General features: G+C 43.9%; 10 protein-coding genes across 23 annotated transcripts in view; 3 read left to right on the top strand and 7 right to left on the bottom strand.

Moving 5' to 3' along the window:
* Positions 1-10,937, bottom strand: part of LOC129832971 (signal transducer and activator of transcription 5B-like) — a 113,969-nt gene extending 103,032 nt beyond the window's left edge. Inside the window, exon 1 of the mRNA XM_055897141.1 lies at positions 10,688-10,937. Coding sequence (XP_055753116.1) covers positions 10,688-10,723 — 36 coding nt within the window. The 5' untranslated portion in view covers positions 10,724-10,937. The remainder of the gene's footprint in view (positions 1-10,687) is intronic.
* A 4,764-nt stretch (positions 10,938-15,701) lies between these two features.
* Positions 15,702-41,229, bottom strand: LOC129832972 (signal transducer and activator of transcription 3-like). 7 transcript variants are annotated; one of them, XM_055897144.1, is made up of 23 exons: positions 40,990-41,229; positions 29,838-29,987; positions 26,069-26,405; positions 25,887-25,968; positions 25,555-25,688; positions 24,529-24,680; positions 24,130-24,288; positions 23,820-23,912; positions 23,621-23,680; positions 23,475-23,504; positions 23,258-23,351; positions 23,123-23,170; positions 22,870-22,953; positions 21,693-21,791; positions 21,372-21,507; positions 21,134-21,186; positions 20,934-21,028; positions 20,486-20,625; positions 20,104-20,322; positions 19,880-19,922; positions 19,004-19,066; positions 17,660-17,757; positions 15,702-17,556 (listed from the first exon to the last, which is right to left on the bottom strand). In XM_055897144.1, exons 2-23 carry the CDS (start codon positions 29,963-29,965, stop codon positions 17,480-17,482), a joined length of 2,424 nt encoding a protein of 807 aa, XP_055753119.1. In that variant the 5' UTR covers positions 29,966-29,987; positions 40,990-41,229; the 3' UTR covers positions 15,702-17,479. The 7 variants fall into 7 exon arrangements, with proteins under 7 accessions (XP_055753119.1, XP_055753120.1, XP_055753121.1 ...); XM_055897145.1 differs by having other exon boundaries at positions 15,702-17,532; XM_055897146.1 differs by having other exon boundaries at positions 25,555-25,655.
* Positions 41,230-42,144: 915 nt separating this feature from the next.
* LOC129832970 (caveolae-associated protein 1-like) lies at positions 42,145-72,884 on the bottom strand. 2 transcript variants are annotated; one of them, XM_055897138.1, is made up of 3 exons: positions 72,656-72,884; positions 72,004-72,572; positions 42,145-46,380 (listed from the first exon to the last, which is right to left on the bottom strand). In XM_055897138.1, the coding sequence occupies exons 2-3, from the start codon at positions 72,511-72,513 to the stop codon at positions 45,529-45,531; spliced, it is 1,362 nt and encodes a 453-aa protein (XP_055753113.1). In that variant the 5' UTR covers positions 72,514-72,572; positions 72,656-72,884; the 3' UTR covers positions 42,145-45,528. The 2 variants fall into 2 exon arrangements, with proteins under 2 accessions (XP_055753113.1, XP_055753114.1); XM_055897139.1 differs by having other exon boundaries at positions 72,004-72,515.
* Positions 72,885-77,855: 4,971 nt separating this feature from the next.
* LOC129832969 (V-type proton ATPase 116 kDa subunit a 1-like) lies at positions 77,856-97,870 on the top strand. Of its 5 annotated transcripts, none has more exons than XM_055897134.1 (22): positions 77,856-77,981; positions 79,467-79,641; positions 81,097-81,175; positions 81,293-81,390; positions 81,489-81,629; positions 82,324-82,406; positions 83,478-83,604; positions 83,842-83,924; positions 84,043-84,136; positions 86,604-86,816; positions 87,894-88,044; positions 88,391-88,530; positions 89,081-89,250; positions 89,372-89,462; positions 89,618-89,736; positions 89,972-90,188; positions 90,315-90,422; positions 90,543-90,653; positions 92,455-92,472; positions 93,022-93,139; positions 93,263-93,434; positions 96,678-97,870. In XM_055897134.1, the coding sequence occupies exons 2-22, from the start codon at positions 79,525-79,527 to the stop codon at positions 96,769-96,771; spliced, it is 2,544 nt and encodes an 847-aa protein (XP_055753109.1). In that variant the 5' UTR covers positions 77,856-77,981; positions 79,467-79,524; the 3' UTR covers positions 96,772-97,870. The 5 variants fall into 5 exon arrangements, with proteins under 5 accessions (XP_055753109.1, XP_055753108.1, XP_055753111.1 ...); XM_055897133.1 differs by having other exon boundaries at positions 79,463-79,641; XM_055897135.1 differs by having other exon boundaries at positions 77,857-77,981; positions 79,463-79,641; positions 81,489-81,617.
* Positions 97,871-104,703: 6,833 nt separating this feature from the next.
* On the bottom strand, positions 104,704-120,394 carry LOC129832968 (serine/threonine-protein kinase 17A-like). The gene is made up of 7 exons (XM_055897132.1): positions 119,996-120,394; positions 114,198-114,410; positions 109,371-109,515; positions 107,886-108,012; positions 107,713-107,761; positions 107,352-107,531; positions 104,704-106,658 (listed from the first exon to the last, which is right to left on the bottom strand). Exons 1-7 carry the CDS (start codon positions 120,091-120,093, stop codon positions 106,373-106,375), a joined length of 1,098 nt encoding a protein of 365 aa, XP_055753107.1. The 5' UTR covers positions 120,094-120,394; the 3' UTR covers positions 104,704-106,372.
* A 56,780-nt stretch (positions 120,395-177,174) lies between these two features.
* LOC129832967 (estradiol 17-beta-dehydrogenase 1-like) lies at positions 177,175-180,076 on the top strand. 2 transcript variants are annotated; one of them, XM_055897129.1, is made up of 6 exons: positions 177,175-177,394; positions 177,770-177,931; positions 178,115-178,294; positions 178,423-178,516; positions 178,623-178,806; positions 178,994-180,076. In XM_055897129.1, exons 1-6 carry the CDS (start codon positions 177,298-177,300, stop codon positions 179,159-179,161), a joined length of 885 nt encoding a protein of 294 aa, XP_055753104.1. In that variant the 5' UTR covers positions 177,175-177,297; the 3' UTR covers positions 179,162-180,076. The 2 variants fall into 2 exon arrangements, with proteins under 2 accessions (XP_055753104.1, XP_055753106.1); XM_055897131.1 differs by having other exon boundaries at positions 178,623-178,813.
* Positions 180,077-196,107: 16,031 nt separating this feature from the next.
* On the top strand, positions 196,108-202,272 carry LOC129832966 (coenzyme Q-binding protein COQ10 homolog, mitochondrial-like). Its single transcript, XM_055897128.1, has 5 exons — positions 196,108-196,299; positions 197,640-197,792; positions 198,061-198,253; positions 200,382-200,483; positions 201,707-202,272. Exons 1-5 carry the CDS (start codon positions 196,196-196,198, stop codon positions 201,869-201,871), a joined length of 717 nt encoding a protein of 238 aa, XP_055753103.1. The 5' UTR covers positions 196,108-196,195; the 3' UTR covers positions 201,872-202,272.
* A 3,872-nt stretch (positions 202,273-206,144) lies between these two features.
* LOC129832964 (myosin light chain kinase, smooth muscle-like) lies at positions 206,145-224,782 on the bottom strand. The gene is made up of 17 exons (XM_055897125.1): positions 224,399-224,782; positions 220,957-221,112; positions 220,343-220,495; positions 219,907-220,086; positions 217,893-217,937; positions 213,361-213,485; positions 213,104-213,257; positions 212,697-213,014; positions 211,885-211,984; positions 209,545-209,748; positions 209,125-209,342; positions 208,694-208,817; positions 208,379-208,531; positions 208,135-208,264; positions 207,941-208,028; positions 207,442-207,582; positions 206,145-207,145 (listed from the first exon to the last, which is right to left on the bottom strand). Exons 1-17 carry the CDS (start codon positions 224,571-224,573, stop codon positions 206,940-206,942), a joined length of 2,670 nt encoding a protein of 889 aa, XP_055753100.1. The 5' UTR covers positions 224,574-224,782; the 3' UTR covers positions 206,145-206,939.
* Positions 224,783-229,533: 4,751 nt separating this feature from the next.
* Positions 229,534-235,309, bottom strand: LOC129832965 (spermatogenesis-associated protein 21-like). 2 transcript variants are annotated; one of them, XM_055897126.1, is made up of 11 exons: positions 234,767-235,309; positions 234,368-234,537; positions 232,538-233,580; positions 232,376-232,434; positions 232,061-232,204; positions 231,717-231,791; positions 231,425-231,542; positions 231,013-231,161; positions 230,672-230,856; positions 230,284-230,409; positions 229,534-230,199 (listed from the first exon to the last, which is right to left on the bottom strand). In XM_055897126.1, exons 2-11 carry the CDS (start codon positions 234,392-234,394, stop codon positions 229,918-229,920), a joined length of 2,208 nt encoding a protein of 735 aa, XP_055753101.1. In that variant the 5' UTR covers positions 234,395-234,537; positions 234,767-235,309; the 3' UTR covers positions 229,534-229,917. The 2 variants fall into 2 exon arrangements, with proteins under 2 accessions (XP_055753101.1, XP_055753102.1); XM_055897127.1 differs by having other exon boundaries at positions 231,425-231,536.
* A 15,621-nt stretch (positions 235,310-250,930) lies between these two features.
* LOC129832960 (frizzled-2-like) lies at positions 250,931-252,976 on the bottom strand. The gene has a single exon (XM_055897121.1). The coding sequence runs from the start codon at positions 252,784-252,786 to the stop codon at positions 251,137-251,139; it is 1,650 nt and encodes a 549-aa protein (XP_055753096.1). The 5' UTR covers positions 252,787-252,976; the 3' UTR covers positions 250,931-251,136.
* Positions 252,977-256,445: the final 3,469 nt, after the last annotated feature.

The following is a 256,445-nucleotide window of genomic DNA, read 5'->3' as shown; positions in this document are numbered from 1 at the left end:
CTATGGCTTGCTCTGAGCGGCATGTAAGTGATATTGATATTTGCTAACATATGAACAAATTCTGCCATCCAGCATAACGTGACCTGCAGCAAATTGGACCTCCTGTAGAGTTTATCAAACATTACAGTTCAAACGCCTTCTTTCATATCCCCCGGTGCCAACCCAGCATGAGGTGAGCATGCCTTATGAAGATTGGGTAGCTTTTAATTAATTACTTTGAAAATTATATGTTGGGCTGGACGAAATGATATCAGAGTCATATGATATCACAATAATTGAAACGATTACAATATTCTGTAAATAGGGCCTCCTGAGTTGCGCAGCGGTCTAGGGTTCTGCATCACAGTGCTTGAGGCGTCACTACAGACCCGGGTTCGATCCCAGGCTGTGTCGCAGCCGGCCGCGACCGGGAGACCCATGAGGTGGCGCACAATTGGCCCAGCGTCGTCCAGATTAGGGGAGGGTTTGGCTGGCTGGGTTGTCCTTGTCTCATCGTGCTCTAGTGACTCCTTGTGGTGGGCCGGGCACATGCACGCTGACTTCGGTTGCCAGCTGTACAGTGTTTCCTCCGACACATTGGTGCGACTGTCTTCCGGGTTAAGCGAGCAGTGTGTCAAGGAGCAGAGCGGCTTGGCAGGGTCGTGTTTCGGAGGAGACATGGCTCTCGACCTTCACCTCTCCCGAGTCCATACGGGAGTTGCAGCGATGGGACAAGACTGTAAATACAATTGGATATCACGAAAAAGGGATAGAAAGAACCCCAAAAATAAATAAAGAATATACTGTGAATGCTATGGGAATGCAAATGAGCATTGGTTCAGCTTCAATGTGAAAATGCCTGCTCCTGTTTAGAGTCTATTGAATGTAACTCTGGTGAAGTGGTTGAGCATTTTACTCATGTGTGTTGTTTACTTTACAGAAAGGAACTGAGAATAGGTTGAAATTGTGGTTTCCAACGATTTGCATACAATTTGCATATTGCAACAAGGATAGACAACACCAGTTATCCCCCAACCCCAATACAATGCCAATGGACATTTAAGAAGGAATTAACCAGAAATAAAAGTTAATTAAGTAAGGTACATCCAAAGACCATTACATTTAACAAATACATAACCCAGTCAGAAACTCGGAATCACAGCAAAAACAAAAATATCCACAGGCGACATTTGAGGAAAAACGTGATGCTCATAGCCACATGCCCCTCCCTAATTTGCATGCTACCTTCCCATGGCTGGCTGAGAGCGACGGCTGAGAGGGACCTTCTTCGAGAGCGCTGGTAATTTCTTGTGCGTCATGAAGATAATATCCGGAGGCCTTATCACGCGTCTCAGTATCTGGTGCGCAACATAGAAGAAGGGAGAAATCTTTCAAATACATATATTTTTACGGTCTATCAGAGAAATACTGTGAATGAGAGAGCAAAAGTGAAAGAGGGAGAGAGAGAGAGATAGAGAGAGATACGTTGCACTGGCACATGAAGACCAGCAGGAGTGATCCAACTCTATGGGTATTGATGACTATGTGGACCATCTTAATCATTTTAAAAGGAAGGATTTTAGTTGGATGATAAATCACTTGTTAACAATGTAGCCCATTTAGTGTTACTAGATACAAACTTCAGAGTAATGTAATGTAGCTGTCAACCGTGACCCAGGCTACATGATGTATTTGACAGACCGATCAGTCTTGCCTAGGCAAGAGGCTGAGAGCTCTGGAGGTCATGTGACTATAGGATTAGTTTGAGCCCAACTGAAAGGGGCGGGGTTAGTGGGGGTAGAGGTTAGCGTGAGCCTTGCTTTCACCACCACATGCTTTCTCATAGACCCAGGCTCCTCCCCTACTACAGTATCTCTTTCCCTTTAACTGTCTTTCTCTCTTCCTCCCTTCCTCCTCTCTCTGCTTGAAAACATTTTCAACCCGTTTCACGCTCACCATGGTGAGGTTTAATCTCTGCTTGGACTGGACAACACACTGTTACTCAGCTAAAGGCAGAGAGAGAGAAGAGAATGTAAAAAGAAACCAATCAACACCGTGGCCATATGAAAAAGGCCATGCCACACACTGAGGTACTCATTGGCTGTGTTTGAGATCATTAACACCGTGATGTATCATGGGTAAATCGTGACTGACTGATCTACAACTAAGATTGAGTCGTTTTTTTAGATGCACAGGGATTTGAAAATCAGTCGGTCTCGACTCGCCTTTAAAGTCGGCTTCAATGTTGAACACGCCCACTTCCTTGTAGCCTACATGACACTGCCCTCTGATTGGGCAACACTTCCTCATGCTCAAATAGGAACCCCCTCTTAGTCCTCATCTAAGATTTGATGATCCTACCCCAATAACAGCCTTTATGATTTTCAATGGTCAAACATGGACAATTTGAACCTCCTATCAACACCTCCTCCACCTTTTCCCTTTTCTTCCTCCCTCCCTCCTCCAGCGGCGTGTATTCATAGACGCCAAGAGATGCCACACCCCCCCTCCATCTTCGGTCTCTCTGTGTTTCAGCATTTTCCCTGAATATGTGTAGGCCATCTATCTGATGCTGTCTGGTTTAAAAGAGTATGACATTGTTTCCTCCCGTAGAATTGAAAGCAAGGGAAGCCAGCGAGCATTTGGCTTCCCTTGATAAAGAATAAAATAATCATAGCCAATCGGCATTGAGATAAACTGAGTGAGATCAACTGTGAATGGTCCTGGCGCGCCAAAAAAAAGTGTCAAGGGAGGGAAGCCAGTTTGGATTTAGCTTCACACCAATCACATCACATCCGAAGCAACATGTAATTTACAGTAAAACAAATCTTGTTGTCATTGTTCTCCGGTGGCTAGCTAGCTAAAATCGGCCCTTTTCTAAATTAGCCAAGGATGGAGAAAGGGATTTGGACTTGTGGTTTGACTTAATTCTCCGTACTGGACAATGATTATAACAGCGATTCTGATCTAACCATACATTGTGCCCCTGGACTGAGAGGATGAAAGTTCAATATGTAGCTAGATGTAGTACGCTAATGTTAACTAGCTGGCCTGGTGCATCGTTGGCCATGAAAGGAAGTTAGACTAGCAAGCAAGCATTTTAGCCAGGTAGCATACGACAACAAAAACTAAAAGTGTGTACTGTATAATAGAGTCATGAAAGAGACTAAATTATTTTTGGTATCTTAGTTATCACTGTCTGTATTAAGACTAAACAGAGGTGATTTGATGATGTTGAAATATTGAACTGGTGCTGGAATATTGGAGGCACCTCCTGTTTTCTTTGTGACTTGAAGTAACTCTCCATGCTTCTAAATCCATAGTTGTTTAGTAGTTCAAAAATGTCGGAAACAATAACTTGCCTGACCTTGATGTAGGTCATGTAACTGTTTGTTACACGCAATATGCTTTGTGGACACCAGACAGATGTTGCTCTCCGGTTTTGTGATGAAACAAAGGTGTGGTTGAATTTATTCTGCCACTGTCTTTTTATTGTCTCGACTTTATGCCTATATATCACAGTGGCAAGGCATATGAAGTAAGAGGTTATAGAGCAAACAACGCAATTATCACAACACATAGGTTGTAAAATGGCTTTTTAACCTGGGTTGGATAGCTTCCTTTCCTCAACTGTATGAGATCATCTGGGACTGTGTGACTCCTGACTCAAAGCATTCTGACAGGACAAGGGATTAATGACTGATAACCAAGCCAGGAACTTTTCCCAAATACAGTATACACCATTAAGATTATGATTAAGATTATTAATAACAATAATCTTCATAATAATTACAGATTGTATTTGTATAGTGCTTTTCATTACAGCAATGACAGGTGCTGTTAGATTACAATATAATTTTTCTGACTGTTTGGAAGTGTAAACACTAAATAAATTAGAAGTAATAGCAGTCTGTTCTAACAAAAAGAACATGTAAAGCCTTCATTACAGCATAGCAAAGATCAAAAAGCAGAATCTGGGAATTTGCTTCATCTGACATTTTGCCGTTGCATGAGGCTTGGTGGTCACGGAATTAGTAGGCTATTAAACAAACAAACACTCAAACAGGCTAACAGAAGCTAAATCTGTCATATTTCTGTAGATATACTGTGCCTTCAGAAAGTATTCAGACTCCTTGACTTTTTCCACATTACGTTACAGCCTTATTCAAAAATGTATTTAAAAAAAAATGTATCTGAAAAATCTAATACCCCATAGTGAAAAAGAAAAATAAGTGTTTTAGAAATGTTTGCTAATTTATTGGAACCCCTGTATTTGGGGAATTTCTCCCATTCTTCCCTGCCGACCTCTAAAGTTCTGTCAGGTTGGATGGGGAGCGTTGCTGAACAGCTATTTTCAGGTCTCTCCGGAGATGTTCGATCGGGTTCAAGTACGGGCTCTGGCTGGGCCACTCAAGGACATTCAGAGACTTGTCCCGAAGCCACTCCTGTGTTGTCTTGGCTGTGTGCTTAGGTTCGTTGTCCTGTTGGAAGGTGAACCTTTGCCCCAGTCTGAGGTCCTGAGAGCTCTGGAGCAGGTTTTCATCAAGGATCTCTCTGTACTTTGCTCTGTTCATTATTGCCTCGATCCTGACTAGTCTCCCAGTCCTTGCCCCTGAAAATGGTGCCAGGTTTCCTCCAGACGTGACGCTTGGCATTCAGGCCAAAGAGTTTAATCTTGGTTTCATCAGACCAGAGAAACTTGTTTCTAATGGTCTGAGAGTCCTTTAGGTGCCTTTTGGCAAACTCCTAGCGGGCTGTCATGTGCCTTTTACGGAGGAGTGGCTTCCGTCTAGCCACTCTACCATAAAGGCCTGATTGGTGGAGTGCTGCAGAGATGGTTGTCCTTCTGGAAGGTTCTCCCATCTCCACAGGGGAACTCTAGAGCTCTGTCAGATTGATCATCGGGTTCTTGGTCATCTCTCTGACCAAGGCCCTTCTCCCCCGATTGCTCAGTTTGGCCGGGCAGGAATAGTCTAGGAATAGTCCTGGTGGTTCCAAACTTCTTCCATTTAAGAATGATGGAGGCCACTGTGTTCTTGGGGACCATCAATGCTGCAGAACTTTTTTGGTACCCTTCCCCAGATCTGTGCCTCGACACAATCCTGTCTCGGAGCTCTACAGACAATTCCTTCGACCTCATGGCTTGGTTTTTGCTCTGACATGCACTGTCAACTGTGGGACCTTATATAGACAGGTGCGTGCCTTTCCAAATCATGTCCAATCATTTGAATTTACTACTGGTGGACTCCAATGAAGTTGCGGAAACAGCTCAGGGATGATCGATGGAAACAGGATGCACCTGAGCTCAATTTCGAGTCTCATAGCAAAGGGTCTGAATACTTATGTAAATAAGGTATTTCTGTTTTTGAATTTTCCTAAAAACCTGTTTTCGCTTTGCCATTATGGGATATTGTGTGTAGATTGCTTATAGGGAAAAATATATTGAATCCGTTTTAGAACAAGGCTGTAACATAACAGAATGCTGAAAAAGTCAAGGGGTCTGAATACTTTCCGAAGGCACTGTTTATGGATGCTTTATAAAGCCAGGCACATTTAAGTTAGGCTATTGATTATAGGCCAAACGAAGTTGGGATTTCCTCGCTACTCAATTTTCTTTGACAATTAGGCTAAGGCAAGGGCCGTTTCCTCGTCTCTGCTGCTGCCTCCGCCGCATTGTTCTCAATCCCAATATGCTGTTCAACTTTGCTATTATGCACTTAGCAACCGTACCCAACATTTGTTATAAAATAATATTAGATATATTAGTGTTGCACCATTATTTTTTACATAATACAAGCATATACAATATCAGTATCACATGTCTTAGAGTGATGGACTATGCCAACCCTGTGGCCTCCGCAGTGGATTAGTCCACTGAGACAGGTGCCAATCAGACAGGTGTCTTGTGCACCATGATTTATTTTTACGACTGCCTGACTCAAGAAATCTCAGCCGACCAACAGCCTATTGACCAAACAATCGACTAAATGGGGCCAACGCTAAAATATGTACAATATGTACAGAGCTCTCTACCTATGCGACCTCACAGCGCCATGGAAACCACAGAATTATAATGTGTTACATCCATGAATTCATCACAGGCATGCATGGAATACTTCAACTACCCATCCCTTTTCACCAGCATCACAACAACCCCCCCATGCACCAAAACCTCTCATCTTCCTCTTTCCTCCAGCCCTTCCAGTAAAGACTCATCAGGTCAGTATCTCTGCCATGGCTTGCCTGGTAGCAGGGAAAGAGATAATGTGGGGGAACCCTGGCTAAGCACACGGACATGCTGTGACCACATGGCCTGCCCTGTCTGTTGAGAGACGGGATCCTTAAGCATAGGGTTTCCCCTGTTCCCCTGCTGTTCCTGGAGTTGTCTCTCTGTGTCTGTTTCTGCTCCCTCCCTGCCTAGGACAGGTTGTGCTGTCCAACCCATGTGTGCCTGGCATGCCAACTGTCCGCGCCAGCCAGACCCAAAACGACCTCTGAAACGTTGTCTTGGCAGTGGAGACGGCCAGTTACATAGTCCAGTTGAATTAACCGTGTGGGCTCCCCAGGCAGCACTTCCCATAATGTCAAGTGGGTCAGGGTTAAGTAGTGCAAACAATCCTTGATGGTTTACCATAACGTTTTTTTATCATTGATGTCTGACCTAGTGCTTATTTATTTTAGAGAGGAAAAACACATCCTAAATTGTGCAGATGAAGCTGGGCAGACAATCCATTAAGGAAAATCTACAGGACCTAGTACCACAAATACTTTGCAGGCATCAGGGCAGAAAGCCCAATACAGTGATACAGCAGAACTTATAAGCAGCCAAAGAGCAAATGGAACAGAGCCAGAAACCTTTCAAAAATCCAATCTAAGTAATAAAACATATATAGAGCCAAAGTCAACAGTATTTTTTTCAAAAGTCCTCATCTGCTAAAGGGCATGCAGCCCCAGGGAGAAGTAGTAGATAGCAGTGAACATGGTATGACAGGAGCACTCGGGTCAGGAACATCATTACAGCACGCATCCTTCTTTCAATCTCTACTTCAAACCAAACAGGCAAGTTGACCCGATGTTGAGTACCCAACTAGTCAGAGAGCCCTGGATGGTGGAAAGGTGGTGGAGGAATAAGGACTGGTTGTGGGTGGTGGAGGAATAAGGAGTGGTTGTGGGTGGTGGAGGAATAAGGAGTGGTTGTGGGTGGTGGAGGAATAAGGAGTGGTTGTGGGTGGTGGGGGAATACTGGGTGTTTGTGGGTGGTGGAGGAATAAGGAGTGGTTGTGGAGGAATAAGGAGTGTTTGTGGGTGGAGGAGGAATAAGGAGTGGTTTTGGGTGGTGGAGGAATAAGGAGTGGTTGTGGGTGGTGGGGGAATAAGGAGTGTTTGTGGGTGGTGGGGGAATAAGGAGTGGTTTTGGGTGGTGGAGGAATAAGGAGTGTTTGTGGGTGGTGGGGGAATAAGGAGTGTTTGTGGGTGGTGGAGGAATAAGGAGTGTTTGTGGGTGGTGGAGGAATAAGGAGTGTTTGTGGGTGGTGGGGGAATAAGGAGTGGTTTTGGGTGGTGGAGGAATAAGGAGTGGTTGTGGGTGGTGGAGGAATAAGGAGTGTTTGTGGGTGGTGGGGGAATAAGGAGTGTTTGTGGGTGGTGGGGGAATAAGGAGTGGTTTTGGGTGGTGGAGGAATAAGGAGTGGTTGTTGGTAATGGAGGAATAAGGAGTGGTTGTGGGTGTTGAAGGGAGGAATAAGGAGTGGTTGTGGGTGGTGAATTGTCAGGGGAAGGTACATTATGATGTGGAGGAGATATGGGTCAGAGAATTCAGCTAGATTAGGGGTATTCAACTGGGGATCCTTCTTTTAATGAATATTACAAATGAACATCACTAGCAACAACAGAATAAACAAATGTTTATGTCAACTTGATTTCTGAACTCCTAATATTTAGCTAATCACAGTAATTGGAGCTAATTACACTCACTGGAGTATCTGACATAGACTGAAAAAAGCAGGTAAGGCTGCTGGTAAGCATTCTTGACTTGGACATTAGTTTTTGCCAACACATGGCTAACCTTTGTTTAACCAGCTAAACAGCTTCTACTAGCAAAAATGTGTTTGGAGATACCTTTCCAGCTAATAGGCTATGTTAGAGTTCACACTTCCTCTTCCAATTATAACTAGCCTGACTACCCATCCACATCACTTCGGCCAAACACCACACCCACTACCATTTCTTCTCCACCACGAATGTATGGAGCGATCGATAGAACAGCAGAGTTAAATTCAGAATGAGTCGTCAGGCAAAACTATAACCGCAGGGGGTCAGAAAAATAAAAACATCTACCAAATCAATTAACTTTCAAGGGGTGGTGGGCTGGGTCAAGGAAGTCTGGGAGTGCACCTGACTGTTACCCCTGGTTAGCAAATCAAAGCATCCTGACCTGTGCTGCTGTCAGTTGGTGTGTGTATCATGTCATTATAACATGAAAGAGGTAGGATACACAGGGACAAGGAAGGGAGCAATCAAACTGCAGCGCAGGAAGTAATGACTTTCTTTATCTGAGATTCTTTAAACAAACATCAACGTCCATACTCGGTGTGGTTGTAACGCACACACACGCGGACACACACACACGCGGACACACACACACACACACACGCACACACACACACACACACACAAATCTTATCACCACTCAAAGCTCGCAGTGACATTGACATTTTAGTCATCAACACATCAACATTTTAGGGGGTATTTCCTTTATACATAGACCTGTCTGTGCTTGTAAGGTTGAGCTATATGACAGTCTTGTCATACAGTATAACGTCAATGTATGTGGTGACATTTCAGTTAAACACCAACAACTACGTTTCCAATTGCATACCTTTGCATGTGAGTCACACAGTGTACTATTCTGGAACATGTCCATCTCTTCAGTGACAACAACCAGAACCACACAGCACTGCTTTCAGTGGCATTTGAATGCAAACACTTCAGTGGCTTCTGTGACATTAATTAGGGAAAGGTAAAGGGGATACCTGGTCAGTTGCACAACTGAATGTATTCAACCGAAATGTGCCTTCCGTATTTAACCGACATCCACGGCATCGATACTGTGATGGTGCTTCTTCTAACCCCAATAGCAACAAATGTGATGGAAAACAAGTGAACGAGCTCCCTTTATAACACAGTGTGAATCAATTAATCTCAGGTTAGTTGAAGCCAATTGCGCACAAAATATGTTGAGCTCATTTCTCACGAGAGGAATAAGAAAGCAAACAGAATGATAGTTTTGGTACTAAAGGACCAACAATACTAATTAAATGTGATGAGATTCACCCGCTCAGAGTGATTACTCATACAGCAGGTGTTTGTTATTTGTTTTCATGTTTGTTTTCATTGTTATGACGACTGACCACATTTTACACAGCATCCTGTGTGGCCATTTTGTTATAAAACAAGTAAAACACTACCTGACACATATCAATGAGGGATTGGGAGATTAATAGGACAACTAGATGATGTGGCTTGTTTTATTCCAGATTGAATTATGAATCATTGACATAAAGCGTCTTAAATTAAATCCATTGTTTGTGTTCCAAACACCCATGTTTACTAAGTTGTGGTAAGGAGGCTTGGAGAACAACTGGCATAAAACACTCAAATAAACAGGAGCAGAGAGAACGTCACATCTTGACTGCATCACCTGACCAATAGCCAGGCTGCCTTGCTCTCGACGTGCATGAAGATAAACATTGGGATACTTTGCCAGCATATCAACACCAAATAAAACGTCTGTAGCCAATATGGCCTACAGTAGCAATTGTGTTATTGTGTACAGTTGTGTATTATCACATGGTTGTTAACAGTTTGTCAAATTATTCCTTAATTGAAAAACGGTACGCGCCCAGTTTCACCAGCAAACTTGGACAAAATAAAAAACCTCTCCGAGAAATATTCTGCCAAATAATCTCCACAAACACTTTAGAGTGGATTATTACTCAGTTTTTTGTTGCACTGATCATGTATTTATCTAGTTCTTATCTAAATTCGAAAGTTACCTAACTAACACAGATGTGCAATACAAGTTGAACTTTCACCTGTTAGGCTACAACACAACTTCTTGAGAGGAGTTCCGCACGCACATTCATTATACCATGATATGCGCCGTGCGCTGGCTAACGGTTTGATAGAATAAACTCACATTCCAATTTGCGTTTGACTTAGGCTACACGCTTTTCAATGATTCCGTATAACATTTGTTATAGCCTACATGCAAATGATGTTAATAATATAGCCTTTAAGATGTTATGTTAAAAACATTGTGCAATGTTGAAGCAAAATAAATGATCTAGCGTATTCGAGTTCTCGCTTGACTCCCAGGAGGGGGTTGGACCCAGCCTGTTGATTCAATATATATATATATATATATATATATATAGGAGAAAGGGTCAAAAAACACCAATAACAAAGTAAATATTATATTAACAATATACTCAATCAACTGGAAAAATATATATGTGTAGCTTCACATGTGGTATTGTCGGTGACATTATAACCACGCTTGGCTAGCGTAAAAGACGACAGATCCGCACAACTCTAACCATAGTTTGTTTACAAAGCGCTGTCAGAACATTCTTTCGCAATAGAAACCGTCTGCACGAAATATGCTTCTCCAAAATCTTCTCGAAGCTGACATAGTTAACAAACCTACCTTGACGGGACGATCAAATGAGTTGTCTTTTTGCATAAAAGTAAGGGAAAGCTCCGCAACGTACGTACGACCCAGAAAAGGAACCTCTCCCGTCTCTTTCTAACTGTTCGCTACGCAGTTTTTTTCATTCTCTCTCTCTCTCGTGTCTTTCGCTTGCTCTCCCCTCTATGATCGGTCAAGTGCTATCCGGGATCCTTGGGACGTCCATATCCTAAACCCTAACCTTAACCTATACTAACTACCCTTACTCAAACATCTAACATAACCCTAACCTTTGCCCTTACCTTAACCATTTTAAATGGTTAAGGGGGGGGGGGGGGGGGGGGGGGGGCGACTTCCCAAGGATCCCGGATAGCAGAAACGGTCTATGTTCTCTCCCTCTCTAACCGCCCACTTCCGGGGTTTTCTGTTTGACAGGCGAATATTGTCATATGAAAACATGAACATGTGCAATATATTGTCCCTACTTCAGTAAGTTCATTTACCAGCATAATATAGCCTAACCTAACAAATGTAAGGCAATTAAATGATCAAATTATCCAATTCTGTATTGATGATGAAATAACAACAATAATAATAATAAATAGATGGAGACATAGTTTATTCTTATTTTCCTACATATTATCATGTTATATTCTATTGTTATTTTCATCATTCGAAGTAGTCTTGTAGTAACTGAAGTAGCCTTTGTAAGAGCAATGTGATCTATTTCTAAATAGCACTACAGTACATATGTGTAGTCAGTACATAGACTATTGACGAACCACATAACAGGTGTTCACAAGAATAGGCCAACATGTGCACATGTTTCCTTCAATGTGTCTCAATGGGAAGAAAGTGGAGAAAACCAATGGGAATTTGAAGAGATGGAGAAGCCCAGCTCTAGGAAGCAGCAAGGCCAAGTGAGAAACTTTTCTCAGATTTGTAGGCCTTTGTACCCTCTTTGTTCTGCTATGCACTCATATAGCCACTGACAGACAGACCATCAACACATAGCTAAGGGTCTGTCAGGTCAGATGGAAAATAGCATCTATTTTAGACGTACTTTGTTTGTGAACAAAATAGGCAGTGGCTTTTGTCTCATTTGACTAAAAGCAGAGCACTTTCTAGTCAAATGCAAGGTGGAGTGAATGAAAGATTAAATGAAAGTGATTCATCTTTTGCTAGGTCCTTGCAGGCAGTAGATTTAAGCACAGCATCCTTCTCCCTGCACATGAATATGTTTAAGCTGCAGACAGCACCAGAGCCCGATAGGTGTTAGCAGAGAGAGGGTGTGTGTGTCACTTCCCAGAGGGAGTCTTTTTCTCTGCCCTTTCCAACTGTAAATAAGTTGAATGGTCAAATCTGTGCTACACGCTATTCACACAGATTTACAGATCCACACACACCAACTGCAAAAAAAATCCTGTATGGTAGATTACAAAAACCTTTTCGATTGACTAAAACATCCCGTTGTTATTAGTCCTCAACGTGATCATGTATTGATATGACCATCATGGATACTCAAACTTTAAAATGCTGTGCATTGTAATATTGACATACTCTCTAGCTGGAGGCGCATAGTGACATCTGGTGGTAGAGGAATAGACAGGGTTAAAGTGGATATGTTTTAGATCTCATTTAGCATACCAGATTTGTCATAACAGAGTAATAGTTGGCCCTAAAACTTCATCCAGCAATCTCTCATTGAGCATACAATGAGTGCTGGCAGTGACATCATCAGGCAGAACAACTAAAGATGGAAAAAAACAGATTTAAAGAAAATGTTTGAGCGTACACATGCACGTGTGCTTTTCTAATAGAGAGAGTGAGAAAGAGAAAGAGGTGAAACTGAGTTATTTGGGAGAGGGCCAGCAGCAGCCGTCTACCAGCTTTACAGGCAGACTGAACAAAACAACCAAAGAATGGTCCCCTCCGAGGGAGATGCATAGTAAGACTGACATGGAGTAGAAGAGACAGAGACGTGTGTGTGTCATACCTTAGATCCGTGTATGCCTCAGGCCCTGGTAACCTTTACACACAAAAGCAGGTTTTGGTAGTTATGTGCGTGTATGTTTGTACATAGCTAAGTATATGGCTGGAGACAAAAAACAATCAGGAAATATGAATCTCATTGAATAACCTCCATTACAGATAGAACGGCCTACATGCACCCAATCCCAGCAGTGTTGGTCCTTAGAGACTGAACAGTAAATTAAATGTTAACTTGTGTGATTGATACTGCATAAACATATAAGCGATTCATATGCTAATGACTAATTTATGAACCCGAATTTGGTCCACAGTCCATTTTCCTCCTCTGTAAGTGTCATTTGGTACGCTGCTAGGCATTTTAAATATGAGAGGTTTTCAGACTTAATGACCGTCACTTGGCCAAACGCAGCAGCTGGAAGTGGAAGTGTTATGGGAAAGCCAACATTTCTCAAGACAAATAAGCCATGGCAAAAGTATGAACACATTTTAAATTATTTCTAACTTCCGTTTCACATACAAAAAACGTTAAGGAAACAACAGAAAACACACTCCACTAGGCCCTCTGCACACACACACACAACCCCAGCCATACATCAGGCCACTTCACAGCACACCGTTAAAATGGAATCGATTCTCCAAACGGATTGGTTGCTGGCCAGGCAGGCTGGAGGGGTGACATTTTGCTTTCAGAAACTGCTGAGTCAGCAGCTGCTGATGTTAATTAAAAGGCAACGCTCCCAGTCTCCCTCTCTACGCGTAGCAGGATAGGGGGAAGGCTAGTTCCTATCAGAGACAGATAAAAGAGAGACATAGACAGACAGCAATAAAGTATGTGAGGAGACTAGAATGATACGAAAAATACTATATTTCACATCTGTCATTTCAGACCAGTTTACATCAAGGAGTGACTTAACGGGACAACTATAGACAACGTAACGTTAAATAAGTGAAACAACGGTGGAAACCCCAGACCTGTGTGCATACAGTATGCTACTATGCAGTGAATGTGAGATACCGTAGCAGATGGGTTTCCTCAGGGTAGGGAAGCAGCACGCACATGTTCAACGTGCCGTCATATTATGGGATTTCCAGTTTCACCACATACATAAAGGCAATGGAAGACCACTCAGTATCGTTTTGAAAGATTGAGTCAAAACTCAGAGGAATTGACAAATAACATTCCAAAGCATTTACATTTTATGCAGAATTTCTATCCCATAGACAAAGTCAGTCAGTTGTGTTTTTTGTCTGAGACTTTGCTAGTCTCACAGCTATAGATTAAAGCCCAGGGTTAAGGCAGAGCGGCAGACATCTCTGATTAATTGCCTATTGATCCAACATACTATCACTCATACAAGTGTTTTCTGATCAACTCACGCGTTAGCCGAACTGAACCGAACGAGCGCACTCGCATGCTCCCTTCAAATACATTCGCGTGAGAAACGAGAAAAAGCGGCAATAGTAGTGTTTGTCCATTTTGAGACGCTGTAGCCACTTCCTCAAAATAGTCCGAATTAATCTAAGGTAATTCCAGAAATGTGTCATTAATTTTAACGTTTTAAATGTCGAGTTCTTAGTAGCGCAATTTTACATCTTACCAAGATGTTTGGTGCAGTTATCTTAAATAAAAAAATGTGCAAACGAGTCGTCTCTCGTTGAAATACAAATACTTTATTGAAGAATAACTACTGTTGACCAATTACCGACGAAGGGGCGCAGATTCCGGCTCCGAACTTCGGTTTGCCTCCCCCCAAAATGTTGTGCCCAAACAGCCGAAAAATCTCTCACCGAAGTCCAAAACTGACAAAAACATCCCAAAATGTCATCGTCATAATATGCACGAACTCTACCGACCGTGAATCGTGCGGGCGCGTTAAGCAATATGTGTTTTAATAGTTAGGTAAATACTCAGAGAATATGCAGTCAGGAAACGAATGATGTGTAGATAAATAATTGTCCTTGTGCATATTCATGTTCCGTCAAAATATTGTTTTGAATGTTCGTTTTGGATTGATGTCCAACTGAGCATTCCACTCAATGCCTCGTCAATGAGCACCGATGAAGATTGTCAAGTGCATTACAGTTGCTTTGAAATACAACGAAATTCAAAATAACTAGTAGGAAAAAACCTTTTGTCATCATTGTGATGTCCCCAGACTGACTAGATGCAGTATAACGTTAGCTAGCTAAAGTTGAAGGGAGACACCGGATTTTAGCTAGCTAACATTACCATTGTTGTTAGCCATTTTTGACTAACTGCTAGCAAATGATAACACTGCCTAAAGTAAAATTGACATGATAATGCTGGCAGTTGTTTCTTACTAAATATGACTACTTCAGCAATGTCATCTTATTTCCAGACACTATAGCGTAGTTCAGACTAAACAGTAGTTAAGATCAGTCCTTCTGGACGGAGGCTATCGCCACTCTAGGGCATCACCAAAGATTTTTATTTATTTTTTACAACTAAACCAAGATAGACCAGCATGTCGTTTCCAATTGGAACAAATGAGCCAGCGGGCAAAACAGGTAAGGTGGGCAGAGCTAAGCACGAGCTAGTGAGATCCTATTGGCGCGTTTTAGCATTATTTGCATATTTCCGTTAGGGAACGCCTACTTTGAAGTGCGCGTGTGCAGAACTCAATTCGCCTTTGCGTTCTTCCTAAATAATGCGACTTTTTAAAACTTTTGCAAATGGTAAAAAGTCTACAAACCTTAGTCCACTCAAAACATATTCTAGTTTTAGTAACATTAAACTGTATTGAGATCAAATATTTAATCGATGAGAAAATTTGCAAAATTTCGCCCAAAATCCATCTCCTCCACAGCCAGTGGGCTTCACCTCACTACCATATTCGACAGAGTGACGGAGGTGCAACCTATGAATAGGTTGTTTGCAAACGCAAACATGTACAGATACATAAATGTATGTACAGATACATTTAAGCTATGCAACTGGCTCACCGGTAAAAACAAAAAAAAAAGACCTCAAACATGGAAAATCGCATAACAAGATAGGCAAACATGAGTCCATGAGAGATACATTTTTTTTCTTTTTATGATTTTTAAACAAATATAAGATTAGTTGCAGCATAATTTACAGATAGCTTTTTTTCAAATAACATCTACAGAGTGAACTCAATTACCGATTCAACTGAGCACTTAACTCAGGAAGTGATGTACAAGTGTTGGGTTGTTTATGATGAGGCATCACATGATACCCATATACAGTCAAACAGAATAGTGAAATATCATTCGAAACTGATACTAACAATATGCAAACTCCAACAAAAAAACAGGTCAACACATACAAGTGTTAAAATAAATCATTAATACGGTATGAGATAGGCACTACCTTAACCATTTAGGCACAGACTAGCGCAGTACTGTTGCAATGATAATCTGATTTTTGATGGTTTAATGAAAACAAGTGGTATTCTCATTATGACAAACTATGAAGGACAAGGGGGTGTGTATGAATTCAAAACACCAAAGAATAATGTACATTTCTATCTACAATAGCAGGTTGGCATTTATTGTCATCAATCTTGCCCTGGAGGCAGCTCTGCAGTGGTCACTAGCTGGCACAGCCACAGTCATAAAATTGTATTTTAAACCCATACCTAACCCACACTGCTAACCATAATGCCTAACCCTAACCTTAAATTAAAGGAAAAAAAGTAAATGTTTACATCGCCAATTTTAAATTTGCAGCTGGTCCAGCTAACGGAAATTGCTCAGGGCAAGATTCATGACAAACATCAACGTGCTCTACAATCCAGGGAAGGAATCAGTATTTTCCCTTCAACTGAGACATGCTGCCTGCCAGCTGAGAGCGGGGTTGAGCCCAGGCTGAGAGGAGAGAAGGTAAGAGAAATATCCTGTCATTATCAATGCCATTTCAGACACCTAAAACAAAAACCAGCACCATTCACATAAATTACCTATATGAATGAATGTTCAATTAACAAATTCACCAGCGACCTTGGTTCTCATCTTGTTTTTTACAAACACATATTACTGACTCATTGTGTCAGTGAGATTCTAGATACAGTTTTTTTGTAATAAGGAATAAGATACAACCGTAAAGAATGGACCAGGATATTTCTCAATCAAATAAAGATACAGGTGTCCCCTTCAATAGAGAATGACATGGGACACAAACAGACAGACGGACTACCAAAAAGTTTATCATAGAATAGGTAATTGAGAACTATGACGCTAACAAATAATAACTTATTATCTTTGAAAAGCTAGACTGCAATCTTCCTCTTTAGGCATTCTTATAAAAACAAAAGCGCTGGTTCATAAATGAAGGTTGAGATCAAAACCATTTTAAAAGAAAGTCAAGGAAACAAAAATATACTTTTGTATTAAAAAAAATCTACAATTTAAATAAGGTACTTTGTGAAACACCCACAGGGACTGAGACGTGGCTTTTCAAAAACATTGACACCAACGCCACGATCACACCGATAGCGTCATTGCATCTTGGTACACCAAAAGTACATCCATTTCCAATGGAACGCTGCATTTGCCTTCATCTAAAATATGCATCAAACTATGCGTCGATGGCTTGACAGAAATGGTAGCAGAAGGTGAATGTTGAACATTTGTTGCACAAATATCCAGATGATGCTGCGTACCATTTAGCACAATGACACTGTAGGTGTGTTTGAGGCGTAAAGGTAAAAGGTAAAGAATGTAATGTATCTTGTTCCCTTTCACAATATGGGACAGAGGTAACTGTGGATTATATATTTTTTTAAGAAAACGGGGAGTTAAAATATTTAAAATTGGTCTGGTTCATTCGTCTCTTCACATGGGTGACGCCACGTCAGAACTCAACTCCATGTCCAGAGTGAGGGAGTCTGGGAAGACAGAAAGCAAGAGGGCTGCCATTAAAACAAGTTAAACCTTGCTTCACATGCAAGCACAGTACGAGTATGTGCATGTGTGTGTGCGCGCGTGTGTGTATTAGTGTCTGTCAGGACTTACCCAGCGGGCCAGGGTTGGCCTCAGCCTCGTTGTGCATCAGAGAGTCCAGGGTGCGAGGGGACATGGGAAACAGATCACTGGTGTTACCAGAGTTGGTGCTGCAACAAGACAATACAGGATAAGAGGGAGAAAACCAAGACTATATGTTAACACACATACAGACGTCATAGTGATTAGATCTCTATGTCCTTTTTACCACAAGCTAACTGTCAAGTCTACTGCCAGTGCGCAAGTTATTTTCATCATTATCACTGCTGTTATGTCACCATAGACGAGGACAATACTCCACATTGTTACATGTACACACAGTATTACAAGTTTAAATACATGATTCAAGCAGTTCAGTGTTGACTGGGTCGGATTAGTGACAGGTTAGGACAGTTCAGCCACTATGTGTCAATGTGCTTCCTTTTGACCAACGAATGACTGAAGTTAGATGACAGTAGCAAAAAGAAAGGGGGAAAGGAGAGCAGTTAGTTAGTGGGAATGTTAATGACAAGTATTCTAGACAATCTAGTTTGTTAGAGCAGGCCAGTGGGCAGAAACACACCGAAACCCCCTACACCCCTGACCGACATTCTATTCTAAAAAGTACATGACGTCTCACAACAACCTACTACTATAGTCATATGTGGAGAACAGTGTAGGAGGGGAGGACGGCTCATAATAATGGCTGGAACCGAGCGAATGGAGTGCCATCAAACCATGCGTTTGATGTATTTAATACCATTCCACTGATTCCGCTCCAGCCATTACCACGAGCCTGTCCTCCCCAATTAAGGGGACACCGACTTCCCGCGGTGGAGAACTAAAGGAAGGACCAACGTTAGGGCTTTAGGAGTTCATCTCCACTGAAGGCACTTCTAATGAGCCCTTCAGTTTACAGCCTATCAATCCACAGCCTCTTCTCCCCTCCTGCTGTTCTAGCCCGTTCATAATGGACTGAAGTAGGGACCGTTTTGATACCATATCAACCTGTAAACTACACATGGCCAGTGTGGACTGATTTTAATGGAGTGGTCATGACACCAGTACGTAGACTTACAGGGAGTTTGAAAGGTGAATGATCTACTGAGGATGTGATTGGGAAAGGGAAGCCATCTTCAAGTAGGATGAACCCAACTCAAAATGCCTGAATAGAATATGACTGGAAGCTGCTCTGGTGTTAGAACCAAGGAGAGTGGCAGTGAGTTGGAAACAAAACGGTCGGGGGGGGGCCTAAATGAGGAGGCTGAGAGACTTATTACTCCATTCCTTGTCTGAGTCTCACCCACCCTCTCACACACACATACGTAGAGAAACACACACACACACAGCCCTACATGCCCCCCCCCCACTGCCTACCCAGGGAATATCCCGTTCCCAAGCAGCTCGCTGTCCGGAAAGTCCATGAACACGGAAGGGCACCTACGGAGACAGGTCAGGATCTCACTGAGCAATCCTCTCCAACACCCCCCCTCCACCCAAACAGACACCTCTACCTATGTAGTACACATACTCATCTAATCCTATAGAGATAGGTCAGGTTCTCACTGAGCAAACCTCTCCAACACTGCTACACCCACCGAAAACAGTACCTCCACCCCTGGGTTAGCCAGTATACACACCCTTCTGATCCCTCTGCTAAACTCATACACAACCTCTCCGTCCCGGAATAGAGAGCACTGCATGGGCTACAGAACACCTCACACACACTCTGTCTGTTCCCCTAGAAATGCAAGGAACACTTTCTCTTTGGTTCTACTAGTGGTGTTAAAGTAATGGTGTTAAAGTAATATGTATGCTTGTCTGGGGATCGTTACTTGCTTCCTCCACTCTGCTTTGTCTAGAGAGATGTGTACACTTTGCTCCTGCCTGCCTACAGTCCTGTGCTTCCTGTTCTACTGTCCCCAGGCCAGACCAACGACTGTATAAATAAGGGAAAGACACTGACTAATAGTGAATCCGTCAGTCAGTTTGTTGGTGATGACTGTATAGGCACAATCTGAGAACCACTCTTCCAGGGTAAAACTCCCACCCGCCCCCCCCTTACACGAAGCCAACAAGGGGATGTTGTGGAGGACACTCAAACATTTCGTAGAAAAAAAAAAGAAAAAATCTACATTTTGCAACATGACTGTCCCAGTTTCCATTACACAACCTAGTGTGAAATCACTTAGGAGCATTAACTCCTGTGAGGGAATTGAGCACCAACAGCTCTTAAGGAAAGTGGATACTTACGGGGTTACACAGATGAACTTTGTCTTTAAGTATGGTTGAATGGCTGTGGGAGAAAACCAGAACACGTTTTAACTTACACACAGATCAAAATATTCCCCATGTCACAAAGCACCAACCTCCAAAACGGTAAAGAAGTATTCATTATGGAGGTACTTCCAGATCCTCTTCCATTAACTCATCCCACAGTTTTCATGACAATATGTTCAACTTCCTGATTGACTTACTACTACACGGGTCTCCGAGTTCAGCCTCTGGAGCAGCTTCCGGTCGGCAGTACTTCCCGAAGGCGTCCTCCTTGGGGATCTCTGGGAAGAGGTAGACCAGCGGAGACACCAGGATGTTGGTGGCGTCCATGATCTTGTATCCCATAATGATCTCCGCAAAGGACATGCTGTTGAGCTGCTGCTTGGTGTAAGGCTCCACCGACTGGATCTGAGTCTTCCCTACAGACACACAGAGAGAATGAGAGAGATATGAAACCATGTCACAAGAGCAATAATGAGATTAAACTAAATAATGTGCGACATAGACAAAGACCAAATGACATGCACAATAGAAAAGCGACAAAGACAGAGCGCCAGCCAGCCCAAAACACTGTCCTCTCACCACTGATGTCCTTCTCCACCCAGGTGAAGGTGATGCCTCCCTCCTTACTGCTCTCACTGAAGCGCAGCAGGAAGGTGCCAGGAGGCTTAGGGCTCAGGATGGCCCTCTCCCTCTCCTTACTGATGAAACCCAGAATATACCTGCACAGACCGAAAGAGAGCACAGAGAAAAATATGCCGTTTTTTTTAATGGTCACTTACACTGGATAGGATAGAGAAAGACAAAGGGAGACAATTTAACTCCGTTACACTTGACACTTGTGCATTAAGCCTAAAACCTGTACTCCTCCTCAATCCAGTTTCCCGCTATCTAGTGTTCAACGGCTCAGTATTACAGTTCTCAGCAGTGCTCATATGAACTCAATGGCATGACCTCCACTCCCTCCAACTTGGATTTTGCCCAGCTGTTCCAGTAACAAGTCGGTAAACAAACAGAAGCGACCTCTCACCCTTCATTCCACAAAGCCAGGATGTACTTCTTGACCAGGTCGATGATGTTGTCCAGCCATACCCAGAAAGAGAAGCCTTTACCCGCCATGTTCTCCTGAAGGACAAAGGAGGAACTAATCAATTCAAACTGTGAAGCTGTTTACGACAGATAGATAGCTATAACAACGTATCAAGAGAGACCGATTGGGCAAGGACATACTTTGCAGAACTTGGCCCAGGTGATCTGGCATCCAGAGTAGTTCACACACGGCCCTAGACGAACAACACAAACACATTTAGTAGGCATTGACGCCATACAGACCATCCATAGAAATATATTTACTGGAGTGGACACTCATTCCGACTCTCATTCAATGTTCTGTGATAGACATCATTCTATTGCTTTGGAGCCATCCAATCCAGATGAAGGTAAAGTTGCAGACAGAAAGGTTCCTCGCCTAGTAGTTTCTCAGCCAGGGTGGTGAGCTGCTCGATGGTCAGGCCTCTCTTAGTGGTGGAGGAGAACTGCCAGCTCAGCACCTCCGCTACCTGATCCCACGTCCCCACCGGAGGCTTGGTGAAGAAGTTCACATTCTATAGGACATGACAACAGGAAGAGGAGGTTAAGGTGGATTTCGCACCCATTTGAACCCTCTCCAAGACAGACGCCAATGCAAAGAAGGTATGACACAGTAAAGATGACATCAGTAAGACTGTATTTTGGGGGCCAGAAGATACAGGACAGCGGGTCTGACGCGAGGTGGCAATAGCCATCTTACCTTGGGGTGGTTGGTCAGCATGTTGTACCACAGGATGGAGGCCCAGGCGTTGGGCATCTGGCAGATGTTAGAGATGACCACCACTGGTAGAGAATGGGTCTAATGGACCATAGAGAAAACGCACAAAGAATGGTTAACCTGGACGTAGGCTCGATTAAGATATACGTATGGAGCAGAAGCACATTTTGCCAGGCTTTCAAAACTAAACTAGGTTGTTTGGTCATTCTATTCAAGTCTGACATGAAATGCCATTTAATACATTCCTTTAATTCTATTATTTTTTCGGATTGCTGTGACAAAGTAGTCGGCCGTACGGGAGGAAAAGCTGTCCGTGTCCTGAGTGAGATGGCAGAGACGTGGAGTGCTTAGTCCCTCACTCAGAATTAAGTCTTCAATCACACAGCAGCACCCCTCGCCTCGCTAAATGGTGTCGTTTATAGAAGACGGAGTGTTGTGATCAATTATTTCACAACGTGGGTGTGCCAAACCCTCTCACTCAAACGCACGCACGCTAATTTCCCTCCATTTCTCAATGCTAATGTGTTAATTATCCTGGCTAATGCATTTTCACACTGCTGTGTTCAGGGTGGGGCATCGCCGCAGTGTTGAGCTCAACACAAAGCACTAAGCCCTGCAGGACATAACCATTAGATGAATGATTCCCGTGTCCCAGCAGGGGGCTTGGACTAGCTACGGTGATATCAGAGGGAGGAACCGTGGTGGTGGTAAGGGAGGTGTTAGAGCGGGTCAGAGACGGATTATCCCTGGACACGCTCCACCGGCCTGGGGTGGATGGGACGGAGGATGGGGCGAGGAGAAGCAACAGTAGGGAAAGCATGGAGAACAAGTGTGATTACTGAATCCGCTCATTGGTATTCTGTGCACGGGGAGAGCAGAGCCAGGCCCCTGGAAGCCTAGGGCACCATCAAGCTAATGAGAATGACTATTTTGTCTATTGGCTCGCGTGTGTGGCAGAGCTAACTCGTGGCCTTAAACATCTAATCTCCATGTAATTACTGTTGACGTAGGATTAAGGTGGAGTTAGGGGACTACGTGCTGAGTGTTTGGTGTCGCCATAATGAGACTTGACAAAGACCACCTGGGAGTCAGGAAGCAGAACAGCAACTCCCCCAGGCCGCCTGTGTGCACACGGGTAGAGAGCGGAGCTAGGTCTCACCTCCAGGTCGATCTTCAAGCCCTGGTGGTAGACCTCGGTCTCAAAGGTGATGAGGTGGAGCTCCTCCGTAACGATCAGGGAGGCCTGGGGAGGACCAGAACAGTCAGGGTTATAGGTCGATTGATGCTACTGCTACTATCAATACTCATGACAATAGTAATATAAACTCCCAAAATGATACGTCTAAGTGAACAGTATAGCTACATCAGTCACCATAAGAAAAGGAGCATTCAAGATTGAGTGTGGGACTCACATCACTGTTGGTCCTGCCACCATTGCCACACCTCTGTTCCCTCAGGGTCTGAAAGAGAAGGGCAGTTATCAGTCAAGCCACATACTGTACAGTACCACACTAGACTCACCACTATACTAACAGACAGTCACTCACCAGGTGTTTGAACTCTGCTGACAGACTGCCGTTGTTGGACTCCTCCATGTTCATCACCTTGGTGTTGGTACCTAGGATGTTGAACTTTCGGGACCTGGGAGAAGCAGGGTAGAGCAGGTGGGGTAGGTTATTCACAGGCTCCATGGCAAAAGGGACATTCTAAGATTGATAGCTTAGGAGACAGAGGGTTTCAACGTAACATAAAAAAGTCACTTACCCTCGAATGGCAGCCACGTCCCCAGATTCCCTGAGAAACAAACAACAGAGGTCAATTCACCTTCCCTGGGACTGAGTCGATCGTTGTGTTCTATGCAAGTCAGACATGATCGTGGGAGTGATGGACGCAAGGCATGCAAAACTCACTTGTCAATAATAACTTTGATCTTCAGCTGGTAATTCAATTCTGGAAACTTCACCAGTAATCTGAAAAGAGAGAAAAGATTTGGAAAATACCATTTGGTGAGAGCACATAAAGCAAACGCCAAAGACATCAAATGAGGCAGTTTTGTATTCAACATCGTCATCAACTGGTGGCATTGGGTTGTCCCGCAGCTCCTCTTACCTGACTTTGTTGGTGAACTGCACACCTGTCTTGATGACCAGTGGTCTGTCTGGATGCATGGGCATACAAGGCTGCCTCTCCACCACGAACGCACTGCAACACAATGACCAGATAAGAGGCGGTGCATTAGGGCACAACGGTGGAAGTCTGTGATAGACAAAACTCTGAAGCCTCATCTAATGCCCATCATAATAAAATGTCAAAATATCTCCATATTTGCCAAAGGCTATGCCATGTATCCAAAACATCTGAATATTATGCAAATTCAATCCTATAATAAATATCCAAACGATCTGGAGAAGCTCCCCACCTCTTCATGAGGGTCCTGAACAAGTCCACTATCTTCTCCTCCAGAGCGGGCCGGTGCTGGATGATGGGGTCTCCCTTATAGGACACCTTCTGCTGGAGCTCCTCCAGCTTCTTGATCTGCTGGCGGATCTGCAGCTGAGACTCAGCCAGGGAAGTAATCCTAGAGGTCACAAAGGTTCATCTAGGTCAGTCATTATGGCAGTGCTACCCTGTTTGTTAAACAAATTTGGAACTACAATTTCATCTTATGGTGTCTTGTATGGACTACAAATAACAACTTCTCCTTCTTGGCCTCTGACGTTTACTCTACATGAGTGTTGGGGGAGATGGTGTACGGTCATGGGGAGGGCACATAAAAGGATTTCAACGTGGAAAGTAAAGGCTACTAATGGTAACTGACCATGTCTCCAAGCGGTCCAGGCAAATGTTGGGTGGTCCTCCGATGCAGGCAATCTGCTGCCTCCTCTTCCAGTCAGCCAGCTCGTCATCTGTCAGGTTCTTCTGGACAAAGTCCATGGCTGACAGCAGCCCTGCCATTTCAGTAACAATTTGCTACAACAGAGGCACAACAGCACATCCTTCAGACACTGATATAACCAGTGTTAAAGTGCTATTCAGGGGGCTCTGGAATTACTTTTAAGATATATTTTATTCATCCACACGAGATGGACATCAGCCGCAGTGCAGCACCCAATGAGCAGTTTTTCCTTGCACCTGAGATATTGATTGCCAGCAACCCTGCAGTTGCCAGCTCACTCCACGCCAGCACTAGGATTCGAACCAGCAACCTTCTGGTTGCTGGCCCGGTTCTCGAACATCGAGGGTATGATTATACCTCGCGCATGATTCTTAGGATGATTATCATGTTAGACAACATGATTAGTGAATTTGTTTTACAATTTTGACCTCAGGGAAATGTTTAACTAAATACTCTCCGGCCCCACATTCTCCAAAATTTGACAGCTACTACCACCCTCCTCATCTCGCTCATAAATATCTAGTGCCTGACAGCAGCATGAATACTAATTTAACTCAATTGAAAATGAATGATCGAGCACACAATATCAACACACATACAGATCTCTGCATGTGTAGTGAAAGGTACCGCTGCTGAGTCCAAACGTTTATGTCGGGGCTGCAACGGATAGGGAAGCAGGCCTGCTTGGGGCAGACAGTTTGAGCTTGCTGCTGAGAATTAGAGAATGACTAACCCAATTCTACAGCTTACCATTCAACAAACATGTATATAGGCAGGTTTATGTAATTTATTGCGCACACCTATGAGGTTCGAGCGGAATGTCAACTAGCTTAACCTACTTATCGCAGATATTCTGACTATCCTGATTCAGGGTATTAGGATCCTCCAAGAAGGGGTGTACGATGTAGGGTCAGATGGACACTAAGGAGGGGTGTATAAGGGCCCTACCCTCCTGAGCTGGTCCAGAGCACTCAGCATCTGTTCCAGCTGAGACATCTTCTGCCTGGTGGCTGCCGCCTGGCTGTTCCCATTCATGTCCTGGGACAACTCTGAGCAAATAGGAGAGGAGTTGGGTGGGTTATCTGTAGATTTAAGAGTCAGTGATATTTGGTAGTATTTGATGGTGGGTCAGAGTTTCAAAACAAGAACAAGCAAAATAAATAGTAGTAGTAGAGTATAAAATTAGAGCCTCTAACAGATTCATATCCTATCCATAAATTCCGATAGAATTCTATAAAAAGAAATCTAGAATTGTATGTAATATTAAAAGTGAAACTTACCACCCTGACTTTTAAGGGTCTTGTAGTTGAAGTCGAAATCATCCTGGAGATTCTCAAGCATCTTCATCTTTTGTTCCATATCCTATAGCAAAGTAAAAAGCAAAGCATGCAAATCAAATGAGGTATTAAATAACATGCCTGTGTAAAACCACATATTCTTTGGACTAAACATGCAGTCTCACCTGCACCCTCTTCCGGATGTCCTGCAGGTTGTGCTCCAGGATCTGTTGTTTCTCCGTCACCACAGTGCCAGACGGGTGAGACGCCGTTCCGTCCTGGGCGGCGGTGGTGGCGGTCTGCAGCAGCCTCTGCTCTTCCCAGAGGCAGCGGGCTACAATGCGGGCGATCTCCATAGGTTTCTCCAGGTACTTGGACTGCAGGTGCTGCTTAATGCGCCGCAGGTTGTGCTGGTAGAGCACGTTGTTCTCCTGCAGGAAGCGGCTGTACTGCTGGTCAATCTCCCCCAGCAGGTTGTGGAACACCAGCGTGGCGTGGGACTCCTTGTTCGCTGCGTACGCCCTGCAGAGCGCATATAGAGAGAGTGGTTTAGCGAAAGCTTATGCCTTTTTTCTTTTATTATCTTTATTTAATTAACCAGGTAGGTTATTGAGAACAACCTATAGTATAACCTAGCCTCTAATACATGTTCATATCTCTAGTTATTACTCAAACACATTGTAAAAGAATTAATCCACAGATGCTTTCCGAACGCAGTGTTTTCAGACCACGACTTTTCCCACATTATTACGTTACAGCCGTATTCTAAAATGGATTCAATTGTTTTTTCCCCCCTCAATCTACACACAATAGCCTATAATGACAAAGCAAAAACAGGTTTTTAAAAAGGTTTGCAAATATTTTTTTAAACTGAAATATCACATTTACATAAGTATTAAGACCCTTTACTCAGTACTTTGTTGAAGCACCTTTGGCTGTGATTACAGCCTTGGGTCTTCTTGGGTATGATGCTACAACCTTAGCACACCTGTATGTGGGGAGCTTCTCAAATTCTTCTCTGCAGATCCTCTCAAGCTCTGTCAGGTTGAATGGGGAGCATCACTGCACAGCTATTTTAGGTCTCTCCAGAGATGTTTGTTAGGGGTCAAGTCCGGGCTCTTGCTGGGCCACTCAAGGACATTCAGAGACATGTTCCGAATCCACTCCTGCGTTGTCTTGGCTGTGTGCTTAGGGTCGTTGTCCTGTTGGAAGGTGAACCTTCGCCCCAGTCTGAGGTCCTGAGTAGGTTATCAAGAATCTCTCTGTACTTTGCTCCGCTCATGTTTCCTTCGATCTGGAGTAGTCTCCCAGTCCCTGAAAAACATCCCCACAGCATGATGCTGCCACCACCATGCTTCACTGTCGGGATGGCGCCTGTTTTTTCCCCCAGACGTGACGCTTGGCATTCAGTCCAAAGAGTTTAATCTTGGTTTCATCAGACCAGAGAATCTTGTTTCTCATGGTCTGGACAGTCCTTTAGATTCCTTTTGGCAAACTCCAAGCAGGCTGTCATATGCCTTTTACGGAGGAATGGCTTCCATCTGGCCACTGTACCACAAAGAACTGATTGGTGGAGTGCTGCAGAGATGGTTGTCCTTTTGGAAGGTTCTCCCATCTCCACAGATAAACTCTAGAGCTCTGTCAGAGTGAACGTCAGGTTCTTGGTCACCTCCCTGACAAGGGCCCTCCTTCGCCGATTGTTCAGTTTGGCCAGGTGGCCAGCTCCTGGAAGAGTTGGTGGTTGCAAACTTTGTTGATTTAAGAATGGAGGACACCGTATTCTTGGGGACCTTCAATGCCGCAGACATTTTTTAGTACCCTTCCCCAGATCTGTGCCTCAACACAATCCTTTCTCGGAGTTCTACGGACAATTCCTTTAACCTCATGGCTTGGTTTTTGATTTTCAATTTTGAGTCTCATAGCAAAGGGTCTGAATACTAATGTTAAGGTATTTCAGTTTTATTTTATTTTTATAATAAGCGACCATTTCTAAAAATCGACTTTGTCATTATGGGGTATTGTGTGTAGATTGATGAGGAAATGTTTTCATGTCATCCATTTTAGAATAAGGCTGTAATGTAACAAAATGTGGAAAAAGGGAAAGGGGCCGGACTACTTTCCGAATGCACTGATATCCATGATATATCTATACATCTCTATATCTATGAAAATATGACCCACTGAATCTAATTTGCTTTGGTGTGAAACTAAGAACCATTTGGCAAGAAAGATTGAAAGATATTTGCATAAGGAGCAGACTTTTACAGTAACAAGGAAGTTTGGGAACTGAAATAGCCTTGGGTAAATCCACTTGAAGTCGCTTTTTGACAGCATCACTTTTGCTTAAAACAAAACTTTCCATACATGTCTGCCAATGGAAGAAGCGGTCAGAAAGTGACTTTTTGGACCTGAATGCCAAAACAATGCCAAAACATGCTCAAAGTTGAACCATTTGGCATGCCCCAGCACACCATGAGACATCCATGTCTTCATCACTGGAAAATATCAACGGCTGAGTTTGATATAAATTTAAAAAAAAGTGTTGTCAAACAATTGTTTATTATTTTATTTGTTTTATTAATAAAAACATATATATATTTTTTTAAATCTTTAACATCAATTACCTAAAAACATGTGAACACTGATTTTTTTTCATATTCACATACGTTGTAGCTTAGACCCTACTTTAGATCCTCTGAGGTTTGAGTGTTGTGCCGCCATCGGTTGAGACACAACATGCTCTTGAATACAGGGTGAGTGTCATTTCAATCCTAGAAATAGAACTAATAGAATGGCCTGATCAACTCCATGCAAAGGAGATGTGTCGCGCTGCATGAGGTAAATGGTGGTCACATCAAATACTGACTGGTTTTCTGATCCACGCCCCTACCTTTTTTTAAAGGTATCTGGGACCAACAGATATAACACTATTCCCAGTCATGTGAAATCAATAAATTAGGGCCAAATTAATTTATTTCAATTGACTGATTTCCTTATATGAACTGTAACTCAGTCAAATCTTTGAAATTGTTGCATGTTGCGTTTATATTTTTGTTCAGTGTAATTACTACCACAAAGATTACTGCCGGTCCACCCACCAACGAATGTCAAAATGGTAATGTCTATTCTATTATGTATATTTCAATTGGTTTCTTATGGATGATTGACAGTATCATTTAAACATATTCCCATTAAGTCAAGATTCTCTGATGGGTGGACCTCTGATGGGTGGTACCATTTGAAAGTTTCCCATTTGAGCACATTTATCAGCCAAAACATGACACCCACCCTGTATTCAAGAGCATGTGTCTTAACCAATGGCGGCACAACGTAAAAACCTTAGGTTATGTAAAATATGTTCTTAGCCAAAACATATGCGAACATGAAAAACGTGTCTCATGGTATGGTGGTGTATGCAAAATAGGTAAACTTTGAGAACCTTAAAACCCCTTGAAGGTTTTGGCATTCAGGTCCAAAAAGTCACTTTCTGACCACTTCTACAATGGGCAAAATGTGTATGGAAGGTTTTGTTCGAATCGAAAGGGGTGCTATCAAAAAGAAATTGAATTCATATGGAAGTACCCTTTTTTCCTGGCAGAACTGACAACTTGCCATCATGTGATGCCAATGAGGTCAATCATTTCCTGTGTGTTGTTCCCTGACGTGTTCCCTGCTAACAGTCTAGCTGGAAAGTTGTTGATGCTACTTCAAAATAAATCAAAACGATTGTAGAATGCCACACTAATGACTAAAGTCAACATTTTTGAAAACAATGAGTGTGAGCGGATGACATATTTCCTTCCCCACTGTTAACAAACAGAACGAGCAAGCGCCACAAACGAGCCACGTCATCCTGCCGAGTGTTCCCAGCAGCAGTGGTGTTAGTGAACCGTAGGTACTAGGTACCCATTCTGTAGTGATGTTGTGAACAACAGGAACTAGGAAAATACACACCAGTCCTGGCTTTCGATCCAGGGGGCGAGGAACTGCCGGAGCTCCATGGGGAAGCTGTCGCTGTACAGGTGGTACAGCTGCTCCAGATACCTGGTCTCCAGCTGCTGCAACTGGTTCCACTGGGCCATGCTGCCGGCTGCCTCCACAACCCTGTATAGGACACAAACAAGGAAACAGTTTGAGAGAGAAATGGAACGCAAGGAAGACACAACGAAGCTAGATACTAATGAGGGGAACAGCTTTGGTCTCGAGACAATGATCGGCTCTTGACAGCGAGCCAACGCAGGACGAAACCTTGAGGCCATCGTACAGTATGTCTCTACAATGAAACATTTCCAATACCTTGATCATTTGATTTGTTTTAACTCGGATTGTCTTGAATTTGATGAGAGCGTGTATAGACACGTCATATTCACCCTGACAGGAAAACCTCAGAAACCAAAAGACAAAGGTATCTGATGGTACCTCAGCCAGCTTCCTATAAACACAGAAACATCCTGTTCAACTCAACACACAGCCTTCACCGAGAAACATAGACCAAAATAAACCCTGGCGTTGGGCGAGGTGAGCCAGATAGAAACCCTTTGGTCTCCCTCCAGCCCAGGTCTGATGCTAGCAGATGTATTCAGCATTACAAGAGAACTATTCAGACTTCAAAAGGAACCACATCATTGATATTCATTCCCAGTTGAATAGAATGTCACTGTTGTCATCGTCAACAAACCATTGAATTATGTCGGCCATGTAATGCAGATGACACCGTCTGCATGCTAGCACACAAAGGTCTCTGCTCCACATTCCTTCCATAACACTGTAATTATATTTTCAAAGTGAAAGTGATTTTCCACTAACAGCGGTCATGATTTCAGTGAGTTATTTGAGCAGCCATGCTAACCCATGCCTGGTATTCTTCCTAAAGGACAGTGTACTTCCTGAAAGCCTTGACAAAATCCTAATTACAACCAGGGGAAAAGGTAGAGAACTACAGAGCATCCCCCAGCCCTGAGAGATCACACAGTCATCAGCAAACATCTGCCACCCTTCTCATTTTACTGGACACAGGAAGGAACAACGTTCTCCTCGTAGCTCAAATGCACAATAACTTGCAAGGTGGTGGTTAAGCTACAACTGTCCTGATAACAATTCCCTATACAGTAGCAAGACCATTTTGTACGGTAGGCTAGATGTAAGGAAATTGAGAAGAGAAACAGAGGAGCAAACTGTATAGTTAGGGTAACATTTTAAAATCATGGGATTTGATATTTCTTCCATGCTTTGCGTCCTCATATCTGATATGCTCCATTGACAGATTCAGAGAACAGAACTTATCCAATCACAAAGACTCAATTCCTTGGATAACAGGCGAACAAACATGCTCCAACCGCATTTTGCTTTGCAGAGAAACCTAGGGTTGCGTCCTAAATGGCAAGATTGTCTTGTGCCTTGGTCAAAAGTAGTACACTATAGAGAATAGGTTTCCATTTGGGATGAATCCTCATTTATAAACATGTCACTTCCTCTTGTCCTACGCAGGTGAAACAATGAGCTGAAATTGCCTGTGACCTTTACTGCTTTTATTGGCAATTGGTAGATTTGATTGCAATTCTGGTTTACTTCCCCTCTACTTTCCTTACCCTGTCCACTTCCTGTCAGACTGGAATAAGGCCAACAAATAACATTTTATACACTGCTCAAAAAAATAAAGGGAACACTTAAATAACACAATGTAACTCCAAGTCAATCACACTTCTGTGAAATCAAACTGTCCACTTAGGAAGCAACACTGATTGACAATAAATTTCACATGCTGTTGTGCAAATGGAATAGACAAAAGGTGGAAATTATAGGCAATTAGCAAGACACCCCCCAAAACAGGAGTGATTCTGCAGGTGGTGACCACAGACCACTTCTCAGTTCCTATGCACATTTGTGGCCTGCTGGAGGTCATTTCGCAGGGCTCTGGCAGTGCACCTCCTTGCACAAAGGCGGAGGTAGCGGTCCTGCTGCTGGGTTGTTGCCCTCCTACGGCCTCCTCCACGTCTCCTGATGTACTGGCCTGTCTCCTGGTAGGGCCTCCATGCTCTGGACACTACGCTGACAGACACAGCAAACCTTTTTGCCACAGCTCGCATTGATGTGCCATCCTGGATGAACTGCACTACCTGAGCCACTTGTGTGAGTTGTAGACTCCGTCTCATGCTACCACTAGAGTGAGAGCACCGCCAGCATTCAAAAGTGACCAAAACATCAGCCAGGAAGCATAGGAACTGAGAAGTGGTCTGTGGTCACCACCTGCAGAATCACTCCTGTTTTGGGGGGTGTCTTGCTAATTGCCTATAATTTCCACCTTTTGTCTATTCCATTTGCACAACAGCATGTGAAATTTATTGTCAATCAGTGTTGCTTCCTAAGTGGACAGTTTGATTTCACAGAAGTGTGATTGACTTGGAGTTACATTGTGTTGTTTAAGTGTTCCCTTTATTTTTTTGAGCAGTGTAATTCCAGTCGATTCCACAAATATGATGAAGTCAGTCAAATCATTTGTCTAATGCAAGCAGAGGTTTAGAGCCACAAGATCACACAAAAAAAGCTTGTGATGATGTACACTGGAGAGCACCAGTGATAAATTGCAAATGTTTGCCATTGTTTGTTATGTTGCTAGCGTATTTTACCCCCTTCTTCTCCCCAAATTTGATCTTGTCTCATCGTTGCAACTCCCCAACGAGGCGAAGGTCGAGTCATGCGTCCTCCGAAACATGACCTGCCAAACCGCACTCCTTAACACCCGCCCACTTAACCCGGAAGCCAGCTGCACCAATATGTCGGAGGAAACACCGTCCAATTGACAACCAAAGTCAGCCTGCAGCCAATGCTTGCTAGCAGATATCCATAGACTTCCAGTCCTTGCGCTAACGCTAGTTATCAATTGCACTACAGGTAGTTAGCAACTTCCTTCAAACTGTACGCAGAGACCTAATAATGGTATCCACGAGTTCATCTGACTCTGGAGAAGTAGATACATTGACAAAGTATCCCTTGAAGTCATACAAAAGTATTACTGTGCGTGAAGTTAAATGCATTCTGTCATTACCATTTATTTATTTTTTTTACACACAGAAGTGCTTTAACTCAGCAACATTTGAGAGTTTTCAAGCCCTGCCACAAAATTTAAATTGGGATTAGGTCTGAACTTTGACTAGGCCATTCAAAAACTTCAAATTTGTTGCTTTTTAACCATTTTTCATGTAGACTTGATTGTGTGTTTTGGATCATTGTCTTGCTGCATGACGCAGCTGCGCTTCAGCTTACAGACGGATGGACATTGTCCCGTAGAATTCATGGTTCCTTCTATTAAGTCAAGTCACCCAAGTGCTGAGGCTGCAAAGCATCGCCAAACCACATGAGGTTGAGGTTCTCACTCTGGAATGTGGTGTTTGGTTGAGACTCATCCAAAAAGTTGACTAAAGTTTTCCAAAAAGCATCTGGTTGATCATCAAGACTCTTGGAAGAATGTTCTATGGACAGATGAGTCAAAAGTATAACCGTCTGTGAGCTGAAGCGCAGCTGGGTCATGCAGCAAGACAATGATCCAAATCACACAATCAAGTCTACATGAAGATTAGAGGTTGACCGATTAATTGGAATTAGGGCTGATTTCAACAATAATTTCATTACAATCGGTTATCGGCATTGCTGATTACATTGCACTCCACGAGGAGCCTGCGTGGCAGGCTGACTACCTGTTACGCGAGTGCAGCAAGAAGCCAAGGTAAATTGCTAGTTAGCATTAAACTTATCTTAACATAATCGTTAGTTAACTACACATGGTTGATGATATTACTAGTTTATCTAGCGTTGCATATAATCAATGCAGTGTCTGTTAATTTCTCACCGAATCACAGCCTACTTCGCCAAACGGGTGATGATTTAACAAGCACATTCGTGAAAAAAAGCACTGTTGTTGCACCAATGTGTACCTAACCATAAACATCAATGCATTTTTTTTTTTAAATCAATACACAAGTATATATTTTTAAACCTGCATATTTAGTTAATATTGCCTGCTAACATTCATTTCCTTTAACTAGGGAAATTGTGTCACTTCCCTTGCGTAATTAATTTTCCAGAATTATACATAATTATGACATAACATTGAAGGTTGTACAATGTAACAGCAATATTTAGACTTAGGGATGCCACCCGTTAGATAAAATACGGAACGTTTCTGTATTTCACTGAAAGAATAAACATTTTGTTTACGAAATGATAGTTTCCGGATTTGACCATATTAATGACCAAAGGCTTGTATTATTATGTGTGTTATTATGTTATAATTAAGTCTATGATATGATATTTGATAGAGCAGTTTGACTGAGCGGTGGTAGGCAGCAGCAGGCTTGTAAGTATTCATTCAAACAGCACTTTCGTGCGTTTGCCAGCAGCTCTTCGCTGTGCTTCAAGCATTGAGCTGTTTATGACTTCAAGCCTATCAACTCCCGAGATTAGGCTGGTGTAACCGATGTGAAATGGCTAGCTAGTTAGCGGGGTGCGCGCTAATAGCGTTTCAATCGGTGACGTCACTCGCTCTGAGACCTAGAAGTAGTTGTTCCCCTTGCTCTGCAAGGGCCGCGGCTTTTGTGGAGCGATGGATAACGATGCTTCGAGGGTGGCTGTTGTCGATGTGTTCCAGGTAGGGGCGAGGATAGGGACGGAAGCTATACTGTTGCACTTTAGTATTGCCAGTGTAAGAACATCCAATAGTCAAAGGTATATGAAATACAAATGGTATAGAGAGAAATAGTCCTATAATAACAACAACCTAACACTTTTTACCTGGGAATATTGAAGACTCATGTTAAAAAGGAACCACCAGCTTTCATATGTTCTCATGTTCTGAAGGAACTTAAACGTTAGCTTTTTTTACATCGCACATATTGCACTTTTACTTTCTTCTCCAACACTTTGTTTTTGCATTATTTAATCCAAATTGAACATGTTTCATTATTTATTTGAGGCTAAATTGATTTTATTGAACCATTGTATTAAGTTAAAATAAAAGTGTTCATTCAGTATTGTTGTAATTGTCATTATTACAAATAAATAAATTCAATTCTAACCCCCCCCCCCCCCCCCTCCCCCCATAAAACTTACGATTAAAATCGTCCGATTAATCGGTATAGGCTTTTTGGGTCCTCCAGTAAATCGGTATCGGCGTTGGGGGGAAAAAATCATAAATTTGGTTCGACCTCTAATGAAGATGGCTAAAAAGCAACAAATTTGAAATGGCCTAATCAACACCTTATCCCAATTGAGATGTGGCATGCATATAAACCCACAAACGTCACTGAGTTACAGCAGTTCTGCATGGAAGAGCGGGCCAGAATTCCTCCACAGCGACGTGAGAGACTGATCAACAACTACAGGAAGCATTTGGTTGGAGTCATTGCAGTTAAAGAGGTGGCACAACCAGTTACTGAGTGCAAGGTGGTAATTACATTTTCACACAGGACAACTTTTTTTAATGAAATAAATTAAATATGTAATTGTTGTAATATTTGTTCACTCAGGTTCCCTTTATTTAATATTAGGTTTTGGTTGAAGATCTGATAATTCAGTATCAAAAATATGCAAAAGTAGAGACAATTAGAAAGGGGGGCAAATACTTTTTCACAGCACTGCGCCTGATTAAAACGTGAGCCACTTTCATGGTACTGGTTATCCCGAGATGAACTTAGTTGACCAAAGTTCTTGCTAACTCCTCAAACCAGGTACGTAGTATAGGGCTCTGCACTCACCACCGCGGGTTCAGACTAGTGCGACAGGGTCGGTCACGTCTGCATATATACCTAGCAGGTTTGCATGCTCAGTAATTAGTATGTTCTATGTTGAGGGGCGTTGTCCTAATATCGCTATCTGTTGACTGTGTGTGATAAATATGTCCTGATATGTTAAGATGTATTATGTATTGGCCATTGATGTTTAAACTATTGAGATGTATTGATTATGGAGTGACATATTCCTATTGGTTGAATACCTGCTCCAGTGTTTGTTCAGGAGCTCATTTCGAGAGAGCTCAGGCTAGAGTGACATGTCGTCCCAGGGCTCTACTAAACTCTGCTGGGAGGGTCCACTACATTACAAGGTTATTTGAGAAATGGAAAGCTAGGAAAGTTAGAGGGCACCCCTACTCATTTCACATGTTAGACATGTCACCTTTCCTCATTCCTCTTTCACTACACTGACGGAAACAGGTGCATCACCCTGCCTGGGGTGTATTCATTACGCTGATTCTGTTGCAAACACTTTTGGTTTGGTTTGCTTTGTTTGCTTCCGTTTGGTTCTTTAACGGTAAACGGTTTCCATTGCAAGGCGTAATGAATACACCCCTGGAGTGAGATTGTGCTACATACAAAAACTAGACTCAAACCACAACACAGAGCAGCTGAGCTGACTCATCATGTGTCAAAACTCAAACGGTCACCTTCCCATTCAATTACTTGTTGTTTTCTTTCAACTTCCTCAAGTCATACAAAGTGCATGGGCTTAAATGGATCCCACGTTAGTTAATCAACAGCTAAGCTTTTAACTACGGGAAGGATTTCAGAACGATACTCAGTCACACTCAGAGAATGAAAAGGAACCTATGACAACACCACTCGATTCAGATCATATTCAACGTGGGCATTACCAGTGCCTATAAAGATTACTGGCTTCACTATAGTTCTCCATACACAACTGAAAAAAGAGCAGAGCTTTTGTCTGAGCAGCACTTGTCCCATCATTCCCATTACAGAGTGGCGTGGAATGCACAGGCAGACGACAGAGCCACAGAAACACCGAGCTCCACCAGGGTTAACAACACAGCTGTGTGAACAGTGGCACGACACCAGACAGGCCTGGGGATCTCTACAGCCTTGGCCTACAGAAGCAAGTCAACATGAACTGACTTTCACTGAGCCTGTGTTGAGAGAACTGTAGGTCTCAAGAACAGGAAACATTCCGTACTGCAGCAAGGCAGCACTCATTTAAAATCACCAGTATCTCTCTGCAGCCACTATGGGTAGGCTACACCATTAAAACATTTGTTGCATGTCTAAACACTGTCTAAAAGAGTGTGGTGTACTGTACATTGTACAGTACGGGAGGTGGGATCAGCCTTTCAAGGAACCTAGTCTGCATTGTTCAGCTAAAGAGAACAATTTTACTAGAAAGCGTCAGTCATGAGGGCCATGAAAGCAGCCACATGGGCATGGGCCTAGTACTTTCTATGTAACAGAAATAATGTTACTGTACCTTACTTTCTAAAAACTAGCATTGTCATTGTACCATTGTTGTGCGGTGAACTGTTAAACACCATTTCTCTCTAACTCGGGCAGAGAGAAGGTATGACAGATTTCTACACATCACTACAGTATCAAAGTCTTACTCAATGCAGTAAGCAGTTGCTTTTCTTTTAAGTCACCAGGGCCCAGCTGAAATATTGTCTCTGTGTCTTTTTAAACAGCGAACAAATTTGAAAATGGGGAAATTTGACAACACAGGATCATTTTGTTCTGGATTAAATGTTTAGATAAACTGGGCCCAGGTTTTTTTTTTAAATAAACCCAGCAGTTTAAAACAATGATATTTAGACATAATATTCAGGAAACACCAAGAGAAAAACACCTTTGAGTTATCATAAAAGCACCCTCATAAAAACACCACAAAAGCTAAACGAGAACATTGAACAATGGAAACATTATTTGAGGAAGAGATTCCAGGAAAATGCATTACTTTATTCCGGTAAGTGTTTCCTGATGCAGTGTCATTAGAGCATGGGACAAGACAAGGAACAATATCAGTGACAACCTTACAGTTTTACATTCACTTGCCAATGCTATGTAAACAACTTAATGATGACAAATAGGACGATTGTATGCATGTAGGGACTTTTTCCCCACTAAGCCGTACTACATCCTATTTGGCACATGGTTTTTCTTACATGTGCTTCTGCCCAGTCCCCCATTCTGTGAGCAATGATGTCATGAGAACAGTGTGAGTGTGTGTGTGTAAAAACACTCGGGAAGCCAAGCCAGGAAAAAAGCCATATCACAACCTGTGTTGTGATAATTGAGTTGTTTGCTCTATAACCTGTTAATTCATATGCCTTGCGACCGTGATATGTAAACTACAAGTCAAAAGTTAACACCTACTCATTCCAGGGTTTTTCATTATTTTGACTATTTTCTACATTGTATAATTATAGTGACGACATCAGAACTATGAAATAACACATACGGAATCATGTGGTAACCAAATAAAAGTGTGAAACAAATCAACATTACTTTTATATTTTTCACAGTAGCCACCCTTTGCCTTGATGACAGCTTTGCACAATCTTGGCATTCTCTCAACCAGCTTCATGAGGAATGCTTTTCCAACAGTCTTGAAGAAGTCCCCACATATGCTGAGCACTTGTTGGCTGCTTTTCCTTCACTCTGCGGTCCAACTCATCCCAAACCATCTCAGTACCAGAGGCGTCCCTACAGGCCCTGGTTTGATCGTGGGCTGTATCACAACCGGCCGTGATCGGGAGTCGCATAGGCCGGCGCACAATTGGCTCAGCCATGTCCGGGTTAAGGGAGGGTTTGGCCGGGGTCAGCCGTCATTGCAAATAAGAATTTGATCTTAACTGATTTGCCAAGTTAAATAAAAGGTCAAATACATCTCAATTGGGTTGAAGTCAGGTGATTGTGGAGGTCAGGTAATTGATGCAGCCCGCCATCACTCTCCTTCTTGGTCAAATATCCCTTACACAGCCTGGAGGTGTGTTGGGTCATTGTCCTGTTAAAAAAAACAAAATGATAGTGGGACTAAGTGCAAAACAGACGGGATGGCGTATCGCTGCAGAATGCTGTGGTAGCCATGATGGTTAAGTGTGCCTTGAATTCTAAATAAATCACTGACAGTGTCACCAGCAAAGCACCCCCACACCACCTCCTCCATGCTTCACAGTGGGAACCACACATGCAGAGATCCTCCGTTCACCGACTCTGCGTCTCACAAAGTCACAGCGGTTGGAACCAAAAGTCTCAAATTTTGACTCATCAGACCAAAGGACAGATTTCCACCGGTCTAATGTCCATAGCTCGTGTTTCTTGGCCCAAGCAAGTCTCTTCTTATTATTGGTGTCCTTTAGTAGTGGTTTCTATGCAGCAATTAGACCATGAAGGCCTGATTCACACAGTCTCCTCTGAACAGTTGATGTTGAGATGTGCCTGTTACTTGAACTCTGTGATGTGCAATCTGAGGTGCAGTTAATTGCCAATTTCTGAGGCTGGCAACTCTAATGAACTTATCCTCTGCAGCAGAGGTAACTCTGTGTATTCCTTTCCTGTGGCGGTCCTCATGAGAGCCAGTTTCATCATAGCGCTTGATGGTTTTTGCGATTGTACTTGAAGAAACTTTCCGGATTGACTGACCTTCATGTCTTAAAGTAATGTTGGACTGTCACTTCTCTTTGCTTATTTGAGATGTTCTTGCCATAATATGGACTGGGTCTTTAACCAAATAGGGTTATCTTGTCACTACACAACTGATTGCCTCAAACGCATTAAGGAAAGAAATTCCACAAATTAACTTTTAACAAGGCACACCTGTTCATTTAAATGCATTCCAGGTGACTACCTCATGAAGCTGGTTGAGAGAATGGCAAGAATGTGCAACACTGTCATCAAGGCAAAGGGTGACTACTTTGAAGAATCTCAAATATAAAATATATTTTGATTTGTTTAACACTTTTTTTGGTTACTACATGATTCCATATGTGTTATTTCATAGTTTTGATGTCTTCACTATTATTCTACAATGTAGAAAATGGTAAAAAATAAAGGAAAACCCTGGAATGAGTAGGTGTGTCCAAACTTTTGACTGGTACTGTAGGCCTAAAGGCCCGAGACAATAAGAAGACACAGTGGCAGAATAAATTCAACCACACCTTTGTTTTATCACAAAACCGGTTAGCTACCTCTGTCCAGTGAAATCCACAAAGCATATTGCATGTACAGTAACATGACCTACAGTATGGTCAAGCAAGTTAATGTTTCCGACATTTTCAGACCACTAAACAACTATTGATTTAAAACCAGAGTTACCGCAAATCACAAAGAAAACAGTAGCTGCCTCCACAATTCCAGCAACATTTCAACATCATCAGTGACAACTAAAAGATACCAAAAACAATTTAGTCCAATTAAAGTAAGCCGTCTATGGTTCTAATTTCTGGTGTGTGTGTGTGTGTGTGTACACCTTCGTGCAAGTAGAAAAACATGTTGACTCACCCTCCTTCTAACGAAAGGGGGTGCGCCAGAACCATTCACAGTTGAACTCAACGCTGATTGGCTAATTGCTTATACTTTTCTTGTCAAGCGAGGCCAGACGCTGTTTTGATCGCTCTACGCATTCTTCCTGTTAGATTCAATTCGCAAGAGGCTGAACGTAGGAAAATTATGAAACAGAGACGAAATCAGTTGTTATGTTTGTTTTTTTATCGGTCATTTTTGGCCTTCCCTTGGCACCCATTAATACACGTCACTGGCTGTATGTGTTTGTAATCCCTCAAACTGTAGACTGGTTGTTGCAAACCTGGAGGCATGCATGGTTGACGTGACGACTTTCCCAAGCACCGTTTGATGGATCAAATGGCCGTGACATGCCCACATGAATGGTCATCACATCCTGCACCACTGGATGTGGCTTTGACCGAAGTCAGCATCCCATCATGGTTGCACTCGCAACTTCAGAAAATGTGCAATATCATCCTTGAAGAAATGGCCAGCACATCATCACAATAATTAGGCATAAACGGTCGGCGTATGCTATCCTTTGAAAGCAAACGTATAACCAACAACAGCTGCAACGACTGGTAGGCCTAATCTATTTGCGAAACAGTGTGATTAAACTTTTGGCGATTTATGTAATAGCATGGAGGACGTAGCTCCAGTTACTTTGTGTCGAGTGAGATTCTCAATCTGATAATACATTGATGCTGCTCCCCCACTACACACAACTATAATGTGTTGTGTAACACTTTTTTAAACTTTACTCTCAAGGCCCAACCACAATATGATGTATACATGATACAAAGCAAAGGGGTCTGCGACCGCCTACTTACCCTACTGTCCACGGGAAAGTGTCAGAAAAATGATCCCGTCAAATCTTAGCCAGCCACCACCCTTAAACCACCAGAACGAAATGTCTTATTGTACAGGACAATCGAGAAGTTTTAACCAAACTGTATTTCTAACAATCACAACTACAGTAACTTTAGCCTACTTCAATGTCGCAGTACTGTACACACAGACCCTTAGTTTTCCAATTCCAACATGAGTGCAGACAAACGACACGAAAGCGTTGATTGACATAACTAGGATGCAACAGAAGACGAGAACACAATTTCGTCCAATCTTTGTGTAGGATATTGCAAGAAGGCGGGATTAAAGCTAAAGGGAGGTTGTGGGTGTAGTGTCCATTGCGCGCGACATGGAGGCTGTTCCATGTAAATCACACTCCCTCCGTGCGTAGGGAAAATTGCATTTACAAGCATGACCTTGCAGCGGGAGAAGAAATTACCAAAAGAAGAGCTGAACTGGAAGTCATCTGAATTACTGGCAGTCTCTACGTCATCAGAAGTGTAATAAGAAGAAATGTGAACGGCGTTGATATTTATGTTTTACCCAAATCAATATGTATTCGCCATCGACAAATATTCTAACCAAGGCGTGAAAACAGTTTTATTCTAGTATTTGAAATATGACATATTCATTATTACATTGATAAAAATTGGGGGATATGGTCTGTGGTCTTCTTCATCATCATCATCTATGTAGGCTATAGCACAAACAGTTCAGCAATAATTAAATATTTGATCAACGTGTTTACTTGGTTTCATGGGACCTAAGAATTACAGGGTTCTATGCTCCTGAACTTTCACATTTTTCTTGTGAGGCATTGCCCATCAATTTGAGCGTGGTCAACTCTCAGGTAGCTAACCTTATAGGCCTGGGTCATTATAGTGCATTGTGAGACCAATAGCATAATTTGAGTGTCCCTTTTCAGCAGGGAAATAACAAGAGTAGAAACATTACTGAGGTTATGAGAATCATAGCAAGTCAGGTCACATGGTGTGAAAACCAATTCAAAGAAAATGAATGGCCTGTTTATCCCGGGTGACTAATCTGAGTGTAGTAATGGTCTATAATACAGCTGTACTGTCTGCACTTCACATAGCATTGGGTTGAACTTTGACACAGTCATCACAGTGGTAAAGTCTGGTGTAAATCATATAGCTTTTATTGATATATGTGGTTAGACAAAAATAGTCATTTAAGTCAACAGAAAAAGCAAGCTTCATTATTAGATCTGTCATAAGAATAGGGAGGAGCTATTATCATCTCAGTTCAGTTGAAAATGTCAGTGCTACATTCTCTATACTTGTAATCATAATATGTACAGTATCCTGCAGGGTTGAGGTCAGTTGCATTTCAATTCCAGACAATTCAGGAAGTACACTGAAATTCCAATTATCTGAAATGCTTTTCAGTTAGGAACATTTGGAATTGGAATTTGGTTTACTTTCTGAATTTAAATGGAATTGGCTCCAACCCTGGTAACCTGCAGTAGTTTGTCTGATCATTTTACAAAGAGCTGCATATTGACTGACAATGCTGTGAGACTACACTACATGGCAAATAAATTAAACAGTTGAAAGATGAGCAGTCACTGTTTGTATCTCCACTCTCTCCCGAAGAAGGCAGGAAATGCTATTAATCTCCTCGGTTAGTTGGGGGAGATGAGGAGTGTTTAGAGATGGTGGTAAACTTAGCTCGTGTTTGACAAAAACTTGGTCAATCTTTAACGTATCTGTGTGTTCAGTATTGGCCTTGGCATTTATGTCATGAGAATCCATTTCAGCCTTGTAAAAAAATGAAGTAAACACAAAATATGAACTGCACAAAGACCTACAGATTTTTTTTTGGACTGCATCATCTCTCCTTCTCTCTGCACTGACCTCTCGCTCCACATGATCACACTGCCCCCCCCCCCCCTCTCTCTCACACACACATCCTCTCTCTGTGTTCCGTCTCACTCTCCTCAGAGAAAGCACTCTCCTTAATCAGGATCCTGCCTCATTGATTATCCTAATGGTGTTCCACAGAGACCTCCCTCCCTACCCCGGCCCCTTCATCAAGGTCGGTCAGACACAGAGAGCTATGGAGACACGTAGAAAAGCCTTCTGTAGCACTGTCTTTGAGCTAGGCCCTGTGTGCTTTCAGTCCTTCTGTACTTAGTCTCACTACTTTGTTTTCCAGAGGCATGTCTTGTAGGTAGAGAAAGAACACGAGACAACAGCTTTTAGCTTGTATTGCATTTACTGGTCTCACTTCACGTCAAACTCAAATAATCTATTCTAATCACCATCGTCTTCCTATATCAGACCCTTGCCAGACCACACAGGCACAAACAAGCTGACAAGTAATTCAAATAGACAGAGACTGAGGTCCAGGAACGGACATGTCCTTTTTTCTTTCACCTTTGTAACACTGCCATGTCATTCACAATCCCTTGTAATTTGCTGCCGGCACAAACAAAATTGGATAGCACTTACATTTCTATATGCCACTATAGACTTTCATTTAACTGTCACCTGGCACATTGACATGTGCTGGAGGGGTTCCTACAAGATTCTCTCCTTTTTCTCCCCACAATTACAGCACCCAATGCAGTGAAGTGCTGGATATATCCCGTCATTAGCTGTGGCCATGGTGATAGATTCAATAAGCAAGGCTCTGTCAATCTCAGACAGACTCCTCTTCCAGGAGAGAAGCCTCTGGAATAACAGTAATGTGGCAGGTTAACACAGTTATGTGTGTGCTTATTATAGCATATATGTACAGTACATGTATGATTCTTGTAGCACTGTGAGCATACATGCATACAGTTGTACAATGTGTGTCAGTACAATTACATTTTTTAATGAACATTATCATGTAAGCACAGTGAGAGAAAAAAGAGTGAAAAAAGTGAACTTCTACAGAACGATGGCACTAGGAACCTTTGATTAAAAGACGGCTCAAAATGTCATTCTCCTGTCATCAGTGACCAGCCTTAGTAACAACCAGGTAGTTTGGTCGTTACACTGGTAACTGAAAACTGAGAGAAATATAACTATTTTCCAGATATCACAATATAGTACAACTTAGAAACTTAATGAAACATTCTTTTTAAAAAAGGAAGGTAAAACTATGCAACTAAATTCAGATCTCTTTCCAGTCGTCACTAATCCTTCATCCTTCTCGTTCTCCGTTTCAAAACAAAAAAATAGGATCGGTTGCAATCCTGTTTTTACGTGAAAAACTTTAGAAATAATTAAAGAGAAGGATTACTTCACACGTCTGGCATCCATCAACCCCATGACATCATTTAAAGGTACACTAGTTTTTCCCTGATTGACTCAAGATTGCGGCTGAAACATTACACACGCACCAAAAAAAATCCATTTATGCCAATCACTGAGTCTCTTCCTCTTCTTTTTTAATATTGCGTTTGCTGTGACCCTCCCCCTCAGTCCTCCAAAATGAAAACAATCAACCATTAGGGCCACACTGTTGATCAGAAATAAAAGCTTCATAGTGCTCCTCTAAGAAAAGTGAAAACTATCTTAATCATGATCTTATCTATCTCCTCCTTTCAGAACCACAACGTGTTGACAGAGCCTGTATGCCCACACTTACAGTAGAAAGCTGGCTGCTCAAAATGGCTGTGAGCATTTGTTTAACCGATCTGTAAACTCTTCAGTCAAGGAAAAGACGGTCCCCTGTGTCTCTCCCCATGCACGTTGAAACCATCTTTTGGTGTTTCCAGTGTGTGCTCTTGCTCTTCATTTGTCAAACCGTAATTTCTCTGACCTGCACATCACATGACCACTGATCATCAAATCAGAAAATCTCAAGATACCACCACAACTGGGCACACACTGGCTGAATCAACTTTGTTTCCACATCATTTCAATGAAATGACGTTGAACCAACGTGGAACAGATGTTGAATTGACGTCTGTGCCCAGTGGGGGATATTTCCATATACATTGTTATGTACTTTTTATCCTACGTTTGCAATTATTGTACATCAACTCACAATAGCAACTACTATTTATTCCCTTAGCATTGTGGTCATTCTATTTCAAAAACAACAACAACAACAACAACAAAATTATATCAACAAGCAATATCCCAGACTAGACCAACCAGAGTCATTCACAAACTAAAAGACAAGAAAATATGTAAGGAAGAAACAAAAATGCGGGGTTAAACTTTTTTTTGTTTGTTGTCTAGAACAGCACATACTACATTGAAAGTAATTCCTGATGCATATTTTTTTTTTCTCAAACAAGATGTATGTAGGCACGTTTGACTGTAAGTTGCTTTGGATAAAAGCATCTGCTAAATGGCATATTATGTCCTTATCATTTTTATTATAAGTTGAGTAGATTGTGAACATTGTCCCGACAGTCCTTATCATGCATGCTGTGTCACTGTCATCCAAATGTAGTATGTTTCTGTCCTCTTCTTTACTCCCCCCCTCTCTCTTCTCCTCTGTCTCCTCATCCCTCTATTGTATCATTCTTCCAATCCTGCTGGGCCCTGTAGACAGAGTTATTTGCTGGTTGTCTTCATGCTTGTCTTCACCACAGGGACCTTACTCTCCAGCCTGATCAGATGCTCTGCCACCTGGTCCTCAGCCACCTCCAGGAAAGCTGCCATCTCTGGGGTGTCTACTCTCACCAGCTCCTCCTCCTCTTCATCCAACTCCAGGACAGCAGCCATCTCTGGGGTGTCTACTACTCTCACCAGTTCCTCCACCTCCACGTCTCCCTCTCCCGCCTGCAGGGCCTCATTCTCGGCCACCTCCACCATCTCTGTGCCCTCTGTGTGCACCACTTCCACGTCTCCATCCCGGAACTTCTTCACGTGGAAGGTGAAGGGCGGCACGCGGTACACGGTCGTCTTGGAGCGGGCGTAGACGGTGTGGTCGGGGGTCAGAGACTTCTTCAACATCTCCTTGGAGCCCTTTAACTTCTCCTTCCGCTCCATGTTAGGGGTCATCTTGTTGCCCAGCTTGCCCATCTTCTTTTCCAGGCTATGCTTGGTCTTCTCCAGCTTGTCGTGAGTCTTCTGCCGGGTCTTCTCCAGGTTATCCCTGGTCTTCTGCTTGGTCTTTTCCAGGTTGTCCTTGGTCTTCTGCGCTCTCTTCTCCCTCTGCTCTTTGGAGAAGGCCTTCTTGATGTGTTCCACGCGCGCCTTGCTGGAGCGTTTTATCTTCTCCGCCCGGGACTCTTCGATGATCTCCTCGATCTCCACCTCTTCGTCTGAGTTGAGGCCAGTGAGCGCCGCCTCGCCCCCCTCCTCAGGGATCTGCTCCAGCCCCCCTTCCACAGAGCAGCCCTCAGCTACATTCTCTGCCACCTTGGATGACTTTAGAGAGGCTTTAGCGGCCTTATTCTCATCCTGTGAAGACACAAAGGAGAGAGTGGATGAGGTTAGACAACAGGAAGAGTCAACATACAAGATAAGTATGAACGTTTATGTTTAAGGCTCCAGTTAGGGTCATAAAAACAGCAGCAGATCTTGTTTTGCAGCCAGCTGAAAGACTAGGACAGTATTACATTTTTTATTTTTTATTCTGTTTTATCATTTATATTTTATTCGTTTTCAAGCATAAGCTTGCAAAGACAGTATTAAATCTACCTCATTACATATCAGTACTCTGAGTGAGATAAGATGTTCCTATTCTAATGTGTTCATTCATAGGGAACAATGTGTTCACAGAATGGGAATGGGCCAATATATACACACATTTTCAAATTGACTGCATGATTATAGAGCTTATATTGTAGTGTCACGTAAAAGCCTGAGGCTGAGAAAATGAATGAATATCAATTCATATGAATGTGGGCTCTGAGATGGAAATTAAATTTGACATTTATGTGTATGATAAATTATTCATCTTCATGGCTTGCCTCAGATACGTAACTTTACATTTATCAGTCGCATAAAAAAATATATGAAACATGCCTGCTACTGTTGGCCAACCCCATCTAGTGGTCATACAATACAAACTGACCAACACTCCAAAATCAGTACAGACAATGAAATACTGTCCAGCCAATAGCACAGACTTTCCATATGTACCCTAGAATGAATGACTATGATACTTTAAATAGAATCTGCCTGAAACCTCTGTTTGTATGTGAACCAGCAGACTGTGACTGGTGTAACATTTAAGAGTGAGATACTTTAGTCAGATTGAAAGTCACACTTTGTAAGCAGCGGGTTGTGGGAAAATATGTTTAATGGTAGAGTCAAATGCCTAGTTATGTGTCTCCCTACCGGTTGTGTGATAACCACATCAAAGGGTTAGGTAATGAAATATGCTTACTGAGATGAGCTGTAAAGAGGTAGGACAACCAGTGACATTGACATATGAAAGGTTGTAGGTATCCATCCTTACACTCACTAAGACTGAAAAGCCTATTAGAGAGACACAGAGAGAGAGAGAGAGAGAGAGAGTATGTGTATGCATGAGGTACACCAGGAGAACATTTACCACAGTTATCGCAATGATTCAGCGAGGTAGGAGTGTGCAGTAAAGTACTTTACCAATAGCAGGAAATGCTTTTGGCTCTAGTTGGCTCAGTATGCTAGTTTCATTATTAGACACCATACAAACCTGTATGACATCCTCTTTAAGTCTTTCACAAGCTGTTTGTGATTACACTTATTCTGTGTAATGAACATTTACCAAGTAGTTTGGCTGAGAAGACCCTGACACTAGTTTCTAGTATAACCAAAATAACTGCAAATGTTCTCAATATTTCCAATGGACTGGTTCAGACAGTCTTGCACTCCATCTAGGGGACAAGAAAGTTCTAGCAGCCTGTAAGGGGACGCTACATCAGATATGGCATTGTCTGTTCATAAAACCAGTACTGCACACTGAGATTCACAAACTCACTCAACGTCCCAGTGATGATGTTTTCACAACGTTAGAGAAATGTTGTATTATTGGATATCCACTGTGGGAGACCAGGAGTATGCAGAGGATGTTATCCCTCAAATCAAATTCAATTTTGTTGGTCACATACACATGGTTAGCAGATGTTAATGCGAGTGTAGCGAAATGCTTGCGCTTCTAGTTCCGACCATGCAGTAATATCTAACAAGTAATTAAACAATTTCACAACTACCTTATACACACACGTGTAAAGGAATGAATAAGAATATGTACATATAAATATATGGATGAGCGATGGCCGGACGGCATAGGCAAGATGCAGTAGATGGTATAGAGTACAGTATACATATGAGATGAGTAATATTGGGTATGTAAACATTATACAAAGTGGCATTGTTAGAAATGACTAGTGATACATTTATGACATCCAATTTTTAATTATTAAAGTGGCTAGAGATTTGAGTCAGTATGTTGGCAGCAGCCACTCAATGTTAGTGATGGCTGTTTAACAGTCTGATGACCTTGAGATAGAAGCTGTTTTTCAGTCTCTCGTCCTAGCTTTGATGCACCTGTACTGACCTCGCCTTCTGGATGATAGCGGGGTGAACAGGCAGTAGCTCGGGTGGTTGTCCTTGATGATCTTTTTGGCCTTCCTGTGACATCGGGTGGTGTAGGTGTCCTGGAGGGCAGGTAGTTTCCCCCCGGGGATGCGTTGTGCAGACCTTACTACCATCTGGAGAGCCTTACGGTTGGGGGCGGAGCAATTGCCGTACCAGGCGGTGATACAGCCCGACAGGATGCTCTCAATTGTGCATCTGTAAAAGTTTGTTTGTGTTTTTGGTGACAAGCCAAATTTCTTCAGCCTCTTGAGGTTGAAGAGACACTGTTGCGCCTTCTTCACCACGCTGTCTGTGTGGGTGGACCATTTCAGTTTGTCCACCTTCTCCACTACTGTCCCGTCGATGTGGATATGGGGGTGCTCCCTCTGCTGTTTCCTGAAGTCCACGATCATCTCCTTTGTTCTGTTGACGTTGAGTGTGAGTTTTTTTTCCTGACACCACACTCTGAGGGCCCTCACTTCCTCCCTGTATACCGTCTCGTCGTTGTTGGGAATCAAGCCTACCACTGGAGTGTCGTCTGCAAACATGACGATCGAGTTGGAGGTGTGCATGGCCACGCAGTCCTGGGTGAACAAGGAGTACAGGAGAGGGCTGAGAACGCACCCTTGTGGTGCCTCAGTGTTGAGGATCAGTGGGGTGGAGATGTTGTTTCCTACCCTCACCACCTGGGGGCATCCCGTCAAAGTCCAGGACCCAGTTGCACCGGGCAGGGTTCAGACCCAGGGCCTCAAGCTTAATGATGAGCTTGGAGGCTATTATGGTGTTGAATGCTGAGCTGTAGTCAATGAACAGCATTCTTACATAGGTATTCCTCTTGTCCAGGTGAGACAGGTCAGTGTGCAGTGTGATGGCGATTGCATCGTCTGTGGACCTATTGGGACGGTAAGCAAATTGGAGTGGGTCTAGGGTGTCAGGTAGGGTGGAGGTGATATGATCCTTGACTAGTCTCTCAAAGCACTTCATGATGACGGAAGTGAGTGCTACGGGGCGATAGTCATTTAGCTAAGTTACCTTAGCTTTCTTGGGAACAGGAACAATGGTGGCCCTCTTGAAGCATGTGGAAACAGCAGACTGGGTTAGGGATTGATTGAATATGTCCGTAAACACACCAGGCAGCTGGTCGGCGCATGCTCTGAGGACGCGGCTAGGGATGCTGTCTGGGCCGGCAGCCTTGCGAGGGTTAACACGTTTAAATGTTTTACTCACTTTGGCTGCGGCGAAGGAGAGCCGGCAGGTTTTGGTAGCGGGACGTGTCGGTGGCACTGTAATGTCCTCAAACTGACCTCCTAATGCCCTATGCTAATCCTAGCATGGCCCTCTGACCCTGCATGCCATAGAGATAGCTATGTTTTTGTTGTCACTGCCCCGCCCTGTCCCATCATAGCACTGCGCACCTCACACATAACACATAACATTTACTCTATGCACACTCATAAGACTATATATACACTCACACACACACTACACTACACTACAGACCCACACACACACACACACACACACACACACACACACACACACCCTTTAACACTGAACATATGCTGTTGCTACTCTGTTCTTTAATTTAGTCTTATTATTATCTATCCCGATGCTTAGGCACTTTACCCTGCCTGCATGTACATACAGTTGAAGTCGGAAGTTTACAAATACTTAGGTTGGAGTCATTAAAACTTGTTTATTGTTTTAACGAACTATAGTTTTGGCAAGTCGGTTAGGACATCTACTTTGTGCATGACGCAAGTAATTTTTCCAACAATTGTTTACAGACAGATTAGTTCACTTGTAATTCACTGTATCACAATTCCAGTGTGTCAGAAGTTTACATACACTAAGTTGACTGTGCCTTTAAACAGGCCAACCTTCAAACTTAGTGCCTCTTTGCTTGAACTCATGGGAAATTCAAAAGAAATTAGCCAAGACCTCAGAAAACAAATTGTAGACCTCCACAAGTCTGGTTCATCATTGGGAGCGATTTCCAAACGTCTGAAGGTACCACGTTCATCTGTACAAACAATAGTACGCAAGTATAAACACCATGGGAGCACGCAGCCGTCATACCGCTCAGGAAGGAGATGCTTTCTGTCTCCTAGAGATGAACGTACTTTGGTGCGAAATGTGCAAATCCCTCCCAGAACAACAGCAAAGGACCTTGTGAAGATGCTGGAGGAAACAGGTACAAAAGTAACTATATCTACAGTAAAACGAGTCCTATATAAACATAACCTGAAAGGCTGCTCAGCAAGCAAGGAAGCCACTGCTCCAAATCAGCCATAAAAAAGCCAGACTACGGTTTGCAACTGCACATGGGGACAAAGATCGTACCTCCACAAGTCTGGTTCATCATTGGGAGCGGTTTCCAAACGTCTGAAGGTACCACGTTCAAACTAAACATGGCGGTGTTCACCTTAGCAATCTCACCAGGATAAAGACCTCCTCCATTCATGCCATTATTGAAAGAGATCGTGATACCTCACATCTCAAAATAGGGCTACTTAATGTTAGATCCCTCACTTCAAAGGCAGTTATAGTCAATGAACTAATCACTGATCATAATCTTGATGTGATTGGCCTGACTGAAACATGGCTTAAGCCTGATGAATTTACTGTGTTAAATGAGGCCTCACCTCCTGGTTACACTAGTGGCCATATCCCCCGTGCATCCCGCAAAGGCGGAGCTGTTGCTAACATTTACGATAGCAAATTTCAATTTACAAAAAAATAAATGACGTTTTTGTCTTTTGAGCTTCTAGTCATGAAATCTATGTAGCCTACTCAATCACTTTTTATAGCTACTGTTTACAGGCCTCCTGGGCCATATACAGCGTTCCTCTCTGAGTTCCCTGAATTCCTATCGGACCTTGTAGTCATAGCAGATAATATTCTAATTTTTGGTGATTTTAATATTCACTTGGAAAAGTCCACAGACCCACTCCAAAAGGCTTTCGGAGCCATCATCGACTCAGTGGGTTTTGTCCAACATGTCTCTGGACCTACTCACTGCCACAGTCATACTCTGGACCTAGTTTTGTCACATGGAATAAATGTTGTAGATCTTAATGTTTTTCCTCATAATCCTGGACTATCGGACCACCATTTTATTACGTTTGCAATCGCAACAAATAATCTGCTCAGACCCAAACCAAGGAGCATCAAAAGTCGTGCTATAAATTCTCAGACAACACAAAGATTCCTTGATACCCTTCCAGACTCCCTCTGCCTACCCAAGGACGTCAGACGACAAAAATCAGTTAACCACCTAACTGAGGAACTCAATTTAACCTTGCGCAATACCCTAGATGCAGTAGCACCCCTAAAAACTAAAAACATTTGTCATTAGAAACTAGCTCCCTGGTATACAGAAAATACCCGAGCTCTGAAGCAAGCTTCCAGAAAATTGGAACGGAAATGGCGCCACACCAAAACTGGAAGTCTTCCGACTAGCTTGGAAAGACAGTACCGTGCAGTATCGAAGAGCCCTCACTGCTGCTCGATCATCCTATTTTTCCAACTTAATTGAGGAAAATAAGAACAATCCACATTTTTTTTTTGATACTGTCGCAAAGCTAACTAAAAAGCAGCATTCCCCAAGTGAGGATGGCTTTCACTTCAGCAGTAATAAATTATGTGCATCATAGCACTGAGACTGCACATGTGAAGGTGGTAAATGACCTTTTAATGGCGTCAGACCGAGGCTCTGCATCTGTCCTCGTGCTCCTAGACCTTAGTGCTGCCTTTGATACCATCGATCACCACATTCTTTTGGAGAGATTGGAAACCCAAATTGGTCTACACGGACAAGTTCTGGCTTGGTTTCGATCTTATCTGTCGGAAAGATATCAGTTTGTCTCTGTGAATGGTTTGTCCTCTGACAAGTCACTGACGTGATCTTCCTGTCTGGGTTGGCGCCCCCCCTTGTGTTGTGCCATGGCGGAGATCTTTGTGGGCTATACTCGGCCTTGTCTCAGGATGGTAAGTTGGTGGTTGAAGATATCCCTCTAGTGGTTTTGGACCTGTGCTTTGGCAAAGTGGGTGGGGTTATATCCTCCTGTTTGGCCCTGTTCGGGGGTATCATAGGATGGGGCCACAGTGTCTCCTGACCCCTCTTGTCTCAGCCTCCAGTATTTATGCTGCAGTAGTTTATGTGTTGGGGGGCTAGGGTCAGGTGCTTTGCTGCAGAAGGGACTGGTGCACTTCACAAAATCGATGGCATCATGAGGGTGGAAAATTATGTGGATATATTGAAGTAACATTTCAAGACATCAGTCAGGAAGTTAAATCTCTGTCGCAAATGGACAATGACCCCAAGCATGCTTTTCAAAGTTGTGGCAAAATGGCTTAAGGACAACAAAGTCAAGTTATTGGAGTGGCCATCACAAAGCCCTGACCTCAATCCTATAGAAAATGTGTGGACAGAACTGAAAAAGCGTGTGCGAGCAAGGAGGCCTTACAAACCTGACTCAGTTACACCAGCTCTGTCAGGAGGAATGGGCCAAAATTCTTGTGGAAGGCTACCTGAAATGTTTGACCCAAGTTAAATAATTTAATAGCAATGCTACCAAATACTAATTGAGTGTATGTAAACTTCTGACCCACTGGAAATGTGATGAAAGAAATAAAAGCTGAAATAAATCATTCTCTCTACTATTATTCTGACATTTCATATTCTTAAAATAAAGTGGTGATCCTAACTGACCTAAAACAGGGATTTTTTACCAGGATTAAGTCTCAGGAATTGTGAAAAACTGAGTTTAAATGTATTTGTCTAAGGTGTATGTAAACTTCCGACTTCAACTGTATCCACCTCAATTACCTTGTTGATCTGGTACTGGTACTCCCTCTATATAGCTCCATTCTTGTGTATTTTATTTTATTCCTTGTGTTACTGTTCCTCGTGTTACCATGTGACATAACATTTTATTTAAATTTGACTTTCACGCATTATGAAAAATTATATAGTATCACTTATCTCGTCAGGTGTCTCTTGCTTCTCTTTCGCTCTCTCTCCGTCTCTCTCTCTCTCTAAACTCTTTCACCTTGTCTCTCTCAACAATCTCTCTCTCTCTCTCTCTAAACTCTTTCCCCCTGTCTCTCTCAACAATCTCTCTGTCTCTGTACACACTGTCCAGATGTAATGTTGGGAAACTGGCCCAGTCCTGAGTGTCTGCGCTGAGTCACTTTTACCTCTCCTCTGCCGTGTGTGTGGGTGTGTGGGATCTCACATTGAGAGCATTGTAGGGAATGGGAATAGGTCGGCTTGTAATCAGGGAGTGAAACAATCACAACTAAGTCATGACAATGAGGGTTGGTGAGCTCATCTCTGATGTGGTTTTATGAGGTGTGTGTGAGGTATGTTTGGTTTGTTTTTTATCTAGAAAAATTGTTTTACCCCTTTTTCATGGTATCCAATTGGTAGTTACAGTCTTGTATGGACTCGGGAGAGGCCGAGGTCGAGAGCCGTGCGTCTTCCGAAACACGACCCAGCCAAGCCGCACTGCTTCTTGACACAATGCCCACTTAACCCGGAAGCCAGCCGCACCAATTTGTTGGAGGAAACACCGTACACCTGGCGACCGTGTCAGCATGCACTGCGCCCGGCCCGCCACAGGAGTCGCTAGTGCGACCAAACCCTCCCCTAACCCAGACAACGCTGGGCCAATTGTGCACCGCCCCATGGGTCTCCCAAAGCAACATTCCCCTGACACTTTCTATTTGTTTCATCAAAGTTCAAACAAGCGGCCCGGGTTCACAGCTCATGCAAAGCCAAGGCTTTTTATGATGGCTTTCATTACTCTTGTACTGGGGGAGATGTGAGTGTTTTTTGCAATGATGAGATACATTTGAAAAGTAGTTGACTAGAGCAGCGCTGTTTAACAGGATAATGTGATGTTCAAGCCTGCAACATATGTCCTGGGACAAATCATTTGTGATTTTGAATTCCGTACTTTGGTTTATTCTGACGTACTGAACATCATACCTCATCACTGCCAGGCAGATAGTATGTTCATACGTTTCATATACTGAATTTTTGCATCAGCATTAACCAATACCACACCCTCTCCACACCCTCACAATGGTGCAAGTGGAACCTATCATAAAATGACCATCGCTTCCTTATCTGGTGCTGTGTCCTACTCGGCCTGCAGTGTGTGTGTTTATTTCGGGCTCGCCTTTCCCTCTCTCCGGATTCCATCCACCATTCCCTGGCTACTAGCCACTGTAACATTCTGCCCCCTCCCCTCCTTGCCTCTCCTCCCAGTCCTCAACAGGGCAACAGATAAACATAGGATCAGGTCACCACGGCAACAACCATTGTGGAACATCGCCCCTGGTGGGGTGTGAAGCTAAGCCTGATAAATGACTATGGAGGATGATGAACCCCCCCCCATGCGACACCATCGGAGGAACTACTATACTACCACGCTACTGTTCTATTGGACAGATTAGATTCAGAACATAACTGTCGTCATCATACTATTATCAACAGTCTTGCTACAGCTAAACAGTACATTACATGACCCATAAGCAGCATGTTGGCCTGGCCTACCACTGATTCCATTGGGGTGATGTAATAAGTTGATGGGTGCCTCGCCCACCTCGGTACAAAGCCACATAAAAACGTAGAGAACAAATTGAGAGGGCAGAGTTCTCTGATGCCATTAAAAAGCTCTTTCCCTCAACCAGCCCCTGGTTCTTCCAGAGTCAGACCCTGTTGACTCGCAGAACCTTCACTCAGAGCATCACTGCAGAATAACAAATCAGGAGCTGTGAAGTCTGGAACAGGAAGAGCCTGCAGCCAATGGAAAAACTGTTCAGCCGGGCATTCTGGGAAAGGCTGAAGTCATACAAACGTAGGATGTTACATCATTGAGGGCATCGCCATCTCCTGTGTCGGGGTGGTGCCCTGACGCAGCCTGATTAAAATCATGTAGGAAAGGAAATGCACGTCTTCGTGGCCATCAGTAGCTCTCCCTGTATGTGATTAATGAGAGAGAGAGAGGGAACGGACCGAGGGAAAGAGTGAGGACGGAGATGGAAACTCCATGAGTGTCCCTGTGTTACCCTCCTCTCTCCTCCCACTCTAGCCATGGAAAAGTCTGGTCTACATGTGAGTGTGTACGCTACTATGCTTGAAGGAGTGCCTGTGGAGAATGTGGTTGGTTGAGTGTGTGTGAGTCTTCACAGAAAGAAAGAGGGAGCTCTGTTTGTTAGTGTCTCTTTCTTTGCATCGTAAGGTAGAGTGGCCTGGGGGGGGCTGAATTACAGCTCATGGAAAAGCTGGCAGATGGTGGAGATTTAGCACTGGTTACAGTGTGTGTGTGTGTGTGTGTGTGTGTGTGTGTGTGTGTGTGTGTGTGTGTGTGTGTGTGTGTGTGTGTGTGTGTGTGTGGCACACGCATGTTTGTGTGTATGTGGAACAAGAGTGTCTGTAAATCTCTATATGCATTACTGTGTGTGTTTGTGTACAGTGTGTGTTGGCTATGCCAGTGTATCCTATGCAGGGTGCTGAGTTCAGGCAAGTCGACATCTGTCTATTGCTCATGAGTCGTCTCTCTGAGGGAAACACTCCCTAGGAGGTATTCTGAAAATACACAAACCAGCCTGAGGCCCAGAGAACACAGTAAACAAGTCATACATTCTACTGACTGAGAATTAAATAACAGAGAGAGTGTGTGTATGTGTGAGAGAGAGAGAGCAAGAGAGGAGAGAGAGAGTGAATGAGAGAGAGAGAGTGTGTGGATGTATGAGAGTGAGAGAGAGAGAGGTATGAGAAGAAAAGTAGAAGGTACAGTGGTAAACACTTAACATTTAAAGTCTTGCAGTCCCATCGATGCTACATGAGGCCTATCCTGTTTTGGCATCTGAATGCAGCGTTTTACTATTAAAACCTTAAAAGGCTTTCTAGTTTTCTAGTTTATTTTTCTCTGAAGGTGAGTGTTCTGCCTCTGACTCATAGGCCCTGGGGATCATTCTTAACCACACACTAGTTGCCATGGACGACGACAGAGCAAACAGTTGTCCAAACCACAGCTAAAAACTACAGCAGCTATGGCTATAAGGGCACTATGGTGTCTCTTTCTTCTCCTAGCCAGCCCAGGGCCCCTTTTCTGCAACACAAAGCCCCACTCTCAGACTCTCTCTCCTTAGATATCAGTCACAGTCCTATGACATCAGCATTTTATAACGTCAATTAAATAAACCTAATATTAATGTCTGTCTGTCTCTCATGACCTATCAAAAATGTCATGTGGATTTGATAATTGTTGTAGATAAGGAATGCCACAGACCAAATTGTATTGTAAATTACCGTCCATGCCCTTTTGGATGGACCTGAAGGTTTTCACAACAAACGTTTGGGACATGTTCGATTAGGACATGTTTGGATGACATTAGGATTGATGCCAACCCTTTACTCTGGTACCCTCCCACATGCATCAGGTATTTCACAAGAACAGGAGAACAAGAGAGGAAGCCTAGTGAGGTAAGAAGAGCTACTTGGGTTTTACTAGACAATGGACGTCTACCTACAGATGTAGGATCTGATTATGAGCCAGTTCGCCACACCAGGAAAATAATCCTGCCGCAACAGTAAATGTGAATTATTACGTGGATTATAATGAATTTACATTTTTTGTAGGGGTTGATACATTTTTCATTGGGGAAAATCAAGTCTGACATTTTAAAATTAAAATTACAAGCCTTTTTAAACCTTGAATATACTACAAGATTGCATTTCATGCTGCGCAGGAAAATTCTCAGTAACAAAAGAGCGATCAAATGAAGATCCTACATCTGTATAAATGACCTCTACTCCCATCTTAATCAGATGCCCGTGACCTCCCTCCATCGTTCCTCATGGGGCACAGATGAGAGGCATGCCTTGTGAGTCACCCTGGCAGCTGTCTGATCCTGTCTAGCCCCAGTCTGCAGTATGCAGCTGTGCCTTCAGCTTTCACAATGACCCATCTGGGCCCCTTCTGGGACCGGAGCAGAGGGTGGAGGGGCCTGGCAGTTATAAACATGGTGCTAGCAGCTGATGTACTATAGGCTACTGTACATTTCCATTGCTTAAGCCTCTTTCTATGGGCATAGTTTTTAGTGGCTCAACACATTTAACACACGACTATAATGAGAATCTTTATTTACAAGAAGCTATTACAGAAGGGGGTTGGGAAATAGTCTACGCATCCCAGCTCACTCTTTTCGTTCAATTAGACACAGCCAAGGCACAGAGATCGGGTTCTCGTTCCATCTACCTCGAGCATCCTGGGGAATCCTCATGACCACCATCCCGACGCAGCGGAGGAGTATAAAGGGAATTCTGTGTAATGACCCACGGCATCTCTGATCTCACCATCCCACTATGGCAAGCAATGTAACATAGCCCAACTGTGATGGCTTCACATGAAATGAAGCAGTGGAAATACACTCTACACCTTTGCCACCAGGACCTCTCCCTTCCCAAACCGAATTCCAGACAGCAAGGTCGAAAAAGTTCCCTGTATTCTATTTGGACACAATTGTGGTGTAATGGTACATTCTGTTTGACACCGGAAGGGAGTTCCTTGGGGTTTCCTTCAGAGCTATGTGTGACCTCACCACACAGGAGTCTGGCGGGGATATATCCCTTTCCAGGGCTCAGCCAATCCCCTCACCCTCTCTCTATGACTACGACCACTGGAATCCCTACAACTACAACCACTGTCAACATGGCATCACCAGCCATCATGGAACCTTTGCTTTCCCACACGTTTTTCTGTATGACTGGCACGTCTAACTCTCGACCGTAGCGATTCTGTAATGTCTGCACTGAGATCTGCTCCCAACGTCTAACATTAACACCAGGTTGACAGTTTAGATATAAAGGCTGTATCAGATCGCATCGGGCTGATGACGATGATTAATGATTAGTGGAGCCATCATTCCTGCCTAATAACATGAGACACACGTCAAGCCATTAATCCCATGTCACGTCAGTCTGCCTTTTGTTCTAACTGTCTCCCCTGCGTAACTGATTCTGCGTTCTCGCTCTTGGTCTGCTCGTCAGGTGTGCAGCGGCCTCTGTTTGGGTTTACACGATCAGACTATCCCTGGAGTTTACTGGGACCAACACAATCCAATGGGTTCTCCTTCCCCTTATCCACCTCTGGTGGAGGTTTAGGCCACCTGAGACGACTGATTCATGTCCTATTATGAGATATGCCAGAGTTGTCCGAATCTCTACCGCTGAAGTTCATATCTCATAGTTGACATCAACATACCTGGGTGGGAGGCACTAGTTCTAATACCCGCACTTAAATGTCTTCCCTCTCAGGGAGAGAGGTGTTAAGTAGTTCCAGGCAGTGGTGTGTCTCAATAAGGGTGAAATATAGGTAGAGTAATAACAACTAAAGCCAGTGTCAAACCCTCCATCCACCCACGAAAGCTCCTTGATAAGAAACCATTTTCAAAGCTTGATCAGTCTAATGCCCTCTGTGTGCAGTATGCTAGGTTAATAATCAGAGATATGAGTGGCCATAACCCACACAGTGCCCTGCCTAGATCTCAGTGACAGAATATAACTCACAGGCCAGTGCCAGGAACACACAGTCCGAGCAGCAGGCATCAGTATTGGGGACATGTCACCAGCTAACACAGCTGCACCTGGAACTGCAGGACACACTGTCTGAATACAAATATGTTATGCACTGTGTTTACATGTTGACATCAGAATAGCCACACGCAATCGCAAAGACACAGGTGTGCACACACAAAGATACAGAAACACAGAGGCACATCCACACACACACACACATCCACATCCACTGACACCATCGTTCTGTGCTGCTGCCGGTGGCTAAATCCAGTCTCACTCTATGAAACAGGACCCGCCGCCATTCCATTCCACATCGTTGCAAGAGTATTTATAATCAAATCACCAGAGCAGATTTTCTTTTACACGGTTTCTGAAAAATTTGGCCGAGTTATTACTATCTTGGCAGTGGTCTGCTGAAGTAACGGCTAGAGCGTAGGCTACAACGTACAGTAAGTAACATGTTGCTCCAGCTCCCACAATTCTGTGGACTGGAATTGGAACAAAATATCTGTTGACCAACCCAGGAACGTTGAGTGGCGGATGGACAGGTGCCCTGACCTTTAGCTTGCCTGGCAAATCATGTCTTCTGTTGTGGGAGCGAGGTCTGTAAGCCAAGAGGGCAGTGGGTGGTTAAGCCCAGTGCAGACGTCTGGGTCATACGAGTAGTTCATGTTTGTATATCTTAGTAAGTGCAGCTCACAGTGACTTCACTTGGTCCCCTTAATTCGGTCCTCAAGTGCAAGAGTAGACTTTGACCCATACACACGCACAAAAGAACACACACATGCACTCATTGACAGGATGTGAGCTGAATTAGCAGGGAACACCAGTCTTGTGGGTCTGCGAGTCAGACGGCACAACAACAAGTGATGCTGTTTCCCAACAGGACCCCACCTCTCGCCCCCAACGGCATCAAAATGAGCCCGGCGTGAACCATGCACATTGTTAACAATGCTGCCGGTGCTCCAGCTGTAAAGTCTACTGCTAATATATAAATAGGCATGGACAAAGAGACACACACTACAGTGGTTTCAGGTTAACTTAATATACTGAGTGTCCAGGTGGGCAGTGTCTGAGGGCCACTGGCCTTCAGCCTCAGGAATAGCAGGGGTCCTCTTTCTGCTGCACATATCCCACCGGCAGTGATATAAAAGCCTGTACGCAAGAGTAACACTGTCTATCAGCCAATGTCTTATCAAGCCTTCACACAGCCATGACACCCTGATGCTAGCTATGAGACAGATCTGTCAACCTTCATGAACCCATTGATCTTTGGAAAGAAATGATTAGAATGAGAATGGCTTTTCATTACCCTTTAGCATTTGTTGGGGGTGACTGGGACTGGGTGTGATAGGGTGGACCAGGGGTCTTCAACAGGCGGCCCATGTGTTTGGGATTCATTCTGTCAATTTGCAGTGTACAAATGATTATAATCCTGTTCCGTCCCGCAGACCATCCACTCAGAATCTAGTTGGGGACTCTTACGGTAGAGGGAGGTGTAAAGAAAGACAGAAGAGAGGTGGATAGAACCACCGCCGCTGGGGGGCATATATAGTCGGGTTTTAGCGGCACGCGGATCTACCACCAGAACCAGACCACGGCAAAGCCCTCCTTGAACTGACACAACTGTGTAAGCAACATGTCTGAAACTCCACCAAGCTATTAGGTGGAGCTAAATGATTAAACCTATCCAGTCACATCTTTGTATATCTGTTTCTATATCCGTGTCTTGTGTTAGGGGCCAGGGGTTGATTTGAAATCGGGCATACTTTGCATTCTTTAGGACATAAACTCGATGAATATTGGGACAAGAGAATATAAAAAACCTGAAAAGAACTATTCTGTGATCTTGAAACATAAAGTTACAGGACAAAGCACAAAGAACTGTAACAAGGGAAGGCGTACACGCCTTTGTCAAGAGTGGAACCATATTGTTAAAATAATACACAATCCTTTTACACACGTTAGATCAAAGGCAGAGAGAATCCTTTCAAGCCAGGGAATGATACTGTGATGTGAAACCTATGCAAGCGCACCTTTCACAGCGCTTTTTGATCTTTCCCAAGTATAAAAAGGAAAGAAAAATTGAATTAATGACAGCTCAGGGCTCATGGCTGAGCTCCTCCTAAAGCCAGAACAGATATGAGAGAAGAGGGAGATAATCAGTAGAGGACCACAGACTGCTGCACAGTGCCAATAGATACAGTCCCTGTAGCTAGCTGGCTCCAGGCTGTTCCAGTCTGATCCTGGGCCATGATAAAGATGGTGATGATGGGAGGGAGAGCCAGCAGAAAGAACCTGTGGTTTGGAGTGGACTCAGGATGTTCAAGGAAACTCACACATCGGAGGAAAGAAGAGGAACATTTTATTCGACGCTAGCCTACAAGAATGTAGGATCTCCTTGTCAAAGCGAGGGCTTCCCCTTTTTCCTGCCATGTTATGGCTGTGGTCTTCCTTCTGACCTGTCCATACAGCTTTTAGGATCCCTGAATACTCAGGCAGACATCTTAGAACAAAAATAACAATAAAGTGAGTGGAATTAAGGTGAAAGGGCATGAAGGGATACACTTCAAATAAACTGTACATGAACGGCTTACCAAAACTCATATAATACAACTTCTACATTTGCACTCAACATAGAACATAACACCATGCCAGTGTGTCATTCAGAAATGTGAAACAGTGAGGGAGAGCGGCAGTGAACTGACTTTTCACACACACAAACCCTCATGCACCCTAGTATTGAATCTCTCGGCCAGTGTTCTACAGAAGAGCTGACACGCAACAGTGAAATGTAGAGCCTGCCAGACATCTCTCCACAGGCTGCAGGTACCGGAGGGTGGGGAGGGGGAGGGGGAGGGGAAGGAGGGAGGGAGGGGAGTGTAGGAGTATGGATGACAGGCGAGGTTGACCCAGAGGGGGGCGAGAGACAGAGAGTGAGTGAGGGAAAGTGGGAGAATCCAAGGGGATGAATCAGCGTACTAATTTGGTGCTGCTGTCTATCTCTTCGTTCCTCTCTCTCTCTCCACACTACTGTACGCCATCATCACACCCCTCCCCGGTTCCCCCCACAGTGATCACAGTGAGTCTAGGAGGACAGGTTAGTCCCTGACTAGACCATAGAGGGGTCACAAGCTTGAGGTAATTGGTTCTGAAGTGCTGCCAGGTTTGCCTGGGGTTGAGGACTGAGACTGGGGGAGACAAGCTGTAACTGAGAAGTCGGATGTCCCCTGTGATAGAGTCAGAGACAGGACTGTCACTGTCCCCTGACTCCATGCCAGAGCAGTACATGGATGCTGAAGAGACTCGTCCATCATAGACACACATATCCTCACAAAGTATGGTGATCTTGAGTCTTCAATAAGAGATGAATGAGTGGACTGACAGCTCGTGCCACACCCTCTTTGCAATGATCAGATGGGCGGGAGGTCTTGGTCCACAGACACCTCGGAAGCATCCCTGGAATGGGGAGGAGTGGAGGAGGAGGAGAGAGGATGATAGAAGATGGGTCAAGGGACATTTGTAGTTGCGAGAGGGCCGATGAGATGTAGCTTTGCCCTAGGCCTGCCACAACACTGTCAGCTGCCGCTGGGACTCTGGGACCCTCAGAGACTCTTCCTCCCTCGCACTCTCCTCTTCACACTCTCTTCCTCACACTCTCTCACAAGGACAGAGTGTTTGAGTGGCATGTGTTTCTCTCCAGGGGAAAACCTAAATAGGTTATAGCATAGGTTATGCACTACATGGGAGAGGCCATTTATGTGATTTATCATGATTTCCTCTTCTAGAACAAATGTGAGACATGTCTTTGGGTGCCAGTGTCCAATAGTATGGCCACACCCTGCTGTTGCAAGAGGATCGTGTGTTCTCCCGTCGATCCAGGTTTAATTATAAAGCATCACTGTCAGAGTGTTTCCCTGATGCTAGCAATATGAACGGATATTCTCAGAGAGCACTCACACGAGAGAAGAACAGCTGTGGTTGACGCCAGCACAAGCTGACACACGCAAACGCGGAACACGCACGAACAGAACATGGAACATGCACAAGCGGAACATGGAACACGGAACATGCACAAATGGAAAACACACTCGCAGTAGATCACGAGTGCATCCACCTATGCAAACATACTCAGATAATCCTCTGACTTACAGTAACTAACTCGTACTGTAACCCCCCACTTGACTTGACACTATCGGCAGTTGAAAACGTAAGGTTATTTGCGTAACCCCAGTTCTCTGATGATGTACATGAGATGTATCACATGTGGGGTTCGCTAGGACCGCCTACTCTCTCGAAAGTACCTATCAAAATGCGTCTGTTGGGGACAGACAGGTAGAGTGGAAAATGTGGTGAGAGACCATAAAAGGAGCCATTCTCCCACCATCTGGTTATTCTCAAGCATAATTGTCTTCCTCACACTCTTGCGAGCAGGGGAAACGCAATGATATAGTCACACAACTGCTCCACGACAAAAACGCACCAACTGTAAAAACATAAGTAGCTGGCAGGCCTGTTTCTTCTTCTCTCTCACTGGCTATGCCTCGCTCTCCAAGTGAGGATAGATAACTGCTATGTTATGCTTAGCTAGCTGCATACCACCCTGCATCCAACTACTGGCTCGCTGCTGAAACTAAGCATGGTTGGTCCTGGTCAGTCCCTTGATGGGAGATCAGATGCTGCTGGAAGTGGTGTTGGAGGGCCAGTAGGACGCACCCTTTCCTCTGGTCTAATATTCCTCAGCGCAGTGATTGGTGACATTGCCCTGTGTAGGGTGCTGTATTTTGGATGGGACATTAAACGGGTGTCCTGACTCTCTGTGGTCACTAAAGCTCCCATGCCACTTATTGTAAGAGTAGGGGTGTTAACCCTGGTGTCCCGGCTAAATTCCCATCTGGCCCTCATCCCATCATGGTCATCTAATCATCCCCAGCTTACAATTGGCTCATTCATCTCCCCTGTAACTATTCCCCATGTCATTGCTGTAAATGAGAATGTGTTTCCAGTCAATTTACCCGGTTAAATAAAAACATTTTTAAAAAGCCCTTCATGACGATAGCTGCCAGGACTAGTCATAAGCAGGATTGGAACTGCCGACTGGAAAATCACTGGTCATCAGGGGGCTCGGAGATGAGGAGGGAAAGGATTGGTGTCGCTCGGCCATCCAGGGGGTCCACTTTTTCTTTGCCTGTTAAGCTGGATATTCTCAGCCAAAGTGTAATTTCTCCCACCACCACTAGGCTCATGGTGTAACCACATCCTTGGATGACACTACAGGAAGCATGGATGCTATGGTCTGTAATAATACAGATCTCCTCCCAAGCATCTGGGTCTAGGGTCTCCAAGTTCAAGTTCAGCTTCTTCCTCACCTCCAACAGTAACTCAGCCGGCTATTACTCAACAGTAAAGAGGTCACGTTGAGAGCTCTAAATGCTTGGGCCAAGACCATGTTCGTTTTCTGGAAAACGGAGGCAGTAAGGCGCTGGTATCGTTAATAACACAGCACATGGGGCTGGTGTGGTGAGCCAGTGACAGCTGCACCATGGGAGAGTTGCCAAAACTATATTGTGTATGTCCAGGCTTGGGGTACCCTTATCAAAAATCCTGCTAGTGAAGGTTTTTTCCCACAATCCTGTGAGCACTGGGCATGTTCCTACCCAAGCAATTGATGCATAGAGGATGGGAATCTTTCCTGCTTGAACTCACACACACACACACACACACACACACACTAACGAGCTGAGAGCGTTTGCCACAGAGACAGTGGAAAGAGGTGAAACCTGACTCAGAGCCAGTGTTGATTCACCATGCTGTCACTCTCTGGCCGAGCTCCTCCGATATCATTTAACGCGACACCATGCAGTCGCTGGCAATAAATAGAGCTGGGACTGAACCGTGTAGGACTACGGCAACATGAAAATCACAGTTCATATGACTGACTACTGGTGGAGTCACAGTTCAGACAGTTACAGTGGTGTGGAGTGGAGTCACAGTTGACAGTTCAGACAGTAACAGTCAGTCGCCATTCTGAAAGTCAGAAAGTACATTCAGTAACATAGGGGTCAAAGTTCATAGAGTAATATGAGAGTCAAGGTTAACACAGTCACAGTTCAACAGTAAGTATTAGTTAGTTGTTTTGAATGGCAAAGCACAGGTGATGGAGAGGATGAGGAATTAAATGTGACAGGAATTTTCAGCTCCATCTATGGCTTTGTTGGAACTTGCTTAAGCATGAATTTGGGGAAATAACAAGGCATCAGTAAACAGAGAAACCAAAAAGTGTTGTAATACTTTTCACTTCACATTAGGTTGCTCGCACGTACACAGACTGTAAAAGAAGTCAGAATGCCTCAGACAGAATCCAGGACAGGGCGATAGGAGCAGTGTGTCAAACAGCAGGGGGGCCCTCCTTTACTGAGGTAATTTATTAAGACCGGTCGTCTCTGATTGGGTTCCTGCTAAATGCCAATAGTGTAACCTAGTGCCACAGTGGACATTCCAGGAAGGGGATCTGAAAATAAGACCGCAAGCCAATGCAGACACTCTAGAATAAACTGATCAAGATGGCCTCCAACAGCCAGCTACCAGATATTGACGCACCTTTAACTCTCTTCTAGTTAATTATGTTCAGAAAAAGCAGACAGTGTGAAAATATGTCAATGTTTTATAAGGCATTATATTGACCTCAATAGGCATTTCTAAAGATTAAAAGACGAAATATATCATTTAGGCATTTGGCAAAAATAGATGTTCCAAATAGGTCCTTCCTCTGCTTTCTTCTCCTCTGGTTGATATACTGTACTGTAATCATGCCAGCTAATAAGAGCAGATCTGAGTTCAAATACAATTAAAAATATCTCAATTACTTTCACATACATTCAAAGTAAGCATTCAGATAAATTTTTTTTAAAGACAAGTAGTTTAATATTTTAATGCATTTGGAAATATACTTGGAAAGTATTTGAAATACTGAAAAACAATTACTGAAAAACACTCCCATGCATTTAACACAGATATTTGAAAATAGTATTTGAAATAACTTTTTGACAACACTGTGAAATACAATTTGGCAGACTATTTGGTTTTTACAAATAACCATTAAAATACTCAAATAAAAGTACTTGCTTTGGGCTGTGTATCAGAAAATACTCACATACACAGAAAAAGTATTTGAAATACCAGATACTCAAAGGCACATGTATTTGTACGCAGGTCTGAATAGGAGACAAGACATCACAGAACTTGCCCCCAGCCAGGTTGCAAACTACCCAAAGTCTCACCCTGTCATGAGGCTGCCAGCTGCAAGCCATTAGACAGACATTGCAGCACGCAAGTCTAAAAAAACACCAGCCCATTGAGTAGCAGGCTGCCACAGAGAGAGGGGCTGTTCAGACTCCCTTCCCTTTCCCTCACTCATCATAACGGAATCCCTCTGCTTGACTAGGACTTTATGTATGTACACTGGGGTGGTGTGAATGGGAGGTATACAGCCTGGTACTATGTAATTAGGCTACTCTGTATTGAGACACAGGGGAAAGGTACCCCCACTTGTTGCTATGGAGAAGGCAATACAAAGACACAGCCATACAGTTGAAGTAGAACGTTTACATACACCTTAGACAAATACATTTAAACTCAGTTTTTCACAATTCCTGACATTTAATCAGAGTAAAAATTCCCGGTCTTAGGTCAGTTAGGATCACCACTTTATTTTAAGAATGTGAAATGTCAGAATAATAGTAGAGAGAATTATTTATTTCAGCATTTATTTATTTCATCACATTTCCAGTGGGTCAGAAGTTTACATACACTCAATTAGCATTTGGTAGCATTACCTTTAAATTGTTTAACTGGGTCAAACGTTTCGGGTAGCCTTCCACAACCTTCCCACAATAAGTTGGGTGAATTTTGGCCCATTCCTTCTGACAGAGCTGGTGTAACTGAGTCAGGTTTGCAGGCCTCCTTGCTTGCACACACTTTTTCAGTTCTGCCCACAACTTTTCGATAGGATTGAGGTCAGGGCTTTGTGATGGCCACTCCAATACCTTGACTTTGTTGTCCTTAAGCCATTTTGCCACAACTTTAGAAGTATGCATTGTCCATTTGCGACCAAGCTTTAACTTCCTGGCTGATGTCTTGATATGTTGCTTCAATATATTCACATAATTTTCCATCCTCATGATGCCATCTATTTTGGGAAGTGCACCAGTCCCTCCTGCAGCAAAGCACCCCCAAGAACCCCCCCCCCCCCCCCAGCAAAGCACCCCATGGTGTTCTTCGGCTTACAAGCCTCCTGCTTTTTCCTCCAAACGTAACGATGGTCATTATGGCCAAACAGTTATATTTTTGTTTCATCAGACCAGAGGACATTTCTCCAAAAAGTACAATCTTTGTCCCCATGTGCAGTTGCAAACTGGCTTTTTTTTGGCGGTTTTGGAGCACCGCCTTCTTCCTTGCTGGGCGGCCTTTCAGGTAATGTCAATATAGGACTCGTTTTACTGTGGATATAGATACTTTTGTACCTGTTTCCTCCAGCATCTTCACAAGGTCCTTTGCTGTTGTTCTGGGATTGATTTGCACTTTTCACACCGAAGTACGTTCATCTCTAGGAGACAGAATGCGTCTCCTTCCTGAGCGGTATGACGGCTGCGTGGTCCCGTGGTGTTTATACTTGCATACTATTGTTTGTACAGATGAACGTGGTACCTTCAGGCGTTTGGAAACTTCTCCAAAGGATGAACCAGACCTGTGGAGGTCTACTATTATTTTCTGAGGTCTTGCCTGATTTCTTTTGAATTTCCCATGATGTCAAGCAAAGGGGCACTGAGTTTGAAGGTAAGCCTTGAAACATAACCACAGGTACACCTCCAATTGACTCAAATGATGTCAATTAGCCTATCAGAAGCTTCTAAAGCCATGACATAATTTTCTGGAATTTTCCAAGCTGTTTAAAGGCACAGTCAACTTAGTGTATGTAAACTTCTGACCCACTGGAATTGTGATACAGTGAATTACAAGTGAAATAATCTGTCTGTAAACAATTGTTGGAAAATGTACTTGTGTCATACACAAAGTAGATGTTCTAACCGACTTGCCAAAACTATAGTTTGTTAACAAGAAATTTGTGGAGTGGTTGATAAACAAGTTTTAATGATTCCAACCTAAGTGTATGTAAACTTCCGACTTCAACTGAAAGCAGCTTGGTTAGCCTTGCAAAGAGCATATAGTTGGAGGCTACAACTACTTATAGTAGAGTAGAGTTGACTCTTTCCACGGTTCTCTATTCACACAGCGTTATTGTGGGTTTTCCAGCCAGATAGGCCATGATGAATAGACAGCATGGCACCGCTTCAGGACTAAAATTAAGTCTTCATCTTACACTGTGTTGAGGCTTTCAACTATCTGTCACAATCAGTCGTCATAGGTAGGGCGTTGGCTTAATCACATGTGGACCCCCGGTACTACTGTGTTTATGGTCTTATGATTTCGTCCCACAGGTCTGGCTTTATATAGCATTAGCCGCATTGGTCAACCATGAGACACTATGGTCTGGGAAAGGTCAATGAACTCACTCCATGTATCATTCTTCATGCAAACTACCGCACCGGGCAGACGTCAATTCAACATGTATTCCACGTTGGTTCAACGTAATTTCATTGAAATGATGTGGAAACAATGTTGAGTCAACCAGTATGTGTCCAGTGGGGCTAAGATGAGTATCACTACTAACTAACACACTTAACATAGATAGCCAATCTGTGCAATATCATTTCCTGTTGGTAGACAGTGTTTGGAGTTTTTCAGAAAGGGCTGAATCCTAAGTTGGGATACATGCACGTAACTCCAATGTTGAAATCTTTGACATTTTGTTTTACAAGAAAGTATACGTTACACACACATCTCAAATGATAAATTACACCATCGCATCAGCATTCGGCTCTCAAGAAAGAGCTTCCTCTCCTGTAGTCTGAATCAGTGTTTCTCCACTCCAGTCCTCGAGTACCCCCTTACACATTTGTATTGTTGCCCCGGACAAGCACACCTGATTCAACTTGTCAACTAATCATCAAGCCCTCTAAGGAGTTGAATCAGGTGTTTTTGTCCGGGCCTACAGCAAAAATGTGTACAGTTGGGGGTCCTCGAGGTCCTGAGCTGAGAAACACTGGTCTAAATAACTCACTGGTCTAAATACCTCACTGGTCTAAATACCTCACTGGTCTAAGTAACTCACTGGTCTAAATACCTCACTGGTCTAAATAACTCACTGGTCTAAATGACTCACTGGTCTAAATGACTCACTGGTCTAAATAACTCACTGGTCTAAATAACTCACCGGTCTAAATAACTCACTGGTCTAAATACCTCACTGGTCTAAATACCTCACTGGTCTAAATAACTCACAGGTCTAAATAACTCACTGGTCTAAATAACTCACTGGTGTTAATACCTCACTCGTCTAAATACCTCACTCGTCTAAATACCTCACTGGTCTAAATACCTCACTGGTCTAAGTACCTCACTGGTCTAAATACTTCACTGGTCTAAATAACTCACTGGTCTAAATAACTCACTGGTCTAAATAACTAACTGGTCTAAATACCTCACTGGTCTAAGTAACTCACTGGTCTAAATAACTCACTGGTTTAAATACCTCACTGGTCTAAATAACTCACTGGTCTAAATAACTAACTGGTCTAAATACCTCACTGGTCTAAGTAACTCACTGGTCTAAATAACTCACTGGTTTAAATACCTCACTGGTCTAAATACCTCACTGGTCTAAATACCTCACTGGTCTAAATACCTCACTGGTCTAAATAACTCACTGGTTTAAATACTTCACTGGTCTAAGTAACTCACAGGTCGAAATAACTCACTGGTCTAAATACCTCACTGGTCTAAATACCTCACTGGTCTAAATACCTCACTGGTCTAAATAACTCACTGGTCTAAGTAACTCACTGGTCTAAATAACTCACTGGTCTAAATACCTCACTGGTCTAAATACCTCACTGGTCTAAATACCTCACTGGTCTAAATACTTCACTGGTCTAAGTACCTCACTGGTCTAAATACTTCACTGGTCTAAATAACTCACTGGTCTAAATAACTCACTGGTCTAAATAACTCACTGGTCTAAATAACTCACTGGTCTAAATAACTCACTGGTCTAAATACCTCACTCGTCTAAATACCTCACTCGTCTAAATACCTCACTGGTCTAAATACCTCACTGGTCTAAATAACTCACTGGTCTAAATAACTCACTGGTCTAAATAACTCACTGGTGTTAATACCTCACTCGTCTAAATACCTCACTCGTCTAAATACCTCACTCGTCTAAATACCTCACTGGTCTAAATACTTCACTGGTCTAAATAACTCACTGGTCTAAATAACTCACTGGTCTAAATAACTCACTGGTCTAAATAACTAACTGGTGTTAATACCTCACTCATCTAAATACCTCACTCATCTAAATAACTCATTGGTCTAAATAACTCACCGGTCTAAATACCTCACTCATCTAAATACCTCACTCATCTAAATACCTCACTCATCTAAATAACTCATTGGTCTAAATACCTTACTGGTCTAAATAACTCATCGGTCTAAATACCTCATTGGTCTAAATAACTCATTGGTCTAAATATCTCACCGGTCTAAATACCTCACTCATCTAAATAACTCATTGGTCTAAATAACTCACCGGTCTAAATACCTCACTCATCTAAATATCTCACTCATCTAAATACCTCAGTCATCTAAATAACTCACTGGTCTAAATAACTCACCGGTCTAAATACCTCATTGGTCTAAATAACTCATTGGTCTAAATACCTCATTGGTCTAAATAACTCATTGGTCTAAATAACTCACCGGTCTAAATACCTCATTGGTCTAAGTAACTCATTGGTCTAAATACCTCATTGGTCTAAATAACTCATTGGTCTAAATAACTCATTGGTCTAAATAACTCATTGGTCTAAATAACTCACCGGTCATGGAAAGCCTGAGGCCTAATAGCTTTGGCCAAGTATACCAGCTAGAGCAGTACCAGTTTAGTACCAATCATCAAGCCCTCTAATGAGTTGAATCAGGTGTTTTTGTCCGGGCCTACAGCAAAAATGTGTACGGTTGGGGGTCCTCGAGGTCCAATATCATTGAAGATGTAACCCACAAATGTTGGCTTAGGTTTTTTTTGCCAAACTAACAATGTGTCACTATATTTAAATGTATTTTATTTTATTTCAACTAACTTGTTTTAATTCAATTAAGTTTGAGGAGCCAACTCACTCTGGTGAGAGAACATTAAAACAGTTGCTGTAACGTTATAATAAAGTTCAGAGTGTATTTCGCACCAGCTCATGATTTTCCCATGCTTCATGGAGAATTCACCCAACCCTGTGGTGGAATCTAGTGGTCTTGTACAAGGTTTCTCCACCTCACATCTGAAGCAGCCTACCGCAACCCACTGCTACAATCTACCATACACAAGTGGCTGTGTATCCATCTTTTGATCCACTCAAACACTGATACACTGCTAACACGTTCTAATAACTTTCATGGATAAGCATTACTAAACTACATATATGCTACCTTCATTTTATCACTCTTTTTCCGCAGAGAGTGTTCCTGCGCAGCAGAAAATGAAAATTGTATTGTATTCAAGGTTTAAAAAGGCTTCTAAAGTTTGTAATTTCCACTTAAAAAATGTCAGACTTGATTTATCCTAACTAAAACCTACAAAAATGTCCATTAATTGTAATCCACTTATTATTTCACATTTCCTGTTCCAGCAGGATTATTTTCCTGCTGGAGCAAACTGGTCGAATAAAGATAGCACACTTGTATTCAGCCTGGCCTCAGAGCCTGTTGGTAAACATGTCTGAACACACACCCCTCCGTTTCCTCACTCTCACCTGGTAGATGAGAACCTTGAAGTGCCGTCTCTTGAGCAGCTCGTTCTCGTTGCTCTCCAGCTTCTTGATCTGGCCAGCCTGCTTCTCCAGGTTGGTGCGGACCGTCTTCACGTTGACGCTGACCTTGCGCACCTTGCCCAGCATCTTGTTGACGGTGTTGGCCGTGTCAGTGTGGCTCTTGGACAGCTTGGACAGCTCTCCCTGGATGCAATAAACAGACTTCTCCATGTCCTGCTGCCTGGCCTCCAGCCCGTTCTGGGTCAGTTGGATCTGGTCCACCACCCCGATGATCTTGTCTAGCAGGGTCAGCACCATGACCCCGTTTACCTGCGCCTCACTCTTGGTGCCCGAGCCCGTGGCCAGCACCAGGTCCACTTCTTCTGAAATGTCGTCTTCATCGCTGTCGGTGGCGGGCCGGACCGCTGCGGCTACCAGGGACACCTCCTCGTCGTCGTCAGACACCTCGGTCAGAGCCACTCGCTCCTGCTGCAAGCCTGCTGGATCCGCCATGGCTGTCAAGTCCAAACACACACCACTCAGCTCTCACGCTCACTGAGGATAAAAATACACTACCGGGAGAACAAACTTTAAGGGGCCACCCTGACCAAAAGTCAAATCCAAATACTTTTCCTTTCTATGAAGGGACACTTACTCTTCCACTTCTTTGGAGCTTTTCCTCTTCCCACTTTCTAGTCTACTTGTCTTCTTGCTGTCTTTCTTTTCCTCCTTTTTCTCTTATTCTCAGTCCTCTCAGTCTCTCTCTCTCTCTCTGTGTCTTTGCATCTACCCTGGGATGCTGGCCAACCAACGGGAGTGGAGCCTCTCACTGCTGAGGCATGTGTGTCCTGACTCAAATGACGGGACTCCCTGTGATACCAACCAGTCAAACTTTTCCTTTCCTACAGCCGGCCCCCAGTCCACCCCACCCGGCCCCCTGCTCCTGGGGCTCCACCCCATCCCCTGCCCAGCCTGAGGGTATAACAACCCCAAGCCTCTGTCTCCACCCCCAGTGGTTGGGCAGAGCCTGGCAGACCCCGCCCCCATGGTAGGGACTTCCATAGGGGAGGCAGGGAAGGAGCCAAACATGCACACAATGGCACCAACTGGCACAGATTAAGTGCAACGTTTAAAGCTCCAGTCACTTGCGTAATTCATTTAATCAAATCTGTAATTTCAAATATCAAACCACATGGTTTAGTCAGAATAGAGTTTTGGCTAGACATGTTCTATAACTGGGAATAGAGCCCGAAAGTGGAGGTGTCATAATACCCATAAAACCTAGCGGTCAAACAGGGAAATGGTTCCAATTGTGCTTCCACCATAAACTTTTAGAATATATTGATAAATTCACCTTGTCCGAGAGAGATATATATGGCTATCAAAACGTCACGCCGTGGTAAGCCTACACAAAACACAGCCCTTATTTTAAAATGTAAAAAAAAAAAAAATCAACATTTCAAAATAAGGGCTGTGTTTTGTGTAGGCTTACCCTGGCGTGACGTTTTGATAGCCATATATATCTCTCTCGGACAAGGTGAATTTATCAATATATTCTATTTACTCTCAGATTTGAAAATGGTAATTAGTATCAAAGTGGACATCATGCAAGACTACAAATCCCTGCAAGCTCCTGCACGTCATCTCTAGCTGACATCTTTGCTAACAGGTATTGTGTCAATTTAAAACTTGCACAAGACAGTTCACAGAATTGTCAATATAAATACATTTTGCCAATTCATTCATTTTTAAACTTAGATAGTTAATCCAGAGATTCTTACCTTTGCCTTGATTCGGCAGTCTCGTTCAGATCATCATGGCATTTATAGTTCTTTATGATAGTCACATTAGCAGCTAATTAGCATTTAATTTTTTTTTGGGGGGGGGGGGTAAACACAGGCAAATATATTGATAAAAGTAACCTTGTCCTAGAAAGATTTACACGGTTATCAAAACGTCACGCCAAGGTAAGCCTACACGAGACACAGACCTTATTTCAAATGCTTCTAAAATCCCCCAAGGGAAAAATGAATGGTGGAAAAACGATTGGGACCATTTTCTTTTTTGACCGCTAGGTTTTTGGGTATTATGACTCATGCTGTGGTATTCTATAGTCAAAGTCCAACCTGTAAATGAGATAGAGAATAGGGAGAAAAACTCAGTGAGATAAAAACATGGATTTTTTATTTATTTAATCAACCAGTACACACCCACATCAACACCATCATCCCAGAAACCCTAGACCCACTCCAATTTGCATACCACCCCAACAGATTCACAGATGATGCAATCTCTATTGCACTCCACACTGCCCTTTCCCACCTCGATAAAAGGAACACCTATGTGAGAATGCTATTCATTGACTACAGCTCAGCGTTCAACACCATAGTGCCCTCAAAGCTCATCGCTAAGCTAAGGACCCTGGGACTAAACACCTCCCTCTGTAACTGGATCCTGGACATCCTCACGGGCCGCCCCCAGGTGGTAAGGGTAGGTAACAACACATCCGCCACACTGATCATCAACACGGGGGCCCCTCAGGGGTGCGTTCTCAGTCCCCTCCTATACTCCCTGTTCACTCATGAATGCACGGCCAGGCACGACTCCAACACCATCATTAAGTTTGCCGATGACACAACAGTGGTAGGCCTGATCACCGACAATGACGAGACAGCCTATAGGGAGGTGGTCAGAGACCTGGCCGTGTGGTGCCAGGACAACAGCCTCTCCCTCAACGTGATCAAGACAAAGGAGATGATTGTGGACTACAGGAAAATGAGGACCGAGCACGCCCCCACTCTCATCGATGGGGCTGCAGTGGAGCAGGTTGAGAGCTTCAGGTTCCTTGGTGTCCACATCACCAACAAACTAACATGGTCCAAGCACACCAAGACAGTCGTGAAGAGGGCATGACAAAACCTATTCTCCTTCTGGAGACTGAAAAGATTTGGCATGGGTCCTCAGATCCTCAAAAGGTTTTACAGCTGCACCTTCGAGAGTGTCCTGACTGGTTGCATCACTGCCTGGTATGGCAAATGCTCGGCCTCCGACAGCAAGGCACTGCAAAGGGTAGTGCGAACGGCCCAGTACACCACTGGTGCCAAGCTTCCTGGCATCCAGGACCTCTATACCAGGCGGTGTCAGAGGAAGGCCCTAAAAGTTGTCAAAGACTCCAGCCACCCTAGTCAGAGACTGTTCTCTGCAACAGAACGGCAAGCTGTACCAGAGCGCCAAGTCTAGGTCCAAGAGGCTTCGAAACAGCTTCTACCCCCGAGCCATATGACTCCTGAACACCTAATCAAATGGCTACCCAGACTATTTGCATTTCCCCCCCCCATTTCCCCCCGCTGCTATTCTCTGTTGTTATCATCTATGCATATTCACTTTAGTAACTCTACCTACATGTACATATAACTTCAACTAACCGGTGCCCTCGCACATTGACTCTGTACCGATACCCCCCTGTATATAGTCTCGCTATTGTTATTTTATTGCTGCTCTTTAATTATTTGTTACCTTTTCTTTCTTATTTTTATCTATATTTTTTAAAACTGCATTGTTGGTTAGGGGCTTGTAAGTAAGCATTTCACTGTAAGGTCTACACCTGTTGTATTCGGCGCATGTGACTAATACAATTTGATTTGATTTGATTCGATTTTATCTGCTATATTTGTCCAAGTGTTATTTATGTTTCTGCTGTAGGCGGTGGTAGACACATCAAACTGACCCCACCTGAATATCGTATCCTTATAGAAATCTATTTGTAAGCAATGTGGACTCTCTTTTTTGGGATTCTACATGTCTTGCATAAAGAGGATGAAAAGTATGGTGATTTACACTGCCATTTAGATCTCCAGCAGAGTGCATATTGTCTTCATGGGCCCTCCACGTTGTGTAGTTGTACAATGTCATTTTTCAGCAATCAATTCCAATGAAAGTAAGCTAACACATTCTTGCCAGGTCAATACTAGTCAGTCACTCAACTTTACATTCATGGCCATTCCTGTTTCCAAATATACATTTTCTTCATTACAGGGTCCGTAGTACATTTTTTGACCAGTCACAATTAGGCTGGCCAGCAATCTCACATGTACGGGCACATCGGAGGCCAACTTACTCACACAGGATAGGCCCATCTACACACTCTAGCAACAAGCTGTTGAAATAGAAAAGGAAATATGTGAGTATCTAGTCTTGTAAGTGCACTTATTCAATTGAGGGCCACATCACAATCCCAGACACTACTAGGTGTTGGTATAGTTGCCCCCAGAGCTATATATTGAGAATAAATACATGGCTCTGTTTGCCCCTAACCTCTGCTTTTTTTGTCACTGGCCTACACACAATACCGCATAACGTAGGATGATGTTTTTAGATTTTTTTTTACAAATAAATGAAAAATGAAAAACTGAAATGTCTTGATCAATAAGTATTCAACCCCTTGGTTATGGCAAGCCTAAATAAGTAAAAATGTGCTTAACAAGTGACATAAGTTGCATGGACTCTGTGTGCAATAATAGGGTTTACCTGATTTTTGAATGACTACCTCATCATCTCTGAAACCCACATTTCAAACATAGATTCAACCACAAAGGCCAGGGAAGTTTTCCAATGCTTTGCAAAGAAGGCACATATTGGTAGATGGCTAAAAAAAGCAGACATTGAATATCCCTTTGAGCATGGTGAAGTTATTAATTACACTTTGGATGGTGTATCAATACACCCAGTCACTACAACAATACAGGCATCTCTCCTAACTCAGGGATTTCACCATGAGGTCGATGGTGACTTTCAAACAGTTACAGTGTTGAATGGCTGTGATAGGAGAAAATTGAGGATGGATCAACAACATTGTACTCCACAATACTAACCTAATATTCCAAAACATGCATCCTGTTTGCAATAAGGCACTAAAGTAAAACTGGAAAACAAATTTCTAAAACAATACACTTTTTGTCCTGAATACAAAGTGTTATGTTTGGGGCAAATCCAATACAACACCTTACCGAGTACCATTCTCCAAATGTTCAAGCATAGTGAAGGACTGGGGAGTTTTTCAGGATAAAAAAGAAATGGAATGGAATTAAGCACAGGCAAAATCGTAGAGGAAAACCTGTTTCAGTCTGCTTTCTACCAGACACTGGGAGATGAATTCACCTTTCAGCAGGACAATAAGCTAAAACACAAATATACACAGGAGTTGCTTACCAAGAGTCAGTGAATGTTAGTGGTCGAGTTACAATTTTGACTTAAATCTACTTGAAAATCTATGGCAAGACCTGAAAATGGTTGTCAAGCAATCATCAACAACAAATTTGACAGAGCTTGACATTTTTTTAAAAAGAAAAATGCTGTAATTGCTGCCAAAGGTGCATTGACTCAGGGGTGTTCATACTTATGTAAATTAGATATTTCTGTATTCCATTTTCAATAAATTAGCAAAAATATCTAAAAACATTTGTCGTTATGGGTTGTGTGTGTAGATGGGGGAGAAAAATTGTCAGAAAATAAGTCAAGGGGTATGGATACTTTATGAAGTCATTATGTTTTATCCTTCCAATTTGGAGTTGACGAATCTGCACCCAGATCTGTGGCTTGGGCAATTGTAATTGGCAGGTAAGCATAGCGGTTTACAGAGTTGGGCCAGTAACCGAAGGTCGGTAGTTTGAATCCTCGAGCCAACTAGGTGAAAAATCTGTCATTGTGCCCTTGATCGAGGCATTTAACCCTAATTGCTCCTGTAAATCGCTTTGGATAAGAGCGTCTGCTAAATATATATATTTTTATGTGAATGCCAACAACTAGATGTTATCTTCATATGAGTTGAGGTGTGCATCATCATGATCGTGCATAGGTGACGTCAGTAGCCAAGCCTCTGATCGTGAAGGCTGATCAGCTGATATTTCGTTGAGGGCTGTGTGTGGAATAGCGTTGAAAACTGGGAGCCAGGAACGGAAGACCAGTAGCTAGCTACAACAATAGTAAGAAATTGATGGTTTGGTGACAGTATTAGCTGTTCAATACCAGCATTGTTTCCAAAATATGTTTTTTCCCCTGTAGTTAGTAAAGCAAACGTTACGGATGATTCGGTAACATCCAACCTACTGTAACTCGCTAAAGTTATCCGGTTACCGTAGTTAGGTTTAATTTGCTATGATTTAAGATTATCTAGATTTCTGTCAAATAACCTGAGTGTCAGTCGAGGAAAAACGTTAGCTAGTAATTTTATACTGTAATATAACATTGTTGTTTTTGCTGAGCAACGTTAGCCAGCATACGTTACCAGAAAGTTTGAGGTCCAACAAGTCCTTCTCCTGCGCCCTGGCTAAGTAGCTAGCTTGCTAGTAATGTTTGTTAGCTAGTTAGCTAAATTAGCCAGTTAGCCAGCGGTGCAATTAATTGTCAGTTCATATCGGCTTTGAATCGATATACGCTGACAATTAATTGTACCGCTGGCTACCGAAATTAAATTTAGAACGAACTGCTTTGTTCTTATAATGTAACTAGTTAACGAGTAACTAACGTTTGTGTGTTTTGACAGCTGATAAGACTCACTGCCTGACTCGAGCTGTCAAGGATGCAGACCAAAAATGGTCACGCAGATATTCGGAACAAGCAGTGACCCTACTAAAGAGATCCTATTGCATGGACTTTAACGATATAGTCTGCTAAATGTATCCCCACTTGTTCAACCGTTGTAGTTGGCGTTAATATTGAAGATTTAATCCTGCTTGATTGCTAAATCAGATCACATGATGCGGTTTAATCCATAGCTAGCTAGCTAAACCTATTATGGCACTCGAGGCATTTGCACTTGAAGAACATATGAATATGTGTGTTTAACTTACTTCTAAGGAATATAGTGTGAACCTGTTGTCTGTCCTGAGTCAGTTTGCACCCTAGACTGAGAAACTCAAAGGCTTGGCTAGAAATTCTGTACTTGATTGTACAAGATGATCCTATTGTGAGATGAAACTAAATGAGGATTTTACTGGCACGTATGATGGTACTTTTACAAGAATTATTGTTCTTGAAGTGTGTATCCCCAGTTTCATGACAAAATAATGACTAATGAGCCAAACTGAATAACTTCAACGATTATGGGGCTAGATGTCAAGATTCTTTCAGTCTCACGCCTGCTTCTGGCTTAAGTATAAACTCACACCACTACTACAGAATGTTCGTTACTGCTGTACAATTCAGGTCATCCTTACAACACACACATTAGAAGAGGGTGCAGGTCTATGCCAGTATTTTTTTTTCTGAAATTACACTTCAAATAAAGAAGTTAAGGCTATTGTAGTGTGAAAGAAAACAACACAAGGGATCTCCGTTGGCAATGTAGGCCTATGTATTCTCAGTTGTCTGTCTTTTTGACGACATTGGAGGCTCATCCCTTCTGGTGGAACTCAGCTTCTCCTGTTTACTGTGCAGGTGATGTTTTCAATCTCTTTGTCCCTAGCTAGATATCCAGGAGAATCCCATTGATCGCTGTGCTGAGCAGGTGCACCACACTACGCCATCATGGGGGAACTCTTCAGAAGTGAGGAGATGACCCTGGCCCAGCTCTACCTCCAATCAGAGTCTGCCTACTGCTGCGTCAGCGAATTGGGAGAGATCGGAATGGTGCAATTCCGTGATGTGAGTCGTCCAGGCTTCTCTTCCATTCCTCATTGTGCTGCTCTCTCTAGAGCTAGACTCTGTGCTTGTTGTCTCTCCTTTCCTATTTTGAGTGCTATTCTGTCAATCCGTCTTCAGGCTATATAGGTCTGGAGCAGTGTAATGTATGGCTGTTAACAAAGGACAAACTTCGGAAGAAGGAAGATGAATATGGTAGTCTGTTGTAGTAACATCAAATCAGTCAGATGGTTGTGAAAGCACATACCTTGGCGTCCGCAACATTTTCATCATGTGCACATAGCTGACCCTTTAGGCTGAGCATGGGAAAGCTCACACGTGACATCCCTCCAGGGATCATATGGCGTCGGGGAAAACTAAGGCAGTGTTTCCCATATTCGTTTCGTTGCCGCCCCACTTAATTATTATACAATTTTTGGGATGGCATAATGTTTTCATTTTAAACATAAATGACTGAAACCTGAAGAAGTATGTAGGAAATACAATGGACCAAAACATTTATTTTATAAGATCATATTTGAGAACTAACAATCACCAAAATAATAATGACAGTTGGTGAATTTCCAAGAAAGAAAAAAAAGCCATGGGGCCCCCATTTTATTTCTTTTATTTATGTTGATCACTCAGATAGCATAAGAACACTGCAAAATGTGTGGAATTGCAGGAACACTTTTTTAGCCAAGAGGGCCTCAAATGTTCTGTTGGAGATCGCGCTATTGACCACATACACACTCACCACCTAAGCCCCATTTTGTTCCAGAAAAAAACCCTGAAGTTACAATGTACACTGAGTGTACAAAACATTAGGAACACCTTCCTAATATTGCGTTGCGCCCCATTTTGCCCTCTGAACAGCCTCAATTCGTTGGGGCATGAACTCTACAAGGTGTCAAGTGTTCCACAGGGATCTGTTCCACAGATATTTCAGATGGTGTCAACATAATTTAACATTAATGCATTTTGCCGTAGAATGTCCTTTTTTGAAAAAGTCACCAGAAGTGAATTTCTCAGTCGTTCTCTGACTGGTGTGCATTTCCCCCAGACTGCCCCAGCATAAGGATATTCTCCCCATCCCCCACACCAACTTTGCCACGCGTTCTGAAAAAGATCCTAGGGGAAACACTGAAAGGGACTAGCTGTTGTACCCAGTATGCTGTTATTATACCCTTTTATTTGGTTGTATTACCTCTCCTGATTCATAAGACCATATGATAGCTAACTGGTGTCCGCACTGTTTTCAGAAGATATTAGCAATGCTGTTTTCGCTCTGAGGTTTCCTGGATAAGTTATTGCATTTTTATAGAAGTAGCCTAAGCTATAATTTCTTTGAATGCATCTTAGTGTTACGACACAATGTTTGTCCCTAGTTGTATGTGACAGATAATGGCAAATAGATTGAAGGCATTTTTATCCCTGCGATGGCAAAGGTTTTGAATAGTTTGCGTGTTTGCATTTCAGTTGAACCCAGACGTGAACGTGTTTCAGCGCAAGTTTGTCAACGAAGTGCGTCGATGTGAGGAGATGGACCGCAAGCTTCGTGAGTGAGCTCAAGTGTTTAACCCATTGCTTCACTCATTATACTCCCCCATATTTACAACAGCATCACTGCTATTAGTTATCCCTACTCAGACCCAGTCATCTCGCTCTCTCACAGGGTTTGTGGAGAAGGAGATCAAGAAAGCCAACATTCCAATGGTGGACACGGGAGAGAACCCAGAGGTCCCCCTCCCTAGGGACATGATTGACCTGGAGGTAACTTCTCTCTAAGAATCCACTCTGGTTACAAAGTGTCCAACTCACCATGTCCCCAGCTCACTAACTCCCCCTTCACCCTCTGTCTGTCTCTATAGGCCACTTTTGAGAAGCTGGAGAATGAGCTGAAGGAGATCAACACCAACCAGGAGGCCCTGAAGAAGAACTTCCTAGAGTTGACGGAGCTCAAGCACATCCTGCGCCGCACCCAGCAATTCTTCGACGAGGTCAACTCCACTGTACACAAACCGATTCACTACTTACTCACAGTGTTTCTCTGCCTGCCTTATTGACTTGGCCCTTTGAGGACATCATAATGGATCATAGGATTATGTTAACTTAGTATTGGTCAGATGTCTGCATCATATGTACAGTATATGGTAGCATAAGGCTTGTGTATTTATAACGGCTAGGTAATTACATCCCCAACCCCAGACCAGTTATTCAAGTGTAATGATGCAACTAGGTTACATAGCAGAGTAATACGCCATACACAGATAGTCATTCGCATATGACAGAGATGAGACTACCTACTGTCTGTACCTTTGACCTGCATCAAATCCACTCCACTGAGTTTGTAAGCAAAGCTACTTGAACTTAGAATGTTATCACCTATTTTACAAGCGCTTATGAGGTTGCACGGGGGTAAATCATTCAGCTGAATGTGTAGCCTTTTTTGCCAATCATTTACTGTTCATGTAAACCCCAGCTCGCTGTTTACTATGTTTTATGAAGAGCCTGGCCTGTGTTCAATATCAGAGCTCAAGCCACTGATCTGTCAAACCTTCCCAGGGTGTAAATAGTTCCCCGACAAAGCAAGCCAGTTGTTCCTGAAAACAGGGATGCATTTCTGAATGTGCTGTCATACGTCAAATTGGCTGAAAATCTCTTGGTCTACATGTAATGGTTGTCATTCTCTCCACCCCGCTGCAGATGGAGGACCCCAACCTGCTGGAGGAGTCGTCTACCCTGATGGATCCCACTGAAGCAGGGATCCGTGCTCCTCTCAGACTGGGGTGAGTGTGAGTCCTTGGTCCACTCTATTAAGGAAGGATTAGCCATATCCTCGAGACTTAAAGGTCAATGAAAAAACTGTCATTGCATTAAACCATCGGTTCTTCCTGGAGGTGGAGTCAGTGTAACACCTAAATGGTTTGGCCCACACTAGCTCAGGCTGTCAGATTAGTCGGGCCACTAAGGTCACTTGACGGAGTGTGTGTGGCGGTGCTCTGTCTCTCTGCGTACTCAGTCCCTAAGCTGACAGCCCACATGCTCTGTCAGTATCGGTGGACAATTGTTTCCTAATGACTTTTAATGGTTGGTAAGAGGCCAGTATTACTACTACTACAGGTGCTACCACTCTAGCCTGTTGCTTGGCAGTAAGATGTAGCTCTGTTTATCAGGGTTCTGTCTTCAGTAGTGGAGAGAGTGAGCACATAGGCAAATCACAGACTGATGATAAGCAGTTCACAGAGCATGCAAACACCAGCAACACAAAATTGATACATGGACACACACATTCTAGAAGAGGGGGGCTTCAAAGGTTTTAATCTATTTGCAGACGGAGACAAAGAAAAGGGATTTGATTTAAATGTCATAAAGAGTAAGCAAATCGGGGACAATTTCAACAGAAAATGGGGAGAAAAAATCACTCAGAAAACGGTAACTAAAATAGCTCAATACTGTGGATGTGGCAAAGCTTAGTGCTCATTTGGTAATGGATTGCTTGGTACGGATGCAGTGCCCTAGGGCTTCCCATCTGATGTCTGTTTGATGCTCCTCCATGGCTCCCATGCCCTCAGCTACCATTCCGATGTCCACCACGATCCAGAGAGGATGCTTTCATCAGCAGTGCTCCCATCACCAGTGTGAACTAACAAAATCAATGACCTCTGTCCTTATGTGCCCAGGTTTCATTCTGTAATACCATTACATTACGGACTGATCTTGGACCAGCTCCAACTTGAGCTGCCATTTAGGGACCTAACTCATTGCAAATATCAAACACCTTGTTTTGAGAGGAGGGATATACATTTGGTAGCTATTCTACTGTAAATGCTGATCCATGCCTTACCGTCTTCCTGTAGGTTTGTTGCCGGGGTGATCAGCAGGGAGCGCATTCCCACGTTTGAGAGGATGCTGTGGAGGGTTTGCCGTGGTAACGTGTTCCTGAGGCAGGCAGACATTGAAGACTCGCTGGAGGACCCTGCCACGGTCAGTAACTATTCACTGGTACTAGTATAATAATCTGGAGGACTTAGGGGAACAAACTGTGCAGGATTTTGTGTGACCTATTCAGTGGGATATTGTTGTACCATGACCGCTTGGTGGCATTGATGTCCTTATTCATGCTACCTCATCCACACACTTTATGATGGTGATACTTCTGCACTATCAGGCAAGGTTTTGTCTTCTCTTTACTTAACTCATGTTTATATGTTTCCCCTACAGGGTGACCAGGTCTATAAGTCTGTCTTCATCATATTCTTCCAAGGAGATCAGCTGAAGACTCGGGTTAAGAAGATATGTGAAGGGTACGGGGCTATGATTGGTTGAGAAATTCAAGAAACACTAACTAATCTAGACAGTTGGTTTTCTGTTCCGCTCCAGGCACTCTGGGTTGATCAACCCCTCTCTCCTTCACCACCTCAGGTTCCGAGCATCACTGTACCCCTGTCCAGAGACCCCCCAGGAGAGGAAGGAGATGGCTGCAGGGGTGGCCACTCGTATCGATGACCTGCAGATGGTACGACCTGCCTGGCCTATTGTAACACAGACAGGGAGTCCACCCACAGCCAGCCAGCCAGCCAAAACGAACAGATATTTACATGTCTTGTTACATAAATTAAATCTAACAGATCCTTACATTTTTCAAGTGAATTAGTCTTTCAATATTTCAACTGTTTTCATTGTGAACTTGATCTGGGCTCTATCATAGCTTCTGATCAGTGATCTGTTTTCCCTGTAACTGTATACTCCGCTGCCAGAGGCTGTGGTGGAGGGGAGTGGTAGGTGACCACATGAGGTATGTGGCTAATTCAAAGGCGGTTTTAGTCAATCGTTTGAGGAACGAAACCTTCTTTCTATTGTTCAACATGACATTAGTCCTCTTTTGATGTGCTTTTTGGAGGGACTCTGATTTAACTTTCTGCTAACGTTAGACTTTTGCGTCCTCAGGTTTCCTGCTCTGCGTCTTGCTGATGCAATGTCCGCGGAAGTTTCAGTTCCTCTTTCTGCCGTTTCCCCTGTACTGAGCCGTCAAGCCCTCAGCCAAATTATGATGAAGTGGAGGGAAAGACTGATACTAGATTAGTTCCCCTATCAGTGTTGCCGTAATATATATTTTATCTATCACACAAGACCACAGAGGAGATGTTTGTTGATCACATTAGGGAGGCCTTCAAATTGAGTTAACTTCTGTCTGTTTGCAGTGTTCATATCTCAAACGTTCTAGCTTCAGTTTCTGACTCACTCAACCTCTTTGGCGGTAGTGGGCGTCAGCATCAATAGGCTGGGTGGAGCTGGGTGTGAAAAAGCTACAGGGAGAGGTCAGAAACGGTTGTCACTCGTGCCGTGCCATGCCCATGAGGTGGCTGAACTGGATCTGCCTCTGCCAGTGGATATACTCTCCTGCCTACACACACACACTGGCCTGGCTTTGGAAGAGCACCTCTAAACCTGGCACAGTGACTCACTGCTCTAAAACGGGGCAAAAACAGGCACGGGACTGGGCGTGAAGGCCAATCCCAACACACACACACACACCACCTCTGTCTCCTTATGCCAACTGTGTCTGGTGACCCAGGAACAATGCCTGTCTCAGTGTTTTCAGTTTTTTTTCCTGGTTGAGCAACATGTGAGCTGTGGTCTTTAGAAGTCCAGGCCGCACAGACAGAACTTCAGTTTAGCCTTCCATGGAACAGCAGCAGCGTATGGTGCAACACCATCCCTATACGAAGAGAAACCCAATACTCCCTCTGGGAATACCCACTTCTGTTGTTGTGTTCTGCTCCAAAGCCCTACGTCGTCTCGTGGTGCAGATGGTTTGCACTTGGATGGACAGGAGGCTCCCTTTCCTTGTTTGGCTAGCTGATCATCAGGGTGGTTTACACTGAGTTCAGCCAATTAGCCACCCACTCCACCCACACTCTCACCCACACTCACATAGTGACCACATTTACTACTCGCATTCTCAGGAATGGGCTTAGCTTGAAGTTTAAAAAATAGTCACTCACATACCACTTCTCTCTGATAGACAGACACCCAGTGGTGTGTGTGTGTGTGTTGAGAATCTCTGTGGTTCAGGAACAGTTACAGCCCCCAGTGTGGACGGAGAGCTTAGGAGAGAGCGAGAGACTCTGAATTACGTTTGGCAGGCCCCCTGTCTGCCAGAAATGTTAACAACCTCTCATTGCCAGTAAGTGCCTGGGAATGCTTGCCTCGCTGTTTGAGGGGTCACTGTTATGCCCGTCGCTACGGGGGCGGGATAGTCGTCAAGAGAGAGAAGGGCGAGGGTGGAGGGGAAATGCCCGGCCCGCTAGTTTGGGAGTGAAACGTTTGTGGGCGTGAGAGGGTCTCGACAACGTGGGCGAGAGTGGGTGTAGGGTAGCGGCATGTTAGCAATCTGCTGATCATAAGACATTAACTTGATATGAGTCAATGCTGTATACCTGAGAACACCTCTGCTGGCTCTTCTGGGAAACCCAGCTATGCTGGGTCTGATATAACCCCTTACCAAACTTGATCACATCGTGCACACTGCCCAACAAAGCCTTCTATTAATGTGAACCACCTCCACAAATAAGAAGGGGAACATGATTCATTGTAACAGCACTTGCTGTTCTGGACATGGAGGGAAGGCACAGTATGCAGACCAATGGCGCTCCCCACACAATTCTAGCGTTGAGTGGAAACTACTAGAGGATTGTCCTGATGCCACACTCTCCGGCAGTGGCCTGCATCTGTTAGTTTTCCATTTGAGATCGGTTTAGTTATGCGCGTACCTTTTTTTTGTTTAGATGCTGAGTGCGAATGTGTTAATTGAGAACTGCCTGCAAACTTTGTCAGACACATGAACAGCCGGTAGACTGTCTAGGACAGAGCACCTGAGCTAGTTACACAGCTGGATATGTTCTGTACCCAGTCAACTACAGTAGCATCCTAGTCGCATCTTGTCTTCATATCTCAACCCCTGATCTCCCTCCCCGCTGCAGGTGCTGAACCAGACGGAGGACCACAGACAGCGGGTCCTGCAGGCTGCAGCCAAGACCGTCAGGGTGTGGTTCATCAAGGTGAGGAAGATGAAGGCCGTCTACCACACCCTGAACCTGTGCAACATCGATGTCACCCAGAAGTGTCTGATCGCCGAGGTGTGGTGCCCCGTGTCAGACATGGACTCAATCCAGTTCGCCCTGCGGAGAGGCACGGTGAGTCGAGTGGACACCCGTCTTAACTAGAGGCATGGGGGAGGTACAGGAAGTTTTAAGTTGCGTCCCAAATAGCACCCTATTGCCTTTTTGGAGTCCATAGGGCTCTGGTTGAAAATAGTGGGAATGGTTTCATTCCATATCTATTTAATGGGACATTTCTATCATACTGTTTAGGTCAAGTTCATTGATGGAAGACACCGTAGCATTAAGACATTTAAGGACCAGCGAGCTTCATAGTCACCAGTTAACCCAGCTTTGAGGTCATTATGCCTGGCCTCTGTTAGACTGTTAAGTCATAACAGATCCAGACTGAGAGACAGTGCTAACAGGGCGTGGAGAGGCACTGCGTGAGTGCTGGGTATGTGAGGATTTTACACATGAGGCTAGATTCCAGCGGTATCAGGACGTCATTCTGTTCTGTAATCTTGTCCTCTTCTGTAGTCCTGTTCTGTAGTCCTGTTCATGCCAGTAAGGGCTTAACCCTGTCACGCACAGCATTCAGTCTCCATGCTGCATTTATCCCACCAGGCTATTTTTACACAACATGTCTCGTTGAGAAACACGGGGACATACTGCCCTCAATACACACAACGATTCTGCTTCTATCTCAGCCATCGAACCATCCCATGGACAAGCTGTTGTCCTTCACACACAGCAGGCGTGGGAGATCAGATGTAGTGTGATAGATTAATCTCTAAACCAGCTGTGGAAATTAATCTGTCATATTCATCGGATTTATTGAAGACGTCGTTGCAGATCTTTGTGAGTGATGGAGGTATGGAAGGTCCCAGTGCCCAGTCTACAGACTAATGGGGAAAGCAGGAGGATTCCTCATTGAGTGCTGAGGAGATCCCAGGCCAGCTGACGGTCAGACTCTGGCTGGAACAACACAACATCCCTTTGTTAGACACATTCATGGGAGATTGAGCTAGCAGGGCAACTCCTGCTGTTCTCAATGCCTTGTAGGGCTAAATACCTCAACTCCCTGTAGAAGTTAACAGAGTGGTATTGTTGTGTCCTCCTGACCATTCTCTGAGCGCGTTTCTCTGGCCGTCTTTCTGTCTTGGTCTTCAGGAGAAGAGTGGTTCCACCGTTCCCTCCATCCTCAACAGGATGCAGACCAAGCAGACCCCGCCCACCTTCAACAAGACCAACAAGTTCACCTCGGGCTTCCAGAACATCGTAGACGCCTACGGTATCGGGAACTACCGCGAGATGAACCCAGGTAACCACATCTGACACCATCAACATCGTCGCTCTCTCCATCATTCAACTACCAATTGTTCAAATACTAGGCTTTGTTGTTTCATGTACCTCACTAGGCAGCAGACTTTTATGTTGTAGGGATCTCATAACTCACATAATGTCTATGTATCCAGCTGGCTAGATCACTGAGCCAAAGCAGGTGATAAATGTTCACCCCCGGTGCCAAGTCTATTTCCCCCATTATCACCCCATCACTGTCGATCATGCTGTATTGTGTATCACTGGTACGTGTGTCAGTGTGAGCTTGGGTTGGTTCACTCTCCCATTCCTCAATGTGTACGCTCATCAGTCCTCCCTGTCCCCAGCCCCATACACCATCATCACCTTCCCCTTCCTATTCGCTGTCATGTTTGGGGACCTGGGCCACGGGGTGCTCATGACCTGCGCTGCCCTCTACCTGGTCCTGAGAGAGAGCCGCCTGGTCGCCCAGAAGAACGACAACGAGGTAGGGACATCACTACCCCTGCCATCAGCCCATCAGCTCCACCCCTCGCCCCTTATCCAGCCTCCAGCTGCATTACTGGGGACTAAACAGGGCTTGGTTGCCTCTGCTTTAGACAGATTCTATGGCCCTAACACTGTAGTGGCATGATGATGGCCAGTTTAACATTCAAGTTGGTGCTTTTTGAGTGTGAATAAATAACCAAGTCCTCTATGGCTAAAACAAAATGTAACTGAGACCAGATTCTAACAGTGTAAAGTATCACTTCTGGTCTGTGTGGATGTTTGCCGTGGTGCGCGTTCAGCAGGACGCAATATTTTGGAACGTTCAGATAAGAATATTCTAGGTAGAACAAACATGCCTCTGACATGTAGAATAAGGAATCACTTCGGCTCTATTCGTGTTTTTTTTCTGTCTGCAACGTTCTACAGCGTTTGGCAACGGAACGTGGCCGTAGTTTGATTCTAACAGTGTAACGTGTCACTTCCTGTCTGCGACTGTAGATGTTCAACATGGTGTTAGATTCAAACAGTGTCACTTCCTGTCTGTGTAGATGTTCAGCATGGTGTTTGCTGGGCGCTACATCATCCTACTGATGGGCGTCTTCTCGATCTACACCGGCATCATCTACAACGACTGTTTCTCCAAGTCCCTCAACCTGTTTGGGTCTGGCTGGAGCGTCAGGCCCATGTTCGACCCCCGCGCTAACAACCTCACCTGGTCGTAAGTATCCCTCTCTGTCGGTCTCATACTGTCTGTGTATTGGATTAGTTTACCTCCTGCACCTTGTTGGCAGTGCCCTCTGTGAAGTGATGATTCATGCCATGTTTGATGTTCTCCTCAGGTTTCAGACACTTGATGAAAATAAGGTTTTACAGTTGGACCCCGCGGTAAGAGGAGTCTTCAATGGACCTTACCCCATTGGCATTGACCCAGTGAGTACTCAGTCTCTGTGAAAAAAAACAAGCTAAAATCCCCTTTCAATAAAGATGGAATGTGAGCTAAAAAGTGTTATTTTGATAAATGTAATGTTACATTTTCTATCATCTGGATTTCATTGTCTTATAACTGTGTTTGACCTGTTCTTCAGATCTGGAACATCGCCACCAACAAGCTGACCTTCCTCAACTCCTTCAAGATGAAGATGTCAGTGATCCTGGGGGTCATCCACATGCTGTTTGGAGTGTCTCTCAGTCTCTTCAACCATCTGTGAGTCACGCTTAAGCTACAGTCCTTGTATAAGGGGCGCGGTCTATGATTTTGAAAGGGTTTCTATTTACCCAGCCTTATCCCTCTGCTGTCTACCAAAGCAAGTGGTGGGGTGATTTTTTTTATTTATGTTTTTTTTATCCCAGACTAACTTTAAGCAACCATGACAGTTTGTTTCCTGTCTGTACCAGGACTGGTTTATCCGATGGTCAATGTGTCTTGTTCTTTTCTGAAGGTATTTCAAGAAACCCCTGAATATCTACCTGGGCTTCATCCCAGAGATTGTGTTCATGGCCAGTCTGTTTGGGTACCTGGTCATCCTGGTCTTCTATAAGTGGTTGGCCTACGACGCTCACACCTCCAGAAATGCTCCCAGTCTTCTCATCGCCTTCATCAACATGTTCCTGTTCAACTATAGCGACCCCACCAACCAACCCCTCTACAGAGGACAGGTGGTCATTCCTTTCATCTGTCAATCGGTCCTCTTTTTTAATTTTTTATTGTGCGAGCCATTTTATGGTGGGATAACGTGTGACGCCCCATACGCATCCAACATCTCTCGTCCTTCCCCTCCGCAGATGGTTATTCAGACGCTGCTGGTGTTGATAGCCCTGGCGTGTGTTCCCTGTATGTTGATAGTGAAAACCCTGGTTATGCGGCGACAGTACCTCTGGCAGAAGAACTTGGTACTGTACTAACATCTGCCCTCCCACACACATTTGTTCCGTTGAGTACCATTGGGATCTGGAGTGTAGAGTTCGTCACCCCAGCAATAACCCCTGTCGTCCTCTTGTCTGTTCCTCCAGGGCACCCAGAACTTTGGGGGGATCCGGGTGGGAAACGGCCCCACGGAGGACCAGGCTGAGATCCTCCAGCATGACCAGCTCTCCCAGCACTCGGAGAACGACGAGCATGAGGTGAGAAACCAGGATGCCCCCAGCCTCCACTCTGTTGGCCTAATATATACGAAGTATGTGACCAGAGTAGTCTGCTATAATGTTGGCCCAAGACTTAATAGCGGATCCCATTGGACACGGCTGTAGGCAATATGATCCAGACCAGATGGAATAACCTTGAATAATGAAGTCGTCAGCCAAATAGAAATCCAACCCATTTACTTTACGTTACCAGAGCTCTCATATTCCCTGCTTCACTAACGGCAGCATAGAATACGTATTCATTATAGAAGTGGGATCTGGCAGGAGCAAATGAAACTGACCACAAAGCTAATCCAGCAGCTCTTTTTACTCAATACCTACAAAAATGTAGTTTTACATTTTTAGAGTTGATTCAGTGTGACGGTAAACCGTCTGTGGGATTGTTCTGTGTTCTCTCCCTCACCTTTTCCGGAGTTTCTGATAAACATATGAAACGATACAACAGGCTCCTGTGAACCTCAAACCAGACAAGCTGTCAGTTTGTTTCTGTAGCTCTCAGGAATCGGTTATGGCTGTTTACAGACAGTTTGCTCTTTTATGGTTCCAGGACCGAAGATTTATAGAGCAGCTTTCAAAACGCCTCACATAGATTCCTCTCCTCTCATTGTTGACATTTTGAAGTGGAGAGGAATTTTATTTGATTGGAGGTTACTTTATTTAGCAATGTTAGTCTCTACAGTCCATGCCACTATAAACTCTATGCCCTTGGACGAGACGAGATCTCGACTTGATTCAGTGAACAGGGCATACTAATCTTTTAATTCTAGTATGTTGTATTCATTTCCAAGACGTTTTAGAGCCGTGTCACATCGCATGTTGATAATGGGAGCTCTGGCTCATTAACAAAAGGCTGGATGGATTGGAGTGGTTGCATGTATCACCATGCAATCCGCTTCAAGCCATTTTTGTTCATTGCATAGTGTGTTTCCAGTTCACTGACCAGACTTCGTTTTGTGTTATGTGTTTAGAGTTGTGCAGCTCCTCCCTCTGGCTAGCAGGTGTTCAGGCAGGCAGGGTGCTAAGTAACTAACACAGTAAATATAGCATTTCTGTTTTAACATGAAGCAACTCATTTTCACAGGCCACCTTTACAGAATTCTTGCCTATAAACTACTTGGGTCAAGTATCCAAAGTAGCCTAACCGTGTTAATCCTCAACGACAGAATTTAATTAATTAATTTGTGTTAAATTGGGAAATACCATCTTTGGTCTTAGATATGGTAAATAGCTATACTACCGTTAACTAGGCTACTACCGTTAACTAGGCTAAAGCTATAGTTAGCTTTTTCCTAACCAGCCTCTCTGAATAGCTGAGCAGGGTGTAACCCAAACAGCCCAGTCCCACCTGCTGTCACTGTCAGAAGTGGGTCACCAACCCCATTGCTCACTACATTCCCCATCACTATCTCCCCTAGCAACCACAGACACAAACTCTGCGACAATATGCCAAAGACCAAAGGCCTATAGATGTATCTGGAAATGTCACAGGAGAATGTTGTCACAATACTAAGCATGCTCAAATGCATGCTTTTGGAGGAATGGTTATGCATCCCCTAGATGCCAGTGCCATAATGTTTTTATGCAGCCCCTTAGGAAACTGTCAGTAGTTTTGATCCAGTGCCTGTGACGACTGCAACATCTAATCACCTTCTGTATATTATTATTATTATTACATCTCCGTTTCCTATGTTTTAATGTCATTGTTTTCTCTCATCACTGTGTTCTGTTGTCCTGTCACCTGTCACTAACAAACCTAACCTTGTTGTCAATTGCTTTCAAGGCCCCCGAGGAGGAAGTGGTAAGCCAGGCACTCATGCCCCTCCCCCACCCACCCCCTTACCCAAAGCGCATGTCTTGCTAGTCTGTCTCTGAGCCTCTGCGTGCGTGTGATAGTGTGTAACTCTGTCCTGCATGTGTGTGTTCTGTGCCCTGAGGCTGTTGACGTGTGGGGTCTGAGTTTTTGCGCTCTCTGGGTGTTCAAGGGATTCTTCTAACGTGCAGCAGCACACTGAGTAGTAGTACTTACTGTCTGCCCCGATCATGAGGTGGTACTACCATTACCAGCATGGCACAGCTCCTCATTTGTCTGCTTCATGGGTCGTAGGGAAGGAGCTTCTTGGGAGACCTCTGCTACAGAGGTCTGACTAGTGGGTCAGGCTGCTGTTTCTGGAGCTGTTTTTAATCTAGTGAATGTCTTCCTCAATGTGGTACAGTTTAGCCATGAACTTGACTGTCGTTAGAGATTGCCCCGGACCTCATTTGGACCAGTCTCCCGGTCTCTGTACTGCTGTGTCCTTGTCTCCTAGGGGTTCATACTGGATGTGTGTTCTCTCTCTTCCTCCTCCAGTTTAACTTTGGGGACGTGGCTGTGCACCAGGCCATCCACACCATAGAATACTGTCTGGGCTGCATCTCCAACACAGCTTCCTACCTACGCCTATGGGCCCTCAGCCTGGCCCACGCACGTGAGTACATAAACCTTTCTCATGTTCTCCTCTCTCGCTGCCTCTCTCTACCCTTTTTTGGTTTCTCTTTGAAAGGTTACAATAAAACAGTTGATTTCCTGCTCTTCCTCTGTGATCCGACAGAGCTGTCAGAGGTTCTGTGGACCATGGTGATGCACCTTGGCCTGTCCTCCAGGAGCTTTGGGGGGTTCGTTGCCCTGTCCATCATCTTCGGGGCCTTCGCCGTCCTCACTGTCTGCATCCTGCTCATCATGGAGGGCCTGTCTGCCTTCCTGCACGCACTGCGTCTGCACTGGTGAGAAACACACACTGTGGAGTCTCAAACTAAGGTCTCAAGAACCTTCCCTGCACTTAACAGCCACTGTAAGCTGTGGAGGGCCCCATCTTCTGCTAGTCTGGAGTCCTCATTGACTTGGGTCAAATCACGTTTTATTGGTCACATACACATGGTTAGCAGATTGTTATTGCGAGTGTAGCGAAATGCCTTTTGCTTCTAGATCCGACAGTACAGCAGTATCTAACAGGTAATATCTAACAACTCCACAACAAAACCTAATGCACACAATCTAGTAAAGGAATGGGATAAGAATATATAAATATATGGATGATCAGTGACGAGCGGCTAAGATGCGGTAGATGGAGTAGTATACAGTACATGCATATGAGATGTAATGCGAGATATGTGAACATTCTTAGTGGCATTATTAAAGTGACTAGTGTTCCAGTTATTAAAGTGGCCAATGATTTCAAGTCTGTACGTAGGCAGCAGACCTCAGTACCCTCTGGAGAGCCCTGCGGTTGTGGGCGGTGCAGTTGCCGTACCAGGCTGTGATGCAGCCCGACAGGATGCTCTCGATTGTGCACTTGTAATAGTTAGTGAGGGTTTTCGGTGACAAACCACTTTTTTTTTTTCAGCCTCCTGAGGTTGAAGAGGCACTGTTGTACCTTCACCACACTGTCTGCATAAGTGGACCATTTCAGTTTCTGTGATGAGTCCACCGAGGAACTTAAAACTTTCCACTTTTTCTGCTGTCCCATCGATGTGTTTCCTGAAGTCCACGATCATTTCTTTTGTTTTTCTGACATTGAGGTTATTTTCCTGACACCACACTCTGAGGGACCTCACCTCCTCCCTGTAGGATGTCTCATCGTTGTTGGTAATCAAACCTACCACTGTTGTCATCTGCGAACTTGTTCATCGTCCATCTTGAAACATGTGGGGACAGCAGCCTAGGATAGGGAGAGATTGATTATGTCCGTAAACACCAGCCAGCCAGCTGGTCTGCGTATTCTCTGAGGACACGGCTAGGGATGCCGCGGGGCCGGCAGCCTTGCGAGGGTTAACACGTTTAAATGTTTTACTCTCGTTGGCCACGGAGAAGGAGAGCCCACAGTCCTTGGTAGCGGGCCACGTTGGTGGCACAGTATTGTCCTCAAAGCGCGCAAAGAAGTTGTTTTGATTTGTTTGGAAGCAAGACGCCCGCGACCGGGCTGGTTTTGGTTTTGTAATCCGTGATTGTCTGTAGACTCTGTAAAGGAGCGTGTCTTCAATAGTTTCCTCCTCTGTCAGAGGGCATGGAGGTGTAGCTCAGCCCTGTAGCTCCCCCTGCTGGTGAAACTATGGTAACAGACGTTTTAGCTCTAGTTCCTCGGGGCCTCGTCTGAGCCCTCAACCGTGTGTCTCAATGGAAACAGGGCGTGTCTCTCCGTCCCACTGGTATTACGCAGAACGGTGCTACTGGGAGCTGTGGTTTTCCAGCTCTTTCCTGGCCAGGAACCTGGAATCTCTCTGCATCCCATAAAGCAGTGGAGGATTATGTGTGATATGCAGGCCATCATGGAGAAACTTCTGGTGTCTCGGAACAGCCCTGTTGGACTGGAAGTGACCATCCACTGGCACCCTCACACAGCACTGACACAGACCCTCATCACTGTATTTACCCAGCACATTGGAATCTAATGCTCCACTCTCACTGAAAGGCCCTTAGGGAAGGGCAAACAGGACATGAGGCCTTCTTTTTTTCTTATTTTGCTTAGTGGCCCCTATCTAACAGTTGTAAATGTGATTTTGAACTACCAAAGTAATGTCAGGCGTCTGTAAAATGTATAGCAGTAGTACATGTTGATCTAGCTGTGGCCAACATGCATACGTACTCGCTCCTATTCCAAAACCATTTGATCCAGCCAGAGATTCCTCCAGTAGCTGAGAGAGGAGTCATCCCTTAAACACTTCTTGGTCTATTTTAGTTTCTGCCATTTTTAGCTTCAATCAAATTCTGCCTCTGTACTCCAGCACTTTGGATTTGAAAGGATACAATGACTGTAGTTAAAGTGCAAACTGTCAACTTTAATTTGATGGTATCTTCATCCGTATCAGGTGAAACGTTTTAGAAATAACAGCACTTTTTGAACAGTCGCTCCCCCCCCCCCCCCCCAATTTAGGGGACCAAAAGTATTGTGACAAATTCACTTGTGTATTAAAGTAGTCAAAAGTTTGGTATTTGGACCCATATTCCTAGTACACAAAGACTACATCAAGCTTGTGACTCTACAAACTTGTTGGATGCATTTGCTGTTTGTTTTGGTTGTGTCGGATTATTTTGTGCCCAATAGAAATTAATGGTAAATATTGTTTTGTCATTTTTGGAATCACTTTTTATTGTAAATAAGAATAGAATATGTTTCTAAACACTACATTAATGTGGATGCTACCATAGTTATGGATAATCCTGACTGAATCGTGACTAATGATGATCGAGAAAGTTAGACGCACAAATATCATACCCCCAAGACATGCTAGCCTGTCACCATTACAATATCAGGGTGAGGTTAGCATTTTGTGGAGGGTATCACATTTGTGTGTATCATTTCAAATCCAAAATGCTAGAGTGCAGAGCCAAAACATCAAAACATTTGTCACTGTCCCAATACTATTGGAGCTCACTGTAAATCAGTTTTCAGTCTAGGGCGCAATTACGATCTCAGATTCATAGAAACACAAAGCCTATCACTTTTCCTTTTGTTGCCTTAAATGTTCTGAAGGAAAGTAGTGCTAGTTGACTACATCAAACATAATGCCACTAAGTTTGACCTTTTCTTTGTAAGCGTATTCTAGAGCCTCAGCCTACCCAGATGAACTTACCTCCAGACGTCGGGAGGAATGGCAAGCATGTCTGCTTCCTCCACTGAAAGGTTATCCAGCCGTTAGTTTGCAGGGAGATTTTATAAATGGGGAGATGGGAAGCGGGTTGTGTTTCGCTTCTGAGGACAAGGCCTAGGCCCTACCGTGGGTGGGTTACACAGGGAGGTTGTGGAGTGGAGAGCAGGGGTCATCTCATCTTGCCATCATCTCTGTCTGGCTTTGGCTTGATACAATCATTAAGGGCTACCTATATTGCACCTCAAAGACACTCCAGTTTAAAGGGACTCCTCAGGCTTACTTTCAAAAGATTTTTGTATATATGTCTGTGTAGCATTGATCTTTGCGTTGATTCTTATTGTAATATGCCTGATAACTGTTGCCTCTTGTTCTCTCTAGGGTGGAATTCCAGAATAAGTTCTACGTAGGCCAGGGCTTCAAGTTCCTCCCGTTCACCTTTGAAAGCATTCTGGAGGGAAGGTTTGAGGACTGAGCACTGTCCTGACCACTGCTCCTATAACCTCACTCTGTTCCTCTTGACAGCCAATGTGATGTTGGTGTAAGGTAGACTCCACCCACCCTGGGTGTTGCCATAGGAACCCATGTGATTTAACTCTGAGCTCGCTGGTCAGGATCTTGGGTAAAATAGCTCTTTCTGAAAATCTGAAGTTAATTAATCGTTATTTCACATCCTGGTGCCGTGATTGTTTGTTGGATAAATTATTTAATGTGTTTTTTGTTGTTGTGAAACCTGTCCAATGATGTGTTTGAACCTCACTGTGAGAATTGCACTTCTGATCATTGTAAACAAGGACTAGCTTTCCGGTAGTCTAAATTGAGTTAATCTACAGATTGTCATTGATACAGTAGATGTCCATGGAAAATGAGAGAAAATGGCACCAGGCTCGGATCCAGTAAAGGAGATTACTGGAGGGATTTAAGTGTTTGTTTGTTTTTTTAGTTGTCCCTTGTCCTTACCAACATCTCCCTCTCACATCGCTGCTCATATTAATACACAGAACACATAGAAAAAATGTTCACCCACACATTCTCTGAAGCACGTCAAATCAGACCGACCTCTACTGTAAAAAAGTCTAAAGGGAATGAATTCTACCATTATACTCATGATAGCAGTTTCTTCTCTATGTGATGCAGTGAATTGAATCTCTTATGTATCAGAGGTAGATCTTGACACACGTCCTATAATTTTCTGCTATTTTTGACCTGATGTGTTCTATACTGACGGCACCGTTTTTGACTACATGTTACCCAGTGAACTATGGGTAACATGTCTGTCACGTGTCATATTAGTGTGGAAAGTAGCTGGATTTTCTGTAATAATCCGTGACTGAGATTATTGGTCATTGTGTGTGTTGTTTTTGTTCCACACCTGTTTAATGAATTGTTCACACCGTGACTGTAGGCCCGTGTGAGGGGAGAGGGAAGGGCAAACCACACAACAGGAATATGTAAAGGAGATCAGTGTATTGTCATAAATATGAGACATCAACTAAATCTGTATAGGAGGGTAGTTGCATTGAAAATCTGTCTGTATGTGTTTGTCATTAAACGTGAAAGAGCTGGTTAAACAACTTATTACAATTATTCTGGCTGGGATTGGTGGAGGGTCATGTGTTTCAAGTGAGCAGTTAACAGATCAAGTAAATGTTGGGTTTTGAGTGTGGTAAGATGCCATTAAGTGGATAATAATTGAATGCTAGCACCACACTTTATTTTTTACATTTAATTCCAACACTTTTTGGGGGGGTATTATGGCAAACGGTTAATGCATTATGCATGCTTTCAAAATCCATTCACAAACATCAAGGTCTAAGCCTGTGCTAAAACCGAAACTTTGGCTATATGAATACGGGGTTGACAAAAGCCAAACCAAGGGCACTTTCTGGTGGTTACTGAGTGTAGTGCAGGTATGGTTTCAGTATCTAGTTTCTCAGGAGTCCCCATGAGGGAGCTATTGGACTGGAGTTATCACTTGTCAAGCAGCCAAAAGCTTATTCACTTGAATCATTCTAGTAATGTAAATGTTATTCAGTAGACAGTGCTCTGTTCTTCAAAACTAGCTGTCAACGGAAGGAAACTTTACTTGCACCGTAAGGGAGCTTTTCCTTGGCTGTCCTACCAGAATCCGATATGTGTAAAAAGGTCTTAATAACATCAGCTAAAACGTCTCGGTGACACATCAATTATTTGAATGACCTGCTCTACATGTGTACTTTGTGGCTGGAATGTGATATATTAAAGCTCCGTGCAAACCCAAATGAAATGAGTCCAGAAACGGCTGAACCCTTACTGTAACACTCATCCGCTCTCACATGATGGGTCTTTCTTATAGTAAAACCACTTTTCATTGCATAATGGATTGACCTGATTAAGACTTATTATGGCAGGTGATTGTGTTATGATATTATTACTCCAAACATCTTAAGTGCACACTAGATATTTCTCCTGCTGCACAGCTAGCTCAGTCACATTGACCCTCTTATCCGGTGGAAGACAACTTGAAAATAAAGCCCCCCCCATCCCATAATTAAACCTGACCTGGCCAATATTGTTTTTCTAGGGCCCTCAACACTAGGCCCCCATCTGCCGTATCGGCACAAAGTAATAGTTTATTTAGCATATTTTTTTCTTTTAGACAACTTTTATTGCCTGACGTGTCATGGATAAGCAGCAGTAAGCAGCTTGCGTAAGAGGCCTACAATCCCCACTGTGTTTACATCACTAGCCCCCCCCCCCCCCCCCCCCCCCGTTGGTCATGTTTCAAAGCAGAAAGTAAGGATGAGTTTATTATTCTCCTTTACCTAATTAAAATATACAGTGTTTAACTGACCACAAATAATCTCCTTTGGAATGTTCTTTTTCTAGTATGGTTACAAGAGATTTCTCCTGGGTCAAAATATGCTTTTACAGCTATTGTACTGGCTCTGATTCTCAAATCTTCACATCCACTGACCCAGGTACAGTAAGATATAGGGACTTACAGGCTCAAGATGTGATAATCAATTAGGTACAAATATGTGCACAGTCACCACCCCTGTGCACATATTTGTGCACAGGGGTGGTGATACCTATTTCAAAGCCCAATCCTTATCCATTGACAGTATTTTGTTGAATAACAGTATTTGCATAGTCTATTTTTATAAACTTGTGTGTACTGTACACTGCCTGTCTGTGTGGCCTGTATGTACAGTACACAGGTCTATAGGGATGTCCGTGTACTCTAACATGGAATTGGAACATTGTGTACCTTGCTAAACTCATTAGCCTGATTCTAACACCCCTTTAACATCCTCTTGACAGACTTACGGAAGCGTTTTTTTTTTCGTTTACCACAATCTGTGACTAATTCGATCGATCATATGCTTTTCTTTAGGTTGGCACATTTTTTTCCCTCCCAATGGCCATTGAACCTTGGATGTGACAACGCCAGTGCTCAGCCAACCACAAGGTTCTTAGAGGCGACAAATTGGCGGCGCACATATCCAATCATTTCTAGCCCCAGTTATTGTTTAGTTATTCCAATGTGCATCTGCTTCTACTGTCTGAGTTGCAGGCACATTGGAATGATGGAGAAATCCTCTTCTAGCTTTAATCCAAGGCACCGCTAGAAACCACAGGCATTACTCGGTAACGGGAGTAAAATGATCTGTGAATTACAGGATCATTAATGACCCCGACTGTGGAACATGGCCTAACCATAGCATGTTACCCATTTTGACCAGGATGACTGACCCATTCTCAGAAGATTATATCTTTCAAGTAAAATATCTGACTTAAAAACAGAAATCAACTTTGATTGAAGAAATCAAGTCTCTCCTGTTTGTTTGCCATTTAATAACAGAGGAGGAAAGACGAGACAATTTGTCCTGGGAGTTGTAGGACTTGTTACCTCTTGACATTCCTCGGAAGGCCCCCCTCTTTCCCCACAGCAGTAGCTACCTCTTAAGCTTAAATAATGTACCATCTGTCAGTTTATCCTGAGACAGGTTAAAGAAAAAAAACTAAATTGGCACAGCTGACGGATAGTGTAAGAAGGTGGAGTCGGAGAGGCAGATGAGATGATAAAGGAGAGCGTTAGACACTTGAGTGACAGGTACATTAGGTATGTTAAACGCTCAGGTGAGGCCGGGACGGAGAAACCCCCTATTTTGAGGGCTAGGGCTGTTCCTCACGATAGTGTTATTACTGCTAAGAGCGCTGATAACATTGTTACAGAAACACTTTTCCACGACCTGTCTGGCCTCGCCATTGTTTTCAGCGGGGTTTGTTGTGCACAGCGATATGACCGATTACATCAGGAAGTTTCTCACAATATGAGAATCTGACTCTAATGACGGCATTACACATGCATACACAAACACACCTCTGTGGGAGTGAGTTACGTAACACCAAGGAGGGAAGGAGGAGGAGTGGAGGAAGAAGCTACAGATACACAAATTAAACGATGACAGCCTTTCTTCTCGTTAACGTGTCCTGTGCTCCCCCGAGCAACCTTGAAAGTATTCTTAGAGGGTTCCAACAAGTTCTTCCATTGTATCCTGATAAATCAGCTGGTCCTAAACTGAAAGAACACAAATGTATTGGTTTCCCTGCCTCCTCAACACACCTGCCAGAACAGAACCAGTAATACCAGCTGCCATGGCCATCATATCATCACACAGCACATCGTTGTCACCATTCTCCTTCACACACACACATGACAGTTATGTCACCAAACCAGAACCAAAAACAGCCAATGCCAGCCACCAGATGAAACCATCATGGTAAATAGTCTTTGATCCTCAACTCACATGAGCACACCATGTGGCAGTTATGTCGCGTCACTGAAGAATCGCAAGTCTTAGCTTGCAATTTAATCCAGGAGGCCTGAGTTTTGTTCCCTTCCTCTTTGACAACTACAAGCGTGGCAGAGTAGAAGTCACAGGGTAGAGAGGTATTGAGAAAGCTAGTTGGAGCATGAGATAGGCCGGGAGAGGAGGGAAAGACCAACCGTATCAGCCTATCGCAGCTAGAGAGCGTGTTGTGTACTTGACTGTTCCCCAACCCCAGAACTCCAGAGCTGAAGTGAACATTGTGCATGTTGTGATTGGGATGGAAATGACTAAGAGCTCTGAATGATCCAGACCACCAGATTCAGCTCTGTTCCCCCTCACTCTGAAACACCGGACTACCTGACGCACTAGTAGAGTCACAATGAGCCCACAGAGTTCACTGTGGATGCCTGTGTGTATTTGCGTTAGTGTTCGTGTGTGTGTGCATGTACAGTACTCCAGTCCAAACAACTGTTTGGCAGTATTTTTATTGCTGTCAGTGAGCTTACCCACCACACAGAAAATGAACCCTATAAGGACTGGCTTAGCTGGGCCTCTTGTTTTGATTGGGCCTTTTCGAAGGTATTGAGTTGAAGTTGAGAAGTTCACCCTGAGTGGAGTATCACCAAGTTCAATAATATCCTTTCTGTCAATGCTGCCTGCCTCTTCCATGTTGTGGCAGGATACAGTTGCCACAGACGGAGAAAAAACAGACATCAGCCATCTGACCTGGCAACTTTTTGTTTAGAATGCTTTTGTGTTCTTAGGATTTTTCCAGGGAAAGAATAAATAGCTGTGCTTAACCAATGGCATTCAATGTCTTGTGTGAGAATGCCTCGCCATGAGAAACACATTACCCGTGGTTAGGATAGGCTTTGTGCTCTCTGAACAATTTTTTTTCTTCTCTCTTCAAAGCGTGACTAACTTGTGACGACAATTTTCTCTTAGTTGATATCTATAGAGGACACGAGCAGAACGTCACTGCACATTAGAGGAACAGTATTTGCACGTGCCATGGTTGGTCTTGTTATCAATAGGAAACACTACTGGCCATGAAACACAAAGACATGAACCTCTGGGTCTTTTCTCAGTTAGTTTTCTCTTAGTCTCCTGTGAACTGCACTTGAAGACATGAGATACTTGAGGTCAATGCTGGAATGTAACACAACAAGTAAACTAATTGGAGAGGGCCAGACAAACAGGCACATACCAGGTTAATTGGTATGTTAATGAACTGTCAATGTTGTAGGCTACACTTGTGCTACTAGAGGGCAACTAGAGTCAATTGCTGGAACGCTGTTGGGTCATTTGTCTGGGCCTGGGGAATGGAATGCCATGTGATGTGTTGAGGGGTTGATAGATTGACAGGCTTGCCTATTGAACAACATGGCACAGAAAGTTCACTGGAATCTAATTGCTGTACCATTAACAATGCCTTAATCATTTTTCACATGCAAAGCTTGTCAAACGGATACAAGTTCTGATATTTAAAAGGTGAGCAGGTCCTGAGAGAGAGGAGAGGAGAGGGGGTGGGGTGGAGAGAGGGAGTATCCTAAGGCAGCCGAGCCTCCAAGGCCCTGAGCAGGGATTATTTTGTGATCCCCCCCCCCCCCCCTCTTGACTACTCTGACATCAACATGATCACACCATAATGAAACTTTAATCAGGAACATAAGCATCAAACAATTTCCCCGTTATGTAAGGTGTGAGGGAGCAGCTTCTAGGAGATTGAAGAGAACAGGGCGAATGAAAGAGCACCAGAGAAACGTGATGGATAAAGACAAACAAAAAAGAGAGAAAAGTGAGAGAAAAAATAAGGAAGTAGGCAGGGCTATGAAAAGAAAAATTTGGGAGATTTTATTCCCATGGTGTCAGCTGCTAAATGTCCTTAAGTATTGAAATAGAGCATGGTAAGGCCGTGTGTTGGCTTGGTCTTTCATACAAACAGCCTTCACACTAATCTCATAAGGAAGATCTCTCATGACATCATATCGATACGATCTTATGGAAACAAATTCCAACATTCTATTTGCATAGTATTTGCCCTATGCTCAAACAATTCAAATTAACACCGGTCCAGATCCCTAATTCCAACCAGTTGTCAAACATGGTCAATCTTGGTTTTGTAACTGGGGATATTGAGTTCAGTCAATGGCGTCTATATGGGAAGACAAAAGATTCCTCCTCTTCCCCACGTTCTGCTTTTCTGATTCCCTGTTACATTTTCAACTCGGGGATCAAGGTTGTGACAACTTCTGCTCTATTAGGACGCTTGGTTACCAGGGAACAAAAAGCTCGCTGGCTGCTTTAAGCAGGAACGATTTAGCATCCAGATGTCTGACAATTTCAAACAGAACGGCCACATTTTGTTTTGTACATCAGCAACACAGTTCACACAGAGTACTACTAACATCATGGCTGGATATGTGAGGGCGAAGGTCAATGGGGATGAGTTAGTTGATGGAACAGATCATTGAATCAATTTGGTATGTCCTGCTTTGGTAGAAAGAGATGACCAGGACTGATAAACCAAAGGAAAACCTCTACGCCAAAGCCTTTGCTTCTCCTCCAGAGAGCAGGTTATCTTAGTGTCTATGGAAGCTTTGCTTTATTCTTTTCATTTGTATTGGTCCAGTGGTTTTGAGTTGTAGTTCTTCTGTGAAGGCTTTGGTCTTGACAGAACTACACCTGAATTATTAATTTTTTTAAACTCACAATGGCTGTCTTCCAGATATCAGGACAAAATGTTCCCGCAACTGTGTGAAACCCAGCAACATAGGCTATGACTATCATCTCTGTCATGGTTTGCATAATGTGTGCGTGCGAGGGTGTGAATGTGTGTATGGGGTTGGTGTGAAAATATAGCCATGGTGCAAAACAGAGCCACTCCTGCAGAGAAAACAAAGGCTATATTAACACGGGTGAATAAAGGGAGAGGGAAAGTTACTAACATTTCTTGCATTCCAAAGGTCTAAGGAGCAGGATATTCAAGGGAAACAGTCACTCCAGACAGGGCCCGTCTGTTCGTCAGTCCAGAGCTCAACACGGCCTGAGTGGAGCTAGCTGGACTGGGCCCAGTGCCGACCCTCAGCGGAAGAGCACATTAAAGCAAGAATCCAGAACATTGGCATGTAGGAACATTGTCTCCCTTGTTTACTTGCAGCAGGTTGAACAGTGTGCGCACACACACACACACACACACACACACACACACCAGTGAAGAAAGCATCACAGCATGTCCCTTTTCAAGTGACACTGGTATTTCCTGTGAAGTGTGGCTAGATATTTCTGGAAACGCAGCAGTTGTTCTTGCTACATTTAACTTGTTTCCCCCAAAATACCAAAAACAGGAAAGACGGACACTTGGGAAATGCTCTTAAGTGTAAACTAATGATACTGTAGTTTAAGGAATGGTTTTCAAGTGGAGAGACCATAATATTCAGCACGCAAGAGGAGAATAATGTTAAAATGGGTCACAAGTGTTCCCTGGTCCTTTGTACAAGGAACTACATTCTGACCAGACTAAAGCTTTGTGGTTGAGGGAACAAGACAAGCAGTGGTTGTTCCATGCCTAAACAGACCACACAATGAAGTTAATTCATCAAGATGAATAGTTTAATACAAAATGTACATTTATTGTTCTTCGATAAATTTTTGCGAGGCATGCCATCAAACATTTATTAATTTCAATGTAACGTCCACCTGGACACAAGTGCAAACCTGCCTGAAATTCATGAGCAGTAACCAGGAATGAAAGTCATAAGTACAGAGTCAAGATAAAAATAAAAAATAAACAAAAAAAAGAGGCATACAATAATTATTAAAATGTTCATACATTATGGATATTAAAAATATTTTGCAGATTATTCTTACACTATCAAACAATATACAGTTCAGTACTTTTTGAGAAGTCCTCAAGAGTAATTTATCTTCACTCTCAAACACCACATATCCAAAAGGAGCTTTCTTCAAAGCCTTTCAATTGGTTGCAAATCATTGAATCCTAGTCACTTCCTCTTCAAAAAGACAAAAGTTCAAAGCCTGAAGGGAAATATATTGTGACATATCCAACATGGCAAACTGATATTTCAAACATGAGTACATGGAAATTGTGCAACAATAGCAACAACAAAAAATCTTACAAGAATAAACAAAAACACAACAGGTGAACTATATGGCACTTGGTGGAAACGAGTGACGCAAATATATCAACGATAGATGGTGGGAAGTGGCCATGTACATTTGTGTCTTAATTAATCATTCAACTAAACTGTGCTTTTTGAGCCATTTCATCAAGACTTTGGTTATTACTTTCTGACCATTTGTGTAGTTCATTCTTAAAATAAAAAGTGCTTTAAATTGACATCAAGATTGTCCTTACACTAAACAAAGGATGTGATTTAATTAGATGTGGTGATTGAGATGGCTTTCTATGTTTGGAGGCCTGAAGTGGTCATATGAACACACAAAATCAGAGAAGACTATTTAACCCTCTGACTGGTTTCTGTGAGGGCACTCCCCTAACACAGTCAGTCAGTTCGTTTTCCTTTGCTGCGTAGGCAGCATCTCATCTAGGGACATCTGTCTAACCACATAGGCATCCTTCATAATCAACATCATGAAAGGCATTTAAGGCTCAGACCTCAACAAAAGCAAAGTGGTTCCAACTTCCTGTTGGCCAACGTCATTTCCTCTCAGGGTGAGCAGTTACATCCTCACAAAAGGAGAGGAGAAGTACTGGTTCAAAGGTCAGTTAGGGAGTGGAACGTGAAGGGCAGCCAAGGTGAGAGACAGGTTGAGGGCCAACATGGGATCAACCCAGCCTGGGACAAAGCAGGACTTCCTTCACAGAGAGTGCAGACCAGACCAAGTGATGGATGAAGTCAGTCCCACTGTTCTAGTCTTCATAGCCGAGCACAAAGAACTGGCCCACTCCTTCCATTCACAACACTCATACAGTTACAATACCCTCGCTACACATGCATTAAAAGTGTGTCAGTGTGGCTCATTACCAGACATCAGCACACTAATGAGCACAGGGTAACATGCATCAAACACGCATGGATTTACTGCACACGGTCAGCTGAGCTCAGACAGATATCACACATCCATCGCAGCAGTAGCAGCAGCACACATACAGAGTCAAACAGAGCTGGAGGCCCTGCGTCGGACCAGACCAGGTCTCACTGGCTTCCAGACAGTGTCCATTCTGTGACAGCAGTCCAGTCAGTCACTACACACAGTGTCTAGTGGAGCCCTTCCTCAGCAGATGAGCTCCTGTTGGATCTCTGGCAGCGCGGGGAAGGGCTCAGAAGTGAAGGAAAAGGCATTGCGGCCTGTCTTCAGGTCTACCTGACCGGGGCACATCATGTACGAACCCATGCCCTCCAGCTCTGGGGAGGGTGCCGGGCTCTCAGGCTCAGACTCTGATTGGCTGGTCTCAGGCTCGTCCAATGAGGGTAGAGAGCTGGCGTGGAGCTGGGTGTAGAGGTCAGCTGGTCCATTCAGCCAGGGGTGGTTAAGGCACTCCGCTGCAGTGGCTCTCTTCCTGTGGACAGACAGGCGGAGAGGATGCGTGTCAGATCTCAAATCAATCATCAATGTCTAGGCAGCAAGGACCTTATAGCTTCTGTTCATCCGTTTTGAACGTAAAACTGAAATAGCTAAGGTGAATATATGTAAAGGAAAGCCAATGGTAAAAAGGTGACAAATATGCAGTTATACAACTTCCTGTCCCTCCCCTCAGACACTCCTCTTTCCCTGACAGTCTGTTTGAAAAAACACTTTTTCATCCCAGCCTTTCCCCTCTTTGGGATTACTCAGACACACAGGACATTTTTCCACTTTTTTTATACCGCCGATAATCTGCAGCAATTAAATTATACTGAGTGAAGATTGTGGCCCTGGATCACAGAGATAGACTACAGCTGTTTGTCATTAAGACATGGTGACATACAGTATCTAGCCCTTCTGTGCTGGGACACTTGGCCAAATAGTGACACAGAACGTGTTAATAGATGAAACGTAACAAGGACCCGTATCCTTATATTAAATTGTTCATATACATTACCACGCATCGGGAGACTTAACGAGGATGTGCCGCAAACAGCAGTATGAATGACATCACTCACGTGTTAATTAGCATTGAACTCACTATGGGACATGTGGGAGACCAGCCATCTGTCGGGCTGTGGCACTGAACTAATTGAGTGTTGATTCTTGGACCTATCCTGTTCCTCACCTGGGGTTTTTGAGCAGCAGGGTCTTGATGAAGTCAATGGCGAGGGAGGAGACGCCCTCGAAGGCATCCTGGGAGTAGTCCACGTTGACCTGGGAGATGTTCAGGAAGGTCTCCTGCTTGTTGTCCCCCAGGAACGGAGACTCGCCCGTCAGCATGACGTACGTCAGGACCCCTATGGACCTGAGAGATGAGGAGGAGGGAAAGGTGTCAGACTACAAGACACGAGGAAGTATTTTTCTCAGATTTCGACTGTGGAGCTGGCTGGTGATATCAATATGTTATGGCTTCTGGGAAAAAAACGAGATGTATTGAGGACACTAGCTGATATCTGCTTGACACGGTCCCTTTAGCGCATACTCACCACATGTCTGTCGCTATGCTGATGGGTTCATAGTTCAGGATCTCTGGAGCTGGAATAGCATAGACAACGCCAATTAGTCCTGATAAACATTTTACAGTACTGAAGTTAAGAATTGCTTATCTATCTTCCTTATTGATATAAACCGACTGCAGAAGCCAGGAGGCAGGACTCACCCACATACTCCGGGGTGCCCAGGATCTCTCGGACTTCTGTCACACTGTCCATGCGTCTGGACAGGCCAAAGTCCACGATGCGGATATCACCCAGTGGGATGGCACTGGTCAGCAGGATGTTCTGGGGCTGAGGGGAGAGACCGAGATAAGACAGATGAGACCAAATCCAAAGAGTGCATGGTAAGTGAATTGACAGAGGTCAAATACCATGCTTGATAGATAGTTAATCAGTTGAGTAGTCATTGAGACTCAAGGCCTCCCACTAAAGAGTCTAATCTACCTCTACATGAATAAGCCAAACCCACAGAGTGTATAGCCCCAGAGGGTTTCAATTTGGTTACATCAATATCACTAAACCAGGTTCATCCCCTTAGCCTATGAGATGATTCCAAGGAAAGGTGGGATGTCTTGGAGGGCCTATCAGATTAGCTGGCTCCTATATCATGTACGATGCTTAACCTCCGGGTCATACTGGCTAGATTCCTGGCCTGGGGCCTTTGGCCAGGACATCTTGGAGGACCAAGTGGCGCAGCGGTCTAAGGCACTGCATCGCAGTGCTAGAGCCGTCACTACAGACCCAGGTTCGATTCTGGGCTGTATCACAACCAGCTGTGATCGGGAGTCCCATAGTGGCGGCGCACAATTGGCCCAGCGTCGTCCGGGTAAGGGGAGGGTTTGGTGGGGTAGGCCGTCATTGTAAATAAGAACTTGTTCTTAACTCTCTTGCCTAGTTAAATAAAAGGTCAAATACATTTTAAAAATCTAGGATAAATGAAGGAGCAAGAGACAGACCAGAGCCTGTGACATTTCACCAGGAATAGATTTAATACTGTCTATCACTGGGGGAGGGAAAAAGGAAAATGGGGAGCTAATAAAATCGAGTCTGGTGACAGAGTCGGTTCAGTCCCCCTCACCCAAAAACCCTGCTCATAAACCCCCCTGGAACAGAGGAGGGTTTCTTCATATATAACCTGCCTGCCAAATTCTAACACGCTCCAAAAGTGTTTTTTTTTAATTCCTCATTATCAACAATACAAATGTTTTTGACATCACTGGCCAGACAAAACAAACTTATAAGACTTACAGCTTTCGTTTTGCGTCTTCTGTGACACAACCCTGCAGTATTTTACAAAATAAGTTGTACAGACCAGACCCTGACAGAGTTCATTTGTAAGAGCGGGAACTCCGGGACGAAAACTACGCAGCATTCACATAAAAACAGTTGTCACTCGTTAAACGCTAACAGAGTAACTTGGATGGGCGTCTTTATTTGCTAGACAAGACCCATGTACAGGGAGAGTTATTGTTCTGCCACATTAAGGGGTTCTCATTGCTTAAGGGGGGATTTTATTTATTTTTTAATAAAAATCGCCCATTCTAGGGGTGCCCTGTTACATATATATTTTTTTAAACTATTCTCTCGCTTCGACAGCCGTAACTAGTAGCGGATTTGGTTCTGGGGGACGTGATCAGCTTTCTACTGACCTTCAGGTCCAAGTGGACCACGTTGTTGCGGTGCAGACAGGCCACGCCGGTGAGGATCTGTATGGCCAACCTGATCACATCCTTCTCTGTGAAGGCCTCGTCGTTCTCCGCAACACACTGGTTGAAGATCTCTCCACCGGCGGCACTGGAAAACACAGAGGCAATGGAGGATCAAAAGAGAGCCATGGTGACGAGATGAACAACAAACAGTACATGGTTATTATATCTGTAGGTTTTACTGTGATCGATTGCTGATTATGCATTGTAAAGCATTTACACTCATGAATAGTATACACCCTTACACTGTAAATCACTGCATTTGTACCACTATCAACTCAAACATGACGACAATGCCAAACCCACCTCTATCCCGTTATCACATACACTGTCAAGTGTGTCGAGCCCTAGCCCGTGTTTTTATTTAATTTTAAATGTTACGCAACTGGTCCTGTGGTTATTGTACTTTGGGCTTGGGAACAGGGTCCATGTTTCACGTCCACACACAAAGCATGTGACTCCTGTCTGTGGCACTCCGACGTTCTCGCACGGGAATCAGAAGGAAAATGGTGCCTCCCTGACCTCAGCTTTGACTCGAGATACGAGGACCCATATCAGTCAGTGCCAGTCCCGGATAAGGCTTTCCAGAGTTTACACACATTCCAGATCAGTTAAGTTAAAAAAAAATGGTCTCTCAAATCTATCAAACTAGAGATCCCTGTCGTATAATAAAGAGTTACCTAAGACTTGAGACAGTGACAGGACACTGAAACGATCCCATAGTTTTACAGTAGTGGATAGAAACACTAAATTGTAGGGATTACCGCCACACTGCTGTGTCATTCCCCCAAAATTGGAAGTTTATCCAATCTGGGCATCCACTCCTAAATGCTCATGATTAGGGGGGGGGGGGGGGGAAACCACTTTGAAAATAGAAAGGCTAATTACAAAATAAAAAAAATGGTGACATTTTTGTTAAGGCAAAATCCCGGTTTGTCAATCCTTGTCATGCTTGTGTAACAACGGTAAGCAATGCCGTCTGGGACATGGCACATTTATGTTGGATGATTCTCCAAAGCAGATGAAAAGCCTGGAGAGAGGACGCTTCCAAATAGCACAGCCATGTGTGGGGGATTTAGTCAGCACACATGCTTTTTATCTTGAGAGGAAATCTGCGACCATGGCCCGGGCATAACTGTTACATAACCACACCACCCAAACCCCGGTTAGCCTCGCGCCGTTGCATCCTCACCTTCACTGTCCTCAGCTGTGAAAATAGGAGGTTCTGTTTTCCTGGATATCCATCATTGGGTCATATAAATCCCCTTTCGCTTGGGGCTCCACACATTTATTGCTGGCCGTCTCTTTTGACCCCCCCTCCAAAGTCCCTACAGTACCCATGTATACCAAATGTGCATAGCAGGCCTAGTTTACCAGTTTTGGGGGGGGGGGGGGGGGGGGGGAGGTCGAGAGGAAATGAGAGACATCAGTGTGTCGTTGGAAGCATGGCTTGGATTTATGCTTGCTGACAACTGCATGATGAAAAAAAGCTAACTGATCGTGCCACTCACTATTCATCTGTCCCATGTGCTGGGTCTCAATTTAATACAATTGACTCGAATAGGTCTAATTATCCCACCCCTTCCTTTCCCCGTTTGAACTAATTACCAATAGGCGGAAACAAAGATACCCTCCAAAGTACTTCAATAAACTCATCTAGGAGACGAGGCTTTTAGTACTAGCAAAACCCATCCTGTAGAAATGAAATGGAGAGGACATACTCTCCAAGCACTATGGAAAGATCTGACACATCTCCTGCCATCATGCTTGTACGGTCTCATTTCTCCCTCTATGCCTCGGTGGATCAGTCTCCCCACTGTCAGTCAGCAGACAGATGACATGGAATGGTTTCCCCATCCACTTAAGACAGAAGAACTGTGCAGAGTCCCATCAAAGAGACGCACAGTAGCCGTCACCCGCAGAACATCAGGCTTGGGCGGAGGGCGGGCAAAGAGCTACTTGAGAATGAGCTGAAGACAGAAGAGCCATGACTTCTCAATGAGAGGATGTGGGACAGTGTGCATTTACGTGTGTCCTTTACAATATTGGCTGCATTCTCACAAGATGACAAAGATAAAATGGCTGACACGGACTGGAGGGTTTCAATTTGCGTTGCGTAAGATGTCTCAATACCCACGTAAAAACATCAAATACCATTACACTTGAGGATGAAAGCAGAAGGAAGAGGACAGAGGGGAAGAAGAAAAACCACCCTCTTTCCCAATTACAGAGGGGCTGAAAAACGGCTGCAGAAAAATTACCTCAGGAATGATTCCATCAGCGCTGAAGGATCAAGCTCGAGTGAGTCAAAGTGATACATTTTCATAAACATACCCTGTAAAGCTTTAAAGCTGCTTTAGGGTTATGATTGGCCGGGCAATCTGTGGACCGGACTGCCATTCCCAAGACTATCCGATTGCCTGTAATTGGTTAGGATTTTGAGTCTCTCTTATCTGAAGTTACCTCAGTTTATAGCAGTGTCATGAGTTCAAGGCCTCTGAGGTGAAACGGTATTCACAACACTTGTATCGTGTATTGTTTGCCAGATGATAAACAAATATGTAGTGTGAGGGTTGGACCAAACCTTAGTTTCTCAAGGTCACAGTGTACACACAGCTAACGTCAGGTGACTTGGTTCATCTAATTTCCCCACATATAACGTAGACCTCTAGAAATGCACCTGCACAATACTGTATTTGTCAAAATGACAAAAACGTAAGATGTTTGGTCTCATCCTAGAGGGTTGTTTGATCTCCGGTAACACCATGGGTTTTCCTTGAGAAGACATGTAGAGAGTTGGGAACACACAGATGACAATCTACGGTTTGTTGAAGAACCATTGAAATGTATTTCTTGCAACTATTCACCACCATCAGAAGCAGGCCATGGACTGTGCCCCGAGTACGGAAAACCATTCTGATTAAACCGTCAGAATGCGTTCTAAGCAGAGACGATGCAGGTTCATTTCTCATTAAAAAGTGGCATTTTCGTTTAGACCAGTCGTTATGTGGTGTGTTTGCGGTGCTCGCGCAGACTGGGTTTAAACTTACTGATGAGGACATTTTAGTTTATTATTTCCATTTCTCATACGTCGCGTGGGGATGTGGCTGTGGCTATGTGCAGACCAATGTGTGCCAATGTGTGAGTATGAGTATGCTACTTTGTGTGTGTGCTACTTTTGAGAGCCTCACTAAAGGCTTCTATGTAAACCCACAGGGAACGGAACATTATTCTCTGGTTTGCAGCAAAGCCCACGCTGAGGTCAGAGAGCCCTTTAACAGGAAAAGAGTTCACAGTCATACAGGCTGCAACAGCATCTCAATGGCTGCAGATTACCAAGTTAGTAGGGGATTTCACTAGGAGCCATAACCTATACTGGGATCTGGATGAACATATAAGAATCTCTCAAACAGACAAAGGAAGACCGCACAAGGAAGCACAAAGTTATCTGGCAGCTAGTGCAGCGCTATGGACCAGTGTGTGCCCCTGCAGAGCTGACCCCCTGAAGGCATGAAATAGTGGCTCTGCTTCCTCTTTTCACACTGGGGTCCAAGGCCAAGCACATAACCCCCCCTCCCCGTATAGGGAACCTTTTGTTCTGCAGGAGCATTCTATGTCTAGGAGGGGAATGGGTGGAGATGTGGGTGGTTTATGACCAGACCAGGGTCAGGAGGGGACACAGTCTTTTGGTCTTCTAGATGAACTGATTGGTGTGGTGTTGTCTATTTGTCAAATGGGGCTTGGGGATCAGTACGACGCTTATTACCATCTGGCTCCTAATTAGAATGAGACCAGAGTGGTCATGGAGGACAGCCATGACACATACCACCCTTCCCCCCTGACCTCCGTGCTTTGTTGATCAGATGGATGCAGCACAGATGCTGACTGGTTCACCCGTGTCTGGATGGAATGGATGCTCTGAAGCATGATGAAATCATTTGACTGATGCTAGCTTTCCTTAAAAAAAGTATCATGTGACAAATACTTATTGTCAAGAATCTTCTAGATGGAATCATTTGGTCCATCTTCGTCCGTCTGTTTACAGGAACACTGACACCAATCACAGTCAGACAAGGTAACAAGAAATCGGGGATGTGGCTATGAGCACAGCGACCAACCACAGGGGAGTTATCATTTCCTTATAAGGTTACAAGGTTCAAGCAGGCGTGCGTGCGTGCACATGCAGCTGTTTCTCAGGTGAGAAACTCTTGAGTGACACGCAGCTGCATCCTCAGAAGAAAGAGTGCAACACGGGAAGTCGACGCGTTAGGGTTAGACTGGAGAGATGTAATCTACCATTTCTCAAGAAACCCAACTCTGACATTCACGTCACTCAACATCCTGTCTATGCAAGAGCTCATGCGGTTTTGAAACAAAGATCACATTAAAAAAATCCCATGTTTTATATGAGCAGAATACATTTTGACTCAGGCGACCACATCAATCAAAACCCCTCGAAACTACGCAGAAATAGAAAAACCTGCAGAGACGGAAAGTATTTTCTGTAAATGGCGCATAATGGTTTCTCATTTCCCCCCTCATTAGGAACCTTATCATTTCATCTCGTTTTTCCTGGCAGTGCTGCATTGTGGTGGAGCGTCAACATGTACGGAGAGTTTAAAGGTCTTCTAGATTACCATCACCAGCATTTTCCCCCATCACTGGTGACATGACCTAAGGGCGGTGCAGAGATCCAAACACACACTCGCATACTGTACACGCCACGTTTTTCCATGGTCTTTGCGTTTCGACGCATACGAGTTCACTCACCACTCGAGGATGAGGATGATCTCAGAGTTGGTCTCGTAGACCTCATGCAGCGCCACCACATAAGGGTTAGCCGTGGCTGACTCCAGAACAGCGATCTCGTTGAGGATGTCCATGCGGCAGTCCTCGCCCTTCCGACGCTTCCTCAAGAACTTGGCAGCGTGCTCCTTCCCCGTCGCCTTTTCAACGCACTTCTTCACCACAGCAAACTTTCCCCTGGGAAGAGAAAAATAAAAAGGGAAAGGGATATGTTGAATAATCAGAAACACAATTAACAGTTTAATTGACAGTAGGCTTACACGTTTGATTTGGTTGTCTTCAATGTCTTATCGGTAAATCTGATTGGCCATGAACCTGCAGGGAGTAATCATGGCAGAGATAAACAGCAATTACAGCACTGAGAGTACCAAACAATTATGACGCAACCAATAACTGAAAGGCCACTGAAAGACCACCAAGGAAAATGAAGATGTGGGCTGAGTGGAATTACAAAACAGAGGGAAACACATGGAGTCGTCTACCATTGTTACGCAATATAGGACTGATGATGAACACCAAGTGATAGGCTCCCGCATCAGTGTAGTAAGATATCCCTCTCTCCTCTTCCTCCTCCACAGTGGAGAGCCTGACAGGCAGGAGATAGGAGTGACGGTTGGGCCTGAGTGGCTGTATGGACAGGCGAGGGGGTGATAAGATTAATAGCACTCTTTAAAAGTCAACATAAAGAGAGGAGCGCAACAGCTGGGCTTGTTGTCTGTCCACCAGCCCCACCCCCAGAGAAAATAAAAAAGAGGAACGCACAACCACAATTCTAGAATACCATCTGAGCATTCCATTTGCTGCTGCGTACATTGACGGATTCAGCAGAGGTGTTGCGGGTCAGACTGCGGGTGTGGGCAGGAAATCCGATGTGTAGAATCATCCCACTGTGTCCAGCCTTCTACAAACACCATCCCAGGACGATAAAGGAGCCTTGTACACTTCCCATTCTTACAGCGGCGGGGGACAAATGGAATTCCCAAACGCCTCCACCCAGACCTTTGGCAGGACCCTGCATCTCCTCGGACAGCCACACAAAGGCCTGTGCAGGCTGACCAGCAAACATGGCAGCCCCTGCACTAGGACCAGGACCACCCACTTCCCTGGGGCTGGACTAGGGGAGAAGGGGGTCCAGGAGGCCACAGCGGAGTCCTCCCAACCCCTGAAAAAAAAATAATAATATGGAGGCCGCAACGTGACTTAGTAAATCATTTGGCAACCCTGTTAGTGAATTTCGGCCTTCCCTCACTTTCCTGATTCAACTGACAACTGTTTCTGCCATGTTGCTTGACAAACGACAGACACTGCTTTGGAGGCAGATGTCTCAGCCAGACAGAGCCTGGCAGTGAAAGGTAACCATTCATAGAAACTGCACAGTTCTGCTATTAAAAGCAGTGCCTGTATAGTGATGGAATGTCAGCTTGGTGCCGGTCATTTTCTCACATCTTTCCTCCAGGCTGGCGGTGCTGTAAACCAAAGCCTGCAACTCCTCCTGGATGTGTTAGCTGGCACAGACCCATTCACTGTGGGCTGTTCCTCCTTCCCCTTTCTTCACTCCCACTGGTTCCCAGCCCTAGTGAGGATTGCTAGGGCACATTGTACCAAATCAAAAGACCCAAACCAGTCAAAGTCAAAGCCTTTCTCCTTTAATTAGCCAATTCCCCAAGTTCAGAGCAGCTACCTCTGTGCTGGGAACTGCAGATGAAATTAAAAGAAACCCCAGGCGATGCGGAGGAGAAACAGGAAGCCTTTGAAGATGGTGACAACAGGTCAAAGGTTGCTAAACTAGGCCATCATTACCCTGCTGTTTTCACACTGTCTGTAGTAACACACCAGAGACAAGAGCACAGGGGTTAGAGGTGGATACAAACGTAAAATTCAACATGCTTCAATTCAAAATGTCTGACCCGTGAGAGAGGACATTACTGTCAGCCTTCTCCTTGAGCAGGAAGCCGCTTCCAAAAGACACTCAGACAGAAACCACGTCTGCTGCTTTAAGGTTGTCTTTAACAGTCGGTGTAAATCCCAAATCCCACAGAAAAGGCAATTATGCAGACACACCAACACCTGATTTGCAGATCCATCAGTATGCAGCTTCACGTCAGCATGTACGAGGTGTCACTCTCCAAATCAACAGGGGATCATAAGAGGAAGTTTTCATTCAGTATGCAGAGACACCAACCCAGGAACTTGTGGTGGTGATGGCACTAATCTAACTGAGAAACTGTTTTTCCTGTGGTGTCTGTTTCTCAAAAGGGGAGTGACTCATGTCTGGAGAGCACAGACAGCTGATCGCCTTCAACTGCCTCTCTCACACAAACTCCCCTCAAACACAAAAACCCACACATTGTTGTTAAATGACAACCCCTTTGCCATCCTTCTAAATCATAGTGAAGATAGTGAAAATCTAGGCTAACTAAATATCAGAGGACAACCATTTGACCTAGAAACAGGGACCTGTTCCAACCAGTTCAAAGTCAATACCTTTCATGTCAATACCTTTCATGTCAACTCTCGTAACTTGCCCTCAAAGTCAAAACTCTTCTACATTATCAAAATGGCTGATTTGTGTGAGCATATTTACAGACGGGGGGGGGGGGTCATTGAAGGGAAGCAATCAGGGGCAGATATCAGAAGCCATCAAAGGTGTTATTGCGGAAATCCGCTCCAGCAGGTTTACCAGGAGCCACAATGTCTCACACATAGTGGAGAAGAGAGAGAAAGGGAGGGAGAGATCCATCCTTCCTCTTCTACTGGCCATCTAATCTTGACAAGCTGCTCTCTTGGCATCCAACACAGCTCACATTCCTGCACTTAATGGGATTTAGGAGGCCAGATCAGGATGTTGTGGGGGCGAGGAGGTAATGAGAGGAGGATGAGGAGGAGAGAGAGATGGGGGTGGAAGGAGTGCCGAGAGGATGCTAGACTCTCAGAGCTCAAACAGCCCCCCCCGGGTCCTGGCTGCTGGCCCAAGATGTCCCATGGTGTCTGACAGGGAAATCTGGCTGCTACCAACTGGCAAAGTGAATGAGTCTTTATTTAGCCCCCGACTGCATACAATCAAGAAAAGAGAGAAATGAAATATCTCCCCGTCTCCCACTCCCTATGAAGTTATAAAGGACGGTTGCATGGGGTATTGGTACAATATCACCTGAGACAGAAGCGATGTCCCAAGTCCAGATTATATAATAATCCTAGTCAACAGCTTCGAAATAAAACATTTTCCATGTGTATTGGACCTGGGGAATTTCTAAATCTCGGAGACCTCCCCATTCAACCCCCTTGGAATGCACACGTTAGTGTCGGGGTTCAAATGCATGGTACGTCACACTCGCTGATCTGTGGAGAACGCCTGGGGGCCGTAGCAGGGAGGAGGGAGACTGATGGTAATTACACGTTATCCCCCACCCTGACCCCCAGGACAAAACAGGGCTGATTGGCAGGGAAATAGCCCACTGTAACAGACCCAAACAAACAGCCATGGGTGAGGCTGTAGGCATGGTCTGGATCCTGGAAAAAAACACACAGAATAATAGCAAACATCTCTTCCTGTGTTAACTTGTGTATGCCAGAGATTTCTTGGATGATGGAGATATAGAGATGGGGAGCTACTGAGTCCAGTGATGGCACATGTAGGTCAGAGCATATTTCATGCAAATAATACTGGGGCTGGTAAAATGCATTGCATATTCACCCTTCTACCGACAGCCACCACAGCAGTAGCAGTTAAAGGGATATATAGGGATTCAGGGTAAAGTTCTCCTCTGACATCTGAAATCAGTTTACAGGCGACAGAATGTGCCACAATTGAAGGAGAATCAGATAAGTCTCACATGCCATTGCGCGAGGCTGGGATGAATTCCAAATGAAGGACATTTGTTGGTGCTAGTGTTGATACTGTATGTGTATCATTAGCAGAAGAATGGTCCCGTTTCAGAGTTAAGTGACATTCAACATACCATCTGCCCCAAAATAAAACACCACATAGAAAAACAAGGTTCAATTAGCATCGCATTGATCAACTCCTTACTCGTGTAAAATCAGCCATGAAAAAAAAAGTTACCTACATACCAAAACCAGTTCTCAGACCACAAGAGGCATAATTATGATGCTCTTTATTGTGACTGAAAATGTGTGACTGCGCAGTTGTCAGGTGGACTCCCAAGAACACCTACAAGATCATGAACAGGAGAGGGAGTGAGACACCCAACTCGCTGTTTTTTTTAGACCAGACCCAGCAGCTAGTGCATTTGTGTCTATGGGAGACACACCCAGTTAAGTAGACCGAACTGACAATTTTTGTCAATGGTAAATGTGTGAGTGAATTATCTTAATTTATCCACCATCTTTGTCATGAACACCTTTCAGAATGATCTACCCATGCAATTGTGCATTAGAGGCTGTTATCATAATTCAACAGAGCTCGTAATACCAACTTTTTAATACCAATTTCACATTATTCTGTACGTAAATCCTAACACTCCATTTAGTATGATACCTTTCATATGGTATGTATTCATTTGTGGCTGTCCATCATCCATTTAGTATGGTATGTTACGAACTGCAATTCATACAATATGTTACAAATTTGCAAAAAGTTTGATATTTTATTAATTCCAATTTGTTGTTGCTAACATTAGCTAGCTGCTAATGTTCACTAGGCTAGGAGTTAGGGTTAAGAGTCAATGGTGGAAAAGTACTCACTTGTCATACTTGAGTAAAAGTAAAAATAACTTCATAGAAAATGACTCAAGTGAAAGTCACCCAGTAAAATACTACTTGAGTAAAAGTCTAGAAGTGTTTAGTTAATATACTTAAGTAACAAAAAGGTCAAATAAATAATTTCAAATTCCTTCTATTAAGCAACCCAGATGGCATAATTACATTTGTTATTAGCAGATCGACAGGGCACACTCCAGCACTCTACAAATGAAGCATGTGTGTTTAGTGAGTCCACCAGATCAGAGGCAGTAGGGATGACCTCTTGATAAGTGTGTGAATTGGACCATTTTCCTGTCCTGCTGAGCATTCAAATGTAATGACTACTTGTGTGTCAGGGGAAACGTATGGAGTAAAAAGTACATTATTTTATATAGGAATGTAGTTAAGTAAAAGTTGTCAGAAATATAAATCGTAGAGTACAGATACTAAGTACTGAAGTACTTTACCCCACCGTTAGGAGTTAAGGTACAGGGTTAAGGTTAGGGGAGGGGTAGGCTAACATGTTAGGTAGTTGCAAAGTAGCTAAAATGCTAAAGTTGTTTGTGATGAGGATCCAACACCCATGCTAGACGTTCACGTTATACGCCTGGCCAACCAACCTTTGTTTGCCATAAGTAACCATACCAAAAGTAACATATCATACTAATTTAAGTGTCTCAGAATTACGTTTACTATGTTACGTCTAGTCAATGAGACCAGGCTGGTTATACTTAAAGAAATATCAGGGCTCACACGAAGAAAAATACATCCCACAGATTTCCCTTAAAAAAAAAAAAGCCAACCACACAAAACAATTCAATGGGCGCAAATCGACTCTCCATGGCAGTGCCACTCAACCGGATTGGGCCGACACGGTGAAATGTTCACTTACTCCCGTTTGCACGTGCAGAGAGAAAAATACAAACATTTCAAATTTGTGATTCCTCGCTTGAAAGAATTAACAGTGTTTATTTCGCACTGCAGCACGCATTGACATCTATTATATCTCATAATTTCATGATCTGGACAGGGTAACCTATTAAACATTTCAACCGACTTACCTGCCCAATTCTCTGCCAAGCAACTCATAATTGCTCGTGAAAGGATCGGTCCTAATTCTCGTGTGAATTTTTGTCACCATCCCGTTCTTGTTCATCATTGTTATTGCAGTCCGATTGGAGAGAGATAAAATATATTTCCTTGACAGAAGTTATATTAGCTGTTCAATACGTTCAAGTTAATTTCATGACAAAAAAATATAGAGGAAGCTAAATGAAACTTCAGAACAGCAAACTTCTCAGCACCCAAAAAATCCCCAGGTTAATTCTGTGACCCTCAGGAATAGACGTTGACTGGCAAGAAATAGACAGATGAATCATTAAAGTATGAAGGAACTGCTAATACACCGCAGCTGTAATCAAGCCAAGCGCTGTATGTTAGTTTGCGTGTGGATAGACAGTCCCAACAATGAGCTCTATCGCAGAGCCAGCCTTTCTCAGTGACGCTGTGCCATGAAAGCCAATGGTAATTTGGCTTTGTTAAGGGGAGGGTTAAAGTCAGTGAGCATACTACGACACGGCTGATGGACAGGCACTAGCCTACTTGGGGTGGCATTCAACAGGTTGCCTACTCCTACTGCCTCAGTAGATGTCTTTAAAAAAATGGACACAACTACACCTCTAATGCAGGTAGTAAGTAACCAAACTTTACCGCCTACTGCTTAGATTTTGCAACACACGCACGCACGCACGCACGCACGCACGCACACACACACACACACACACACACACACCTAAAAACAATAGGAGTTTGATGTAACAGAAACATGCTGTATGCAAGTGAGCAATCAAATGTGTCAATCATTACTTTGGGCAAGGTTTTACCAGGTGAGGCATGCATCTCTCCCACATATACTGCAATCATGGCAGTCAGTGAGACTGACCATGGGGCATGATGCTAGGAACTGCTCTTCTCTCATCCTGAACATGTATCCTTCACCCCACCACTGGGAGTGGCACATTTATGTCAATGCCCCTGCCCTGCTGCCTGTATCTGGCAAGAATGCACAACATGTCCCCATCCATTGGCAGCTTATTCGTGGAAGACAGATGCAGACAAAGAACACACAAAGTAGAAACTACCATGGCCTGAAATATCATGACCTGAAATATCATGGCCCGTAAAAACGTTAAAGTCCAAAATAACTTAAAAAGTAGGGCAGTCGTCAAGGATCACAGTTTTCACTTTATCTTATAATTACATAATTTAATCAGGACCCAAAATAAGAAGAAAGCATCCCTCCCTCCCTGGGCAGCCACAGTGGAGACCCAGTATATTGGGTAGCCACAGTGGAGACCCAGTATATTGGGTAGCCACAGTGGAGACCCAGTATATTGGGTAGCCACAGTGGAGACCCAGTAAATTGGGTAGCCACAGTGGAGACCCAGTATATTGGGTAGCCACAGTGGAGACCCAGTATATTGGGTAGCCACAGTGGAGACCCAGTAAATTGGGTAGCCACAGTGGAGACCCAGTAAATTGGGTAGCCACAGTGGAGACCAGTATATTGGGTAGCCACAGTGGAGACCCAGTATATTGGGTAGCCACAGTGGAGACCCAGTAAATTGGGTAGCCACAGTGGAGACCCAGTATATTGGGTAGCCACAGTGGAGACCCAGTATATTGGGTAGCCACAGTGGAGACCCAGTAAATTGGTCAGACACGGTGGACACCCAGTATATTGGGGAGCCACAGTGGAGACCCAGTATATTGGGGAGCCACAGTGGAGACCCAGTAAATTGGGAAGCCACAGAAGATACCCAGTATATTAAGAAGCCACAGAGGAGACCCAGTAAATTGGGAAGCCACAGAAGATACCCAGTATATTAAGAAGCCACAGTGGAGACCCAGTATATTGGGGAGCCACAGTGGAGACCCAGCATATTGGGGAGCCACAGTGGAGACCCACTAAATTGGGGAGCCACAGAAGATACCCAGTATATTGGGAAGCCAGAGTGGAGACCCAGTAAATTGGGGAGCCACAGTGGAGACCCAGTAAATTGGGGAGCCACAGTGGAGACCCAGTAAATTGGGGAGCCACAGTGGAGACCCAGCATATTGGGCAGCCACATTGGAGACCCAGTAAATTGGGCAGCCACAGAGGAGACCCAGTATATTAGGAAGCCACAGTGGAGACCCAGTAAATTGGGCAGCCACAGTGGAGACCCAGTAAATTGGTCAGACACAGTGGAGACCCAGAAAATTGGCAACCACAGTGGAGACCCAGTATATTGGACAGCCACAGTGGAGACTCAGTAAATTGGTCAGACACAGTGGAGACCCAGAAAATTGGGCAGCCACAGAGGAGACCCAGTATATTGGGCAGCCACAGAGGAGACCCAGTATATTGGGCAGCCACAGTGGAGACTCAGTAAATTGGTCAGACACAGTGGAGACCCAGAAAATTGGGCAGCCACAGAGGAGACCCAGTATATTGGGCAGCCACAGTGGAGACCCAGAAAATTGGGCAACATGCATGGCAGAAATTCAGGCATCCTCATTAAGTAATTAATGTTTACAACTGGCAGTAGAGCAGAGCAGAGTAAGTTGGCCCATGATGCACCAGCACCAGACCTGGGCTGAGCTCCGTCCCCTAGGAAATGTGTCACCTAAGTGCCAGAGGCTTGCTGACGTCACGACTGGCCTGGGCTGAGGATGTTCAATGTTATAGGGCTGAAGGCCCCTGTGTTGGGGTGGATTGCCCCCTGGACAAACAGAGCTGGTCATTCTGTATGGGGGCTAGTTTCCCTACACAGCTGAGACACATCCCAGACAATAAGGGAGCGGGGGGGGGGGGGGGGGGGGGCTGGGAGGGGGTAGAGGTTGAGGTTATGACCTCACTTTACAAATGGTGTAGAGTGGGAAGACCACATGTGGCAAGGTGCAATGTTGATCTTTATCAAGCCATTCATTCACAGGACCAGTCAGCTTACAGGGTCCTGCTGTAGCAGAATGCAAATGTACTGCTGCTGACGTTGAATATCAATCAAGGGTGTCATAATGGTAGGAAACATAATTATCTTGAAACTGGGTGAGGCTTTGTTTTTGACCGTGATAGCCCAATCCTCATTCTCTGTGTTTATACTGAAGGAGAGAGATATGTGAGCAGCTAAGAGGGGAAGAACAGGAATGCATAAATAATGAAACAGCAAAAGAAAAATGGAAAGAACCCTAAAATTCAGGCATCTAGTTATGGTTGTCAGGTGGCCATTAAAAACTACTAATGCAACTTAGAAAATCGCCACTGGTCTGGTGCACAGTATTTAAGTAAACAAAATAGTATTTACTTTACTTTTTACTTTTACTCAATTATGACAGTTCAGTACTTTTTCCACCACTGTATTCAAGTACATTTTAAACCATATACTTTTAGACTTTTACTCAAGTAGTATTTTACTGGGTGACTTTCACTTTCACTTGAGTAATTTTCTATTAAGTTTATCTTTACTTTAACTCAAGTATGACAATTTAGTACTTCTTCCACCACAGCACAGCACAGCACAGGACAGCACAGACAAATGATTTGTTTAAGGTTACAATACCAAACCTAATTAGTGTTGCCACAAACAGAGCGGTGAAAAGAGAGACTTTTTGAGAATTGGACATTCCAAAGGGCCTGTGAAGTCATTAAGGACCGGCGACTATGGGTTACATAACCCTGTAATGTTGCTGCCTGCCTCCTCAAATTGTTACCTTAAGTCTGGGCTGGGTGCATTCCAAAGCCTTGACCCCCATCGCTATTACCCTGCATAAAACTGGGGTCAGAGTCCAGACAGACAACGTTAGAGAGGGGGCTCTACTCGGCCCATGGGACCTAATGAAAACATACCATTGAATTAGCCTACCAGTCTGCAGTTCAACTCACATAAATACGAGATGTTCAGCAGTGACCTGGGGACCGTGAGCACTTTCAGAGGGACTGAAACCAATCGGTCTGGACTGCTGTCGGTAAAAAAAAAAACGCTTTTTGTTTAACAAAAACCCAATTTATGTGTAAGATTTGGATCGGAGCTGGTAGATAAAGTGTCAAAGTTATGTGCCTGATGTTCTTCAATGGGCATTTGAATGGTTCTGTATATCAGGGGAAAACACTGAACTCTTAGCTATGTACATAAGCTAAATGGCTCCATTTAGAAAAAGAGTAGCATAAAATTGTGTGCAAGTCTTACATGACCATACGGCAAGCACAAGTGAAAAATAAACAAACAAGCACAGAGGTGTGGCTGGGCACGTTGTCTCAGTCACAACATTGCAAATCCAATGACATCCAATAGCACTGAGAGACCAGCTAGAGACACAGACAAACATGTCAAGGCTAAGGGCCCTCTAAGTGAATCTTTCCTCACAAGACTGAGATCATGTGAAACACAATCCTTCCTCACGTGAGGTATCTGCCATCATCCGTGTGGAGGGAGAAAGGGATGAGTGTAATGTACCGGGGGAATTGGGAACTTTAAGATCAGGAGGAATGTACGCTGCCAAGCACCCTTAGTTACAACTGCCCTTAAATTAGTGGAACAGATATTTTGTCCAAGTAATCAATATGATTATTTCTCTTCTTTTCTCTTTTTTAGTGCCACTAGGGTCTGTTAATGGGGATATTTGTTATATAAGTGTTTTTCTCCCTAGGCCTAGACCCTGTCACATGCTGGTAGATAGGCATCTGCTGGTATTCCTTTATGAGGCTCCTCAGAAACCGTCGTGGAGTAGTTAAGTGGAGATCTTCTGCTTTGATAAACTACTGTCTGAGGGAAGGAACACCATGACCTTCTCTCTCTGTTTTGGTTGTTTTTTGACAGAGAGGGAGTTAGGGTGGCTGAGGCAGCATGTCATGGACAGGCACCAGCAGGCAGTTGGCAGGCGGTCTGAGGAGGGTGTGCCGTCTCCACACACGCCAAGTGTGGTATCAACGGTGAGAGGCATCGCATTTCAAAGCCCTATCTGACACACACTGAACACGTCTCTACACTCTTAGGAGAAGAAAAGGGTTCCAAAAGAGTTCTTCAGCTGTCCCCACAGGATAGAGCCCTTTTTGGTTCCAATTAGAGCCATTTGTGCTTCCAGATAGAACCCTTTTGGGTTCCAGGTAGAACCATCTGTGGAAAGGGTTCTACATGGATCCTAAAAGGGTTTTTACCTGGAACCAAAAGGGTTCTTCCTGGAATAAAAAAAGGGTTCTTCAGAGGGTTCTCCTATGGGGACAGCTGAAAAAGCCATGTAGGTTCCTGATAGCACCTTTTTATCTAGAAGTGTAGAACTGACAGAGTGACGGAGTTTCTGGCACACTTATGTCTTTTAGACATATGTCTTTAGTTTGTGAGTATTTTTTTCAGTGGTTACAGACAGAAGACATTGAGCTAGTGATGACTTGAGGCAACCAGCCATAGGGCTGTTGTTTGAAATGAACATGGGGGGCTTTCTTGACTAGTTATAGAATTAATATAATGTTCACAAAGACAGAGTCCTTGACTTACCCCTATGAGGAAATTTGCCATGTTAAAAGGGGTGAAAGATTTCAGTTGCAGACTTACACTATGTTCAATCCCCATGGAGGAAGATTGCTGGCTGACTACCTGCTGTGTTTATGGTTCTTAGATTTAAACTGTTGCTTACGCACTATGGGATCTTCAGTAATGAACGGGTGATGCCCTGAAAGGTTACTTCAGTTAATCTCTGCCTAAATCCATCTTGGATGAATGAGCTGCATTGCCTGTCATTGCTTGTTTACAGTAGAAACCATACCTGCACATTCAGTGCTTTCAACAAGTTTTCACACCCCTTGACTTTTTCCACATTTTGTTGTGTTACAAAGTGTGATTAAAATTGATTTAATTGTCATCTACACAAAATACTCTGTAATGTTAAAGTGGAAGAATAATTATATATATTTTTTGTACTTAATAGAAATTTAAAACACTAATATCTTGATTGCCGGCGATTACAGCTGTGAGTCTTTCTGGGTAAGTCTTTAAGAGCTTTCCACACCTGGATTATACAATATTTGCCCATTATTATTTTTTTAATTCTTCAAGCTCTGTCAATTTGGTTGTTGATCATTGCTAGACAGCCACTTTCAAGTCTTGCCATAGATTTTCAAGATTATTTAAGTCAAAATTGTAACTAGGCCACTAATGTTCTTTTGGTAAGCAACTCCAGTGTATATTTGGCCTTGTGTTTTAGATAATTGTCCTGCTGAAAGGTGAATTTGTCTCCAAGTGTCTTTTGGAAGCAGACTGAACCAAGCTTTCCTCTAGGATTTTGCCTGTGTTTAGCTCTATTCCGTTTCTTTTTATCCTAAAATCTCCCTAATCCTTGTCAGTGACAAGCATACCCATAACATGATGCAGCCACCACAATGGTTTAAAATATGAAGGGTGGTACTCAATGATGTGTTGTGTTAGATTTGTCCCAAGCATAACGGTTTGTGTTCAGGACAATGTTGTTGATCCATCCTCAGTTATCTCCTATCACAGCCATTAAACTCTGTAACGGTTTTAAAATCACAATTGGCCTCATGATAAAATCCCTGAGCGGTTTCCTTCCTTTCCGTCAACTATATTTGTGTAGTGACTAGATTTATTGATACACCATCCAAAGTCTAATTAATAACTGCACCATGCTCAAAGGGATATTCAATGTCATTTTTTTTACCCAACTACCAATACTATAGCTGGCCTTCTTTGCGAACCATTGGAAAACCTCCCTGGTTTTTGTGGTTGAATCTGTGCTTGAAGTCCACTGCTTGACTGAGGGACCTTACATATAATTATATGTGGGTTACAGAGCTGAGGTATTTATTTAAAAAATGAGTGTAGAGTGTAGTGTGTAGATCTGTGACACAAAATCTCAATTTAATCCATTTTGAACTCAGGCTGGAACACAACAAAATGTGGAAAAAGTCAAGGGGTGTGAATACTTTCTGAAGGCACTGTATGTCCTTCTGGCCTCTCATTATTTGGGAACCAAAGCCATCTGTCATCCAGGAGTGTTTGAAACCCTTGGCAGATGGGACTAGAAACAATATCTAAATGTTGTTAGCCTTGTAAGGTTTGTAGGTTTGGTACCTAACGCCCTGTACAAGTGCAGAATGATTGGGCCAGTTGACAGTAGGTCATCTTGGATGATATCATTGCAGAGTCACTATGGTGACACTTCTGTGACACAGGAGCGATGAGGTAATGAGGGTGGGCCCAGGTCACACACTCTTGCTATCTCCTCTGTGTTTGTTCTGACCTCTGTGTAAAGATGCCTTGAAGGAACAGGAAGGTCTCACACCACATAAAACCACATAGGGCTAATAGCTTAGGTTGATTTAGATCCTTACCACACACACCTCTCATGTCTTATCCCCCCAGACCCTCTTTGTCCAACTGGTGGTATTTGTGGCACATCTATTGCGGCTAACAAAAGGAACAAATGTCCCCTCCGTCGGGCTGGCGGGGAGCCGTTGTGCTGTCCTGATCACTCGCCGGCCACACAATGGTGCTGTGCGTCACTCGCCACCACAGAACCTGCTGACGTACCGTGGTGACGTTCAAGTGATAGAAAGGGCACAAAAAGACTGACTCCAAATACCGTTGGCAGCCGGGGGTAGAGAATAAAACAACAAAGGGAAGGAGCAAATTAAGGAGGAGAATGTCAAAGTGATATCATTCACTCATTGGTAATCGGAGGAACAACGAGCAGTCAGGTTCAAAAGTAATGGGGTTTCATCTATGTGTATTTACCAGAGGAGGCTGGTAGGAGGAGCCATAGGAGGATGGGCTCAGTGTAATGGCTGGAATTGATTAAATGGAACGGAGTCAAACATGTTGTTTCCATATGTTTGATGTGTTTGATACCGTTCCATTATACCATTCCAGCCATTACAATGAGCCTGTCCTCCTATAGCTCCCACCAGCCCCCACTGGTATTTACTCATGTTAGAGTGATTTTGAAGTCACTTCTTCATAGACACAAACATACAGTATAAGCTATGGGAACTTTGAATTGGTGATGACATAGGGTAGCGTTGCTAAATTGAGATTTAGACAAAGCTGTCAAAGTGAGATCCCTGATAGGATTATTTACCACTTTCTGAGGCGGTGACTGATACTGAGAAATACTGACTAGCCTGTTTAACAGCAAATGACTCTTGACATGCAGACCATCAACTGTATCCTAAAACGGCTTTCATGCCCAATCATCTTGCTTTGGATGATAACAGTCAAACCATTGTTGTTGTATTTTGATCAGTGGGGCTGAATAAGAAAGGTGTCAATCACATATAGTGCAATCTTCTTCTTCTTTTACTGCTGCAGCTTTTCCAACACTAAGGAAAAGCCAGTGATGAAACGTTTCCTGATGAACTCTGTGACTTTGGTCAATCCTACAGGAAGAGGGGGGTCACCCAGGTGCCTGGTTTAAAGTAGTTATCAGACACATGTCGTTTTTAATCCGTGTGAAAAATGCACTTCCCATAACATATTTCACATGCTTCGTAAACAACAGGTGTAGACTAACAGTGAAAGGCTTACTTACGGGTCTTTTTCCAACAAGGCAGAGTTAAAGATAAGATACAAAATGCAAATAGAAATAATGACACAAGGAATAAAAACATTGTGAATAACAAATAACAATAACGAGTAAAAATCACATGGCTATATACACGGAGTACCAATCCTGAGTTGACGTGCAGGGACACGAGGTAATTAAAGTAGCTATGTACACATAGTATGGGTAAAGTGACTAGGCAGCAGGATAGATAATAGACAATAACAGCTTATGTGGTTAGTGTGAAAGTGTATGTGCGTGTGCGTGTGCGTGCGTGCGTGTGTGCGTGCGTGTGTGTGTGTGTGTGTGTGTGAGAGAGAGAGAGAGTGGCGTCAGTATGCATGTGTGTGTGGGCGCATATAGTGTGCCTGTGTGTGTGTGTGTGTTGGGGTGTTAGTGTAAGTTTATGTTAGTGTGTGGGTAGTGTCCGGTGTTTGTGCATAGAGTCACTGCAAGAGAGTTAGTGCAAAAATGGGTTAATGCAGGTACTCCGGGTAGCCATTTGATTAGCTATTTAGCAGTCTTGTTAGCAGTCTTAAGCTGTTCGGGGTCCTATTGGTTCCAGACTTGGTGCACTGGTACCGCTTACCGTGTGGTAGCAGAGACAGTCTATGGCTTGGGTGGCTGGAGTCTTTGCCAGTTTTTTGGGCCTTCCCCTGACACCGCCTGTTGTATGGTTCTTGGATGGCAGGGAGCTCACCGCTCTCTGTAGCAATTTGCGGCCGGGTGCCTTTGCAGTTTCCTTACCAAGCGGGGATGCAGCCAGTCAAGATGCTCTCAATGGTGCAGCTGTAGAACTTTTTGAGGATCTAAGGACCCAGCCTCCTGAGGGGGAAGAGGTGCTGTCATGCTCTCTTCACAAGTGTGTGGGTGTGTGTGGACCATGTTAATTCCTTAGTGATGTGGACACCAAGGAACTTGAAGTTCTCGACCCACTCCACTATAGCCCCATCAACGTAGATGCAGCGTGCTCGCCATTCCGTTTCCTGTAGTCCACGATCAGCTCCTTTGTCTTGCTGACGTTGAGGGAGAGGTTGTATTCAGGCACCACACTGCCAGGTCGCTGACCTCCTTCCTATAGGCTGATTCATTGTTATCAGTGATCAGTCCATCCAGCATTGTATCGTAAGCAAACTTCATGATGATGGTGATGGAGTCGTGAGCGTCCACGCAGTTGTGGGGGAAGATGGAGTAGACGAGGGGACTAAGCACACGGCTCTGAGGGCCCCCCTTGTTGATGGTCAGCGTCGTGGATGTTTTGTTGCCTACCCTCAACGCCTGGGGATGGCCCATCAGGAAGTCCAGGATACAGTTGCAGGGGGAGGTTTTCAATCCCAGGATCCTGAGCTTGGTGATGAGCTTGGAGGGGTCTATGGTGTTGAATGCTGAGCTGTAGCCAAAATAGAAGACTGGATTAACTTTTTCAATGCAATTTAAGGAGACTATAGGCCTAGTTATCACGTTTCACGTTGGATTTATTAACTACAAAAACGTAAGAAGTTATTTTTTATTCTGGTGCCACTCTGCATACACAATCTTGTTATCTTGCTAGCTCAATCTTGCTAGCTTACTCCTTCAAGCCTGCTAGCTAGCTAGCACAAAGGGCATTCAAAGTTCCTTCATAGAAGCCACTCCTCCTAGGTATAATTCTGTGGACCTAATTCAGATAATGCATGTCATAACAAGATGCCTAGGGGTTCAAACCTGCTCCTCAACCCTCTCTTGCTCTCTCCCCACCCATAAGGGAAGGCTACACTTGTCTGTCCAGCGTGTATGTAAACAACTAGCTTGCCTGCTCTATCTGCACTGATTGGTGAAGTCATTTAATGAGCTAAATGTTAAAAAAAACGTGATTTCACTGGTTAAAAGAAAAACAGAAAAGGAACGATATAAACCGTAACTTTTTTGTTGTTGGTTCAAACTTGTTCAGAACTTTATTTTGCTGGTCGGTACAGTGTAACCACAAAAAATTGTGGTTCTGTTCAGAAAGAAACAATTGGAAAATAATTTTGGTTCCAACCCCTGGTGAAGACACATGCCAGATATTCAGCGTATGCCCTGTGTTCGTGTCCTGGTATTACGCCTGGCCCCACACGCTTGTGATTGTTAACCTGTTTAAGCCTCTGCTGGACCCTCTTACCCTCTGCTGGACGTGCCAGGTCTCGACGGGCCCTCCAGCCAGGACTAATTGGGGCTGATTGAGGCTGGTGCGTAATCAAGGGGTTGATTGCTCACCAACCATACGAGTCCCATGAAGCTGCCAGAAGGGCATAACACAGGGGTTTTTCGGGGAGAGAGGTTGCTCCCATATAGTTGTCCTAACAGTCTGCTAGAAACGAGGGGGCTCTGTTTTTACCCCCAAAGGAGACAGCAATACCCCAGAGCCCAGAAGACGGTAACCCGGAGGAGGTCTCCTGGAGAAGAGCTATTATTTTCTTTTTCTTTATTGTTTTAATAAACACCCTTGAAACTGAGCTATCATACTTGTGTCCATGTCTGATCAGTGTAAACATTTTGATCAAACCCCCTGTTCTGCCACAGCACTTATTAATGAAGCCGGTGACTGATGTGGTAAACTCCTCAATGTTATCAGATGAATCCCGGAACATATTCCAGTCTGTGCTAGCAAAACAGTCCTGTAGCTTAGCATCCACTTCATCGTACCACTTCCATATTGAGCGTGTCACAGGTACTTTCTGTTTGAGTTTATGCTTGTAAGTAGGAAGCAGGAGGATGGAGTTATGGTCTGATTTGCCAAATGGAGGGCAAGGGAGGGACTTGTTTGCATTTCTGTGTGTTCCCATTTAGATTCTAATGCTAAGTGAGAGCTGACACATTCACAATGCAATCTGATGGAGGTGACATATTTAACCTTCCCAGTTGAACTGGGTTTAGTTTCTGTTTTGTATCACTTCAGTATCACTTCATTTTTTTGAAATCACCAGCTGATAATGTAATGTTTTCATCTGAGTTTCCATGGAAAAACTCAGGTTTCACATGCGTACATAGGTACAAATGTACATAGGTACTTTATATTATTTATGCACTGAGCTTACACATAGATACCAACTTGTTTTTGATTGGCATCTAACCTTAGGCCTGGAGAGTTCCTGTTTTGCTTCAAGGTAAAATATGTTTAATGAATTACTTTTTTCATTAACTGCTAAAAGTGCTCTCTTTGTTCCAGTCTAATTAACTTTTCCTTGGTGACCAAAACAAGGGAACTCCTTCAGCTATCAAGGTAGACTACTGTTTGGGCTGAATTAGTGCAAACCCCACACCCCTCTGTCTAAATGGGTTGAAACTATTTATTTTCCTCTGGCAGACCCAAATAGCCCTCATCTATCAAGCCTTTCCCCCAGGGCATATATACACTCCTAATTGCTAGCATCTCTCTGAGTTGAACCCCAGCCAAAGCTAACACCCCCTGTTTGCCAGCCTGGGAGGGGCATCCATAAGAGTGAATAATGTTAGTCATTCCTTCACACCTACAATAGTATAGCAACAGGAGAGACAGGCCGACTCGATGGATCATCACTGTTAATCAAACTAGAATGGCTGGTCCCAGTTCAGCTCTCCTATCCTGAACACTGTCTAATAGGGGAGAGAGAGAGAGAGAGAGAGAGAGAGAGAGAGAGAGAGAGAAATAGAAAGAGAAAGAGAAAGAGAAAGAGAAAGAGAAAGAGAGAGAGAGAAATAGAAAGAGAGAGAGAGAGAGAGAGAGAGAGAGAGAGAGAGAGAGAGAGAGAGAGAGAGAGAGAGAGAGAGAGAGAGAGAGAGAGAGAGTGAGTCAATGATGAGAGACAGATTGAGGCACGCTAGGAGTATGAAGCTCAGCGGCCTGTTTCTCCCACACACACTGCTTCATTAACAGTACATTACAGTGTTCTGGCAGCAGCATGTGTTTATCACTGAAACAGGTCTGAATCGGTTGGGAAGACAGAGATAGAGCTATCGCTCCCCAGAACGTACACACAGTAGGCTACAGTAGCTCTGTAGATGCACGGCAGGATGCCCAGTGCTGATGTTTCAATCATCTTTTCAACAGACTTACATTTTTTTTTCCAGAGGACAGGATGTTTTCTCTCTCTGAGCTCAAGCTGCATGGGCTGTTGCAAAGCAGACACAAGAAGAGAGAGAAAGAAAGTGAGGAGGGAAAGAGAGTGAAAAAGAGAACACGAAAGCTGTTCTCAGGTAAAGGCAGCAGAGATGTTCAGCCACATCCTGCCACGCCCCATCGCTCCGTGTGACGTCTCTGACTGGAGGAAGACACAACGATAACTCTACTGCACTGCACATGGTTATCAGACACACACTGCACGTGTCTTCGTGTGTCGAGGTGTGTCTATAGCATGCAGATAGGTTGAAATAGGCATTGTATACACGTATGGGCTGATATACTTGTAAAATGTGACAGAAAAATCGGAGCACTCTATGATCAACCTTGATTCCATGCTATTGAAATATATTGGTTGGGCTACACTGAGATTTAGGGAACGTCTCTGCAAAAAGGAGAAGCCAAACCTGTGAGTTACTGAAAACCATAGACAGTAAGCACTGCTAGCTAAACCAGACAAACATACAATAGTTTCAGCTTTGTCAAGCTAACGCCACAAATGGTCACATGAGCAGAGGCTTTCAAAAGCATGTTACAGTTTGCCCAGATCAGTTTCAGTGGTCACATACTACATGCAGCTATTACACCATCATAAAGACATTTAGGGTCTGCATGGCTCTAGCAGATGCAGCCTTGCCCTGCCCCAGATAGACAGGAAGACAGACAGGCAGGCACAGGCGGACAGACAGACAGAGCTTTTTCAGCTGTTCCTGTAGGCAGCCAAGTGTCTCCAGACTCCATCCCCCTCATAGCCGGCACATTGTCTCCCTAATCCAATACAAGGCAACACGAGACCTAGAAATGACATGGGTCAGATTTACTGTACATACCGTTGGCTATACCTCATCCTGAAGTTTAGATGTCAGATGTGATCAAACAAGATGAAATGAGATTGCTGAAACTGTAGGCCTGTTGCAGGCCCAGACGAGAGGGTCGTGTTGGGCAACCGCGATGTTGCACCCGTGGCCGTCCATCAACAGCATGCCTGTGTCAGGGTTTAATGTAACCAAAAACAAGCTAATATTGTCTCTTCCTGGCTGTCTGATGATGTGGGAAAAAATAGAATGAATAATTGCAGAGAGAAAGCGAGAGAAACAGATGAGCTCCCAAAACAAACATACAAGTCCTGGTATGTGTCTCCACCATCTCTAGATGGCCAGCATAACATCCTGCTAAACCGTGGGACAGGAGCCTTTCTCAATGGCAGTGTTCAGTTGCAGAGCCTGACGTATGCCTACGCTTCCTATCTATGGGCTTCTGTATGACTGGTGGATACATGGGGAGAAAGTAACAGGAGACTGCTATAGCATAAGGCTTGACCTAGACAGTCAAGACCAAACCAAACACAGAGGGAAAGACTAGAGAGGAAGAAAGGAAGTGAAGAAAGAGAAAAGAAGCTGCATGAGGACTAATATTAAACACATAAGGGCGGCGGATGTGGAAGAAGGGAGGAAGATGGAGAGCGGAAAGGAGGAGGGGAAGAGATAGGAGTCAAGTTAGAACACCTGACTCAAGGTGCAAAGATTGTCAAATGTATTTGATTTGGCTTCTGTGATTAGGGGTGTGCAGAGAGAGAGAGAGAGAGAGAGAGAGAACACTAGTCCGGCAGGCGGAAATACCATGGTCTGACTGAGTCAGACAAGGAGCAGCTGGAGACGCTACACAACACTCACTCCCACCGCTTCAAAAAAAACCTGTGTAAGACACCAGACTCCAAAACAGAGCATTGTAAACTTATACCATAACACTGAACACACAGTCACAGACCATCGTCTGAGAATAACAGATATTCCGATAAATTAATTTGCCTTCATTTTAGAGGCTTTCGGTTGTGTCTTCTACCAATTAAGAAAGAATTTTAATGTTTAGCGAGGGAGAAACAAAAATCACTTCACTGCTGTCTCCTTGTGCAGTCAGGCGTAACAAACACCCTTCCACGAAACAAAAACAAAAAGTCCTAGAATAATAAGTTAAGGTCTCTACTTCAAAATGGAAAACAGAGAGGTGGTGCTGCAGAGGGCTCTACTAGCAACACCACCTAACCTCAAACAACATGCCCTCCCTCCCTCCTCCCCCCTGCCAACTGCAGCACCCACTAAAGGCGTCAGCATGCTTCAGTTCGGCTGGCACCTAGCAACGACTAGACGGACCAAACAAGCGTTTTTGCAAACTCCCTTAAAAGACCTTCCTTGAAAGCGGCAATAGTGCTGTTTGTCCATTTTGAAATGCCGTAGCCAAATCAAATCAAATTGTATCTGTCACATGCGCCGAATACAACAACCTTACCGAAAAATACTTTCTTACAAGTCCTTAACCAACGATGCTGTTCAATGCTGTTTAAGAAAATATTTACTAAATAAACTAAAGTTTAAAAAAGTTACACAATAAAATTACATATTAATAATGAGGCTATATACAGGGGCTACCGGTACTGAGTCAATGTGCGGGGGTAGAGGTTAGTCGAGGTAGTTTGTATATGTAGGTTGGTGTAAAGTGACTATGCATAGATAATAAACAGTGAGTATCAGCAGTGTAAAAACAAAGGGGGTGGGGGTTCAATGTAAATAGTCCTGGGGGCCATTTGATTAATTGTTCAGCAGTCTTATAGCTTGGGGATAGAAGCTGTTAAGGAGTCTTTTAGGACCTAGACTTAGTACACTTGCTTAGTACACTTGCTTAGTACACTTGCATGCTCTTGATGATGCAGTAGTAGAACTTTTTGAGGATCTGAGAACCCATGCCAAATCTTTTCAGCCTTCTGAGGGGGAAAGGGTGATGTTGTGCCCTCTTCACGGCTGTGTTGGTGTGTTTGGACCATGATAGTTTGTTGGTGATGTGGACACCAAGGAACTTGAAACTCTCGACACGCTCCACTACAACCCTGCCTATGTTTTTTTTATTTTTTTATTTTTTATTTTAATCCGATTTTCTCCCCAATTTTTTTTCGTGGTATCCAATCGCTAGTAATTACTACCTTGTCAAATCGCTACAACTCCCGTACGGGCTCGGGAGAGACGAAGGTCGAAAGCCATGCGTCCTCCGAAGCACAACCCAACCAGCCGTACTGCTTCTTAACACAGCGCGCCTCCAACCCGGAAGCCAGCCGCACCAATGTGTCGGAGGAAACACCGTGCACCAGGCCCCCTTGGTTGGCGCGCACTGTGCCCGGCCCGCCACAGGAGTCGCTGGAGCGCGATGGGACAAGGATATCCCTACCGGCCAAACCCTCCCTACCAGGACGACGCTATGCCAATTGTGCGTCGCCCCACGGACTTCCCGGTCGCGGCCGGCTGCGACAGAGCCTGGGCGCGAACCCAGAGACTCTGGTGGCGCAGTTAGCACTGCGATGCAGTGCCCTAGACCACTGCGCCACCCGGGAGGCCCCCTGCCTATGTTAATGGAGGCCTGTTCGGCCCTCCTTTTCCTGTAGTCCAACTCGGTTTCATGCAATACACATTTTCTCAAAATAGTCTGAATTAATCTAAGATAACTCAAGAAATCTGTCATTCATTTTGACGTTTTTGCAGGAGAGATCTTCGTCGCACAATTTTACATCTTACCAAGATGCATTATTTCTCAATGAAAAAATGTGCATGAAAACGAGTTATCTCTCGTTGAATGACGACAAGGACTTTATTGAAGAATCCATACTGTTCACCGACGAAGGGGTGTAGACTTCGGCTACTGACTTGAGCTTGCCTTGAGAGTTTTCTCAAGCTTGAACAGTCGAAAAAACATCAATCAAAATATCACAAAATGTTGTCATAATATACCCACAAACGCTTCCAAACTGTTTCATCTGAGAAGCATGCAGATTCCTCGAAAAGTACTAAGTAACCATGGATCATTTAGCTATTTGATTTTGACATTTTAGGAACCCTTTAGGTATCAGAAAATTATCTTTACAAATGATTTGATAAAATATTGAGATCGGCCTTTACCACCCTATCTAATAGAAAAGCATGGAATAGCACATTAATAAATGGCAAAAAAGACAGTCAAAAAAGAAATGATAAGGAATAAGGTTGTAAAGTGTCTGTCCTATATCTAGGAGATATAAGAAAGCTCATGAAATATTTTTGTGTTTTTTGGACACATATTTAACCCCTTATTTTTGTTGCCACAAAACTACCTGCATACTTCCATTAATTTGTATGGGTTACCTTCAGACAAGACCCTGACACCTGTGAGTCTCATCTTTCCATAGAGGGGTCATAATAATTTGTAGGCCAAACCGTTCAGACGCTACAGAAGTTTCTGTGAGAAGGACGATTTTCGTGATGTCTTCTGGTCGGACAAACACCGCTGAACCTCGGCCACCTTCCACCGCAGATGTGGAAGACCTACATAGGTGGGTCACAGCCCATGCAATAAACTGACGGATTTTGATGGGTAATTTTTATTGTGTTACTTAGATTGTAGCACGGGTGCGTTAATAGACTCTTAAGGATTAAGGCCTTTGTATACTAACTGTCCACAATTTGTTGGATGAAACATGGGTTATAATCAGCTCTAACACAGGAAACTGGTAAACAACATTTACCATGAAACATGTTCAGACAGTGTGCACTACTACAAAAGTACAAACCACAAATATATCAGAGGATACAAAAATCTAAATGTTCAACAACAGCCTTCTTGGTTACAGAATCTAATGAGGAATTGAAAAAGCTCCAGCACTGTTTTTTCCCAGAGAATAAATGAGTGTGGGAGGAAGAAGTTGCTTTAAACGCCAGCCAACAAGATCTTTAAGAGGTTGCCATGGACCTTGTATCCATTGGACCACAGAGCCAGACTAACAGGGAGAGTTTTGTGGTTGGGTCAGGGGAATGTCTCAACGTCAAATGCATTGAAAGTAGAGTCAAAAATCATAATATCCCTCATAAAATATACAACAGTTAAAATTTGTGAGGCGTAGTCCACATACCGTGGGTCTCACGGGTAACGCAGAGCACAGGCGGATTGATTCCCAAGTTCTGAATGTCATACTCTATATACCTTTTACTCTGCATTATGTTCTACATCAGTGGTCAGAAACAGGTGATTCTCTTTGGTCAAAAATAACAAAATCACCAGGAATTCAGCTAACAATGGGTTTCATTTAGGAAATCTGTTCACCAAGTATTCCCACAAATAAATAATAAATACATATGTGATCATGTGAAATTATATTAAATTATAGTTGTTTTCAAATACAATCTCTTTTTGGGCTTAGTTGTGGTCAATTTGCAGTGTACATGACATGAGGTAGGGGTCACAGGTCAGAGGAGGTGGATAATCTTCTTCTTTCTCCCTGCAACTGTCAACCTCCTCTTCCTTTTCTTCCATACACTAGACAGATGGCACATTTCCCAATACTCTCAACTCTTACGTCTTAGGGTATTGGCATTGTAAGTAGTAAGCGTTCTTACTTCTAAAAATAATCAATATCCTGTGCTTTATTCTCCTGCTTTGTGCTGGCTTGTGTTTACAGTTTATTGAGTAGGGGATTCATTCAGCATCACTATAACAAGGTATTCTTTTGAACAAATATATCTACATACATTACCAGTCAAAAGTTTGGATACACCTACTCATCCAGGGGTTTTCTTTATTTTTAATATGTTCTACATTGTAGAATAATAGTGAAGACATCAACACTATGAAATAACACTTATGCAATCATGTAGTAACCTAAAAGGTCTTAAACAAATCAAAATATATTTTTTATTTGAGATTCTTTAAAGTAGCCACCATTTGCCTTGAAGACAGCTTTGCACACTCTTGGAATTTCAATAAAAAGGTGTGCCTTGTTAAAAGTTAATTTGTGGAATTTCTTTCCTTCTTAATGCATTTGAGCCAATCAGTTGTGTTGTGACAAGGTAGGGTTGGTATACAGCAAATAGCCCTATTTGGTAAAAGTCCATATTATGGCAAGGACAACAGCTCAAATAAGCAAATAGAAAAAAAAGTCCATCATTACTTTAAGTTATGAAGGTCAGTCAATCCGGAAAATTTCAAGAACGTTGAAAGTTTCTTGCAGTCGCAAAATCCATCTATAATGAAACTGGCTCTCATGAGAACCGCCACAGGAAAGGAAGACCCAGAGTTTACCTCTGCTGCAGAGGATAAATTCATTGGAGTTAACTCCACCTCAGATTGCAGCCCAGATAAATGCTTCACAGAGTTCAAGTAACAGACACATCTCAACATCAACTGTTCAGAGGAGACTACGTGAATCAGGCCTTCATGGTCGAATTGCTGCAAAGAAACCACTACTAAAGGACACCAATAATAAGAAGAGACTTGGTGGGCCAAGAAACACGAGCAATGGACATTAGACTGGTGGAAATTTGTCCTTTGGTCCAAAATTTAGATTTTTGGTTCCAACCACCGTGTCTTTGTGAGACGCAGAGTAGGTGAGCGGATGATCTCCGCATGTATGGTTCCACCGTGAAGCATGGAGGAGGAGGTGTGATGGTGTGGGGGTGCTTTGCTGGTGACACTGTCAGTGATTTATTTAGAATTTAAGGCACACTTAACCAGCATGGCTACCACAGCATTCTGCAGGGATATGCCATCCCATCTGGTTTGCGCCTTCAGGCTGTGTAAGGGCTATTTTACCAAGAAGGAGAGTGATGGAGTGCTGCATCAGATGACCTGGCCTCCACAATCACCCGACAACCCAATTGAGATGGTTTGGGATGAGTTGGACCGCAGAGTGAACGAAAAGCAGCCAACAAGTGCTCAGCATATGTGAGAACTTCTTCAAGACTGTTGGAAAAGCATTCCTCATGAAGCTGGTTGAGAGAATGCCAAGAGTGTGCAAAGCTGTCATCAAGGCAAAGTGTGGCTATTTTGAAGAATGTAAAATCTAAAATATATTTTGATTTGTTAAAAAAAAATTAGACTGGTACTGTATATGTCAGAATCTTATGTATCCCTGGAAATAATCAAAATTCATGTAAACATAACAGTTTTGAAAACATAGCTTGTCCAAAAAAAGGGGTCTCTTGCCACAATTTATGGGGTACGCTGAGCATAGGGACAGAGTAAGGTGAGCCGTCTTGGGGTAAGTGGGTGATGTCCTGTGAGAGTGGGTGATGGTGCTGGAAGGTCAAAATGTCCTTCATGGAATGGGGGTGTGGTATATTGTAAATCTTAAATGTATGCCTATATTCAGATATAGGTCTCTCTGTTCAATATCACTTACCCTTCCATTTCTTGACCTGTTGTCTGGGACGGGGATGTTGTTTCGGGGATGTTGTTTCGCCAATTCATAGGCAATTTCTCTGCATTTGAGGCTACTAGCTAACCCATGAAACTGGTCTGCAAGATTTGTGATATGTTTAGCAAGCTCAGACTCCATATCATCAGATAAGACCTTGTGTGCCTCTGCTACTCTATCATAGCCTCTCTTTCACACAGGTAAGTTTGTTTTATTTTTTGTCAATGTACCTCTTTAGTGTCATTCAGTCAATTTTTTTTATCACTTACTGCTGCTCGAATGGACTTCTTCCCTTCTCTGACTTCCTTGGCTGCTCTCTCAAGAAGATCAAAGGGGGCTAGATCCGTGCTTGTTTTACAATTGTATACACGGGGCATGTTGATTCATCTCTGAAATAATAAAAATGCATTAGTTCATATGCAGAGGGCTGTGGCGGTCACGAAATTTCGTCCAACAGTTATTCGCTTGACAATCACCGGCTGTCTCACATTGACCGTTAATTAACATAAACACATTTAGCATCTCCTGGCTTCCACACATAGCCTACAAGCCATTTTAAAAAGTATAATAAATCCATGTAATATAGCCTACACCTTCACAATAAATCGATTATTAATTTTAGACAGGTCTAAAGAGGCATGATATGAAGAAAATGTTGTCTATTTCAGAAGAAATTAAATGCATACTCTGACTTGTCCTTATGTTAGGTCCTGATGTGGCTATGCCAAATGTGTCACGATCGTCATAATAAGCGGACCAAGGCGCAGCGGGACATGAAGACATCTTCTTTTATTAAAGATGACGAAACGAACACTTTTACAAAACAAACGTGAAGCTACAAACGTTCAACATAGAAAATTCCCCACAAACACCTAAAGCCCATGGCTGCCTTAAATATGGCTCCCAATCAGAGACAACAATAAACAGCTGTCTCTGATTGAGAACCAAATCAGGCAACCATAGACTTTCCTAAACACCTACACTGAACACAACCCCATACATACTAAAAACCCCTTAAAACAATACACACACCCTAAACTAGACAAAACACACAAACATCCCCCATGTCACACCCTGACCTAACTAAACTAATAAAGAAAATCAATATAACAGAGGCCAGGGTGTGACAAAATGGCTGTGGGCGACAGACAAGATTTGCTCATAATTCTGTGGCATTATTTTTATATTGTTTCATAGTATGAAGAATACAATTGAACAAAGCTGAATAAACTATAAATATTTTCTCCAAACAATTTGAGGGAGTGCGCACATGCAGCTATTCTGTGTTGAACGGTTAACAAAGAAATAGGTAGTCCTATATGCTTAATTTTGTAACGATACTCTAAATCCTCCTCCTCCTCAGACGAGGAGAGGAGAGAGGGATCTGAAGACCAATATGCAGCGAGGTATGATGACATGATTTATTGATTTAAACAAGACACGACATAGACAGAAAACGAACTATACTTGAATAACTACAAAACAACAAACGACGTAGACGCACCTGAACATAAGAACTTTGTAACAGTCCTGACCTATTTATGTTAGTTTTTATGTGTTTTTGGTCAGGGCATGTGTTTTGGGTGGGCAGTCTATGTTACCTGTTTCTATGTTGGTTTCGGTTTGCCTGGTATGGCTCTTGATTAGAGGCAGGTGGTTTGCATTTTCCTCTAATCAAGAGTCATATTTAGGTAGGGCATTATCACTGTGTGTTTGTGGGTGATTGTCTCCTGTGATGTCTTTCGTCGTTGTGTTCGATATATTCACTTTCGGAGCTGTTTGGCTGTTCGTCTGTTTCGATGTACGTTCCTGTTCGTGAGTTTACGTTTGTCTATGTAAGAACGTTTGTAGCCTGTTTGTATGTGCACAACGTTTGTAGCTTCACGGTCGTTTTGTTGTTTTGTTATTTTGTATAGAGTTTTTTGTGTCGTGTTCATCTTCGTGTTGTGTTTAATAAAGAAGATGGCTTATTTTCCAAAAGCTGCATTTTGGTCCGTCAATCCGCCACACGATCGTGACAGAATTACCCACCATAGGACCAAGCGGCATGGAAGGCGGCAACAGGACCTAACCACAAAGGATTTCTGGACATGGGAGGAGATACTGGATGGTAAGGGGCCTTGGGATCAACCTGGAGAATATCGCCTCCCTCGTGAAGAGCTGGAGGCAGCGAAAGCCGAGAGGAGGCGACATGAGGAGGCAGCACGGAGACAAGGCTGGAAGCCCGTGAGTACAACCCAAAAATTTCTTGGGGGGGGCCTTAAAGGGAGTGTGGCGAAGTCAGGTAGGAAACCTGCGCCTACTCCCTGTACTTACCGTGGAGAGCGAGAGTACGGGCAGACACCGTGTTACGCAGTAGAGCGCACGGTGTCTCCTGTACGCGTGCATAGCCCGGTTCGATACATTGCAGCTCCACGGATCGGCCGGGCTAGACTGAGCGTTGAGCCATATGTCATGAAGCCGGCCCAACGTATCTGGTCACCAGTGCGTCTCCTCGGGCCGGCGTACATGGCACCAGCCTTACGCATGGTGTCCCCGGTTCGCCTACATAGGCCGGTGCGGGTTATTCCACCTCCCCGCACTGGTCAGGCGACGGGGAGCATAGAACCAGGTAAGGTTGGGCAGGCTCGGCGTTCAAGGGAGCCAGTACGCCTGCACGGTCCGGTATTTCCGGCGCCACCTCCCCGCCCCAATCCAGTACCACCAGTGCCTCCTCCGCGCACTAGCTATATGGTGCGTGTCTCCAGCCCTTTACCACCAGTGTCTAAACCACGCACCAAGCCTCCTGTGTGTCCCCAGAGTCCTGTGCGTCCTGTTGCTGCTCCCCGCACTAGCCCTGAGATGCGTGTCCCCAGCCCGGTGCCACCAGTCCCGGCACCACGCACCAGGCCTACAGTGCGCCTCAGCCGGCAGGAGTCTGCCGTCTGCACTGCAATGACTGAACTGCCCGTCTGCCAAGCGCCATCTGAGCCATCCGTCTCCCCAGCGCCATCTGAGCCATCCGTCTCCCCAGCGCCATCTGAGTCATCCGTCTGCAATGAGCCTGCAAAGCCGCCCGTCTGCCATGAGCCTGCAAAGCCGCCCGTCTGCCATGAGCCCACTGAGCCGTCCGCCAGACAGGAGCCGCTAGAGCCGCCAGCCAGACAGGAGCCGCTAGAGCCGTCCGTCAGACAGGATCTGCCAGAGCCGCCAACCAGACAGGATCTGCCAGAGCCGCCAACCAGACAGGATCTGCCAGAGCCGCCAACCAGACAGGATCTGCCAGATCAGTCAGCCAGCCATGAGCAGCCAGATCCGTCAGCCAGCCATGAGCAGCCAGATCCGTCAGCTAGCCATGAGCAGCCAGATCCGTCAGCTAGCCATGAGCAGCCAGATCCGTCAGCTAGCCATGAGCAGCCAGATCCGTCAGCTAGCCATGAGCAGCCAGATCCGTCAGCTAGCCATGAGCAGCCAGATCCGTCAGCTAGCCATGAGCAGCCAGATCCGTCAGCTAGCCATGAGCAGCCAGATCCGTCAGCTAGCCATGAGCAGCCAGATCCGTCAGCTAGCCATGAGCAGCCAGATCCGTCAGCTAGCCATGAGCAGCCAGATCCGTCAGCTAGCCATGAGCAGCCAGATCCGTCAGCCAGCCATGAGCAGCCAGATCCGTCCAAACAGGACCTGCCAGAGTCCTTCAGCCGGGATCTGCCCCTTGTCCCGGTGTTGCCCCTTGTCCCGGTGTTGCCCCTTGTCCCGGTGCTGCCCCTTGTCCCGGTGCTGCCCCTTGTCCCGGTGCTGCCCCTTGTCCCGGTGCTGCCCCTTGTCCCGGTGCTGCCCCTTGTCCCGGTGCTGCCCCTTGTCCCGGTGCTGCCCCTTGTCCCGGTGCTGCCCCTTATTCCAGTGATGGTCCTTATCCTGGTGCTGCCCCTTGTTTTTGTGCTGCCCCTTGTCCCGGTGCTACCCCTTGTCCCGGTGCTGCCCCTTGTTCCGGTGCTAGCTGATTATTTAGGGGAAGGTAATGTTTGGGTGGTCAGTGGTAGGGGTAGACAGAAGAGGGGAGTGACTATGGTGGTATGGGGACAGCGTCCGGAACCGGAACCACCACCGTGGTCAACTGCCCACCCGGACCCTCCCCTGGACTTTGTGCTGGTGCGCCCGGCGTTCGCACCTTGGGGGGGGGGTACTGTAACAGTCCTGACCTATTTATGTTAGTTTTTATGTGTTTTTGGTCAGGGCATGTGTTTTGGGTGGGCAGTCTATGTTACCTGTTTCTATGTTGGTTTCGGTTTGCCTGGTATGGCTCTTGATTAGAGGCAGGTGGTTTGCATTTTCCTCTAATCAAGAGTCATATTTAGGTAGGGCATTATCACTGTGTGTTTGTGGGTGATTGTCTCCTGTGATGTCTTTCGTCGTTGTGTTCGATATATTCACTTTCGGAGCTGTTTGGCTGTTCGTCTGTTTCGATGTACGTTCCTGTTCGTGAGTTTACGTTTGTCTATGTAAGAACGTTTGTAGCCTGTTTGTATGTGCACAACGTTTGTAGCTTCACGGTCGTTTTGTTGTTTTGTTATTTTGTATAGAGTTTTTTGTGTCGTGTTCATCTTCGTGTTGTGTTTAATAAAGAAGATGGCTTATTTTCCAAAAGCTGCATTTTGGTCCGTCAATCCGCCACACGATCGTGACAAACTTACGTATAACGAAGAACGCATGAAAACAGGAACAGACTACATAAACCGAACAAACAAAACCGAAACAGTCCCATGTGGCGTAACATCACACAGACACAGGAGACAACCACCCACAAACAAACAGTGTGAAAACACCTACCTTAATATGGCTCTCAATCAGAGGAAATGAAAACCACCTGCCTCTAATTGAGAGCCATATCAGGTCACCCTTAAACCAACATAGAAACAGAAAACATAGACTGCCCACCCAAACTCACGTCCTGACCAGCTAACACATACACAAACTAACAGAAAACAGGTCAGGAACGTGACAAATTTAGAGTTATTAATGTAACTTTAGTTGTTCTACAAACATTGGGCTATATGTTTTGATGCTTAAGACATTGTAAGGCTGCATGACGAGACTCTAATGATGATTTGAAAATAGTTGTTTGAAAGGCATGAGCACTGCTTAGTTTTTTTACGCAGGCTGTACTCACTACATCAGTCTCTCATTCACAATTTGACAAGCTCTTGATAATGCCTCAAATTTTACAGCCTCATCCCCTTTGTGGCCATAATGCACCCCCCAAAAATTATGCTGGGCATCATTCACAGGTGATAATATATAATTCACAAGTTATATATTCACAAGGCTATTATTGTCACCCATCAGACTATTATTGATTTAATCTTGTCTTTACATGTACTAAATAATATATGTGTGACATTTGTTTTGATTTGGAATGGACCATTATCATGCACCTGTATTGAAACAAGGGCAGTGTCACGTTCCTGACCTATTTCTGTTAGTTTGTTGTATGTGTTAGTTGGTCAGGACATGAGTTTGGGTGGGCATTCTATGTTTTCTGTTTCTATGTTGGTTTAGGGGTTGCCTGGTATGGCTCTTAATTAGAGGCAGGTGTTTGGCGTTCCTCTAATTGAGAGTCATATTTAGGTAGGTTGTTTCACTGTGTTCGTTGTGGGTGGTTGTCTCCTGTGTCAGTGTTTGTCGCACCATACGGGACTGTTCGGTTTGTTTGTTCATCGTTATTTATGTGTAGGCTATTTTCCCTGTTCGTGCGTTCTTCGTGTTTATGTAAGTTCGTCGTCCAGGTCTGTCTACTCCGTTTGTTATTTTGTTTATTAGTCAAGTGTATTTCGTTTTCGTGTTTTCCGTCTTTACTTTAATAAATATCATGTCTTCACAATCCGCTGCATTTTGGTTCAATCCCTGCTCCTCCTCTTCGGATGAAGACAGAGGACAACCGTTACAGGCAGCTGTAAAATATATGTAATCTATGCACTTAAATAACGAATGGAGGACGTTTTCCCCCGTGGTTTATTTTCATGCCAGCCAGATAGGCTATACTCCTGCTGTACATATAAGCAATGTGCTTAATATTAGGAAAGTTGAAAAATAAATATAGTAGACATAGCCTATAGAAAGCTGATCCTCCTCTTTTTATTAGAGGTCATCACTCTGTTTTCTCCCGCAATTGCATAGCCTATAAAAATGTTGCGCAACATGAGTTCATGGGCGTTTGATTAGATTTTTACGAATACATTTGCATTGATGTCAGAGTGATTAGAGGGACAATAGAGTACTGAGTACCAGGCAGTTAGCAGTTTTGTAGGCCACTAATGACCAGAAGCAGCATGAGAGCTTGGAGAACCATAATTACCGTACATAAACGGTCATGCGGAATTTGACTGCCTTCATGACTCGTGACCGCCGGTGTGGCGTAAACCCAATGACAGCATGACACATTGCAAAAATACTATGCATTTAATGCATAAAACTGACAAAATGTAATTATAATTTGTATGGGGTATGGTGGCTATTGGCTCAACTTACCGCATGGCTATTGGCTCAACTTAACCCAAGGCAGACATTTTGACTATATTAACCCACACAGTTACAAGGATGCACTTTCATGCTAGGATTAGGACCTCATATTGTAGCTTATAGAGACTCCAAATGATGTATAAAACAATCTTAAAACATCTACCTTGGTTTAGATACAAGCATCATGAAACCTAGAACAAAATACATGTGGACCCAACTTGCTTACCACCTTTTCCATGTAGTTTCTTCCTTCACAGACTCCATGAAATGATGACTCTCCCTCTCCCCTACAAATACATGGAAAATATAAAAAGTGGCCTGTTTCACTGACTTACTTCTTCAATATGAGTAATCCAGACGTTATATATAATGTCTACAGTTACAATATTGATAGCTCACTCATACTCTGACATTACAGCAAAAGTATGACCGTTGGAGTCCAAACTATCTCTGCATGGGGAAATTATTTTAATCTTAATATTGGCCCTTGGAATGTAGTCTACCTCATACTCAACAGCAGCCAGAATAATCATACAAGCACCACAACAAAGCCATGAGCAACGTCTTCATCCCCACTGAGTGTACATGATCCTTACACTATAGTCGCTACACTTCCACAAACACTAGATGACAGCGAGCGTTTCCTAACCTGAACCTCCCCCTGTGGAACACTGGACTGGACCACAGATCCATTCGGAATTTCCTGGATTTCCTGCGGTACCTCAAAGTGGCTGGATGAAAGGGGGGCGTTGGACCTGATCCAGCTCACAGCTGGCTTCAGTGAGGGGTCGTAGCGTGTAAGAAGAGATGAGGTCAGGAGGGCAGAGCTGATGGGTCCTTGAAAACTCTGAGGGGGGTAACACAAGCAGCCCATTGCAGAATCTGACGAAAGAAGGAAGGGCTGGGGGGGGGTTACTTCTTTCTCCACGCTCTAGTTCTTTGATTCTGTCCGTGTGAGCTGATCATGCACAGTCCTGCTCGTCTGTCTGGTGAATTCATTCAGATTCACCCCATTATATGGTGAGGAGCAGTACTGGCGCTTGCCCAGTAGCCTGCTTGTGCTTCCTGTGTTTTGTTCACTTCCACAAAAACAGATCGCCTCCTGTAAATCCTAAACCCCAAGTTAGATTTCTTAGGAACCCTAAATGAGGGTGTAGCTCTCTCCTCTCCCATAAACCCACTCTTTGGGTTCTTTTAGTAGTCCTTCACCCCTTGGCCTATAAGACACCTCAGGGCGACCTCACATCTTGAGAGTGTCTGTGTTTCCTCCAGCTTGAGGACCCAACATATATGAGTTATAGCACATGTCAGCAGCCAGTTATTCATGTGTCCCTCATGACCCCAGTGATAAAACGACCTACCATACAACTCCCCATTCCCCCTCGGCTTTTCAACACACCACTCCCTTAACCGGACCATCAACGCACAGCACCAATTCCCTCACACACTGCCTTCTCAGTTTCAGATGACCAGATTTTCCACCAGAAACAATTACAAAGCCAGCCTTCAACAGAAGTTCACATTTTACAGTACTTCAGAGGATTAGATGCAAATGTACACATATGGATGTAGGATGATGAAAGGTGAAAGTTTGGTGAAATACGGTCTCCCCCAAATATACTATAAGGAACTCAGAGGGTGTCAGATTTTTACTGGTCTTGTGTGTTGCATCTTGCTCTCTGTGTTGTAAATGTGGCCATACAACACACGGGCTGTGATTCAGCCACCCAGTCCTCTGTTCTGTCTACTGACATCCAGAGGGAGTGGCCTGTCTAGAATGGATGTCCCACCACTGTTGCACCCTAGACGGAAACACCTCTGGTTGTGGGAGGGGGACGGGGGGGGGGGACACTCCTCCTCCAAAAAGCCCATTGAGGGAGGGGTGAATGGGTGCAGCACACCATCTGTTAGCTTAAACAGCCTCTTCATAATCAATATCGGTGGTGTGTTACGATCTGAGATTACTACATGGTGTTGGTGGTGGTGGTGGTGGAGCTTGTGGGTGGAGATTCTCCAGATGCTTTTTTTCTCCCATCCCGATGAGATCAAAGTCCTGCTGTCGTGTTTTTGAAGTCGGGTAACTTAGGCTGACCACACTTCCTTTTCATACAAAGAGCAGAATTGAGCATTTTGATGGCTCTTGTGTTGAGAGATGTTGAATTGCACCATTGTCCCGTCTCCTCGCCTGAGGAGGGGCTGTTAGGGGGTTGAGGGATGCTAATGAAGAGGGAGCGCTCTTCACTGTAGGCTGAGGTTATTTGGGTGTGGGCCACTTTTCGCCTCCCGGACCATAACTCTGACCTCAGTGTGCATGTTTCTCACACCCCTGCCTCTCCTCAGCTGCAGCACAGGCCCTGCTTGTGTCTCTGTGTGCAGCAGGGCCACTGTGCTGGCGCGTGAGTGTGGGGATGGCAACACGTGGGGACCGGGAGGAATGCAGCTCACAGACAAAGAGCCCAGCGGAATCCCCCTGCTGACGCAAGGCTGGGCCAACAAGAATCTGCTGCCACTCCAGTGTTAAACTCAGAGACAGGCCTGAGACTGTCTGTGGACCAACTCTGAGAGCAGATCAACACTGGGGCAGTCAGATAGCATTTCACACACATCACCAACCCTACTGTCACATGCTATGAATCACTCCCTCTACTCTCAATAGACATGATCAAAATAATTATACCACATGCCGTGGATGACATATTTTACGACATTACAGTGATGTCTGAAAATCTTTCTCACGCTTCGCACATGATCAAAGTTCTAGCAAATAGACGTTATTCAAGCCCGATCTGGCTTATCTTGTCAGTTCAGTTTTTTCCCAGTTCCTTTGAAGCTGTCTCTTTCTTGTGGTCAGAGTGACCTTGCTGACGACCACAATATCTGTCCACTGTGGTGTACGATACCAGGCACTGATCAAAGAGACAGACACATAACAACAGTCACGTGATCTCACTCAGTCAGGCATGAGAGCGTAACGGACCTGGGTCGGAAATATACAACCGACTGCTCAGCAGAGGACTCAGGTCATGACGTGTCCTCTATGATTACATGTTAAACACTACGTTCTAGGTAAGCCTTAGAATACTGGTCAGGGTGCTGTTCACAGTGGATGAGGAACATCTGAGAGGGATGGGTGATGACACCTAGAAAGGAGCATAGGAAGTACCCTTCTGAATGACTGGAACTCATAAAGGAGAGTTAACTTGAATTGGAAGCTCTGCTATGTCTTTAATCTGGGTGGAGTTGGCATTCCTCTCAAACGTCAATAGAATAATCTAATGGAAATACTCCCAGAGCTAAACTTGAATTGCCACAGGACAGGTTTGACATGATTGTACAGCCCCATGACCAGGCTGCTTATGAACACTATTCAGACTTTGTGTGCCAGAGAAATGAACCCACAGCAGTATTATTCTACGGTTCTCGTTCAGTCCTTACATAATCAACGTTACTTACTGTCAAAACCAATAAATCATGTTTATTAAAATACCTACCTATAAAATCACTGTAAGTATGACAGATTTCTGGCAAACAGAGAACAGAACAAATCAGGGTCAAGTGTAGCTGAGGGGTCAGTTGTTGATGGAGATATTTTAAGAGACTTCCGGGGAGACGTGCAGCACATCATGTTCCCGAGAGACGGTCATCGACCTTGGTCAAATCACCCCATATCCACTCCAGACCAGTAAGTAGACCTGGCCAATGTACTGGGTCAGACAAAAATGGCAATGACCCATTCATTTGTCGAGATAATGTCACTTAACAATGCACTTAAAATATCACTTAACATTGCAAGTTGCAATGTCTCATTACTGCCAATGAATTGACAGATGCATAGAACAGGTCAAGTGAGGCCTGGGTCCTGGGACAAGGTAAACAAACAGGCAGTGGCGATGTCTGATAGGCACGTACAGCCTTTTAAAAACACTCACACAATTCAGATCTTGGCTTCATTTCTCCATGGTCTCCCTGGTTTTTATGAGAAGGAAGTGGTGCTGTGAAACGATAAGAGACAGATGGGCCTGTGGAATGTTTCTGAGTACACTGGATGTGCATCCACAGCCTCCCAAACAGTAGGGGGGACTAGGGGGGGTCTATATAGAACAAATACATTCTCGGGATTAATGGGATTTCTGGAAAATGGCCATGATATAATAAATCATCCCAACTCGCTGCTATCGTATCCTAATGTTGAGGGGGCCAACAATGTGTCTGGAGAATGGATTTGAGAGGTATATTATCCTTGTTTTGCTTTGTGATTGTTATTTAAGTTTTGATTTAAATGTATGTTTTATTGGCCCTGGTTCATGAAATGAATCATGGGATTTTAGAGTTAAATGCCCTTAAAATACCAAACTCAGTCTTATCTGGATGTCTTTACCATTCTCTCACTCTTACTTCTATTTTCCCAAACTTTCCCAGCTAGCGAGAGACTTAGGGGATCAGTGTCTTTCAATTAAGCTATTCCCCCATGTCAAAGTGAGGCACCAGAATAATATGCAGACTTGCAATGCCTCCTGTGTAGACAGGCTATCTGAGTATGGTGGTGACACATTATTCCCCCCAGTGGAAACAAAAACCCCAGAAGGCAAGCCCTGGTCTGGACACCAGTCAAAATGGGCGAGACTCCTGCTGGGCCTGTCTTTCAAATGAACCTAGCCAGATGATTTCACCCAGTGAGATTTCACAGGGTTAGTTTAGCCATTAAACGGCCGTAGTGCCTCTCCATCGAAGACAGGCTCATCACCACTAGAAAAATCACAAAGATCAATCAGAAATCTATAAGAACAATCTGAAAGAACAGAATAGTGAGAAGGAATGGAAAATTAACATCTACAGTATGTGTGGTGCTGATGCACACCTGTCTCTCCACTGATGCCTATATATAGTCCTCCCACCTAAAAAACTATCTGATGTGATTCATGGTGTGGCAGATCTAGGCAATACAAACATGGTTCTGGTAAACCGTCTCTCCACTGATGCATATATATAGTCCTCCCACCTAAAAAACTATCTGATGTGATTCATGGTGTGGCAGATCTAGGCAATACAAACATGGTTCTGGTAAACCGTCTCTCCACTGATGCCTATATATAGTCATCCCACCTAAAAAACTATCTGATGTGATTCATGGTGTGGCAGATCTAGGCCATACAAACATGGTTCTGGCAAACCGTCTCTCCACTGATGCCTATATATAGTCCTCCCACCTAAAAAACTATCTGATGTGATTCATGGTATGGCAGATCTAGGCAATACAAACATGGTTCTGGTAAACCGTCTCTCCACTGATGCATATATATAGTCCTCCCACCTAAAAAACTATCTGATGTGATTCATGGTATGGCAGATCTAGGCAATACAAACATGGTTCTGGTAAACCGTCTCTCCACTGATGCCTATATATAGTCATCCCACCTAAAAAACTATCTGATGTGATTCATGGTGTGGCAGATCTAGGCAATACAAACATGGTTCTCGTAAACCGCACCCATCCAGATACTACATGTCTAGAAACTGCTGAACAATGATGAAACAATCAATAAGAATCAACAAGGTCTCAGAACAATGACTCACTATGACAGGAATGCTCAAAATGAAGACCGGTGACATTTCTTTCTATTGAGGTCTCAGCCCTATTCAGGGAGGAGGTACAGTTGATATAATTGTGAGGATTAGTTTAACTGTGAAAACAAGGTAGCTAGGCTGGGCTACTGGGCGAGTACAGGAGGTAGGTAGCTAGCTAGGTGACAACACATTCTTAGCAGGAAATATAATAATCTAATAGCATAAATTAGAGCAGTGAAGAAAAACATTTCAGGTGATCTCCCTAGTGTTGTTTGCATACCTGGGTTGTGAAACTGCAATGACATTATAACATTGTGTTCCCTTGGCCCTATGTTCCCTCAACCTATGTTCCCTGGGCCCTATGTTCCCTGGACCCTATGTTCCCTGGGCCCTATGTTCCCTCAACCTATGTTCCCTGGGCCCTATGTTCCCTGGACCCTATGTTCCCTAGACCCTACATTCCCTGGACCCTATGTTCCCTAGACCCTATGTTCCCTGGGCCCTATGTTCCCTAGACCCTACGTTCCCTGGACCCTATGTTCCCTGGGCCCTATGTTCCCTGGACCCTATGTTCCCTGGACCCTATGTTCCCTGGGCCCTATGTTCCCTGGACCCTACGTTCCCTGGACCCTATGTTCCCTGGACCCTACGTTCCCTGGACCCTACGTTCCCTGGACCCTACGTTCCCTGGACCCTACGTTCCCTAGACCCTACGTTCCCTGGACCCTATGTTCCCTGGACCCTATGTTCCCTGGACCCTATGTTCCCTGGACCCTATGTTCCCTGGACCCTACGTTCCCTGGACCCTACGTTCCCTGGACCCTATGTTCCCTGGACCCTATGTTTCCTGGGCCCTACGTTCCCTGGACCCTACGTTCCCTGGACCCTATGTTCCCTGGACTCTACGTTCCCTGGACCCTACGTTCCCTGGACCCTATGTTCCCTGGACCCTATGTTCCCTGGACCCTATGTTCCCTGGACCCTATGTTCCCTGGACCCTATGTTCCCTGGACCCTACGTTCCCTGGACCCTATGTTCCCTGGACCCTATGTTTCCTGGGCCCTACGTTTCCTGGACCCTACGTTCCCTGGACCCTATGTTCCCTGGGCCCTACGTTCCCTGGACCCTATGTTCCCTGGACCCTATGTTCCCTGGACCCTATGTTCCCTGGACCCTATGTTTCCTAGACCCTACGTTCCCTGGACCCTATGTTCCCTGGACGCTATGTTCCCTGGACCCTACGTTCCCTGGACCCTATGTTCCCTGGACCCTATGTTCCCTGGACCCTATGTTCCCTAGACCCTACGTTCCCTGGACCCTACGTTCCCTGGACCCTATGTTTCCTGGGCCCTACGTTCCCTGGACCCTACGTTCCCTTCCCTCAGCCCTATGTTGCCTGGGCCCTATGTTCCCTCAACCTATATTCCCGGGACCCTATGTTCCTTCAGCCCTATGTTCCCTCAGCCCTATGTTCCCTTCAATATGTTCCCTTACACAGTGTTGTAAATCATTTAAAGTACTACTTAAATAGTTTTTTGGGGGGTATTACTATTTATATTTTTGACAACTTTTACTTTTAATCTAATTCCCTCACTTATCAAGAGAACATCCCTGGTCATCCCTTCACTGCCTCTGATCTGGTAGACTCACTAAACACAAATGCTTTGTTTGTAAATTATATCCGAGTGTTGAAGTGTGCCCTGGGCTTTCCGTAAGTAATTAAAAAAACAAGAAAATCGTGTCGTCTGGTTTACTTAATATAAGGAATTTTAAATTATTTATACTTTTACTTTTGATACTTAAGTACATTTAAAACCAAATACTTTTAGACTTTTACTCAAGTAGTATTTTACTAGGTGACTTTTACTTTTACTTGAGTCATTTTCTTTTAAGGTATCTTTACTTTTACTCAAGTATGAAAATGTGATACGTTTTCCACCACTGCCCTTACATAACGTGTTTATATGTGTGTTATTGTAGTTAGGTTTCTCAGGTAACAATATACTTATAGTGTGGCTGGCAGCCAATCAGTGCAAAGTTTCCCTTCAATAACAAGCTCTGGGTGGAGCACCCTCTCTAGAAAAATACCTGAAATGCCAGTTTTGGCAATGTCAGAGTCTGGACCATTAGGTCAGAGATGGTCATAATGTTAAATGTTGGAAATGTGCTGGCCTGGGCCATAAAGCAAAATACTGTACTGATGAAGCTTCTTTCAATGTCCAGTGGCCTACGCCGGCATGGTAAGAACAGGTGCAGCCTCTAATCCCAGGCCTGACAAGGAGGGAGAGAGAGAAAGTGAGCCCGCAGCATCTGACCCAGCACCCCAGACAGTCAGCAAGACCACCGCTCACGCTGTGGCAGTGTGTGCAGTCACAGCTGCTGGTCCAGGAGACAGAGCCCAGGAAAGAGAGAGCCAAGACAGCATAAGAAGAAAGAAATGGAACCAGTAAAGTCCTCTTCCCATCCCTCACTGTTTCCCTCCCCACTTCCCCTCCACCCCGAACTCCCAATGATGGCCCAACCACCAGCACTCCCATCCCATCACGGAAGGTCTGAAAAGACAGCGGGTCTCTCTGGAGGAGGGAAGAGAGAAGAAGAAAAGGAGGAAAAACAAGTGAGGTAAGCTAACTTATTTACTACAAACTACAGACAATGTCCCTATTCAAAGACGAGAGATTTAAGATATCATTTAAATATCTCAATATAGGCCTATCTATTATTTTGTGGTTTATCTAAATATTGGCACTTGATTTAAAATATACACTGCTCAAAAAAATAAAGGGAACACTTAAACAACACAATGTAACTCCAAGTCAATCAAACTTCTGTGAAATCAAACTGTCCACTTAGGAAGCAACACTTGCACATTTGTGGCCTGCTGGAGGTCATTTTGCAGGGCTCTGGCAGTGCTCCTCCTTGCACAAAGGCGGAGGTACCGGTCCTGCTGCTGGGTTGTTGCCCTCCTACGGCCTCCTCCACGTCTCCTGATGTACTGGCCTGTCTCCTGGTAGCGCCTGCATGCTCTGGACACTACGCTGACAGACACAGCAAACCTTTTTGCCACAGTTCGCATTGATGTGCCATCCTGGATGAATTGCACTACCTGAGCCACTTGTGTGGGTTGTAGACTCCGTCTCATGCTACCACTAGAGTGAGAGCACCGCCAGCATTCAAAAGTGACCAAAACATCAGCCAGGAAACATAGGAACTGAGAACTGGTCTGTGTTCACCACCTGCATAATCACTCCTTTATTGGGGGTGTCTTGCTAATTGCCTATAATTTCCACCTTTTGTCTATTCCATTTGCACAACAGCATGTGAAATGCATTGTCAATCAGTGTTGCTTCCTAAGTGGACAGTTTGATTGCACAGAAGTGTGATTGACTTGGAGTTACATTGTGTTGTTTAAGTGTTCCCTTTATTTTTTTGAGCAGTATATATATATATATATATATATATATATATATATATATATATATTCTGGACTTCATAATTTCCCACAGATCAGTTTTTGTTAATATTTCCAGTTCACATATTTTCTGTGTTTCAAATTTCAATTCATTTTTCATATCTTTGTTTTCCAGACATTTCACATGAAGTTTTCAAAATCTTTTGGGGTATTTTTTGAATCATAGTAATTACTGACTTAACAAAAAGGATAACAAATGTATAGTCTCTCATAGGTTAATCACCTCTCGTTGATCCCAAACAACCAGCGAAATATAACCAACCCCCCAGTATTCAGACCCCTTGACTTTTTCCACATTTTGTTACAGCCTTATTCTAAAATTGTTTGAAAAGTCCCCCCCCCCCCCCCCATAATGACAAAGCAAAAACAGGTTTTTAACATTTATTTAGCAAAAAATGTCATAAAAATACTGAAATTTACATTTTACATAAGTATTCAGACCCTTTATTCAGTACTTTGTTGAAGCACCTTTGGCAGCGATTACAGCCTCGAGTCCTCTTGGGTATGATGCTACACACCTGTATTTTGGGAGTTTCTCCCATTCTTCTCGTCAGATCCTCATAGTCATGGCTGAACAAGAACATCGATAATGTACATCTAGCTGGTTTTCTATGCATCGGCAGGACAGAATGGCAGAGTCCAGTAAGATCGGGGGGAGGTGTGTGTCTTTTTCTACAATAGCTCTAATATTAAGGAAGTCTCAAGTTTCTGCTCACCTGAGTTAGAATGCCTCATGACAAGCCATAGACCATACTATTTACCGAGAGAGTTTTCATCTGTATATTTTGTAGCTGTCTATTTTCCACCTCAAACCGATGCTGACACTAAGACCGCACTCAATGAGCTGCATAGGGCCATAAGTAAATAAGAAAATGTTCAGCGAGGCTGCGCTCCTAGTGGCCAGTGATTTTAATGCAGGAAAACTAAAATGTGTTTAATCTCATTTCTACCAGCATGTAACCTGTGCAACTAGTTGGAAAAAAACTCTAGATCATCTTTACTCCACACAGAGACGCGTACAAAGCTCTCCCTTGTTTTCCATTTGGCAAATCTGACCATAACGCATTCCTCCTGATTCCGGTTTACAAGCAAAAATGTAAACAGGAAGTACCAGTGACACGCTCAATACGGAAGTGGTCTGATGAAGCATATGCTAAGCTACAGGATTGTTTTGCTAGCACAACCTGGAATATGTTCCGGAATTCATCCGATGGCATTGTGGAGAATATCACATCAGTCACCGGCTTCAATATTAAGTGTATCGACGACAATGTCCCCACATTTACCATACGTACATATCCCAACCAGACGAGCTAAATGCCTTCTATGCTCGTTTTGAGTCAAGCGAGCATAGAAGAACACCAGCTGTTCCGGACGACTGTATAATCATGCCCTCTGTAGCCGATGTGGGTAAGACCATTAAACAGAATAACATTCACAATGCCTCAGGGCCAGACAGATTGTGCCCAAGAATGCCAAGGTAACCCGTTTAAATGACTCCCGCCCTGTAGCAATCACATCTGTAGCCATGAAATGCTTTGAAAGGCTGGTCATGACTCACATCATCCCAGAAACACTGGACACCATCATCCCAGAAACACTGAACCCACTCTAATTCGCATACCGCACCAACAGATCCACAGATGACGCAATCTCTATTGCACTTTACAATGCCCTTTCCCACCTGGACAAAAGGAACACCTACGTGAGAATGCTATTCATTGACTACAGCTCAACGTTAAATACCATAGTGCCTTCCAAGCTCATCACTAAGCTAAGGACACTGGGACTGAACACCTCCTTCTGCAACTGGATCTTGGACTTCCTGACGGAGTGCCTCCAGTTGGTGAGAGTAGAAAACAACACATCCGCCACACTGACCTTCAACACGGGGGCCCCTCAGGGGTGCGTGCTCAGTTCCCTCATGTACTCCCTGTTCACCTTCGACTGCGCGGCCGACGACAATGAAACAGCCTATAAGGAGGAGGTCAGAGACCTGCCAGGACAACAACCTCTCCCTCAACATGTGCAAGACAAAGGCACTTATCATGAACTACAGAAAACGGACCGAACATGCCCCCATTCACATCAACGGGGTTGTAGTGAGTGGGTCGAGAGCTTCAAGTTCCTCGATGTCCACATCACTAAGGATCTATCATGGTCCAAACACACCAACACAGTCGTGAAGAGGGAACGACAACGCCTCTTCTCCCTCAGGAGGCTGAAAAGATTTGGGATGGGCCCTCAGATCCTCAAAAAGTTATACAGCTGCACCATTGAGAGCATCTTGACTGGCTGCATCACCGCTTGGTATGGCAATTGCTCGGCATCCGGCCACAAGGCGCTAGAGAGTAACGCGTACAACCCAGTACATCACTGGGGCCGAACTGCCTGCCATCCAGGACCTCTATACCAGGCAGAGGCAGAGGCAGAGGCAGAGGCAGAGGCAGAGGCAGAGGCAGAGGCAGAGGCAGAGGCAGAGGCAGAGGCAGAGGCAGAGGAAGGCCCAAAAAATTGACAAAGACTCCAGCCACCCAAGTCATAGACTGTTCCTTCTGAGACCAAAAGGCTCCTGAACAGCTTCTACCCCCAAGCCATAAGACTACTGAACAGCTTATCAAATGGCTACCCGGACTATTTACATTGACCTCCTTTACTATTCATTCTTTACCGTAATTCTTTGCACTGACTCACTTGCACTGGCTCTATGCACACTCACTTGCACTGGCTCTATGCACACTCACTTGCACTGGCTCTATGCACACTCACTTGCACTGGCTCTATGCACACTCACTTGACTCTACCCACCCACACACTCACACAAACTACACTGACACTCCAACACACACACACACACCAAAACACAATATGATATATTTTCAATTTAGTTGTTTTAACTACCAGTTAATCCAATAGCAAGCAATGCAAGATACAGTATGTTTCAAACTGCCCTTAGAAGTATTGCTGCTGAAAGTAACATGCTACAGTACTGTAAATTACAGTAGATTACACAATCTTCACAATTGGCAATACACTTACATTATCCCAAAAAATGTACAGAAAATCTCAAATGTCCATAATATCTATCCAATGTATAGTCAAAGGTGTGATCAATGAAGCCATCCTCAACAATCATTCTTACAACAATTTTTTTATATATATAATTGCAACATAGGTGTACTGTCTGTAATAAAATGTAAGAAATGTAATAAAACAAACGAAATGAATGAAAATGAAACATAACGTTTAGCACAAATGAATTTGCATCAAGCCTGTCTCATCCACATCACAATGAATGTCCTCATTGTTCATGTAAAAACCTTTTGGCATGGCGAATCCAAGCTTGACATTAGTCTGCATTGATGTTGTTGCATGCCTCATCCATGGCCAGAAGGAGGGTGGCACGCTCATGGGGATGGCGATCGTACACCTTCCACCTCCATGCTGAAAAAAAGTCCTCAACAAGGTTGAGGAAAGGAGAGTATGGGGGCAGGTATAGGGTCACGAATCAGGGATGGGCCCGAAACCCTGCCTGAACCACCTCTGCATGGTGGAACCTGACACTGTCCCACACAATGACATAGGTGACCCCTTCACCTTGACAGGCCTGCTCAATTTAATTGAGAAACACAATGAGTTGTGCAGCGTTGTCGGATCCAAGTAATGGGCAACGTTCTACCACACCATTTTCAGAGATAGCTGCATACATGTAGATGTTTCCCCCACGTTGTCCAGGTACTTGGACGATCGCCCGTTGGCCGATGATGTTCTGCCCACGACGCAGAGGTTTGGCCAGGTCGAAGCCCGCTTCATCAACAAAGATATACCTGTCATGGTTCACAGCAGCATCAAGCACCATCACCCTCTACAAATATATTTTGGTCAGTTATTTTTACAGTATACTTCCAATGTGATGTTGTGAAGTAGCATCTGCATCAAATGGTAACAGTAATACAGTATATAGTGATATACCTGAACACTCGGCCCGCAGTTGTTTCACCCGGTCGTTGTTTCTCTCAAAAGGCACTAGGTACATGTGTTTCATAGATACCTGGTTCCTCATCAAAAGGCGGGTGATTGTTGGTAGGCTGAAGGATGTTACATTGGCAAAGGTGTCATCGTCCTCCTCAATGGCCTGTTTTATTTCGGACAGCCGTATGTCAAACCTGGCCCTCACCATTTTCACCACGGCCAACTCCTTCTGGTCGGGCAGCACACGGCCACCACCATGGGGTCTTCTGTCTATTCTGAGGGTAGGACAGAGTACACTGTCAATAGATCATACTATAAGAATACTGTAACATGTTTGGCATTACAATATGTAATTTACTGTAAATGTAATGGTAAAGAATAGTGCATATCCTGAAGAGCTAACCGGTTTTATTGGCAAAATGTTCCCATGATCTAATTGACAGTTGATTTTTTCAGATTGGAGTAAGCCTCTGTCAGGGTAAGGCCTCTGTTAACCCATTAAATCTATGGGTTTACCAAACTGTTAAGTGATTAGCCCATTAAGCGCAGTTGGATTAAGTTATGGTCAAATGTACTTAAATGAGAAGAGAATCATATGAAAAGTACTGTGAGCATTGCATTGGGAAAGGCAATGACTTTATATGAAGGTATTTCTAGATGAAACTCTGATTAGGTTTGGTGAAAAAGTTACCGTGTGATTTTGTGTGTTGTACTTAGTCAATTGAAAATGTGCTTAATGTTTTGGGAAAACGGACTTTTTGATGATCTGTTTTGAGTTTTGAACTAAGGGTTGTGAAAGTATACCACATACTGTACTTGTGAAAATAGTACCAAAGCGATACAAAAAAACAGTATTTAGGTCAACTTTTTAACTCTGCATTGTTGGGAACAGGCTCGTAAGTAAGCATTTCACTGTAAAGTCTACACCTGTTATGTTCAGCGCATGTGACCAATAGAAGAATTGTATTTTGAAATGTGGAATAAAGATATTATATACAGTACTTTTAACAAAAATAGAAAAAAAAGCAACAAAACAAGAGATGATGCAAAAAAATCTCTGTAACTCATGAAAGACAAAAGTCACAGAGAGATATGGTTTTGAAGCTGATCTTGTAAAAAAAGCAATGGCAAACCTGACAAAATTGTAGTATTGTAGTATTGTACAGAGCCAAATCACAAGCATATTTCATTGTAGAATGATGTGGTGTTTGTTTTCTGTTCTGTGTCCTGTGTTAGAGTGCCTGAGGAAGTGGGTCTTAGCAACCAGCACACAAAGTGTTACATCTCACCGGGAGAGAACACAGGAAAGAGCCTCAGACAAGAGAAGGCAGAGACACGTTTTGCCAAAACGTGCAAAAGTAATGTGTTTGTGTGTGTGTCAGGGCCCATGTTACCTTTACCTCTACCTGCACTCTGTTGTCCTTCAGACAACCCACTTCACCGTGCCCACACACTGAGTCAGCTGAAAACAGAGAGGGACGGAGGGTGGTGAGAGAGCACACCACTGCCCTCGGGTCCACACAGCTCATCAGCTCTTTCTATAGATGAGAGAACACAGACAATCACGCCAGGCAGCAGGCAGCTATACTGAAACTATGAGGGGGCGGATCGAGAGACGGAGTGTGTCAGAGTTAGAGATGGAGAGATCGATAGTGAGTGTGTGGGAGCGAGAGAGAGAACGGAGGAAGGATCAAACACATTTCCAGAAGGACATATACAGTACTATAGGAAGAGAAAGAAGAAAAGAAAGAGAGAGAACGAGAATAGAGACAGGAAGAGGCTGTAGCAGGTTGAGAAAGCACTGGTTGAGGGAGTATAGCGTGTGAACCTATCTGAGCGCTGTGCAGTGGGGTGGAAATGTGTCTGGTTAAACTGCAGGGAACAATTAGGTGCATATCTGTATGGTTGACTCACCTGCTGTGCCTGCGTTCCCCCTGTCACTATAGCTTCCCACATCACAGGTGAGCAGGCAGAGCGCTCCCTGGCAGTCTCACCCAGCAGCACCTGGGGCTAGGTACACTGTGCCAGAGAGGAAGAGATAAAGCTCTCTGGAATTTAGTTTACTGGCACGCTAACTGGAATTTGTGATGCCGTTCAACAAATGTTCCAATTACCTTCTGAGTATGGAGCCAGGGTCCTCTTATTGCTAACTTGTTTTCACGGTTGACGTACATGTCTCATGCACTCAAACAACAATGGTTTGAATTATGTCATACTTGTAAACGTATGTTAAATGTATGGGGTTTACCTGATCTGACCTGTAAGGAATCTATGCAGAAAGTAAAATGGCTTGTCGTTCCCATGTATCACATCCAGCATGACAGATCTCACTGTAATGAATGAACAGGGAAGATAAGTATCAGCCCTGTTTATTTTGACATTTCTTTTTTATGCCTGTCAATCTGACAGACTCATTCCTCAGAAAAGCCACCGTGATGCTTCAGCTGCATAGCCAGGTCACGTATCCCCACTAGCTCTGTCATCCACTGACCCAGACCGTGACTTAGTCAACAGCCAAGACCTCAGGGTTGAAAACAGGCTTGCCCTGGGCCTAGAGCAAACTCAAGAGCTGCCGGACTAAAAGAGAAACCGGGAACAGGATGTCCCCGACATAACTGAAAATAAAGAATGGCTGGCCGTCTATTCAAGTAGATGGGGGAAATTTCCCACGACACAATCCCCGGCATTTCCTGGAATGCTGGGACTCGAAACAGAAACTGGACTAGTGGAATGCCAAACTGCCAGGTGCTGTGGTGGCCCTGTGGGTTAAAACTGACGCACTGAGACTCTGGTCCCGTAAAGGACACTTCCATACCCACCATTGCCCCATACATCACTCTGCAGACCTGCACCAAGGCTCCCTGGGAAAATACACATTCATAATATATGAGCCTCTGCTCCATGGCCGTGACAGGATCTGAGTGACCTTTAACTTTATCCTGTGGCATATGATTGGCCTGTGGCTTCCCTGGGGACTATTGCTGGAGCCATTGAATGTCGAATATGTTTTTCCTGGAAATGTTGTTGCAATGAGCAGTACAATTTATCATTTATCTGTCCAGTTCTCAGATTATTGATATTAGCGGTGCCACGGCACGGCTTCAAATACCAATAAGATTATCAATGTTCTGAAAACGTATTTCATTCCGAAGTATTTATTATCATGCGTTATCACTTCAGTATGTCATGCTCCCTCAGCCATTTTTATTGTTTTGTCAAGTGAGTAATTTAGAAAATATGTGAACTTAACTAATTCCATTTCATCTCATGTGAAAAGTGCACCGTATAAAAGTGCTGATTGTGCTTCGAAGTGAGTCTGTTAGCTCAGAGCGATCCATTCTTTCCACACGTCCTCTTGTGTTTGGGCCTTGATGACTTTACCAGAGAGGAGTGAAAGCTGCTCCCTCCGTGCCAGCTTGTGAAAAATGTGCTGTGCATTTCTCAGGCTCTCTCTTCTCTCTCTGCCTCTGTAAACCTGCCATCTACTCCATGGTAGCAAGAATGGAACTATTCCTACTCTCCACGTTTCCCATCTGTTTGTGGTTTAGAAGCCCTAAGCAGGCATATAAAGTTATAGCTCCTTGGTTTTTACCATTTTGGATAAAATTCTCTCAAAGGGGGGAATTCTTTAAATCTCCCACCACTGTCCCTGCAGACCTGATGAGTTCCACAGAATGGAGAAATACCTTTAATTTTTACCATATATCCCACCAAAATCTACAATATGTGACTGACCACCTCGATTCAGGCTTATGTAGCAAAATTTGAAATTGTGTTTTTTACATTGGATAAAAGTAGAGACTCAGAGCTAGAAAATGGTATATAATGCACTGCATTTGAAAAACAGTGGGAAAGTAATTCTGCTTTGAAGTTAAACTTGTAACCCCACATTTGAGAAAATGGCCCTTGAATATTTTTGGTACACCTACTGGAGCGCTCTTCTTTGTCTACACCCATTCAGCATCATTCACACCCTCTTAAGACTTAGCCCCACCCATCTCTTTAATGAATCACAAATGCATAGTAGCAATATCAAAAGAGAAAGTGTCCAGATAAAAATATTGTGTACATTTTTTATCATTATTAGCTGACGCTTACCCGACACACTTGTCTAAATTGATCGGTCATGTGAAGGAAATGCTATAACTACCCCCCAGCCACATCTAGATAAGTGGATGGGTCACTATTGTCTAGACATGTACACATGTTCATGAAATACATAAAGGGCCGTAATCACCCCCAGACACACCTGGCTAAATTTATGGGTTACGTAATAATCTGGCTGATTAGGTAGCTAAACAATGAACCGGCATAATCCCAAGTCATACTATTACCAATATAAACATTGTCATAGCTGTAGTATGAATCTGCAGGCAGCTAAAGCTAACAAACTTGGTTCAATGTTAGCTAGCTAACATTAGGCTATAACTAGCAATGCAAATGGGCTTCTGATTCGAATGATAGTGCTACACAGATCACACACGTAACATTAGCTAGCGAGCCAGCAAGCTAACATTTGCTTGCTAGCTAAAAGTACGCTTTAAGGTGCAATAAAAACAACTTTCTGGCAAAATTTTTAACTTATATCTGAAAATGTAGATAGAATCTTATCCGTATACATGGATGAACACTTAATGGAAGACTGGAACCATTGAACTCTGTTTGTTTGTAGCTACATCTTGTTTGGCCAGTGTTGTGTCAAGTCACTCCGGGTTCACACTGACCGTGGTGTGTGCAGAAAGTAGCCCATCACTTTTTTCAACTGAACGGTCGATAGCGCCTGCTAAATTCAGGCCATCGATGGTGTTGAGAAAGCAGCAAAACTTTTGTAGTTTTCAATGGCTAACGTTATATCTTTCAAAAACAGCGTGGTAGAAAGGCCTGTCAACACATGTTATAGACAGAAGCATTCTGCATGGCATACCAATCAAAACTTATCTCCCGGCATGTCCGGCCTATCCATTATCTCAGCCAATCATGGCTAGCGGGAAGGCTCCTGGCTTTTCCCGTGGCATAACCAACTAGTAATCGCTCGTAATTTAACAATTTTATTTGTATTTATGGATGGAATACAAGTTTGTTATTAAAACTCATGATAGTGCACATGTTCCAAAACACATTTCTGCCAAAAAATGCATTTTGATGAAAAATGTATGTTTTCGTTCAAATGCCGCTCCTGTGAAGTAGTGACATGTGACATATGCCTAGTTTCCTGAAATCAGTCACATATCGTATCTCTCAACTCTCTATCAGTCACACGGCAAGGCCACTAGCCTCATTCACAAACTGTAAGGGAAACACCTACCAGTAATCATCATCATTGTCATGAGGGATATCACTATTCTATAACTTTTATTTATATGATGTGGTTACATTCCCTGTGTAAGAAAACAGCATAGACCAGCATAGATTTCAAGCTGGTCAGTGCTGGTTGGATGCTGGCCAAGCTGGTTTGACCAGCATGGTGTAGCTAGCTAATAATGAATCATGTCAATATGGCTAGTTAACAAGTTAACTTTCAGGGGATAAACTATATGGCTATATCAAAATATTGTTTGATTTGCTTGCCATCTATAGTGGTGATGACACAAGTCTGACTGACAACTTCACCAAGACGAGGACTTGCTGATGTCAAGCTCTTTCCAGAAGCCTAATCTCTATGGAAGCAAGCCAGTTAAATATAGCTAAATGACGCATGTTGTTTGCTTAGCTAGCAACATGCCAAATGGATATGCTACCCTCAAATATCTGAAATTACATGATCAATTGATGTTTACTGATCATAAAAAGCATGCAGTTATTTGCTTCATAACTCTGCTAATAGAGCTAGAATAATTGGAAATGTATAGTTCTCACTATGCTCTTCAAGAGATGACGATATTAAAACCAAATAGCGTTTATATAACGGTTTTTTAACAATCCTTTGAAAACTGCACATATTGTCAATGGTTTTATCGGCGCTGGAGGTCTCCTTTCCCCGAGCAGCCAAATCGAACGCTCTGCACAACATTGTGCATATACAGTGTGTACTTGTTTGAGCTCCTGTTTGACAGATTCGATTGGGTTTCTCAAGGGGAAGCTTCCCGGTCTTTCCCCCTAATTGCGTCCATTTAGATAGATTAAGCCTGATACAGAGGCTATTTCTTTTGCCCTATATCCCGAGTATATTGCTAAATCTACTCGTATATTTTTTATGATATGACACTTTCAACATTGGGTCATCAGTAAATAAATCTACAGACTGAGCACGTCAACCTTCCGTGCTTTCTAATTCTCTCTTTCTTTCTTTCTTTCTTTCTTTCTTTCTTTCTTTCTTTCGGAGGAGGACCTGAGCCTCAGGACCATGCCGCAGGACTACCTGGCATGATGACTCCTTGCTGTCCCCAGTCCACCTGGCTGTGCTGCTGCTCCAGTTTCAACTGTTCTGCCTGCGGCTATGGAACCCTGATCTGTTCACCGGATGTGCTACCTGTCCCAGACCTGCTGTTTTCAACTCTCTAGTGTCACAAGCCGGCTCATAGCCTGTGACAAAAATGAGGGGACACGAACAACAGGTATAGGCCAATTAAAAGTGTTCTTTATTATAAACAAAACTATTAACTTAAAACTGAGAAAAAGGAATGAGGTGTGGAAGTATTATAATGTAAGGTGTATGTAAAGTGCATGGATGCGTGAATAAGTGTGTGTGAACATGACTGAGTGAAAACTATGCAAAACTACAAAGGAACAAACAAATCATGAGCATACCTGGAGGAGCAGAGAGAGAGAGAGAGAGAAGTGATTAGTGAAACAGTTTAAATACTTAGAGCCCAGGTTACTCCAATCACTAACGACCCTCCTCTGCCTGCAGGAGGAACCGCCCCCTGCACTGCAGAGGAGGAGCCGTGACACTAGAGACAGCAGGAGCGGTAGAGATACTCTTAATGATCGGCTATGAAAAGCCAACTGATATTTACTCCTGAGGTGCTGACTTGTTGCACTCTCGACAACTACTGTGATTATTATTATTTGACCATGCTGGTCATTTATGAACATTTGAACATCTTGGCCATGTTCTGTTATAATCTCCACCCGGCACAGCCAGAAGAGGACTGGCCACCCCTCATAGCCTGGTTCCTCTCTAGGTTTCTTCGTAGGTTTTGGCCTTTCTAGGGAGTTTTTCCTAGCCACCGTGCTTCTACACCTGCATTGCTTGCTGTTTGGGGTTTTAGGCTGGGTTTCTGTACAGCACTTTAAGATATCAGCTGATGTAAGAAGGGCTATATAAATAAATTTGATTTGATTTGATTTCATGCCCTTATGCCTGCTACAAGATCCCTGAATAAATAGACAAAGCTTTGTAGTCAAACAAGTTGTTTGCATGTATCCATTTTTATTTTACTTGACTTCAGACTTGACTCGACTTGTTCTTATAATGCACGACTTGGACTTGACTCGAGACTCAACCCATTCTACTTGGGAGTCGACTTGAGACTCGGACTTGGTGATTCGCAACTTGCTTGTGACTCAAATAATAGTGACTTGGTCCCACCTCTGCTAGTATGTTACCAGCAGTTAGTTGCCAGTGAGTTAGTATCAGTAACTGGCTATTAAGTTACTGTGAATTTTACAATAACTTACTGACAGCTGGTTGCCAGTTCAGTAACGCAAAATGTATAGCAACTTCCAGGCTACTGACTTCCATTAAGTTACTGTGAAATGCACAGTAACCACTTAACAGTGCAGCTCTTTAATGTCACATGATCTTACAACAATTACAGAACAGCCAGTGTCAATAAAAAAAACTAAGGTGCTCAACCTTTGACAGCATAACCATCAACCACTTAACCTGGTACAACACTTCCACTGACGGTTGGCACAGATACAGATATATTAGACCATACCCACAAATCTGCTAATGAACCAAACCAGTACATTGGCCCCACCTACATTTCAAAGCACAGTGATGATTGTACCTTATATTCAAAATATTGGGGAGAAAAATTGACCGTTATACTAGATTATCTGCACATGTACCCTAAAAGGAACTGACCAGTATCATGTGAGTTCCTATGTGTACCTTTCAGGGTACTTTGTTTCCCCCTAATTTTGAGAGTATGTGGATATATGTTCTTGGTAATAAAAATGTACCTGGTGGCACTGCTGAAATATTAATGCACCATCCACTGAGACACAACATACACTGCTGCTAAAAGTATTATTGATTAGATGTATTACTCCAGTACACTGCTGTCCATTGATTATTGATTTCCATTAGTATTAATCTATTTATCCTCCTAATGGTCACTATTAATCCTGTTAACATGTATATATTACCATTAGTATATTACGACAAGTATTTGTATGTTCCTGCTACCAGTCACTTTTCAGCCCTGTGTAACGGTTGTCCTCCTCCTCTTCGGACGAAGAGGAGGAGTAGGGATTGGACCAAAGCGCAGCGTTGTGATACGACATGATATTATTTAAACAAGACGATTATTATTATTTAAACACACTTGAGAATTTACAAAATAATAAACGAAGTCAACAGACCTGAACAAAACGAACTTACATATACACGAAGAACGCATGAACAGGTACAGACGACACAAACGAACGAACAAACGAAACAGTCCCGTGTGGTGCACAGACACAGACACGGAAGACAACCACCCACAAACAAACAGTGTGAACAGCCTACCTTTATATGGTTCTCAATCAGAGGAAATGTCAAACACCTGTCCCTGATTGAGAACCATATAAGGCTAATTACCAATGACCTAAACATAGAAACACAAAACATAGAATGCCCACCCCAACTCACGCCCTGACCAACTAAACACATACAAAAATAACAGAAAACAGGTCAGGAATGTGAAACCCTGTTTACATGTATATCCTATTGTAACCCACCTCAACCACTCCCATACTCCTGGACATGGAATAAGGTACTGGCAGTGACCTGTATATACTTGCATTCTCGTGTTTCTTATTCACATCATAGTTCTTGTGTTTTTTTATTTGTATTAAATGTTCTATTATAATCTATACTATTATTATTATCACTGCATTGTTGGGAAAGTGCTCTCAAGGTAGGAGTTTCACAGTACTGTTTTTCAGCTGTATCCTATGCGGGTGGCGAATGAAGTATCAAACTTGAAACTTCCACCCAAATGCTTTCAAGTTCAAATCCCCAAAGCATTTATGCACACTTTACATCAAGTGTCCCCGAGCACTGCTTTACTTTTCACTTTGTTGTCGAATAATCACATAATTTCTTACTTGAATCTGGGCAACTTTTAGCAAAGTGCAGAACTGTAATCATGCCATTAAATCTGTGTACAATCTCTATCATGCCCACAGACCTGGTGGCGTAGCAGGAAATTCAGGTCACTAGCAACCAACGGTTCTGAGTTCAAATCCCAAGAGATGTATAGTCTCAAGTAACCAGCATTCAGCAGCATACTATCCTTTTACAGCAATAACACCTTCATTCAGCTGTACACATTCTGTAACTTTCTGTTTACCTTACTTCCACTGCAACCAGTAGCCTGTAGTGTACCGTTCAGTTACAGGAACTTTTTGACAGTGTAGCATTTAATGCCATAAAAGGAAAACATGGTAGAGAGGGAAAGAACAGGATGGGTCTTCACAACCATCACAGCAGTAAAGAACCTTGTTTATGTGTGTATGCTGGTCCAGCATGGTCAGATGACTTTATTTACGATACCAGAGACAAAAGGTAACCTGCATGCCCTCCTCTGTCTGTCAGTTTCAGTAAACATCACTAGAGGATAATGTCTCAACCGGATGAGACAAATCTGAGGTCCTTTTCTTATTACAAAAATTAGCAAAAGTTAATGGAAAAGTCCACCCCAAAACTATATATTTGATATTTGTTTCATTAGTCCATTGTTGACATTGTCCCAGTGTGTTTTGCTTGTCAGCAATCAAGTTTTCAAGCTATGTCATTTTCAAAATACAGAAATCATACCCATATGATGCAAAACGCAGCATCATATGATGCAAAATTTAGAATTCTTCATTCTAAAATCTTCATATTGATATAGATTGTATATGTTTATCTAAACTCAAAAAGTAATGTCTGGACCTTGCATTCAATGTCTGTACTGTGCCATACTGTGCCTATTACCTTGTCATAATCAGAGGAAAATCAATGTCATATTTTTACAAATGTTTTAGAGATTGAATGACTAGCCTAGCAGTTAGAATGTTCGGCCAGTAACCGAAAGGTCGCTGGTTTGAATACTCAATGTGAAGGTGAAAAATCTGTCGATGTACCCTTGAGTGAGGCACTTAACCCTAATTTACTCCAGAGGTGCTGTACTACCATGGCTGACCCTGTAAAACAACACATTTCACTGCACCTACACAGTGCATGTTGCAATAAAATATAATTTTCATTTATTTTCTACAATCACACAGTTAGCTTCTGTTCAGTACCAAAACACTTTTTTGATTGTCGTTGTTCTTGAATTTATGGTCAGTGGTGCCACCAGCATCTTCATTGTTTAGGAAAGAGATTTAGTTGTGGATATAATCATCCTATCACGTGATCACAGTGGAATCAAGCAGAGGCATTATCTCAAAGTGAAACCCTTACTAAACAAGCCCCTATCTCCTTCCTCTCACACTGCCCAGGTGACACAAGGCCACCTGCACGGCCCCTATCAGCCAATCCCAGACAAGATAAACAGACACAATGTCACCCTCATCTGAGCTGAGAAATGAGGAACATGCTGTTGATGACAGCAGAGCAGGCTTTGGTTTTACGCATGGAAGCAAGAGGGTTGGGCTGTTGGTAAAGTTAGCAGGGAAGACTGTATGTTATAAGAGTGTTATAAAAGTCGTATTGATATAACAGTGCAGCATGTAAAGCCTTATACTGCAAAGGTACATGGACCTTAAAGATATAAAGGATTAGGATGAGAGATGATGCAATGAGAATTGATATAGCATGAGGACTTCATCACAGTTAGGCCATTTGACATTTCAAGAATGTTTGTTCAGTCTCACTTTAAAGGAACCTCCCACTGTGAGAGTGCAGATGAGAATCAGACTCTCACTGCTATCTATAAAGGTATGGTACCGTGACATTTCAGCTCAAGCTCAGTCACCACAATACATCTGCAGTTGTTTCACTTCTGCTCATCTTTCTCCCATGGGACATCCTATTGAGCATGTGCTGCTGTCATTAAATGTAGACTTTTCTCTTTAGTCTACGCGTTCAATGTGTTTAGCTTCGTTTGATTAGCCAAACTCTCTGTGGCTTAGCCCATCTCTATACTGCTCATAGACCAATGACAGTGACTCTTTCCTCAGTGTGCCAGACAGACATTTATTGTTCATCTCCAAAACATCCTCCAACATCCTCCATCCTCACATTTCTACTGAGAGAAACACCCATACACAGAGCCTAACACATGGGGAAACCGTTCTGTCTCTAAGCAGCCCAGAAGTCCTGAAGGAGGTGTGTATTTTGTGGGTGTCTGGTTGTGGAGGTGGGCCGAGGAGGGGTATTTTCCAGACCTCCATACCCTCCTCCTACCTAATCACGCTGAACCCGCTGTGGCAGGGCAGGGGGAGAGGACACGTACAGAGGCACCAGGCTGTAGTAGCCTACAGTAGACCATGGACCACAGGACTTCCCCAAGCTGTCAGAATGGGGTTCTGACACAATGGTAGAACAGTTTTCAGCACACATCGCCCTGCTGACTGGCTTGGCTAGGACAGTCTAATTGTCCGAAAGTGTGTCAGAAAATACAGGCACCGCACCGGGGGATGTGATGAGGGTAGCAGATGAAGGTTTCCGCACTGTTTCCCTCAGGGTCACAAAATCCGGACATACTGTGCGTAAAGAGATGCTGTATTCACCAATGCTACTGTCAAATCACATGCACCCTAACAGGTTCCACCGACAACATACTGTGCACAGACAGTCAATGTAACTTCCCTACGCCAGTAGCAAGACATTTGTATCCTTACAAGTTAAATCGCTATCACTTTTGGGTTGCTATGTACTCAATCACAATCAGGCCATTGAAATGTTGCATAAGGATACCGCCAGGGACCATGGGTTGGTCAAGAGGAATTCAGCTCTCCATAGAGAAAAAAAAGAGATGGCACAGCCTTGTAAAGGAAAAATAGGAAAATACCTAGTGGTGTATGTGGTCACTATTACCATATCCAAGCACATCTTTAATACATTAACTTTTAGGGAACCTCATAGGCCTAATGGTGCACCCCATTGCACAATACGAACAGCATCATCTGCTTCTGACTATATGGAAAACAAATCCTGACAGATGACACCGTGCAATCTAATCTTCAATCAGCCAGCCACAAACACGGATCACAATCATTAAAAAAAACGTTATTCTTGAAAATGGGACAACCAGGTAGGTATATCCAGTGATAGAAAATTAATACTGTATTGAAAACTGAGGCTTTATCACCACCTAGTGAGTATTTATAAAGTCTATGGTAGGACACACAGACATAATACACACAGACAGAGACAGACAATACTGAACATTGGGCAAACCTAGTCTCGGCTACCAGGCTTCTCTCATGAAGGTGAGGAGAAGGCCTGTGACAGTGTCGAGGGCAAATCACACTGTGTGTTCGCTCAGTAATTAGGACACAAACACCACTATGCAAGCACTCCATTGGAGGTCTTTCTAAACACACACTACACACTATGCATGACCTGATGTATCTATTAGGCCTACAAACCTTAGGACTCACTCTACACCACAAAGCATGCACAGAACAGCATCGTAGCCTAATAATAGACCCTCTGTATCACTGGGGCCCTCTTGTTGCTGGCAGACAAACGGGGATGGGCAAAAATGACAAAGTACCATAAAGATCAATGTATCAAAATAAACTTCAAAATACTTGTATTTTGAAATGTATTTCAAATACACATATTTTGTATTATAAAACACAGAAATACATTTGCAACTAGCCCGAACAGTAACACCATTCTCAGTAACGGTTCCTTGCTACGACGGTGATATATGTTGTTTATCTACCTTAGGTGAATGCACTGTCTATAAGTCACTCTGGACACTGGGTATTATTATTGGCCTTGTTTCAGGGTCATGTCTAGATGGGATACAGTTTAACCTAATTCTCCTAACCTGCTGCGTAAATTCTCCTAAACCTGGTACGAAAAGTCAATGTTGACAAAAAGTGTATCCCTTCTAGACAAAACCTTGTTTCGGGGCAGAGCTCATTAGAATAATACTCAGCATGCTTTGCAATTGTCAATTTTTACATACACATTTATATTTAGTTAATTTAGCAGACACTCTAATCAAACACTAGTGTCATCAAATTTCTGATACCAATGCAGGGTGAAAGGGGTCACAAAATGGTGAACCACTATAAAAACAAATGGTAAAGAAAAGTATTTGGTATTTTGAAAATACAAATTACAGCTCTTGAAAATATCTTGTTACAAAATACATTTGAGTGTAGTTCAGCCCAGTGTAATACAAATGACAAAATACTCAGAAGTAATTGAAATACATATTTCAAATACATTCAACAGAAATACTACCCATCTCTGGAGACATGGCCTGTACTGTACAAATTTCTGACAGGCGGAGATTAATGCACTTGGCATGCAGATCCAATCAGCAAATATTTGCGCTAAAAATGTATGTGTTTTAATCTACGGCCACTTGGGGCTTTAGGGAGGGCTGCTGACAGTGGTCGAGCGTGGGCTTGTGAGTGCCCTGGAATTTGTGATGGCCGTGGGGGGAAGAGATCTTTATCGTAGTAAATCAAGGGCTGTCTGGACAGACGCCTTCTTGGCAAATGAACAAACCCCATTTCTCTTTTACCCAGAGGAGTTGACTGGAGACGGCCATTGTGGATGAGGTCACCGTCACCACCGTGCGAATATTTGCGTGATGGATTGAGCCCCTGGTTTATTTGCATTGAATAATAATGGTGCACTTATGTTAAATTATTACTGGGCCAGGCGCCACTGATCTGAATACCATATTTAATACTGACCTATATCACGTTTTCCCATGCGATTCTGACTCCAAATGGAAATGTAGGATAAACTCAAATGTCAGGTGACCTGGCACAGGCACATAGTAAATTAAAATAATAAGCCTATGATTATTGTGAATACTCAAAATGATTAAACAACTGCCCTAAAAAACGACTTCTCGCTTAGAAAACAGCCAATATGTGGCATTGATATGAGTCAGAAACATGTATTCTACTGTCAAAATTGACTACAATGTGTAAATAGGATCATAAAGTCAGTATAGGATTATTTTATGATAAATATTTTCTAAGCCACTGTTGTTATTCCAAAATATGGTGAATCAGTTGTTTGGAATTGGAATGATAGATTTTCTACCTGTCCCCTACTTTGTTATATTCTGATTGGTCAGATGTGTGTTACTTGTTGTAAAGAGAACAGGACATAGGGCAGTTCAGGCTGTAAGCAAGGTGCCAGGGTTCTGGTTCTAGAAGCACAGTTTTGACTGCTCCTACAGTCTTTTTGAGTTATTGCAGTTTAACTGACACCCGGCCGAGAACGACACATAGAGAAGTTCCTAATAAGACACGTTAGTCATCACATTTGTGCACTAAACATCCACAGAATTATTTCAATTGTCACTGAAACAGATTCTTTTCATTACCCGCAGCCGAAGACATTAACATTTTATATTCATCCAATGTCTGCAATGTTTTCGGATGACGTGATGACTGCTAGTTCTGTTCCCTGTGCTCACTAAGTGCTAGTGCGCATGGGAAGTTGGACTATGTAAACCGGATGCAACCTGTATATAGACGGTCCATGAATCGGCGAATGTGAGTACTTTAAGTTGAAAACAACGGTCGGACATCTTGGGATGCAGTCTCCAGTTCTTTATACCTCAGTGGCTGTAACAATGGTCAGTTGATGATTAAATCTACCAAATAATAATCAGTCTCCATCCTATTTGTATCCACATGGAGAGTGGATACAAACTGAGTTTTGTGAGACTTGAGATCCTGACTGCACACAATGTACATGAAGGTTGGGTTTTTTCATACCTACCCACATGCCACAACTGGCAGCACATAAGTAATCATCAATTCGGAGTGCAACTGCATGCGATCCAATCGTAATGTCTGTGGCAAATTTGGATATCCCAATGGGGCTAGTTAGGGACCATCGGTAAATTACACAATGTACATGGGACAATATGTTTTAAAAAATCCAAAAGCTCCAAATTTCAATGACTTAAAAATCTCAAACCAACTTTAAATTGTAGAAATTCATATACAAATATTGAAAGCATTTAATAGAAAGACTAAAAGGTGTGCAACATGAAAATATTGTCCATTTACATTGTGCAATTTATTGACGGTCCCTAACAAGCCCCGGAGACAGGCTATCCAAAGGGAAACCAATTTTGCCACAGGTCACACACCAGCCAGCTGAAGCTAATTGGTGAAATAATTTGGCTAACTCTTCCCACCTGCGAACACACACAAGCGACACCCACATCAAACCACACCCCAAAACTAACTCAAGATTGAATTCAGTCATGGCCACTAGCAAGTCAGTTCTTAATTTACAATGGCGGCCTACCCCGGCTAACCCCTCCCCTAACCCAGACGACGCTGGGCCAATTGTGCGCCGCCCTATGGGACTCCCGATCACGGCCAGTTGTGATCCAGCCCGGGATCAAACCAGGGTCTGTGGTGACGCCTCTAGCACTAAGCTGCAGCGCCTTAGACCGCTGCGCCACTCCGGAGCCATGCAGAAATTCTCCAATAAAAATAAACGTTCTACCCCACCATGTTATTATTTGGAAGCCTATTTGATTTGGAGTTCGGACATATAATGTTTGTATGTGAAAACTATTTCTAAGATGCATACTTTCAATTTTTCCAAACTAACCCTAACCCTTTTCCTAAACTTAACCTAATTCTCCTAAACTGTGGCATAAGTTCTCAGAAGTCAAATGTCAAGGTTTCAGCACTGGCCTCTGCTATCTATTCCAGCAAGATAATGCATAGGCCTATATATTAACATTTGTGCTATAACTTAGTTCCTCTGGCTAGAGGTCTGGACTTAAATGGCACAGTTCTTAGGATGGATTTGAAACAATGTTTCAGCCTACCCTACCATAGCACTAGACTGCAGCTTTCCAAAACAAAGAGCATCCACATGACACTCACTACGAACCCTATAACTATCCTACCAGGGGTTTACAGGCTTTACATTACTGGCTATGTAGTCATTTCAGCCAATGCATTTCTGGTAATTGTGGGTGTCAGTTGGCCAGTATAGCCAACGAGAGACTAATTATACTCCAAAATGTCTCTATTCTTCCTTTTATCCAAGATCCTTTTGTGTTCTTCACTGGCTGTTCTCAACATTATTGTTTTAGGTGGAGTGTTAGCGGTCCACTGTGTATTCTTGGAGAATGTGTGGTCAGTGTGGGTTTGAGTGTGACCGTTACTGACGAGAGGGCCCATTGGCTAGGGCTCCTGTGCTGCACACATTGATAATGACAGTGCTTCCATCTCCTGGTTAAAGTAACTAACTGCTGTAGGGATCTTTATTGTTCCAGATCATTTTTCTCAGGTTTGGCATTTTTTGTTTTCAAATGATGTGATAGTTTGGCTGACACTGAGGACAAAATCAAAGCCCCAGTCTCTATCAGTGGGTCATCCCCCATTAGCTTTAGCAGAAGCAGCGGCTACTCTTCCCAGGGTCCACAAAAAAAAACACAAAACATGACACGTAAAACAAAACACTGATAGACTGATAGACAAGGACAGTCACACACATTTTAAATACAACTATATACACACCATACAACAAAAAAAGAATACAAACAACACAACTAAAAGAGAATGTGTGTGTTTGAGTGTGTCTGTGAGTGCGCGCGCGTGCGTGTGCCTGTCCCCTCACAGTCCCTGCCGTTCCATGAGATGTTGTTTAATCCGTTTTTTAAAGGTAATTTTGTTGTTTGCTTGAGTAATTGGAGATGGAACGGAGTTCCATGTAATCATGGCTCTGTATAATACTGTGCGTTGCCGTGGATTCGTTTTGGACTTGGGGACTGTGAAGAGACCCCTGGTGACATGTCTTGTGGGGTATGTATGGTTGTCTGAGCTGAATGTTATTTGATTATGCAGAGAACAAGGAATTTTCATCACAATAATATTTCTCATAAAAACTAGGAGAAGCAATGAATCTCTCGTCAACCCTCAACCGGGAAAGACTGGAATGCATGTTGTTGATGTTAGTTCTGTGTGTGCAGTTAAGGGCAGGGCCTGCTGTTCTGTTGGGAGCCAGAAGCAGCTTTGCTAGGTCTTTCTTTGCTGCACTTGACCATATTACCGGACAGTAATCAAGACCAGAGCCTGGACAACTAGTACAGTTGATTTGTGTCAAAAACGCAGAACATATTTTTTATAACAGACATAACCCTCCCCAATCTTCACAACAACTTTGTCAGTATGACCATCCACAAGTGACTATCCAATGTTATACCTAGGAGGTTAGCTTCCTCAACTTGCACAATGCTCCACAACTCCAGGTGAGGTTTAGGTCTTAGAGAATGTTTTGAACCAAATAGGGAGTGAAAGGGCTCGGGTCATGGGTTGATGGCCACAGACAGACCTCGTGGGAACACCTGGCCTAGCAAAACTTCATCCTGGGCTGGGAAATGAGAGCATGTTTACATTCTAGGGACCTTGTTTACATTCTAGGGACCTTGTGATAGGGATGACAGTGAAAACATGACTTTGAGCATCAGCAAACAACACAAACTGGATCTCTTCCCATACCGTCTCACCTCACACCCCTCGTCAAGCCCAACTGAGCTGCTCCGTGTATCTCCTGGTCTCCTTCCCTCAGACCTCATCTCTCCGTTAGCTAGCAGACCCAGAAGACGTGTAGACCAGCAGCCCAATGGAGCAGACAGTGGTGCTGATCACAGGATGCTCCTCGGGGATAGGCCTCAGTCTGGCTGTCCGGCTGGCCTCGGACCCAGCGAAAATGTACAAAGGTAAGCAGTGACTGACTTGCAAGGACATCACTGTACAGAAAGCGTTCATTTTGTTCAGTGCCATAAGATCATGCAATTAACAGTATGGATACAATACGTGGCGTGTTCGTTGCATGAGGGCTTTGAAGCAGTAAGCTCACTCTGGGTATTATGCCTGTTTACTACATGGCATCCACATATTAGAAAACATGTTTTGGTTGGTTTATCTGCGTCACAATGTAATTACAGAAAATTCTAGTTTTGGAAACTATGGTGACAACATAATGTCAATGTCAAGCTCTGTATTTCATCCGTTTTGTTTCGTACATCTTTAATGGTAAACCTCTGATGGGGAAATCTCTGATGTCCTTGACCACTGATATCAACTCTGTTTAGTCTATGCCACCATGAGGAATCTTGCCAAGAAGGAGCGTCTGCTGGACTGTGTGAAGGGCCTGCACAAGGACACCCTGGACATCCTCCAGATGGACATCACTGACCAGCGGTCCATTCTGGATGCCAGGGACAGGGTCAGGGAGAAGAGGGTGAACATTCTAGGTACGACCAGAGTCATGACTTACAGTAATAGTGTTAATTTGTGTGTGTGTGGTTGTGTGTGTGAAACAGAAGAACAGATGTCCCTCATATTTTTACATCAACGACAATTTCTTTACATGTATACAGCATACAGGATGTCATGTGCTCTGGCTTTCTGTTTGTCTGTGGTATTCATGTTGGCAGTGTGTAATGCTGGTGTGGGGTTGATGGGGCCGCTGGAGGCACAGTCCCTAGCCACCATGAGGCAGATCCTGGAGGTCAACCTCCTGGGCACCATCAGCACCATCCAGGCCTTCCTACCAGGGATGAAGGCCCAGGGCCATGGACGTATCCTGGTCACTGGCAGCATCGGTGGGCTACAGGGTGAGAGAGAGAGAGAGCAGGGCTGGGGTGACATTACCCTTAGACACTGCTCTAAGGTCAGATTTGGGGGTTTGTTTAGTATTTATTGCCATGATAGTCACATATCTCTGTGTGTTATTGTATTGTAGGACTCCCCTTTAATGAGGTGTACTGTGCCAGTAAGTTTGCAGTAGAGGGCGCCTGTGAGAGTCTGGCCATTCTCCTGCAGCACTTCAACATCCAGTGAGTGCAGACAGTCATCAGCTCATGTATCCCTTTGTCAGTGTTTCATTTTGGATGTGCACTGTATCTGTGTTGGTACTGATTGACTCCATCCACCATCGTGCAGTGTGAGTCTTATTGAGTGCGGCCCTGTCAACACGGATTTCCTGGACAACCTGCAGAGGGCAGAGCCAGGGGACTCTTCGCTGCAGCAGGTTGACGCCCACACACTCAGCCTCTATGACACATACCTGCAACACTGTGGGATGGTGTTCCAGAATGCAGCTCAGGACACAGAGGATATTGTGAAGGTACAAGGTACTGCTTACTTGACATCTATTAGTTATTTAGCTGATCTGATAAAGGTGCTCCTCCCTGTCTCCAGAGCATACTGCATGTACATATGTATGTATATGATACTAGATATTTATAGATTTTCTATGGAAGTGTAAGTAGTACTGATGAGTAGATTTAATAGCTGGACCCCTCTCAATACAGGTATTTCTGGATGCCATCCAGTCATCGAACCCTGCATTCAGATACTACACCAACAATGCCCTCATTCCGCTCAGCAGCCCTAAGATCTCAGCACTGGACGGGTCCCAGTACATCAGAAATATGAGCAAGATCATCTTCTCAACCAATGGGAAAGGGGAACAGAAATAGCCATCAAACTATATAATATAATATAACCCTTTACTTTATACAATCAGTACCAGTCAACAGTTTTAGAACACCTATTCAATCCAGGGTTTTTCTTTATTTTGACTATTTTCTACATTGTATAATTATAGTGAAGACATCAAAACAATGAAATAACACATATGGAATCATGTAGTAACCAAAAGGTCTTAAACAAATCAAAATATATTTTATTATTGAGATTCTTCAAAGTAGCCACCCTTTGCCTTGATGACAGCTTTGCACACTCTTGGCATTCTCTCAACCAGCTTCATGAGGAATGTTTTTCCAACAGTCTTGAAGGAGTTCCCACATATGCTGAGCACTTATTGGCTGCTTTTCCTTCACTCAGCAGTCCAACTCATCCCAAACCATCTCAATTGGGTTGAGATCGGGTGATTATGGAGGCCAGGTCGTTTGGTGCAGCACTCCATCATTCAACTTGGTCAAATAGCCCTTACACAGCCTGGAGGTGTGTTTTGGGTCATAGTTCTGTTGAAAAATAAATGATAGTCCCACTAAATGCAAACCAGATGGGATAGCGTATCGTTGCAGAATGCTGTGGTAGCCATGCTGGTTAAGTGTGTCTTGAATTCTAAATAAATCACTGACAGTGTCACCAGCAAAGCACCCCCACACCATCACATCTCCTCCTCCATGCTTCACGGAGGGAACCACACATGCGGAGATCATCTGTTCACCTACTCTGTGTCTCACAAAGACACGGAGGTTGGAACCAAAAATCGCAAATTTGGACCCATCAGACCAAAGGACAGATTTCCACCAGTCTAATGTCCATTGCTCATGTTTCTTGGCCCAAGCAAGTCTCTTCTTCTTATTGGTGTCCTTTAGTAGGGGTTTCTTTGCAGCAATTTGACAATGAAGGCCTGATTCACACAGTCTCCTCTGAACAGTTGATGTTGAGATGTGTCTGTTACTTGAACTCTGTGAAGCATTTATTTGGGCTGCAATCTGAGGTGGAGTTAACTCTAATGAATTTATCCTCTGCAGCAGAGGTAATTCTGGGTCTTCTTTTCCTGTGGCGGTCCTCATGAGAGCCAGTTTCATAATAGCGCTTGATGGTTTTTGCGATTGCACTTGAAGAAACTTTCAAAGTTCTTGAAATTTTCCGCATTGACTGACCTTCATGTCTTAAAATAATGATGGACTGTCTTTCTCTTTGCTTATATAAGCTGTTCTTGCCATAATATGGACTTGGTCTTTTACCAAATAGGGCTATCTTCTGTAACCCCCCCCCCCCCCACCCCCACCCCCACCTTGTCACAACACAACTAATTGGCTCAAACGCAATTAGAATGAAAGAAATTCCACAGATTTCTGTTCATTGAAGTGCATTCCAGGTGACTACCCCATGAAGCTGGTTGAGAGAATGCCAAGAGTGTGCAAAGCAAAACCCTTGAATAAATAGGTGTGTCCAAACTTTTGGCTGTATATAGGTTATACACATGATTTGCATTGGAGCCACACACAAGCACATCATTTCAGCAAACAACATAGTTGGCCAAAATCGTCTTCTTTACACACAATGTTCAACCACCAACTTCGAGGTGGAGGTTTCGCTATCATGTCACAACTTTCTTATACATTTGAAGAGTTTATTTCCAAAATATCTATATCCACCAATCAGAAATGATTGCTAATGGGTACCTTCATGTGTGTGTAAGATATTACTGTTCTTAGATTTTAGTGTATGTGTATGAAAATGTGTCTTTTTTTTTTGCAACACTCGATATATCCATTGTTTAGCATGGAATGAAATGATTGTATCCTGTATATTTGACTGTGATGTGTGGCTGTCTCACCTAGCTATCTTAAGACGAATGCACATACTGTAAGGCGCTCTGGATAAGAGCATCTGCTAAATTATTACAATGTAAAATATGTAGATCTCATATTATTGTATTGAATGCTTTTTAAAATATATTTTTAAAATATTGATGTCACAAATGTATCATTCATACAGTTCTTTATTAAAAATGTAGTTATTGTTACATTTGACTGTGTGAAACCTAGCAGTACTACTCATTTGAGAGTGAGGTGAATTTGTCTCTCAGGGATTCTTGAAAGACGAGACAATCCCAACTTTTCTTTTACAAGTATTTTTCTTAATATTAACAACGTTTGAAATATAACTGTTCATAAACCAAAGTACCAGCTACCACACAATATAAATGAACAACCTCCTAACTAAAACCTTTTTCATAAAATGCACCTAACTGGATTTATCTCAACTTAGTCAGACACCATAAAAGGCATTTTATTTATTATTTATTTATTATTATTGTCCAACATGCGTTTAAGGGCCTTGATTGTTTCATTCTAACATTAGATTATTCAAATGCGTAATAGAAAACTCCAAATGTATTTTGTTTTTGTTTTATACTACTGTATAATGTTCCAAGGCTAATTGTGTTAGCATTTTGACACGTTTTTCTAAATTCAGAACATAAAACAAGATTTATAAAGGATGTCTAGCACAGAAAGTACTGTACTTCAATAGTTGACATATATTGAAGGACAACGATGAACATCTTTCTTCAGAATATTTACAAAGAAAATCTATATTAAGGGGGTTAGCAATCACTGACAGAGTTGACGACAGAAACTCAAAACAGACATATTCTTGTCTTTAAAAATATAAGTCGAATACAAAACATTTGTAAAACATAGTAAATAATTAATTTAACAATCCACAACAAAATATAACCATTCTACCATTTCAGCACTCTGACAGAGTTGATGTTGGACAAGAAATCTGCCTGAATTGACATTTTACGGAGTTATGGCTTCTTTTCTTCTTCATTCAAGTGTTATACAAAATACCAATTTTGTTTTTTCTCAGTTACTTTATGACTCTAAAGCCTACGTATTTCAACCAAAATTCATATTCCATCTTAATATATAATGGAGATGGAGTTGACAGGTTATGGTTGTGACCATGGTGATATCAATATTGTTTGTTTAAATCTATCAAACTAGAGAACTTTTCAGATCATGGGTGGTCTTGTCACACTACGGTTAATCAGGAGATGAAGGGAATATCATGGTATAGCTGACTCTGTTAAATTCGGATTCATTTAGGATTTTAAACAAATCTGACGGAGTTGACCAAAACTCTGGACACATTTTGTAGGAATCACAGTTTTTAGAGAAATATTCCTTAAAGTCAGAGACGGCTATTGCAAGAAACCACATGTGATACTTTTCAGTTAACTTCTTATGGCTGGGGGGCAGTATTGAGTAGCTTGGATGAATAAGGTGCCCAGAGTAAACTGCCTGCTACTCAGGACCAGAAGCTAAGATATGCATATGATAAGTGGATTTGGATAGAAAACACTCTGAAGTTTCTAAAACAGTAAGAATGATGTCTGTGAGTATACCAGAACTCATATGGCAGGCAAAAGCCTGAGAAAAAATCCAACCAGGAAGTGGGACATCTGAGGTTTTCAAGTCTTTGCCTATCCAATATACAGTGTAAAATTTGGTCCAATTGCACTCCCTAAGGCTTCCACTAGATGCCAACAGTCTTTAGAACCTTGTTTCAGGCTTCTACTGTGAGGAGGGAGAGAATAAGAGCTGTTTGAGTCAGGTGTCTGGCAGAATGTCATGAGCTCAGTCAGGCGTGCCCCCGTGAGAGTTAGCTGCGTTCCTTTTCCTTTCTAAAGACAAAGGGATTCTCCGGTTGGAATATTATTGAAGATTTATGTTAACCTGTTTGGGCTCAAGGGGCAGTATTGAGTAGCCAGATAAAAGGTGCCCATTTCAAAAAGGCCTCGTACTCAATTATTGCTCGTACAATATGCATATTATTATTACTATTGGATAGAAAACACTCTCTAGTTTATAAAACCGTTTGAATTATATCTGTGGGTGAAACAGAACTGGACTTAGAGCAATTTTCCTATGTGTATGTCAGAATGCAGAATTTTGCTGGCTGTTCTGAGACCTGTGTATTAATTTATCTGTCCTCTATTGGTTGAGATGCACTGCATACGCCTTCCCCTGGGTGTCAGCGAATAGGGAGACTTGAAATGGAATTTCTACGTAGTTCCCAAAGGTTATAAATTGCTTGGAACCGAAGTGTCCCATCTTTCCACTCTTCGCTCTGACGCAGGGAGGGTCTTGGCATGTCATGTTAGAAGCTCCTGTTTTAGCCCCTAGATATATCCGGCTCTGTTTTTATTCGATATAGGTGTTAAAGACATCGTAATGTTGTTATTTTAAACCGAATTATATCAGATTATGTCAGTATATTGCGATTTTCAGGTATTTATTTTCGTGACGTTGTAGGAAGTTGGGTATCTCTGGCCCACACGGCTATTGTTTACTGCTAATTGCAACGTTGAAGACGACGTTTTCCAACCTAGAAACGATTCTTTTGGACAAAGGACACCTTTCCCAAGATTCTGATGGGAGTTCATCAAAAAGTAAGAGCTATTTATGCTGATAATTCATTGTTCTGGTGGAAAAAGTTAAATGCATAAGACGCCATTACTTGCAGTGTAGCCTTGTTTATCACACCCTGTATTGCGCAGTAACGTTACTTTTAAAAATGTAATTCAGCGATTGCATTAAGAACTAATTTGTCTTTCAATTGCTGTCCAACCTGTATTTTTTTAGTCAAGTTTATGAATAGTTTTCGATAAGAATAGGTGCCTTTCCAAGATGGCGCCGGACAGATTGCTTGAGATTTTGGACACTATTCTCATTGTATAAGCACGATTTGTGCCGCTAAATATGCACATTTTCGAACAAACTCTATATGCATTGTGTAATATGATGTTACAGGACTGTCATCTGAAGAATTCTGAGAAGGTTAGTGAAAACATTTATATATTTTGGTGGTTTATACGTTATCGCTATTTTTGCCTTGAATCAATGCTGTTGTTATGTTTGCTATTGTGGTAAGCTAATATAACGCTATATTGTGTTTTCGCTGTAAAACACTTGATAAATCGGAAATATTGTCTGGAATCACAAGATGCCTGTCTTTCAATTGCTGTACACTATGTATTTTTCATAAATGTTTTATGATGAGTATTTAGTTATTTGGCGTTGGTGTCTGTAATTTTTCTGTCTGCTTTCGGTGCAATTTCTGACTGTAGCTGCAATGTAAACTATGATTTATACCTGAAATATGCACATTTTTCTAACAAAACATATGCTATACAATAAATATGTTATCAGACTGATGAAGTTGTTTCTTGGTTAGTGGCTATTTATATCTTTATTTGGTCGAATTTGTGATAGCTACTGATGGAGTAAAAAACTGATGGAGTAAAAAAAGTGGTGTTTTTGCTAACGTGGTTAGCTAATAGATGTACATTTTGTGTCTTCCCTGTAAAACATTTTAAAAATCGGACATGTTGGCTTGATTCACAAGATGTGTACCTTTCATATGCTGTATTGGACTTGTTAATGTGTGAAAGTTAAATATTTAAAAAATATATAAATTTTGAATTTTGCGCCCTGCACTTGAGCTGGCTGTTGTCATAAGTGTACCGACGTCGGGCTTGCAGGCAGAAGAAGTTAAAAACATCCTAAAGATTGATTCTATACATTGTTTGACATGTTTCTACGAACTGTAATATAACTTTTTTGACTTTTCGTCTGGATTAAGTGCCTGAGCCTCTTGAATTTGGATTTGTGAACTAAACACGCGAACAAAAAGGAGGTATTTGGACATAAATGATGGACATTATCGAACAAATAAGTGTTTAACACTTGTATTTTCATCAACATTTATGATGAGTATTTCTGTAAATTGATGTGGCTCTCTGCAAAATCACCGGTTGTTTTGGAAGCAAAACATTACTGAACATAACGCGCCAATGTAAACTGAGATTTTTGGATATAAATATGAACTTTATCGAACAAAACATACATGTATTGTGTAACATGAAGTCCTATGAGTGTCATCTGATGAAGATCATCAAAGGTTAGTGATTTATTTGATCTCTATTTCTGCTTTTTGTGACTCCTCTCTTTGGCTGGAAAAATGGCTGTGTTTTTCCGTGACTTGGCGCTGACCTAACATAATCGCATGGTATGCTTTCGTCGTAAAGCCTTTTTGAAATCTGACACTGTGGTGGTGGGATTAACAACAAGTTTATCTTTAAAATGGTGTATAATACTTGTATGTTGGAGGAATTTTAATTATGAGATTTCTGTTGTTTGAATTTGGCGCCCTGCACTTTCACTGGCTGTTGTCAAATCGATCCCGTTAAGGCATTTATCATGTTCTGTCTGTATGTAGAGGGTGCGTACTGGCGGCAGAGAAGTCAGGCGCAGGAGAGCAAAAACTGATTTACAACGGCACAGTTTAATAAATAAAACCACCGTAAACAGAGCAATAAATGAATGGGTAAACAAAACCCGTTACACACCAGCATAACGTGCACAAGGACTACAATAAACAATTCTGGACAAGGACATGGGGGGAACAGCGGGTTAAATAAACAACATGTAATGATGGAATTGAAACCAGGTGTGTGGGAAGACAATACAAAACAAATGGAAAATGAAAGGTGGATCGGTGATGGCTAGAAGACCGGTGACGTCGACCGCCAAACGTCGCCCGAACAAGGAGAGGGACCGACTTCGGCGGAAGTCGTAACACTGTATGAGAGAAACTGTTCTTGTATTTCATTGTTTGTGTCAATCATTAGTAGTGTTGAGCAAACAATTACTTCACATTGGAAGAAGTTAAGCCACCTTTAACAAAAATATATTTTACTTAACAAAAGTTACTTTGACAAAGTAGTTCACTACATCCAAACTGCTTTGTGATAAATTATCATATCTAAATGTCATAGATGACAAATTGCAAGAACAGATCACTCTGGAGTCACAACAGAATGTCTAATTTAGTGTATTTTACACAAAACTATGTTTCAAGTGAGAATTAGACAGGTATGATGTAAAAAAAAACAAAGGAAATTCTTGCCTACTGCACCCATATTTAATTTTATTTTTGCAAAAGAGGTAATGTGTAGTTTACAGTAGTTACAGTTGCTACACCACCACATGGTAAAAAACAGTCAATAACACTACCAATATTTGAATTAAATTCAACTACCACCAAGCTACTGCAAAATGTAGTTTGAACTAAGTGTAGTTCACTTCTCCCCAACACAGTATGTTTTCCCTGCCAGTTCACAACGTTCTGACATTGAACTATGTACAGACTTTCTCCCTCATGTGATTTTCTAGCTCTGTGACCTGTTTCATGGACATGTTTGAAATACCTCTAACCCAGAGGAAAAACAGAAGAGGTTCTCTGTCCTTCCTCTCCAAACATTGCTACAAAGTGACAAACAGTTGAACACAAACAAAGCATATGAACGTCTGTTCGCACACACACGCACACACATACATACATACAGTGTTCTGTTCCTAAGGAGGTACATTTCAGTCTTTGTGGTTCTGGTTAAGGTCCATGTTGTGACTCGTGAAATCTGATGACAATTATTTCAGTTTGAAGGAGGAGATTTCAAACTCCAAGAGACCGCATACAAGCTCCTCATCAACATCACTGTTTAACCTGTTCATGTGTTGTAATCAATGTTACTCACTGATTTACTGTAAATATTACTGAAGTGTTTCTCACATGATCCAACATGAGTCAACAGATGTTCTTTATTTTGTCCACCAGGTGACATATACTGTAATCCTATCCATCGTGTTGGCTTGTTGATACGGTTCCTGATTTGAATGAGGGATAAGCCTATAAACTACGTAAAACATACAGCCAGGTGACTGATGATAATGTCTCCAAAGCGTAAAGACGTCACTGTAAGTGGTGGTTTGTTTTGTCTCCTGAAGTGAAGGCCATATATAGTTGCGAACAATGGTCAAATTGTTTTAAAAAAACGTTGAATTTGAGTCTAATGAAAACAATGAGGTACAGTCGTGACCAAAAGTTTTGAGAATGCGACAAATATTAATTTCCACAAAATTTGCTGCTTCAGTGTCTTTAGATATTTTTGTCAGATGTTACTATGGAATACTGAGGTATAATTTAAAGCATTTCATAAGTGTCAAAGGCTTTTATTGACAATTACATGAAGTTGATGCAATGAGTCAATATTTGCAGTGTTAACCCTTCTTTTTCAAGACCTCTGCAATCCGCCCTGGCATGCTGTCAATTAACTTCTGGGCCACATCCTGACTGATGGCTGCCCATTCTTGCATAATCAATGCTTGGAGTTTGTCAGAATTTGTGGGGTTTTGTTTGTCCACCCGCCTCTTGAGGATTGACCACAAGTTCTCAATGAGATTAAGGTCTGGGGAGTTTCCTGGCCATGGACCCAAAATATCGATGTTTTGTTCCCCGAGCCACTTAGTTATCACTTTTGCCTTATGGCAAGGTGCTCCAACATGCTGGAAAAGGCATTGTTCGTCACCAAACTGTTCCTGGATGGTTGGGAGAAGTTGCTCTCGGAGGATGTGTTGGTACCATTCTTTATTCATGGCTGTGTTCTTAGGCAAAATTGCGAGTGAGCCAACCCCACACATGAACGGTCTCAGGATGCTTTACTGTTGGCATGACACAGGACTGATGGTACTGCTCACCTTGTCTTCTCCGGACAAGCTTTTTTCCGGATACTCCAAACAATTGGAAAGGGGATTCATCAGAGAAAATGACTTTACCCCAGTCCTCAGCAGTCCAATCCCTGTACCTTTTTGAAGAATATCAGTCTGTCACTGATGTTTTTCCTGGAGAGAAGTGGCTTCTTTGCTGCCCTTCTTGACACCAGGCCATCCTCCAAAAGTCTTCGCCTCACTGTGCATGCAGATGCACTCACACCTGCCTGCTGCCATTCCTGAGTAAGCTCTGTACGGATGGTGCCCCGATCCCGCAGCTGAATCAACTTTAGGAGACTGTCCTGGCGCTTGCTGGACTTTCTTGGGCGCCCTGAAGCCTTCTTCACAACAATTGAACAGCTCTCCTTGAAGTTCTTGATGATCCGATAAATGGTTGATTTAGGTGCAATCTTACTGGCAGCAATATCCTTGCCTGTGAAGCACTTTTTGTGCAAAGCAATGAGGACGGCACGTGTTTCCTTGCAGGTAACCATGGTTGACAGAGGAAGAACAATGATTCCAAGCACCACCCTCCTTTTGAAGTTTCCAGTCTGTTACTCAAACTCAATCAGCATGACAGAGTGATCTCCAGTCTTGTCCTCGTCAACACTCACACTTGTGTTAACGAGAGAATCACTGACATGATGTCAGCTGGTCTTTTTGTGGCAGGGCTGAAATGCAGTGGAAATGTTTTTGGGGGATTCAGTTCATTTGCATGGCAAAGAGGGACTTTGCAATTAATTGGAATTCATCTGATCACTCTTCATAACATTCTGGAGTATATTCAAATTGCCATCATACAAACTGAGGCAGCAGACTTGGTGAAAATAAATGTTTGTGTCATTCTCAAAACTGTTGACCGCGACTGTACACTGTCATTCTAAAAGCCTATGAAAAAGGTTCAAGACAAATATATCTCTCACTTCAGGCTCCTGTTTCGTTCCATCCCAAACCGGCACAAAAAGCTGACACAAAATGTCTCCACTCAACAGAGCAAACTAGGTCTTATTTTACGCTCAGTGAGTTATGTAAAATACAGTGTGAGATTCTAACACCCAAGAGCCAAACGCTGGTCTAAGAACCTACCATTACAGCACAGAGCGAGCTATGGCCTCTGACCTAACCTAACATTACAGCACAGAGCAAGTTATGGCCTCTGACCTAACCTACCATTACAGCACAGAGCAAGTTATGGCCTCTGACCTAACCTACCATTACAGCACAGAGCAAGTTATGGCCTCTGACCTAACCTACCATTACAGCACAGAGCGAGCTATGGCCTCTGACCTAACCTACCATTACAGCACAGAGCAAGTTATGGCCTCTGACCTACCATTACAGCACAGAGCGAGCTATGGCCTCTGACCTAACCTACCATTACAGCACAGAGCGAGCTATGGCCTCAGACCTAACCTACCATTACAGCACAGAGCAAGTTATGGCCTCTGACCTAACCTACCATTACAGCACAGAGCAAGTTATGGCCTCTGACCTAACCTACCATTACAGCACAGAGCGAGCTATGGCCTCAGACCTAACCTACCATTACAGCACAGAGCGAGCTATGGCCTCTGACCTAACCTACCATTACAGCACAGAGCAAGTTATGGCCTCTGACCTACCATTACAGCACAGAGCGAGCTATGGCCTCAGACCTAACCTACCATTACAGCACAGAGCAAGTTATGGCCTCTGACCTAACCTACCATTACAGCACAGAGCAAGTTATGGCCTCTGACCTAACCTACCATTACAGCACAGAGCGAGCTATGGCCTCAGACCTAACCTACCATTACAGCACAGAGCGAGCTATGGCCTCTGACCTAACCTACCATTACAGCACAGAGCAAGTTATGGCCTCTGACCTACCATTACAGCACAGAGCGAGCTATGGCCTCAGACCTAACCTACCATTACAGCACAGAGCAAGTTATGGCCTCTGACCTAACCTACCATTACAGCACAGAGCGAGGTACGGCCTCAGATCTAACATACCATTACAGCACAGAGCGAGGTACGGCCTCAGATCTAACATACCATTACAGCACAGAGCGAGCTATGGCCTCTGACCTAACCTACCATTACAGCACAGAGCGAGCTATGGCCTCTGACCTAACCTACCATTACAGCACAGAGCAAGTTATGGCCTCTGACCTACCATTACAGCACAGAGCGAGCTATGGCCTCTGACCTAACCTACCATTACAGCACAGAGCGAGCTATGGCCTCAGACCTAACCTACCATTACAGCACAGAGCAAGTTATGGCCTCTGACCTAACCTACCATTACAGCACAGAGCAAGTTATGGCCTCTGACCTAACCTACCATTACAGCACAGAGCGAGCTATGGCCTCAGACCTAACCTACCATTACAGCACAGAGCGAGCTATGGCCTCTGACCTAACCTACCATTACAGCACAGAGCAAGTTATGGCCTCTGACCTACCATTACAGCACAGAGCGAGCTATGGCCTCAGACCTAACCTACCATTACAGCACAGAGCAAGTTATGGCCTCTGACCTAACCTACCATTACAGCACAGAGCAAGTTATGGCCTCTGACCTAACCTACCATTACAGCACAGAGCGAGCTATGGCCTCAGACCTAACCTACCATTACAGCACAGAGCGAGCTATGGCCTCTGACCTAACCTACCATTACAGCACAGAGCAAGTTATGGCCTCTGACCTACCATTACAGCACAGAGCGAGCTATGGCCTCAGACCTAACCTACCATTACAGCACAGAGCAAGTTATGGCCTCTGACCTAACCTACCATTACAGCACAGAGCGAGGTACGGCCTCAGATCTAACATACCATTACAGCACAGAGCGAGGTACGGCCTCAGATCTAACATACCATTACAGCACAGAGCGAGCTATGGCCTCTGACCTAACCTAACATTACAGCACAGAGCGAGCTATGGCCTCAGTCCTAACCTACCATTACAGCACAGAGCGAGCTATGGCCTCAGACCTAACCTACCATTACAGCACAGAGCGAGCTATGGCCTCTGACCTAACCTACCATTACAGCACAGAGCAAGTTATGGCCTCAGACCTAACCTACCATTACAGCACAGAGCGAGCTATGGCCTCTGACCTAACCTACCATTACAGCACAGAGCGAGCTATGGCCTCAGACCTAACCTACCATTACAGCACAGAGCGAGCTATGGCCTCAGACCTAACCTACCATTACAGCACAGAGCGAGCTATGGCCTCTGACCTAACCTACCATCACAGAACAGAGCGAGCTATGGCCTCAGACCTAACCTACCATCACAGCACAGAGCGAGTTATGGCCTCTGACCTAACCTACCATTACAGCACAGAACGAGCTATGGCCTCAGACCTAACCTACCATCACAGCACAGAGCGAGCTATGGCCTCTGACCTAACCTACCATCACAGCACAGAGCGAGCTATGGCCTCAGACCTAACCTAACATTACAGCACAGAGCGAACTATGGCCTCAGACCTAACCTACCATTACAGCACAGAGCGAGCTATGGCCTCAGACCTAACCTACCATCACAGCACAGAGCGAGCTATGGCCTCTGACCTAACCTACCATCACAGCACAGAGCGAGCTATGGCCTCAGACCTAACCTAACATTACAGCACAGAGCGAACTATGGCCTCAGACCTAACCTACCATTACAGCACAGAGCGAGCTATGGCCTCAGACCTAACCTACCATAGTAGCCTAAGCTATAGGACATTAATTCATGTGGGAGGTCAACACACAGCATAGCCACAATTATTTTGATCAAATAGTGGATTAAAGCAGTGTTATTCTGAATGCCACTTATAGCACATAGGCCTGTGGCCTTTGAATTTGGTAATACCAATATGGATGTTTCTTTCTAGCCTGCAGTACAGTAGGTCATGTCATGTGACCCATGTCAACCTGCTATCATTTGCAAGTTGCCCTGAGTTTGTTTGAACCCACAGTTGGAGATAGTGTACCAGACAGCGTACCAAAGTCCAGGTTTGCATCATAACCAGACAGGTCATCTTCCTGTCTCAGTCATCCCCTCCGTCATGAAACACCCACTCACCCACCCACATCATGCATGGTGGGTTTGGACTTTGAATCTCCACAAGAGCATCACTGTGACAGTGTTGAGGACACTGCATTGGAATTTGACCATTCAATTGGGGGCGGGGGGCAGTGACCATAGGCAAAGCCATGGCAGGGCCTATCTGGGCAGAAGCCCTGCCAGATTGAACACTGGCCCACCCATGCATAGGAGGTTCCTGGGATCTAATGTTGTATCACAATCATATGGTCCGGTTCAACATGGTTCAACCGGTTCAACATGTCACGGAGAACATAATTTACCAGAGCCTGGAACACAGGGGGGGCATTGGTGAGGCCAAAAGGCATGGCCAGATACTCGTAGTGGCCGCTGGCCGTCTTGAAGGCAGTCTTCCACTCATCCCCCTCTCTTGTCCGCACCAGGTGGTAGGCTTTCCGTAGATCCAGCTTGGAAAACACAGTGGCCCCCTGGAGCAGCTCAAAGGCCGAGGAAATTAGTGGTAGCAAGTAATGGTTCTTAACCATAATGTCATTGAGTCCCCGGTAGTCAATGCACAGGTGCAATGCATCTTTTTCTCCACGAAGAAGAACCCTGCGCCGGTGGGAGAGGAAGAGTTCAGTAGATAGGGAGTCCCCAATGGAGGTCTCCATAGCCTTAGTCTCCGGTACCGACAGAGAGTACAGACATTCCCAGGGTGACGTGGTGCTAGGGAGAAGGTCAATCCCGCAGTCATAGGGTCGGTGCGGTGGAAGCGACGTGGCCCAGGCTTTGCTGAACACCTCCCGGAGGTCCTGGTATTCCGCAGGGATGGTGGAGAGGTCCGGGGCACCTTCCGAGCCCACAGGAAGCCGTCCCGGAGCGGGCTGCGCTGACTTCAGACAATGGGCGTGGCAGAACGGACTCCAGCCCATGATGGCACCCGTAGACCAGTTGATGAGGGGAGCCAGGAGAATCCCAAAACCACAGGAATCTGAGGAGACTTGAGCAGAAATTGAATAGTCTCGCTGTGATTCCCTGACACCCGTAGGTTTATGGGAGTGGTATTATGAGTGACCCGGCCTATAGAGCAACCATCCAGCGCTCTAACATCCATGGGAATGGAGAGGGGCTGAGTGGGGATATTCAGCTTGGAAGCCAGGGTAGCGTCCAAAAAGCTCTCATCGGCCCCAGAGTCAATGAGGACCCGGCGAGATTTAGACTGGTTTTCCCACAGCAGAATGGCATGAAAAGGGGTGCGAGCAAGGGTAGCAGAAAGGTTTCCCATATGACCCACCAGAGTACTCGCTCCTACCGGTGAGCCTGGTCTTTTAAAGGACAAGACGCCACAAAATTACCCAAAGTCCCGCAATACAGACAACTCTTTGTGTTGATCCTGTGTTGCCATTCTGCTGGTAACAGCCCAGCTCTGCATAGTTGCATAGACTTGGGAAGCGGTGACTCTGCCGTCTTCGGTGACTCTCGGCAACGGGATCGCCGGGGACTTCCAGGATGACTCTGAGGCAAGGTGGAATCCCTGGACGAGCGAGCTTAATCTAATTTACTCTCCTTCCGTCGTTCCCGTTTTCGCCCAGCCATTCGGATGGTCAAAGCGATAAGGGAATCGAGATCCGTAGGTAACTCCTCCGAGACGCCGTGTAGGAACATATCGAACAGCGCTTCCTGGTTCCAAGCACTCTCCGCTGTCAACGTTCGGAAATCCACCGCATAGTCGGCCACAATGCGGGAGTCCTGCTGAAGATGGATTATCTTACGTGCAGCTTCTCTCCCGGAGAACGGGGCATCAAAAACCTTCTTCACCTCTCCCACGAACCCCTCCACGCTAACGCATATGGCCGGCTGTTGTTCCCATACAGCAGTAGCACAGATGAGAACCCTCCCTGACATCAGGGTGATGAGGGAGGCTATCTTGGAGCGATCTGAGGGGAAGGAGGAGGGCTGAAGCTCGAAGATGAGGGCACATTGAGCTAGGAACGCCCGACAGCTGCTCGACTCTCCATTGAAGTGTTCTGGGGGAGATAAGCAGGGCTCCCGAGAAGGTGGAGTGACTGATGAGACGGCGCTGCTCACAGCTGAGTTACTGAGGGGCTGTGCGGTTACCACCGTGTTAGGCTGCCTCCCAGACAACCCGCGGAATTGCGGCAGCAAAATGTCCAACGCCCGGTCATGACGTTCAGCCAACGTTTGGACCCCGTCCATAAGGCCACGAAGCAATTCCTCGTATCTCCCGATGGTGGCTCCTTGGGAGGAGATGGTGTTGCGCAGCTGGTCCGGGTCTGCTGGGTCAGTCATGTCCAGTTCGTACTATCAGGTTTGAAGGTAAGACCCAGATGCAGACAACGTCGAATAAACAGTTTAATTATCCAACAGGGGCAGGCAAAAGACAGGTGAAGAGCAGTCAGGAGTCAGTAATCCAGAGGAGCACAAGGTACAGGACGTCAGGCAGGCTCAGGCAGGCGGGCTCAGTGGCAGAACAGGCAAGGGACAAAACCAGGAGGGTGAGAAAAAAAGAGATGCTGGGGGAAAGCAGGGGCTGAGAGAATCACTTGGGTTGACTTGACAAACAAGACAAACTGCCACAGACAGACAGAGAACACAGGTATAAATACACAGGGGATAATGGGGAAGATGGGCAACACCTGGAGGGGAGTGGAGACAAGCACAAGGACAGGTGAAACAGATCAGGTTGTGACAATTCATACCCGATATTAGGCCATGTATGATGATTTCATGTTTTCATGCCTGCCTTGGTAGGCCAAGTTTATGTTTGAAGATTCAAGTGAGCTAGTCATACATGAATTATGTATAATGATTTCATGTTTTTTATGCCCGAGTGACTATACTGTAGTGTTTGCTTATTCAAAGTGAGCTATTCATTTCATACCAGCCATACAGTTCATGGTATAACCCTAACGGCTTTCTATCGTATTGTGTGTGGCTGTTTTCAAATGGTAAAAATGGTGCTCTTTTGGGCTGAATGAAAACACCTTCAGGGCTTTCTATTCTTCCTTCCTTCCTTTTCTTCTCTCCTCCTCTTCACTCTCTCTCTGAATATGTAGTTGATAGACATGTTGTACATTTCATTATGTTGTAAGCGGTTGTGTAGTTGTGCACTTGTGCACTTGCGTGGACTACTTTGCAATAATAACGGGCTTGTTTGTCAAGGGAAATTTGTGGTGTTTCCTGGTCACATTTATCCTGTGTTGTGTGTTAAATTATGTAATGTGATTGCACAAATTTTCACTTAAATATGTTGGGGGGGAATTTGTGCGGTATTTTTACTGGAAAATGTTGGCCCAGCCACTTTTACTTATGTCCAGCCCAGTGACTAGCTTGTATGGCTCCCTGGGCGAACCCCCCCTTCAGCCTCCTACCCAAAAAAGCACCATTCTGCACTAACTGTAATTTTTATTCAGACATTTGGAACACCACAAATAAATAACATAATTTAAAAATATAAAAATATATACAAAAATAAGACTAATACATATCAAAAAGAAATAACAAAGACGAATAGAAACAATTTTTTGTTGATTTGCACTCGAGCATCAATACATTGCCCATCCCCCAACACTGTCAACCAAGAGTCAAGACTAAACCAATTCACCTTGGTGGTGTGCAGACTGGTTTTATATTATTCTTTACGATTTCGCACAAACCAGAAAAAATGCAACAACATGTCTGTGGAACTATATATTCACAGTATTATGAATGAATTGTGGTTTATTTGGTTACATTTCCTAGTGTGACTGATTTTACTAATTGCATTTGTACTGTAAAAAGTTAGAGTTGCGCTATTTGATAGATTCACCCGCTCCCCCTACCTCGGACTTCCAGTGGGGAGATCTGAAGTCAACCTACCCCCGTCCCCATCTCGTACTTCTGAGTGGGAGACCTTCCCAGGCAGTAGCCTGCCTAGCTTACAAACTAGAATCAGGGCGCCCACTCCGACAAGGGTTAATTGACCCACAGTCCCACACGCTGACATGATATCATTGACGTGAAGTGCAAATGAGCGATATCGAAAACTGATCGCGCAAATAGTTTTCATACCTGCAGTAGGCAACTGGAATGAGAGCGTGCGTGCGTGTGAAACTACCCAAAATAATGAATGGTCTGTATGGGAATTTATAGCATGATGACTGATTGATTAATCCTGAATACTCAATAGCCTATAACACTCCTATCTTTCCTTCCGATTGGTTGTCTGACATAGACCCCCCCCCCCCCCCCCCCACGTCACACATTATTGGTCCAATTTATGCAACCTGAGTGACACATGATTTTATAGCAGACCTTGGACAAAGCCGGGGAGTAAACGCTTCTCTTCAAACTTTTGAGAATTTGCATTTCCACAAACATCTAGCATGGCCATCAAAACCACCCCTCTTCTTTTCCGGGCACTGGTTGAGATGTCTGAAGTACACTCTTCAAAAATTATACGAGGAAATCCCAACAGAACAAATATCAGGTAAGTGCAAAAGTGCCGGTGAGCGATCCTCCAGCATGTTTACGAAAACCGGCGGCGTGTAGGCTGTTTGGATCATTCACCAACTGTAGCCTGTGGCTTATTTATTTTTCACAATGGTTGAATAGAACGGCAATCATTTTTTTTTAACATAAAATAATATGTTTTAAATCTGAGACGCTCCCCCTAGGGTTTGCAGGGGGGCAGCAGAGAGGTAGATGATAAACTAACAAAATAAGAAAACATTTTTTTTTTAGAGAATTTAGATGGATTTCCGGTTACAATTAAAGTTTGGTAAAATCCTGAGCTAATTTGGAACAAATAATAGTGCAGTACAATTGAACATGTTAAGAATTATGTAAGAAGAAAAAAATATCCAAATGGAGAAAGTTTCTATTGCGAAGTGACAAGATGCACATCTCGCGATTGTTAACGGTTTGTCCTATATTGGCGTACATTAGGCTACAGAATTAGAAAATGTCTGTTTATCTGAATGTCAGGCAGTAGGCTCCAAAATATCTGTTTCTCTCCCCAGTAAGAGGCTACCTGTCTCCCAGACTCTGACCAGCACAATCAATCATTCCTCTGTGTTATGTTTAGAATACACATTTGAAGGGGGGGCAGGAGATGTTCCCTCATGATGAAAGGGGGGGATGCATATCCGTGGGAAGTAGGGCCCCCTTAAAAAAATATATTTAGGCCTTTACTACTCGTGTATTAGGGGTGCGATACAGCCATCTGCAGCTCACGCCACCGCAAACATCTTCCCGTGGCAATGGGGGCATGAATGAAAAAGTACAGGAAGGACTGGCCTAGGTGACTATGTAGGGAAGGCTATCAATTTGGCTAGAAGTTGGGGGTTTCATTTTTGAAGCAGTGAGCTATTTTGTATGGCAATGTTTTTTGAGCGGGCTAATGTGAGATCTTGAGTCACAGGACTGAGAGGGGAAGGGGGTCCCTCTGGCAGGTCTTCTAGGCTCCTACACATACCCCGCAGGTGTCTTACTTTATCCATCAAATTTGTCTGAGTTCAGTAACCATTTTAGATAGGCCTACTACATAGTGGGAGTTATAGAGCTCTTTGAAAGGGCTTGATCTGATCTCATTGTTTTTAAGTCTGGGATTTAAACACACAACAAGACTATTTTCACCAAATTGGGACAAAATCATTTAGATCGTCTTTGTTATGATACTTTAAAATTGTTATTTTTTTATTCTGGAGTTTGGAAAGATTGACTATCTAAAAAAAAAAATCACAGCAGGTGACTTAACCTATGTGAGCATAAGACCAGTATGCTTTACCAAAGATTAACACATTTTCTCCCTCTTCTCCCCCCCCCCAGACACCTGGGCAGCTGTGGGGCCCTGTCAGCACGGCGTGCCACCCTTCTGCTGTCCTCCCCCCTCCTCCGAACCACACCCTCCCGCAGCTTCATTAACCTGGCTGCCTCCATCACTGCCCGCAGGATGGATTACTCTGAGAGCCGCACACTAGGGTGAGACATCATCACACACACACAACTCCTCTCAGCCCCTCTGTCTTGTCATCCCCTGTTGACCAGAGGTGATTCTAAAGCCCCACTTTCCTAATCTCAACTTCAATAACCTTCAGTGAACATGTGGTTGGCTTGAAATAGACCTGAGCATATTGTATCTTTCCTATATCACAGTCCAATGTTTACTCCTGACTTATTATTTTTCAAGTGTACATGAGTAGTCCTTTGAGCATCTTCTTGATGGATCACCCTCTCCTGCCCCATCCAGGTACACTCCAGAGCAGATGTACAGTGTGGTGGCCAGTGTGGACCAGTACCAGCACTTTGTCCCTTGGTGTAAGAAGTCCCGGGTCGTGAAGGGAAGGAACGGGGATGTCCGGGCCCAGCTGGAGATTGGGTTCCCTCCCATCGTGGAGCGTTATACCTCGGAGGTCACGGTTGTCCCAAACCACCAAGTCAGGGTAAGCCCGGATAACATTGTACAACACGGTTTATAGCAAGGAGAGGGTAGACATCCTGTATCAATATGGAAATTGTGCCCTATTTAGAGTGCCTTCAGAAAGTAGTAATACCCCTTGACTTATTCCACATTTTGTTACAATCTGAATTCAAAACGGATAAAAATAATAATTCTTACCCATCTACACAGAATACCCCATAATAACAAAGTGAAAACATGATATTTTTGCAAATTGATAAATTATATATTTCTGTATTTAATTTTTATGTCAACATATGTTAGAATCGTTTTTGGCAGTGATTACAGCTGTGAGTTTTTCTGGGTAAATCTAAGAGCTTTGCACACCTGGATTGTACAATATTTGCACATTCTTTTTTTTATTCTTCAAGCTCTGTCAAGTTGGTTGTTGATCATTGCTAGACAGCCATTTCCAAGTTTTTCCATAGATTTTCAAGACGATTTTAAACTCTGCCGCTCAGGAATATTCACTGTCTTCTTTGGCCTTGCGTTTTATGCTATTGTCATGCTGAATTTTGTGAATTTTTTTTCTGTGTCTGTTGGGAAGCAGACTGAACCAGGTTTTCCTGTAGGATTTTGTCTGTGCTTAGCTCTATTCTGTTTATTTTTATTCTAAAAAACTCACTAGTCCTTGCCAATGACAAGCATACTCATAACATAATGCAGCCACCACCATGCTTGAAAATATGTGGAGTGGTTCACAGTGACGTGTAATGTTTTGGGGAAAACACAACCCTTTGTATTCAGGACATAAAATTGATTTCTTTGTCACTTTTTGCAGTTTTACTTTAGTGCCTTATTGCAAACAGGATGCAAGTTTTGGAATATTTTGTACAGGCTTCCTTTTACTCTGTCAATTATGTTAATATTGTGGAGTAACTACACTGTTGTTGATCCATTGTCTGTTTTCTCCTATCACAGCCATTAAACTCTCTGTTTTAATGTCACCATTAGACTCATGGTGAAATCCCTGAGCGGTTCTCTTCCTCTCTGGCAACTGAGTTAGGAAGGACACCTGTATCTTTGTATTGTAAAAATATATCACTAGCCACTTTAAACAATGCCACTTAATATAATGTTTACATACCCTACATTACTCATCTCATATGTATATACTGTACTCTATCATCTACTGCATCTTGCCATCTTTATGTAATACGTGTCACTAGCCACTTTAAACTATGCCACTTTATGTTTATATACCCTACATTACTCATCTCATATGGATATACTGTACTCTATACCATCTACTGCATCTTGCCTATGCCGTTCTGTACCATCGCTCATTCATATATCTTTATGTACATATTCTTTATCCCTTTACACTTGTGTGTATAAGGTAGTAGTTGTGTAATTGTTAGGTTAGATTACTCGTTGGTTATTACTGCATTGTCGGAACTAGAAGCACAAGCATTTCGCTACACTCGCATTAACATCTGCTAACCATGTGTATGTGACAAATAAAATTAGATTTGATACGTCATCCAAAATGTAATTAATAACAAAACCATGCTCAAAGGGATATTCAATGTCTGCTTATTTTAATTTTTTTACCAATAGGTTCCCTTAAACACTATGGCACACAGTGAGTCCATGCAACTTATGTGACTTGTTTAGCAACATTTTTACTCCTGAACTTATTTAGGCTTGCCATAACAAAGGGGTTGAATACTTATTGACTCAAGACGTTTTTATGAATTTGTACAAATTTCTGAACTTAATTCTACTTTGACATTATGGGGTATTGTGTGTGTGTGTGTGTGTGTGTTGGCCAGTGACACAATCCCAATGTAATTAATTTTAAATTCAGGCTGTAACACAACAAAATGTGGAAACAGTCAAGGGGTGTGAATACTTTCTGAAGGCATATCATGTGAAATTTCAGTACTGTAACTTGTGGGATTCAAATGTACTATGGGACCGGCTGAATTGGTTAAATCGTCTGTAATACATTAGATCCTCCTAGGGGATAAATACTAAATCGTTTCTTTTGATCACCTAGCTGCTAACATTGTGCTCCTACGTCCATAGAGCAAGGATTAGAGAGGCTTTGTCTGGGGCCATGTCCTGGACAAGAGCAGTGTGTAATGAGTGTGCGTGTCGTCTCACAGGCCGTGTGTACAGACGGATCCCTCTTCAGCCACCTGGAGACGATATGGAGGTTTGCACCTGCAGCCGAGGACCAACCAGACTCCTGCAACATCGACTTCCACGTGAGTACCACCATTTTGTCCACCAGCACAGTTCACTTTCAGTTGGTCTCAGCCTGAGACCTTAAAGTCAGCAAGGTCAGATAATGGCCCACTGAAGTACATGTCGTCTTAGTGTAGTTAACATTTATGAATGTTACGTCGGTGTTCACGCGAACATGAGTGATTTACTAATGAACTTAAGGGCTTGAGATCAAATTGCCTGCCAGGGGGCTAGTTTTACACCAGGCCTTGCACTTCTCTCAACCTATAAAGATACTTTTTTTGGAAGGAAGAAGTTGAGTAAAGGCAATTTAGGTTTTTATTTATATCCAGTAGTTGTTAGTGTTCCTAGCCTCTTCACATAGCTGACCAGAGAGGTCATAGCGATATCTCTCCCTCTCTACTCCCTGTCAGGAACTTCGTGACCCAGATATTGGGACAGGTTACCTGTAGTGGGATTTGGGAGATGGAGACTGTCTTTTGGACGGCCTCATTTAAGAAAGGCCTTAGGATGACTTGGCAGGAATAATGAATAGTGCGGAATGGAATGAGTTCATTGTCTGTCTGTCAGCCAGCCATTAAATCAGGAATTGATAGGTGAGAATTATCAGTTAATTGAAGGATTAGAATATTCCACCCTGAAACATATAATTGTATGGAAGTGATTAGAATGTATAAAATCATAATCAGTAAATGTGTAGTCTAGTCAGAATTAGGGTAAAGACAATGTGTCTTTACGGTATTTTAAACACAGACTGTCTGAGCTTGGTGCCGACCTGACTAGAGATTTGGGAGAAGAACAGGGAGTACGTGTCAAGGACAAGGTTACTAATCTCTGTCGGCTGGGTAGTGAGACAGTGTGTGCGTAGCAGGACATTGTGTGCGTCTGTTTGTGTGTGTGTGTATGGTTTTGTGAATGTGTGGGTGTGAGAAGTCAGTATAAAATGAATTGTTTTGTATTCTTGACTTTAGAACGTTCCCGTGAATAAACCTTTTTGACTATTTTAGCTGGGCCTCCGTCTGTTTCATTCGACCAGGATCTTACAAATTCTGGTTTTCAGACTGAGTAATGTAACTAAATTGGGTTATGTACCTTGAGAACAAAATTCTCTTAACAGCAATACAGATGGTGGTCCCTCGTTTTGGATATGAGCACTGTTTTCAAAGGAAACAATATTCCTCAGAAGGTAAACTTGTGTCAGCAGCATGGAATTTGAGTGTACTTATTATTATTCACTCTTCAGGTATCCTTCGAGTTCAGGTCCCCGCTGCACTCCCAGCTGGCCACCCTGTTCTTTGACGAGGTGGTGAAGCAGATGGTGAACGCCTTTGAGTCGAGGGCAGCCAAGCTATATGGGGGCCACCGCGGTCCCCTCCAGGAGATGCCAACAAGGAGGCGAGCAGCATGAGAAGACCCCTACCAGGCCCCTCACTCACCGACACATGGACTAAGTCTCACTCCCTACCACCCTCACCACCACCTGAAAGCCCTCACCACTCAATTTCAACATGGAATGCCTTCTGCAAGAGACTGGGTCTTCTCTTTTGGATTTTGTTCTTATGTACACAAAAGCACCTATTTATTTGCATTACAGAAACTTGAATGTACATACTATTTTTTATTTGGGATGGAAGTGGATGTTTGTTGTTCAAATGTTCATGTTTGAAAGGGACCTTCTATACGTTACAGAAGATGAAGTGACTCCTTTGCGGTGTTCAAAAACATCTGAGCCGTCAGCTTTTTCTTCTGACACTAATGCAACTTTTTTGGTGTGTGACTGGAAAATTAAAAAGCTCATATTTTGATAAATGCATGAGGCACAAAGATTTATCTTGAATGTGTTATCAACTGCGTGTCTTCTGTTCATTGTTGATTACTGTAATCGTCAAGATGGAGCTAGGTTAAAGTTGGTAGGATTATAGATGTGTAGAAAGTCTTGTTTCAACAGCCAAGAGAACAACTCTGCTCCAGTAAGAGAAAGTTGTCCTGTAGTAAACCTGTTCCATCAGGACAGTTCCAGGAAGGCACATGACTTGAGAATTAGTTGTGTAAGAGCCAGGAAGGAACACAACACAACACCTGAAGACTGATTTTAAACTGACCTGACACTTTTTAGGCTATTTGCCAAGAGATGAATGACAATCATTTGAATTTAAACCCTGTAGCAAATTCACTGGCTCACTGGTGCTCTTCCATGCTGTCCCTAGGAGGGGTGCGTTACTTCAGTGGGTTGAGTCGCTGACGTGGTCTTCCTGTCTGGGTTTGCGCCCCCCCCCCCCTCGGGTTGTGCCGTGGCAGGGATCTTTGTGGGCTATACTCGGCCTTGTCTCAGGATGGTAACTTGGTGGTTGAAGATATCCCTCTAGTGGTGCGGGGGCTGTGCTTTGGCAAAGTGTGTGGGGTTATATCCTTCCTGTTTGGCCCTGTCCGGGGGTATCATTGGATGGGGCCACAGTGTCTCCTGACCCCTCCTGTCTCAGCCTCCAGTATTTATGCTGCAGTAGTTTGTCGGGGGGCTAGGGTCAGTCTGTTATATCTGGAGTATTTCTCCTGTCTTATCCGGTGTCCTGTGTGAACTTAAGTATGCTCTCTCTAATTCTCTTTCTCTCGGAGGAGGACCTGAGCCCTAGGACCATGACTCAGGACTACCTGGCATGATGACTCCTTGCTGTCCCCAGTCCACCCGGCCGTGCTGCTGCTCCAGTTTCAACTGTTCTGCCTGCGGCTATGGAACCCTGGCCTGTTCACCGGACGTGCTACCTGTCCCAGACCTGCTGTTTTCAACTCTCTAGAGACAGCAGGAGCGGTAGAGATACTCTCAATGATCGGCTATGAAAAGCCAACTGACATATACTCCTGAGGTACTGACTTGTTGCACCCTCGACAACTACTGTGATTATTATTATTTGACCATGCTCGTCATTTATGAACATTTGAACATCTTGGCCATGTTCTGTTATAATCTCCACCCGGCACAGCTAGATGAGGACTGGCCACCCCTCATAGCCTGGTTCCTCTCTAGGTTTCTTCCTAGGTTTTGGCCTTTCTAGGGAGTTTTTCCTAGCCACCGTGCTTCTACACCTGCATTGCTTGCTGTTTGGGGTTTTAGGCTGGGTTTCTGTACAGCACTTTGATATATCAGCTGATGTAAAAAGGGCTATATAAATTTGATTTTGCAATGTTAAAACACTATTGGCATAATTTGATGGATTGATTTAGTTAATAAACAATCTGACCTAGTCCACCTCGGGGTTCAAGTGACACCTTTATGACCCCCCAACCTAGAAGCCTTGTCTCCCGACAGGGCTGAATGACCAAAATAAGTGTAGTGATGGCCTTACCCATTCATTCTCTCATAACTGGTTCAAACAACATTATGTAGGTCTACAGTATCAATTACTTCCCTGTTATAATCCACTTTTCTCAGCCGATGTGTGTTATATCAAGCCACTGAAAAAGCCACACATTGACTTCTCTTCCTCCAATGAATAGGTTGCTTTCTAGTGGACATAATGAATAGCTGAATAGGCTATTGGCCATTGTATTGATCATGAGGTATTCACTTAGAAAGATGATGCATTTACAGTTTTTCCTTGATTGCTTGAACATGTGTCCAAACAAATCACTCTACCTTTCCTTTGCCCTCGGCCTCTCAAGCCAATGTATGCTTGATGTGGATTTGTGGTCGGAGGCTCTGACACAACTGTGGAGCCTCTGGGGGCCGTATAGCTCCGCATTGACATGATTCATTGATGGTAGGTGGGGGCGAGAGTTCCTGTATAAACACAAACTCACTTCCTTTGACAACTTCCATCACAACAGCTCTTGCTCAGCTGCTCTGCTTCTCTAAGCGCACGAAGTATGAATGCCCTGACTTCTGCAGAGGCTGTATCACGGCCAATGCAGACATTGGACTGACCATGTAGCTAGCACCTTTTACTTGGTCCATTGTTGGTAAACAACAACTCAGAGGTGACCTCATTTATGCATGAATAACAGGTGCTGGCATGGTCAACGACGTCAGTGTTGGCCGTACAGCACTTACTGTCATGTGGCCTCCTCACAAGTCAGAGCAAACCTACTTTTTGCGCTTCACAGAGCAGAGCTGTTCTGAAGGAAGCTGTCAAGAAAGTGAGTTTGTGTGAATACAGGACCTCACACCCCCACCTACCGTCAACCAATCGTGTCAATGCAGAGTTAAAAGTAGCTTTCACAAAATTATAGAGGCGCACAGCGATGCAGTACTTCATTTGGCCTCTGCATGGTGTCACACCCTCCATATAAAGCATCCGACCACACTTTTAAGCTTAAATTGTCTTCAAGGACTGATTGAATAATTGTGCAAAGAAGTTTTGCACACGTGCAGAAGAGGTTCACATTCATGGTAGAAATTTGTAACAGCTGTGACAATGTTTTATTTTTGTTTAGTCATGATTTACTCAACTGACTTTTCCATCTTTTGTAAAGAGTTGTGTTTAGTGTTTTGCAAAAATGTGCTGAGCATTTGCACTGTGTGTGAAAGCAATGAGAAATGACTACTGTTGTGCTCATTAGGTTATGATGGAGATCAAGTTGACCCCAGTTTCGTTCAAAGGGTTTTAGCAATCAAGAAAAACTGTAACTGGAGGAAGACAATGGGTTATCAGAATGTCACGCCCATTTGCTCACCTGCCCAAAACCTGAAGGACCAGTAAGTACTGTAAAAAAAAAAAGGGTTTAGAACATCTCAGAAAAATTGAATAGTTCCTACTCCCTGATAGCATATTTATAAAGACTAGGCTGAGAAACAACACAGAACTGTACTTCAGGAAAGGTTTCAGAAGAACATGAGTTTGAGAATGAATTGTATTGCAGTCTTTTTTTCTGCCACTATGCTGCTGTCTATCTCTCTCAGGGAGACCACAGCAATGAATGCTACCCATCTGACACTGGTTCTCTGGTTAATGAATTTAGAGGAGAGAAACTAGGAGTCACGTGGGAGAAACTGCGACTCATGGAGACCCGGTTACAAACCAGTGAGAATGAAGTGGAGGAGCTGAAGGTAATATAGCACTTTTCAGGTGTCACCAACCTCCTATCCACCCATTGCTTCTGTATATTACAGGGATTGTCCTATATTTAACTTTCTAACAGCCTCTGATCTTTGACATTATTACAACTGACAGTTCGATATAGATCTCATCCATCCTGTATCTCTCTCAGGTGGCCTTCTCCGCAACTCTCCGGGAGACGGGCACAGGGGACACTGGACCTTTCACCACTCCCATTCCCCTGCAGTACAAGGTCTTCTCAAACACCGGCAGCTCCTACAACCCTGCCACAGGTACTAGATATTCTGTGTGTGTTGCATCATGTGTTGTGTTTAGAAACTAAGCTATGTCCCTACAGGTATCTTCACTGCCACAGTCAAAGGAATGTACTACTTCCGTTTCATGATGAACAACCTGAACACCCCTCCTAATTCTGTGGTGTGCTTGACAAAGAATGGCCAGAGGCTAGTTTCTGTCTGGGACACTGTAGGAACCGATGCCCGTGGCAGCGACGCAGTGGTCATTCCTCTGGAGGTGGGAGATGATGTCTATGTTGAGTTACAGGCTAGCAGGCTGGTCCATGACGACGCCATGTACTGCAGCGGCTTCCTGCTCTTCCCCATGTAAACATGGAACACATTTCAACAGCTAAATGGTTGAAATTACTTTATTTTTTATATAAGGGTTGTATTCAATCCGTATCACAGAAGTTCCACGTTGTAGCCCGATTGACATTTAAAGGCAATGTTAGTGGCAACTGCATTTACAGCAAACCGGCTCAATTGGAAATCACCTTTAAAATTTCAAGCACACTCAGCGCAGAGTTTCGGCGTAATGGATTGAATCCATCCCTTAAATTAGTAGACATAAAATAGTCATCTGTGGCACACAGTGGGGTTACAATGCTGTGGAATTATGCTTCCTGTCTTTTGTCACACTTTCCACAAGGCTGCTGTTCCACCACAAGACAAACTCTTTTTCAAAAGAATATGCTGTCATCTGGTGGACATAACTGTAAAAATAAAAAGCCATTGGTCTTAGAGGCAACTATAAAATGTTTGTACTGTAATGGTTCACTGGGAAAAAGAAATGATTCCAAATTCATAGCGGTTACAATACATGCACATTAAACTTGCATCTGGCAAATGTTTAACAACCATACTTGGTACATAAAGATTCCTTTACTATTAAGACACTTACTCTATTGACAGTCTTAATTCACAGGATTATTATTTTCAAACCCGTACGTATGTCCAAAATAACTAGCAGGACTTAGAGGTTTTCAAAGAGTTGTTTAACAAGAGCCGTAATGTACAGAGTTTAGTGGTTTAAGCGCTACACAACATTATCTGGAATGTTTGAAAGACATTTCACAAACATGGGCGTCTGAATTTCTGCACATCTGCTTGTTTGTGTTTCAATACGTATTCACAGTTCTGAACAAACCTATTCCTTTACTATGAGTTTGGCTGAACACAGTGCCTTCCCCTGGTCGTTGGTGGCCCTACAGGTGTAAACATCCGAGTCCTCTGGCCCAACCTGGACCAGGACCAGGGTGCAGAGCCCATCCTCTTCATACTCTATCTGCACCCGGGATGACTCCTCCAGAGGCTCCTCCCCCCTCAACCACACCACCTCTGGGTCAGGATACCCTGAAAGGAAAGGTCAGAGGGGTGAGAGAGGAAACATCCAATGACAAGAGCTGAGGAATGGAAAGTAGTTACACACTTGAACTAAAAAGCTTAACGTGTATTACACAGCAGGATGTGGCCTTGAGCAAGGGGATTAGTAAGGCATGATTGCTCTTAATCAATGTCCAACTTTAAAACAAAGCATTTCAAATCTTTACAAGCCCCAGCTGAACGTGTAATTCGGTCAACCAAACATGTCTAATAAAGCGATCGAGATGGAAGCTGTTCGTAGTGTAATGCGGTGTATAGGTAGGTACCTGTGAGGTGACAGGAGAGGCGGGCGGTGGAGCCCTGGGAGGCAGTCTGGTCCGTTGGGGTCAGGGAGAACTGGGGCACCCCCTGGAGTTTGACCTCTAGAGACTGCAGGGCCTGCTCTGCCTCAGGACACAGTGGGCTGTCTGTCAGGGGTCAGACAGCAGGGTCAAGGCTCACAGAGTCCATAGCCTGTTCAGCCAGACTGAGGACAAGTCAACCAATGGTATGCGTGGCGCTCATCTGGTTGACAGGTCTAACAGGGTCATATCACTAGGGGTGCAACTTTGGTTTTAGAAGTGGGTTTGCATGGTATTAAAGCACATCGTTGCCTCATTTTGTATCACATTCCAACTATAAAACTGTGGGGGGGGGGGCAAAAATGCAATTTCAGAATGAAAAGTTGCACCTCTGTACATCACATGAGGAATGGTAGGGTTATGAGAAACTGACATGGTTTGTATTGGGTATGGCAGGTTTTGGAAGTATGGAGGGAGGTCTCACCTTCTGCAGGGGTGGTGGGAGAGCCAGGCCCATCGGCTTTAGACAGGAGAGCCATCCTCTTCAGCGCCAGCAGGGCTTTCCCTGTTTTCTACAGGAGATACACAGAGAGGCTTCAGTCAGTTTCACACCAACTGGGGGATGATGAAATGTAGTAAAATACAAAGTGTCCTCCTGGTGGGGAACCCACTACCTACCTTCCACTTCTGCTTGGCGAGGTATCTCTTCATCTTCTCCTTGGAGAGACACTTGGTGGTGCTGGGGTCTGCTAAGATGGGCTCAGCTATCCAGGAGTGGACCAGAGCCTCCTCACAGGATATCCTGCGCCTGGTTGGGGACAGATGGGCGGTTAGAAGGGAGACAGAGCTAGGCTCATCCATAGACAGTCACTCAGAGACAATATATTGGTACAGGTATATGGAATATGGTGTTGTCCCAGACCTTGGTTCCTTGTTGAGCAGGGAGCTGATGAAGTCTTTGGCCTGGTCAGTGATCTCGTCGAAGCTCTCCTCGTCAAACTCCCACTGAGCACCAGTCACCAAGGCCAGGGTCTCTGCCTCACTGTTACCCTGGAAGGGAGACTCGCCACTCAGTCTGAACACACGCATGCAGACACACGCATTTCAACTTGATATGAGCAATAGCAATGTATGGCCACTAGGTGGCAGAAAAGCTCAATTTTGTCAAGCCCTGTTGTAGGCAGAGAAGAATGTCTAATTGAGAATGAATGAAATAGAAAATTGCCTTAGTACTCACAATATATAGCAGATGACTCCAATGCTCCACATGTCTGTAGCTAAGCTAACAGGCTCATAGCCAATCACCTCTGGAGCCACAAACTCTGGTGTCCCGTGCATCACCTTCAGGGGAGTGGAGGGGTCTGGAGGACAGACAACACCTCAGGGTAATGAGGATGTGTCCCAAACGGCACCCTATTCCCTACATAGTGCACTAATTTTGACCAGGGCGTTTTTCAACACAGCCCTATGGGCCCTGATCAAAAGTTATTCCCTAAATAGCTAATAGGGTACCATTTAAGACACAGCCCATATATATATATATATCACAGTGAACACAGAGGCAGACATTCACTTTCCAGGTGTTGCAATGCACACCAACAATGCTTCCAAAACCTGCAGCACCATTCAACACCCTTGGCTCTGTCCCTCAGCCAGCCCCACACTCACCCAGCTTGCTGGCCAGGCCAAAGTCAATGATCTTGATGTGCGTGCCAGTGTGGTCAACACACACTATGTTTTCAGGCTTCAGGTCCAGGTGGATGATGTTCTTCTGGTGCATGTAGCCCATCCCCTCCACGATCTGCTGCATGTAGTGCACACTGGCCGGCTCCGTGTGCACAAAGCTGTCGTCCACTATACGCTCAAACAGCTCACCTCCGGCAATGCTGCACACAAACAGTCACAGGATCAATAAGGTTGTATTTTCAATTTGATTCAATCCAAACTCAATTCAAATGAACTCCATTAACATTAGTGACTGCAGACGTCATGGATTTACTTCTACAGGGCTCTATGGCTTCCACTGCCATGCATTGTGGTCAATGGTTGTATTGTGGTCAATGGTTGTTGTCTAGATTCTATACTTACAACTCCATGACCATGACCATCTCTGGCTTGAGATCATAGGCCCCCAGACACTGGACCAGTTTGGGGTGGTGCAGGAAGTTCATCAGCTCGATCTCTTTACGGGCCGCCTCCCTCTCCTTGGCCCGCCGGCCCTTGTAGAACTTTCCGGCACACACACGGCCCGTCTCCTTGTGAGTCAGTTTGAACACCTGGCCAAACTTCCCCCTGTGGAGTGTCACAGGGCATCGACGTCATTAACGAGAACATGTGGTTTGCTTGCTCCTCTTCAGGTGTTTTTCACAGTAATGAAAGAAGTGGTAGTGTAGTAATAGATTTTTCATAGGCTACAGGTTAGTGATAGTGACCCATTTTGGATTGGCTGTAGGTGTGGAGTTACTATAATGGGTTATAGTAGGGTAGAGGGAGCACTACAGTAGATCATCATAAGCCATATAAAGTGTTAAGCTCTCAACATGTTTTGTCTAAAAGTTGTGACACTGATTTCAGTTCATGTTGAAGCCTGCTTTCCGCCATTGAAATGAATGGGGGATACAACCAGCTTCATAGTTGATGAAGTAGGAATGATAGCAAAAAGTTGTGTTGAAGGCATCTATATTGAGTCAGTCTGCACATGTCAGGGTGGGGTTTGTAGCGGTGGTCAGTAGTTGTGGTCAGTAGTTGCGTGGTTGTGGTCAGTATCCAAGCAACCTATTCCAGACCGGTCTGCGCGTTTTAAACTTTGAATGCCGTTTCTAGCTTAAACGGTGCAGGACTAGTAGTAAATTTTTCCCATCCAAGTCTATTACCCCTGAAATCCATTGGGATTCATGCAAATAGTGTGGTAGTGTGAAACGTATAAGTAGTATCAAAACGGTAGTTTTTTTGACCAACAGTACCACTGCAAATGTTAGTTGTTTTGTTGTTGGTAGTTTTAAAAATGGTTCAGGTGCAGTAGCGTAGCCAAATACCTCCAATTGAAGCCTATAGAGCTGAAAAGTAGAAGTGGTATCAACAAGTTAGTTTTTTGGGGGCGGGGGGGGGGGTCAGCCTGCACATTCGAAAGTTGTTTTGGTGTCGGTAGCTTTTACGGTTTTGGCCCTACAGGTGGCAGGGGAAGTATGGCCGGGGAAGAATAAGTATGGCCATAGTTTAACTGCTTTACACACACTAATATAGTTGCTTTGCAATGGATTGATGAGACTCTTTTGTCCCTACAAATCAGAATCAGTCTATGATCACATGAATGTGTGTAGGGGGGTGGGCAAACATTGTCTCTAGGGCCACATCTGGATTTAAAAATTCAACAAAGGGACCCGCGATTTGTTTGTCAAAATAAATTTATCGGTATATCGGTCCATTATAATTTCTACAAACTTTACATCTAGTTTTAGATGTTCAAGAGTCGCCCGGAGTGTTGTTTTTAACCTATAATAATTTCCCCCCCAAAATGTATAAATACTCAAACCTCCCGCTGGCTGGATTGAATGGCCTCGTGGGATGGATCTGTATTTTGCCCACCCCTGCTATAGATATACATAGACACACAGAGCTGTGAACCCCATGGACCATAATGCAATGGTAATCGGTGCCAAACCGTCTGTGTAACCATGGCTCCAGAACAACTTTCTCCATCTGGAGATCTGAGATAGAGATCTGACCTAGATCTGCCCAGGAATGTAAAGGAAGGATTGCTGTCTCGGAGTTATCCCTGACCATGTGACCTGACCAGGAAAAACTCTGGAGGTTTCACTAGGGATTTCCTGGTCAGGTCATGGTCAGGAAAAAAACCTGTGTCCTAACTACAGTACTAGAATTAAAAGACTATATTCTATGGTCCTAACCACTAAATCACTTGTACAGTATGAAGGCAGAGAGTTGTCTGAGTTCAGAGGAGGGAGAGCTAGGTGTTAGTAGAGATACATACACGTGTAAAAGATATGATAGAGTGAGTGGGTCAGAAAATTAAACCACATCCCTTATTCTGACTAAACAGAGATGATCAGGGTTGCTACATGCCCGTTTGAACACTTCTCTCTCCTCTATGCTCTGTGACGCACTATTCCCCTCTCTGTTGACTGAACCAACAAGTGTTTTTGTCAAGGCCAGATCAGCCATGTCTTTGACATTTCAGAGGGAACATTTTTTTTCACTTGAAAAACATTGTGAACAAGAGCTGGCATGAAACAAGATAGTAAGTGTCCCTTATCTAGATGAACAGACATCTTTGTTCATGTGAACCTACCAGAGGATAACGCTAACCTGCTGATCTGGTGGCAGTGAGTTTAACTCCTTTTGTTATCTACACTGCATTACACACCGGCATGTGTGTGTTTTGTGTCATGCTTCATGGCAGATACTCACACTCCCAGTTTCTCCAGTACATTGTAGTGATCGGTGACCTTGTGGGTGGAGTCGATGGTGACGTCCTCATATGTCCGAGGAGACTCCTCTTGTGGCTCAGCTACAGATCACACACAGAGACAGACATGTGAGCTGTCAGTCATCAGATAGGCTGCATCAAACGACGCACCTAATGATACAAATCTATAGGAAACAGATTGATTGAGTTGAAAAGTCTTGTTGAGGCCTCCCGGGTGGCGCAGTGGTCTAGGGCACTGCATCGCAGTGCTAACTGCGCCACCAGAGTCTCTGGGTTCGCGCCCAGGCTCTGTCGCAGCCGGCCGCGACCGGGAGGTCCGTGGGGCGACGCACAATTGGCATAGCGTCGTCCGGGTTAGGGAGGGTTTGGCCGGTAGGGATATCCTTGTCTCATCGCGCTCCAGCGACTCCTGTGGCGGGCCGGGCGCAGTGCGCGCTAACCAAGGGGGCCAGGTGCACGGTGTTTCCTCCGACACATTGGTGCGGCTGGCTTCCGGGTTGGAGGCGCGCTGTGTTAAAGAAGCAGTGCGGCTTGGTTGGGTTGTGCTTCGGAGGACGCATGGCTTTCGACCTTCGTCTCTCCCGAGCCCGTACGGGAGTTGTAGCGATGAGACAAGATAGTAATTACTAGCGATTGGATACCACGAAAATTGGGGAGAAAATGGGATAAAAAATAAATAAAAAAAATAAATAAATTGTTGAAATGTGTTCCTCTCTGCAGCATGAAGTCCATGTGACAAACAAGCTTGATTAACATTTTACATTTGCGTAATTTAGACACCGACATGGCTCACCTATCTGCTCCATCTTGATAAGCTGAGACTCCTCACTGGGCTCGCTCACCCCCACCACGTTGTAGGCCCTCACCCGGAAGCAGTACTCTCCCTGAGGCTCAAGCCCGGAGCGCACCTTGTAAGAAGTACTCTTGCAATGGGCTGTGAGCTCACTCCAGCCCCCAGACTCGGCGGGGCCTTTTCTCCTCACCTCCACCACGTAGCCCAGGACAGCACTGCCTCCGTCGTAGCAGGGCCCAGACCAGGACAGGACCAAACAGAGAGGAGAGACAGAGAGGAGAGACACCACAGGGCTGGAGGCTGGGGACTGGGGCCGCTCTGGGACCAGGAAGACACGGTACAGGTTACAAACAGGTTCGGCACAAAAACACACAAAGCACAGAAATACTTTTGCAAGTGTTATTTACCTATGACAGAAAGAGCGAGGGTGTGCTGCGCCGAGCTCTTGCGGTCTCGTACTACAACGGTGTAGCGCCCTGAGTGCTCAGGTCCTGGCTCTGCGATCACCAACGTACTGCTCTGATCACTGCTCTCTACCCACAACTCAGACCCATCTACAACCTACAGAGAGAGAGAGAGAGTCAGACAAAAAAGACAAACTGTACACTCACACGCTCAGAAGGCTAGTGATACTTGTTTACTCTTTAGAAAATATTATTGGTACCGGTTCTTTATTGCGTATCCAACAGGACACCACAGGGGGACATCCACTGAACACACACGTCAGACGGGCTGTCTCTCCTAGCCGTGCCTCAATGTGGGACGGGGGATCCTTAAACTGCAACGAGGCTATGAAAGACAGGGAAAAACAAGATTTGACTAGAGTCCACTAGAGGCCTCAAGGGGCCACAATAATGATTTGTTTACAAAACATGATTAACTGCGTGTGAGAACTGTGTGTGTTTTTGTACCTGTAAGTGTTATGGTGTGTGTATGAGTGGTTCTGTTTGTTTGTACGGCTGTTGTGTTCGTGTGTATGGGTTTATGTGTGCGGGTCTCCAGGCGGGTTCTCGTGACCAAACACAGATGACATACCACACAAGTAGCAGCGGTCCTTATGAAACCAACAGAATCCAACAACCACAAACGCCTACACACACCAGTCCATAACATGGTCAAGCATACAGACCAAACATTCATTTTCAATGTAAATTAATTGCCAATACTGTTATCAAGTATGCTGAAGATAGAAATGGTTAGATATCATTTATAACCAGGTACAGATGACTTCCTTATAACCCTGACATTACATTGGAGAAATCCTTTTAAGAGCAAAGCCTCAAAGGGCTTTGTGGACACAGCCTCTTTCTGGTCAGTAGTCAAATCAGTATGACAGTATGGTACATTTGACTAAAACCACTGTGATAAAGCTGCACTCCTGTTTTAATTGGTGTGAGTGTATGAAGTACTTTCTCTTTGAGACGAGAAGGACTGACGCCACAGAACCTCCCATGGAATGCATTCAACTGATGCCCGTCTAGCCTAACAAATAGCCCTATTTTAAAATCACTCCATTTCAAATTGAATAAAATTATTCATTTACTGGCCTACTTGTAAACAACTTTCTTCTTTCTTACACACAGATTAGAGACAACTGATAAGACTGGACAGCCAGCATACATTCAATTATGACAAATCAGATTTTTTGGGCAATCCACTGAACGATGTAAACCTACACCATCGAATGACAAAGTTACAGGTTATCTACACAAAAGTATGCAATTAAGTCAGGGATGGGCAACTGGTGACCCGTGTGAACTATACATCCTCTTAGGATTCTACCTGGTAACACCATTACCCAGTTCATACACAATAACACTCTAGCCTTACCCAGTTCATACACAATAACACTCTAGCCTTACCCAGTTCATACACAATAACACTCTAGCCTTACCCAGTTCATACACAATAACACTCTAGCCTTACCCAGTTCATACACAATAACACTCTAGCCTTACCCAGTTCATACACAATAACACTCTAGCCTTACCCAGTTCATACACAATAACACTCTAGCCTTACCCAGTTCATACACAATAACACTCTAGCCTTACCCAGTTCATACACAATAACACTCTAGCCTTACCCAGTTCATACACAATAACACTCTAGCCTTACCCAGTTCATACACAATAACACTCTAGCCTTACCCAGTTCATACACAATAACACTCTAGCCTTACCCAGTTCATACACAATAACACTCTAGCCTTACCCACTTCATACACAATAACACTCTAGCCTTACCCAGTTCATACACAATAACACTCTAGCCTTACCCACTTCATACACAATAACACTCTAGCCTTACCCAGTTCATACACAATAACACTCTAGCCTTACCCAGTTCATACACAATAACACTCTAGCCTTACCCAGTTCATACACAATAACACTCTAGCCTTACCCAGTTCATACACAATAACACTCTAGCCTTACCCAGTTCATACACAATAACACTCTAGCCTTACCCAGTTCATACACAATAACACTCTAGCCTTACCCAGTTCATACACAATAACACTCTAGCCTTACCCAGTTCATACACAATAACACTCTAGCCTTACCCAGTTCATACACAATAACACTCTAGCCTTACCCAGTTCATACACAATAACACTCTAGCCTTACCCAGTTCATACACAATAACACTCTAGCCTTACCCAGTTCATACACAATAACACTCTAGCCTTACCCAGTTCATACACAATAACACTCTAGCCTTACCCAGTTCATACACAATAACACTCTAGCCTTACCCAGTTCATACACAATAACACTCTTGCCTTACCCAGTTCATACACAATAACACTCTAGCCTTACCCAGTTCATACACAATAACACTCTAGCCTTACCCAGTTCATACACAATAACACTCTAGCCTTACCCACTTCATACACAATAACACTCTAGCCTTACCCACTTCATACACAATAACACTCTAGCCTTACCCACTTCATACACAATAACACTCTAGCCTTACCCACTTCATACACAATAACACTCTAGCCTTACCCAGTTCATACACAATAACACTCTAGCCTTACCCACTTCATACACAATAACACTCTAGCCTTACCCACTTCATACACAATAACACTCTAGCCTTACCCACTTCATACACAATAACACTCTAGCCTTACCCAGTTCATACACAATAACACTCTAGCCTTACCCAGTTCATACACAATAACACTCTAGCCTTACCCAGTTCATACACAATAACACTCTAGCCTTACCCAGTTCATACACAATAACACTCTAGCCTTACCCAGTTCATACACAATAACACTCTAGCCTTACCCAGTTCATACACAATAACACTCTAGCCTTACCCAGTTCATACACAATAACACTCTAGCCTTACCCAGTTCATACACAATAACACTCTAGCCTTACCCAGTTCATACACAATAACACTCTAGCCTTACCCAGTTCATACACAATAACACTCTAGCCTTACCCAGTTCATACACAATAACACTCTTGCCTTACCCAGTTCATACACAATAACACTCTAGCCTTACCCACTTCATACACAATAACACTCTAGCCTTACCCAGTTCATACACAATAACACTCTAGCCTTACCCACTTCATACACAATAACACTCTAGCCTTACCCACTTCATACACAATAACACTCTAGCCTTACCCACTTCATACACAATAACACTCTAGCCTTACCCACTTCATACACAATAACACTCTAGCCTTACCCACTTCATACACAATAACACTCTAGCCTTACCCACTTCATACACAATAACACTCTAGCCTTACCCACTTCATACACAATAACACTCTAGCCTTACCCACTTCATACACAATAACACTCTAGCCTTACCCACTTCATACACAATAACACTCTAGCCTTACCCACTTCATACACAATAACACTCTAGCCTTACCCACTTCATACACAATAACACTCTAGCCTTACCCACTTCATACACAATAACACTCTAGCCTTACCCACTTCATACACAATAACACTCTAGCCTTACCCACTTCATACACAATAACACTCTAGCCTTACCCACTTCATACACAATAACACTCTAGCCTTACCCACTTCATACACAATAACACTCTAGCCTTACCCAGTTCATACACAATAACACTCTAGCCTTACCCAGTTCATACACAATAACACTCTAGCCTTACCCAGTTCATACACAATAACACTCTAGCCTTACCCAGTTCATACACAATAACACTCTAGCCTTACCCAGTTCATACACAATAACACTCTAGCCTTACCCAGTTCATACACAATAACACTCTAGCCTTACCCAGTTCATACACAATAACACTCTAGCCTTACCCAGTTCATACACAATAACACTCTAGCCTTACCCAGTTCATACACAATAACACTCTAGCCTTACCCAGTTCATACACAATAACACTCTAGCCTTACCCAGTTCATACACAATAACACTCTAGCCTTACCCAGTTCATACACAATAACACTCTAGCCTTACCCAGTTCATACACAATAACACTCTAGCCTTACCCAGTTCATACACAATAACACTCTAGCCTTACCCAGTTCATACACAATAACACTCTAGCCTTACCCAGTTCATACACAATAACACTCTAGCCTTACCCAGTTCATACACAATAACACTCTAGCCTTACCCAGTTCATACACAATAACACTCTAGCCTTACCCAGTTCATACACAATAACACTCTAGCCTTACCCAGTTCATACACAATAACACTCTAGCCTTACCCAGTTCATACACAATAACACTCTAGCCTTACCCAGTTCATACACAATAACACTCTAGCCTTACCCAGTTCATACACAATAACACTCTAGCCTTACCCAGTTCATACACAATAACACTCTAGCCTTACCCAGTTCATACACAATAACACTCTAACCTTACCCAGTTCATATACAATAACACTCTAGCCTTACCCAGAGCAAAGTCCCTCACTACAGCAGTACAATACACACTGACAAAACAGAAGAGTACAAAGGGTCAAACTAAATGTGTCGCTTTTGTATCTGAGGCTGGACGTAAATATTATTCAAAAGCGGTGGCTTGATATAAACACAATAGATGAAAGCAAGGACAACAGGACATGTTATACAGAATAAATGCATTGAAGGAGAGACAGGTGCAGCTCTTGGTTTGTTCACAGAGAAAGGGAGAGAGAGAGACTAGTGTGTATCTTACCTGTCCCCGAGCTGGCTCTCTTCTTTGGCGTGACTTCTGTGGAGACTGGTGGAACGGAGGTGATGTGAGATGAGATCACAGGTGCAGGTAGTTAGTGATAGGGGTGTGGGAGGGCGTGGCTAAGCTCTCTCTGCACCATAAACAAAGATTGTCTATTATATTGACAAGATATTCGAGTGAAAGCTCTAACAATGGAAATACATGTCCTCAAATATGGAAGGCAGGCGAGATCAGGTCAGACCATTCTAGCCAATGAGAGGGCAGATACGCGTGTGAACACCAGGCCATAGAGATAAATAGAGGGCTCATATTTTTATCTGTGTCATTATAGTGTCTGTGACAGCATGGGCTTCTCCATTTTAAAGTAGTCCATTTCCTTCATCATTGGCTGATTGCTCCAAACTCATAGGAATCTCCACCCAGTTGACTAGTTTCAAATGTTGGAAGCTCTCAATGGCAACGTCCATGCTAAAACAGGTTATATCCATGATGAGTCCTTTATCTCTATGACAACAGGAACAACTCCAATATAAAGTATTTTTGGGGTAAGTTGCCGAAAATGACACGTTCACTTATCAGAGCATTCGTAACAACCTAACAATTGCAAAACTTCTATTCGATCATATAAGCCTCAGGTAGCAAATTAACAATTACAGTTTCTGTTGACAAAATGGTCTGAATACCAGTGTACTAAATAGTATGCGAAAAACAAATTGTTTTATAGTATGTGAAATCTAATGCGCAATTGCGTTGACTCTTGTCATTCGTTCATTTTGGTACGACAGATCAATTTATCTGATTATCAGCTGTTGTCAAACACATGAGTTGGAAAAGACGAGTATATGTTTTTATTTATTTATCTAGGCAAGTCAGTTAAGAACAAAATCTTATTTTCAATGACGGGAACAGTGGGTTAACTGCCTTGTTCAGGGGCAGAATGACAGATTTTTACCTTGTCAGCTCGGGGATTTGATCTTGCAACCTTTCGGTTACTAGTCCAACACTCTAACCACTAGGCTACCTGCCTACTAGTTGAAATGCCAAAATGACTATGCAGTTTTAGTATGTAGTATGCTAGTATGGGTATTTGGACACACCCACTGTCTCTAGGTTTAACTATGCTACAGTGGACTGTATCTTCCCCTACATGGTGCTGGACAGAGAGCAGTGAGAGAGCGGATCAAAGCAGCATTGTAATACAGAACAAGGGAAACGGTACAAAGGCTGGATGAGACTTCCATGCAGACACTCCGTTGTTGAACTAAGCATTGATTGGTTGAAGTGATTAATGCCAAATATGACTGATGTGGTTCATCTGAATGAAGAGAAAATAACCAGGTAAAAATGACCAAAAAAATAAAAGAAAATAACCAATAACCATAATAACCCATAGAGTGCTGGACAGAAAGCTTATTAATGTCTTTGGAAATGAGACACAAGTAAATGTAGCATTTTTGCAGAAATAACCTTGCATGCGAGTTGTATACAAGAGTTGTATACAATATGAAATAGATATACACTGAGTGTCCAAAACATTAAGAACACCTGCTCTTTCCATGACATAGACTGACCAGGTGAATCCAGGTGAAGGCTATGATCCCTTATTGATGTCACTAAGGGATCATTGAGACATGGATTGTGTATGTGCCATTCAGAGGGTGAATGGGCAACACAACATATTTGAGTGCGTTTGAACGGGGTATGGTAGTAGGTGCCAGGCGCACAAGTTTGAATGTGTCAAGAACTGCAACGCTGCTGGGTTTTTCACGCTCAACAGTTTTAAGAATGATCCACCACCCAAAGGACATCCAGTTAACACAACTGTGGAAAGCCTTTGAGTCAACATGGGCCAGCATCTCTGTGGAACGCTTTCAAAACCTTGTAGAGCCCATGCCCCAACAAACTAAGGCAGTTCTGAGAGCAAAAGGGGGTGCAACTCAATTTTAGGAAGGTGTTCCTAATGTTTTGTACACTCAGGGTATAAGAGGTGGTCTATAATGAGTTCATGTTTTACCTTTTCGGGGTCCTCCTGGGCTCGGGGTGTTAGAGCTTATTGTGGAGCTGGATTGTTTGAAGACGCTGTCATTGTTGGATGACAGTAGTAACTTTGAGCCTCTGTTTTCCATAATGCTGTTGTTGAGGGGAGGGGAAGTGTGTGAAGTTGCGTTCAGGACTCCGCAGATAGTCTCAAAGTCTGCATGGTTTCCATCAGGGGACAATTTCAGTTTCATATCCCGTAACAGAAGGGACAAAAGAAAAAACCCACAACATCAGAATCTAAACTATTACTGCAGTGCAGTTAACCCTTTGTGTTGTTGGTGTTCATGCTAAATAAAGCCACCGGCTGTATCATCTGAGCCTGTGGCACACTGCAGTTCCGCTGATCTGTGTGTGGTACGCCAGTGATCTGAGCACACTTCAGCATTGTGTGTGTGTGTGTGTTGTCTTACCTCTCACACACACAGCTGCGCTGCTGGAGGTCTTGCCCGCTCGGTTCTCTGCCACACAGGTGTAGGCGCCCGCGTCCTCGGGTAGGCATTCCCTCACCACCAGCCTAGTCTCACTGCCGTCGAAGAGGGGCTCCCCAAAGAACACTGCCTCACCTGCCCACGGGAACACCCAATATACAGCAACAATGAAACGCTCTCAGAGCTCGGGCCACTGACACTAGTCCTCAGCTTCAGTGTGTTCGTCTCAGAGAGGGTGAATGTGAAAGAGAGAGACCGGCATAAAGAGAGAAAAACTGAGTATGTGGGAGGGTGAACACCCACTACCCTGAAATGAAAATTGAATTAAGCCGTTAACGGAGGAGCGTGAGCAGTATCACTTGAAAGTAGTTTCTTATCCTTCTAACGTGGTGATATATAAAGAACTGAAAAACATCACAAGGTAGTACTAATTTGTGCTTTTTATTTACCTTGCTGTTTGGGCGTTCAAGTCCATTTGGCAATGGATATAAAATGTCACAGTGGAAGTTGATTTTAATGAAGACATTTTTTATTGTCTTAATGGCATAGAGCCAAACTGTGCAGGACATGGAGAATAAGGCCTGTCCTCAGCTCACCATTGTGCAGCCAGGACACACTGATTGGCGGACTTCCTGTGACAACCCCTCGGAGTGTGATGTCACTTCCTTCATCCGCCGAGCAGTCCTCCAATGGCTCTGTGAACAGGGGTGGATCCAGACCTCTAAGGGGGGTAGGTGTGGGGCATCTGTTCCCTGGATGAGATGGTGCAGGTGGGGTGAGAGACAGGGTAACAGGGGGTGAGTGGGACGGGGGTCAGGGGACACGGGGACATCATAAGACATTTGAAATTCATACAGCAGGCCATCTGTTCTATGACAGCCTGATAAGCAGGCTCCTATCGCTGTGTTGCTTTGGCACGTGAAACAACCACACATACATGTAACGTCTTTGTGCATGTGCTCTGAAGTTAATCAATCAACACTCAAATGAAACTTTATTGGTCACATGCGCCGAATACAACAAGTGTAGACCTCACCGTGAAATGCTTACTTACAAGCCCTTAACCAACCGTGTAGTTCAAGAAGAGTTAAGAAAATATTTACCAAATAAACTAAAGTAAAAAAAATAATCAAAAATAACAATAACGAGGCTATATACAGGGGGTACCGGTACCGAGTCAATGTGCGGAGGTACAGGTTAGTCGAGGTAATTTGTACATGTACTGAAGCACTTGGATACCGGTAGACCTACTAATTTGGGTGGTATTTGGCCACTCTGTTTTCTCACCCTGGGGGAAAGCAACTGCTAAAACACTTTTGGTCAGCCTGCCGGCACTAACAGCGGGGTGTTCTGCCTGGTGGGTCATCTTGTATTACTGACAACGTTTCATTATCGCTGCTTCTGTGTTTCTGTTCTTCCTCTTCTCTAATGTGCTAACCACATCTCTCATCTAGCAGAGTATTTATCAGCTCTCCCTGTTACAGGAAAGACTCCAGCATGCCTTGACACCTACTACATTGTCTACAACACAGACACAAATAGCCCAAACATGTATATAGGGAAAATAAGCCTGAACCAAAACATCTGCAACAAAAACACAGACACTTCCTCTGTGTTTCTCCACTAGACCACCAAATGAGTATAAAGACAGCAGTAGCACACAGCCAACATCTTGGCACTAAAACATCTCACAGTATCTAAATTGTTAATCTGTTTGTTATGCAACAACACATATTTATTGACAACAACTAAACTTTTATCTTTATTTTCATTTTAACATTGATCCCTGGCATTAATCTTCAGCCAGGTCCAACGGGATGACACTGTCTGCTTGCTGACAGCCACTAGCTTCTTCCTTGTCACTCCTTCAATGCTGAGCACCCCCTGGGTTCTCTAGAGTGATTGGCCTGCGAAGCTCCTGCAGCCGACCTCAACTGACAGATTCCAGGCTCTCCATCCATTCTGCTGACTCAAGGATGAGGGACTGGTATTTCTCGAGCGTCCACTCATGTGCCTCCTCTATCCTCTCCTCCCAGGGCACTGTGAGCTTGATGAGAAACACCTGTTTGGTCCTCTAAACCAGAGAACGATATCTGGTCTGAGGCTTGTGCTGGCTATCTTCTCTGGGAATTGGAGCTGCTTCTTGAAGTTGGCCCACATCTCCCAGTCACCTGCTGTGGCAAGGATCACTTTGGTCCTTGTTCCCTTTGCTGCGCTCTCTCCTGAGGAAGTGGATGAAAAAGGGGTCCTAGGTGAGTTGTTTGGGCTTTCTCCGTGCTTGCTCCAGTCCCGAGTCAGTATTTGGTCATGCTGACACCTGAACTTTCCATTGGTCAGAGCTTCTTGTCCAGAGGACACGTGCTCTAGGTTGGCTGGTCATCCACATAGTGTGCAGCTGGGGCTCTCTGCCAACCCCCATGTGTGGAGGTTTGTTGGTGTGGGCAACACATCATACACAGAGAAAAGCAGAAACTTAATCCGCTGCCCTTCCATGTTCCAGATCTCTTGCCAGGTGAGTGCCCTCTCTTGCACGCTCTTCCAGCATGTCCAGCTGCCCTGTTTTTTCCTGACCTCGATCTCTGCCTGGCAAACACTCTCATCCTTGCTGTCCCGCAGCCTGACGTGCTTTTGTTGCCTTGTACTCCTCTACAAAAAAAAATTATTGGCAGCTGCAGCTTGCTGTCTGAAGTAGAAGCTTCTTGGGACCGCCGGCCATCTCCTGAGGAAGTAGTTACTTTTCCTCTCTAGTGCCTCCACTGTTGAAAGAGGTACCTTATAGGCAAGCAGTGGCCAGATGAGTCTGGGAAGTACCCTGTGTTGGTAGCCACATGCCTTAAACTTGCCTGGCAGGCCGCTCATCTTCAGAGATGTCATCCACGTGTCAGCTTGCAAGAGCATCTCCCTCGCACTCTCTTTGTCATTGAGCTCGGCCCTGTACCAATTCCCCAGGCTGTTCACACTTCCCCAGGCTCGACGTGGACCACTTGGTGTCTCTAGACCAGAGAACTTTAGCACTTCCCCAGGACCATAACCATCCTGACGGTGGGGATGGTCTCCTCTCCAATCTTGAATTGGTACCGTTCCTGGACACTTCCCCTTTTCAGGCTTGAACTCCATTCTGGACCATTTGGTGAGCGCTCTTCCAGAGCCTCCAAAATCCATCTGCCTTCTAGAACTGCCTTAGCCGTCACATCATCCATTAATGTAAAATAAAAATGTTAGCCCCCTCTAACGTCACGATATAATTCACACTCTGCTTACACGCCTCTTTTACTTTCAAGTGCGGATGGAACTGTCACAGTAGTGTCATCCTACACTACAGGTGTTTAGGATACTGCACTCTGAGAGAAACACAGTCACAAAACATGCACAAAGGAGGCTGAGGGAGAGGGGACTAATGTTTCTCCAAACCCCTTCCTCAGGCTGTTCAAATCAAGAACCACAAGGCCTTTAAGTGCACACACAAACAACTGGGCATGTAGATTCCTGCACCCTTCACTCAGGTAATGGGCATGAAGCCAATGCTAATTAGGGCAATCTGAAAATACATGAAATACTGTACATGCTTTGATGGTGCACGTACAAGGAAGTAAACACAGTAAATCTCAAATATTTTGTTAGGTGGATGGCAGCGGACGTTTTGCACTGTAACTATAAGCAACGACAAAACAAAAGCCAGTACTCAAGAAGTACAGAGTCCAAACACCAATACAATATGTTATCTACAATATCAAACTGGTAAGCAGAAACAAAACCAATAAATATCATTGTCATGTAAAACAAGCACATACACTGTCTGAAAATGAAAGAGAAATGCTTTGTCATGGTGTGTGGTTAGGGTTCACTCAGCTATGCAGTCTCTGGGATAAATGTCTGTTCTAACTTGTCTATTACTACGATGACCTGAACAACTAGAAAGCAATGTCAATAGTTACACTCTTAGACCCCCCCCCCCCGCCATCACCACCACATACTACACCACTACACGCTGACAGACATTACGCACACACACTATCACACACAAACACACACTCTTACCTGTACTAGAGACTGTGTCTATCCCAGTCCTAGTGGCAGTAGCAGAAGTCCTAGTAGCAGAAGTGGTACTGGTTGCCAAGATATTTTTTCCCTGCCCAGGGGAAGTGTTGGTGGGTCCGATGTACATCCTGAGGGTTGATACATAGCGCTTCTTGGAGCTGCTGTCACTGCTCATGTCCGGCTCCACAATGTCTCTGCATTCAACGCACAAACTTAAACAGTCATTTCCCAAGCCGCTTATCAAACATCCTCTCCCTCTCTCGGTCACTGTTGCTTCTCACACTCACAGCCAACTCATAGTTCAGTCATAGTTAGTCTCCTCCCTCATGCCCCTCTATTTCTTTCTCCCTTTCACTTTGTCCCTATCAGTGTGTCTGTGTATCTCTGTCCCCTTCTCACACACCCCCACCCCCTATGCTCACTAACCCCACAGCTAATAGAAACACACACACACACACACACACACACATACAGAAAGAGAGAGATTATCCATACACAAACACAGCCAAAGGTTGCTTTGTCAAGTGTTTGATTTGTTCACATTCACCTGTCTTACTGTTTGAGTGCTCACTTATCAGTGTAGAGACTGAACTTTGGATGTGTGTGACATCTCTGTTATGTACTGCATGTATAATTTCACACCGGTGGGTGAGAGCATTGAACACAACAGCCACGCCCCCATAACAGTTAACATAAATCCCAGAGAGACAGCCACTATAAATCTTTCCACAGTGTGAGCCGTGTCCATGGTAACACAGACCGTAGAACAAGTGGCTGCTACTGCAGCAGCTCTGCGTTCCCTTCCCTCCGGCTCAGTGGAGAAGAAGCCTTACAGTACATTTACTGTACACACTATGAGCATCCCTGGTAATAGTAGTCTGACCTATGTAGATCTAGGTCTAGTCAGTTAGTCAGTTCTCTCACACAGCACAGTACGCCACTACAGCACAACATGTCAACCCGGCGACAGTAAGTCTTGTGTTCCAGTCTTGTGAAGCAGTGTACTGCACTGGCACCAACAAATACACTAAATGTTTGTCCATCATAGTTCTTGAAACTGTTCACTGAACTGTTGATACCTTTACGGATAGAGTTACTTATTAATACCTAGCTTAATGCCTCTGCATCCCTCTCACACACAGAGCATTTGTGTTTCACTGCCCTGATTTTCAAGTACCATTATGCAGTGATACTGTAGTAGATCATTCACTCAATATCACTCTGCTCCCCTCACTTTCCATCCCTGCTCCAGCCCTCCCAAATTCCACATCATTAACCACACAGAACGACTGCCATGTTCAAGGTCTGTGATGAGATGGGCTGTTTGAGTTTCTGTAGAATCTGGGATAAGAACTATCAAAGCAAATACATTAGAGCGGGATTAGTTGTTTAGCTACCATGTTGTGATATAAGTACATGCTTGCTAGATTACACTTTGACGACCTAAGACGAATTGGAATTACACCGCTTGCAATGCATGTCATATTGCAACAACTCATTGGTTCAGTAACTGAACTAAAGCAGAGACTATGGATGGTCTGCATGTGTCAAGGTGCGCTGCTAGGAGGTGCATGCTAAACTACTCTGTTAACCATCACATTTCCACTAGAATGACAGCGCTGTAATAAAAACCGACCATGTGTACAGGCAGGTGGATTCCCTAGAATTCCTTCTAGTGGGATCCACTAGGATTTAGACTTAAGACTTACAAGGTGAAAGTGAATGGCATTACTCAACACTGTGTCCTCAGTCCTCATAGATAAGGCTGTCTGTCGTTTTATTTCACAAGCCAACATGAGGATGAAGCTGAGACGCTTTACTAGAAGGACACTAAAGATTCCCAGGCTGGTCGAATAGACTAGATGTAACATAGTAAACGAAAATCCGGGACACAAAAATTAGTATGATTTGTTACGTTTGGTATGGCTACATAAGACAGAAGGTTACTTAAGGCAAAAACAAGAAGGGTGGTTGGTAGGGGTGGATGGATTGGAATATAACGCTAACGTCTAGTAACCCAAAGACTGCGTGTTTGAATCTCATCACGGACATTAGCATTTCAGCTAATTAGCAACTTTGCAACTACTTACTAGTTGATAGCTACTTTACAACTACTTAGCATGTTAGCTAACCCTTCCCCTAACCCTAACTTTTAACCTAACTCCTAACCTTAACCCTAAACTCTAGCCTAGCTAACATTAGCGTAAGCCACCTACCCACCTAGCTAACGTTAGCCACAACAAATTGGAATTCGTAACATATAAGTATTGCAAATTTTGAACATATTGTACGAATTGCAATTCATAGCATATCATACAAATTGCAATTTGTAACATATCACACATTGTCATTCGTAACATATAATATGAATTGTAATTTGTAACATACCATACGAAATGGATAATGGACATCCACAAATGAATACGTACCATACCAAATGTAACATATCATATTCATTTGAGTGTCCCGGATTTTCATTTACTATGTTACGTCTACCCCTGAGTCCAGATTGCAGGCAGATTCCAGAGTGCGAGTCAACCAGGTAATAGGGGCTCTTTGATAAATCCATAAGATAACCTGTTACCTCGTCCAACAACAACACAGCTACAACAACACACAGTATGAGGCCACACACACACACACCACACACCCACAGAGAGTAGACCGTGCACACATCTACATGTCTAATTTGGCATCCAAAATAGACACTAGAGTGAGAAGTGCTCAATTTTGCTAATACACAGGACCATTCATATAGGCCCTATTATGCAGGACAGAATCCAAACAAAAAAACGATTTGCACTCCCTAACAAAATGTGGCTTCCAAACAAAAGCACAGGAGTTTGAATCAGAGCAGTGTTGACAGATGGACAGCATACAGGACAGAGTTGGATAAACATTTGGCAAGTCATGCTGGAAGCAGCTCGTTATGAGGAAAGAGGGTAATAATTCTTCATTCATCTAACGACAGACAGGACAGAGGCTCCTGGGTAATTCATGGGAGGAGCCACATCCATACCGACAATATCAACTTTACAGCACCAATAACACCAATTGACTTAATGACTTTTAAATGGTTTACATTTGTTGTGTCTGTCCTTAGTGAGACCTACTCTCTCTCACCCACCTACCTACTCTCTCTCACCCACCTGGTGTCTTAACGTTCACTCTATCTAAATATACGGGTCCAGTGATATGTCTAAATGGCCTTTATATCTCTCGTGGCGTGGCTGAGTGTGACTCCTCAGTCTAAACATCGTGGCTGGAGATAAACATGCAGCTGGAGCTGCTTTCAGTCACTTTGAAAGGAATGTCTCGAAAGACAGATGCCAGATATGCAGCTGAGGTTAAGAATCTGGTAATAGCCTTCGTGTCAGTTTCAAATTTTTGGAAATGTGTACCCGATATACGTTGTCGCTATTTACTAAGTCGTGGAACACCCGCGAAAAGAAAATGAGCTAACTGAATAGGTACAGAGAGAGAGAACTGAGAGCTGAAAATGAGAGAAACAGAATAATACTAAAGATCTGGAACCTTCCTGCATTCTGAGACACAGAATGTAATAATGAAAGCTGAGAAAGGACCGATGAATAGGCGGAAGCCCGACACAATGCTGCTGTCGCTTGGACTTCACCTCTGATTAGTGAACAACACATCAATATAGGTTTCCTCTGTGGAAATAACATCTGGTGAGGATAAGGAAGTGGTTTCAGAAGCCAACAGCCTGGCGTGAACATCATTGACAACATCAAGATCATGTTACAAACATGATATCGACAGATCTGACATCAGGAGTTTGAAGCGTAGCATTTTAAAGAGCTTTGAGGACTACTACTACAGTATATTATTACTTCATATCAACCGTAATAAACTACGATACTAAAGGGTAGATTCATTAGACCTAAAATGTATATCTTCTTTATGACAAGACAGAGAGAAATGTAAGGTCATTATCAAGTCAATGAGCGTGTCTGAGGAAGTGAAGCGACTGAACCAGACAATAAGGGCTGATACACTGGCGCCACCTTGTGGTACACCATCTGAAGAGGCAGTCTCAGTCAAACAACAATAATCCTTTAGTCAAAGGCACTAGGGGGCCCTCTCTCTTTCCCCATGACATCCAGAGAAACAGACACAGGCCAGCCTTACCTAGTTTAACATTTCCAAACAATCATAGATTTGTTTGGAGAAAAAGATAGTGAGATTCCCAGGCAGGACCATTGTCCTACTATCCAATTAGCTGAGAAAATATTGAGCCCAAACTGTTGTATTTGCCACAATAGCGCTTATCTGGTCTCGGCATACAGTAAACAGAAGAGAGGAAAAGGAAACTGCTGAAGCTAAAGCATCTGGTTCACAGGATGACAGGGGCCAGCAGGCCAAGTACGCTTCGTCTGAGTAAACAGTGTCACTGCTAATTTGTGATATCACCAAATGCACAGACACATGCAAGCACAACGGCTTTAACAACAGAGCTCCCAGTTTCACTGTGGTTTATTTTATTACCCGTCTTCTTAATGGGAGCCAGGCGGAGGGCGAACGTACGCTGTGTCTGTGTCTCAGGCATGTCTGGTTAACATCAGACTGAGACTGTTCATAACGAATGGATCAGACCAGCACTGATCCCTTCCTCAATTGGGCCTGATATCAGGGTCCTCAACCTTATCAGGACCTGGACCAGTCAGGGACTTAATCAGCAGACTATAGTGTAACCCAGCCAGTTGGAGCAGGCCAAGGAGATGAGTAGTTCTGGCTCTCCTCCTAGGCTCCATGCCTTGGCCTTGTAGGACCCTTAGATTTATTCATAGACTGATGTGAATGTGGGTTGTCTAGAGTGGAGAAGTGGCTCTTGACACGGGAGTTATTGGAAATGACTGTTTGGACACATCATTCAGGCAACATATATATATATATATATATTTAGCTCTGAACCATATTCTCATACCCCATAATCTTGCTATTCACATTGGACATCTAATCCCAAAATAAAGCACTGCCACTTCCCCCTTTCCATATCACTCTTTCAGTTACCTTCATGGTCTCATGCACATCGACCCCAGATCCCTCCCTACCTATCCCTCCTCCTCACTTTTGCACGGTGCAGTTTTCAAATAAACCAGTGACACTCGTTTGACTCATTCTGCTATTTTTTCAGAGATGATGGGTTTATTTCTGCTGAGCAGGGAGACACTGCATGTACTCTCCTCCATTCCTCCCCCTCTCATGGGCGGGCTAATGTATGTTAGGCCCAGGGCAACAGATCAGCTAGGGGGCCGGTCCTGTTTGTACACATAGCATGGGGGGTTGTTGCACTCTTAACTACAGCCGCTCTAGTCGAAGTCTGGGACTGGGATCAGGAGGGGTTGGGGAGTGGAGACTGTGGTCAGAGGAAGTGGGATCTTTGTGGTTAAAGTAATTGATCGTATCAGTATTGTTGTGATTGCTATTGGTGTTATTCCTCTTTTCTACAGTGTACTGCTCTTCCTGTCAGTGGGGGTTGCTGCCGGGGTCTTCTCTTTTTAGCCTCCCTGATTGGACGAGGCACGCCGCTTCCTGGCGATGGGCTCCAGTGGTTGGCTATATGGGGTTCGTAGGGTGGGACTACAGGGAGCGTCCAGGTCTCCAGTCTCCATCATGTTGCGACAGCCGCTCCAGGACCAGGAGTAGGTGGTGAAGGTTTTGGGGAAGTCCTTCCGGCTGTGGAGGACACAGTAACACTGAAGGGAGCCCCAGGAGTTCCACATGTCGCTGCGCTTCAGCTGAGTCAGGTCCTTCAGGTACTCCTTCAGACTTGATTTAGACTGGACAGACAGAGACAGAGAGAACTTCAATGTGGGACTGGCTGCATCAATATTGTCATACATTCAGTTCAAATCCCATCGTACCTTCTGTTTTATCCGGTTGATCTCATTGTAAGTGAGGTGGTCCCTCTCCTTCATGGACATGTTCACCTTCATCTTCACAGGCGTGATCATCTCCATTTTCTCCATCCCAGGGTGCTTGATTGACAGCTGGTACAAACACAAGAAGATCAGCCACACATGGTCCCGTGTGGCTCAGTTGGTAGAGCATGGCGCTTGCAACGCCAGGGTTGTGGGTTCATTCCCCACGGGGGGACCAGGATGAATATGTATGAACTTTCCAATTTGTAAGTCGCTCTGGATAAGAGCGTCTGCTAAATGACTTAAATGTAAATGTAAATGTAACATATTTCCGCTGCCTTTCTATATTTCTCACATAATTCAATATGTGAAAATGTTTTTCGAAAATTACTTGTCTGACGCGATCCTCGATCTCAGCGGTCTTCCAGGTCTTGACAGACTTCATGCGGCCCATTTTGGCCCTCTGTGCAGGGTTCAGGGACATGCGCCGGGGGTCCCAGGAGGTGTAGGCCACGTTCAGTCTGGGACGCCTCAAGTACGGACTGTCCTTCTCCTTCTGGCTCTGGGCAATTGTCTCTGCACATCAAATCAACAACAGTCCCTCATCACTCCTCTGCCAATCAATATAACTTTGACTAGGAGAGTATGAAAGCTGAAGCAGTTCAATATGAATATAGGGAGGAGGGAGAAAGGAGTACTGTGTGTGCTGGGTGTTATCATGTGTTAGCTCACCCACTGGCTGGATGTACTTGAGGAGCTGCTTGCTCTTTGGGCCTTTGAGATGAGCTCCCTTGGTGTAGTAGTTGAGAACACGGTCCCCGTCCTCCCTGCCTGGTCGCACGGCCCGCCGGATCAGCCTCGGAGTCTTTAAATGGTAGTACCTGGTCAGAGGTAGGGGACAGTCAAATATGGCTGACACAGCTGACCACCAGCATGTATTATTTCTGTGTAAACAGATAACGTTTATTTAAAATTCATAAGATACTGCAACGAAAAGTTGTCTCTGTTTTTCCCTGAAAATGTCTTGTTAACCTCACATGATCTTTGACGACATCCAGTTAGTACACACTCATGTATAGCTTCACATGATGTCGGTCGGCTATTCATATACAAGAAGAAAGTAGCATGACTTAGAATGGCTTACTGTACTATCGCTGTTGTAGTACCACTGGACAGGATACCAGCAGCCAGCATCTTGGTCAGGGTCTTGTAAAACACTGTCTCACACACCTCAACAGACTGGGATGGGTCTGCTCCTTCAGCTCAGAAAGGAGTGAGAGAGAGGTAAAGCGATGTAGTGAGAGAGCGAGGAAAGTAAGCACCTTCTTAAAACAGTCTCACAAACGCTATGGCAGCTCTGTGAGTCGTACGTTCATATTTCCATGTGAATCCAGATATGTTTAGTGAAGGCAACATCTTAGTCGGGGGATCTTCACCTTTCACACACTTGGAGAAGCGCTGGCTGTCCGCCATCACATGCAGGAAATCTTGAAACCCCACCTCTCCGTCCTCTGAAGCCAAAAAACAAAACAACCAGTCAGCCAGCCTGTCAACTCATGTCAACTAAGGGAATGTGTATAGCTGCACCCCAAATGGCAATCTATAGTGCACTACTTTTGACCAGAGCCCTATATGGGTACAAAAGTCACGCACTATATAGGGAACAGGGGGCCATTTGGGACACAAGCATATTTTTATGTATTCCGTTCTAACATGTTTTATAACGGAAAGCACGTTATTATATTTTGGGGTAATTCCAGATACTGAGGCAGAAACATACTGTCGTGGTCAGCCTTCTGCAGGGCTTTCTTCACCTCCTCTGGGCTGATACTGATCCCCACTCTGTCCAGCGTGGACGCCAGGCCCTCCTCATTGATAGAGCCTTCGCTGTTCTTTGCAAACTGCTCAAAGACTTCTTTGAAGGCTACATGTGGTAGAATAGACAATAGATATGACTGTTGCCCATAATATAGGAACATCACTTCAAAATACATGTACAACAGAAGATCGTCATCAATTAATTCATAACAAAAATTGGTTTTGTATTGGTAGGTAATATTAGTTGACAATATAAGACAGTCTGCATGCTACTTACCATCAGACTGGGCATCGTCAGGCACCATAGTTGCCAGGTCTTCAATATGAGTAATGCCTCTACAAGCAAACAGGCACAAGCAGATAGTGGTGTTAGGGGATAACAGTGACAGTTGTGGGGAATAGAATAGGTAAGTATGGAGCAGAGGGTAGGTACTGTAACCTGATCTCCTCCAGGTCCTCTGTGTTGATGGTGCTGTCTGGCATCTTCTGGTTCAGCTTCCGGTAGTCCTCATTTGAGATGGAGCCCCTCCACCGTGGAATCGCCGGGAGTTTAACCAGGGCAGCTTTATCTGGCTTTGGCATTGGCTGATTGGGCCTTTGCTGCAGCTCATCACATGGAATGATGCCCCTCCTCTTGGTGATATCCCTGGGTTTGAATCGCTCCAGCTCTGGCTTCTGTCGGTTGGGCCTTTGCTGGAGATTCTCACCGCGGATGGTTCCGCTTCTCTTGATGACCTCTCTAGCTTTGAGTCTGTCTGAATCTGTCATGGCTTGGTTGAGTCTGTGCTGGATGTCGTAGGAGAGGGGCGCCCTCCTCCTGCTATAGTCCCTGCCTCTGCCTTGCTCTGCTCCATGGAAGGACCCTTTTTCCCGGGGTTCTTTGGCTATTGGCGGGATGTTATCTTCTTTCTGTTTACCTAGTTTGGTCTTGCGGACGTCTTTGACTTTGCCCTGGACTTTGTCATCTTCTTCACTTGGACTGGGCCGTGACCAGCTGAACTTGGGTATGGCCGGTAAGGTCTTCTGCATGACCTTAGCTCCAACACCAATCTCCTCTGGGATACCGGCCACCCTCACAGTCTTAAGGGCATTTTCTTCCTTGGCAGAAAGCTTCACGCTGGGCCGTTCATTCTCAGTGAGAAGGGGGTTGGTGGTGGTCCCAGCCACGGCTGTCTTGGTGAAGAGGAGTGGGAACTTGATCTTCTTCCTGCCGCTGTCAATGTCATCTGGGGACGTAGATCCCTCTGCCCCTCTGCAACTCGTATTAGTGCCAGTGGGAGGGGAGTGCTGCGGTGAGTTATTATGGATAATTCCTTGCGAGCTGCGGAGAGCTTCGCCCTCTGCCGAAGACTGCATGACTGCCCCCTGGCGGACTTCAGCGTTAGCTCGCTCTGACTCAGGACTGGACCTGTTATCAGAGCTCTGAGAAAGACTCTTCAGCCTCAGCTTCACTAGGAACCTTGACACCTTCTTCTGGGCCTCCTGAGAGAATAAACCCCTCCAATAAATGTCACTAGCAAAGTAAACCTCAGTGGTGTGAAGTACTGAAGTAAAAATACTTGAACATACTATGTCGTTTTTTTTACTTTATATTTTTGACAACTTTTAATTCACTACATTCCTAAAGAAAATAATGTACTTTTTACTCCATACATTTTCCCTGACACCCAAAAGTACAAGTAACATTTTGAATGCTTAGCAGGACAGGAAAATGGTCTAATTCACACACACTTATCAAGAGAACATGCCTGGTCATCCCTAATGCTTCTGATCAGATGAACTCATTAAACACATGTTTCATTTGTAAATGATGTCTGAGTGTTGGAGAGTGTGCCTTGCTATCCGTAACTTTAAAAACTACAAACAAAGATGGTGCCGTCTGGATTGCTTACTATAAGGAATTTGAAGAGATTTATACTTTTACTTTTGATACTTAAGTATATTGAAAACCAAATACTTTTAGACTTTTACTCAAGTAGTATTTTACTGGGTGACTTTCACTTTTACTTGAGTCATTTTCTATGAAGTTTATCTTTACTTTTACACAAGTATGACAATTGGGTACTTTTCCACATTTGGTTAAATGTACCCAAACACAACACTCATTGAAATATCAATATAGTCGAGGTGGGTGGGTGATAGAGGTAAATGTAAGAACCATACCAGAATAAGGTATTGAGATATTACGTAGAAAACATAATGTGACTGTAACCTTATTACATAGCTTTGTGATTTATCATGCCCTACAGGTGTATGTGACTTGACTTGCCTCTTTCCAGCTCCAATCTTCCTCCATTGTTTGATGAGATGAATGCTTGGCAGAAAAAAAAAAGCAAGCTGCACCTGCCTCTGAGGGCTGGACTAAAAAGTGATAGGCCTATACTAAACTGTACGGCTTCAGGTGGTGCCCTTAGTTCTTGATGCCTTCTTGTTTCATACCTATTCTCCGAGTTGGTAACCCAGACAGTGGTGGTGAATCCAGACAGATGGATGTAAAAAAAGAGGGGGGAAGATCTCATTTAAAATCTCACATAACCCAATACCACTACCAAACAAATTCCTGAATTTACCAAAAGAATACTTTTAAGACATGTTTGGAAATGGTAAACGAATATGTTATTGTGGAACAAGGGAGATTATTGTTAAACAATAAATAGCTTTAACCAACCTCTTAAAAGAGCATGGTCATCAATAGGCCATAGATGGACAAAGAGCCAAGCCTCAGGCACCCGAGGTGGCAGGGCCTCTGATCCCGAATTCCACCATGTACCAAATGGACAAAGGATGGAATTTCCAAGTGAAGATGTAACCAATAGCACTGCTCTGTGTGTGGGGAATATGACGCGCAACAACTGTGACCCAAGTAGCAACAATGACGCACCGCATCCGTACGGCTATTTTCTGCCGTTTTGCGTCCGACTTACTTACTGCCTGGTGAAACTGTTTAAAAGCTCTTTGCATCGCTCAGTAGGCTACATGGCTAGTATAGGATCAACAGCTTCCCCTTCCCCAATCCTAACATTAACCATTAGGTGGGGAAATGCGAAACTGGCCCAAGATCAACGTCTAAACTCTTTGTTTCGACAGTCAGCGTGTTGGACCGTTGACAAAAACAAGTCCGTCATAAATAACAGTCCGAGATCAAACGAGAGGGAGGGGAACCCTGAATACTTTTCCTAGCTCCCGTTTGCTTCTATTTCTATTCAATTCAATTAGATCAACGTCTCAGAGCTCTCTCTGACATATAACAGGGTTACAGTATCCCAACAACTGGGTAAACTCATGAAACCACACCCATCATATCCAGTACGTTTTACGGTTCATTGTTGTGATGATGTCAACCGAATCATTTCAAGGATAGGCCTAGCTGATGCAGTCCACTTGCTTTATTCAAATCGTGTTGCTGATAACTTATTTTTTGCTTTTCTCTCTCTCTGACAAGTAATATAGACATTTGGAGCTATAGAAATGCTGTTAATTGAGCTGCCTATTCAATAATTCCAGGTGTTTGTACACATTTCAGGTGAGTCTCATGGTTTTGGTGTTAGATCTATACTGGTATGCATATTGGTCAAAACGCTCAATGAAGTCCAAAATGTTCCCGTGTGTACCTACCCTAATTAATATTTTCTTAAGCCTATTAGTACAAAAAAAATATGTAGGTATAGGCAAAGTTGTACAAGTAATACAAATATCGAGAAGTGACTATAAAATGAGAAATATTGAATGTGGACTTCAAAATTCCTGTATACTTTTCAGTTTGGAAGAAAATATTTCTGAAGATTGTTTAAGTTCTACTTTATCCTCCCAAACACTCTATTCTGAGTAAGTCATACATTCACCTCTTACATGCACAATATCCTGAAATATACACCACTACCTGTCCTGATCACTCCAGGGGCACTTTCATAGAACACATATGTGCCTGACTGACTCCAATTGCTCTAGAGTGAACCATTAAAAAGGGTTAAAGGTTATATTGAGAAAACTACAGTTGTTTGACTAACCTGTGATTTATATGGCATGTGTTAATGTTCTACCAGGTGTCTGGCTTGGCCCCGGTCCTGGTTGGGACTATATCTCGGCCCACCTACACAGAAATGGAGTCTTTCACCCACACATCCCAGGGCCTGTCTCACACCTCCATCCTCCTCATAGTGGTGGGCATCATCGTCTCCTTGCTGGCCTTCCTGGGTAGCATTGGGGCGTGGTCCGACAGCCGTCTGCTCCTTGGATTGGTGGGTAGTACAGCACAGTGTGAGATATGGCAACTTGGGGCTTTATGTTTTGGAGAACAGTTAATATGCCGTGTTCCTTCTTCACATACTAAATCATAACCTGCCCGAGCTCTGCCACGTTTGCATTTAGCTTTTGGAGAGTAACATCTTAGTTGTTTGTGCTCTGCAGTTCACACACTTCCTAATGCTGATCCTCAGCCTGCAGATAGTGTCTGGGATTCTCTTCTATGTCTTCAGAAACGAGATAAATATGACTCTGCCCGGCTGTCTCAATCTACTGCAGTCTTGGATGATCACTGTATGTTTTCCAGGGAATTCAACTAGTATTGCTTGATTGACAAGGGTGAAAATGCTTTTTTGTGTCATATGCACCCTCTGCAGGTGGAGAGAAGGATCACACTGAAAGTCAATGAGGTGATCATGCAGCACTGCCCCAGGGATAAGGTTGCCCTCGATGACCTACAGCATGCAGTGAGTAGCGTGCTATTCACTGGCCCAGCTGTTCCCTCCTTACCAGGGGAATGGTCTCTGTGAGATACACTATCAAAGTTTGCTTATGTGTGTTTCAGTTCCGTTGTTGTGGTGCAGAGAACTACACTGACTGGCTCCTGCAGGGCTCTCGTGAGAATATTAGTTTTGTGCCACACTCCTGTTGCCATGTGGATTCTGTGGCCTGTGTGAAAGTCGTCACCACAGACAACATCTACCAGAGGGTCAATGTTAACCAGCACAGGGGAGGGCGAGGGGGTTACTAAGGCCTTAGATGAGGTTAACAAAAAGGTGATCATGATTCCCTACATGGGAATTGCTGTGACAATGATGAGAGGTTTTACGGGCCCTAAAGAGTAATGAGGCTTTATCTAAAATGCCCTGAGTCTTTTCACTAAAACCTATAATAACAAGCTTTTAGTCATGCTTAGCTCAGATCCTGGAGGTCTGCAATTCAGCAAGTAAGACGAGCAGGGACTTGAGGGGATAAAGTTAAACACGGTCAATATATATCAGCTGGTTCTCTGAGTGACTGACTGCAGACACTGAGGCCCGCGGAGGACAGACAGTTCATTAACAGCTCATTTAGTCACAGGAAGAGAGGTTTCACAACACTGTGTGTGTGTGTGTGTGTGTGTGTGTGTGTGTGTGTGTGTGTGTGTGTGTGTGTGTGTGTGTGTGTGTGTGTGTGTGTGTGTGTGTCGTCCCTCCAGGGCTTTGTGCAGGTGATCAAAGAGTCCCTGAAGAGGAACTTGGTGTGGCTGGGTGCCGCCTGCATCGTACTGGGTCCCATAGAGGTAAAACAACATATCAGATGTCCTATTTCGGTCACATGTTGCATCATTGTACTTACTGTGTTATTATCAGTTATTGGGATGCATCATGGGAATTAAGCTCTTTCGGGATGTCAAGAAGAGAGAGGTGTATGAGAATTTGGGTTAAGGAGGGAGGGAACGGCTTCGGTCAAGACAATGTCCATACTATTCTATCGTAAATTGGGGGATAATGCTGTTACTCTCATCATAATGCAGTTTAGATCCTGTGCAGCCTATTGTCTTTCCAAATATTTCATTTTTATCAGTGATAGGTTGTTTTGTTGTTCTGGAATGTTCAGAGTTTTATGGTGGTGTAGGCAAGGGTGTAGGAATAACAGTGCAGCTTGAATTCACACATTGTTGAGTTGATTTGTTTTTGTTGTCGTTCTGAATGTCTGCATTCTGTGTCTGCCGTGTTTCACCAGGCCATTTGGTCCAGGAGGTGAGGCGGTCACCTGTCACACACAGTCATTCTCCCATGTTATTTAGGCTGTTGTTCCTGGGTGGTTCACTAGGAACATTTGCTCCCGTCACCTCCAAGCGATAAGGGTGTGGTGGTGCTAATTAGAGTTTCTTCAGACAGCTGGGATCAGCTAAGGCTACAGCTCCACCACCTCCATCGCTCTCCATCCAAGCACACCCCCCCCCCCCCCATCTGAACAACAAGCCTTAATGATAAACTCACATTTTATGCCCAGTGTTTTACGAGCCTTCTTACTGCACCCCACCCGGGCTGTTAGTGGATCCAAGTGGATCCGAGGCGCCGGGAAAAATGCAACACGTCAGCCGGACACTTGACCGATGGCGGCGGGCTGGGCTGAAGGCTGGTCTCCCTGGCCTACAGTGAAACAGGCTCATTGGGCCTCTGGCTGGCTTCGATGGAGACAGGAGACTGCTGTCTGTCTGCTGTGGGGCCTGCCTGCTGCTCTACCTGGCCCGGCCTCCGGCCCCTGTAATGTCAGTAACTAGGTCAGTAGTAGTACTCAACATCCCCAGGAAAATGGATGGGCTCCCAGCAAGTCTTCTGTTATTGAGGATTGTGTTGTCAATCCCTAATTCAGCCAACACTCAGGCCAGCAACCCTAATTTGTAGGATTTCAGGACCCTTATTAGTTATTAGACATATTGACCCAGCAGAAGAAAATAAATATTTAGCAAGAGCAGACATTTGTAACTGTGCTAAAACCATGACAGAGTGGCTGCCCCCTGTGCCACCCAGGATAACAGGACATGTAGAAGTGAGCTAACCCAGTGTGAGTGACTGGGGATGGAAGAGCAGCAGAGGATGTTGCTCACTAGAGATAGAAGAACGCTTAGGTAAAGTCATGCACCTCCTCCCCTCAGAATGTTTAATACTGTAATGTGTGCCAGGGGTCATGGTGTAATTTAGGATACTTTTTCTGGTGATTCAGAGGAAATGTTCAAACCAGCAGCACTGGCAGGCAGCAGACACCACTAAATCCAAGCCTTCGGGACCTCTATTCACTGTCTGTATGTAGCCTGCAGTCGCTTCAGGAATGTTTTCTCCTCTCTCTCTCTCTCTCTCTCTCTCTCTCTCTCTCTCTCTCTCTCTCTCTCTCTCTCTCTCTCTCTGTCTCTGTCTCTGTCTCTGTCTCTGTCTCTGTCTCTGTCTCTGTCTCTCTCTGTCTCTCTCTGTCTCTCTCTGTCTCTCTCTGTCTCTCTCTCTCTCTCTCTCTGATAAGATCACAAGGCATCTCTCCTTTCACCTTTTATTTTTCTATTTTTTCTTTCATCTTCTCATTCAGCCTCTCGTCTGAAGGATGGTAAAGGACGACATAGAACTGATAAGACCTCATTCGGCATTAGGATTGGCCTACTTTAGTTGTCCCTGTGGTCAGCGGTACAGCTGAGATCTATCTGAGCAGTCCGCTTGGCAGAGGGTTTGCTGTGCAGAAGGGCCTGTTTTTTTTATTTTATTATTATTAGTTACGGTGCACATTGACCATGAACGTCTGGTCTGGAGAACCTGTCTGTCTCTCCCCAAGGCCTTCCAACATCCAGCTCAGCATGTGCAGCAGGACAGATGGAACCACCCCCAACAAAAAGAGGAAGAAAAACCTCAGGATTGAAGGAAGGAAATTAGAAAATGTGGTCTTATGCCCTTACCATAACCACACAATGCTAAGAGTTGCTCAATCAATTTCTATTGATAGTGTGGGCTAAAGTTTTCAATGAGATGAAATGTCTTTTTCCTTTTCTGATATGACTGGTTTAGAGGGCTAGTAGTAGCAAATGTAATAATGTCCCAGAAGGATTTGATGAGTGGTGCGAGACTGGACATGACTGTTAGGATGTTTTTGCTTTTCTGAAGGCTTTATAAAAAGTGACTCTTCTACTGTTAGTAACTCTTATGCTGAGTGTTTTTGGAATGAGAATATGTAGACTGGATGTGTATATTAGTGGGTGTTGTGTGTCTGCTAGAATATGGGTTATTTATGAGTGTGTGTGCATATGATATGGGCGTGTGTGTGTGTTTAACTCGCACCTCCTTGACGAGGCCCCTCCACCATTTCTCTCTCTCTCTTTGGGCAGGGCTCAGATGGAAGTGATTACGCTGCACAGGGAGGGAGAAATTACAGAGAGAACGTAAAGAGCTCCAGCCCTTCTCCTTTATCCACTCACTCATTCACTCACACATACAGGCACGCAATCGCCTGCACAGGAACACATGCCCTGCCGCCAGTCCCACCACATTGCTTCTGATGGTACATTTCCACTCCTGGCTGTGTCAGGACAATGCGCCAGTGTGCTCCCCTCCTTCTCCTGCCTCCCCTCTCGTGGGCCGAGTGAGTGAGTGAGTGAGTGAGCGAGCGGTGAGGGCCAGGGTTGTAAATTCCTCTGAAAGAGCAGTTAAGAAGGCTCCCATTAAAACGGGGATCGACGCTCGCCATAATGGAGCCGAAGAAATGAGTCATCACCTGGAGCCTGAAGGGTTCCAGAGCCTGCAGAACCACAGAGGAGAGGAACTGTAGAAATAGAACGGATAGAACATACTGTGTCTTTCATTTCCGATGTATACAACTTAGTCCAACTAAGTTGAGATGCCAAGGAAGCATTGTGATTAGATGACATGAGCATTATAATTGTGACATGTTTTCCAATTTAATTATTTGGATATATTCTAAAAAAACATTTCTTCTCTTTGCTCCATTTCATATGTTTTGGAACCCTAAGCCTAAACCTACACTCTAACTAACCACTAAATCTTAACATCAGTCGTGGAGGTCTATTCTAGCCCGTGGACCCCGCCCTCTCTCAGTTTCAGGTCTGCAGGTCAGTTGAGTTGCCATAGCAGCTCTCTCTGCTGTACCACACAGCTACTATACAGACCGGGGCTGATTCAGAAGGCCAGGCAGCGAGCGCTAACCAGTGAACACAGCTACGTCAGACAGAGGGCTTCCTGTGCACTGAGGTGGGACAGTAAGTGCTTTCACCCCAATCCTTCAACCCAACTGACCACCGGTGTTTGTGTTTGTCTTAGCAAGGGCTCTGTGCCACGGGAGTCAGGACAACAACAGCTGGAAACCAAGTCAAACAGAACTGTCTGGGTCGTATACAGGTTGGATTAGAGTTGTAATCGACTGTTTCATGTACCCCCTGGAGCACAAAAGTTGCTGGAGTTTCTTATTATAGGAGTCATTTGCACACAATAGAAGATGATGACATTGACTAGAAGAATTCCCCCCAGTGCTCTGTTTGTATTCTCATCACCAGATTGTTAACCTATACTCGTGCCATGGCCCGAGGAGTGGTATGGTTGTGTACACAGTGTGGTGTCTGGCTATGTACCAACCCCCCTCTCTCCTCCAAATCAAGCCCATTATTATCCCAGGCGAACTCCAGGCTCCCAAAATATCTGTAACGCAGCTGTCAGCACCACTCTGGGCAACAGCTGGAGCAGCTCAGGGGCGCTCCCTCTCTCTCGACCCTCTATCACACAAACCCACTCCCTCTCTCCCTCGACCCTCTATACCACACACACCCAGACTACCTCTCTCTCGACCCTCTATCACACAAACCCACTCCCTCTCTCCCTCGACCCTCTATACCACACACACCCAGACTGCCTCTCTCTCTCTCTCTACCACACACCCCCAGACTCCCTCTCTCTCTTTACCACACACCCTCAGACTCCCTCTATCTCTCTCTCTCTACTACACACACCCAGACTCCCTCTCTCTCGACCCTCTCTTTATCACACAAACCCAGACTCCCTCTCTCTCTCTCTTGCTCTCTCTACCACACACACCAAGACTTCCTCTCTCTCTCTCTACCACACACCCCCAGACTCCCTCTCGCTCTTTCCCTCTCTCTCTACCACATACCATTCGACTCCCTCTCTCTCTCTCTCTCTCTCTCTACCACACACCCCCAGACTCCATTTCCCTCTCTCTACCACACCCACCAGACTCCCTCTCTCTCTTTACCACACACCCCCAGACTCCCTCTCTCTCGACCCTCTATCACACAAACCCACTCCCTCTCTCCCTCGACCCTCTATACCACACACACCTAGACTGCCTCTCTCTCTCTCTCTACCACACACCCCCCAGACTCCCTCTCTCTCTTTACCACACACCCTCAGACTCCCTCTCTCTCTCTCTCTCTCTCTCTCTCTCTCTCTACTACACACACCCAGACTCCCTCTCTCTTGACCCTCTCTTTATCACACAAACCCAGACTCCCTCTCTCTCTCTCTCTCTTGCTCTCTCTACCACACAAACCAAGACTCCATTTCCCTCTCTCTACCACACCCCCAAGACTCCCTCTCTCTCTTTACCACACACCTTCAGACTCCCTCTCTCTCTCTCTCTACTACACACACCCAGACTCCCTCTCTCTCTCGACCCTCTCTTTATCACACAAACCCAGACTCCCTCTCTCTCTCGACCCTCTCTTTATCACACAAACCCAGACTCCCTCTCTCTCTCTCTTGCTCTCTCTACCACACACCCCCAGACTCCCTCTCGCTCTTTCCCTCTCTCTCTACCACATACCCTTGTCTCCTCTCTCTCTCTCTACCACACACCCCCAGACTCCATTTCCCTCTCTCTACCACACCCCCCAGACTCCCTCTCACTCTCTCCCTCTCTCTTTCTACCACACACCCCCAGACTCCCTTTCTCTCTACCACACCCCCCAGACTCACTCTCTCTCTACCACACACCCCCGACTCCCTCTCACTCTCTCCCTCTCTCTTTCTACCACACACCCCCAGAATCCCTCTCTCTCTACCACACCCCCCAGACTCACTCTCTCTCTACCACACACCCCAGACTCCCTCTCACTCTCTCCCTCTCTCTTTCTACCACACACCCCAGACTCCCTCTCTCTCTACCACACCCCCCAGACTCCCTCTCTCTCTACCACACCCCCCAGACTCACTCTCTCTCTACCACACACCCCAGACTCACTCTCTCCCTCTCTCTTTCTACCACACAGCCCCAGACTCTCTCTCTCAACCACACACCCCCAGACTCTCTCTCTCTACCACACACACCCAGACTCTCTCTCTCAACCACACACACCCAGACTCTCTCTCTCTACCACACACACCCAGACTCTCTCTCTCTACCACACACCCCCAGACTCTCTCTCTCTACCACACACCCCCAGACTCCCTCTCTCTCTACCACACACACCCAGACTCTCTCTCTCTACCACACACACCCAGACCCCCTCTCGCTCTACCACACACCCCTAGACTCCCTCTCGCTCTACCACACACCCCCAGACTCCCTCTCTCTCTACCACACCCCCCCAGACTCTCTCTCTCTACCACACACACCCAGACCCTCTCTCGCTCTCTCTACCACAAACACCCAGACTCCCTCTCTCTTTACCACACACCCCTAGGTTTTCTACGACAGGGCCTGGGACCTGAGCGGTTTACTCCAAGCACGCACAGAGGAATAGTTAGCCCCTTTAAAATAATCTGTATACACACTGTGTGTGTGTGTGTGTGTGTGTGTGTGTCTGTGTGTGTGTGTGTGCCTGCCTAGCCTGGGCCCCACCCTTCTATCTCACTGAAGCCACCTCTGAATGGCCTGTGTGTACTCTGTGGGTCATAAAACCCCAGACAAATGGTGTGTGTGGGGCGTGAGAGTGAGCCAAGGAGGGGGTGGAGGAAGTGAGGCTGGCTGTAACATAGACTCTGCCACCACAGTTATTGTCTGCTTCTGTTCCGTTCCCTACTGCTGTAGTTAACTTACAAATCCTCTGAGCCCCAGAACAGGACATGGACTATCTTGACTGAGTGGCCAGTTGGTAAGATCATCCAAAGTTGAGGAGTTGAGAGTAGGCTTCCCAAATATCAATTCCCTTCATTTTCTGTGTATCTTTTCCCCTGATAGTGTCCAGCCAAGGAATCTGTGAACTTTTCAACTGCTGCCTAATAAATCTAGAACTATGTTCACAAGACTCTCACAGCATACTGATAAAACCAGGACAGGACATTAAAAACACTCATAATGTTGAAATGCATTTCATGGCAATTTGCAATGGGTCTGCCCAAAGAGAAGCACTGTGACCGAACAGGATATCACTATATTTAAGGGCCTCTGTAACATAGAAACTGAAAATTCACATTAATAACCTCCTTTCTTCTGCCAACTCTCTGGTTTCCCCCTCCCCCAAATCTATATGGTGGCCTCAGGAAGCAATCCATGCAGGGAATAGGAGGAGAGGGAACATATTGGACTTCCTGTTTTGATTTCAAGGGGGAAACGAGATCCCGAGATATGGAGGGAGTGCTGAAGAATCTAAACTGCCCTCATTTAACAGGGCTAATGTCTGACTATAACTAATTGAGCATAAGCGCTCAGAGCATGATACTTCTCTCTGAGATCAGAGCAAGACTTGATTAGTAACAGACCTAAGACTAGGTCTTTTTTTTAACCTTTTCTCCATTTTTTTTCATGCTAACTTTCACAGAGAGCAACTTTTTTTCACTCCCCTTATTTGTCTCTTTTTTTTCTCCCAGACCAACAACATGATCCATCTTTGTTAACAGCCTCTTGAGGGCTTCTTTCAATCAGGGGGATATGAGATCACATTATTAACATTCTCTGGAAGAGCATTCTTTCTCTCTTTCTGCCCAATCCGCTGCTTGTCCCTTCTTGCCCTCGAGGAGAGAATATGCCAGCATGGCAGATCTCAGACCAACAAAGAGACAGAGCTAATCCACAGCATAGACAAGCTTAGCTGAGACCACCTACAAGAGACTTGGTCTATAGCGCACAGAAAACAGACGATATCTGGTCTACATAGGTAACAACTTTTTTCCACCCTGTAATACATTTAGCTTGATAGATGTAATAAATGTGAGACCTGTGTACAGGGTGATAGTCATCATACCTCTACGTATAGTACAAAAGGACAAATGTGAAATAGCTATCAGGTATAAACCATGTAAAGGTCTACAGTCCCTGCTGGGTCAAGCTATTAGACTTCAGGTTTCCTGACTGAGAATATCAAGTGAACAGAGCTTTGCTGGCGAAACGCAAACATTCTGAAAAGTGTATCTGGGCTTCTGTTTCTGTTTAGTTTTCAGGTTCCGAAAAGACACTTTTTTTTTTCTTCCACAGATTTACAATACGGCAGCAATATCTTTCCCTACCCTGATACTCCTTTTATTCCCTTATTTTTTTACCTCGAGAGAAAGAAGAAAATTCAAGTGAATCTTTCAAAATACCTTCCAATCCCCCTCCCCGCCCACCCCTTGTAACAATCTTAGACTCTACCTGCCACCACCCCACCCCGCCCCACCTCCCCCCTTCTCTTTTCTCTCTCTCTCTCCTCATTCGTCTCTCTCTGCTTCAACGAAAAGCCAAACAAGCCAGCCATTAAGTTGAGTTAAGCGCAGGAAGCGGTGCCTTCAGGCCAGGCAGCCCTGTTTACAAGGAGCTAGTCGGGTTTCAGCGGCCCTTTTGAAGTGAGGCAGCTCACAGGAGACTGTCACTGGGCCAAGGCCCGGTGCTGCTCCACTGACTCACTGCATTCCCCCCATTCATTTGAATGAAGGGGGGCAGGGAGGAGAAAGACAGGGGGAGCTAGGGCTGAGGCACAAAGAGGCGTGGAGGAGCAGAACATAAGTGGGACAGGTAGATTTATGTATTTTTCCCCCAACAAGGCATGGTCTCTTTTGCTGTCCTAAATCACACATACTGTACCTGTCAGTTGTTACAACCCTGGTACTTATACTGTACCGTGCCATACACTGCCCCCTCTTTCTCTACAAGACAGACAAATGATAGATCTGACAAGGGGAAATATCCAGTGGTCTTCAGCGAGTACAAACTGTTCAATCCCTGCATATCGTCAAGTCTACCTCTGTAGATTTTATGTTGTAGATTAGGTGAGAAATTGGTAATCCAATTCTATTCCTTTCTTACATGCAGGAGCTATTCAGAAAGTATTCACACCACGTGACTTTTTCCACCTTTTGTTGTTACAAAGTTGGATTTAATTGTCTTTTTTTGTCAACTATCTTAACAAAATACTCTAATGTCAGTGGAATAAAAAAATGGAAAATTAATTAATTAATGGAAAATAAAACACTAATATATCTTGATTAGATAAGTATTCAACCCACTGAGTCAATACATGTTAGAATCACCTTTGGCAGCGATTACAGCTGTGAGTCTTTCTGGGTAAGTCTCTAAGGGCTTTGCACACCTGGATTGTACAATATTTGTTCATTATTCTTTAAGAAATTCTTCAAGGTCTGTCAAGTTGGTTGTTGATCATTGCTAGACAGCCATTTTCACGTCTTGCCATATATTTTCAAGATGATTTAAGTCAAAATTGTAACAAGGCCACTCAGGAACATTCAATGTCGTCTTGGTAAGCAACTCCAGTGCATATTTGGCCTTGTGTTTTAGGTAATTGTCCTGCTGAAAGGTGAATTTGTCTCCCAGTGTCTGTTGGAAAGTAGCTCCCCAGTCCTTTTCGATGACAAGCATACCCATAACATGATGCAGCCACCACCATGCTTGAAAATATGAAGAGTGGTACTCAGTGATGTGTTCAATTTCCCCAAACATAAAGCTTTGTTTTCAGAACAAAAAGTAAATTTCTTTGCCACACCATCCAAAGTGTAATTAATAACTTCCCCATGCACAAAGGGATATTCAATATCTGCTTCTTTTTTTGCCATCTACCAGTAGCTGCCCTTCTTTGTGAACCATTGGAAAACCTCCCTGGTCTTTGTGGTTGAATCTGTGCTTGAAATTCACTGCTCGACTGAGGAACCTTACAGATCATTGTTTGTGTGGGGTATAGAGAAGGGGTAGTCATTTAAAAATCATGTTAAACACTATTATTGCACAGAGTGAGTCCATGCAACTTATTAAGTGACTTGTTAAGCACATTTTTACTTCTGAACTAATTTAGTCTTGCCATAACAAAAGGATTGAATACTTATTGACTGAAGACATTTCAGCTTTTCATTTTTTATACATTTCTAAAAACACAATTTCACTTTGACATTATGGGGTGTTGTGTGTGACCCAAAATTTCAATGAGATGTTTTAAATTCAGGCACCATACAATGTGAAAAACGTCAAGGGGTGTGAATACTCTCTGAAGGCACTGTATGCTTACAGTATGTTTTGGAAGTATTCCTCATAGCCTCAGTGCTGGAGGTGTTGGGGATCTGGGGAGTATCCCCTTTCTCCAGCCAGCACTACATTTATTTCATTACATCACCACAGATGAGGTTCAGTTTCAGCCATGCATCACTCTGGGGATTCCAGCTCAATATTAAGTGTTTACTTTAAAAAGGTTCTTGAAAGATAAAGTACTCTGTGAAGCCAAGCACCATTATTTTCCTTTGTTTCACTCGCATGTAGAGACTAATGCCATGTTCACAAAGAAATACACACACACACACACACAAAGTAGCATACTCAAATTCTTATTGGCATAGAAGCTAATATTCCATCTAAGGGTATGTCATTCCAGGTATCCAATGTTACCTCACCCCCTGTACCTTGGCGAGCCGCGTCAGGGTAATGCATCCTCGTGGCAGTCGCCACACAGTCTGAAAGCTAACAGATGTTGAAGTATGACTCAACTGTCAACACATTGGCGAGGGCAGCGTGATGGAGACTTCTCTTGAGTAGGCCTATTTTAGCCACACATCATGAGAGAGCAAGAGAGAGATAGCCGAGAGAGAGATGCGGACAGACAGGCAAGTCTACCCGACAGACAAGGCTCACGCGTTGTGCACACAAGGGCACGTTAAAGTAGGGCTTCTTACAGCACCTCATCATCGTAACTGAACGACTTTGGAGTGAAGGAGGCTATTGTATTGGGTCCAGCCCGTAAAACTGTGTGGCCTCAGGACATACATCAGAGCCCAAATGTGATCCCCTCTTCAACAGAGGCACAGCGATGTTTATAACGCCCAGGATTTGGATTGTTTCCAAAGGGGGCATTGTTAGTTTGAACCTGGAACATACACCGGGGTACAGCTAAGCCCCCTCCAACCAAAGCCATAAGACATACAGGTTTCAACTTTGTAACATGATGTAGAAATCCTTTTTATGGTCCTTTTAATTAGGGAACTGGGAATTTATGATGAACCTGGTGAAGTTGGGCAGAGACCACCATTTTGTAACTTCACTTACATCTTTGTGCATTAACATGTTACCACTTAAGTTCTGAGAAATAATGGTCGCTCTTGAAATGACACCGCATAGTTTGTGCTGTAGTATAGGAAAATATAGTAACAGGGACCCCCTTTTCAAACCCTCATCGACAAACCCTCACTTTCAGACAGTGACCAGATTTGTATTGTTAACATTTCCATACTATAACTATGTTTATTAGCACATTCTGAGACGTAATGTAGTGGTCACAAAATCACTTTTCAATTCGAAGACAAATGAAATAGACAAGATCAAGAAAATAATCCTGCACACACACACACAGCAATACAAAAAAAATATAAAATCATGTGGCTTTTATTTTGTCGTCACCTTCCCTACCAGCAATTCATGTGAGATACATTTGTGGTTGCCAGATTCACACCACTTTTCACATCACAACATTAAAATACCACATTCTTCTTTGATTCTGATTTTTACAAAATAGTTTTTTGTTTTCCTAGATAATTATTTGAACAGTTTGAGCAACAGTCTCCAGAAGTGGCTCTTTTTGGTAATGGAGTGTAGTACTGACAATTAGGGCTAGCTTCCCCCCCCCCTGGAGGTTTGACCAGTGTCCTTGCAGCCTTGTCTTCACCCCTACCACCCAGCTTCTCTTGCTGCTCAGCTCAGCTCCAAGGGATTTAATTGGTGGGGGGAGACGAGAGGAAGGAGAAGGGCTAAGCTAGGGAAAGTGCACAGCCAAAGACTGCCTTTACTACAAATCTGATACATCAGAAGGAAAATTATTACAGATCTGGGTTTGACAGGAGAAACTTCAAATGTGTCATACTGCCAGTGAAAACAGCACTAAGGGACAGTGTGTCTATGGCTCCTTTCAGAAGGGGTGCTAGAGTTAACTTCTCTAGGGTAGGGGGCAGCATTGGGAATTTTGGATGAAAAGTGTGCCCAAATTAAACTGCCTGCTACTCAACCATAAAAGCTAGAATATGCATAGAATTGGTAGATTTGGATAGAAAACACTCTGAAGTTTCTAAAACTGTTTGAATGATGTCTGTGAGTATAACAGAACTCATATGGCAGGTAAAAACCTGAGAAAAAATCCAACCAGGAAGTGGGAAATCTGAGGTTTGTAGTTTTTCAACTCATAGCCTATCGAATACACAGTGTCTATGGGGTCATATTGCACTTCCCAAGGCTTCCACTAGATGTCAACAGTCTTTAGAACTTTGTTTGAGGTTTCTACTGTGAAGCGGGGCGAATGAGAGGGGATTGAGTAAGGTCTCTCCCAGAGTGCCATGAGCTGACCATGTGCGTTCACGTGATAGTTAGCTTGCGTTCCATTGCATTTCTACAGACAAAGGAATTCCCCGGTTGGAACATTATTGAAGATTTATGTAAAAAAACATCCTAAAGATTGGTTCTATACATCGTTTGACATGTTTCTACGGACTGTAACAGAACTTTTTGACTTTTCGTCTGCACCTAGTGATCGCGCCTCATGAATTTTGAACTCAAGGCGCGAACAACACGGAGGTATTTGGATGTAAATGATGGACTATATCAAACAAATCAAACATTTATTGTGGAACTGGGATTCCTGGGAGTGCATTCTGATGAAGATCATCAAAGGTAAGTGAATATTTATAATGCTATTTCTGACTTCTTTTGACTACACAACATGGCGGATATCTGTTTTTGTTGTTTGGGCTCTGAGCTCTGTACCCAGATTATTGCATGGTATGTTTTTTCCGTAAAGTTTTTTTGAAATCTGACACAGCGGTTGCATTAAGGAGAAGTGGATCTATAATTCCATGCATAACAGTTGTATCTCTTAGCAATGTTTATTATGAGTATTTCTGTAAATTTATGTGGCTCTCTGCAAAATCACCGGATGTTTTGGAACTACTGAACATAACGCGCCAATGTAAACTCAGATTTTTGGATATAAATATGAACTTTACCGAACAAAGCATGAAGTCCTATGAGTGTCATCTGATGAAGATCATCAAAGGTTAGTGATTCATTTTATCTCTATTTCTGCTTTTTCTGACTCATCTCTTTGGCTGGAAAAATGGCTGTGTTTTTCTGGGACTTGGCTCTGACCTAACATAATTGTTTGGTATGCTTTTGTCGTAAAGCCTTTTTGAAATCGGACTGGATTTACAACAAGTGTATCTTTAATGATGAATTTTAATTATGGGATTTCTGTTGTTTTGAATTTGGCGCTAGCGTCCCACATACCCTAGTAAGGTTAACCAGGCACTACGGCTGTCGGAAGACAAAACATGTCCTTTCTTTAAATACAAATATATAATTTCATATTTTACAATTCCTATTTACAGTTGCATTTAATTACATCTCACACGTTCACAGAGTGAAAATAAAGTCTTAAAATGGCCGCCTGTCCTTTCAGGCCTCCTTCCTTCCCCCGCTCACTGTAATTCCCAGCTGGATTCTCACTCACACTGGAGAGTTTTTATGGCTGGTAACTTAAAGGGAGTAGGAACAGAGTGGGGGAGGAGAGAGAGCACTTCAGCACATGGCATCCACTGAACACCTTTGTTGTTTGTTCATTCTGAGGTATTGGCCATTCTTCAGGTGAGCAACATTTTGTCCTTTGGTCAAGACCCCCGTCCCCCGTCCCCCACCCCCCGACTCTTAAAGCTCGATTTTGGCATGCAATATTTGACTTCTTAAAAATTGTGTCAACGTTCCATAAAAATACTGACAGTATCTGATGATCAATGTATAAAAGTACCACTGAGTCTCTGACAGTGAGTAAACAAATAGGAGGGAGAAAAACACACTATAAAACATCCAAATGAATGTCCAAAAACAAGTCCCATGTTTTGGCCTCACGCCCTAGACAGTGGTCTCTCCATGCCTACCGTTTGAGAGTCTGGTATAGAACTTGCGCCAGGAGTGGAGTGTCTTGCCAGACCAGATCCAGAACCCGGAGGTGATGCCCACTATGAGGGTCATCAGGTACTTGATCATGTAGACGGTGAAGTCGGGGGTCATGCGGGGGGTGTACTGCATGGGGCAGGGGATGGCTAAGCCTTTACAGTTACGGCTGACCCAGCTTCTCTCCCAGTGGTGGCGGAAGGCCTGCTCGTAGAAGAAGCAGGCGATGACGATGGTGGCGGGGACGGTGTAGAGCACGCTGAACACCCCGATGCGCACCATCAGGCGCTCCAGCTTCTCCGTCTTGGTGCCGTCGTGCTTCATGATGGTGCGGATGCGGAACAGGGACACGAAGCCGGCCAGGAGGAAGGAGGTACCGATGAAGAGGTAGATGAAGAGGGGGGCGAGGACAAAGCCCCGTATGGGGTTCAGGCTGTTGAGGCCCACAAAGCACACCCCACTGAGCACGTCCCCCTCGATCTGCCCCATGGCCAGGATGCTGATGGTCTTCACGGCGGGCACGGCCCAGGCTGCCAGGTGGAAGTACTGGGAGTTGGCCTCAATAGCCTCATGCCCCCACTTCATCCCAGCTGCCAGGAACCAGGTGAGGGACAGGATGACCCACCAGATGGAGCTGGCCATGCTGAAGAAATACAGCATCATGAAGAGGATGGTGCAGCCCTCCTTCTTGGTCCCCTGAACTATGGTCTTATATCCGTCTGGGGTGAAGCTGTCATTGCACACCACCTTGTCCCCCAGGAAGTAGCCAGCGATATAGGCTATGGAGACCATGGTGTAGCAGCCAGAAAGGAAGATAATGGGCCTCTCCGGGTACTTGAAGCGCTGCATGTCCACTAGGTAGGTGGTGACGGTGAATAGGGTGGAGGCACAGCACAGAGACGACCAGATGAGGATCCATATGCGTGCAAAATAAATCTCTTTATCATTGAAGAACATGTAGCCTCCACTGCTCCTGGAGTGTTCACACGGTGCTCCACAATCCAGCTCCCCCAGAAACGAATAATTCAGATAAGTGGGGACTTTGAGCACAGATGGACAGCGGAAAGGCCTGTCTGATGTGGAGTAGACATGGACGCCAGGAGTTCCAGGGACTGGCATGTGTACGGGCGGGGCAGTGGCAGTAGATTCATTCTGACCTACGCAAATGTGCCCGTCTCCAAGCACGGGGAAATTCTCGCACCGGAGGCGTTCTGGCCACTGGAACCCGAATTTATTCATGAGCGCCTCGCAGCCGTGCTTTGCCCTCTCGCAAATTGAGCGACAGGGTGGAATGGCCTTTTCCAAAACTGTACAAACAGGCGCATACATTGAACATAGGAAGAATTTAAGTTCCGGCGAGCACTGTACCTTTACCAAGGGGTAAAACTGGTGCACCTCCAGTCCTGCGTCCTCTTGATTGTAATGTCCCACCAGATTGGGCATGATAGTTTGATTGTAGGCGATGTCCGTGCATAGTGGAATTGAAATAGGTTGGCAAAATCCGTGGTCCGGGAAAGCAATGCCATTATCCCCTTGCGCTGATACCATCATTGACGGCATGATCAGTGCGAAAAAAGTCACACAACTCGTTTGAAAATCCATTTTCATTGTGAGCTGATCAATAAAAATCTCCTCTCTTTAACCTGATAAAGTCATGCAATTTACAGATACTTTTTATATTCTGTAGCATCGGTATTTTGGCTACAAATAACGGAATAATTGATACACCTTCTGCAGTAGTCCCAGTGAGCGAATAACTGTTTCTGTTTGCTCGCCTGCAAGAGGCTGCTTGACTTTTCCTTTGTGCAACTTGCATGGACCAATCAGACAGTTTCAAGCCCCCCCTGCAACTTTCTGTGGTTGGTTTGAAAGTAAAGTCGGGAGGAGGAGGGATGGGGATAAGGGGGCTCTAGAAACAGATTCCCACCCCTTCCCAGTGTTTTGCTGGCCAATGGAATTGCAGAGCATTATCAACTTGGGAGAGTTGGAGTAACTTCAGTACAGCATGCATCCCCTGAATGAACCATACTGTAGTGTAGCCTCGCTCACAACGCCAAGATGTGCAGATATCTATTTATCTATCTATATATCAAATAGATTTCAAATGTTATTTGTCACGAAAAATAAGAGATAAGAAAGGAAGAAGGAAAACAGTGTCAGTACCACATTTACAGTGAGCAGGGATACTCGGGGAGCTGAGGTAGTAGATATGTACATGTAGGCAGGCATAGATGACGAAAAAGTGATTGGGAGCTGGATTAATAATATTAATAACAATAAACAATATAGCAGTGTAAACTGGGCTGAAAAGTGACTAGTAGCAGGAATATTTAAATACTATGGTAATATACTAATGGTAATATCAACATGTAATCAAGGTTAATAGTGACCAGTAGCAGGATAAACTGGACGATATTAATGGGGATGCAATCAATAATCAAACAATGAACCGCAGTGTAATGGCAGTAATACATCGAATTAATAATAATTTAGCAGCAGTGTAGGTGTGAGGGTGTGAGGGTGTGTGTGTGTGTGTGTGTGTGTGTGTGTGTGTGTGTGTGTGTGTGTGTGTGTGTGAGTAAAAGTGACAGTGAAAGTGTGTGTGTCAGAGTGGGTCGAGACCTGTGGATGGGCCTAGAGTCAGTGTGGATAGTCTGTGGGAGAGGGAGAGAAGTACTAGTTAGCCATGTAACAGTCTTATGGCCAGGGGATAGCAGCTGCTTAGGCCCTTACCAAAACAGATAGTGGTTTTGAAATTGCAGTAAAAGCGCAGTAACTGCAGTCGACTGTGATATTTTGGACGCAGTGATTGCACTGTAACTGCAGTTACACTGCAAAATGACTGCAGTAAAAACAATTGCGTTATATTGGACGCAGTATTTGCAGCATACTGCAGTTATTCTGCATTCTAACTACAGTTACACAACAGTGTATAACTGCAATCTTTTTTCGTAAGGGGGAGTCTGTTGGTCTGAGCCTTGATAAACCGGTACCGCCTGCTGGACAGAAGCATGGAGAAGAATCCATGTCTTGGTTGGCTGGGTCTTTCTCAGACACCGCCTGGCATGTACGTCCTGGATGGCTGGGAGCTCATCTCCAGTGATGTGCTGGGCCATCCTCACCACTCCATGTGGGGCAGTGGCGGTTGGTGACGTTTAAGAGGAGGGAGGGCGTTTTTATTTTTATGGACATGGCCTTATTTCTATTACAGCATATTGGATAACTGTCATTCATATTCCATTCACCCAGTTCAATGTAACATCGATAGATTTAGGCTGCTACATGATACTCATCTGGCAGTTCGACGGCTGAATCTGGATTTGGCGGATGCCAGGAGAACGCTACCTGCCACAATGCATAGTGTCAACAGTAAAGTTTGGTGGAGGAGGAATAATGGTCTGGGGTTGTTTTTCATGGTTCAGGCAGGGGAATCTTAACGCTACAGCATACATTGACATTCTAGACAATTCTGTGCTTCGTACTTTGAGGCAAAAGTTTGGGGAAGGTCCTTTCCAGTTTCAGCATGACAATGCCCCTGTGCACAAAGCGAGGTCCACACAGAAATGGTTTGTCAAGATCAGTGTGGAAGAACTTGACTGGCCTGCACATATCCCTGACCTCAACCCCATCGAACACCTTTGGGATGAATTGGAACGCTAACTGCGAGCCAGGCCTAATCGCCCAACATCAGTGCCTGACCTCACTAATGCTCTTGTGGCTGAATGGAAGCAAGTCCCCGCAGCAATGTTCCAACATCTAGTGGAAAGCCTTCCCAGAAGAGTGGAGGCTGTTATAGCAGCAAAGGGAGGACCAACTCCATATTAATGCCCATGAGGATGGTGCGCTGCGTCACTCGGGATCCCTGTCTGTCCGTCCGTCCGTCTGTCTATATCTATCTATCTATCTATCTATCTATCTATCTATCTATCTATCTATCTATCTATCTATCTATCTATCTATCTATCTATCTATCTATCTATCTATCTATCACTCTATCACTCTATCACTCTATCACTCTATCACTCTATCACTCTATCACTCTATCTATCTATCACTCTATCTATCTATCACTCTATCTATCTATCTATCACTCTATCTATCTATCACTCTATCTATCTATCACTCTATCTATCTATCACTCTATCTATCTATCACTCTATCTATCTATCTATCACTCTATCTATCTATCTATCTATCTATCTATCTATCTATCTATCTATCTATCTATCTATCTATCTATCTATCTATCTATCTATCTATCACTCTATCTATCTATCTATCACTCTATCTATCTATCTATCACTCTATCTATCTATCTATCTATCACTCTATCTATCTATCTATCTATCACTCTAACTATCTAATGCAAAAAAAAAAACTATAGACATAGCGACATCTTGTGGGTATTGTTGGACAATGCATTTGCAACACTTATAATTAAAGATTTCAATTCAAGGGGCTTTATTGGCATGGGAAACATGTTAACATTGCCAAAGCAAGTGAGGTAGATAATATACAAAAGTGAAATAAACAATAAATATGAACAGTTAACATTCCACTCACAGAAGTTCCAAAAGAATAAAGACATTACAAATGTCATATTATGTATATATGCAGTGTTGTAACGATGTAGAAATGGTTAAAGTACAAAAGGGAAAATAAATAAGCATAAATATGGGTTGTATTGACAATGGTGTTTGTTCCTGGCAACAGGTCACAAATCTTGCTACTGTGATGGGACTGTGGTATTTCATCCAGTCTCCAACGACTTGTACAAGGGAAGTTTATTCATATTTGGTTGAATAAATTGAGGCCCTGGACATGACTAGGCACTATTTTTGCTATGACTTAGTTATTAGTATTTAATGTAACACAGGATTGTATACTTTATTATGATGTAGCCGACCACATGTTAACTTATTTAAAAAAAGTTCCATGATGATTCAAGAAGAGCAATAAATGTTCAACAAAATCCTTCACTATGCATGAAAAAGCCTCATGATATAGTCCCTCATTGATAGTAAAATAGGATTCCCCCATCTTTTAATTTTATAAAAAGTATTGGTTGCTATGCCCTTTATGTGTACAATTCCTATTTGAACCCATTGGGTGAAACATCTTCTTATGGACCAATCATCACCTTTGAGACAGTTAGTGATAAAAGAAGAGCATTTTATTCGCGGGGGTTGATGTGAAGATCTTGAGTGAGATGTCCGCTGAAGGTCTTGCTCGTGACACTACTTTACAAAAGCGAGAAGAGCAACTGG

This window comes from Salvelinus fontinalis, chromosome 34 (genome assembly GCF_029448725.1).
Source record: "Salvelinus fontinalis isolate EN_2023a chromosome 34, ASM2944872v1, whole genome shotgun sequence".
NCBI lineage: Eukaryota > Metazoa > Chordata > Actinopteri > Salmoniformes > Salmonidae > Salvelinus > Salvelinus fontinalis.
This window is presented reverse-complemented; position numbering and strand designations above follow the sequence as displayed.

What these genes read in the sequence shown, in the direction of transcription:
- LOC129832972 (XM_055897144.1), bottom strand. Translation starts at nt 29,965, where the DNA reads ATGGCCCAGTGGAACCAGTTGCAGCAGCTGGAGACCAGGTATCTGGAG. An exon ending in CTCTGGACCAGCTCAGGAGG is followed by an intron (nt 24,681 to 25,554) that starts GTAGGGCCCTTA and finishes CCTCTGTTGTAG; the next exon opens with CAAATTGTTACTGAAATGGC. An exon ending in GTGGCAGGACCAACAGTGAT is followed by an intron (nt 22,954 to 23,122) that starts GTGAGTCCCACA and finishes GGTCCTCCCCAG; the next exon opens with GCCTCCCTGATCGTTACGGA.
- LOC129832970 (XM_055897138.1), bottom strand. Translation starts at nt 72,513, where the DNA reads ATGGCGGATCCAGCAGGCTTGCAGCAGGAGCGAGTGGCTCTGACCGAG. An exon ending in TCAAGGTTCTCATCTACCAG is followed by an intron (nt 46,381 to 72,003) that starts GTGAGAGTGAGG and finishes GTGTCTTCACAG; the next exon opens with GATGAGAATAAGGCCGCTAA.
- LOC129832969 (XM_055897134.1), top strand. Translation starts at nt 79,525, where the DNA reads ATGGGGGAACTCTTCAGAAGTGAGGAGATGACCCTGGCCCAGCTCTAC. An exon ending in GGGACATGATTGACCTGGAG is followed by an intron (nt 81,391 to 81,488) that starts GTAACTTCTCTC and finishes CTGTCTCTATAG; the next exon opens with GCCACTTTTGAGAAGCTGGA. An exon ending in ACCCCATTGGCATTGACCCA is followed by an intron (nt 89,463 to 89,617) that starts GTGAGTACTCAG and finishes CCTGTTCTTCAG; the next exon opens with ATCTGGAACATCGCCACCAA.
- LOC129832968 (XM_055897132.1), bottom strand. Translation starts at nt 120,093, where the DNA reads ATGATGAACAAGAACGGGATGGTGACAAAAATTCACACGAGAATTAGG. An exon ending in TGGTCCACTTGGACCTGAAG is followed by an intron (nt 108,013 to 109,370) that starts GTCAGTAGAAAG and finishes CTCTCCCCTCAG; the next exon opens with CCCCAGAACATCCTGCTGAC. An exon ending in AGCATAGCGACAGACATGTG is followed by an intron (nt 107,532 to 107,712) that starts GTGAGTATGCGC and finishes CTCATCTCTCAG; the next exon opens with GTCCATAGGGGTCCTGACGT.
- LOC129832967 (XM_055897129.1), top strand. Translation starts at nt 177,298, where the DNA reads ATGGAGCAGACAGTGGTGCTGATCACAGGATGCTCCTCGGGGATAGGC. An exon ending in CTGCAGCACTTCAACATCCA is followed by an intron (nt 178,517 to 178,622) that starts GTGAGTGCAGAC and finishes ACCATCGTGCAG; the next exon opens with TGTGAGTCTTATTGAGTGCG. An exon ending in ACACAGAGGATATTGTGAAG is followed by an intron (nt 178,807 to 178,993) that starts GTACAAGGTACT and finishes CTCTCAATACAG; the next exon opens with GTATTTCTGGATGCCATCCA.
- LOC129832966 (XM_055897128.1), top strand. Translation starts at nt 196,196, where the DNA reads ATGGCCATCAAAACCACCCCTCTTCTTTTCCGGGCACTGGTTGAGATG. An exon ending in TCTGAGAGCCGCACACTAGG is followed by an intron (nt 197,793 to 198,060) that starts GTGAGACATCAT and finishes TGCCCCATCCAG; the next exon opens with GTACACTCCAGAGCAGATGT. An exon ending in CCTGCAACATCGACTTCCAC is followed by an intron (nt 200,484 to 201,706) that starts GTGAGTACCACC and finishes TTCACTCTTCAG; the next exon opens with GTATCCTTCGAGTTCAGGTC.
- LOC129832964 (XM_055897125.1), bottom strand. Translation starts at nt 224,573, where the DNA reads ATGAGCAGTGACAGCAGCTCCAAGAAGCGCTATGTATCAACCCTCAGG. An exon ending in ATGGTCATGGTCATGGAGTT is followed by an intron (nt 209,343 to 209,544) that starts GTAAGTATAGAA and finishes GTTTGTGTGCAG; the next exon opens with CATTGCCGGAGGTGAGCTGT. An exon ending in CTGCTCAACAAGGAACCAAG is followed by an intron (nt 208,265 to 208,378) that starts GTCTGGGACAAC and finishes GTCCCCAACCAG; the next exon opens with GCGCAGGATATCCTGTGAGG.
- LOC129832965 (XM_055897126.1), bottom strand. Translation starts at nt 234,394, where the DNA reads ATGGAGGAAGATTGGAGCTGGAAAGAG. An exon ending in GAGGACCTGGAGGAGATCAG is followed by an intron (nt 232,435 to 232,537) that starts GTTACAGTACCT and finishes GTTTGCTTGTAG; the next exon opens with AGGCATTACTCATATTGAAG. An exon ending in CTTCTCCAAGTGTGTGAAAG is followed by an intron (nt 231,543 to 231,716) that starts GTGAAGATCCCC and finishes CTCCTTTCTGAG; the next exon opens with CTGAAGGAGCAGACCCATCC.
- LOC129832960 (XM_055897121.1), bottom strand. Translation starts at nt 252,786, where the DNA reads ATGAAAATGGATTTTCAAACGAGTTGTGTGACTTTTTTCGCACTGATC.